Genomic DNA, 288,358 nt, shown 5'->3' with positions numbered 1-288,358 from the left:
CTTGCACATCTTTGGGTTGTGGGGGTGAAACCCACGCAAACACGGGGAGAATGTGCAAACTCCACACGGACAGTGACCCAGAGCCGGGATCGAACCTGGGACCTCAGCGCCGTGAGACTGCAGTGCTAACCCACTGAGCCACCGTGCTGCCCCGGTGGAAGATTCCTGGTGCACCCTTCTCGCCCTAGTTAAAGACTGACTGTGATGCCATTTTGGCCACGGAACACTTCCTGACGACACGTGCAGCCCCAGGGCGCCGCCATCATGCCTCCCCCACGACACGTTCGGCTCATGGGCGCCGCCATCTTACCCGACTCAGGACCCCTGCCCGTCGCGCACCTCATCAGGCCGCTCATCACCTGCAACCACCGACGAGCAGCCGCGTCTCGCCTCGGTCATGATTGACCAGTCTCAACCACACAACCTCGCGACCGCTTCAACTAAAGTGAAGGTCAACGGACACGAGATCTTCTGCCTGCTGAACTCCGGGAGTACTGAAAGCTACATTCACCCCCATACGACACGGTAAGGTGCTGCTCCCTCGCGGTACACCCTGCCAACCAGAGAATCTCCCTGGCCTCCGGGTCCCACTCCGTGCCAATCCGGGGGTACTGCATCGCCACTCTCACTGTCCAGGGCGTGGAGTTCAGCGGCATCCGCCTCTACATCCTCCCCAACCTCTGCGCTACCTTACTACTCAGCCTGGACTTCCAGTGCAACCTCCAGAGTCTAACCCTGAAATTCGGCGGGCCCCTACCACCCCTCACTGTGTGCGGCCTCGCAACCCTTAAGGTCGACCCAACTTCCCTTTTTGCAAGCCTAACCCCGGATTGCAAACCCGTCGCCACCAGGAGCAGACGGTACAGTGCCCAGGACAGGACCTTCATCAGGTCTGAAGTCCAGCGGCTGCTTCGGGAAGGCATCATCGTGGCCAGCAACAGCCCCTGGAGAGCCCAAGTGGTAGTGGTCAAAACGGGGGAGAAAAAAAGGATGGTCGTTGACTACAGTCAGACCATCAATCGGTACACGCAGCTCGACGCGTAGCCCCTCCCACGCATATCTGATATGGGCAATCAGATTGCACAGTACCGGGTCTTCTCAACAGTGGACCTGAAATCTGCATACCAGCAGCTCCCCATCAGTAAGGCGGACCGCCCATACACTGCATTCAAAGCAGACAGCCGCCTTTACCACTTTCTTTTTTTTTTTTTTTTTTTTTTTTTTTTTTTTTTTTTTTTTTTTTTATAAATGTTTTTATTCAGTTTTCATATTTTATATTGAACAAATTACAAATTGTTAGGAGAGAAAAAGAACAAAAAAAAAAAAAAAGAAAAAGAAAAAAAACAACAAACAAACACGCAAAAATTAACATACATATTTACAGGTAAGCATCTTCGTAGTAGTAACTGCGCCCGCCCCCCCCCCCCCCCCCAACATGTTTATTTAGTTTGGTTTTGGGCCTTAGCTAGCCATCGAACCCCCGTACCGAACCTGTAGCCCCTCCCGCTACCTTCCCCCGACTATTCTTCCTCTTGTACATTGGCCACAAATAGGTCCCGGAACAGTTGCATGAATGGCTCCCACGTTCTGTGGAAGCCGTCGTCCGACCCTCGGATGGCAAATTTGATTTTCTCCATTTGGAGAGATTCCGAGAGGTCGGACAGCCAATCCGCAGCTCTGGGCGGTGCTGCTGACCGCCAGCCAAACAGGATTCTACGGCGGGCGATCAGGGAGGCAAAGGCAAGGGCGTCCGCCCTCCTCCCCAGGAATAGATCTGGCTGTTCTGAAACCCCGAAGACCGCCACTATCGGGCATGGCTCCACCCTCACTCCCACCACTTTGGACATAACCTCGAAGAAGGCTGTCCAGTACTCCACGAGTCTGGGGCAAGACCAGAACATGTGGGCGTGGTTGGCCGGGCCTCTTTGGCACCGTTCACATCTGTCTTCCACCTCCGGGAAGAACCTACTCATACGGGTTCTTGTTAAGTGGGCTCTATGTACCACTTTTAGTTGCGTCAGGCTGAGCCTTGCGCACGTGGAGGTGGAGTTGACCCTATGCAGTGCTTCGCTCCAGAGTCCCCACCCTATCTCCATCCCCAGGTCGTCCTCCCATTTCCTTCTTGTTGCGTCCAGTACGGTGTCGTCCCTATCTACCAGTCGGTCATACATGTCACTACAGTTCCCTTTCTCTAGGATACTTGCGTCCAGTAGGTCTTCCAGTAGTGTCTGTCGTGGCGGTTGTGGGTACGTCCTTGTCTCCTTTCGTAGGAAGTTTTTGAGCTGCAAAGCACTGACTGACGCCACCTTCAAAAGGTGGAGGCAGGACGGGGGGACACTGACAGTCAGGGACCTATACACGGACGACAGGATCGCAACACTTTACCACTTTCTTAGTGTTCCCTTCGGCGTCACCAATGAGGTCTCGGACTCCCAACGAGAGATGGACCGAATGGTTGACTGGTACGGGCTGCGGGCCACCTTCCCATACCTGGACAATGTCACCATCTGCGGCCACGATCAGCAGGACTATGACGCCAACCTTGCCAAGTTTCTCCACACCGCCACTCTCCTCAACCTCACGTATAACAAGGAGAAGTGCGTGTTCAGCACGAACCGCTTAGCCATTCTCAGCTATGTGATCCAGAACGGAGTTCTGGGGCCTGACCCCGATCGCATGCGCCCCCTCATAGAACTCCCCTTACCCCACTGCCCCAAGGCCCTAAAACGATGCCTGGGGTTCCTTTTGTATTACGCCCAGTGGGTCCCAAACTATGCGGACAAAGCCCGCCCACTCATCCAATCCACCGTTTTCCCACTGATGGCCGAGGCTCACCAGGCCTTCAACCGTATCAAGGCCGACATCGCCAAGGCCACGATGCATGCAGTCGACGAGACAATACCATTCCAAATGGAGAACGATGCATCAGATGTTGCTCTGGCCGCCACCCTCAACCAGGCAGGCAGGCCTGTGGCATTATTTTCCCGCACCCTCCATTCCTCCGAAATTTGGCACTCCTCCGTCGAAAAGGAGGCCCAAGCCATTGTTGAAGCTGTACGGCATTGGAGGCATTACCTGGCCAGCAGGAGATTCACTCTCCTCACTGACCAACGGTCGGTTGCCTTCATGTTTAATAACACACAGCGGGCCAAGATCAAAAACAATAAAATCTTGAGGTGGAGGATCGAGCTCTCCACCTACAACTACAAGATTTTGTATCGCCCCGGTAAGCTCAACGAACCTCCCGATGCCCTATCCCGAGGTACATATGCCAGCGCACAAGTGGACCGACTCCAGACCCTGCACGACAATCTCTATCACCCAGGGGTCACCCGTTTTTACCATTTCATCAAGGCCCGCAATCTGCCCTACTCCATCGAGGAAGTCAGGGCTATCACCAGAAACTGCCAGGTCTGTGCGGAGTGTAAACCGCACTTCTACCAGGACTAGTGAAGGCCTCCCGCCCCTTTGAAAGCCTCAGCGTGGACTTCAAAGGGCCCCTCCCCTCCACCGACGGAAACACGTACTTCCTCAGTGTGGTCGATGAATATTCCCAATTCCCCTTTGCCGTCCCATGCCCCGACATGACGTCTGCCACCATCATCAAAGCCCTCAACACCATCTTCACTCTGGTTTCCCCGCCTACGTCCACAGCGACCGGGGATCCTCATTTATGAACGATGAGCTGCGCCAGTACCTGCTCAACAGGGGCATTGCCTCGAGCAGGACGACCAGCTGCAACCCCAGGGGAAACGGGCAGGTGGAGCGGGAGAATGGGACGGTCTGGAGGGCCGTCCAGCTGGCCCTACGGTCCAGAAGTCTCCCGGCCTCCCGCTGGCAGGAGGTCCTACCCGACGCCCTTCACTCCATTCGGTCGCTGCTTTGCACTGCGACTAATGAAACCCCCCTATGAACGTCTCTTTGCCTTCCCCAGGAATTCCACCTCCGGGGTATCGCTCCCAACGTGGCTGGCAGCTCCAGGACCCGTTCTCCTCCGTGGACACGTGCGACTCCACAAGGCGGACCCGTTGGTTGAGAGGATACAGCTACTTCACGCCAACCCGCAGTACGCTTACGGCCGCCAAGGCACAGTCTGCCTCAGGGACCTGGCACCAGCTGGCTCCCCACACACACCCCCTCCGACCCGGCGTCACCCTCCCTTCCCCCAGCGCACCCCACCGCAGCCCCTGCTCCAGGAATATCCGTCCTCCCCTTGCCCACACCCGGGGATGAAGAGGATTGCAACATGCTCCCGGAGTCACCGAAGACCAAACCGATGCCGGAGTCGCCACCAGAACTACGGCGCTCTCGACGACAGATAAAGGCACCGGACTGCCTCAATTTGTAATATTATCTGTACTTTTAAAACACAATTTCCTGTATATAGTTCTCCACCACCCCCGCCGGACTCATTTTTTTAACAGGGGGTGAATGTAGTAGTCACCACTGATGTATATATTGTATATAGAGGATGTTGATATAGGTGCTTTACGGTAAGGCCCCTGCACTACAGGTACGGGGGTAGATCCCTGCCTGCTGGCTCCACCCAGTGGGTGGAGTATAAATATGTGTGCTCCCCGTACAGCAGCCATTTAGTCAGCTGCTGTAGGAGGCCACACATCTCAGTGTAATAAAGCCTTGATTACATCCTACTCTCTTTGCGTAATCGATAGTGCATCAGCCCCCTCTCAGCTTTGCAGCTTAGCTGTTTGATGTGCTGCTTTCCCCCCATTTTGACTGTAAATGAGTTATACCTGCTGGCCTCTACCTGCACCATCATGGTACACAAATATCACTCAAACCCGCCGCTAACAGTGTTTTCTTGTGTTTAAGGGTGTTCTGGGCTCTCTGCCCGCATCTTGTTCATTCAGTGGGTCCAAGGTTGTCCTGCCAGAGCCTTCAGACCTAGTAGTCTCCTCTCCATGGGCACTATTGCCTTGGAGGAGTGGGAACTTGCGACCCCAAATGTGACCTCTGTAACCCTACCAGAGGTTGCTACTCAAGTTTGGGAACACCTGAGTTAGGAGTTCATTAACAAACCAGCGATTCATCTCTTGGTTCAGTCCTGCCTGCCTGATGGTTCACACAGCCTTGACTATGTGTTACCAACTTTCATGCTCTCTTGTGGTCGACTATGTAATGTGGTTTTCTTCTAGAAAGAAGACTAAAGACTAAGTCATGAGCAGTCACAGCAGAATTGATGTTGCCCCCCCCCCTCCCCCTCCCCCCCCCCCCCTCCCCCTCCCCCCCCCCCCCCCCCCCCCCCCCCCCCCCCCCTCCCCCCCCCCCCCCCCCCCCCCCCCCCCTCCCCCTCCCCCAAATGATTTGGGACAACCTTTGGTCATGAAAAGCATAGCTAGCATCCACCTGTTACAACTCTATTCAGTTTGCAACAGTTTGGGTGTGCTGTCCAGCCCTTCCTTGACTCTGAATAACTGCTAGGATATAAATCCTTTCTTAATAGTCAAGTGAGAGTTACTGTCCTTGACATCATTCAATATTTCACCGTGTGGCATTAAGGAGGGCTACTAAAACTGAAGTCAAAGAGTATCAAGAGGAATACTCTCCTACTTATGAGGAAGACATCAGGTTGTAAATATCAGGAAAGGCTGAACAGGCTGGAGCTATTTTCCGTGGAGGTTCTGAAGTCCGAGCATGGGTTGGGAAACACAGCAGAAGGGGATTCCGAAGATGAACAGAAAAACAAATGGAAAATGGAGGGGTAACGAAAGAAAGCGAAAGTTCAACCAAAGGGGAGAAAGAATGAAAGAGAGAGAGTCGATAAATTTGGAGAGAGTGAGGACTCCTAATGGCAAAGAAAAAGAAGGTGAAATTAAAGCAAGTTTGTTTTTTTTAAAGGACCTTTGGGAAATTCCATGTTTGCGAGTCACGAGTTCCTGAGGGTGTGCTCTCCGGTTACAGTGACAGCATTGGAAGGATTACTCATACATAGAAACAAAATAGCAGCGGGGATCCTGCGGAATGTAATTGTTATTCAACTCTTCTCTCAGACTGTGCACAAAGAAGGGAAGAGGGAAAATCAAAGGAATAAACTGACACATATATGCTGTGCACATTAGTTGAAAGCTGACAATGCTCCATGCAGTGTACAGGAGCCATATCCCAATTATAGCGATAGTGGCTATTTTTGATTTAGGTACTGTGCCAGCAGCAGCAACAACTACACCTACCTGAGTAATTTAATCAAATTAATCCTGCCGTGTTCTGACAACCAAATAGAGCTGCTGGTCTTGACTCAGTAGTGCACTCGCACCTCGGGGACAGATAGATTATGGATTCAAAGAATCCTTTGCATTTACATAGCCCCTTTCAAAACCTCAGGACAGTGCTTTGGAACCAATGAGCACTGTTGGGGTGCAGCGTAAGGAATGTGGTAGCCAATCTGCACACAGCCAGCTCCCACAAATAGCAACAACAACTGGCATTTATACAGCAACTGTAGGGGAGGCAGTGGCGTAGTGGTGTTGTCATTGGACCCAGTGTAATACTCTGGGGGCCCAGGTTCAGATCCCGCCACTGCAGATGGTGAGATTTGAATTCAATAAAAATATGGAATTAAAGGTCTGAAAATGACCATGAAAACATTGTCGATTGTCGTAAAACCCATCTGGTTCACTAATGTCCTTTAGGGAAGGAAATCTGCCATCCTTACCTGGTCTGGCTGACATGTGACTGCAGACCCACAGCAATGTGGTTGACTGTTAACTGCCCCCTCAAGGGCAATGAGGAATGGGCAATAAATGCTGGTCCAGCCAGCGACGCCCATGTCCCATGAACAAATGTTCTTTCAGCATGAGGACCAAGAGTGGTATCAGGAGTGAAGGCACTTCACAAATATGGTAGGAAATATTAGGTTATATGACCAAAGATTGGCCAAAGAGGTAGCTTTTAAGAACTGCCTTAAAGAAGGAAAGCAAGAGACAGAGAGCTGTAGAGAGTGAAATAGAGTGAAATGCAGAGCATAAGGTCAAAGCAACTGAAAGCACTGCCAGTAATGAGGGAGTAATTATAATTGGGAATGCACAGGAGGACAGGGGATGCAATTCACCCAAAAAATGTCTAAGCACTGGATTCTCCCGGCCGCCACAAGAATGCCACAGGCGATCCGTGTGCAAAGGAGAACTCTATTAACCTCGGGCAAGATTCTCTGGTTGCTGGGCGAATGCAGCCGGAGAATCCAGCCCTTGTGTCATTTTGGGCAGGATTTCCGGGGTGTTTTGCGCTGCCTGAAATGACACGATCGAGATCAGTATTCATCCAAACGTAGTACAAAATTGAATCCCCACATGAAACTCCATGCTTGAGTCTCCAGCCGTCCGATTCGCCCAACTCGCGGCTCAACTGTTAGCCACTAACAAGGAGAGCATCATTTAAATGGCCTCTCAACACTCACTCCCAGTCAAGCCAGGAGGATGGCAGCACAGAGACCTGCACCTTTCTTTGGGGATGCCGACCTGGCCGGACATCTCAACGCAGTGGATGAGAGGCGGGACACCCTGTATCCCTGAGAAAGTAGGAGACCCAGAAGTACAGTGACAAAAGCTACCTGAGAGGCAGTGGCAGCTGCAAAGATCGTGGGCAGCATGACCAAAAGGACCGCCATCCAATGTAGGAAGAAGATGAATGAGCTCCTATGAGCTGCAAGGGTAAGTTACCACCTCTCCTCCTGGAATTAGTGCTGCCTGCTACCCTTCAATTCCTAACCGCACCCCCCAAACAACACCCCTCCCATAAACCCTCAATCTGATACCTTGCACCCTCCCAACATCCACCCGCCAAGCTTATTTCTCAAACTCCCCAGAGGATCACATCACCATCACAAACCATTCATGTCTATGCATGGTGCCCACAGATGTCAACTGCTATAGACCCCCTGACCCATCAAGCTTGCAATCACAATGTCCTCTCTTAGTCCCCACAGGAAAAGATAGCCCATTATCAATCAGACTTAACGACACTTCAACACCATATATGGAATGGGCTACGTGCGTTCCATACACCTCAGAATGGACCCCTAGGGGGCGTTCCTGGCGTCTTCCATATATGGAATCAGCAATTCCATTGGTTGCTGCTGCCCCCTCCAGTAACCATTAGCTAGAAGCCAGAGAACTTTGCAGAAAGCGGGAAAGAGAAGGGAGAAGGGAGACTCCTGGAAGCCACCCCCAGTGAAGACTCCACCCCAGCAAAGATTGGATTAGATTTGTTTATTGTCACGTGTACCGAGGTACAGTGAAAAGTATTGATCTGCATACAGTTCAGACAGATCATTCCGTACATGAAAAGAAAATACATAATAGGATGAACATGAAATACACAATGTAAATGCATAGGCACAGGCATCGGGTCGAACTACGACAGGAGAGGGATTGCAAGACCCCCTTTGCGAAGAAAAGCCCTAAGTTCAAGAAGCAAGGCCCTCGGAATCAGCAAAGCTCATCGAAGAGTCATACCCAGTGGCACAGCCTGATCAAGTTCAACTGCACGTTTGGAATCTGTGTCTCAGATAGACCACAGTATTAATATGTTAGTTTAAGGATTTAGAGATTGTTGTGTGAATAGAGTTTAAATCATAATATTCAGTAATAAACTTGGGTTGAACCACAAATCCGCTTTCGTCCTTTGTCTCATTAGTAAGGGCACCTGGGTAGAGGAGCTTTAAGATAACTTGTCAAAGTGTCTGAAGTGTACAGACAACATTTGCGTCCCTGGTTGGGCTCCGATAAGAAGTGACCAAAAGCTGCTCCAAAGTTGAACCCACCAGCCTTGAATTCTTGGGCATCCAGCCCGAGTCTGAATTAAGAGGATAGTCGCCGTACATGATGGCCAGGATTCAAGGAGGTGAATGAGGATAGAGGCAACAAACCAGTAATTGTGCCATACACCAGGGTCGGAGAATCACCGGGGGGGGGGGGGGGGGGGGGGGGGGGGGGCGGAGCGAATCCCACCCCCACCGGCTGCCAAGTTCTATGGCACCGGAGATTTGGCGGGGGCAGGAATCGCTCCGCGGTGGTTGGCGGCACCCCCCCGGCGATTCTCCAACCCGCGATGGGCCGAGTTCATGCCTGTTCTTGCCGGGTCCTGCCGGCGTAGATCAAGGTAGGTCCCTAACGGCCGGACCCAGCTCAGTGGCCGGCCTCCGCGGTCCTCGGGGGGGGCACGGGGCGATCTGGCCCCGGGTGGTACCATCATGGTGGCTTGGCCCGCGGTCGGGTCCCACCGATCCGCGGGCGGGCCTGTGCCATTGGGGCACTCTATTCCTATACGCCGGCCGTGACAGGCTCCGCAATGGCCGACGCGAAGGTGAACCCCCCTGCGCATGCACGGGGATGATGTTAGCAGCCACTGATGCTCCCGTGCATGCATGGACCTACGCTGCTGGCGGAGTCCCTTTGGCCCTGGCTGGTGCGGCGCCAAAGGCCTTCCACGCCGGCCGGCGGGCGCAAACCACTCCGGCGCCGCCCTAGCCCCTGAAGGTACAGAGGATTCCACACCTTTGGGGTGGCCCCACGCCAGAGTGGTTCCCGCCACTCCACTGCGCCGTTTCTGCCCGCCCTGTCAATTCCCGGAGAATCCCGGCCCAGGTGTCTGTAACGTGAGATGAACAAAGAGCAGGATTTGAAGCTTGGCTAGCAAGGAGTAACGGTAAACTCTGCAAGTCAGCCCTGAGGGGTGACTAGGCATACCTCTTGGGTATTGGCTCAGAGGGACTAACGGAAATTTAGCACAAGCCTGACCTTTACCCTGGTTACTTCCTTTAATCCTAGAAAGATAAAAGTAACAAGTTGCCCAGAATGGGAGGGAGCCCTCAGCAAATATTTAAATAAGAAACAGCCTAAGTGGGTTGAGTACTATGTTAAACCAGTATCAGGTCTGGGATCCGGAGAACAGACGTAGTGGGAAGAGACACACAAAGATTGAGGTAAGCGCGCCTCCACATTAATTAAGGCTAGAGCGATAGCCAGTTGTATGGAACAATTAGGAGATAATGAAGCGGATCCGGGATCGTGACACCGCTCAGTAAACTGTGGCTGAGCTTGCAGAGAAAGGCAGTAATCTACAAGTGGCAGTCAAGGTCCTGCACAGGCAAGTAAAGAGAATAGGGCCCACGCTGCAGACCATTTGAAGTGTCAGTGCGAGATTGAATCCAACTTTCCATCCAGGAAAGGATCATGTACGCCTTCAGTATTGTAGATACGGGAGGAGATGGTGATCACGGGGTAGATTGGCAAAACTTAGAGGAGAAGGCCAATAGATACGCCAAGAATGATAATGAGTGGGGACCCCCACCTCCCTTCCTGGAGGAACCCCAACCCTCAGCACCCCCAATCGATCCATTCATTACCAGCCGCAGACAGAGGAAGGGAAACACCCAATAGTATTTGCCAAATGCAAGGGTGAACAACTTAGCCAGAGAGCAGGTATGAAACGCAGGTATGTATCAAGACTTATGAGAAGCTGAAAAATGGGAAAACAAACAGGATCAGAAATAATATGCTGCGGAAATTGCTAATCATTGTCAGAGGAAGGAAATCATTTTCTTTTCATGATCATACAGTGGAGGACCTCAGACAATATTACCAGGTATCTTTTCTCAAGTATATAAACCCCTTTCAACATTTGCACATAGAAAGAGATCCATTATCAGCTCATGAAAGAAAAGATTCATCTGGAGGTAGAATGGAGAATCACATAGAGAGCTACAAAGGAATGAAAGCGTGGTTATAATATGGTCACTATATCATGAAATGGACAGATAAACTCCATATTCTGAGATTATGAGGATAAATCAAATAGGAAATGTCAGTGCGACCTTTAATATGCACCGGCTCACTTGTAGACCAAACAATGTCCAGAATCAACTAATATAAACTTGCAACTTGTCCACACATTGCAGACCATCATTGGATAGGCATATGGACGATAAGGGAATAGTGTAGAGGGACTTTAGAGGGGTTTCACAGGACGGCACATCATCGAGGGCCGAAGGGCCTGTACTGTGCTGTAATGTTCTATAAAAGCATTGGGTACTCACCCTGCCTATTAGCAGAGCCCAATAGTTCCCTCCATGATCTGGTCTCTAAGTGCTCAGTGAATGAAGAGTCAGCTTTCACTCCACATTTACTTGTCACAGTTACAGATTTTTCCCTGAATTTTGTAATTCCGTTATCCCCGTCTTTGCATGGTGCTCAGCTAAGAAACTAAAATCTTGTTACATTCTTTCCTTTACACGCCAACATTGGACATCAGGAACACTTTATCATCTTCATTCTGTTGCCACAATTTTATTAACCGCATTTGCAGAGACAGGTACACCAGATACAGTATCTAAATTAAGATTGTCCATATAACAATGGGAGGAGGTCCTGTGGCGCAATGGACAACGTTGCTACCTCTGCACCAAAAGTTCCAGGTTCAAGTCACACCCCAGGATGGCCAAGGAAGGTTCGCTTACAACGTGACCAAACAGGTTGAATATCAACCTACAAAATCCTTCCAACACTCTAATGGTAAAAGCTGGAGAGACTCCTGGTCAGCCATGCTTAATGTAGAGTGGCGCTTCTCAACCTATAAGCCTCTAACGACAGGATAGTGACCTAACCAAGGTAAAACCCGCTATGGAATCAGATGAAAGTCTGGCTTGTGTACCACTAGCTGTGGGAAGAGAAACAACGTAACAATGGATTACAGGATTTTGAGGTTGGACCACATGAAACCAGATCTACTACTGGCTCACTATTCATATATGATTAGGGACTTCAATTCGGATTTTGTGGAAATGGCAAACATACTGCATAGTTGAATCCCATGGAATCTAACCCACAACACTAATCACACCCATACCAGACCAGGATGTTGTGGACTTGACTTTCTAACCACACAATGAGTGAAAATAGCAACAAGTATTTACTCTTGTTTCCACATACGCATGGCAAAAGTGGATTAGCTTTCAATTGAACAACTGTAAAGGAAAATAATGTTTAGAACCCTTCAACAATACTATGAACATGCTAACATGCTGCTGAGTAACGCAGTTTAGCTTTTCACTCATCATACCCCGTCACATGAACTTTATCTTGGAAATTAACCCTAAAGAACAGTAAAATCTACCCTTGATTTAGTCAAAGCACAACTTCATCCGCAGGGCACAGAAATGCAACAAGAAAACAAAGACAAATCAATGATCACAGCAAGAAAGGCAAATTGGCCTAAGTTAAAGGTGATTGCACGACTCTTAACCTTCATCAAAGCTGCTAACAAACTCACCTCCCCTCTGGCATCTTTCAGCACTACCTTACAAAATATCCCTCACTAATGCAAGTTATCCATTACTCGCTAGCCCGGTTTTAGTCTGTTCTGTCAGCTCCCAGACAATATACTATAGAGCTTGGCTGCAAAAACTCTTGAATGTTCCTATAATGCCCATGTTGTTTTAGCAATGCACAAGATCTCTTTGTAGCACCCTAAATAATTACCCATAAGAAAGGTTTAAGACAATGCATATGACTCCATCCCTGAGGTTTCGGACAGGATCACCAGCCTATTGTTGATTATCGCTGCATGAAATCCTCCTCTGTTTCCTCATTCCTCATAGGGGGTCATTTAGCTCAGTGGGCTAGACCGCTGGTTTGTGATACAGAACCAGGCCAGCAGCGTGGGTTCAATTCCTGTACCAGCTTACCCAGAGAAACTGAGGGGGGACCTGACTGAGGTGTAAAAAATTCTGAGCGACATGAATAGATAGGGTAGACAGGAAGAAACCATTCCCCGGGGTAGAGGGGTCAATAACCAGGGAGCATAAATTGAATGTAAGGGCTAAACACGGCAGCACAGTGGGTAGCACTGTTGCTTCACAGCTCCATGGTCCCAGGTTCGATTCCCGGCTTGGGTCACTGTCTGTGCGGAGTCTGCACATTCTCCCCGTGTCTGCGTGGGTTTCCTCCGGGTGCCCCGGTTTCCTCCCACAAGTCCCGAAAGATGTACTGTTAGGTAATTTGGACATTCTGAATTCTCCCTCAGTGTACCCGAACAGGCTCCGGAATGTGGTGACTAGGGGCTTTTCACAGTAACTTTATTGCAGTGTTAATGTAAGCCTACTTGTGACAATAAAGATTATTATTATAGAGATTTAGAGAGGATTTGAGGAAAAACCTTTTCACACAGAGAGTGGTAGGAATCTGGAACTCACTGCCTGAATGAGCGGTAGAGCGAGGAACTCTCACGTTGAAGGATTGGGTGGGGCCTGTGGGGGGGAAGGGGGTCCGACCCTGGGGAGGGCCTCCGATGTGGCCTGGCCCGCGATCGGGGCCCATAAATCGGCGGGCCGGCCCCTCTGGCGCCTTTACTATGCGCCGTCCCCTGTTGCCCTGCGCCATGTTGCGTCGGTGCCGGCACGTCGAAGGAGGCCACTGCGCATGCACGGGTTGGTGCCGGTACCACTGCACATGTCCATGTTGGCACCGCCGCAACTGCGCATGTGCGGATCATTTTCCACCAGAGCAGGCCAGTTCTGTTCAGCTGTGCTAAGCCCAGCTTCAGTGGGTGGGCTTTACAGCACGAGGGCTCCATCTTCATTACATAGGGATACCTAGGTGGTAACATTGTATGTTTGGAATGTGCTGTCAAAGATTGGCAAGTTACTATGGACCAACTTGTAGATGGTATACATTGCTGCCACTGTATGCCAGTGGTGAAGGGTCTGAATGCTTTTGGGGGTGGATGGGGTGCCAATCAAGCGGGCTGCTTGTCCTCGATACAACGGACCCTCTACGGAGTTGTTGTTGCTGCACTCATTCTAGCAAGTATACAGTATTCTCTCACACTCCTGCCTTGTGCCTTGGACAGATCTAGGGAGTCAAGGAGATGAGATACTCGCCATCGAACTCCCAGCTCATGTATTTAAATAGCAGGTCCAGTTAAGTTTCTGGTTAAAGGTGACTTCCTGGATTTTGATGGTGAGGGATTCAGTAATGGTAATCCCATTGAACACCAAGGCGAGATGGTTAGAACCTTACTATGGTCATTGCCTGATACTTGTTGCATGCCACTAACTCAAGTCTGAATGTTCTCCAGGCCTTACTACATGGGTGCAGTATTTGAGGAGTCATGAATGGTGCTGAACACTGTGAAATCATCAACAACAACAACTTATATTAACACAGCACCTTTAACATAATGAAACATCCCAAGGCGCTTCATAGAACCTTTATAACACTAAGCCACATAAGGAACTATTAGGTCAGGTGACCGAAACCGTGGGAAAAGAGGTAAGTTTTGAGTGTCTTAAAGGGGAAAACCATGATAAGGTGCAGGAAAGGAATTCCAGAGCTGTGAACCTAAGCAACTGAAGACATGGCCACCAATTATGTTGCAATTAAAACTGGGAATGTCCAAGAGGCCAGACTGAAAAGAGTGCAGATATCTCAGAAGGTCGTGGGGCCAGATGCGAATACTGAGATATGGAGACTACTGAGATATGGAGAAGCCAGGACGTGGAAGGATTTGAAAACAAGGGTCACAATTTTAAAACCAAGATGTAGCTTGACTGGGAACTAATGCAGATCAACGAACACAGGAGTGATAGGTAAATGGGATTGGCTGCGAGTTAAGGCACAACAGCAGTTTTGGATGACCTGAGGTTTACAGAGGATTGAACTTGAGAGGCGAGCTAGAGTGGGCTGGGATATTTGAACCTAGCAGTAACAGAGTCATAAATGAGGATTTTAGCCGGAGTTGAGCTGAGACAGGGGTGAGTTTGGGTGAAGTTGCAAATTGTAAATAGGCAGCCTCAGTGATGGCATGAGAATGAGGCCAGAGGCTCATTTTGTGATCAGATGTGACACCAAGATTTCAAACAAACTGGCTTAAATCTACCACTGTTTTCAGGCAGAGGAATAGGATAAATAGTTAGGAATGGAATTTGGAGCAGGGACTGAAAACAAAGGCAGCACGGTAGCACCGTGTTTAACACAGTTGCCTCGCAGCTCTAGGGTCACAAGTTCTATTCCCGGCTGGTTCACTGTCTGTGCGGAGTCTGCACGTTCTCCCCGTGTCTGTATGGGTTTCCTCCGGGTGCTCCGGTTTCCTCCCACAGTCCAAAGATGTGCAGGTTAGGTAGATTGGCTGCTAAATTGCCCTTAGTGTCCAAAAAGGATAGATGGGGTTACGGGGATAGGGTGGAAGTGTTGGAATAGGGTGGAGGTGTGGACTTGGGTAGGGTGCTCTTTCCAAGGGCTGGTGCAGACTCGGTGGGCCGAATGGCCTCCTTCTGCACTGTAAATTCTATGCTTTTATCATAATTTAACAACAGTGAAGGAGGCGAGAGAGGCGGTGATGAGGTATTGCTGGATGCCATCAATGTACATATGAAAACTAACACTGTACCTTCGGATGATGTCAAGGGGCTGCATGCCGATGAGAAAGAGGAGGGAGCCAAGGACCGATCCTTGTGGACACCAGAGGTAATGGTGTGAGAGCAGGACGAGAAGCCATTGCAAGTGATTTTCTAGCTATGATTAGATATAAACCTGGAACTAGAGAAGAGCAGGCCCAGCCAGCTGGACAACAATGAGAAACATCGGAGTGGATGGTGTGCCCAACCATGCTAAATGTGCAGGCAGGTTGAGAAGGACGAGGAGGAAAAGTTTACCTTTGTCAGTCACATAGGATATCATTTGGTAAGAGCCGTTTTGGGATGTGGAATATTGATTGGATAGATTTTGTGGAGATTGGTGATGACGGCAGCCCTGACACTGGGGATGGAAGCCTGAGTTAGTGCAGTGGCTGGGTGACCAGTCATCACGGACTAATGGATCTGTTCATATGTTGTGGGTGTGGAAAGTCAGCAGGCTTGTCACTGACAAGGGTATGTTTATCGGTGAGATATTTCAGTAATGAACATTCTGTTGCAGCTGAGATCGTTCAGCTACAACCCAATTGACATGCCTGTAGTCTGGCTGCGTACCCAATTATACCCACTAAATCGTCGCTGATACGTGTGAGTGCTACTGATTGATGCTCAGCACTAAACCTTTGACGCACTGAACTCTAGAATCAGTGACTGCTATGGTTTTCCTGCACCACTGGCCGACTGGGCCAGCGCATACATCCCGATCGACAGTGAGCAAGAACAGAAAGGCTGAGGAGGGTGCTTCAACCCATCAGATGTGTGTTGAGGTGCATTTTGCCAGGTGACCAGGTTGTGTGCAAGGCCCCAAGTGAAGCTTGGGACAATGTCTGCACGTTAGATGGGAGCTCAGGATGCAGTAGAATAGCTAAAGCTGTGACCACTCGATCAAACTGAGTGAGGCAAGGGTGGTGTGGTGTCTTGTCCATTCTGGGAACTGATGAAGGACAGGTCTTCAATGTGGTGGCCAGCACAAGTCAGTGGTCATCAAGGCATAGCTACTGAGGGTTAATGGGCAACAGGTCAACCCTTGGAGACAAAGCTCACAGTCAACTCTCTCTGTTTACTTTTGCAGTGATTTGTGCATGGGAGCGATGGAGCCTGTGGAACTGACCGTTATCCTCCTGGCGCATAGAGAGAACAGAAGAGGTCTGGCTCTCCAGAGGCCCGAGGAGAACCCAGAGGAGGAAGGTGTGGCAGGGTCTGCTCCGCTGGTGCAGGAGGCACCCCAGGGAGCAGTCACTTGGAGGTGCCTTCCAGACCCCGGGTGTGCAGACGACGCTTGACCTTCCTGAGATGAACGAGAAACGGTGTCAGCAAAGAAGTCACTTGTCTTGGGGAATGGTGGCTCACTTATGCACCCTTCTGCAGGAGTTGGTGCCACGTGGACTTTGAGGGCATTCACTGCCTGTGACAGCGAAAGTCACAGCCATCCCAACGTTTATATGACTGGCTCATTCCAGGGCTCAACGAGGGACCTTTGAGACATTTCACAAGCCTTCACACAAAGGTGCATCAAGGAGATAACGGACGCACTCTTCGCAAGAGCACAAAACTATGTCTGTTTTGACTGGGGTCAGGGTACGTAGGATGCAAGAGCCATGAGATTCACTCAAATCTTTGGCTTTCCACGGGTACAGGGAGCTATCGTCTGCAGTCACATGACTCTCTGACCACTGTAGCACAAGAAGTGCAGTTTGTCAACACAAGGGCTTCTACTCTCAAAATGTTCAACAGGTCTGAGACTACATGGAGTGCATCCTTCAGGTGTGTATTCGGTTCCTGGGAAATCTGCAAAACTCATACACCCTGAGCTCCTCTGAGATCCCTACCATGTTTGAGGGACCACAGTGACTATAACTTAGCTCCTCCGGGACGTCCTCCTGAGGAGGTGGCCGATGATACCTGTGTGGAGGCCACAGAGTGCAGCTGAGTCAAGGTACAGTGAGGCTCATGCTGCAATTCACAATTTGGTTGAGCAGACCACAGGGATGCTGAAGGTGAGGTTCCAGTGCCTGGACTGGTTTGTTGGAGCCCTGCAATACAATCCACAGAGGGTGGCATGCATCACATTTGTCTGCTGCGCCCTTCACAACCTGGTGCTGCAATGGAGGGGAAGAACTGACTGAGGAGGAGATGGAGGAGCAGCATGTTTCCTCAGATGAGGAGGCCTTCGAGGGGACAAGAGAGAGGAGGTCCTGGAGGAGATAGATGGTGGCCATGAGGCAATGGCGATGGTTAGACTGGGCAGACGAGCTCAGGATGCACTCACAGCCACCAGATTTATGGAGGGTGATGAGGTGATCCACTGAGCACATCCCATCATCCTCATGACCCTTTATGAACATTGCTCTCCTGTCTCACTGCTGGAAGTGCACATCCTTACTGATAAGGCTCATGTCATGGGAAGAGAGCAATTGCCCATAGTCCCTACTTTGCAGGAGGATGATGTTGACTTGCAGTGGGGACAGTGCATAGACCTCAAAGTGCTTCTGCAAATATTTGACTCCTGTCTGGCTGATGGCAGCTCCTAGTGACCTGGGTCATATCATGGTGATGTTGCGTAGAGTTTCACTTCTCCTGATCACCTTTGTGATCTGTGCCCTTGAGGTCCAGTGTCCCCCGAGGCTTAGGCTAATGGAATATGGGGGCAAGAAGCAGCGCTGCAGGTGCAGAGAACACACATTGACAATGAATGGGCTGGAGTTTCCAGTGGTGGCATGCAGGAAGAGGTCATGCACTATGTAGCTCTTGCCGGGGTACTTGTTCTTTGGCCCTTTTTGCCCAGTTCCAGGGTTTTTTGGTGGACAAACTCTTCCACAAGAAAGTAGAGGGGTCCTATTGTGGGTGTACGTCAAAAATGGCAAAAAGTAAGATGTCTGTGGGTGGAAATTCTTCAACTGACTCGGAGGTTTCATTCGGAGGCGCCTCAGCAGGGAAGATGACAGCGATAACTTTGCCAGTTGTGGCCACCCCGATCGAGGCAGATATGTTAACTGGGGTACTGGCTACTGAATTTGAAAAGCAATTTGAAAAGTATTTTGAGAGGCAATGGAGAGTGATGTTCAATACTCTTCGTAAATCGATTGCAGGGACGTTGGATCCAACCCGTGAAAAGTTGGAGAGGACTGCGGAAGCTGTGAAGGAGCATGGCGAGGTGTTGAATGGGGTGGGGGCGGTTTTGTCGAGGCACATCGACCAAATTGCCTCGCTGGAGACTGAGATCTCGGTGGTAGCAGAGAAGAATAAGAATCTGAGGGCGAAGGTGGATAATCTGGAAAATTGTTCGTGGAGATAAAACCTCAGGGTCGTGGGGTCAAGGATGTACACTTCCAGCAGTGAGACAGGAGAGCAATGTTCATAAAGGGTCATGAGGACGTGGAGGGCCAAGGAGAACCGTGGATTGGAGATAGGAAGGAAGCCACGCTAGAATATACCAGGATGTTGGTGTGGAGCTTGCGAAGAAGCGGGCAGCTTTTAATAAGGCCAAAGCGGTGATGTGACCATCAATTCACACGAGACAGAGAGTTGAAGTGAACAATGGCTTTAATCAACCAGAACAGTGCCTGCCTGCGACTGCTCTGCGATGAGAGCCGCCTACAGGGCAGCTGCTCTTTATACCTCCCCTCAAGGGGCAGGAGCCAGGGGCGGAGTCCACAAAGGCACCAACATGATACAATCAGTACAATAGTCCATAGGTGGAGCCCACATGGGCAACAGTGTGGTACAATGTAGTACAGTGGCGAATGGTTACCATAATACGTTCACTACAAGCGGCTTTGTACAAGAGTGGATGTGGTTTGGAGTGGTGTATCTGGCAAGGCTGCATGTCATCTTCTGGTCAAGGGACCATTACTTTGATACTCCGTAGGAGGCTGAAGCTTTTGTTACAGAGCACAGACCATGATCAAGACAAAGGGGCTCTGTGTGGACTTATTATGGTTGTTTCTGGGAGGGGGTTTTGGGGTATTTTGCATATATTTATTGTTTATTTGTTTTTGGGTTGGGATGGGATTGTTTTGCATAAATTGTATGGTGGGGGATGGGAGGCTAACTGTTTGTGGGATATTGTTTAAGGCAGTACACACTGTGGACATCTCTGTTGGACAGGATCCTTTCACTGATGGGGTTGGAGGAGGGTAGCATGTCTGGTATTTATGGGCAAATTCTGTCTGAGGTTTCGGACTAGGTGGATGGGGTGAAGGTGAAGTGGGAGAGGGAGCCGGGGATATATTGGATGATGAGGTGTGGAATGAGGCCCTTCGCAGGATGAATGCCACGTCTTCATGTGTGCAGCTTGGTCTAATCCAGCTTAAGGTGGTGCACAGGGAACACCTGACCAAAACTAGGTTGAGGGTTTTTTTTCCCGGAGGTAGAAGACAATTGTGAGTAGTGGGTCGGCCAATCACACACATATGTTCTGGTCTTGCCCCAAACTGGCAAGCTTTTGGGTCTCATTCTTCAACACCGTGTCGGCGATTCTGAATATCGAACTGGAGCCTTGTGCTCTGGTGGCCATTTTCTGGCTGTCGGACTTGCCGGGGCTGCAGGCAGGAATGAAGGCTGCTGGGGTTTGTTTCATTTTGTTTGATTTTTGGCTGTTTTTCTTCTCTTGGTAGATAGGGTGGGCATGGTTGGCTGGGGTTTTTGTTACGTTGGGTTTGTGTATCTGGGTCATATGGGTTTTGTTCTAAAATTTGGAGTATCTCCGACATGGTGCTAAAGAAAGAGGCACAGAGCTTACCAACCTGGGACAGGACCAGAACATATGTGTATGGCGAGCCGACCCTCGAGAGCAATGTCCACACTTATCCCCCACCCCGGCGAAGAATCCACTCATCCTCGTTTTAGTCAGGTGCGTGCTGTGCAAACCCTTGAATTGAATCAAATTCAGCCGTGCACATGAAGACATGAAGTTGACCCTGTGAAGGGCCTCACTCCATACCTCACCGTCAGGAGTGGGCCTCAATTCACCCTCCTATTTCATCCTCACCTCACTCAATGGAGCAGACTCCATTGAAATGATACGGCCATATTGTCCGAAATAGACCCGCCTTCAGACCCAGCCAGTGACAAAATCTTCTTCAACAGGGAAGAGGGGGGCACCAAGGGAAAGGAGGGCAAAGCCTAGTGCAAGAAATTGTGATTCTGAAAATACCTGAAAAGACTGGAGCCAGTCAGTTGGAATTTCTCAGCCAACTCCTTACCATGAACCTTGCGTCCACGAACAGATCGCCAAACCTCCAGACCCTTCCCCTCCCAAGACTTAAACGCGAGTCCAAACCGGCTGGGAGAAAAATGTGGTTGTTGCAGATGGGGGCGAGCGAAGTCAGGGAACAGAGCTTGAAATGCTGTCTGAACTGCTTCCAGATTCTCCAGGTGGAAATCACTACTGGATTCAAGGAAAATCTCACCGGAGGGACAGGCAACCGTGCCATAACTATTGTGCCAAGACGAGAAACAGTGAGGGAGCTAACTTCCTTTTGTCCTCATATAGAACCAGGATCGCTGAACCACAACAATATCTTTTGACTATTGGCTGCCCAATAGTAAAACAATAAATTGGGTAGGGCCAGGCCCCCCGATTGTGTGTCTCTTTGGTGCAAAGCCCCGCGGATTCTGGGAGGCTTACCTGCTCAAATAAAGGAAAATGTCAATTTGTTGACTTTAACAATAAAGGACTTGGGGAGAAATACAGGAAGACATTGAAAGAGAAATAAAAATGTCAGAAGCACTTTCATTTTAATAGTCTGAACCCTACCTGCCAAAGATAAGGGGAGGTCATCCCACCTCTCCAAGTCTATTTTGATACTGATGACCAGATTTGTGTAATTTAATTTATGGAGTGAGGTGCAGTTGTGGGCCACCCAGCCCCCCAAATAGCTAAAGCTTGTTTTGGCAAGGCAAAAAGGTAATGTCCCCAGTTGGGCTCTCCTCCCCAGGGGGTTGAACCGGGAAACATTCATTCTTGTCCAAGTTCAACTTGTAACCAGAGAAGGAGCCATAATCTCGATCATGGAGTGTATTGGGTCAGTAATATAGAGAAATAGGTCATCCTTGTGAAGGCAAACCCATGCTCTACCCCTCCCTGATTTATGCCTCTCCACTTAATAGAAGCTCTCAGTGCTATAGTGAACGGTTCTATTGCCAAATCAAACAGGAGCAGGGATAGTGGACACTTGTGTCTCGTACCCCTTTTCAACGGAAAATAACCAGAGCTCAGGACATTCATACGAACAATGTTAGTGGAGGCCTTATACCGTAGCCGAATCCAGGAAATAAATATGTGGCCAAAGCCGGACCTCATTAGAGTGTCAAATAGACACTCCCAATCCACTCTATCAAATGCCTTTTCGGCATCCTGGGTCACAATAACGTCTGGTTCGGGCACCGAGGGGAGAAAGGGACAACATTTAGCAGGTGATGTATGTTGACTGACAATTGTTGACCCTTAACAAAGCCTGTCTGATCTTCAGAGGTTACCCCTGGGAGGCAGGGCTCCAGCCACAGCGCCAACATGTTGGAAAGTAACTTGACATATGCATTCAAGAGTGAGATAGGTCGATACAGCCCATACTCTGTTGGTTCTTTGTCCTACTTGAGAATCAAGGAGATGGAGGCCTGTGTGAGGGTAGAGGGCACTGATCCCTGGGATAAGGAGTTATTAAACATGTCCAGAATTAAAGGCACAGGTTGCTCTGAGTACTTCTTATATAATTTAATTAAAAAACCACCCGGAACTGGGGCTTTGCCAGGCTGTATCAAACCAATGCATTTTATAATTTCATCTGGAGTTAACGGGGATTCCAACTTGTTGCTCCTCTTCCCTTTCACAGCTGGGATGGATAGGCTGTCCAAAACGTCAATCACGACTGGTCCCTCCGCTGGAGGCTCCAATCTATAAAGATCTTAACAGAGCGATTCAAATGCTGCATTAACCTGAGGAGGGGCGGAAAGCAGGCTACTGCTCCAATTGCGTATGTGTAGGATTTCCCGGGAGGGCACCTGCCACTTAAGCGGATGAGGCAAAAGCCTTTCTCCCCATATTCGTAAAACATGCCCTTTGAGGGTTGCAGCTGGCCTCCTGCTCTGCTTGTCGATCATAGCTTGAACTGTGTTTGCAGCTTTTTCTTACTTGCCAACAACTCCTGGGTAGGGTCAAGTGAGTAATGGTGGTCCACCTGAAGAATGGAGATACCAGCTTCTGCTGTTTGTCCCTCGCTGTCTTCTCCAAATGCGCTTTATAGGAGATGATCTCCCCCCAGAGGACCACCTTAAGGGCCTCCCACAAAATGAAAGGTGAGAATGACTCAGTTTTATTGAAATTGATATAATCCCCAATAGCAGTGGACATGCGTTCATAGAGTTTCTTATCTGTTAGTAATGTTGTGTCTAATCTCCATGGCAGATGTTGGGATGGGATTGATTCTCGCGCCAAATCAACAAGGTTGAGAGAGAATGTGATTTGGTCCAAAATCACATTCGATGAGTACCCAACCACCACCACTGAAGGGATAAGAGGCCCATCTACCACAAAAATATTCAATCAGTGAGTGTACCTGATGAATGTGCAAGAGAAAAATCTTTATCACCTGGGTGCAAAAAGCACCAAGAATCTAATTGCAAAACACCACATCAGTGTTTAAACTCTTTGGGTGAGCAACACCCATCTAATCTACGCTCAGATCTCCTTTGCTTGAGTCCCACTTTATCCAACCCAACCCTGTAGATAAATGAGCTTATTCTAGTCTTCTCTGCACTCTCCCAATGACCCTCAAATCCTGCCCAAAGTGTAGTACCAAGAACTGACCACAATACTCTAATTGTTGGCTAACCAGAGCTTCATAAAGGTTAGCACAATTTCCCTGCTATTGTGTTCAGCACCTCTATTTGTTAAGCCCAATTAGCTTTTCTAATAACTCAAAATGCCGTGCTACCTTCAGAGATGAACCCCAAATCCATGGCCTTTCTTTCGAACTGTGCCCTTAAGTCTATATTGTCTCGTCCTATTCCTTGTGTTAAATTCCATCTGCCATTTTGCTGATCTATATCTGTCCTATTGCACAAGATCATTGGTGGAATTCTCCGGCCAATCACTGGCGGTGGGATTCCCTGGTCCTGCTGGCAGCACACTCCAGCCGTGGTTTTCCCAGTCGTGTGGAGAGGCCTCAATGGCAATTCCCATTGACAGTGACCAGAGCAGCAAATCCCGCCAGCATCGAATGGTGCACCATCTCCCACTGCACAACAATATAAGAATAGAACAGGGGTAGGCCATTCGGCCCATTTCTATGTATCAAAAAAGCAGTGCCCCCCTTGGAGAATACCACAGTCTACCATCTAAAAAAAACATTTATCAAAACTCGATGCTTTCTATCCTTAAGCCAATGTTTTTTTAAATCCACAATGGTTATGAACAGAGGGGACTGGAACATCATTTGGGACAATAAGTGTCACTGTCTGCTGAGTAGTAATGACACTAGCCTGGTGAAGCCACAATAATGAATATACCTCCAGAAGCATGGAGTGGCGGGGGGGGGGGGGGGGGGGGGGGGGGGGAGAAGCAGAATGTACTGGAAAACATCAGGCAGCATCTGTGAAGAGAGAAACTGAATTAAAATTTCAAGTCATTGACCTTTCATCAAGTGTGGTTTCAGCTTTGTGCAATGTCTTTTGGAATAGACATGGAGAGATCCTCTTTTTTCCTCATACTTGTTTTTCCAAATTTACTCCTCTTTTCCGGAGAATACTTCTCCTCATAGCCCAGGTACACCAAAGTGAATTAGAATAGCTTTGACAAAGAGTCATCCAGACTCGGAACGTTTGCTCCGTTCTCTCTCCACAAAATGCTGACAGACCTGCTGAGATTGTGCGGCATTTTCTGTTTCTGTTTCAGATTCCAGCAACCACAGTAATTTGCTTTAATATTAGAACGTTCCCACACTGCTCTAACTGTGATTCAGTGCAAATGCTGTTGCTTTTAATGTTCTCTCTTTAAAGCTGTTTTGTTCCTTCACTGTATGGGCTGCACTGACTAAACTGCACCATCCAAGTAATTGCATTTCCTGCTGCAGCCACAGCCTCCTTCAACCTGTTTTCAATAGATGACTCACCATCGTGTTACAACCAATCCAAATTGCTTGAAACATGTTTCTGGGGCATGTTATCAATGATCTCAACTGATCTTTGCTCCAAAACAATTTGTACCTTGTTAGCTGCATATTCATCAAGGTAAATGTGATTCTTAAAATCAATTTGTATGTACCAGGTCAATAATGTTCAAGGGTTGCATTGGCAACACTAGATGGCTTTGCTAATTCATTGACTGTTTTTCAGATTAACATTTTAATGCATTTTAAAGTCATTGGGAATTGTTGATTGGCAAGTAAGTAGACTGGTATATAATCCAAATTCATTTGTCCATAGACAACAGAGATTTATATCACATCATAGAAACATAGGAGCAGGAGGAGGCCATTCAGCCCTTTGAGCCTGCTCTGCCATTCATTATGATCATGGCTGATCATCCAACTCATTAACCTAATCCTGCTCTCCCTCCATATCCTTTGATCTTGTTTGACCCAAGTACTATATTTAACTGCTTCTCATCCTTTCGCAATGAAAGCCAGCGTACCATTTGCCTTTATCGCCTGCATGCTTACCTTCGGTGACTGGTGTACGAGGACACCCAGATCTCGTTGCACATTCCGCTCTCCTAGTTTATGGTCATTGGGTAAATAGTCTGCCTTCTTGCTTTTGCGACCAAAGATATCGCTTATTGTCACAAAGTAGGCTTCAATGATGTTACTGTGAAAAGTCCCTAGTCGCCACATTCCTGCGCCTGTTCGGGGAGGCTGGTACGAGAATTGAACCCGCGCTGCTGGCCTTGTTCTGCATTATAAGCCACCTATTTATCCCACTGTGCTAAACCAGCCCCTGTGGGCTAATACACAATACCAAAGTAGGTAACCTCCTATTCATCCAAATTATATGGCGTCTGCAATTCATTTTCTGACTCTCTCAACTTTTCCAAATTACACTGAAAGATCTCTGCATCGTCCTCACAGCTCACCCTCCCACCCATCCTGGTGGGATGGATTTGACTGCAGATCCTTTCAATGGAAATTAGGTATTAAAAGTGACAATGTTATGGGGGCAGCATGGTTGCCTAGTGGTTAACATTGCTGCCTCACATCACCGAGGACCCGGGTTCAATCCCAGATCACTGTACCTGTGGAGTTTGCACATTCTCCTATGTCTGTGTGGATCTTATAATGTTCTCGTTGGATGGCCTGATTTATTACAAGAACACTTGTAGTTAAAGGTATAAATGATTTATTAACTTTAACTGTGGGTAAACTATATACAAGACAACAGATGAAAAACAGTAAAATCATGCGAAGCAACCTCTCTCTTCAACTTCCTCCTGCCAGCCTGAGGTCAACGTTAACATTCATTTATATACTAGTGAGACTCCTAGTGGTCAGTTGGTGAATTACAACACAACCATGATATCACTATAGGTTTCACTTCACAACCCAAAGATGTGCAGGATAGGTGGACTGGCCATGCAAAATTGCCCCTTAATTGGAAAAAAAGAATTGAGCACTTTTAAAAAAAAAATGTAAAATGCCAGTTATAACCCACTGCACCTCTTTATACATTCCCATACCAGCCTCCGCGAACAGGCGCCGGAATGTGGCGACTAGGGACTAGGGGCTTGGAGCTAGGGACTCAAGGGCTTAGGGGCTTTTCACAGTCACTTCATTTGAAGCCTACTTGTGACAATAAGCGATTTTCATTTCATTTCATTTCATTTCATTTTCATTTATTGAAAATTCCTTATGATTTAAAAAAATTTTTGGTCTAATACAAAACTATTTTGGCAGGGGTTATCCAATTGTAACAAACATATATGAGTTATATATTTTTTTAGAAATTTAGAGTATCCAATTACTTTTTTTCCAATTAAGGGGCAATTTAGCATGACGAATATAACTAACTTGCACATCTTTGGATTGTGGAGGTGAAACCCACGCAGACATGGGAGAATGTGCAAACTCCACACCGACAGTGACCCAGGGCTGGGATTCAAACCCGGGTCCTCAGCGCCACAGTCCCAGTGCTATCTACTGCGCCACATGCCGCCCCTAAATGAATCATATTTTAATGAGCGAACATCCTTTGAGGTTAGTGCCTTGAGGAATTAGTTATTAATACTATTGTGTTCTGAAGGCAGCATTTCACACAGGTATGGCTATAAAAGTGACTTCAGTTTCTTACTAACTTACCCACTCAGCCAGTCTCCATGTGTCTAACATTTCCCAAGCTGTGGTTTGTGACCTCTGGTGGGATCACAAAAACAGTGGATGGGGTCTCAAGCTCCCCCTCCTCTGAGTCTGTGCCCACACCGAGGCTCAGGTAGTCGCTGACTTGCTTGCCGTTCCTCTCTAGGTCCCTCTCTACAAGGTTTTGCGGAGGAGAGTGATGGACTGGCAAGTGGATGGGAGGCTTCATAAGCATCCTGTGTGGACCGCAAAGTCCAAATAAAACACCCACTGGTCCTGGGTTTACACCGAGTGGTATGGCAAATGTGGGGGTTTCCTGGTGACAGGCTGAGGTGGCTGGCAGGCACGGGGGGCAATGTGCAGTAGGGCAAATGAGTGGCTACCCTGGACCAGAAATCAGGAGGATTCACCTTCAGTGAATCTTCTTTCACTCGGGCATATGGAGAGCTTGACTAAAACCTACACGAGTACATAAAATAATGACAACTTTACAAAGTACTTTAAAACAAATTTTTTAATATGATTATTATACACTGAAGGCACGATTCAGCAGACAAAAGTTCAAGTCCACTTTTGGTGCGTTTGGTGGGGTGTTTCGCATTGGCCGTGTTGGCGATATCGCAGCCCATATTGAACGACACTTAGTGTCAAAAACGAGCCCCCAAGAGAATCTCAGCATGACTGGCTCCCTTGCCATCTGATTTGCCTGACTCAGCTCCATAATACTAACAAGGGGAGCTACTTTTAAATGCTCCCACAGCACTCACTTCCAGTCAGCACACAAGCATGGCAGCACGCAGAGCGACCCCTCGCTTTGTCCATGCCGACTTCACCAGACTTCTCGATGCTGTGGATGAGAGGCGGGGCATCCTGTTCTCCCGAGGGGGCTGGAGAATCAGCAGCAGGCTAAGCAGTGCCACCTGGGAGACAGTGCCAGCTATCAGTGCGGCCAGCATGACCAGGAGGACCCCTGTCCAATGTCGAAGAAGGCGAACCACCTCCAACGAGCAAAGGTAAATTACCACCTCTATCCTGGTATCAGTTCCGGCTGCCAACCTTGAAATTCCTAACCCCCTGACTCCCATCCAATCCGTTGGCTTGCACCTCGCATGTCCAATGCATGGCTCCGCCTGTGACCACCTTGGCTGAGGGCCTCAATATCATGTCCAAGGTGATGAGGGTCATGTCCCAGATATAGGTGGGCATTGCCGAAGCACTCCAGAGCATGGCCCAGCCATTGAGAATATGATGGGGGGTGGAAGAGGCGGTGGTAACGGGGAGGAATGGGAGGGAATGAAATGGTGGGGTGGGAAATGGGTGGAGGGGAAAATGGGGGGAGGGGAAAATGGGGGGAGGGGATGGGGGGGAGGGAAATGGGAGCTGGGGGTTGAACTGATTGACACCGCCTCGTCCTATAAGAATCAGATGATGAGAGTCTCCCTGGTCCTCCTTGCATGTTGCACCCTTGCCGCAGCTTGTCCTCCATTCTCCAGCCCCTCCTGGGCCGCCTCCACCTTCTCAGACGCGATCGTATGTCCCTCCTCTTCCTCCTCCTCCTCCAGCATGTCGCCCCACTGCTATGCCAGTGTTGAGGGCAAGCAGACCACCATAAAGAGGGAGATCCTCTGGGGGTTGTACTGCTGGGCACCGCCAGAGTGGTCAAGGCATCGGAACCACATTTTCAGCAGCCTGATACACCACTCAATGACAGTACGGGTGACAACGTGGGCCTCATTATAATGGGTCTCCACCTCGGTCTTAGGCCTCTGTACCGTCATCATCGGCCATGACCTCAGTGGGTATCCCTTGTCCCCCACAAACCAACCCGTCATCCTGGGGTGGTCTCAAAGATACCGAGGATCTCCGAATGCCCCAGGATGTAGCTGTCATGCGGCACACACATGCATGATTCTGAGGAAGTGGTCACTCATGATCTGAACATTCAAGGAGTGGAACCCATTTCTGTTAATATAGGGAACTCCCTACCTCAGTGCTCGCATGGCGACATGCGTGCCATCGATCGCCCCAGGACCTGTGGCAGCCCGGCGATGCCCGGGGTACAGAACATCTGTCACATCCTGGGTGCATCTGTGGGCTGTAGATTGTGAAATTCCGCTTAAGGCTTAAGCCCTGGAATTCATAGAATTTACAGTGCAGAAGGAGGCCATTCGGCCAATCGAGTCTGCACTGGCTCTTGGAAAGAGCACACTACCCAAGGTCAACACCTCCCCTATCCCAATAACCCAGTAACCCTACCCAACACTAAGGGCAATTTTGTACACTAAGGGCAATTTTGTACACTAAGGGCAATTTATCATGGCCAATCCACCTAACCTGCACATCTTTGGACTGTGGGAGGAACGGAGGAAACCCACGCACACACGGGGAGGATGTGCAGACTCCGCACAGACAGTGACCCAAGCCGGAATCGAACCTGGGACCCTGGAGCTGTGAAGCCATTGTGCTATCCACAATGCTACCGTGCTGCCGTGGTGCAGTGGTGCAATGATGCAGTGGTGTAAAGGTTTAGGGCTGCAGTGACCTTCCCGGCCACTGGGAATGGGTGTTCTCCTCCTCCACGGGTGCCATGCCCGCAAGGCCGAGGCTTATGCGGTCCGTCAGCTCATGGAATGACCAATGACGCCTGTACACCTTGGGCCGTTGCTGACCTCCCCTTCTGGGTCCTTCCTCAGCCTGATGGGCAGCCGTATCTTCAGAATGTGTGGTGGCCCCCTGTGAATGTGGTCCTGCCTCAAGATTGTGTTGGCGTGACTGCCTTCTTTGGTATCTGCCCGCCTCAGCTGCCACAAGCAATGCGAAGGCAGCCTCTGCGGAATCCACACCAGCAAACATTGTTTCACCTGGAAGGAATTGGAGCAGAGAGATCGACAATCAGTTAGGACTTCAAATCACCCAAGCCTCCGCCACCATCATGACTGTCCTACCTTCTCTCCGAGTGCCATCCTGCGAGCCAACTGCGCTGACAAACCTAGCTTTGCATACTCACCCCCAGCCACATGAGGAGCCCCAAGACCCCATACCTCTGCCGGGAACTTTAGGGAGGCCGTGCACAGCTGCCCTCCACTCATCCATACACTTACCCTTTGGCCGTGAGAGGATCCTCAATGATGAAGCCCTGCTCGTTAGTGTTTGATTGTTGGCAGCTGTTGGCACATTGTCATCTGAGAGTACCTTTAAAAAATGGGTGTTTATAAATGGGTATGTATATAAGTATCTGTAGTGAGAGTACCTTTAAGAAATGGGTGTTTATTACTGCAGTGATGTCAGAGAGTGGGTGGAGCTGGGCTGTCTATCAGCTTTTTACTTTCGTTTTAGGCTGTTTGCTGCAGGGTGTGTTTTAGTTTCGTTTTCAGTGTTGGAACTGAAGCCAGACAGAGCAGGCGTACTGTTGATCTCTCTGCCATGAAAAGACTATCTCTTGATCATTTGATGAATTTAGAATTCTAAATGTTCTCAGTAGTGAATGTAAACCTAATGTTCTTCTGTTAAAAGGTGTTTCTTTTGTCTTCTGGATGTTGTTTGGGAAGTTATTAAGGATTACTTAGTGTTGTATTATTTGGGGGTTGTATTTGAACTGATGGTTGCTAAGATGTTCACTGTATGTTTTAAAAAGGTTAACTTGAGTTCATAGAATAAACATTGTTTTGCTTTAAAAAAAATACTTTTCCATTTCTGCTCTACCACACCTGTAGAGTGGGCCGTGTGCTCCCCATAACCACAATCTGTGGGTCAGGTGAACTCCATGATACACTTTGGGGTTCTCTAAACCCTGGCCCATAACACTATGGTGCTGATGCTCCGAGAGTTCAGGCACACTGTTCAGACATCAAAGCTTGCAGAACATGGTGCATGTGCCCCCGAGGAGGCACTTGAGAGTTGAGGAGTATGAAGTGCTATCACAACTAACAAGGCTAATTCCTCATTTGAAATAGCCTTCAGCTGTGAAGCTAGAGGCTGCTCACAGTCAAAGGGAATGAAATTAAATTTCAGGATAGAGGCAGTGTGGCTCTGTCTTGGAATAGTCTTGTAGGACAGACAAGTTGCATCTGTGGTTGCCCTGTTATGGATCTCCACAAAAAAGTTTGAAGGCCTCACAGACACAAAGCCCCTCAACCCCCTGGTCCAGGGGCAACTCCCGACCTGGATCTCTTCAGCCCCCCGACCAAGCCCAACCACCAAAAAGACTCCCCTCCCCATCCCACAACTCTGGTGCCCTTCAGCTGCATACTGGTAAATGGAAATGGCCACTCACCTCTTCAGTTTCCCACAATATCCATTGCGACAGCTTCACGTTTATGAAAAGGAGTACAAAACAACACCGACGTGACTTCCCACTGAGGAGTGGGGTAATTTCCAGGAGGCCACTGCATTCAACTTCAATCTCGTTAATGAGATTGAAATAAATGCAAATTAGGGGTAATGACATTCTCGCCATTTTTGGGCGAGATCTGAAATTCGCCACCGGGAGCGGGATGGGTGAACCACAAAATGGTTTGTGGCCGGCGTGAATCTCAATTTTGTCCTCTCCCGTTATTCACCCAGTGTGTCCAGATCTGCGCCAGGCGCAAGACGGTCGTCGACTCGCACCCTGAATGACAGTGAGCTGGTTTATTGCTGTCTTACTGTGTTGCCGTTTGAGATCACGTTAATTTAAATGTTCAATTAGTTTCAATTAGTCCAAAGATGTGCGGGTTAGGTGGATTGGCCATGATAAATTGCCCGTAGTGTCCTAATAAAAAAGTAAGGTTAGGGGGGGGGGGGTTGTTGGGTTACAGGTATAGGGTGGATACGTGGGTTTGAGTAGGGTGATCATGGCTCGGCACAACATTGAGGGCCGAAGGGCCTGTTCTGTGCTGTACTGTTCTATGTTCTATGTTCTATGTTCTAGTGTCACGTTGGAAAATGGTTTTGGGAAGCATGTTGGGAGTTTATCTACTTGATCTTGTTCTGATGAAAGGTCATGACCTGAAACCATTTTGAGCCCACGATAGCCATCAGCGTAACCAGTGACACGGACCCAAAATCCCGCGAGAGACTTGTTTCCTGATTTTCCACGCCCCTTGCCCCCCCTTAATGTTTCCGTGGGGTGGCGGGGCAGGGTCGCCTTGATGCCCGTGCGGTGGGTAGGGTGGGTGCACCCCAATGGTTTTTTGGGGGGGCTGGCCCAATGCTTTGCCGGGGGAGGGGGGTCTCTCCTAATCCTTTGTGCTTAAGTGGGGGAGGGCACAATGCTTATGGGTGGAGGGAACCCTATGCCTTGTGCGGTTGGGGGGGGGGGGGGGGGGATAGCCCACTTTTTGTGGGTGAAGCCGAATGCTTGTGAGGGGTTATCCCGATGCTTGAATGGGGGTCCCCCGAGTCTGCGGGGGTAGGGAGGAGTTTATTTTTATTGCAGATCAGGGCGCCCTTTAAAAACGCCACCCCGCCCCCCGATCTCTGTGGAGCCAGTGTTGCCGGCTCTATCAGGCCCCGCTCTGCCAGAGTGACGGCGAAAACTGCGCTTCCAGATTTTCTTTTGCACAGATTGCACTAAATTCTGGGGAGGAAACATGACTGTGCAGCTGGAGAGCTACACGGGCGGTTTTCTCACCTCAGCCAACACTCAGTGCACTGAGGGGGAAGATCCCGCCCATTAACGCTGCTTTTCTCTGCAGATACTGCCAGCCCTGTCGAGTATCTCCAGCATCTTCTGTTCTTATACTTGATCATCACTTAGTGTTGCTGCAATGCCACATCCTGCCTTTACTGATATCACACACGCCCATCATCACATATTGTGCAGCAGGTATCACCGCAATGTAAATACCAACCTTAGACCATTTTTCTCCTCTTTAGCCCAGGGATCCTGATTATTGCTAATCTAGCTTGTATCCGGTAAGAGCACAGCCAGGGATTGAACGCTGAATCTTAACATTCCTTTATGCTCTCTCCACCAGGCTTTTGCAACATGTGACCCGAGGATTGAATGCATTTCTCAAAGCCCCTTCCTGCAGCCACTGGAGCCAGGTTTCAAAATGCCGGCCAAACATGTTAGTTTGAATGGAAGAACCTGTATGGAGTTGCTCCCCTAAGCGCAGGCTGTTGTTTCCCATGTTCACTGATCATATGCTCACTAGTGAGCAGCAAGCCCCAATGGTTTGTCGCCTGGGGAGCCAAGGGCCGGGTGCCAAGGACTGACGAGCCAAGGAACAGAGCAGAGGACCTGCGAGACAGTGACGTAGTGGGGAGGCAGTGGCGTAGTGGTATTCTGGCTGGCCTACTACTCCAGAAACCCAGGGTAATGCTTTGGGGACCTGGGTTTGAATCCTGCCAGGGCAGATGGTGGAATTTGAATTCAATAAAAAAAATCTGGAATTTAAAATCTCATGGCGACCATGAAACCATTGTCGATGTTCATTAAAAAAAAACATCTGGCTCACAAATGTCCTTTAGGGTAGGAAATCTGTCATCCTTACCCAGCCTGGCCTACATGTGACTCCAGATCCACAGTAGACTCTTAAATGTCCTCAGGGATGGACAATGAATGCTGGCCCAGCCGGCGATGCCCACACCCCACGAACGAATAAAGAAAAAAAAAAGGAGTGGAGCTTGGGGTGCCCCAGGGCCAGGAAGCCAAGGAGCAGGGGTGGAAGAAAGGCCATGGGAGAAAATGTGCAGGGGATTGCGACCCAGAATGCAGACTTGCCTGGGGGCACAGGTGCTGGGGGCCCGGACATCCGAAGAGAGGCCTAGCTGTACAGAGAATGACAGGGGTATCCAGAGATGGGCCCGAGCATCCGGAGAACTACCCGGGCCTCTGGAGAGGGGCTTAGGGGTCTAGAGCATAGGGGCGACCAGGATTGGAGTGAGCGAATGACAGCAGACTATTGAGACAGAATATGTGTGTGTGTGTGTGTGTGGGGGGGGGGGGGGGGGGGGGGGGGGGGAGTGTGAAGGGGGAAAGAAAGTGTGGGGGGGGGGGGAGTGTGAAGGGGGAAAGAAAGTGTGGGGGAGAGAGAGACTGTGAGGGGGTTGGGGGTGAGTGTATGGGAGCAGAATGTGTCCATAAGTCTGGCTCTCTCCCAGTATCAGGGTTCTCACTCACCCACACACACCATCATGCATATACTCGTCCACTCTCACAATGGGTGAGGGTGAGTAAGTGAGCACCCCAAGACTGGGAATGAGCCAGAAACACAGACTCGCACCCTATTAGACTCTAATACTCTGCTTTATTTACTGCTCATTGCTGCTTTGCTCAGCAAGTTGCTTCATTTCATGCCTCAGATTTTTAAAAAATTCATGTTTAATGTTGTGCCAAATGTTATATTTCCAAAATTTGATCAATAGCCCCTTGAGTGAGAAAATTTTGAAATGTGTAACCTCCCCCACCCCACCCCACCCCAATGCAATAAGGTTGGACAAGCCTCCTCTATGGGGGCTATAAAAGCATGAATAATTTCCTTTCAGCTTGCAAAACGTTTTCCCATTGGTTCCTGGGATATAAAACTTGGCCAATCTATAACAATTGGTCAATTTACAAAGCTGTCTTTGCGATACAGCAACTTGATACTTCAATGAAAGTTTACTATAATAGGTTTAAGGTGAGAGGGGAGAGATGCAAAAGGGTCCAGAGGGGCAATCTTTACACTCAGAGGGTGGTGAGTATCTGGAACGAGCTGCCAGAGGCAGTAGTATGAGCGGGTACAATTTTGTCTTTTAAATAGCATTTTGACAGTGATGCGACCATCAATTCACACCAAACCAGGAGTAGAAGTAAACTGTGGCTTTAATCAACTAGAATAGTGCCTGCCTGCGACTGATCTGTTAGTGGGAGCCGCCTACAGGGCGACTGCTCTTTATACCTCCCCTCAAGGGGTGGAGCCAGAGGCGGACCCGACACAGGCCCCAACATGCAACATCATAGGTAATACCATACAATGGTCCATAGGTGGAGCCCACATGGGCAACAGCGTAATACAGATAAGCAAATGGTGAATTGTTACAGCAATACATTCACCACAGACGGTTATATGGGTAAGATGGGTATAGAGGGATATGGGCCAAATGCGGGCAAATGGGACTAGCAGTGGGACTAGCAGTGGGACTGGGTGCATGGACAGGTTGGGCTGAAGGGCTTGTTTCCATGCTGGAAACCTCTATGCCTGTGTGACTCTATTAGTTAAATGTCTTCTTGTGACAGAACTGACTACATTTTGATTTTTAAAAATAAATTTAGAGTACCCCAATTAAGTGGCAATTTAGCATTGGCAATTCACCTACCCTGCAAATCTTTGGGTTGTGGGGGGATATTTCGATGAATGTTACATTATTGATTCTTTATTACCAGTATTGACACGTGAGGGGTTAAATCCAAGTTCACTTGCAGATGCCAACTCTTTTGATAAACAAAATCTGTTTGGACATGGATATGTAATTAGTAATTCTGTGTTAATGACCTAAGCCATTGTGCATCAAATTGCCGTTGTTAATCACAACTGGGTTTTTACAAAACAACTACTTTAATTGTTACTCTCCTCTGACAAAAGCAGAAAATGCTTGAACCACTCAGCAGGTCAGGCAACAACTTATCAGGAGGTGGCTATATTGTCCAGGCTGCTGTTGCCCCGAACAGTGTGGGCGACACGAAGAATCAACCAAACAGTATGGAATGGAATCCAGAGGAGGTAGGGTCCTTGCCCTGAATAATATTCATTAGCCAGTTGCATTTTTACAACACTGGGACAGCATTTATTGCCCTTTGCTAATTGCCCTTGAGAAGCTGGTGGTGAGTTGTCTATTTGAATTACTGTAGTCCATGGGTGGGATTCTCCCAGGCCGGGGCTGGGCCGGAGAATTCCCGTAACTGGGCCTCGCCGCAGCGACGCCGGCACAAGATTCCCCGCAGAGTGGAGAATCGCCACCATTGGCGCCGGAACATTTGGTGTGGCGCTGGTCGCAGGCTGCTGTACGAGGCCGGGCTGCCGATTCTCCGGCCTGGATGGGCCAAGCAGCTGCTCTAAAAAGGCAGAGTCCCGCCGGCTCTGTCCATATCTGGTCGCAGATAGACATATAAAAATATGTCTATCTCCTTAAATTGAATCAATGTCAGGGTATCCATCGCACTCTGGGTACTGAATTCCACAGATTCACAACCCTTTGGGAGAAGTGATTTCTCCTCATCTCTATTTGAAATCTGCTACCCTTTGTCCTAAAACTGTGACCTCTCATTCCAGAGGTTATCATCTTATATACCTCAATTAGATCTCCTCTCATTCTTCTAAATTTGAGCGAGTATAGAACTAAACGGCTAAATTTTTCTTAATAAGGCAAACCCCCTCATCTCTGGAATCAATCTAGTGAACCTCCTTTGAACTGCCTCCAATGCAAATGAACCCCTCCTCAAATAAGGGGATTAAAACTATATACAGTATTCCAGGTACGGTGTCACCAATGCCTTGTACAGGTGCAGCAATACTTCCCTACTTTTGTACTCTATTCCTTTAGTTATAAAGACCAAAATTCCATTTACTTTCCTTATTACTTTCTGCACCTGCGTAATAGTTTTCCGCAATTCATGCATGAGGACACCCAGATTCCTCTGCACTGAAACATGTAGTTTCTCTCTATTTAGATAAGTTGCCTTTCCATTTTTCCGACCAAAATGGATAACCTTTAGTTAAACGGTATCTGCCAAATTTTGGCCCACTCACCTGACCTTCTAGCCCTACATACAAGTCATTACTGTATATTGTAAATAGTTGGGGCCTGAGGACTGAACCCTGTGTCACCCCGCTCGTTACATCTTACCAACCAGATAAAGGCCCATTTATCCTGATTCTTTGCCTTCTGTTGATTAGCCAGTCTTCTATCCAAATAATAAATTACCCCTTGTCCCATGCGATCTAACCTTATCTATTGACCTTCTGTGCGGTACCTTATCGAACGCTTTCCGGAATTCCAGATATACTACATCTACAGGATCCCCATTATCCACTTGGCTTGTTACATATTCAAAGAACTCAAGCAAATTAGTCAAACACAATTTACCTTTCATAAAACCATGCTGGCTCTGATGGATTGTGTTTTAGCTTTCATAATGTCCTGTTTTTACTTCCTTAATAATGGATTCTTACAATTTCCTAATGACAGATGTTAAACTAACTGGTCTACAGTTTCATACTTTCTGCCTCCCTCCCTCTTTGAATAAGGGTGTTATATAAGCAATTGTCCAATCCACTGGAACCTTTCCCATATCCAGAGAATGTTGGAATAATATAACCACTGAATCCAATATCTCCGCTGCACTTCCTAGAATGTAGGCCATCAGGCCCTGGGGACTTGTCTGCCTTCAATCTCAATAGTTTGTTTCATACCTTTTCCCTGTTAATGAAGATTGTTCTAAGTTCCTCTCTTTCTATTACCACTACCTGACCTGTTGCTATTGAGATGGTACTGGTGTCCTCCACCATGAAAACTGAGGCATAATATTGATTTAGCGTCTCCGCTATTTCTGTATTCCCCACTGTTAACTCCCGGTCTCGTTTGCCAAGGGACATTCACTTTAGTTACTCTCCTCCCTTTTATAACCTTACAGAAGCTTTTTCTAACTTATTTATATTTTGCGCTAGTTTCCTTTCATAATTTATCTTTGCCATTTTTATTACTTTTTAGTAACCCTTTGTTGATCTTTAAAAGTCTCCCAGTCTTCCAGCCTGCCACTGGCTTTTGCAATATAATATGCCTTAGTTTTTGTCTTTATGTTGTATTTAACTTCCTTCCTTAGCTGTGAATGTTTTCCCCCCTCATACAATCTTTCTTCCTCTCTGGGATATATTTTAGTTGGGAGGAATTGAATATCTCCTTAAACAACTGGCGCTGCTCATCAACTGTCCTTCCTTTAAGTCTTCCTGCCTGGTCGACTAGGGCTAAATCTGTCCTCATGCCGACATAATTACCTTTCTTTAACTCCAGAATACTAGTGTGAAATTCCATCAGTCACCTCCCTCACATTCCTGACTTGTGCCTCATAGATAGTGGACAAGCTTTGGGGAATCAGGAGGTGAGTTACTAGCTAGAGGATTCCTAGCCTCTGACCTGCTCTTCATAAAATAACAGGATTTTTACAGCATGGAGGAGGCCATTTGGCCCATCCAGTCTGTACCAGCTCTCCAAGCGAGCATCATGACTTTCCCTGCCTTTTCCTCATACCCCTGAACATTGTTTCTATTCAAGTAATCATCCAACGCCCTCTTGAATGCCTCGATTTAACCTGTATCCTCTACACTTCCAGGCAACGAATTCCAAACCCTAAGCACTTGTGTTTGCTTCTTTTGCAAATCACATTAAATCTGTGCCCTCTCACTCCTGATCCTTTTACGAGCAGGAACAGTTTCTCCCTGTCTACTCTGTCCAACCCTCATAATTTTGAACATTGTATCCAATCTCCTCTTAGCCGTCTTCTCTCCAAGAAGCACAGTCTCATCATCACCAAAACATCATCACAACTGAAGTTTCTCATCCCTGGAACCATTCTTGGAAACCTCCTTTGCATTCTCTCCAATGCGTTGACATCCTTTCTCTGGTATGGGGCCCAGAACTGTCCATAATATTTCAACTGAGGTCTTACTGGCATCTTTTGTGAGTTCAGCATAACCTCCTTGCTTTTGTACTCTGTACCCCAATTAATAAAGCCCAAGATGCTACATGGCTTTATTAACTGCTTTCTCTACCTTTCTTGCCACCTTCAGTGATCTATGTACATATAGACCCATGTCCCTCTGCCCCTACGCCCCTTTAAGAATGTTGCCCTTTATTTTATATTGTCTCTCCCATGTTCTTTTTACCAATCACCTCAGACTTCTCCATACTGAACATCATCTGCCATCTACCTGCTCACTCCACCAACTTGGCTACACTGTCCTCTTCACAGGTTACAATACTTACAAGTTTTGTGTCAGCCATAAACTTTGAAATTGTCTCCTGCTCACCAAGATCTAGATCATTAATATATATCAGGAAAAGCAAGAGTCCCAATACCAACCCTGGGAACACCTTCCTCCAGCCTGAAAAATATCCATTCACCATTGCTGCTATCCCTTTTATTCCATGAGGTATAACTTTTCTCACCAGTCTGTCGTGTAGCACTGAAATGCCTTCTGAAAGTCCAAGAATGTCAAATCAACATCATTATCCTCGTCGACCCTTTCCGTTACCTCCTCAAAAAACTCTTGTGACAGTAGTTCCATGGCTTGTCCAGTTACGTTTATGGTTAATGGTAACCCCCATTGACGGTGGTCAGCGATGGTAATGCCATTGAATGTGAAATGGCGTTCAAGGTGAAGTAATGAGAGTAGTAGGGCAATTCAAAAATATTGTTCTGAGGCTTATGTTATATTTGTTAGAGAAGTGCATCGAGCCAATGACAAAGTGGCGAAAGTGATAATGGAAAGGAAAATGAAAGTGGTGAGCCAGAAGCTTTTGTAGACAGATGTAGGTGTTCGACAAAGCACTCACCTAATTTTGGATCAGATTTCCCCAGTGAAATGGAACCTGCACTGACAACAGAAAATACAAAGTACCTGAGAAATATGTATAATTTGCTGTTTCACATGAAAGAGTGAGGCCTCGGATAATGGTGTGCGAGAAGGTGAATGGGAAATAATGTGTCTCCTGTGGTTACGCAGGTAATTGTTCTGGTTTGAAGGGTACATGCCCTCTCCATAAATCTATCAAATGAACATTTCCAGCTTTGTCAGTTTCTATTTCAGATTGACAGCGTTGTTTGTAAATGCTGACAGAGGATGTACTTGACCTTCTCCTGCAAGAACAAAGAGTACCAATCTTGTGAGATGTTTAGAAGATCTGCGGCTATGGTTGAATAGTTCATTTGTTACGTGGCAAATGTGAAGTGGAAAGAGTGTGTGGAGAAGGAAAGGGGCTGAATGGCAACACAGTGATTATAGGAGAATGAAAGGAAACTGCTGAGGGAGGTGTTGTGAGTTGTGCGGCTACAGTTGGTGCAAGATGAAAGATATTTTTACCTTGGCATTTTTGATGAGGTCATTGAACTTTTTTTCTGCATTAAAGCCATGCTGAGAGCTGGGTTCCTGGCATCGATCTCGAGAGTGAATGTTTTCCATTGGTGCCAGTGGTGTTGCCACCAATTTTCTTCCTTTTGGGAGAATCTCTATCTTCCTGACTACATACTAGGCACGTGCCTTCAAAGGTGCACTCACAAACCTGAGGCTCTCTGTAGCCCTTGCAACCATTTTATCCTTTTCAGAATGATTCCCTATTGCCTGCAATCAGAGTGTACACACCCTTTAAGAGGTCCTGGTTGCCTTTAAGTTACACCACAGAAGCCTGATTTTCTGCTCACCACACAGGCGCACAGCCAATTAGCAGCATGTGTAGAGCTGACTGCAATCCTGACTCATGATAATGAGCTGGCAGTACTGCATGAATAAGCTTGTGCTGTGTACAGCACCCTTTTCAGCTAGGCATGATTGACTTTTTCAACAAATGATTTTAATTATGCCTTATGTGGAAACATTGGTCAGACCTCTTACAAGGGGCAGGGTCAGTAATTGAATGTAGCCCTTTGATTGAGAGCTATACGTGGCCAGAAATCTTTGGGTTTGTCTGCAACTGCTTGTGCCCAGCTATTCAGTCTGATTCAGCTGGGAGACTGCGCTTTTCCAATTCCACTGAAGTGTTCTGCCATGTGAGAAATGAGCGACTGCATTCGAAGTATCAAATATAGGAGTGATAGTTCAAAAGAAGCATTTGTGTTGCAGTATTTGTGTTAGAGGAGTTTACAATGATTGTAAACTACTGTGGATAGACAGTTTGTGGTGAATATTGTTCATTTACTAGAATAAATAAATCTGCTGCATGATGCTGTACAGGACGCAGCAGAGACCCTCATGGAGCTATAGTGGAGAGCGCCACCAGAGCGGTCCAGGCATCAGAAATGAATGCAGATGCACTGCTCTGGTCGCTGTATGGGCGATGTTATAATGGGTCTTGGCATCGGTCTGGGGCCTCCGGACAGGCGCCATTAGCCATGACCTCAGCAGATAACCTTTGTTGCCCAACCTCTCAACCGAAGGAGCATCTCGAAGGTGCCGTGAACTTCAGGCTGTGCCAGGATATAAGTGTCTTCTGTGCTGCCTGGATTTCGGGTGCAGACCTTCATGATGTGGTCACACACCAACTGTATATTCAGGGAGTGGAAGCCCTTCCTATTGATGAAGGGCACCCCCTGATCAGCCGGTTCTGATAGGGCAACATGCATCTCATGGATCACTCCTCGAACCTGGGGCATGCCAGCGATGGTGGAAAATCCAGCTGCCCAGGCATCCTGGTGTGCCTGGTCCAGACTGAAGGTTATATTGCCTACTGCCTGGGTGCATAGGGCATCTGTCACATCGCAGATGCGCCTGTGTGCTTATGTCTGCAAGATCCCAGACAGGCCCCCATTCGGACCCTGGAAAGATCCAGAGGTATAAAACTTCAGGGTGACCGTCAGCTTGACAGCCACCAGAATGGATACCCTCCTCGTGCAGTTCTAACTGTGCCACCACCCGGCATAGGTGGCACATGGTCTCAGTGGTTAGCCAAAGTCTTCGGCGGCACAGGCGGTATAGCAGCTCCTCAAAGAGCAGGCACCAATGGTATACACGTGCCCTTATGCAGCACCTCCTTGGCACCTCCTCCTCAGCCTGTTAGACAGCTGTCACTCAAGCTTCACCAATTAGCCCATGCTCTTCTAGGCCAGTCTCCACTTGTGCAGGGTCCTCCCCGAGCAGGCCCTATTCCTCCAGCCTCCAGCAGTTACGGCCAGGTGGATAGCGAGTATTGCTGGCTGTACTACAAAATTCATTCTCTGCAGGGGGGGTGAAACGGGAAGACCTGTTAACAAGAAGAGTTTTCCCTTGACCATCCAATGCCAACAGGTTACATAGTTATCCTGAATTGTGCTTCAGCGCCACCCTCGCTATGCTCTCCTCAACCATCAGCCGGTAAACCCCCCCCCCCCTCTATGTTGCTATCCGCAATGGACCCCCATCCCCATCAGTGAGTCGCACCGGGTTTGTGATGTGGAGAGCCTCTATCCTCACCACCCATCCCTGTCAACAGGGGTACTGGTAGCTGCCACATCCCGCGTAAGCGATATGCTCTGTGGCCCCTGTCCTGTTTCCCCAGTGGGATCCATTGGGGGGTTACTCAATGGATGAGCCATATATTATCCCCCAGCAGGGAGGCACCTGGTTGAGTGGTTGAGACAGTCTTTTCCATAAGTGTAAGAGAAGGATTTATAAGACAAATATAACTTTACAGGGGTGGGATTCTCTGTTCCCCGATGTTGATTTTGTAATTGCCGATTGGATGGAGAATCCCTTTTGACGCTGAAATCGGGGGCGGTGCCTGTTTGGCGCACGTTTCGTATGCACCGCCCCCTTCAAAACAGCGTCAGTGCGGCATGTGCCGCAGACTGTTGGGAAGCCCTCAGCACGTCACCTGAAACACTCCCCGATGCTCCGCTCCCAATGTGACGGGTTCCCACCTGTGCGGTTGAGATGCGGGCTCAGCCATGCGGGAACCCGGCGTGGCGGCTACGGACATTATCCATGGTCGGGCAGGAGCCATCCTGCTGGCTGGGAGCGGGGTGGGGGGGGGGGGGGTGGGGGCTTCCGCGAAGGCTGTGGGGACTGATAGGCAGTGACCAGGGGGTGGACAGGTGGGCACTATCTGTCAGGTCAGGTCCGTGCATGGCTGGCGTCATGTTTTCTGGCACGAGCGCTGCACGTCGTCACCATGGCAACGGACCCGGCCATTCTCCAGACGTTGATTTCGTGGAGGTCGGGAGTTTTACACGGCGCAGCTGCTAGTCCATCACCGGTCGCAAGATCGATGAGGGGCGGCGCAGACATTCTCCACGGAAAACACCACAGATCCTCTGCACTTAGCCTCAGAAACAGAGAATCTGGCCCCTGATCTTTACTATGAAGATTGCCCTTGAAGTATCTCAAAAAGTTTCTTAACAAAAGAACATGCGCTTTTTAAAGATTTGAAAAGAATCTCTTGACAAAGAATACAGATACTGCACATACACTAGATTTAGGAGCAGTTAAAAGACAGAAAAAGAGAAAATCAATCATTGTTTTTTGGGAGCCCTGCCAACTTCATTTCCGTTGAGGGAAGGAGGTTTGTTTTTTTATTTTGCTTAGTTTTTCCTCAAGAAAAAAATGAGATACATCCTCTTCATCTTTGTAACTCAGTACATCCTGCCATGTTTTCGCAAATTAATTTTGTAATTGAGGTAGGCAGAACCTAAAACGTCGAGAAGTATTCCACCATTTCAGAAAATAATAAAGCAAAGAACTTTCCAAGCATGATGCATGGCTAAATAAATTGTGCTTGAATGTTTATAAGGAGAACTGAGAGAAGGATGTGAGCTATTATTTTAGAACTTATGAATATCATTACTCAGTGTTAGGGAATCAAATATCATGAAAGATTGGAATTCAGACTCCGCTATTAAAAAGAAGCTGAGTGAACATGTCATTTTATGGGCCTCTTGTGTATACCTGGTGGAGGCACATGCTTCTTATTCCATCTTTCTTCGCATTTCTGCTTTTCCTGAGTGTCTCTCTTTGCAACTCTGATATCCCTCTTTATATTTGTGTTTCTTTCCTCTTCCTTTCTCTTTTCCTGCATTTCCCTATTTTTGTGTGTACTGAGTGGGATTGCTGCAATCCTGGCAGAAGGTTGATGGAAATTCCCTAAAATGCCTTTAACGTAACAACAACAGCTAAGTATACTTCCACCAAAAATGCCTCGGTGACATAATACTAAGGGAACATTAAGAAGACGCAAACACACATTGTGCTGAACAACGGCATACACTCATTTAATCAGTAATGCTGTCATTTATCACAATTTATGATCACAACATTAATAGGCATATGAGAATTTTTTTAAAATTTAGAGTACCCAATTCATTTTTTTTCCCATTACAGGGTAATTTAGCGTGATCAATCCACCTAGCTTCACATTTTTGGGTTGTGAGGATGAAACCCACGCAAACACGAGGAGAATGTGCAAACTCTACACGGACAGTGATCCAGAGCCAGGATCGAACCTGGGACCTCAGCGCCGTGAGGCCGCAGGGCTAACCCACTGCGCCACCGTGCTGCCCCAGGAACATGAGAATTGTTTGAGTGCTTTCTGATTTCACTCCTGAATGGCCAGCCCCAAACATAAGATTGTGCCCCTTTGTTCGTTCAGATGACACCTGTCCCTTCTTATAGAACATAGAACACTACAGCGCAGTACGGGCCCTTCGGCCCTCGATGTTGCGCCGACCTGTGAAACCATCTGAAGCCTATCTGACCTACACTATTCCATTTTCATCCATATGTCTATCCAGTGACCACTTAAATGCCCTTAAAGTTGGCGAGTCTACTACTGTTGCAGGCAGGGCGTTCCACACCCCTACTACTCTCTGAGTAAAGAAACTGCCTCTGACATCTGTCCTATATCTACCACCCCTCAATTTAAAGCTATGTCCCCTCGTGTTGGTCATCACCATCCGAGGAAAAAGACTCTCACTGTCCACCCTATCTAACCCTCTGACTATCTTATATGCCTCTATTAAGTCACCTCTCAGCCTTCTCCTCTCTAACGAAAACAACCTCAATTCCCTGAGCCTTTCCTCGTAAGACCTTCCCTCCATACCAGGCAACATCCTAGTAAATCTCCTCTGAACCCTTTCCAAAGCTTCCACATCCTTCCTATAATGTGGTGACCAGAACTGCACGCAGTACTCCAGGTGCGGCCGCACCAGAGTTATGTACAGCTGCAGCATGACCTTGTGGTTCCGAAACTCAATCCCCCTGCTTATAAAGGCTAGCACACCATATGCCTTCTTAACAGCCCTATTAACCTGGGTGGCAACTTTCAGGGATTTATGTACCTGGATGCCGAGATCTCTCTGTTCATCTACACTACCAAGAATCTTGCCATTAGCCCAGTACTCTGCATTCCTGTTACTCCTTCCAAAGTGAACCACCTCACACTTTTCCACATTAAACTCCATCTGCCACCTCTCAGCCCAGCTCTGCAGCTTATCTATGTCCCTCTGTATCCTATAACATCCTTCAGCACTATCCACAACTCCACCAACCTTCATGTCATCTGCAAATTTACTAACCCATCCTTCTACACCCTCTTCCAGGTCATTTATAAAAATGACAAACAGCAGTGGTCCCAAAACAGATCCTTGCGGTACACCACTAGTAACTGAACTCCAGGATGAACATTTGCCATCAACCACCACCCTCTGTCTTCTTTCAGCTAGCCAATTACTGATCCAAACCGCTAAATCACCTTCAATTCCATACTTCCTTATTTTCTGCAATAGCCTACCGTGGGGAACCTTATCAAACGCCTTACTGAAATCCATATACACCACATCAACAGCTTTACCCTGATCCACCTGTTTGGTCACCTTCTCAAAAAACTCAATAAAGTTTGTGAGGCATGACCTACCCTTCACAAAACCGTGTTGACTATCGCTAATCAACTTGTTCTTTTCAAGATGATTATAAACCCTATCTCTTATAACCTTTTCCAACATTTTACCCACAACCGAAGTAAGGCTCACAGGTCTATAATTACCAGGGTTGTCTCTACTCCCTTCTTGAACAAGGGGACAACATTTGCTATCCTCCAGTCTTCCGGCACTATTCCTGTCGACAAAGACGACATAAAGATCAAGGACAAAGGCTCTGCAATCTCCTCCCTGGCTTCCCAGAGAATCCTAGGATAAATCCCATCTGGCCCAGGGGACTTATCTATTTTGAAATCTGCCTTATTTTAAATCTGCCTCATCGAAAAGTCAACTCTGATCCCACTGCCCTTGCAGATTATTGTTGCATCTCCAACTTTCCTTTTCCCTTCAATGTTCTGGAGCGTGTTGTCAGTTCTCAAATCTGTGTCCACCTTTCATGGAACTCCATGGGCACGATTTTGTGCCCGCGTAAACGGCGACGTCAAGGGCACAAAATCCTACAGGAGTCGGGAAATGTGATTCTCCCTGGCGAGATTCCATTTCACAGCTTTCCACGCCCCTTGCCAGTGATGTAATGAAATGAAAATGAATGAATGAAATGAAAATTGCTTATTGTCACGAGTAGGCTTCAGTGAAGTTACTGTGAAAAGCCCCTAGTCGCCACATTCCGGCGCCTGTTCGGGGAGGCTGTTACGGGAATCGAACCGTGCTGCTGGCCTGCTTGGTCTGCTTTAAAAGCCAGCGATTTAGCCCTGTGCTAAACAGTCCCTTGTAAATTGCTTATTGTCACGAGTAGGCTTCAATGAAGTTACTGTGAAAAGCCCCTAGTCGCCACATTCCGGCGCCTGCCCGGGGAGGCTGGTACAGGAATCGAACCGTGCTGCTGGCCTGCTTGGTCTGCTTTAAAAGCCAGCGATTCAGCCGAGTGAGCTAAACCAGCCCCTAGGTTCATGTTCTTTTGTTAAGAAACTTTTTGAGATACTTCAAGGGCAATCTTCATAGTAAAGTTCAGGGGCCAGATTCTCTGTTTCTGAGGCTAAGTGCAGAGGATCTGTGGTGTTTTCCGTGGAGAATGTCTGCACCGCCCCTCACCGATCCTGTGACCGGTGATGGACTAGCAGCCGCGCCGCGTAAAACTCCCGACCTCCACAAAATCAACGTCTGGAGAATAGCCGGGTCCGTTGCCATGGTGACGACCTGCAGCGTTCGTGCCAGAAAACATGACGCCAGCCATGCACGGACCTGACCTGACAGATAGTGCCCACCTGTCCACCCCCTGGCCACTGCCCACCAGTCCCCACAGCCTTCGCGGAAGCCCCCACACCCCCCCCCCCCCCCCCACCCCGCCCCCAGCCAGCAGGATGGTTCCTGCCCGACCATGGATAATGTCCGTAGCCGCCACGCCGGGTTCCCGCACGGCTGAGCCCGCATGTCAACCGCACAGGTGGGAACCCGTCACATTGGGAGCGGAGCATCGGGGAGTGTTTCAGGTGACGTGCTGAGGGCTTCCCAACAGTCTGCGGCACACGCCGCACTGACGCTGTTTTGAAGGGGGCGGTGTATACGAAACTTGCGCCAAACAGGCACCACCCCCGATTTCAGCATCAAAGGGATTCTCCATCCAATCGGCAAATACAAAATCAACATCGGGGAACAGAGAATCCCACCCCTGTAAAGTTATATTTGTCTTATAAATCCTTCTCTTACACTTATGGAAAAGACCTTCTCAACCACTCAACCAGGTGCCTCCCTGCTGGGGGATAATATATGGCTCATCCATTGAGTAACCCCCCAATGGATCCCACTGGGGAAACAGGACAGGGGCCACAGAGCATATCGCTTACGCGGGTTGTGGCAGCTACCAGTACCCCTGTTGACAGGGATGGGTGGTGAGGATAGAGGCTCCCCACATCACAAACCCGGTGCCACTCACTGATGGGGATGGGGTGCAGTGCGGATAGCAACATAGCCGGGGGGGGGGGGGGGGGGGGGGTAATATGTTTTCCGTAGGGATAGTCAGCTCAATGTATCTGTGTTGGCAATCCGCGTGCACGGTCTGTGCCGGAAGGCAGAATTGTAGTCCACCAGCAGCAAAGCCTGATTAACCGAATCCTGGCTCCAGGCTTCTGGAGGAGGTGATGGAGCAAAAGAGGCCAAGAGGTTGAGGGAAGTAATTTCAGAACCTAGGACCTAGGTAGCTGCCAATGATGTTGTAATGTGCACGAGGGCAGAATTGAAGGAGTGAAGGAATCTGAAGAGTTGTGAGAAATAGTCAGATTAAGGGAATAGGAAAATCAGTAAGTGAAGGAGTTCATTATGGAGAAGATTGAGGTCATTCCCCTTGGATCAAAGAAAGATAAATAGGAATGTTTTATTTCTGGTGAGAGGCCAGATATTGTAGAGGGGCACAGGATTTGTGTGCCCATGCAGCCAAATCAAATAAAGTAATCAATAATAATAATATTAATAATTATTAGTGCCACAATTTGATCAGCCTGCCACCCATTATTACATCCCTGATAGCCTGGCCTCCATGACCAGTGGCATCTCACATCCACACAACTCATGCCCTGAGGCTGTACTTTACAGCTTGAGGGTGGAGGTTCATTTTCACTGCACGCATTGGCCCCGCTGTGTCAGAAGGGTGGTCACCAGGTCCTCACCTTTATCTAGCTGTTGTAAATTACCCCAGCGTGATATCACACTGGCACGTAATGAATACTCTGAGAGGGTGGAAGTCCCACTAATGAAATGCTAAGGTATCCCGACCGTCCTCGGTGGAAACCTCATTTACCTGAAGATAAACTAACCGATGAGGATGGTGTGATCGCATGGGACTCGCAATCATCGTTTTGCCACCAGTCAGGGGACTTTGGTTACATGAGCTGCAAAGTACCCACCCGTGGAAAACAAAGATGAAGATATGGTGGGCAGGCATTGATAAAACCATCAAAGAAATGGTACAACAATGTCACCCTTGCCCCCATCAGCGAATCTTCACCCCTGGAAATGGTCAGGATGCCTTTGGAGCAGCTTGAATGATTACACGGGCCCTTTCTTGGGCAGGATGTTTTTAGTTTTCGTGGATGCCCACTTCAAATGACGGTTGATACAGGAAATGGGGAGCAGAACCTCGGTGGCCATGGTGGACACCTTATACCAAGTGTTCATTGTACATAGTCTACCGGAATCCATTGTATCTCACCAGAGCGCCCCTTTTACAGGGGGTGACATCCAGAATTTTGCTCGTGCTAATAGCATACCAGGACAGCCCAATACCACCCTGCATCCAATGGCTTGGCTGAGAGAGCCATTCAAACCTTCACAAAAACCATTGTCAGACTGACAAATCGCTGAGCCGACAGCTTGCAAATTTTCTGTTGTCATGCAACTCTACCCCCAACACCACTACGGGAGTTACGCTCGCTGAGTCGCTAATGTGCGGTCGCCTCAGAATTTGTTAGGATTTGGTGCTTCCTAACTTGGCGGGGAAGATGGAGGCACGCCTGTCCTCCCAGAAAAGTCAACCCACTATGCAGAGCGCCGACAGGGTGGAGATCCCTGATCTGTTTGCAACTTTGCCTCAGGGCCACTGTGGTTAGTCAGACAGACCGTGTCCCAGTCAGGGCCTGTGTCACACATGATGAATGTAAATGGGAAGATTGTCAAGAAGCACATTGATCTGAGGAGCCAAGGAGTGATGACCCCCATGCCAGAGCAGACAAGTCCCACTGGAGTGGTCGACACTCCTATAAATGTTCCTGAGCAGAAAGAGCTGAGGGCTCCCAAATCAGCCCCACCAGCTGTTCCATTAGACATCGGTGAGGCCAGTTCCCCACCGATGAGGATGTGTTTCCTGAACTGTCAATGGCTGCTGACAATATGATTATCTCAAAAGATGTCGACCCTATGGGAGGACTACAAAAGTCCAGGTGGACTCACTGGTACCCGGACCGACTAACTCTTTGATGAACTCTTTCTACCCTGATATATTTTGCCATGTATAGAGAACCTCAACATAGTTATTGTCTAAAATGTAATAAGGGACTTAAGGGGAGAGAGAAATGGTAGTACAGCCCCTTTAAGGGGTGATCTGGCGGCCCACGTAACTGGCCCGGGGTCAATCTTGAGGAGCATGCCAACTCCGGTCAATAGCGAGTTTGCATTGGGCCCTGGGAGAGCCGAAGAGACAAGATCCATCCTATTGTGTTCTGTAACTGTGCAATTTACCAGCCTTTACCTTTCGTTAATAAACCTCTTGTTACTACTGGAAACCTCCAGAGTGTTACTCGAGACACAACATGTTGCGCAAAGCATTGCTACGCAGACTGTGTTAACTCCGGGGGCCAAACAGTACTAATGCCTGTATAGCCCTTACAGCTTTCTTCCATTATATCAATTAGGAATGTGATGCTGGTCACACAGGATTCAATGCTCACTGTTCTCCACCCCTGAAGAATCAACATAGGTCTGTGGAGCATCACTGAAATAAATTTCTCCTCCATTAATTCCAGTATGTTTTCTTCCTGATTTATTTTTAATTTCTTTTTTTAAATATAAATTTAGAGTACCTGTAGAAATCTACCATGTGGATTTAATGGCACTTGCAAACACTAAAATTCAGTAGAAATTTGAGTTAAAATTTCTCGGGTGCAAATAAGAATCGTTTATTGCCTCTATTTGATTACAATTGAGAGTCACGTAAATCTTATTCTCTAATTAGTCCGGCTAGCAAAATGGACTTAAAAAAGAGCAACTTGTACACAATTTAACTTTCGAAATAATACAAAAATGGTTTCTTGCTTATGGCAAAACAGCTTGCATTTACTTCAAGAGTTAGAGTGGAAATGTGAAAGTATTGAGACCGCGAATAGTTTAGATCAAAGTATAGATTATTCCGGAATAAAGATGGCCATACATACTCTCACGGTTATACAAAATCGTATCAGTCTTTAGCCATCTACCTACACATCGAAGTCATCCTAATTGGTTTGGGTTAGAATCAAATGAGTTTGATTTGACGGTTAGCTGTCAATCTTCAATGTGCAACATTAGTTTTAAATGTTTCATGTCTGAATACTTGTGCATTTTATGGAATGTGATTCTGTGCTTATATCGTGACCAGCTTAAACTGGTCTTCTGCTGACTTGGCTGTTATCCGTATTGTGAATAATGGTGCCTTCATATTACTATGGCATTGCTATGGTGTTGCTATGTCATTGATCTCATAAATGGTACAGCACAAGTATAGTGTCAAACCGTCTTGCAAATGTATTTGTTAGCTCAGGAAGAGTGCTGTTTTAATCTATAATGGAATTATGCTGTTTCTTGCTGTTTTGTGTCTCTGTATGTTTTGAGATGGCCTGAGGATATGAGTGAATGTAAAATGGGTATTTAAAGACTGGGGCTTAATATTTACGCTAAAAAGCTATCTTTTACCTATCAGGTGGATTAGAAAATAGTCGGTTTCTACAGTACCCAATTCTTTATTTCCAGTTAAGGAGCAATTTAGCCTGGTCAATTCACTTAGCCCGCACATCTTATTTGGGTTGTGGGGGTGAGACCCACGTAGACACGGGGAAAATGTGCAAACTCCACATGGACAGTCACCTGGGGTCAGGGTTGAACCTGGGTCCTCGGCGCCGTGAGGCAGCACTGCTAACCAATTTATTTTTACTTTCTAAGGGTATTTTGTACTTTTCCTCTACGGTGAGAATTAACCCAATGTTCTTTTTATATCTTTCATGGGGCATTGGTGTCGCTGGCTAGGCCAGCATTTTTATCCCAAACTGCCCTTGGGATAGTGGTGGGGAGCCACCTTCTTGAACTGCTGCAATCCATGTAGTGGAGGTATATCCACAGTGCTGTTTGGGAAGAGATAAGGAGGACTTGGAAATGGAAAATCGCTTATTGTCACAAGTAGGCTTCAATGAAGTTACTGTGAAAAGCCCCTAGTCGCCACATTCCGGCGCCTGTTCGGGGAGGCTGGTACGGGAATTTGCAGGGTTGACAGGGCTGAGTTGACTATTGGAGGATTAATTTACCTAATCTTCATTTCCTTATATCCTTTATGGATCTGACTTTAAGAGCCCATATTCCCCTTATGCACGGTCTATAATCTTGATATGCTTACAAAAACGTTTACTATTAACTTTAATATTGTTTCCAAGTTTTTTGCATAATTCTTTTCCCACCTCATTACTTTCTTGGCATCTATATGCTGCTTTTTATACCTATGCAGACACGGGGAGAATGTGCAGACTCCACACAGAGAGTTACCCAAGGGAATCGAACCTGGGACCCTGGAGCTGTGAAGCAACAGTGCTATCCACTGTGCTACCGCGCCCACCACTCACCTGTAGGCTTCTCCGCTAGAAGTTTAACAAAGCTCTGTGGTCAATTTATTTCCAGGTTAATTTCTTTCATACCAATTAAACAGAAACTAAGATTAATTTCAAAATTTGTTTGCAAGTATTGCCAAATGCTAGGGATTTACCTGTCCTGCCCAATTCTCTGGTCTACCTGGGTAAGTATGGAGTGGGCTTGTATAGAATGCTCTATGACGTCAGAATCTTGCTAAACAGGTGAGAAACTAGCTTTGCAAAATGAGTGTATGTAGTGCTATAAATAGGAATGCCATTGTAGCTAACAAAGCTCATAAATTCCTTCGGCTCCAAAAATAGGATTACTATGAACACATTATCTATTCAACAAGCTTAAAATAGAATCACTTCTTGACGTAATTTTGTTTTGGTAACTTAGCACGAAGGTGAATGTGCCTAAAGGGCATTCCAGGAAACTACAGGCACGGCAGTCTGACCTCAGTGGTGGGGAAACTATTGGAAGCAATTCTGAGAGTCAGAATTAATCTGTATTTGGAGAAGCAGAGATTAATCAAGAACAGTCAGCATGGTTTTGTTAAGGGGAGGTGATGTCTGACCAACTTAATTTGTTTTTCGAAGAGGTGACCAGGTGTGTGGATGAGGGAAATGTATTTGACGTAGTCCACTTGGACCTCAGCAAGGCTTTTGTTAAGGTCCCACATGGGAGACGGATAGCGAAGGTAAGAGCCCATGGGATCCAAGGAAAATTTGCAAATTGGATCCAAAATTGGCTGAGTGGCAGGAAGCAGAAGGTGATGGTTAAACGGTGTTTTTCTGACTGGAAGCCTGTGTCCAGTGGGATCCGCAGGGATCCGTGTTGGGGCCCTTGCTGTTTGTGGTTTATATAAATGATTTAAATATGAATGCAGGAGGGTTGATCAGTAAGGTTGTGGATTATACGAAAATTGGTGGGATGGATATTGATGGGCTGGTCAGATGGACTGATCATTGGCAAATGGAATTCAATCCAGATAAATGTGAGGTGATACACTTGGACAGGACAAACAAGGCAAAGAAATACATGATAAATGGCAGGACCCTGCGAAGCACCGAGGATCAGAGGAACCTTGGTGTGCATGTACATTGGCCCCTTAAGGTAGCAGAGCAGGTGGATACAGTGGTTGAGAAGGCATATGGTATACGTGCTTTTATTAGCCAATGTTGGTTAGGCCACAGCGAGAGTATTATGTGCAGTTCTGGAATCCACATTACAGAAGGGATGTGATAGCAGAAAGGATGCAGAGGAGATTTACCAGGATGTTCCCGGGGCTGAAGAGTGTTAGTTATGAAGAGAGATTGGATAGACTTGGATTGTTTTCCATGGAGCAGAGGAGACTGAGGGGATTCAAAGAGGTCATTAGTACAATAGAAACCCTTAAAATAGAGCCCCATTTATGCAGTTAAGCAACAATTATCAACAAATGAAGGAAGATGTATAAAATTATGAGGGGCATAGATAGAGTAGACAGGAACAAACTTTTCCCCTTGGTGGAGGGATCAGTGACCAGGGAGCATAGATTTAAGGTAAGGGGCAGGAGGCTTAGAAGGGATATGAGGAAAAACCTTTTTACCCAGAGGGTGGTGGGAGTTTGGAATTCGCTGCCTAAAAGCATGGTAGAGTGGTAGAGACAGAGACCCTCGTAACATTTAAGAAGTATTTAAATGTGCACTTGCAATCCCAGAGCAGACAACGCTATGGACCAAGTGCATGAAAATGGGATTAGCCTTTGACTGGCGTAGATGTGATGGGCTAAAGGGCGTTTTCTGTGCTATATGATTCGATGGCTCTATGACTAAAGTTTTAAAACTACTGTACTTGTAAATTCCTGTGCTCATTCCGTGTTGTGTAAAAACTATCAAAAATTGTTTATTAAATAATAGCCATTATCAAAGTGACCTGGAAATTCATGGAATCCTATAATGTTGGTGTAAGTGCAGCAGAGCAAAAAACTGAACGTTCCAACTCCAAACTACATCTACAAATCTGGGGATGGGCCCAAGTTAGAGGACCATCAACTTAAATGTACAAAACTGTCCCACTTTGAGCCCATCCGCTCACAAGCCCGAATAACTGAAGGGATTTTTTCTTTAATTCTCAGCTCCCATTAGAGCCACTTTATTTAAAGATGCGTACCTATGCCACATGGCACACTTACTTTTCATAAAGACCTGGAACCAAAAGACGAAATTTCAGGAACTTTGTCACATCTTCCAGGAATTGCTGAATCCGGATGCCCTACTTTCTTCCCACAAGTCCTGAAAGATGTGCTGTTTAGCACACTGTTTAGCAGGGGCTGTTTAGCACACTGGGCTAAATCACTTGCTTTGAAAGCAGACCAAGGCAGGCCAGTAGCATGGTTTGATTCCCATAACAGCCTCCCCGAACAGGCGCCGGAATGTGGCGACTAGGGGCTTTTCACAGTAACTTCATTGACGCCTACTCGTAACAATAAGCTATTTTCATTCATTCATGTTAGGTAATTTGGACATTCTGAATTCTCCCTCCGTGGACCCGAACAGGTGTTTCACAGTAACTTCATTGCAGTGTTGATGTAAGCCTACTTGTGACAATAAAGATTATTATTATTACTTGGGGCAGCACGGTAGCATAGTGGTTAGCATAAATGCTTCACAGCTCCAGGGTCCCAGGTTCGATTCCCGGCTGGGTCACTGTCTGTGCGGAGTCTGCACGTCCTCCCCGTGTGTGCGTGGGTTTCCTCCGGGTGCTCCGGTTTCCTCCCACAGTCCAAAGATGTGCGGGTTAGGTGGATTGGCCATGCTAAATTGCCCGTAGTGTCCTAAAAAGTAAGGTTAAGGGGGGGGTTGTTGGGTTACGGGTATAGGGTGGATACGTGGGTTTGAGTAGGGTGATCATGGCTCGGCACAACATCGAGGGCCGAAGGGCCTGTTCTGTGCTGTACTGTTCTATGTCTATGTCTATTATCCTGGAAAGGTGCCTGGCAACTGGAGAAAGGCAAAGTTTCCCATTTTTATAAAAATAGAAAATTATGCAAGAAACTACAGACAAAGGCGTTTACCATTAGATTTAAAGTTGCAAAATCTTCATTAAAAATTGTGGAGCATCTGAATAGAAATAAGATGAAGGACGACCAATATAGGCCCATGCAGAGGAGAGTTTGACAAGCTAATATACACGCTTTTTTGAGGAAGTAATAAAAGATAAACCTCTGGAAAGGGTGGCACTGAAAATAAAGCAGGTGGGATCCTTGACAATATTTTACATTAGCTGAATGATTAACCTAAAGAATGGTGGTTCAGGCAATGTCATCATTGTGTTACAGTGGATCTCACAGGAATCTGTTTCAGGGATTTTTATTTAATATTTTCATAGATGATTTGGAGCCAAGAATCACACACTGTGGCTAAATTTGCATCCAGTAATGAGGGTGGTTGTCTACAAAGCTCGAAAAGATAAACCACTGCAGGATTTGTATATACTTTGGAATTGGACTGAGAAGTGGGAAGAAATTCAATAGGAGAAATGTAAAGTGCTTCAGATGGGGACAAAGATCGAGGAAGGGACAATTATTTAAAGGGAAGAAAATAATGCGTGCAGAAGAAAGAGATCTGAGGGTCCTGATGGAGAATAAATTGAAGCTATTGTAACACTGCTCAGTGGCAATGTGTAACTCACATCAAATGTCAGGATGCATTAAAAGGCTGATTTAGCAAGGTAATCCTGCCATTTTTAAATCATTAGTGTGACTGTATTTAGAATATTGTGTAGAGTTCTGGTCACTGCAGTATAGAAACAACATTGCGGTTCTTGAAGTATTCAGAAGAAGGCAACCCGAATTACTGATGTGAAAGAGGAATTGGATTATAAGGAGTGATTATGTAAATTCAACATGTTCTCAATGGAAAAGAGGAGTTGAGAGCTGATGTTAGGCTGATGTTAGGATTCTAAAGGACTAGATGATGTAGACCGTGATAAGCTGTTTCACCTTATCTAGAACTGTGGAACCAAACGATAAAGCCTGTGTCCAAAAGGGAGCACATTCAAAATAAATCTGTAAAATCCTTTAAATAAGAAATGGTAAATCTACAGAACAGGTTTCCTATAGGTGAAGAAGATATTATTGATTGCTTCATATACATATTTGCTAGGTTTCTTTCAGAAAATAATAGGAGTGATGATTCTCTGTAAAGATTTCTAAGTGTGGTAGCGAGTGGGAACTGCCGCGGGTTTCCCGTCGCTCGGCCCAGTGAGGCTGGCAACGCAATTGAACATTTACTGGTCCACTTAACGAGGCCCCACGGGCTTCACGCCGCAAATGAAGGCTCGCCACAGCCTATTAGCCAGGACCCCGCTCGCCATCCCCCTGCTAACAAGGTCTAGCAGCACTTAAACAGCACTTGCACAGCCAACCCACTCAGCACACAGCCATGGCAGCGAGACGACCAGCCCCAAGGTTTGGAGACACGGACCTGGGGAGGCTTCTGGATGTAGTCAAGGCCAGGAGGGATGTCCTGATCCCCCGAGGGTGCTGCAGGGTGAGCAACAGGGTAGTCAGTGCTGCCTGGGATTAAGTGGCAGTGGCTGAAAACTGAGGAAATGTGATCAGGAGGACTGCACCCCCTTCGACACCTTCCCGCCCCCACGCGAACAGCACCCCAACCTTCCTTCATAACCCCCCCTTGCCGCAACCACTGTGAACCGCACATGTGACTAACAATGCCCTCTCTGTGTCTCCGCTGGAGAAGCTCTCCCATAATCGCGGGTAGAGGGCCCAGACTGGCAGAGGGGTGCCAGACATAAGAATCCTCGTGACCTTCGAGGAATGGGCCTGGGAGGTTATGGGGGTAGCTGAAGACGGAGTGACCACAAAGGCGGAGGACGTCCCACGCCGCAGATGTAAGGGTCCACCCTGAGGACTTGCACAAGTGAGTTGTTATTGCCATACAGACTGATGACCAGATCCCGATTTCCGTGCGAGCCAGTTGCGCGCAAACGGTTTGGCGCCCGGCACTATTCTCGTTTTTGGCCTCTCCCTCTATTCCCCTGCCTCACTGTGCTCTCGCTCGAGCGCAATAAGTCCAGAGAATTGCGCCCAATATGAGTGATTTGCGACAGGATATGTCGTTAGTGTAACATATTGGGGAGGAACATATCACTTTTTAACCTAAGGTTCTCAACACTGACAAGTTTGCCTTGCCTCATGTCTGGGTTGGTTGTGCAGTAAATAATAGAGCTTGATTGTCATGGTTAGTCACTTAGTCCATAATTATTTTATCATCAGACGGACTAGTTGGACTTCAGCCTCTTTCTTTTGTCTAGAATGTTCTATTTTCCTATGTTCATTCAGGATATTCCTTTAATAATGTGAATGCAGGACAAGTTAAGATACTAAGCTGTCTTCTTCTTTTTCAGTTCTCTACCTAAAGGCAGATGCTACCCACTGATTTCCACCATAGGTAGGGCAAGGAATCAGGTCCGAAACCCACCCCCCATCGAACCCTGTAGTCTTGCAACCAATCTGATCCATATTAGCCACCCAGCCAACTGAGCCAACCCAAGATGATCAGATGATTAACAAGATGATCAGAGGATTAGATAGGGTGGACATTGAGAGCCTTTTTCCTCGGATGGTGATGTCTAACACGAGGGGACATAGCTTTAAATTGAGGGGTGATAGATACAGGACAGATGTCAGAGGTAGGTTCTTTACTCAGAGAGTAGTAGGGGTGTGGAATGCCCTGCCTGCAACAGTAGTGGACTCGCCAACACTAAGGGCATTCAAATGGTCATTGGATAGACATATGGACTATAAGGGAATAGTGTAGATGGGCTTTAGAGTGGTTTCACAGGTCGGCGCAACATTGAGGGCCGAAGGGCCTGTACTGCGCTGTAATGTTCTATGTTCTATGTAAGGAGTCTGAATTGCCATGGCAACATGCACTTTTCCACGCATATTGGAGCCATGGATAGTGATGAGAGGCTCCAGTATCTTTCCATAGTATGGCTGATCAGGAATCTCACCTGTGTTCACCTCTTGATATCTATTTGGCTGCATTATGGACCATCAAGTGCTGGATCGGTACTCGAACCTGGTGTTTCTGGCGCAGTGGCACGACACTATTCACTGCATCACACTCCTTGTACTAAGCTGCACAGAATCAGAAAGATGCCAAAGTCAATCCTTTGTCTCTCCTGAGTTAGTCTGAGTTAAGCAGTATGTCGATAGGGGTGCCTGACTTCAACACAATTGGGCCAGGTAGAGTAAAGTTCAGCTAGAACTCCCATTCCTCATGCTATCTGTCACTACATACTGAGGTTCTACCTGTCCCCGGTGTTACGAAGGATGGGCCTGGCCTCATTGCCGCGGAACGCTCCAAGTAGTTGGACTGTACCGTACCACCTATCCTTCGTGGAAAAATTTTTGAAGGAAAACACCTTTGACCACAAGGCAATGAAGCAGTGGTCAGCACGTAATGTCCTCGAGACCCTCAGAGAAAAGGAGACTGTGGAGGATGTTGGATGGTTCCCTGAGCAGACTGTCAGAGCCATCTGGCAGAACGCCTCATCACCAGAACTTTCAAACAAGCACCAAGACCTCGCTTGGCTGGTGGTGAGAAGGGCCCTCCCTGTCAGATTCTTCATGTACACCCGAAGGCTCAGCATCAATGCACGCTGCCCTCGGAGTGGCTGTGGGGGAAATGAAACAGCCACACACCTCCTTGTGGAATGTGCCTTTGCAAAACAGGTCTGGAGTGAGATGCAGTGGTATCTGTCAAGGTTCATCCCGAGCAGCTCTGTGACACAGGACTCTGTGCTCTATGGACTGTTTCCGGGGACCCACACCGAGACAGATATCAACTGCTGCTGGAAGGTCATCAACTCGGTGAAAGACGCTCTTTGGTCTGCCCGAAACTTGCTGATCTTCCAGTGCAAAGAACTGTCCTCGACCGAGTGTTGCAGACTGGCACATTCCAAGGTCCAGGACTACGTGCTGAGGGACGCACTCAAACTTGGGGCAGCTGCCGCCAAGGCGCAATGGGGAAAGACCACAGTGTAAGGTCTTACCACCAAATGTACACCGAGGGGTTGGTAACAGTGTAAAACCCCTCGGTCCGGAGTTCTTTTTTTCCATTACCAGAATGTATGTATGAAAGAAACAAAGTAATGTAAATATTGAAAAAAGAACTGTAACTTATAGTAGGATACGTGTGCAACGTTATCCCAATGGAATCGACGACAAATGAATGTAACTGAGACGGAAATGTACAGTCAAGGTATTTTGAAATGTTCTGTAAAGATTAAGATAAATTTTATGAATAAAGTATATTTTTTGAAAAAAAAAAAAAATCTGTGACTGCTGGGGGGAAAAGGAGCTGAACTGTGGATATCAATCAGGTAAAGACAGAATCAAACTTGACTGTGATGCCCTCTGCAGTAAAATACTTCCTAAAGTCATGCATGAAGAGTAACCATTTGGTGAAGTCCCAGAGAGCCATATATAACCAAGGATCCCTTTTCCTGTGTGAGTCAGACCCTGCAGGAAAGGAAGAGAGAAGGTGAAAGCAGATGAGATGTAAAGGATAAGGAAGGAGGCACTGGAGGAGGAATGCTTTTCAACCAGAGTGACAGGGAAATATAGAATGTCTCAATAAACCAATTATAAGGTAGGACTTTATTTAAATTCTCCTTGAATGAACGTCATTATGCAGTGCCTCACCAACTGCAGAGCAGCAGCTAGTAAAGAAGTGAAATCATTTGTACTTGTTTCTGTCTCTCAGTACAGCCCTGGAGCTACACTTGCATCACTACTCTGCAAACAATGAGTTGTTTCTTCAATTCAGCAGATAGGCTGCATGAATAAGCCATTCATAAATGGAAGAGATCATTCAGGTGAGTTGCGATACTTTGAGATACTTATTAATTCCAAACTGTTAATGTGCATTTTTAATAAGGAAGACATTCAAATTGTTTTGTATAAAAAAAGACATTCTTGGTTTCAGCACTTCAGGGCTAGAAAGGGGTAAAATCATCCAATGCTCCTGCTCCTATTTGCAATCTAATGATTCTGAGTGAAATGTGTTGATGTCACAGACTTACCAGTACTGCCTCCATGATCAAATAGCTTACCACCCCTCCCTATCTTTCACCACAATGAAGGTTGGAGACTGGGTTAAGCTATCAGAGTACCGCTGTCTTGAGGTACTACCTTTAGCTTTCAATTACAAACTGCCATCTGAAGGAAGCTGATTAATGCTTCAGGTATACTTTTGCTATAAATGTAACAAACTAATTTCTACTTTGTTAGTTGTGTAATTAGTTATGATTAAATAAAAAGCTGTAGCTTGTACTCTTGTGAATCTATTTTTCCACTGAAAGCAGTTCATTCAGTTTTGGTAATGTAAGTACAGGGCTGGTGGGGTTGTTTTGTGCATGGGGGTGATCATCCTGTAATCCCGAATATTCTCCCCATCTCAGTTATACTGCTGAGCGAGAAGCTGGCTGCTTCCTCACAGGGGAGAGGATAACTCGGTGAGAGAGCATGCAATGACTGGGGAAGGAAAGAGGGTTGAAGAGAAAATAATAAGTTTTGTGCCTTGGCAAACAGGACTTGGGTATAGACGCACTGTGACAATCTTGTTATTACAAAGTTTGTAATAATTACTGCCACAACAATGCATTTCCTTTGATTTCAGCTGGAGCTCTATTGCCATCAGCAATAGAGTGCTGGAACCTGAGTCAGATGAGCCGAACTAGATTCTGTGGGGTAGCTTATATGAATTAGGTTTACCTGTATAGTGTGATTATCATTTAAAATATCTACTGTTTCTGGGAATAGAATCTCATGCTGCAAGAATTGGATAAATCTCTTGTGTCACAACTGCTGCATTAAGGATACCAGACTAAGGAAAGATTAGGTTAGATGCAGCAACACAATATTGGGGATAAGTTCTGGGCCAGTTAGACGTACTCTTGACTCTTTCTCAGGAGCTTGTGGGTTCAAGTGCATGGGCAGCATGGTAGCATTGTGGATAGCACAATTGCTTCACAGCTCCAGGGTCCCAGGTTCAATTCCGGCTTGGGTCACTGTCTGTGCAGAGTCTGCACATCCTCCCCGTGTGTGCGTGGGTCTCCTCCGGGTGCTCCGGTTTCCTCCCACAGTCCAAAGATGTGCAGGTTAGGTGGATTGGCCATGATAAATTGCCCTTAGTGTCCAAAATTGCCCTTAGAGTTGGGTGGGGTTACTGGGTTATGGGGATAGGGTGGAGGTGTTGACCTTGGGTAGGGTGCTCTTTCCAAGAGCCAGTGCAGACTTGATGGGCCGAATGGCCTCCTTCTGCACTGTAAATTCTATGATAAGTATGAATTCAGTGACTTGAGCAACAAAAATATCTAGACTGACACTCCAGTGCAGTACTTACAGTTTCAGTTGAAAACCTTCAGCTCAGTCTCTTGTATTCACATTAGGAGTTCTTCCGAACAGCACCTTCAACGATCCATGGACCAAGGTTGTTTGCATGCAAATCCACAGAGTTCAGCTCCAACGCAACTCTTCCAGCAATCCATTTTCCCTGGACAACAGAATGACAAATGTGTGCCAACCTAGGCTCGGGGATAGCACACTCATCTCTAACTCAGAAGGTCCATTCCGTGTCCAGAGCCATATATAGACACATAGGAACAAAAGTGAACCATTTTAGCCCCTCACACTTGGCACGCCATTCAGTCAGTCCAACTTTAGTTACCCAACTTTGCTGAATATTCGTCGATAACCCTAGCTGAAAAAGTCAAAAATCCCAGTCTTGCAAATTTTAATTCACCCGACATCCTTTTGTGCGTGAGAACTCCAACCTTCCACTGCACTGTGTGATTAAAAAGCTTCCTGATTTTACGTTTACTGTGCATAGTGTCTGAAAACTTCATAATCTGTGCTCCCCCAATCTACAGTGCCGTAAACTTCAACCAGTACCTTCACTCTGAGATTCAATCTGCCCTCCTGATTTTAATAAGGACACAGGGAATCCACACCGAGTAAAATAAGAAATAAAGTTTTATTTACACAAACGATATGTACACTATCCGGTAGATACCTACCGGGTTCCTATTCTGGTCGATGCCTTACTGGCTGACCTTTTATACATTGGTCAATTGAGATACCCTGCCCCGAGCGGGGGAGCTCGTACTCCGCACGGAGTAATGTCAGGGTAGGAATGATTAAAAGCTACATAATCCGGGCATCACCGTGGCACAGTGGGTTAGCCCTGTTGCCTCACGGCGCTGAGGTCCCAGGTTTGATCCCAGCTCTGGGTCACTGTCCGTGTGGAGTTTGCACATTCTCCTCATGTTTGCGTGGGTTTCACCCCCACAACCCAAAGATGTGCAGGCCAGGTGGATTGGCCATGCTAAATTGCCCCTTAATTGGAAAAAATGAATTGGGTACTCTACATTTATATAAAAAAAGCTACATAACTCATCCTATCTGGCTGCATCACAGCCTGGTATGGCAACTGCTTGGTCGAAGACCATAGGAAACTACAGAGAGTCGTGAACACAGCCCAGTCCATCATGCAAAACCGCCTCCCATCCATTGACTCCACCAACACCTCCCGCTGCCTTGGGAAAGCGGGCAGCATAATCAAAGACCCCTCACACCCAGGTTATTCTCTCTTCCAACCTCTTCCATCGGGCAGGAGATACAAAAGTCTGAAAACATGCACTAACAGATTCAAAAACTGCTTCTTCCCTGCAGTTATCAGACTCCTCTTATGGACTGAACTGATCTCTCCACGCATCTTCCCTACTGAGTATTACTAGACTCCGTATGCTTCACCCGATGCCTGTGTCTATGTATTTACATTGTGCATCTATCATATGTCCTATGTTTGTTTCATGTATGGAACAATCTGCCTGGGCTGTACAAAACAATACTTTTTGCTGTACCTCGGTACATGTGACAATGAACCCAAATCTAATACAATACAATCCAGTTCATCTTGCTAAAACAGTTTTCCTTGGCCCGCTACCATGTGCTCAGTCCATGTTGCTCTGCTCTCCCAAAGCAACCGGTCTGGACATTATGTGAAAGAGTGCTTCTCAAATATTCATCTTATTGCATAGTTCATCCAAATACATTTTAATCACGCTTTAGTTTAGTGCAGAGTTTGCAATTGAATGTAGTTTCAAAACCACATTTTTATGTTCAAGTGTTTTTCAGTCCAATAGAAATTGCTTACAGAAAATATCTGAAAAATTACGAATGTAATAATATTTCTCCTTGCAGTTCTTTAAGAGATATAAATCCTGAGAAAATGGTATCTGAAATAAACCTGAAAACGGAGAATGAGAAAGCTTTCTGTATTGAAGGAAAGAGAGCGAGTTTACCTGTGGAGAGTGAAATACCATCCCACACCCAACAAGCTGAATCCAGTTCAACAGGCATACCTGCTACTGAACTCATACCTGTTGCTCCGGTTCCTTGTGGCAGTGAAACAAATCAGAAGAATGACAATGCTTCTGTGGGAACTGCATCCGAGATGAAAGTAGATGTTGCTGATAAGGCCCAAATTGAAGCTCCCTCTATCTTGCTCCAGAGTAATAATGTTTCATTTAATGATCAGGACATTGACTGTCCAACAAACTGCAGCAAAAAAAGTGGTGAAACCGATGCCTCGTGGACTTTCTCTCCAGACGATAACATCATTGAACCGGTTGTAGGAAAAGCATTGGGAGATACAAACAGCAGCCAGTGCAAGACATCAGAGCAGAAAAAAGAGATGACACAAGAACTGGCTGACACCGAGGAGTTCCAATGCTGTAGTAGTTGGAGAGGTTGCTGTACAACATTCGCCTGTGGCCTTCTCGCTGTGGGCATGGTGATCTTCTCACCACTAATATGTGCTTGGGTTTTTTTGTATGAAATTTTTAGTTGTGTATGCAAAAGTAAGGATCCCAGTCCTGCTTAATACACTGCTCTTTCTCACACCTACCCAAGAGCTAGTTTCTCAACTAACTGGTTTGTCAGAAAATACTAAATCTTTAATTTATCCGCTTAAACTTTTCATTTGCAGTCAAATTGATTGTTGGAATCTGATCATTAACAATTAACCTGTCAGCATTGAAAACATGAAAAGTATGGCAGCACAGTGGCGCATTGGTTGGCATTGCTGTCTCACGGTGCCGAGGTCCCAGGTTCGATCCCGGCTCTGGATCACTGTCCGTGTGGAGTTTGCACATTCTCCCCGTGTTTGCGTGGGTTTTGCCCCCACAACCCAAAGATGAGCAGGCTAGGTGGATTGGTCATGCTAAATTGCCACTTAATTGGAATTAATCAATTTGATACTCTAAATTTATAAAAAAAAGAAAACATGAAAAATCCTCCAATGGAAACTTATGAAATGCAGTGATGGTGACAAGTCACTTTGCAATCAAAAATATCCTTCATATCTCACTAAAGATCATGACACAATCTATTTCTATCGCTTACGGTGTGCTTTCAATTAAAGACATAAATTTTACTAAATATAATATTTTAATTCATAATTAAACCCAGAACTTCCATTTCAATTCTCCATCTTGCCCACTCTGACCTTACTGTCCTGGTTCTGCTGCAGTGTTCCAAGGAAGTTCAACGCAAGATCAAGGAACAGCTTGTCATCTTTTGACCTGGCACTCTGAAGCCTTCTGGACTCAACATTGTATTCAACAATCAATTAAAAAAATTTTTTTTTAGAGTACCCAATTCATTTTTCCAATTAAAGGGCAATTTAGTGTCACCAATCCACCTACCCTGCATATCTTTGGGTTGTGGGGGTGAAACCCACGCAAACACGGGGAGAATGTGCAAACTCCACATGGACAGTGACCCAGGGCCGGGACCGAACCTGTGACCTCGGAGCCGTGCTAACCACTGCCCTTATGTTCAACAATCACAACCCCTGCCTCCATCTTACTATAGATTTTCTTTTGCTGGTTCGGTCTCGTCTCATTTATTTCTTTGTCCCTTAATATTTCATAAGGATGGCTGCTATGTGACCATTCACACCTCATCTGGGCATTTTTTGATTCTTTACCCATTATGATTAAAATATCGTGCGGGTGCGTGCTGCCGCCTTTCACGCGATTTCATGCACTTCCAGGTTGGGCGTACCCAAGCAACATAGAAATCTGGCTCAGGACTCAATGTCGATATTCAAACTTCTAAGTGAGGCCTTCAGAGTGTACTTCTAGTGCTTCCTTTGACCACCGTAAGAGTGCAACACAGACTCCAGGGGCTGGATTCTCCGCCAGCAGCCCAGGAGTTTCCTGACAGCGTGGGGCTGCCCCACAATGGGAAACCCCATTGACCAGCCGGCGAAACGGAGCATCCCGCTGGCAGGGTGAAACAGAAATATGGCACGGCGGGGCGGAGAATACACGCTTCTCATTTTGGTGATGTGTACTTGAAGTGGCTAGAGGTCCACAAAATGGCGTCCATCACCTCCCTGCAACCATCAAACAATTGCACACCTCTTTTTTGGCCCTAGCGTACTGGAAGTACTTGTTACCGACAACGGGGTCTCATTTACCAGTGTGGAGTTCACTGCATTCTCGAAAGCAAATGATATTCGCTATGTTCGCTCCGCTCCTTATCACCTAGCATCAAATGGACTCCCTCGCCTTTATTAAATTACCTTAGTTTCTCCTCTGCCATTCCATTATTTATTTCTTGATCATAAAATCTCATTGGTTTCTTTGTTCATTAAAATCCCGGATGACCACTAAACATTATCGTGCTCACATTTCAACTTCAGTTCACATTTCCTTAATGTGCAAAAATGTTTTGCACTGAGTGGCAAGGAGAAAATCTAGCAGCAATTCCTAAGCAATTGCATGTTCAGCTTGTATCTATCTTCTGCTATCTTTGACCAGAGTTAGTGAGCACAGAGACCATGGGCAGAATTTTATGGCCTCTCCCATCAGTGGGATTTTCCGTTTCCGTCGAAGTCAATGGACATTAGACTGGCTAGTCGCATTTTACCACCACATCCTCACTCCGACAGGTCTTCAAAATCTGCCCAATGTTACTCAACATCATTATGGGCAGCACGGTAGCATGGTGGTTAGCATAAATGCTTCACAGCTCCAGGGTCCCAGGTTCGATTCCCGGCTGGGTCACTGTCTGTGCGGAGTCTGCACGTCCTCCCCGTGTGTGCGTGGGTTTCCTCTGGGTGCTCCGGTTTCCTCCCACAGTCCAAAGATGTGCGGGTTAGGTGGATTGGCCATTCTAAATTGCCCTTAGTGTCCTTAAAAAGTAAGGTTAAGGGGGGGGTTGTTGGGTTACGGGTGTAGGGTGGATGCGTGGGTTTGAGTAGGGTGATCATTGCTCAGCACAACATCGAGGGCCGAAGGGCCTGTTCTGTGCTGTACTGTTCTATGTTCTATCTAACCCATGATACCTTACTCTGGCATTGTGCAGCACCTACTCTCAATGCCCAAGCTTAAAAGCACTTTGAATCAGGGGGTGGGAAAACGAGCTGTCATCCAGAAGCCAGTGTTGAGAGTAGTGAGGTACTGAGGAGGGTATAAAGGTCACAGGAGTGTGCCGACAGACAGAAAGGCGGGTTGAAGTGTGTCTACTTCAATGCAAGGAGCATCCGGAATAAGGTAGGCGAACTTGGAGCGTGGATTGGTACTTGGGACTACGATGTTGTGGCCATTACAGAGACATGGTTAGAACAGGGACAGGAATGGTTGTTGGAAGTTTCGGGGTATAGCTGTTTCAGTAAGAATAGAGAAGGTGGTAAAAGAAATGGAGGAATAGTATTGTTAATCAAGGATAGTTTAACGGCTGCAGAAAAGCAGTTCGAAGGGGATCTGCCTACTGAGGTAATATGGGCCGAAGTTAAAAATAGGAAAGTTGCGGTCACATTGTTAGGAGTTTTCTATAGGCCCCCAAATAGTAATAGAGATGTGGAGGAAGAAATTGCAAAACAGATTATGGATAGGTGTGGAGGTCTCAGGGTAGTTGTCATGGGTTACTTTAACTTTCCAAATATTGATTGGAACCTCTGTAGGTCGAACAGTTCGGATGGGGCAGTTTTTGTACAGTGTGTGCAGCAGAGTTTCCTGACACAATATGTGGATAGGCCGAAAAGAGGGAGGGCCACATTGGATTTGGTACTGGGTAATGAACTGGGCCAAGTGTTAGATTTGTTTGTGGGAGAGCACTTTGGAGATAGTGACCACAATTCCGTGTCTTTCACTATTGCAATGGAGAGGGATAGGGCCATACGGCAGGGCAAGGTTTATAATTGGGGGAGGGGTAATTATGATGCGATTAGGCAAGAATTAGGGAACATAAGATGGGAACAGAAACTGTCGGGGAAAGGCACAAATGAAAAGTGGAGCTTGTTCAAGGAACAAATACTGCGTGTCCTTGATAGGTATGTCCCTGTCAGGCAGGGAAGAAATGGCTGTGTGAGGGAACCATGGTTCACAAAAGAGGTTGACTGTCTTGTCAAGAGGAAAAAGGAAGAGTATGTAAGGATGAGAAAGCAAGGTTCAGTTGGGTCGCTTGAGGGTTGCAAGGTAGCAAGGAATGAGCTAAACAAAGGGCTGAGGAGAGCTAGGAGGGGGCATGAGAAGTCCTTGGCAGGTCGGATCAAGGAAAACCCCAAGGATTTTTACTCTTATGTGAGAAATAAAAGAATGATCAGGGTGAGGGTAGGGCCGGTCAAGGACAGTAGTGGGAACTTGTGCATGGAGTCAGAAGAAATAGGAGAGGCGTTGAATTAATACTTTTCTTCAGTGTTCACGAAGGAGAGGGGCCATGTTTTTGAGGATGAGAGTGTGATACAGGAGAGTAGGCTGGAGGAGGTAGATGTTCTGAGGAAGGATGTATTCGCAATTTTGAAAAACCTGAGGGTCGACAGGCCCCCTGGGCCAGATGGGATATATCCAAGGATTCTTTGGGAGGCAAGGGATGAGATTGTAGAGCCTTTGGCTTTGATCTTTGGGTCCTCACTGTCCACAGGGATAGTGCCAGAGGACTGGAGAGTGGCGAATGTTGTTCCTCTGTTCAAGAAAGAGAATAAGAATGACCCTGGTAATTATAGGCCAGTTAGTTTTACTTCGGTGGTCGGTAAGCTAATGGAAAAGGTCCAGAAGGATAGGATTTATGACCTTTTGGAAAGATGCAGCTTAATCCGGGATAGTCAACATGGATTCGTGAAGGGTAAGTCTTGCCTCACAAATTTGATTAAATTCTTTGAGGAGGTAACTAAGTGTGTAGATAAAGGTAGAGCAGTTGATGTCGTATACATGGATTTTAGTAAGGCATTTGATAAGGTTTCCCCATGGTCGGTTCATGAAGAAAGTAAGGAGGTATGGGACAGAGGGAAATTTGGCCAATTGGATAAGCAACTGGCTATCACATAGAAGACAGAGGGTGGTGGTAGATGGAAAATTTTCAGACTGGAGACCAGTTACCAGTGGTGTACCACAGGGGTCAGTGCTGGGTCCTCTGCTATTTGTGATTTTTATCAATGACTTGGAGGAGGGGGCTGAAGGGTGGGTCAGTAAATTTGATGACGACACCAAGATTGGTGGAGTAGTGGATGAGGTGGAGGGCTGTTGTAGGCTGCAAAGAGACATTGATAGGATGCAGAGCTGGGCCGAAAAATGGCAGATGGAGTTTAACCCTGATAAGTGCGAGGTGATTCATTTTGGTAGAAAAAAATTTGAATGCGGATTACAGGGTCAACGGCAGGGTTCTGAGAAATGAAGAGGAACAGAGAGATCTTGGGGTTCATGTCCACAGATCTCTGAAGGTTGCCACTCAAATGGATAGAGCTGTGAAGAAGGCTTATAGTCTGTTAGCGTTTATTAACAGTGGGGCTTGAGTTTAAGAGCAACTGTACATGACCCTGGTGAGACCACATCTGGAGTATTGTGTGCAGTTCTGGTCACCTCATTATAGGAAGGATATGGAAGCATTGGAAAGCGTGCAAAGGAGATTTACCAGGATGCTGCCTGGTTTGCAGGATAGGTCTTATGAGGAAAGATTGAGGGAGCTAGGGCTTTTCTCTTTGGAGCGAAGGAGGATGAGAGGCGGACTTAATAGAGGTTTATAAGATGATGAATGGGATAGATAGAGTGGACGTTCAGAGACTATTTCCTCGGGTGGATGTAGCTGTTACAAGGGGGCATAACTATAAGATTCACGGTGGGAGATATAGGAGGGATGTCCGAGGTAGGTTCTTTACTCAGAGAGTGGTTAGGGTGTGGAATAGACTGCCTGCTGTGATAGTGGAGTCAGACACTTTAGGAATTTTCAAGCGGTTATTGGATAGGCACATGGAGCACACCACAATGACAGGGAGTGGGATAGCTTGATCTTGGTTTCGGACACTGCTCGGCACAACATCGAGGGCCGAAGGGCCTGTTCTGTGCTGTGCTGTTCTATGTTCTAATCTCACCCAGGGTGGTAAAATGCTCCTCAGCAGCTAACTGCACAAAACGTCTGTGCGAAATGAGTTTAGATAATCTCAATCTAGTTCTTAGTAGCATGGGCACAGGGATTAAAACTGCCCCCGGTTTAGATCTAACTGATATTCATCGGGTAATCTTGGAAAGACGGTACATTTTATACCCAGTTACTCAGAAAACCTCAGTTTTCCAGCCGTTCATGGGAATAAAACGATTGAGCTGACATTTATACGGTGTCTTTCATGACCTCAGAGCGTCTCAAAGCACTTTACAGCCAGTTAAGTACTTTTGAAATACATTCACTTTTGTGTACATTAAGGTCCACAACCAACAACGAGATATTAAACAAACAATCTGCTTCACTGATATCCCCTCCGGGATAAATGTTGGCCAGATTACTGGAGGACTCCACTGTTCTTCCTTGAAATGTGCCACAGGATCATTTACATCAGCTGTATTAGCAGTCAGGGACTCAGTTTAACAGAAAATAAGGTACTCTAATCAATATAACACCTTTCACAACCACAGGACCGCCCCCAAGCATTTCACAGACAATGAGCTACTTTTTAATTGTGGTTCGCCGTTGCAATGCAGGAAAATTGTCTCACAGCAAGGCCTCACAAACGGCAATGAGATAATGACCTATTTTAGTGATGCCGTTGAGGGATAGGTGTTGGTCCAGTCCAGGACATGGGGAGAACTCCAGTGCAACAATATTTCACTGCTGCGCAAAACATTTAATATCCCACCCAAAAGACCGTTCAGCACTTCTGCAACATTGCACAGGAGTGTCAGTCTAGATTATGTGCTCCACTCACATCTCCGTAGTGGAATTTGAACCCACATCCTTCTGATTTAAAGGTGAGACTAAGAAAACAATGCTAACAGAGAGGGTTCTAAGAATGATGAGAGTAAAGGCGAACCCAGAGGATTGTGCCTCCTTTAGGCCAATCTCGCTTTTGAACGTTGATTTGAAATTGCTGTCTAAGTTGTTGGTGTGCCAGTTCGAGGGAATTCTCCTGATGACCATCTGGCAGGGTCAGATCAAGTTCATAATGGGTCGGTTTTCCAGTAATAATGTCAGAAGGTTACTGAATGTGAGCCAAGTTTTCAGGGTGGGTGCTAGATGGGTTGGTGATCCCCTTGGATGCAGAGAATGCTTTCAGTAGGGTGGAGTGGAATTATACAATTTACACACTGCAGGTGTGGGATAGGTTAAATGGATTCAGATGCTGTATCGTGGGCCTCTGGCGGCAGTACTCATGAATGGTTTTAGATCTGAGAGTTTTGGCCTTAAGAGGGGGACTAAGCAGGGCTTCCCCTGTCCCTGTGTGTTTGCACTGGCCACAGAGTCTCTGGTGGAGGTCTTTAGGCAGGACCCCGTAATATCGCGGCTGGGCTATGGGGGGAAACAGCAGAAGATCACGCTTTATGCTGATGATGTGCTGCTGTTTGTATTGGAATCGGATGTTTCATTCCCGTTACTATTGATACGATGGATAGATTCAGAGCCTTCTCTGGTTATGATTAATTTTAAAAAGTCGGAGGCTATGCCGATGGGAAGAGTTGAGGGACAAACCCCCCCCCCCCCCCCCCCCCCCCGGTGCCAATTTTGCTTATCTGCGTGTTGCAATTACCCTCTCTTTCAGACAATTATTTGGGGCCAATTTTCATCAGCTGATTTAATCTATTGGGCGGGATATGACACATTGGTCTTCTCTACCGATTTTATGGTTGGGTAGGAGTGCGTTGATTAAGATCAATGTGTTGCCTTGATTGCTGTAACCTTTGCAGATGTTGCCAATCTTGTTGTCATCTAGAGTCTTCAAGGGGATTAATGGAATGATTAGTTTGTTTACTTGGAATAAAAGGAAGCTTTGTCTAAAATTTGCCAAATTGCAACTTCCAGGTTCCAAAGGAGGTCTAGGTGTCCCGAATATTAAACTGTACCAATTAGTCTCTCATTTTAGACTTCGGGATTGAGTTAGGAAGAACCCTGCTTCCATTTGGCTCGATATTGAAGCAGTTTATCCTTTGCAGGAGTCTTTAGGTCAGGTTCTGCGAGGTGTGAGAATCCTATTGTTACTAATAGTCTTAGAGCATGGAGAATGGTCCGTCAGCAAGAAGGGAGATCTAAACTGACTTCCATTCTCTCTCCCATCCACGGCAGCCCGTACAGGACTTCTGGATCATGGATTCCATACTTGGAGAGGTAGAGGCATTTGTAGGCTAGGATATATGTTCAGTGATGCTTCCTTGTCATCCTTTCAGCAGCTATGCCAACAATTTGACATCCTGAGACACTCCTTTTGTAAGTATCTTCAACTTAGAGACTTTATCCTGAAGAAGACAACCCTGCATCTTAACTCCTCTATTTCCCCAGTGGAAACACTCTGATTTCTACGCAGCCTAAACAGTTAATTAGCAAGTTCTACAATAGGTTGTGTTCCAGATTCTGTGTTACTACGTTGGGTACTTCACAGTCTTGGGGAAAAGACTTGGCAACTAATATTGATGAGGAGACATTGATGAGGAGACATGGGTAGTATATGAGATTATGTCAATAGTATTTCGGTATGCAACAGAATGATCGAGACTCAATTTAATATACTGCATCACACACAGTCTGAGACACAGGTTTGATCCTGCGATATCCCCAATGTGCCTAAAGTGCCCGGTAATCGAGGGTGCAGATGGACTTGTGTTAAGATTCAATCCTATTGGTCTGGTGTAGTTAAGGAGCTGGAGATGGTTTTTTGACAGGGCCTTAGAATTTGAACCTTTATTCCTAATTCTGGGTCTTCCAGATAGGAGAATTACTGACATTGATGAAAAATGCCTAACTTTTGCAGCTTGTAAAAATATTCTCTGCTCCTAGGTCAGCGACGAGTATCCTTCAGTACAAATCTACCATAAATTAGTCATCTCTGGCATGTTCTAAGTCTTGATCTCGCTACACATAAAGATGTGTGGTGAAGGTATTATCCAATCTTATTTACATGGCTTTATCTATTCCCGCCCCCGTTTTCTGACTGATCCAGCATTAAAACTGGAGGCACTAGTTCCTAAGGTTCATTGTTGTGAATTTATCTTACCTTGCTTGTTCTTACACTGCAGTAATGTCTGTTTTGTGGTGTACCAGTTGTGCGCTGAATTTTTTGTTGCATTGCTTGTAAAAAAATTACAAAATTTTAATAAAAATGTATTTTAATAAACACAGAATATTTTTTTAAAAATAATTTTTATTCAAATTTTTCAACACCAAATTTTCTCCCAACAATAAAATAAACAAGGTATGATAAAAAATAAACAGAAAGAAACCCCCCCCAATACAAAGCAATAAATTAATAACAATACAAAAAACAAGAAAATGGCAAACAAACAGTCGCAAAAACAAACCCCCTGAACAGATCCCAAACCCACCCCCCCTTACCCTCCTCCCTGTTCCCCTTCTCCAGCCTGATGAACCCAGCCATGTCGTTAATCCAGGCCTCCAGGCTCGGGGGCTTCGCGTCCCTCCACTGTAAAAGAATCATACACTGGGCTACTAGAGACGCAAAGGCCAGAATACCGGCCTCTCTCGCCTCCTGCACTCCCGGCTCCGATGCTACCCCAAAGATCGTGAACCCCCAGCCTGGTTCCACCCTGGTGCCGACCACCTTGGATAAGGTCCCCGCCACCCCCTTCCAAAACCCCTCCAACGCTGGACACGCCCAGAACATGTGGGTGTGGTTCGCCGGGCCTCCCAAGCACCTCCCACATCTGTCCTCTCCCCCAAAGAACCGGCTCATCCTGGCCCCAGTCATGTGCGCCCCATGCAGCACCTTCAGCTGAATCAAGCTGAGCCGTGCGCAAGAAGAGGACAAATTCACCCTCCCAAAGGCGTCCGCCCAAGTCCCCTCGTCGATCTCCTCCCTTAGCTCCACCTCCCACTTCGCTTTCAGCTCTTCCACCGAGGCCTCCTCCTCCTCCTGCATCACCTGATAGATTGCCGAGATCCTACCCTCACTGACCCATGTCCCTGAGAGCACCCTATCCTGCACCCCCCTTGCGGCAGTAACGGAAACACCGCCACCTGCCGCTTAACAAACGCCCTAATCTGCATATATCTGAAATTGTTCCCAGGGGGGAGACCCCACTTCCCCTCCAACTCCTCTAAAGTCGCAAACTTCCCATCGAGGAAAAGGTCCCCCATTCGCCTGATGCCCGCCCTATGCCAACTCAAAAACCCACCATCTATCCTCCCTGGTGCAAACCGGTGATTGCCCCGTATCGGGGCCCACACTGAGGCCTTCATTTCCCCCCAATGCCGCCTCCACTGTCCCCAGATTTTGAGGGAAGCCACCACTACCGGACGTGTAGAATACCTTGCCGGGGGGAATGGGAGCGGGGCCGTCACCAGTGCCTCCAAAGTCGTGCCCACACAGGACGTCGCCTCCATCCTCTTCCATGCGGCACCCTCCCCCTCCATCACCCACCTACGAATCATTGCCACATTCGCAGCCCAATAATACCCACTCAAGTTGGGCAATGCCAACTCGCCTACCTCCCTGCCTCGTTCCAGGAATACCCTCCTCACCCTCGGGGTCTTACGCACCCACACGGACTCCAGAATACTCCTATTGACCCTCCTAAAAAAAGCCTTCGGGATCAATATGGGGAGGCATTGGAAGAGAAACAAAAACCTCGGGAGCACCGTCATCTTAACCGACTGGACCCTACCCGCCAAAGAGAGCAGCAACGTGTCCCACCTCCTAAACTCCTCCTCCATCTGTTCCACCAACCTCGAAACATTTAGCCTACACAGGGCCCCCCAGCTCCTAGCTAACTGGACCCCAAGATATCCTCAACACCCTCTTCAACGGGAGCTCCCCTATCTCCCTCTCCTGGTCCCCCGGGTGCAGCACAAACAGCTCACTCTTCCCCACATTGAGCTTATAGCCCGAGAAATCCCCAAACTCCCCAAGTATCTTCAGCACCTCTGGCATCCCCCCCCCCCCCCCCCCCCCCCCCCCCCGCCGGATCCGCAATGTACAACAGTAAATCATCCGCGTATAGCGACAATTGGTGCTCCCCCCCCCGCACAATCCCCCTCCAGTTCTTCGAATCCCTCAGCGCCATGGCCAAGGGCTCAATCGCTAACGCAAAGAGCAGGGGAGACATGGGGCACCCCTGCCTCGTCCCCCGGGACAACTGAAAGTCCTCCGACCTCCTCCCATTCGTCACCACGCTCGCTACCGGGGCACTATACAGCAGCCTCACCCAGCTAATGAATCCCTCACCAAACCCAAATCTCCTCAACACTTCCCACAGGTAGCTCCACTCCACTCTATCGAAAGCTTTCTCCGCATCCATTGATGCTACTATTTCCGCCTCCCCATCCGCCGACGCCATCATCATGACATTAAGCAACCGCCGCACATTGACAGTCAGCTGCCTCCCCTTCTCAAACCCTGTTTGGTCCTCGTGTATAACCATCTGGACCACATCTTCCACCCTCCTGGACAGTATCTTGGCCAACAACTTTGCGTCCACGTTGAGGAGCGAGATCGGCCTGGAAGACCCACATTGGAGGGGGCCCTTATCCCGCTTCAGGATCAGTGAAATTATTGCCCTAGACATCGTCGGCGGCAAAGCCCCCCCTCCCTCGCCTCATTCAGGGTCCTCACAAGCAGCGGGCCCAGTAGATCTGAGAATTTCTTGTAAAACACCACCGGGAACCCATCAGGCCCCGGTGCTTTCCCGGTCTGCATGCTCCCCACCGCCTCTATCAGCTCCTCCAACTCGATTGGGGCCCCCAGACCCTCCACCCGCTCATCCTCCACTCTTGGGAACTCCAGCTTATCCAGAAAGCAGTCCATCCCGCCCACCTGCCGAGGGGGCACCGACCGGTACAGCCCCTAGTAAAAGGATCTGAACACCCCATTAATGACCCTACCACTCCGCACCAGGTTCCCTCCTGCATCTGTGGCTCCCCCTATCTCTCTCGCTGCCTACCGCTTCCGGAGCTGGTGGGCCAGCATCGACTTGCCTTCTCCCCATACTCATATACCGCCCCCTGTGCCCTCCTCCACTGCGCCTCCGCCTTCCGGGTAGTCAGTACATCGAACTCCGCTTGGAGACTGCGACGCTTCCTCAAAAGCCCCTCTTCCGGGACATCCGCATACCTCCTGTCCACCCTTACCATTTCTTCCACCAACCTCTCCCTCTCAACCCTCTTTCCCCTCTCCCTGTGCGCCCGAATGGATATCAGCTCCCCTCTAACCACCGCCTTCAGCGCTTCCCATACCACCCCAACTTGCACCTCCCCGTTGTCATTAGCTTCCAAATACCCCTCTATGCCCCTACACATACTCCCTCCTCTGCCAGAAGCCCCACATCTAACCTCCACAGCGGGCGCTGATCCTTCCCCTCCCCCAGCTCCAGGTCCACCGAGTGCGGAGCATGGTCAGATATGGCTATCGCCGAATACTCCACCCCCACCCCACTCTCGGGATTAGCGCCCTGCTGAGAACAAAAAAGTCAATCCAGGAATAAGCCTTGTGGAAATGGGAGAAAAAGGAAAACTCCCTATCCCCCGGCCTCAAAAACCTCAAGGGTCTACCCCTCCCATCTGATCCATGAACCCCCTAAGCACTGAGGCCGCTGCCGGCCTCTTACTCGTCCTTGACCTTGCGCGATCCAAAGCTGGATCCAACACAGTGTTAAAATCCCCTCCCAAGATCAAGCCCCCCGTCTCCAGGTCCGGGATCCGGCTCAGCATTCGCCGCATGAAGCCCGCATCGTCCCAGTTGGGGGCGTACACATTCACCAGAAACACCCGCTCCCCTTGAAGCCTGCCACTCACCATTACATATCTACCTCCACTGTCCGCCACCACACTCGACGCCACAAACGACAAGCTCTTGCCAACTAAAATCGCCACCCCTCGATTCTTCGCATCTAGCCCTGAGTCAAACACCTGCCCAACCCAGCCTCACCTGATCCGCCACCTTAAGGTGCGTCTCCTGGAGCATAGCCACGTCCGCACCCAGCCCCCTCAGATGCGCCAAGACCCGGGACCGCTTCACCGGTCCATTCAGCCCCCTCAGGTTCCATGTGACCAGCCGAATCTGGGGGGTCTTCCCCCTCCCTCTGCGCCGGTCAGCCATAGCTCTCCCTCAGCTCACCACGTGCCCACTGAACCCTCCAGGCCCGTTCCCCACGGTGGCAGACCCCCTTCCCAACCCCCCCCCCCCCCATCACCAGCAGCATTCGGCCCCTGCAGCAGCAACCCGGTACCCCCCCTATTCCCCCCCCCCCCCAAGCCCCCTCCCCCCCAAGCTAGGGCCCCCCCTAGCTACGTAACCCCTTGCATCCTAGTTCCGTAAGTCAGCCGACTCCTGCTGACCCCGGCTGCTCCCACCATCCCAACGACCTCCTCCCCCCCCAGCGCAACACAACCACCAATCCCCCCTCCCAGTGCCAGCCCCGCCCACTGCTCCTCCAGCGCGGGAGGAAAGCCCGCGCTTCCATCCCAAACCCCGCCCCTCCGACCCAACACGCGGGAAAAGACAGGCACATGACCCAACGGGACCACTAACCGCTCCCCAACCCTCCACCAGTGAAAAAAACGAAAATGCACCCAAATAAACAAATAACAGTCCCAAAAAGCGAAAAAGCAGAAAAGCAAAAAGGCATCATCAAATATAACCAATAAAAGCAAAAGGAGGACAAAGCCTCCGGACTATGTACATCATTCCCCAGCCCCCAGTCCTCAGTTCGAGTCCAGCTTCTCTGCCTGGACAAAAGCCCAGGCCTCCTCCGGAGAATCGAAGTAGAGCTGGCGGTCCTTGTAAGTGACCCAGAGGCGGGCCGGCTGCAGCATACCAAACTTCACCCCCTTCTTGTGAAGCACTGCCTTCGTCCGATTAAAACCAATCCTTCTCTTTGCCACCTCCGCACTCCAGTCCTGAAAGATCCTGATCTCCGCATTCTCCCACTTACTACTCCTCTCTTTCTTCGCCCATCTCCGCACACACTCACGGTCGACGAAGCGGTGAAAACGGACCAGCACCACCCGAGGCGGCTCGTTGGGCTTGGGCTTCCTCAACAGCACTCGATGGGCACCCTCCAGCTCCAAGGGTCCCTGGAACGACCCCGCACCCATTAGCGAGTTCAGCATCATAGCCACGTAGGCCCCCAAATCTGAACCTTCCAGCCCCTCCGGGAGGCCCAGAATCCGCAGGTTCTTCCGACAGGAGCGGTTCTCCATCTCTTCCATCCTCGCTAACCACTTCTTGTGGAGCGCCTCGTGCAACTCTACCTTCACTGCCAGGCCCAGGAGTTTGTCCTCGCTCTACGAGGCCTTTTGCCGTAGCTCTCGGATCTCCGCACCCTGAGCCGCCTGGATCACCATGTGCTTGTCTAGCGAGGCCTTAAACGGTTCTCGGATCTCGGCCTTCAGCTCTCTAAAGCAGCACTGAAGCAGCTCCTGCTGCTCCCGCGCCCACTGCTGCCACGCTGCCGGTTCCCCGCCCTCCGCCATCTTGCTTTTCCTGCCTCGCACCTTTCTCTGCTCCAAAGCCGATTTTTGGACCGCTCCGATCCTGGTCCAGTCCATCCACCGGCAGATAAGCACAGTGGATGTGTTCCCACCCGGGGAAAAGTCCAACCAGCACCGCTGCAGGCCCTTAAATGAGTTCAAAAGACCAAAAATAGCGGGAGCTACCGAACGTGCGGCTTAGCTCCGCATCACCGCAACCGGAAGTCTGTAAACACAGAAAATTGAAGGCGTGGCAAGAGGACCAATCTAGGCAAAAAGACAGGTTGTCATTTTACCTGAAAAATTTTGAAGTATTTAACAAATTGCACATTTGTTCTCATCCAAAAGTATAAGTGAATTATCTGATGACTTAGACTTGCCGGTTTTGGGAGAAACCACATCACTTGAAAAAGTTGGTCGAGACGTGGACTCTGAAATGACAATGAAACTGTAAGATATTGCTGATTTTGTTGAAGTGAGGGAAGAAACCTACCCGGAAGACAATGCCTTATGGCCAAATTATGTTCCACTGGGTATGATAGAATATTTCACACTAAATGAACCAGAAAACACAGGTAACATGGAAAATTTGAAAAAAGAGTTTGAGGTTGGAGGCCGAAGCAGTTTAAAAGTGTTCATAAGCCCCATTTTCTGAGGGCGAAGAGAAATGGGATGAGGGATGATGGAACCATCAATTCACTAGACACGTGCTTTAAGATATGAACAGTGGTTTTAATCTACTTACAACAGAGCCAGCCTGTTCTGCGTTGAACTCTCGATGAACTGAACGACTGGCTCTGAGCATTGGTATTTATACAGCAGTCCAGGGGGAGGAGTCGAGGGCGGAGCCAAGGGTGGAGCCCTGTACAAACTCCTAAGCATTCCCAGCGCTACTCCCCCTAGTGGTCGGGCAACGCAACTGCGCTTACAAATGCATGGTCTCATGTATATACAATACAGTGTGAATTACGGAGTTACATTCACCACAAGGGAAATTAGAAATTTGGAAATCTCTGAGGAAGTCTCCTGTTATGTTTGCAAAGTAGGCCCCATTCCTAGTAAAGGGAAACGAGTTTCATCGTTGGGTACTCTAACTGGAGAATTGGTGGAAGAGATTGTGCTGATCATGAAATTTCCAAAGCTCATATTAAAGCTTTGCGTGCATTCATTCAAAGATGTAAATTATTTGGAAGAACTGATTTTGGGTTATCAGCTCAGTTTGAAAAGGAGTGTTCTTACTGGAGGAGAGCACTGACACATGTTGTTGCCACAGTCAAACATCTGTCTTCCTTGGGATTACGTCTAAGAGGATTTGATAAGACATCATGTCAAATTGAAGAGGTAATTGTTCAGCCTGCTTTGAATACCTCAGTGAATTTGATGAGCATCTCAAAGAGCTTTTGGAAAGTTATCAGTTGCTGCTCGGGGAAGGCCAACGATTTAACGCACCAAACATACAATGACGTCATCATTATCATGGCAGAGAAGCTCCAAAACCAATTTACTAATGAAGTAAAAGACAACAAATACTATTGTATAATCATTAATTCAACACCAGATGTGAGTCGTACGCTCCAATTAACATTAATTGTCAGATATATGACCAGCAAGAGTGAAGTTGAAGTGCAATTTATTTGTTTTGACAAAGTAAAATCCCACACTTCTGAATGTCTTGAGACAGTTGTTTGGATATCATTTCAAATTAATGTTTGGACATCAAAAATCATTGTTGGCGGAGCTTCGATAAAGCACAAATATGGCAGGAAAATATTCAGGTCTATAAGCAAGACTGAACAATGCAAGCCCCTGTGCATTCTTCATCCCATGTTCTGTTTGCTCCTTGAATTTAATCTACAATGCTGCAGCTGAATCCTGGGAGGGAGCTGTACATTTGTTTGACGTTATTCAAAATGTATATGCCTTATTTCAGTTTCCATGCATCAGTGGAATATGTCGCAACCATGCTGGGAACAGGCAGATGGAAAATATTTGACAGTCAAAATAATATGTGACACCAGGTGGTCTGCTCATGCAGATGCTGTTTTGGCTTTGAAAACAAACTTTGCTGATACAAAGGAAACATTATTAGACATATTCGAGCAGCATGGTAGCACAGTGGTTAGCACAGCTCCAGGGTCCCAGGTTCGATTCCCGGTTTGGGTCACTGTCAGTGCGGAGTCTGCACGTTCTCCCCATGTGTGTGTGGGTTTCCTCCGGGTGCTCCGGTTTCCTCCCACAGTCCAAAGATGTGCAGGTTAGGTGAATTGGCCATGATAAATTGCCCTTAGTGTCCAAAAAAGGTTAGCTGGGGTTACGAGAATAGGGTGAAGGTGTAGGGGCAGGTGAAGGTGTGGGGATAGGGTGGAGGTGTGGGCTTGGATAGGATGCTCTTTCCAAGGGCTGATGCAGACGCGATGGGCCAAATAGTCTCCTTCTGCACTGTAAATTCTATGATTCTATGATAATAATGGTGAGTAGAAGTGAATCTCTGAGGAAAACTCCTGATTTATTTTGCGTGCTTTTTGACGGAGGTTTGGATGAAAATTCTAAAAGCCACTGCAGTAAGAAATTAAGTGAATCCTACCGGGTGAACATGGACACAAATCTTTTTGAAGATGAAGTGAAACAAGTTATTAATTTCATTGCTAATGGTGAGCTCTGTGTTTCGAGGTCACCAGCTGATTTGTACAGACTTGTACGTTATGGTCTGTCGGCAACTTTTCCAAATGTGGAAACCAATTTGGAAATATTTGTAACAATCATAGAATGATAGAATTTACAGTGCAGAAGGTGGCCATTCAGCCCATTGAGACTGCACTGGCCCTTAGACAGAGCACCCTACTTAAGCCCATGCCTCCACCCTATCCCCATAACCCAGTAACCCCATCTAAGCATTTGGACACTAAGGGGCAATTTAGCATGGTCAATCAACCTAACCTGCACATCTTTGGATCACCTGGAGGAAACCCACGCAGACATGGGGAGAAAGCAGAAACTCCACACAGTCACCCATAAGACATAGGAGCAGAATTAGACCACTTGGCCCATCAAGTCTGCTCTGCCATTCAATCATGGCTGATATTTTCTCATCCCCATTCTCCTGCCTTCTCCCCATAACCCCTGATCTCCTTATTAATCAAGAAACTATCTATCTCTGTCTTAAAGACACTCAGTGAATTGACCTCCACAGCCTTCTGTGGCAAAGATTCCACAGATCCACCACCCTGTGGCTGAAAAAATTCCTCCTCATCACTGTGTTAAAGGATCGTCCCTTTAATCTGAGATGGTGTACTCTGGTTCTAGTTTTTCCTACAAATGGAAACATCCTCTCCACGTCCACTCTATCTAGGCCTCGCAGTATCTTGTAAGTTTCAATAAGATCCCCTCTCATTCTTCTAAACTCCAATGAGTACAGACCCAGAGTCCTCAAATGTTCCTCATACGACAAGTTCTTCATTCCAGGGATCATTATTGTGAACCTCCTCTGGACCCTTTCCAAGGCCAGCACATCCTTCCTTAGATACGGGGCCCAAAACTGCTCCAAATGGGGTCTGACCAGAGCCTTATACAGCCTCAGAAGTACATCCCTGGTCTTGTATTCTAGCCCTCTTGACATGAATGCTAACATTGCATTTGTCTTCTTAACTGCTGACTGAATCTGCACATTAACCTTAAGAGAATCGTGAACAAGGACTTCCAAGTCCTTTTGTGCTTCTGCTTTCCAAAGCATTTCCCCATTTAAAAAATAGTCCATGCCTAGATTCCTCCTTCCAAAGTGCATAACCTCACACTTTTCCACATTGCATTTCATTCGCCACTTCATTGCCCACTCCTAGCTTGTCCAAGTCCTTCTGTGGCCCCCTTGCTTCATCAATACTACCTGTCCCTCTACAGATCTTTGTATCATCTGCAAACTTAGCAACAGTGCCTTCAGTACCTTCTTCCAGATCATTTTTTAAAGTAAATGTTTTTATTCTCCATTTTCACATTTTCCTTCAAACTTTACACCTCACTCACACCAGTAAACGGTAACAATTACAAAGTCAATCCCCTTAACAATAGCAATGATCCCATCCTCCCACCACCCCAAACAACAGCCCACCTGTCAATATATACATCCAATAAAACAAACCCTCCCACGGTGCAAACAAAAAACAAAGGAGAAAAAGAAACAGGAGTCCGGGACTGCCTATGGTCACCATAGAGTCCACTCCCCCCCCCTCCCGCCACACACTCAACGCCGTCCAACCTCTGAAAGAGTGCCGTACATGATACCCAAGAGTTGTAACCCCCCCCCCCCCCCTCCCCAACTCCTCCCGCCCACTGCCTCTTGTAAAACTCCTTCCCCCAACCTCGGTTCCTTCCCCCCACCTTTCCACCCCCACTAGACCACTCGGACCCTGTTCTGCCAGGCTCCGATGGCCGCAGCCCCTTCCCCCACCTCACTCCCGTTCACTGGCCGACTTAAACCGGCCAGCGCGGAGGTCCCCGCCCGGATCCCTTTCTCCCTTGCCGGCCCTAGGAAAGCCCAGAAATCCCCTTTTAGCACACAGACCCCGCATATCCACCTGCACACTAAAGAGCCCTCACTTCAGTGAAAGTCCCATCACTTCCCTTGTCCAAATATATACAGCGTCGGCTCCTTTAGCCCATACACCCGCACGCAGTGAAACAAACAAAAAAAAAGAAGAAAATACAGTCATGAGGTTACATCGGCACATGACCATTTCTCAATTTCTCAGTTCTGCCACAGTCCTTCTGCCTTTGCAAACTCCTCCGCTGCTTCCGCCGTTCCAAAATAAAAGTCCTTGAGCTTATAAGTCACCCTCCGCTTCGCTGGATATACAATGCCGCACTGCACCTTGCTAATGTACAGTGCCCTCTTCACCCGGTTGAAAGCAGCCTGCCTACTCGCCAGCTCCACCGTAAAGTCCTGGCATACACGTATACCAGCTCCAGCCCACTGCACCACCCGCTTCTGCTTGGCCCAGGACAGGACCTTCTCCTTCACACTGTACCTACGGAAGCACAGAGTCACTACTCTTGGCGGCTCACTCGCCTTTGGCACAGGCCTCCACAACCGGTGAGCCTGATCCAGTTCATATCAGGTGGGATTCTCCCCCCCCCCCCAATAGTTTTGCCAGCATCGCAGCAAAATACTCAGTCGGCCTCGGCCCTTCAACTCCTTCGGGCAGCCCCACAATCCTCAAATTCTGTCGCCTGGATCTGTTTTCCAGGTCTTCCATTTTTCCTCGCAGATCCTTGTTCATCTGCATCACCTTCCGCAACCTCCTTCCCCATCGAGGTAAGTTGATCACCATGCTGCAATAATGTCTCATCCACTTCCTTCAGCACCTCCCCTTGCGCCCGCACCTCCGCCACTGCGCTCGCCACTGCTGTCGTCACCGGGGAAATCGCCTCCTCCACCAGCACACTCAAAACCTCCCTCATCTCCTTCCTCATTGTCTCCATGTATTTTGTAAACTGCCTTTCGAATTCCGCAGCCATCATCGTAGTTATTTCTTCAGCCGTAAGCACCAGCCTCCATTTTCCTTGGTGACCCCGCGGTGACCTTTCTACTCCCCGACGAACTTTCAGCTGTTTTCACAGCCGGTTTTTACTGGTCCTCGACATATCCCTTCCCTGTGCTTTCTCCTGGCCTTCACCGCCTTCGCTGCCCCTAGTACCGGCCGTCAATCCCCGACAATGCCGTTCCTGAATGGGAGCCCTCCAACGCGCGGCTGCCTCCTGCCCACTGTCACCGGACGTGCCCCTTCTTCCAGATCATTAATGTATATTGTAAAAGGTTGTGGTACCAGCACCGACCCCTGAGGCACCACCACTAGTCACCAGCTGCCATCCTGAAAAAGACCCCTTTATCCCCACTCTTTGCCTTCTGCCTGTCAGCCAATCCTCTATCCATGCCAGGATCTTACCCTTAACACCACGGGCTTTTAACTTAGTTAACAGTCTCCTGTGCGGCACCTTGTCAAAGGCCTTCTGGATATCTAAATAAATCACGTCCACTGATTCTCCTTTGTCTAACTTGCTTTAGCAGATTTGTTGGAGACAACCTCCCTTTGACAAAGCTGTGCTGACTCAGTCCTATTTTACCATGCACTGCCAAGTGCTTCGCGATCTCATCTTTAATAATAGACTCTAAAATCTTACCAATGACCGAAGTCAGGCTCACCGGCCTATAATTTCCCATCCTCTGCCTCCCTCCCTTCTTAAACAATGGCCACCATTAGCCACATTAGCCACCTTCCAGTCCTCTGGGACCGTTCCTGCCTCCAGTGATTCCTGAAAGATCATCACTAATGCCTCCACAATTTCCTCAGCTATCTCTTTTCGAACCCTGGGGCGTAGTCCTTCTGGTCCCGAGGCTGGACTTGAACCTGGATCCCTGGAGCTGTGAGGCACTGTGCCACCATGCCGCCCATCACAAATCCTTCCAGTGAATGTTCTTTTTCTGCATTGAAAAGTGTTCACAATTATTTGTGAAGTAAGATGAGTCAGGAACATTTGACAAGTTCAACAATGTTGCCAATTGAAAGTTCGTCTTTACAAGATTTTACCTATGGTGATGTAATTGATACTTTTGTAAAGAAAAACTGTAGAAAAAACTATCTAATTTGCCGTGCCAACAAGGGATGAAGGAAGAAAATTGCAAAAATCTGTCCCTCTCTCATACCCTCTTGTTGAAATTTTATATTTCAAAATGGACCATTGCTGGTCTGATATAATGGCTGCAGCTGGTCACATGCTGATCAATCAAACCACCATCGCTCTGGATGGCCATCAGAAAGTAGAAGATTTGTTAGAGACAACCTCCCTTTGACAAAGCTGGACAAAATCTGTACAAAGAATGGAAAACTGCCAGAGAAAGCCAATGATATTGGACTTGGACACACTGGACACTCCACTCACGTTAATTTAAGGCAATAATTTATTTGATTTAGTAAGAGAAATAATGGAAATTAACTTTTATTTTTGAACGGAATGAGGCTTTGTGAAATGGCAGCAGATGCATCTTGTTGATTGGAGTATTTGCTCCTGTGCTGGACCAGCTCATTCTGTCCTGCACTGGCCTGTTCTGCAGTGATATCATTGGCTGATCTTTGCATCTCGTTGCTCATCAGCAGGTTCCCTGTTTGCTCGCCTCAAAGCTCACATCGCAATATTGACCATTTTTACCGTCATTCTGACAAGAGGTAAGCTTGGATTTCAGCAATGATTCAGACAGGTGTGGTGTTACAAGTGAAAAAACAATGATCAATCTGTGTATTTTTATGGCTTCCACCTTTAGGTTCTGTGGGGCGAGGGTGGGTGGGGAGGGGAGTGGGCTTGGGGAGAGGGACAGAAATGAAGGTGAACACGGGGCCCTACTAATTGTAAATCTGCTTCTGCCTTAAAAATATTCAAAGACTCTGATTCCACCACCTCTTGAGGGAGAGTTCCAAACGCTCCTGAACTTCTGAGAGAAAAAGGTTCTCATCTATCTTAAAATGGGTGACCCTTATTTAACAAAATTACCCCTAGTTCAGTTGCACAACAACTTTAGCAATGCAAGCACAGCATTATTTATATCATCATTATGGCATGATATCCCCTCTTCTAAAACACATTGGCCGGATTCTCCATTCCTGAGATTAAGTGTTGATGCCAAGTCAGGATTAGCGGATTTCTACAACAGCAAGAGTGGTGCTGCACCTGGACTGATTCAACTACCGTTAAGGGATTAGCATTGGTGCCACGTGGAACACAATCGATTCCAAAGAGAAACGGTGCGGGATTCGTCGGGTCTGGGATTGGCACTCAGGAGGCTGACAAGCTGCAGCCACATATACACACTTCACTCCCCACATACACCATCCCAGCCAACAAGATGGCAGCAAGACGGCCAGTGATGTGGGGCTGGAGACCCTGTTAGACGCATGGAGGAGAGGCGTGGTACCCTGTACCCTGAGGTGGGAAGGAGATTGCCAGCCACCGTTGTTCGCCGGACCTGGATGCAGGTGCCAGAGGTGATCAGTGCCGTGGGCAACACTGTCCAGACTCCACTCCCGCTCACTCCCCGTCCCACAATGCAATCATGCATTTTGTCTTGTTAGAACATAGAACAGTACAGCACAGAACAGGCCCTTCGGCCCTCAATGTTGTGCCGAACAATGATCACCCTACTCAAACCCACGTATCCACCCTATACCCGTAACCCAACAACCCCCCCCTTAACCGTACTTTTTAGGACACTACGGGCAATTTAGCATGGCCAATCCACCTAACCCGCACATCTTTGGACTGTGGGAGGAAACCGGAGCACCCGGAGGAAACCCACGCACACACGGGGAGGACGTGCAGACTCCGCACAGACAGTGACCCAGCCGGGAATCGAACCTGGGACCCTGGAGCTGTGAAGCATTTATGCTAACCACCATGCTACCGTGTTGTGTCTTGCAGGAGTTGCTGGTGATGGGGCGGGCCCTTTTGGTGTCCCCGTTCCCTACCCCAGACACAGCCGGAACGCCAGGTGAGGAGCAGTGACGAGGATGAAACCGACATAGACAGGAGCCCTCGACCCACATCCCAGGACACTCCAGAGCCCGAGTCCGTGGATTACTGATTTCCCTTCCCAGCTGTCTCCAACACACTCCACCATCCCAAAGACAGCACACGATCTGGTGCGCACCACACACATGTTCTGGTACATCAGGTGGAGGTAGGAACTCCCAAGGGGGCGGACGGTCGGAGAGAGGGCCAATCCCAATGACTAGCTGCGTCCAGATGGGTTTCGAGCTTCTGGAACAGAAGGTCCCATTGATTGTGGAGATGCAGTCGCAGAGCTAGGGACGACATGAGGGGTTGTCGGTGAGCCTCCAGCACCTGCAGGTGCAGTTGGAGGGGTCCAACTGCGTGCAGGAACAGGGTGTGGTGCCGGTCATGTGTACCACCCAGGCTAACATTGTACCGGTGGCGTCCGTGCTGGAGGCCTTGGGAGAAAAGGTTTCGGCCATGGATCAACATGTCCAAGGCCTGGGGCAATCTGTGCAGGCAATGATTGAGGGCCAGGAGGGCTGCCCTCTCACAGGCAGCCATGTGTCAGAGCCACCTGGACATTCAGCGATGCTCTTGAGCATGGTCCAGTCACAGTATGCCATGGGCTGAGAGCGTTGGCAGCATTGCCCAGGCACTGGACAATGTGGTGCAGACACAGAGGGAAGTGACCCAGTCCCAGAGGGAGATGGTGCAGTCACTGGCTGATGTGGCACAGACCCAGAAGGTGATGGCAGTCGCAGCCCCTCCCCTCTCCCTGGCGATCACGTGGGCAGCAGGCAGAACAGGGCAGCGCCACGCCACCTGGGATACCCAAGCAACAGCTGGGCCCATTCAGGCCTGGTGTCTGGAGAAGATGGCTGCCAAAAGGGACCAGGTCACAGTGTGGAAATCACAGCAAGCCGCCTCCACTCCTAATGTACCGTCCGGGGAACCACCTTGGCGTAGTGAGAGTGCCTATAAGGCCAGAAAAGTAGACACCAGTTAAGTTGGCAGGGCAGTTTAGCTATAGGGGTTATGGCACATACCTGTATATATGTTTATATATAAAAACACCTGTGCACAATGTTACAACCTGCCTCGGTGCTCTGTCAGATGGGTGTGAGGGGTGGGCTGGGCTGGATGCAGAGGGGCGGGTGTGGCGGGCAATGGTCAGACGTTGGGGGTGGGCTTGGCCCAGGAACCATGGTTCAGCCACTGCTCATTGCTCCAGTGTCCCCTCTCACCCTACCCTAGGGATTGATGTGATGGGAGTGGTCAGCTCACATGCACCCAGGTAGGTGGATGGTGGAAAGTGCTACCATGGGCAGGAGTCAGACATTGTCAAACGAAGAGGAGCACCAGAGCTCATTGCAGGGCGGGTTGTCATCATCCTCCATCCCATGTACCATACCCACTGTTGCTGCTAACCCAGGGCCTGCACCCCATAGTGCGGCAGGTATGTATCACGGAGGGGGTTGTAGGCGGGGAGATGGCCGAGGGGGGAGGGGGTGGCGGGGGTGTGGAGGTGAGATGTGGTGTCGGTGCCCCTGGCCAGTCCCCCCACCCCCAGTCGGTGAACCTGGAGGTGGTCAGAGCATCCCGTCCGCGTTGGCCCTGGTGCACACGTTGTAATAATAATAATCTTTGCTAGTTTCACAAATAGGTTTACACTAACACTGCAATGAAGTTTCTGTGAAAATCCCCTCTCCGGCACCTGTTCGGGTACACTGAGGGCGAATTCAGAATGTCCAATTCACCTAACAAGCACGTCTTTCGGGACTTGTGGGAGGAAACTGGAGCACCAGTTGTGCGGCCTCCTGGGCCCCACGCCCTGCCTACTCTCGCCCTCCCCTGCATCCACCGTTAAGTATGCCAGGATGAAGGCATTGTGCACACTGCCTGACCATCGGGTACAGAGGTGAATGATGCGCAGCTGATGGTCACAGACCAGCTGCACCTTCATAGAGTGGAACCCCTTTCGGTTGGTGTACAGTGGCCTGTCATCTGCAGGTGCTCGTAGGGTGACATGCATCCTGTTGGTCACTCCCTGGACCCAGGGCATCTTGATGATGACGGCAAACCCCACTGCCCGGGCATCCTGGTAAACTGTCCACATTGAAATGGATGTATTGTGCCGAATGGGCATATAGGGCCTCCGTGACAGCGCAGATGCACCTGTGTATTGAGCTCCGTGTGATCCCTGACAGGTCCCCGCATGCTGCCTGGAAGGACCCCATGGTGTAGAGGTTCAAGGTGACCATCACCAGCGGTATCCTCCCCAATTCCCCCCGCGGTGCCATATGTCGCACTGTCTCCCTGCTCAGCCAGAGTCTTCAACGGTATGCCCAGTCTGGCAGGTCCTCGATTGACAGGCGCTGCCGCTGTATGCGAGGCCTGATGCAGCGCGTCCTTTACACCTCCTCCTCCTCGGCCTGTTGGGTGGCTGGCTCTTCATCCTCATGAGCTGTTCCTCTTGGGTGGTTTCCGCTGCTGCAGAGTCCTCCTCCTGGAACAGCTCCAGTGCATCCCCGTGGGTTATGGCAACTAGAAGGAAGATCACTGTTGCTGGTTGTATTCCAATATCCATTGTCTGCAGGGGGTTAAAGGCCGATATGTTAGCATGCTGCGTGGCCCATGCCCAACCAGGTCCACCGGGCTACACGGTGGCCTTGGCATGGCGGACCTTGCCCCCACATGTCCCGCTTCCCCCGGTCCGTGCCTGGACACCCTGCTCCCCCTCCAGCCAGCCCGGCCAGGACTGGTAACCCACAGTCACACCTCTGCATGTCCTACCTCCTCTCTCCCCCTCATCAGCAACAGCACGTTTCCCAATTTTAAAAGCACAAGTGGACCTCGCCCTCGGGAATCCCCCCCCGGTGGTGGCAGAGCATTGCGGAGGCCCTGGAGAATACTGGGTCAGGCCCACTAATGATATGCAAATGGTGTTTACTGTATGTGCACATATCTTTTTAACAATTCGAACAAATGTCATCTTCCATCAATAAGCAAATCGAAATTGCGTGGTGTAGTGAAGATTTTACTGTTTAAAGAAAATCAGACATTTGTTGCAAGCATTTATACAAAGGTTTGATTCAGTCTGAAATCGATAGTTAAAGTGCATTTCAAATTACTGCCTGCACCTTTAAAAGCCCATGGCTGACTGTTAAAGTGTCTATATTTTGTGGTTGTCATTTTGTGCTTTTCTGACATTATGTGCCTTTGATAAGTCAAAGAAAACATAAAGAGTGTGTTATTAATTGATTATCAAACCTCATGGTATTTGCTTTCTCAGTCATATTACTAGTAGATTTAGTTGAGATTGATTCAGGATATGATGACTGACATGGCTGATTACAATCCACCCACGAGTGCAGCCAACCTTGTCAGGTGTCTGTGTATGCAGCCACTCTGAAGGAGGGAGAGCGCCATCTAGTGCATTTTACATTGTCTGAAATAACTCCGGTTTCTTAGCTGCTGAAACAGCCTCGAACCTACCAACAGTAAAAGCCAACTTTGTCAGGCTCTTGCTTCGCATTAATGGCGAAACCCAAAGGAAGGTGTTAAGTCTATGGTACAAGACCCTATTATTAAAGTTCAACACAGTGAAAGAGAGTACTGTATGTTCCTGCAACACATGGACTGCAGCAGTTCAAGGCAGCAGCAAATAACCACTTTCTCAAGGACAATTAGGGATGGGCAATAAATACTGACCTAGCCAGTGATGCTCACATCCCATGAATTAATATAAAACAATCAGGTAGTATTGCTGTGACACTTCATTCGCCTTGCACGTATAGATATACCTAATTAGTTGCTTGGTAGTGCTGAAAAAAAGACATGCTGTCAAAGCTTCTTACCTTTTAAATTTGGTATTCTTGCATCTGTCCAGATGAGTGCAAAATGAAAAGCTTTGACAGCGTGTCTCTTTTTAACAATACTAATATGCATAATTCACAGAAACTCTACAGTGCAGGAGTCCCTTTTGCCCATCGAGCTTGCATCGACCCCCTGAAAGAGCACCCCATCCAGGTCCACTCTCCCACCTTATCCCCACCTAACCTGTATATTGTTAGACACAAAGGGGCAATTTAGCATGGCAAATCCACCTAACCTGCACATCTATGGACCGTGGGAGGAAACCGAAGTACCCGGAGGAACCCCATGCAGACACAACATAAACATAGTAAGAAGTCTTACAACACCAGGTTAAAGTCCAACAGGTTTGTTTCAAACACGAGCTTTCGGAGCACGGCTCCTTCTTCAGGTGAATGGAAAGGCTTGTTCCAGAAATGTTTATATAGACACAGTCAGAGATGCCCCGGAATGCGAGCACCTGCAGGCAATCAAATCATCAAAGATGCAGAGAGAGAGGTAACTCCAGGTTAAAGAGGTGTGAATTGTCCCAAGCCAGTTCAGTCGGTAGGCCTCTGCAAGTCCAGGCTTGTTGGTGGGGGCCGAATGTAATGCGACATGAATCCCAGATCCCGGTTGAGTCCGCATTCATGCGTGCGGAACTTAGCTATAAGTTTTTGCTCAGCAATTTTGCGTTGTCGCGTCTCCTGAAGGCCTCCTCTACAAAATTGCTGAGCAAAAACTTATAGCTAAGTTCCGCACGCATGAATGCGGACTCAACCGGGATCTGGGATTCATGTCGCATTACATTCGGCCCCCACCAACAAGCCTGGACTTGCAGAGGCCTACCGACTGAACTGGCTTGGGACAATTCACACCTCTTTAACCTGGAGTTACCTCTCTCTCTGCATCTTTGATGATTTGATTGCCTGCAGGTGCTCGCATTCCGGGGCATCTCTGACTGTGTCTATATAAACATTTCTGGAACAAGCCTTTCCATTCACCTGAAGAAGGAGCCGTGCTCCGAAAGCTCGTGTTTGAAACAAACCTGTTGGACTTTAACCTGGTGTTGTAAGACTTCTTACTGTGCTCACCCCAGTCCAACGCCGGCATCTCCACATCATGGCTAACATAAACATAAGAACATAAGAACTAGGAGCAGGAGTAGGCCATCTGCCCCCCGAGCCTGCTCCGCCATTCAATTAGATCATGGCTGATCTTTTGTGGACTCAGCTCCACTTTCCGGCCCAAACACCATAACCCTTAATCCCTTTATTCTTCAAAAAACTATCTATCTTTACCTTAAAAACATGTAATGAAGGAGCATCAACTGCTTCACTGGGCAAGGAATTCCATAGATTCACAACCCTTTGGGTGAAGAAGTTCCTCCTAAACTCAGTCCTAAATCTACTTCCCCTTATTTTGAGGCTATGCCCCCTAGTTCTGCTGTCACCCGCCAGTGGAAACAACCTGCCCGCATCTATCCTATCTATTCCCTTCATAATTTTAAATGTTTCTATAAGATCCCCCCTCATCCTTCTAAATTCCAACGAGTACAAGAAGAATGTGTAAACTTCACACAGTTGCCAGAGGCCAGAACATGGGTCCTTGGTACTGTGAGGCACCAGTGCTAGCCACTATGCCTGCTATCCTTCTCTAATTCTATTACAATGTACAAAGAAAGTGAAATTCTGCAAAGTTTAAGAAAATAACACAAAAGTTAAGTAGTTTCTGTCAGGCTCTATGTTATAAACATGTACCCGTGGCACAAAATCTCACATGACCATTTGGATGAAATGTTTTAGGGATTGTTCCTGGATGTGTACTCCTTGTCCTAATATACATCATGGTGCAGACATACACTGATGGATACACACAGGAACCAATCAACATGTACAAACGCTGCAGCCAATCACCAGTTAGAATACACACACTATAAAGGCAGAGGGCATCACGGTTCCCGCTCATTCTGGGTGCTGCCTCTGAGCGTAACAAGAACTCATCCAGCCCAGCACAGACTCACAACACGTGCGGAGAGAATCAACTGGTTTGGACAAGGCTTAGGTCTCTAGTTTAAGTTAGCATCATTTAGACCCACAGTCATCGTGTGTTAGTTAGTTTGAAGTAGTTAATAAAATTGAGTTGAACCTTCATCAGTGTTTGAAGTGTCTGTTCATCTCTCAAGTCTACACTAGCCAACACTTCACTCCTGGTAAATGATCCTCTCTCTGTACCAGGAGCATGTAATCAGAACATTTATCCTTCACTGTCCAGTACCTATAATATAGAAATGGGATGGTGATGTGTACCAGTTGCTTGAAACATCACATTTCCTATGTCATGACATACACACTTGACCACAATATTTTTTGACTCATTTCCTCTTTGGTATCTCACTTTTAGATTAATTCAATTTTTATCTTCAAGAAATCATAACTCAATTTAAGAAATGTGACCAAAATCTACCTGTGCAGCAAAACAGCACCAAACTAATGAAATCATTCAAACCTGTTTTAAATGTTGTTGTGTCTACATCCAATTATAATTCTACAATTACAAAGCTGGTCAAAATCAACTAATAAATATCAAAAACTGGGTAAGTAAAAACACTCAAAATACTCTTTCATACCATTTTCCCTCAGCCTGCCAACCACACCCACTAAAAAATAAGAAGTGCAAGAACTTCCCACTGCAGAGATTCAAACATATATGGATCCCATTGTATATTTCAAATAATAGGAAATAAATTCTTCTGATGTCTTGACCAACTAGTATCCCACAAATAAAATGCCCCAAAATGGATTTCTGCCCATTTATTTCATTACTAAAGTCCAGGATCCTCCACTGTTGATGATGAATCCCCGCAGATATATATTCAGAATCACATGGCTTAACATGCCTTTTAATATAAAATGGTCCATTCTCAGAGTTACTTGAGATGAAAATGAAATGAAAATCACTTGTCACAAGTAGGCTTCAAATGAAGTTACTGTGAAAAGCCCCTAGTCGCCACATTCCGGTGCCTGTTCGGGGAGGCTGGTACTTCTGTGCAAACCATCTGGACACATGCTTATGTTGTAGGTATGTAGTAGATTCATAATAGCATATTTATTATAAATGTACATAGTTATACAAGTGTGGTGCATATTATATTGTGGTATATACATGTTTCTACACACATCTTCCTCTTTAATGTTCATTATACCAAAGTAATATTACGATTTGCACTAAAATTAATGTCAATTTTGACACAATTCTTTAATGTTGCTGACATTTAGGAGACAATTTTAACCAGACAGAACTTCTACCTTCCCATGGATCCCAATATTGTGAGATGAATACCTGCCAGAAGACAGTGGGGCTTGATTAAATATGCAGTTCAAGGTTTGATGAGATCATTGCTGTTCAATTGGTTAACCAAGTCCTCGTGGTTTTCTAGCTTTGCAATGCCAGTCAGGCAGAGGACCTAGAGCCAGAAGACAAGTTTCCTTTGTTTTTTGCTCCTAATAGACCAGAGATCTCCACAATGAAACCGCCCATCTTCCTGACCACTTATTCTCGTGCTGTAGGCCTAGTGATCTCCGCTAGGTTTGGGCAGAAGACCGCCCAAATACAGAAAGGCAGCTTGGGAGTTATAAAAAGTACTGAGAGCAGAATTTCCCATCCAACCCTCACAGCCACCACCCCTCCTAACACCATGTTCTTGTCCAGCTCCAATGAGATCAGATTCATTGTACAAAGTTCTTTCCCCACACTCTGTAGAAACTGGGCAGAGAATGGTTGCAATTCTATACTTTCACAGCCGTGAAGCAAGCTGATCATTGCCTTAAAGCCACAAAATCGCCATATCCAGTTGGGCTTTAGGTAGAGCAACTGTAAATCTTGGGTTCGTGCAGTTCAACACTGCGTTGCAAATAAGCAGTTTAAGTGCATCGTTTAGTGGGGGTAAATGTATCAATGTCATAACTCAAACTTCATAAAATGTGGCCAATACTGCAGTTCTGTATTTATATCAGAGAATTAAAGGTATTCATCTAATTTCTTTAGTTGATTTGATTTGTTAGTTACTTATATTTATGTCCCCCTGTTCTTGACTTAACTCAAAATGCTAGTTCATAGTTAAAGACTTCTATTAGATTTCCCACTTATTCTTCTCTTTTCCAAAGAGCTTTAACTTGCTGAACTTTTCCTGCTAACTGCATCCACAAGTGTCCTTGTGAATCTTTTCTGCATTTTTTCCTGTGCTTCAATATCTTTTGTCATCTGGAGACCATAACTGCACAGTCCATAAAGTGTGGCTCCACCACGATTCTACCAAAATGTAACATTCCCTCCCTACTTCTGGTTATCAATTCCTCTAGAAAAGGACCTCATTACTTTGTTAGCAATTTATGACCTTAGCAACTTGCACTACCTTTAATTATCTATACACCTGTATTCCCAGGTCTATTTTCTTCTCTGCTTCAATTAGGTTCTTTAGGAGGAGACAATGGTACACTGGTAATATCAAATGCACAATTGAGAAGCCCAGGCAAATGCTCTGGGAATGTGGGCTCAAATCCCAACGCAACTGCTGGTAGAATTGTAAATTCAATAAATCTGGAATTATAAAGCTAGTCAACTCACTGTTCCCTACAATGGTCTAGCAAGTCACTCAGGTATTGAGCAATGAAGGATGAACAGCAATTGCAGTCCTTGCCAGTGATGCCCACATCCCAGGAAAGAATAAAGAAAAAAAAAAACCTTCCACCAAATGATTGGCCACCTTATTTAGGTGAATTGGACATTCTGAATTCTCCCCGTGTACCCAAACAGGCACTGGAATGTGGCGACTAGGGGCTTTTCACAGCAACATCATTGTAGTGTTAATGTATGCCTACATGTGACAATAAAGGTTATTATTAAAAGATTCTTATTATTTCTCCCACCAAAATGAACGATCTCACTCATGGCTATATTGAACTTCATTTTCTATTCATCTACTCACTCTGGTTCATATTTGGTTGTAATTTAATTGGATAATAAATTCACATAAAACTAAAGGTTTTCCTGCTGACAGGTTATTCCATAAAACAATGCATCCTGCAGTTCGCACAGAGATAGCCAGATAAAACTTCCCCTGCTGGAGATGGCTATTAGCTTCTTCTTAGATTAACCTATTTGCAACTGAAAAATCCTATGAGATTGCATGAGTACACATCGTAAATTAGAAAGACTAAGGTTGCAGGTTCAGTAACAATCACATTGATTTTAGCTGATCTCAGCTGGGGTGGCTATAGGCATACAACAGCTCTCAGTTCCCCTGGGTCAGAAAGGTAAACAAAATTCCCACTCTTGGTTGTTATCCAGTGACTGCTGCTGGAAAGTCCATGCCTGTGGATGTCAGGCAGGAGTAGGATCAAGGTTGGCTACTATCCAAGCTCGCAAGTTATAAGTGAGCACGTGAGATATTAATGCTCCCAGTATTAGGTTGTGTAGATATTCGGTTCTATGCACTGACACCATGTTTTTATGTGGAGAGCAGTGATGCAAAGTCATGTATCAGTGCCACTCAGCAGACTAGTTTCTTCAATATTGCTTGCGAGGTTGCCACGAATGTTGCTTGGAATGCTTCCTTATTGAACTCCGCCTTTCCTCTACTTGTCACCTTCCAGCTGAAACCTCCTTCCAGAGAAACTGCAATGTAACAGGCTATTTAACCATGAGGAGGCATTAGAAAGTACATTTTGAACAAGGTTTAATGACACTAGGCAGAGACAAGTATTACTTATTTTTTGTTCATGTCACCATCAAGCACGGTTTTGTATTAGCTGGCTGAGAGCTATTTGGTGTTGTCACGTTGAATAAGTTCTACTGTAAACAATAAGACAATGATGCCTTTATAAATTAATCTTCAAACCGCTAATGAGGCAAGGGGAGTTGTGTATTTCTAGAACAGTCCATCTTGGCAAACTGAAAAAAAATTATGAATTTGAGAACTGTAGTAGATTTTCAAAAGAAATTCTTTGAAAAGGACAGATTTTAGTGACACTTTACATCACAGAAAAAACACAAAAAAATAGGAAATAACCAAAACTTAGAAATCAACTCCTTATTTAAACAAATCCTCATGAGCTTAAGGAAAATGCTAATGGGATTATTTCATGCATGTATAATTTATTGGTGTGTTCCATATTACTCTGTGAAGAGGGTATAATTTAAAGCTTCAAATAAAAACTAAACGTGCTTACATTTTGCACAGTACTCATTAGAAGAATAACACAGAAATTGATAAGGAATGAGTATTTGTTTCTTCTATTTCTCAAGCAAGGAACAAATTGGTTACAGTCTAATTTAATACAGGGTGCTCAGAGATACTCCTGAAAATGTTAAGGCATCATGCAGTAAGTATCAACAAATTGAGATTTTTCTAAAAATATTTGTATTCTTCAGATACTAAAAGGATAGGTGGTTACATGTTCTAAATTTATTGAACCGAACAATTTAAAAATAGTACATAAAAATTTTTACATGATCATTAAATACCGCTCACTTGTATGTTGCTTTCCTGTTAAAAAGTGCATTCAGATGCTATGGTTGTCCAAGTACACTCTCTGTCCAAAACTGTACAGATTGATGGTTTGGTTAATGTTATAAATCAAAGCAAGGAAACTGTTATCTTATCCACTGAAATTAGAGTGTTACCATATTGTAACTTCAAACATACAAATTGTTTAAGAACTTTTTTTGAGGCCTCATACATACAGATGATTTTGTTTCTTTTAGCGCAGCCAATGCTATAGTTATTCTTCTAGAAAAACATCAAACTTTTATAACCAAACATATACCCAGAAAATGTCTATTAGGTTCAAGTTGTTGTATGTTGGTAGCCGATCTTCAGCCTATGACAGATAACTTTCCCAAAGTCATCTTCAGTCTATGTACTGAGCTAGCCAGCGGAAACCTTCTCCATAACCTTGTCTCTTTAGGACACTGCACATGAAGACTTCTAGTGGTCGTGCATTAAGTTCCTTCATGGAAATATTTCCCTGTTTTTGACCAGTAGGTAGTGAAAGAGAAAGAAGAGTTAGTTTAATTGATTCTGATATCACCTCACAGACTTCCACTATTGCAGATCTAAATGCAGTCAACATAAACCATGAAAGTTACCAATACATTTGCATACAAAATGATCCTAAAATGAAAAAGTTACTTTGCTTCTATTCACCCTAAAGCATACGTACCCAAGCATAAAATGTCTTGACCAACAACGTGTACTAACAATGCATCTTGTTAAACTGTCCCAATGCACTTGATGGGATAATGATAAGACAAGACTGGGCATTGAGCCACATTTGGAGATTCTGGCACAAGTGACCAAAAGCATGGTCGCAGATTTAAGTTGTGAAGTATCTTAAATGAGGTGACGTAGAGCTGTTTTTAGAGGAATTCCAGCACTTCAGGTTTAGACACAGCTTAGGACATAGTACTCAATGATGGGGTGAACAAAATCAGAGATGCACATGAGGCCACAATTGAATGAATACAATGTTCTCAAAGGATTGTAGGGCTGAAGCCATTACAGAGAAAGAGGTAGGTGTAAGGCAATGGAAGTATTTGAATACAAGGTCGAAAATTTTAATTTATGGTAAAGCTGCATTGGGAACCAACCAGTACAGCGGTTATAGGAATGGTCACTGATGCTGAACCTGAAAAGAATACTTAGCAAAAAAACACCATTGAGATGACATGTTAAAATTGATAGAGTATGAAGGAATGACTTTAAATAAAGGCAGTACAAGAAATGCTACAAGGGAGGGGAGGAATTGAGATAATTGATATTAACAGCTCAAAGAGAAAATACTCTTAATGGACAGCTAATCAAAAGACAATGGAGATATGTTTCATTATAATATTTAGATCACCAAGGTGTATTACTGTAGACGTTTCTGCTTTTGGTCTATTTGCCATGTTCCCAATTTTACCTGAGTGGCAACAGGAAGCCATTTAGCAGAGAACGTGTGCCAACACTAGAGCAGTAGTGATGAGAAAAAGAGGCATTGTATTAATCTGCTGTAGCACTGGCAGAATGCTCAGAGGTCATGTCAAGTAAGTCAGAAAGAATAATAGAGGGCAAACATTTTGAAATAAAACTCTCACATTTCTCCTATCCCATTTGCCTTTCAAGTTTTACTCTAATGGCAAGGGAACTAGAGAAAATTTGTATACAATATGGCACTTGTCCCATGTTCAAGATGTACAAATAACCTTTTTAGGGGTTTTTGGTCACGTCTCAGATGCTCGAGTATCAAAGAGACAAGCAAATTAGAATTCAAGAAATTCTGGAATTGAAAGTCAAACGATGACTATGAAACCATGATCGACTGTCTTAAAAAACTCATCTGGTTCACTAATGTCCTTTAGGGAAGGAATTCTGCCATCCTTATTTGGTCTGGCCTACATGTGACTCCAGATCCACAGCAACATGGCTGACTCCCATATGCCCTCTGAAATGGCCTAGCAAACCACTAAGGGAAATTAAGGTTGGACAACAAATGCTGGCCCAGCCGGCGATGCCCACATCCCATGAACATTTTTTTTTTAAAGTATTGTTTTCAGTTTGTTAGTTCAGCCATCTCAGGCCTGGTTACAGGTGAACCCATATCTTGTTCATCTTTGACTCGAAGGACAAACAGGACATCAGCTGTTGTGCTTTGTAGGATTCCTCTGGGCACTTTGGTGACTGCTAAGGCCGATCTGCACCCAGAAGGTTATGCTGCAAATAGGGCTGAATACAACAGACAATTGAGTTTTGGATGAGTTGCCGGCTTGGGATTTCCTTTACTTGCGCATTTCCCTCTGCTCCCAATACAGGTTTGATCTTGAACAAGCTTTCCCAGTTTTGATGAAAGGTCACAGACCTGAAATGTCAACTCTGCTTCTCTCTTTCTCTCTCTCCACAAATGCTCCTTGACCAGTTGAGCATTTCCGGTGTTTTCTGCTTTTAATTCAGATATCTAGAGCATTTTGCTTTTGTACTGTGACTGAATCTGCCCTGCAGCATAAACGGTAGGGAAATACTTCCGTAATATTAATTGGTCATCACTGCTTGAGTGAAGTTTGTTCAGAAAATTAGAGCATGTTAACCAGTTGTAAGATTGAGTCTTACCTTTCCTGTTGTTTGTCCGTATAATCCAAACAGTTCTCGGAACTTCTCTTCACTGATTGCCTCAGGTCGGTCAATTTTGTTACCAAGGATAAGAATAGGCACGTTTCCAACGGTTTCATCTGTCATTAGTGCCTGCAGGAAGGAGAATGCCAAATTAATCATAAGATCCATCCATGTGCTGTGTTATATATGATGTGGCGACATGGACACCACCATTACACGTGGAAACACCACCCACCAGGTACGCGGCGCATACTCGTGCGACTCGACCAATGTAGTCTACCTCATACGCTGCAGGAAAGGATGTCCCGAAGCGTGGTACATTGGCGAGACCATGCAGACACTGCGACAACGAATAAACGGGCATCGTGCGACTATCAACAGGCAGGACTGTTCCCTTCCAGTTGGGGAACACTTCAGCAGTCAAGGACATTCAGCCTCTGATCTCCGGGTCAGCATTCTACAAGGAAGCCTTCAGGAGACGCGACAACGCAAAATTGCTGAGCAAAAACTTATAGCTAAGTTCCGCACGCATGAATGCGGACTCAACCGGGATCTGGGATTCATGTCGCATTACATTCGGCCCCCACCAACAAGCCTGGACTTGCAGAGGCCTACCGACTGAACTGGCTTGGGACAATTCACACCTCTTTAACCTGGAGTTACCTCTCTCTCTGCATCTTTGATGATTTGATTGCCTGCAGGTGCTCGCATTCCGGGGCATCTCTGACTGTGTCTATATAAACATTTCTGGAACAAGCCTTTCCATTCACCTGAAGAAGGAGCCGTGCTCCGAAAGCTCGTGTTTGAAACAAACCTGTTGGACTTTAACCTGGTGTTGTAAGACTTCTTACTGTGTTATATACACATTTTCCTTGACCATTGTTTCCCCACATATTTTGCTTGAAGTTTACTTCACCCCTTTTCAAATTAGGCTCAGTTAGGAAATTATTTTTTTTAAAGACATCCAAATGCATGTCTCTAGTCTAGTTCATTAAAGTACATATATCTAGGAATTTCTGTAGCAGCTGTAATTTCATCCTGCACCTTCAAGTTGAATTCTAATATTTGGTGTGTATGAAATGAAATGAAATGAAAATCGCTTATTGTCACGAGTAGGCTGTGAAAAGCCCCTAGTCGTCACATTCCGGCACCTGTCCGGGGAGGCTGGTACGGGAATCAAACCGTGCTGCTGGCCTGCTTGGTCTGCTTTAAAAGCCAGCGATTTAGCCTTGTGAGCTAAACCAGCCCCTGTGAAAATTGCTTATTGTCACGAGTAGGCTTCAAATGAAGTTACTGTGAAAAGCCCCTAGTCGCCACATTCCGGCACCTGTTCGGGGAGGCTGTTACGGGAATCGAAACGTGCTGCTGGCCTGCTTGGTCTGCTTTCAAAGCCAGCAATTTAGCGTTGTGCTAAACAGACCCTACATGTGTATGGCGTGTAGATTCAGTTACATACACAATATCTTCCACAGTGTGCTATACATTGGTGTTTATAATATAAAAGGTAGAAGAAAGATTTTACAGCTGTTTATTTGTTTTTCAAATACGAGACTGATTCCATTTTATTACTGAATAGTTCTCATTTTCCAAATCAAAAATATCTGTGATGGGTTGAAATCTATGCCTCAAAGTCTTTACATGTATATATAAAATATACAGAGTATGAAAATAGTTCCTATTGTCATAATGTTTACGAATCATTTTAATGTCTTGATTTCAAAATTCGCATCCTGGTTTTCAAATTTCTCCATGGCCTTATCCCTCTCTAGCTCCGTAACTCTGCCAGCCCCCGTATTCCGCTAATTCTGGGCTCCTGTGCATTCCCAATTATAATTGCTCCACCACTGCACTAGTGGCCATGCCTTCAGTTGCCTAGACCCGAAGTTCTGGAATTCCCTCCCTGCATCTCTCCCCCTTCTCTAAATTGCTTGCTTCATTTGAGCCACTTGTTAAAATCTAGCTCTTGGACCATCTACCTAATATCTCCTTTTAAGGCACAGTGCCACCCTGTGAAGTGTCTTCAATACCTTAAAGGTGCTATATAAATGCAAGTTGTTATTATACCAGTACTCAACACTGAAACTGCTTATGTGTGTATGTAAACAGCATCACGTTTCTCACTTGGTATGCCTTTGTTTTGATTGAGTTAATTCCAGCAAAAGAGCCAATGGAGAATTAAGTTTGTTTTCAATGTTCCCACCCTGAGTGAAATTCACCCCAAGTTTCCCATACCTTGTTATATCTGTTGAAAGGTATGCATACAAGGCCTGATTATACCTCAAAAGTCAAATACCCCATCCAAATTCATTGTTCTGTATCACTGAGAAACAAAGGTTACTTGGCCGAGAGTAGTTACTGCCAATGGTAAAATAGTCCAAACTCAATTTCAGGATGGGAGATATGAGGGAATAAAATTAAACGGTATTGATATAATTTATATGATAGAACTTACATTATACCATGCACAGTTACCAAATATACCTGGAACTGAAATGTGTAAACACTTTTATCATATTCTAATTATTTGAATAACTTTGTATACATACATTAAAAAATATTTGTGCTCTAGGTGTTGTGGAGGTATTCTCACTAAAGATTTACTTACATCAAGCTCTGCTTTAGATTCTGCCAGACGCTCACAGTCTGCGCAGTCAACCAGGAAGACAATAGCATTGATAGCAGGGAGGTAGTTTTTCCAGACTCTGCGAGCTTTGAGGAAGTGAGAGAAAAGAATGGAAGACACCATTTCAGTTGCCATGATTTTTTATAAAATATTTTAAGATGCCACTAATAACTGATTTGTACCTTGTGCATGGCCACCCAAATCAAAAGTAGTAAAAGTCATCCCAGCAATCGTCAGCTCTTCTGAGGCTTTGGTAGAAACAAAGAGTTGGTTATTTATGTGGAAATTTTCCAGTGCTTATTAACACACTTTTAACAATCATTGCACCATACAGAATGTAACTACTCTGTACACTTGGGTACAAAAGAAACATTACAATTTGAAGCAACCAATAGTAATGTTTTGAGAATTTATTTGATCTCCCATATTAATACATGCAGAAATATTTTAATAAAGTATACTAGCAGATCTCAATGGTGTTGCTCCTGCTGAGTTAAACATTATGCTGTTTATAAGAACAGGAATGTTGTACATTTTCTACACAATGTTTTTATTATGTTGCTAAGGTAGATCATGTTTAATGGAAGGGGTGGTGATGTAGCGTTATTCTCACTGGATTAGTAATGCAGGGACCCAGGGTAAATCTCTGGGGACCCAGGTTCTAATTGCACCATGGCAGATGGTGAAATTTGAATTCAATAAAAATCTGGAATTAGAGGTCTAATTTACGACCGTGAAACCATTGTTGATCGTGGTAAAAACTCATCTGGTTCACTAATATCCTTTAGGGAAAGAAATCTGCCACCTTTAACTGGTCTGGCCGATGTGTGACTCCAGATCCACAGCAATTTGATTGACTCTTAAATGCCCTCTGAAATGGCTGAGCTTGCCACTCAGTTCCAGGTCAATTAGGGATGAGCAATAAATGCTGGCCTTGCTAGTGACTGCCACATCCCAATTTAAAAAAAAATTAGTTTGTCTTCCACTTACGCCACCGTGGCAAACTGGATATTTCCTGGAGAGGTTAGAATTTGTCTTCTTTTTAGGAAACTTATATCTGTAATGGTAGATTCAGCATTTGCTTTCAGTTTACAGTTTGAGAAAAGGCTGCTTACTTACGTTGATTTGAATTTATATTTAGCAATACGAAAGGGCTGTTATGCACAATTAAGACTTCAGGCTATGAGAAGATGATTCGTTGCTACTGTATACACAAAGTCCTCGGTGTTGCTTAATTCCATTGCATTACACAGCAGCAAGGGAGGGGCACCTTAATTAACATAGAGATACCGGGGAATTTCACTTACACATCAAAGGGTAGGAATTCGCCTCAGGGTAGTGATTGCCACGTCATTGCGAGTCATTAGAGAATTTTCAATCATTTAGACACAGAGATTACGGTGTGCTGTATCAAGATGCTGCGTTTTAAAAGATTTGGACCAGTTTAGCTAACGAAGGTGAACTAACATTTAAGACTGTTGTCTCTTTGTTTCTGTAGCCAAGGAAGGGAGAGAAATTGACGACTGAATTTGAAAACAGTACAATGCTCCTTCATGTGTTTTTAAAAAATAAAGCAGCTGATAATACACTTGTTTTCAGTGTGCCATCCATAGTGACAGCTGGTGGCATGGTATCTTTTTGATAATAAGGGCTCTCTTGTAATACTTGGGGCATGCTGTCATTTGACTAGAGATGTCAAAAAATGTGCATTGGATTCGGAGTTCTGCTCACATAGATCATAGAATTTACAGTGCAGAAGGAGGCCATTCGGCCCATCGAGTCTGCACTGGCTCTTGGAAAGAGCACCCTAACCAAGCCCACACCTCCACCCTATCCCCATAACCTCACTCAACACTAAGGGCAATTTTGGACAATAAGGGCAATTTAGCATGGCCAATCCACCTAGCCTGCACATCGTTGGGACTATGGGAGGAAACCGGAGCATCCAGAGGAAACCCACGCACACACAGGGAGAACGTGCAGACTCCGCACAGACAGTGATCCAAGCCGGGAATCGAACTTGGGACCCTGGAGTTGTGAAGCAATTGTGCTAACCACTATGCTACCGTGCTGCCCACAGGAGCAACTTGACACTGAGCCCAAGAGTACATTGCAAAAGTGCCTACACTTCAAAACTACTTCATTGATTGTAAAGCACTTTGGCACTGCTGCAGGTTATGAAAGCTGCTTTATGAATACACACTTTTATCTTTAACTTTTGTAAATAAGCGCAAGACAAATGTGGTTTAGTGATTAATCGCTGCCAAGGATGGAAGTTGGCAGATTGGAAGGTACTTGTAAAATCTGGTTTCGGGTCAAGCCCCATGTTTCTTTCATAAACATTGTACTCTATATTAGATAACTACATTTGAAATGAAATGAAATTAGATGAAAATCGCTTATTGTCACAAGTAGGCTTCAAATGAAGTTACCGTGAAAAGCCCCTAGTCGCCACATTCCGACACCTGTTCAGGGAGGCTGGTACGGGAATTGAACCGTGCTGCTGACCTGCCTTGGTATGCTTTCAAAGCCAGTGATTTAGCCCTGTGCTAAACCAGCCCCTGACCTTAGATGCGTGACAAGATTCTCAAAAAGTTCACATACTACAGAATCTCTTGTGATACCGTTCAGGTTAGGTTACAAGATACACTATTTGAAACGAACAGCAACATATGCTATGTAAAAGACAATGTATGATGCTGATGGTAACGTTTTAGTAGAATATCTAATAATGAGTACATAGAAAGATGATTCATGCAAATGGAATTTTGTCCTTCATTGCTAGAGGGATGGAGTTTAAGACTAGGGAGGTTATGTTGCAATTGTATAAGGTGTTAGTGCGGCCACACCTGGAGTATTGTGTTCAGTTTTGGTCTCCTTACTTGAGAAAGGACTTGGCACTGGAGGGTGTGCAGAGGAGATTCACTAGGTTAATCCCAGAGCTGAAGGGGTTGGATTATGAGGAGAGGTGGAGTAGACTGGGACTGTACTCGTTGGAATTTAGAAGGATGAGGGGGGATCTTATAGAAACATTTAAAATTATGAAGGGAATAGATAGGATAGATGCGGGCAGGTTGTTTCCACTGGCGGGTGACAGCAGAACTAGGGGGCATAGCCTCAAAATAAGGGGAAGTAGATTTAGGACTGAGTTTAGGAGGAACTTCTTCACCCAAAGGGTTGTGAATCTATGGAATTCCTTGCCCAGTGAAGCAGTTGAGGCTCCTTCATTACATGTTTTTAAGGTAAAGATAGATAGTTTTTTGAAGAATAAAGGGATTAAGGGTTATGGTGTTCGGGCCGGAAAGTGGAGCTGAGTCCACAAAAGATCAGCCATGATCTAATTGAATGGCGGAGCAGGCTCGAGGGGCCAGATGGCCTACTCCTGCTCCTAGTTCTTATGCTGAAATTCAGATCGTAGATTATCTATGGCAGTGTCAACATACAGCACCAGGACACTGAAACCTAAGAGGGTGGAGGAAAAGAAAAACCTAAGTTTCCCATTTATATTACTATTCAGTGGCATCTGCTGGAAATACACATGAAATTTGGGCAAGAACAGGAATTATTTCAGTCTTAATGTCAAGGGGGTAGAGGACACCATCCCAAGAGCAGACTTCAGGAAATTGTTAGGTAGAAAAACTAAACAAAAATTAAAACACCTGGTACGTAGATGTATGAAGTCATCAAATATATATGATTTCGGCATTGGTGATAGAGAGAAGTGGATAACGTTATCCATGTTATCATGGAGTTATCCATGAAGGCCCCACCTTCTCAACTTTGCCCCTCATCTGAGGTGTGGCGATCCTTGGGTTAAATCACCACCAGTTAGCTCTCCCCCCTCAAAAGGGGAAAGCAGCCTATGGTCATCTGGGCCGATGGCGACTTTACTTACTTTACTTTAGAGAAGTGTACAACATTTTGATGTATTTCCAGAGGTATTACTCTTAATATTTACATAATGGAATGCAGCAGTAACCAGAACTCAAAGTTAGCACACTGATGGGAGTCATTGTGTTAATACCCAAGGAAACAGGCAAATGCGAAGTACAGTTGGCCATTTATGTAAAATTCCATTTGCAAATCCATCAAACACTTCTTCACTGAGGTACTGAATAAAGCTAGTAATAAAAATGCAGGCACAAAAGAAGACCGAGACTAAGGACAGATTAATATACATTAATTTCTCAAGGAAGAAAACACAGGAAATTCAGAAACTTCTTATATTGCAAGCGCTGTCCCGTTCTATTCTACTGTGACATGGGGCTGTGATGGCAAATAATAGAATATAAAATACCAGCTGTCGTCAGCCAGCACTTGCAAAGTAGAACAATATGGTATCAAGAGTGCTGCCAGTAACATTACAAATACAGCCCAAAATAATATTCAGTATTGAAGCAACAATCAGTAGACTACCGCGTGAACAAACTACATCCAAAATTATTATTGCCTGGGCCATTCAGCAATCCCCATTTTCAAAAATGGCCCAGCCCCAGGTTTGAGCTTTTTTTTCAACCAAATAGAAAGAGCACAAGAAATAGGAACTGCAGCATGTCATTTGGTCCATTGAGTCTGTTCTGCCATTCAACAAGATTTTGGCTGATCTTCTGCCTCCATCTTCCCACGCTATCCTCATATTCCGAAATACCAATAAGAGATCATAAGAAATAGGAACTGGGTTAGGACAAGAGCCACCCAAGACAACCCACTTGCCGATCTTCCCTTTCTTTGTTTCGAAGTGCAAAACCACCACTCAGTGTCCTTCCTTGTCCCAGGTGGTATAACTAAGACCAGGAACTTAGTGTGTAGAATGCCACAGGCACAAACCATATCCTTTCCAGCTGGCATATCATATTTGATTTTGCAATTTCAATCAAATAACAGATTTAACTTTGGCTAACTTAGAATCATTCTTAGCTCTGGGTCAGAAGAATCTTGATTCAAATTCTTCCAGAGCAGAAGTCCCTAATCTGCATTAATGGCACACATCATCAGTGAGTGAATGCTGCATTATTGGATGTCCTGTCACTTGAATGAAATGCTACAAGTGGCACCATCTACTTTTCCAAGGGAAAATGAAGGATCCATGGCATTACTGAAAGTAGAGAAAGGAGTTTGCCTAGTATCCCAGCCCCAACACATAAAATGGTCTTTCAGTTCATTTGTGTGTAAATTGCCTACCATCTTTGTCTACACAAGTAATTCATTAAACTGGGAGTGCTTCAGGTTTTTCTGGATGGTGCAATGAGGTGCTATATAAATGAAAGATCTTCCTTGCATACACAAAACAGATGATGTAGAGGAAGTTTAATGTAAACTCGTGTGGGCAATGACCAATGGTTTAATTCTTACTTTACCATTACTTTTGAACTTCCCTTCACATTATTCTATCCCATGTAATTTTTATAAAAGTATATAATAATCAACATATAATTTTCTATAGACCACATGGTGTGATGAACTATTGAAGCATCCTTTCACTCCACAAAACAGATATGTGTTAGCCCAGACTGAAGATTCCTCTTTCCAAGTCTGGTTGAGTTCAAAGAGAAACAAAATTAGCTAGACTAATGGGTTAGGATCCACAGCTGAAAATTCCCCAAGATGCAATAAAAAATTGCAATTGCAACCACATTTTTATAGTTGGTTGGTCTGGCAATGAAAAAAACTCATTTTGCGCCATTTGAGATAAACTTCTGAGGTTAGGGCTAAAGTAGATTGCTAGAGCAAGGCAGCAGGAACCTTAATCTGCACCTGACAATGAGAGACAACTTAGAAATGCTCAATATTGATACAGATTACCCACTCCATTCCCTATATAGATATCAAACAACTTGAAGAGCACAAAACATTTAAAGAAACAAATTCATAAATTGATGGTTTCTTGAAATCATAATTCTAAAAAGAATGAATTGTTAGTAACTGCACAACTTACTTGGATGTAGCGTTGGCACATGTTGTGCCAGTCTATCATCTTTGAGCATGTGCAACAGAGTAGTCTTTCCAGCATTGTCCAGGCCTAGAAATACTAATTTTCCCGATTTCTTGTACAGTCCTAGAACAAATAACCAAGTATTTGAAATTGGCAAAAATATCACAGACTGTGATTAAAAACTATGTTGAACTAGGTGTGTCCTTCTCATTGATTACAAAAGTAAGTCAAAAGCAAACATTTGGCTGAATATTTACCAAAATGGAAAGGCTCAAGATGACATAGATCTATAGTGCATATCAGCAGGCAACCTGTTTGTTTTGCCACATACAATGTTCTATTTTGGGATATGATGGTGCACTCTTCACCCAACTCCTTGGCGCCAATAAATTGTACAACTAGAGGGAGACCGTTTCCATTGTGCCTGCCAAGTCTCCTTTCTTGTGAGACGTTCTGACCTTCCACTGTGTTCTTCGCACAGATGATCCCTTTGGAGACCAGAATTCCTTGTTTGGAAGAAATCATAGATGCATACTTACATGTAGAGATGCCAGGGCATTTCAGATTGGAATTTTAGATAGTCACCTTGGTATCAGATCAACTGATCACTGGTGTAATAGTATTACAAGTGTTTTTTAAAAATACTTATCAGGAGTGTTGCAAATTTCCCCGGTCATCACAGGTTGCTTTACGTTTAACTTACACATGGTTACTCCGTGAATGACACAATCTTCCTTACAGCAACCTGGTTATTGGATGGTACAAAGGTACATGGTGAGGGACATTTGACTTTGTCCCTCATCCTGTTCAGGCACACCCTCATTCCAACTGCATTTGTAATGCAGATGATCAGATACCATACCAGTGTTGAACACATCTATTGTACAAACAGCAGAGCTCAAAGGGTTTGACGCAGGGAGTGCATTCAAAACCCGAGGTAGTTCTACGTGCCTTAGTCTCAATAAGTAGACTTAAAAGAAATTCTCAATTGCTCTGTTGCACATTTCAATCAATCTATATAAATGATTGTTTTTCCATAGATTTTAAGGACAGGGAAATCTGCCAACAATATATCACATGGGTAAAAAGCCAGGGTGGTGTATACGTAGTGGGAAAATAATTGAACACGTGTAATGCACGTAATCCGGGTTAACCATATACATCAAGCAGAAAACCAGCAAATGCCTTTCTGTAGATTGTTCTGCTCCCAGGATTATTAGTATTTGACAGTAATCACCATTGCACTCTGTGTGTTTAATACAGGACACACCCAATCTATGGTACATTAAGTTGTTCGACAAGTTTGGATACAACTGGTGACAACTAAACCTTCTATTTGCCCTTACCGTTCCAATGACGTATAAAATGGATCAAGTTTCAGTGAATGAAATAACCTGGAAATTACTGAGGATTGAATTTAAATAACACCCAGAAAAAAAACTGTCATATAAATCTTTTGGGAACGGCATTTTGATTTCTTGAATAATAATAACAATCTTGGGGTGGCATGTGGCACAGTGGTTAGCACTGCAGCCTATGGCGCTGAGGACCCGGGTTCGAAATCCGGCCCTGGGCCACTGTCCGTGTGGAGTCTGCAAATCCATGCCCCCCCACCCCCGGTGTCTACGTGGGTTTCACCCCCCACAACCCAAAGATGTGGTTAGGTGGATTGGCCATGCTAAATTGCCCATTAATTGGAAAAATAGTAATTGGGTACTCTAAATTTATATTAAAAAATAATAATCTTTTTATTGTCAATAGGAGGCATACATTAACACTGCAATGAAGTTACTGTGAAAAGGCCCTCGTTGCCACATTCCGGCACCTGTTCGGGTACACAGAGAATTCAGAATGTCCAATTCACCTAACAGCACGTCTTTCGGGACTTGTGGGAGGAAACCAGAGCACCCGGAGGAAACCCATGCAGACAGAGTGCTAACCACTGTCCTACCGTGCTGCCCATAATACAATCAATGGAAATGGAAAATGAAAGCCATTTCTCTGCAAAGTATAAGCTTCTAAGGCTCTGTATAATTCTACTTGGGTGCCAAACATTTGCATGTATTCTCGAATCTTTATTAACACACTGTGAACTGTTAATGAGTATAATAATCTTGTAAAAACGTTTTGTGAAGCGCTGATACCAGTTGTGTGTGTGTGACAGCCGTGGCTAAGTGGATAGCACTCTTGCCTCTGAATCCTAAAGTTCTGGGTTTAAGTCCCACTCTAGGAATCAAACATAAAATTCCAGGTTGACCTTTCAGTGGAGTACGGAGGCATTGGAGATAAAGATCTTTTGGGCGAGATGTTAAGTTGAGGCCCTGTTTGTTTTCTCAGGTGGATGTAAAAAAATCCCACCACACTATTTTAAAGAGCAACAGCATCATCCCCAACATCCTGGCTAACATTTATCCCTCAAGCAACATCGCAAAACAGATGAAAACATTGCTGTTTGTTGGAGCTTGTGTGTAAACTGGCTGCCACATTTCCGACATCACAATAGTGAATATACTTCAAAAATATTGATTGGCTGTAAAGAGTTTTGGGACATCTGAAAAGTGCTGCATTACTTGCTCAGCATTCAAACAGAATGCTCAAATAAAATAATAATCTTTATTAGTGTCATAGGTCGGCTTAGATTAACACTGCAATAAAGTACTGTGATTATCTAAATGCCATGTTTCTACAAGTTATATTGTAAAGGGGTTGGGGTGAGGAAGAAGGAAAATAAATAACCCGAGAGTACATATTACAAATATTACATCTATAATTGTAAACCAGATATAATCCCATTGTGTTTAATCTGTCAATTTGCCTGAAGTTTAGAATTGATATAAACAGAAATTCTTACCTAGAAACTGAAGTGCACTACAGAAGCTATTAGTGAAACCATTATAAATCCATTCAAAAAAGGAGGTCATATCCGAGTCTTAAGGAATCTGAAAAGCAAATGAACATGCATTTTACACAGCAGCATATGTACACTATACAGTTTCAGCAAAAAGCTGCCTCAGCTATAGCTGGACCAGACAAAGTCTGGGAAATGCTTCAAAATTGAGGTGAATTTAAAATGTCTGAATTATGAAACTTGGTCAAATAGAAGAAAAATTTTATTCCTAAATTTTTAATTTTCCTAACAACTTTTTTTGAGAAGCAAATGTTCATTTTCAATCATTTCAGTGTAGAGCCTGAAACTGTTGTCTTTAGTCCTATTTAATTGTAATATCTGACTGCATCGCTGTACTTTCTATTTTTAAAATCGTTGTTTCAACTTTTTCTTGATGTAAGTCAGACATTAGGCGGCACGTTGCCCCAGGGACCCGGGTTCAATTCCGGCCTTGGGTGACTGTCTATGTGGAGTTTGCACGTTCTCCCAGTGTCTGCGTGGGTTTTCTCCTGGTGCTCCAGTTTCCTCCCACAGTCTAAAGATGTGCAGGTTAGATGGATTGGCCATGCCAAATTTCCGCTTGGTGTCTAAAAAATGTTAGATGGAGTTCTGGGGATAGGGCGAGCTAGTGGGACTGGGTAGAATGCTCTTTCAGAGGGTTGGGGCAGACTCGGTGGGTCGAATGGCCTCATTCTGCACTGTAGAGACTCTATGAATCTATGATTAGGTTTCAAACAACCAGAATCATGCAACATATTTTTAGTTAATCCCCACAAAATCTAACCTTATTCTTTGAAACAAAACTCAAAACATGGATACCGCTGCTAGCAAAATCCCAATACTCTAATGAATTTGGCAGTTTAAAGGATCATTGTTTAATTTCATTAAAAATAACAAGTAGGGGAGAAGCATTTGACCCATCTCACCAACTTCTTCCAATACACCATGCATCTACACTGCCATTTATATTCCTTAACTGCATTCAACCTCCTGAAGAATGTACAATTTTTCATCTCCAAAATGCACGTTTTACTCACTTTATAATTCAGCGCATGGAATCAAGGTGATAGGGGTCACAAATGTTGCACGCGGGTTTGGTATAGATACACAGGTGAATAATAAACATGAATGGTTCCTAATGTAAAACGATTAAAGTACAAAGCTGATTTCAAGCTAAAAGTCATAACATTTGCCAATTCATCAAATAACTGCTGCAGCGAAGGAGTTTGGTGCAAATGAAAAAACTGCAGCAAAAACAGAAGGAGGAAGGTGCCCAAGACCAAATGTGCCATGAGAACAGGGGCCAGCCACTGGCCTGATCTTGAGAAGCATTTATTGGAGTGGGTCTTTGAACATTGTCACTAGAAATGCAATGCGAATATATGGATTTAAGTGGGCCAAATCAAACCTAGGTTCAGCAAAGAATTCAGAGCAACAGTGATTTGATGTAGGCTCTTTATGGAATGAAAATGCCTCGTGTTAAATGAATTGTTATTTTTGTTATATTTCAGAATGGCAACTCCCTACACCACACTGGTGGTTCCCATTCTATATTTGGCATACAAGTGGATTCCTGTCTTTGGAAGGATTTTGAGGTTTCCAAGGTCAACTTATACAAATATTTTTGACAATTTTGCAGTAACACTGAAGTACAAACACTTCCTCAATCAATATAAATATAGATGATAAAAATAAAATAAAAACGCAATGCTGGAAATCTACAACAAAAACAACAATGCTAGAAAGACCCAACAGGTGCAAGCAACGATATTTTAGGCAGTTGTTTAGGACGCAGACGGTGCACAGTCCCTATTAAAGGCAATGGGAGAACTGTTAAGGGCAAGAACCGGAGAGGGGTGGCTAGCATCATCAAACCAGGATAGAGTAATAAGTTTTGATAATGGGAGTCAGGATTGTGATAGCTTGAAAACGTGCTTAAAAGTGTGAATGTCAGATATTCCATCCAGCTACTCCTTTTGAGACTTTATGCATTACCAGACTGAAAGTGGGATAACAGCATTAAATTAATAAAATGCTTGACCCGTGAATGCCTTTTAAAGATTGTTTCCGGAATGCATCTATGGAAATCTTCATGGCCTCCCATAATGTAAAGAAAAGTCGCCATAGTCCCAGATGCATAGGCTGTTTTCCCCTTTGAAGGGGAGAGCTGATTGTTGGTGATTTAACCTGAGGATCACCACACCTCAGACAAGGTTGAGAAGGCAGGACCCTCATGAATAACCTCAGGCGGTACAGGAATTGAACCCACTGTTGGCCTTTCTCTGCATCAAGAACTAATTGTCCAACCAACTGAGTTGTGTTTTGTTTCTTGCTGCTCACAATCGGTGATATCTCTCTAGACCACTTCACCCACTGTTGAGCTAATTGATCGCAAAGTGCCTCTTATGGTTGGGTGAAATTGGTTAAGGTTTCCAACTTTGATCGCTGTTCTATCATCCCACTGGAGAATGCAGGTAAGGAGATGTTAGGCAAGCACAAGACTGGGCTGAGTTTGGAGGATTTCCGGTGGCTTTATGTAGGGGGAGGAGGTTCACGAGCGGCTCCCGCTAGAGTACTGCACTTTTAGCTCTTTTTGCTTCGTTCCAGCGGGTATTTTTGTTTAAAAACCCACACATTTAATTGGATAAGGTACCGACATAGGTGAAATGCCGAGAAAATCCAAGGGAAATAAGGTTGACAGTAGAAGGTCACTGACATAGTCCAAGGCCTGTTAGGGCTCGGTAGAAAAAATGGTGGAGGCATCCTCCGAGACTCTGACAACTCCACTAACAGCCGAGATGCTTATGAGCACCTTGACATCAGAATGAGATCTCCGCAAATCGATGGCTCCCATTTGTTTGCCGTTGGAGCGGACCACAAAATGGTAAAAGGCAGATGGAATCGCGATACAAGGTATGGAGGTAGCCCATCCGAGGCATAGTGACCAGATTGACTCTCTGGAAGCAGAGATGTCGCTGATGGTCGATGTGAATAAAACGCTAAAGGTCAAGTGGATGATTGGAGATTTGTTCCAGGAGGCAAAACATCTGAATTGTGGGACTGCTAGATGGGATGGTAGGCCCAACTCCTGAGTATTTTGTTGGGATGCTTGGGGAAAATGGTGAGAGAGTGAACTCGCGTCCCCTCCTGTACTGGACTGTGCCCAGCGGGCACTCCAACAGGAGACCTGTCCCAATGAACTACCGTGAACAGTAATCATAGGTTTCACAGCTACAAAGAAAAAAAGTGGGTTTGGAGGTGGACGAGGGACAGTCCTGACTACAATGGGAAGGCCACGCCATCAAGTTTTACCAGGATGTGGGAGCAGAGCATGTGAAGAATCGTGTGGTGTTCAACAAGGTCAAGGTCACCCTGTAAAAGGTGAAGTCCAGTTTGGGGAGATGTACCCAGTACGACTAAGAGTAACTTTTGAGGGAAAAAAATATTTTTATGATGCACCGGGAGTGGCAGATTCCTTTGTAAAGAAGTATGGGCTGGGGACGGGATGATTAATGGATATTGGGGATGGACATACTGATACGTGGAATTGTTGGGAGTTCCTTGTTCATGTTTGTATTTCTTGTTGGGGTTGAATGTTTTGCAAGTTGGACTTGGGTCTTGGGCTTAGTTTTATGTGGGTTTTTGTTCTAAATGTTGTGAAAATCCATAGCTCCCTGTTGGAGTACTATGTTTTAAGGGTTTTTTATACTTTGTGCTTTGTTCTTTTGTAAGCATTTTTTCTTTACTCTGCTGGGAGCCATCCTGCTAGCTGAGGAGTTAGCTAACATGTGTGGTGCTGAGGGGTTGACTGCAGCTCATTACAATAGTTCTGCTTTAGATAATTTGCTTAGTGCTTTTGTTCTGATTGAGTCTAGGTTTAGTAATAGTAGGTTTTAGATGTTTATGTTCGCCTTGCTGTCTGTGTGTATTTGGGGGTAGTAGTGCCGGAGGGCGAGGATGAGGGGGGAGTAGTTTGCTGACAGTTTCTGCAGATGTTTTTGTTTAATCTTGTTGGCAGGGTTGGTGAATATCTTGAATGGGCCTGGTTGCAATGTTTTCTATGTTACTGTTGGATAATCTGTCTTGGTGGAAATGGCTAACTCCCGGTGCATAATAAAAATATTATTTTCCCTCAAAAATTACTCTTAGTCGCGCAGGGAACACCACCCCAAACTGAACTTTGCTTTTGTTTAGGGCGTCCTTGCCAATTGGAATGTAAGGGGGTTGAATGGCCCAGTGAAAAGGTAGAGGGTATTTGGTCACCGTAAGAATTTAAGTGCTGACGTGATGAAGAGACTCACTTGTGGGTCAGAGACTAGACAAGGCTGCGGAAGTGGTGGGTGGGACAAGCTTTTATTTTGGCCTTTGACGGTAGGGCCTGGGGTGCAGATATATTAATCAATAAAAGGATGCAAGAGGTGTAGACAAGAGTCAATGGATGGGAGGTGGGTTCACATGATGGGCTGGGCTGTGTTCACGTCTCTCTGTAGTTTCCCACAGTCTTGAGCCGGGCAGTTGCCATACCAAGCTGTGAAACAGCCAGATATGGTGCATCTGTAAAAATTGTCAATGTGGACATGTCGAATTTCCTTAGTTTCCTGAGGAAGTATAGGTGCTGTTATGCTTTCTAGGTCGTAGCGTCAATGTGGGTGGACCAGGACAGATTGTTGGTGATGTGCACACCTAGGAATTTGAAGCTGTCAATCATCTCCATCTCAGCACCATTGATGCAGAGGTGTGTTTGATACATCGCTTCCTGAAGTCAATGACCAGCTCCATAGTTTTGCTGATGTTAAGGGAGAGATTGTTGTCATTACACCACACCACCAGGTTCTCTATCTCCCTCCCGTATTCTGACTCATCGTTGTTTGAGATCCGACCCACTACGCTTGTGTCATCAGCAAACTTGTAGATGGAGTTGGAACCACATTTTGCCACACAATCATGTGTGTATAGGGAGTATAGCAGGCGCTATGTACGCAGCCTCACAGGCCCCGGTATTGAGGACCATTGTGGAGGAGGTGTTGTTGTTTATCCTTACTGATTGTGGTCTATGGGTCAGGAAGTCGAGGATCCAGTTGCAGAGGGAGGATCCAGTTGCAGAGGGAGGAGCCAAGTCCTCGGTTTTGATAGGAGCTTGGCTGGGATTATGGAAGTTAGTGTCCTTGTTTATTTGGGCGGATAAAACCCCGAAGGATCTATAGGGCATTCCTCCAGAAAGACAGGCAATCAGGACACTTGGCTTTACCCAATTTATTATTTTACTATTGAGCAGTCAATATATTGTTTATAATGAAAAACTTTCAAAGTATTTTAAGTATCTTCCTAATGCCATCAAAACAAAAGCCTGAGCTCAGTTCTGATGGTTACAGTGACCTTAGCCAGGTTGGTGGGGTGGAGACAGTCTGTATCTGCTTCCTTAAGCTACTGGAAGGAAAAGTGAAAAATATTTCTTGCTCCAATAAACATTTATCACTTTCTAAGGTCCGTTGATGGAAATAAAACTGTGTGAAAGACAGATGGTCACAGGCTCATCGCAGTCTGCAGTTTCCACTGATAACAAAGCCAAAGGGCTCTAAGCCCACACAGAGTTAAATTCCAAAACAGGCATTAGGTTAACTGGTTTCGTATTTAAATCTGGTATGTTTAATTTAATTAAAAAATAGCGCTGTGTGCAGTCTCACAGCTGAATAATAACTGAAGCAAAACCGGCTTTGAAACACTGGCACCGACCAATAGCCCCTCCCCCTACCACCCCCTACACCAGCGGTTTTCAAACTTTTTTTTGCCCGGGTCCCATCCTTACCAACTGGCTAGCCTTCGGACCCACGCCGACCATACTTCGCAACCCATGCCGCCTGACCTTCCCAACCCATCATTTTTGCTTACCTTCAATGTGACAGCTGAGCTTGATTGGTCCTCACAATCTCACTTGCTTTGTCATTCAATGTTACATTACTGCCAAGGACTGCAGCTGATACAAGTTTTCACTGCATCCATGAAAAAAACCAAGAGGTTCGTCCTTGAACTCGCCATGCTTAATCTTCAAATGCCTTTCAAGTTTTTAATTTTTAATTTGCCAGTACTTCCCTGAATATCATGCATTGGCTTTGCATCCTGCTTGGCATTGGCACTAGTAATAAATCCATACCTCAAGACAACGTCTTTATACGGCTTTGTACCCAATTTCAGCTTCTTCTTAATGGGTTCAGTAAGAAGTCTTACAACACCAGGTTCAAGTCCAACGGGTTTATATGGAATCACGAGCTTTCAGAGCGTAGCTCCTTCATCAGGTCATCACTCACCTCATCACTCAGTCAAACGCCGGCATCTCCACATCTAGAACATAGATGTCTAGAACATACAGTGCAGGCCATCCGGCCCATCGAGTCTGCACCGACCCACTTAAGCCCTCACTTCCACCCTATCCCCGTAACCCAATAACCCCTCCATCACCTTTTTGGACAATAAGGGCAATTTAGCATGACCAATTCACCTAACCTGCACATCTTTGGACTGTGATATCTTAACAGGGTGTTCACCAGAAGCCCTGGCGCTCACACTAGCATTGACATCGACAAAATGGAGGAATCTCTCTCGTGCCCAAAGCACGTGACATCAGTGTACAGAGCACGTGGCCTGCTCCTTGCCGCTGCTTCTGGAGAGAAGACTCCATCGATTCTCAAAAAGAATCTGCTCCTGGGTCGGCGCGCTGATCAGAGGCGGTGGGCTGCCTCGCTGGGCTCTGGGCCGCGCACTGCTGAGGTGGCACGTATGCGTGGGACAGATGGCATTTTTAAAAGCTGGTCGTGGCCGCTGAGCACTTCTTCCAGCAATCAGGAACAACGCGACCCAAGGCCCCTCCTGACACCTGCTCGTGACCCACACATGGGTCGCAATCCTGCTTTTGAGAATAATTGCCCTACATAGTGGCAAATGCATCACATGGGATGATCCTCGAGTCAGAGAGACAAGGAATATTTCAATCCCTCTGTCCTGGTCCACTCACGTCGACGCTATCACCAAGAAAGCACAACAGCACCTATACTTCCTCAGGAAACTAAGGAAATTCGGCATGTCCACATTAACCCTTACCAACTTTTACAGATGCACTACAGTATAGAAAGCATCCTATCGGGCTGCATCACAGCCTGGTATGGCAACTGCTCGGCCCAGGACCGCAAGGAACTTCAGAGTCGTGAATACCGCCCAGTCCATCACACGAACCTGCCTCCCATCCATGGACTCCATCTACACCTCCCACTGCCGGGGGAAAGCAGGTAGCATAATCAAGGATCCCTCTCACCCGGCTTACTCACTTTTCCAACTTCTTCCATCGGGCAGGAGATTCAGAAGTCTGAGAACACGCCCGAACAGACTCTAAAACAGCTTCTTCCCCACTGTCACCAGACTCCTAAATGACCCTCTTATTAACACTACACCCTGTATGCTTCAACCGATGCCAATGCTTATGTAGTTACATTGTATATCTTGTGTTGCCCAATTATGTATTCTCATGTATTTTCTTGAATTTTGTTTAATTCCCCTTTCTTCCATGTACTACTGAATGATCTGTTGAGCTGCTTGCAGAAAAATACTTTTCACTGTACCTCGGTACACGTGACAATAAACAAATCCAATCCAATCCAATCCAAATATGGTGATATCAGCCAGATTGTTGGGGAAACATCAGCTAGGGCATCTGCTCCTGATTATTAATTAGCCTTTCCTGCTGAGAAATTGTAGCTTGCAAATGCCACAAGATTAAAATGAGGCTAGGCTGTAACAGACCTGCTCTAGAAGAACATTGATGGTCTCAGTCAAGCCAAATGGGAAAACTATCGGGCATCTTCCAACGCATGGGGAACTATGTCACAGCACAAGTCATTGTTGTGAAGAGAGAAAGAGGGAAGATAGAAAATTAATAGAAAAATTGAAGGATGGAGGTCAAACAATTCTGCAAGCGACACTGCTTTACAATTCAAGTTAGGAGTTGGGATATGTGAGGTTAATTTTGACATTCAAATTGTAGGTTTGGAGCCTGGATTATTGGATTTGATTTTCAGTTCTCGCAACTTTTCTTTTACTTCATTTCCGGGATGTGGGCATTAGTGGCTGGGCCAGCATTTATTGTCCATCCCCAGTTGCCCTCCAGAAGCTGGTGAGCTGCCGGCCCCAGAGTGCTGTGAGGGAGGAAATCCCAGGATTTTGACCCAGTGACAGTAACGGAATGGTGAAATATTTCCAAGTCAGGATGGTAAGTTAGCTGGAGGGAAATCTCCAGGTGGTGGTGTTCTCAGATATCTGCTGCTCTTGTCCTTCCAGATGGTAGAGGTCATGGGTTTGGAAGGTACTGCCGAAGAAACCTTGGTGAGTTCTTGCAGCGTATCTTGTAAGTGGTACACATCTACCTGTGACCAAAGGGATCAAACCCGTCAGTGCCCTAAAATGCGAAATCCTCTGCTGTTGCCCTACTCCAAACCACTAGAGGATGCTAAAACGCTGGTGCGATGCAGAAGCTATTTCAGCAGCTGAGGCAGAAATCAAGCTCTGCAAGATTAAAACTAAATTACAATTTACGGTTTACATTTCAGTAAACTTTAGATACGGATCGTCAACAAAGGGACATCTGGGGTGGCATGTGGCGCAGTGGTTAGCACTGGGCCTGCGGCACTGAGGACAAGGGTTCGAATCCTGGCCCTGGACCGCTATCCGTGTGGAGCTTGCACATTCTCCCAATGTCTGCCCAAAAGACGTGTTGGTTAGGTGAATTGGCCACACTAAATTGCCCCTTAGTTGGACAAGAAAAATAATTGGCTACTCTAAATTTCTAAAAAAAATACAAAGGGGTACCTAACTTTTTCTACATCTCTTTTCTCTGCCTCAAAATTAAATGTCCCAGTGGAAATGTATTTACGAGGGCAGCACGGTGGCGCAGTGGTTAGTACTGCTTTCACACGGCACCGAGCCGGGTTCGAGCCCGACCCTGGGTCACTGTGTGTGTGGAGTTTGCACATTTCCCCCCCCCCACCCCGTGTGTGTGTGTACCTCGCCCCCACAACCCAAAAAGATGTGCAGAGTAGGTCAATTGGCCACACTAAATTGCCCATTAATTGGGGGGGGGGAAAAAATTAATTGGGTACTCCAAATTTTTAAAAAATAAATTGTGTTTATGAACAGAAGTCCATAGAATCCCTACAGTGCCGAAGGAGACCATTCAGCCCAACAAGTCTGCACCAATCTTCCAAAAGAGCACTCTACCTCGGCTCACTCCCTGTAATCCTGCACATTAATCATGGCCAATCCATCCAATCTGCACATCTTTGAATACAAAGGGGCAATTTAGCATGGCCAATCCATCTAACCTGCACATCTTTGGATCGTGGGAGGAAACCAGAGCACCCAGATGAAACAAATGCAGACAAAGGGAGAACGTGCAAATTCCGCAGGCATCCAAGGTCGGAATTGAACCAGAGTCCCTGACACAGTGATGCAGTAGTGCTAACCGCTGTGCAACCCCTTTGTCCAGTAAAAGGCAGTTTTACACTGCAACAATCATTTTCTTGATAACAAAAGAGTATCACCTCTCTCCATGTATAGTAATTGGTCATCACAAATTGAAATGAAGTAATCTTAGTCCTGTTTTTGTTGAGCCATGACATAGCTGTCCAGCAGAGAAGATGTCACTTATTTTTGTTACTTAATTGAATAATTCATGTTTCATTGACAGATTCTAAACGATAGAGGCCGCAAAACCCATATTTGTTCTTTGTCAAAATCATAATGTATAATACCTGTTGCATGTACATTAATTTAACTAATGTTCAATTATGTTATGATGTCATTCTATCCCAAAGATTGATGTTTTCATTCGCCACTTTGCACACCAAAGTCCCCATGTGTTATCCTCAGCCATGCTCCACTGAGTTCACCAAGAACAACAAACTTGTTGCAAGCTTCTGTCAGTCTTGTTCTGAACCGTGAGGGTGCTCCCTTCTCCAAGAACGCTCGAAGTCCTGGTACAGGATCTGTTAGGGCCTGGAACCTTCACTTAGAATAGCTCCACATTTCATAGAATTTACAGTGCAAGAGGTGGTCATTTGGCCCATCGAGTCTGCACCGGCTTTTGAAAAGAACACCCTACCCACACCTCCACCCTATCCCCATAACCCAATAACCCCACCCAACACTAAGGCCAATTTAGCATAGCCAATCCACCTAACCTGCACATCTTTGGACTGTGGGGGGGGAAACCTGAGCACCCGGAGGAAACCCACGCACACACGGGGAGAACGTGCAGACTCCGCACAGACAGTGACCCAGCTGGGAATCGAACCTGGGACCCTGGAGCTGTGAAGCAATTGTGCTAACCACTATGCTGCCCCATAGGCATCACAGTGGCGCAGTGGGTTATCCCTGCTGCCTCACGGCGCCGAGGTCCCAGGTTCGATCCTGGTTCTGGGTCACTGTCCATGTGGAGTTTGCACATTCTCCCAGTGTTTGCATGGGTTTCGCTCCCACAACCCAAAAGATGTGCAGGCTAGGTGGATCGGCGATGCTAAATTGCCCCTTTATTGGAAAAAATGAATTGGGTACTCTAAATCTATTTTAAAAATAGCTCCACATAGCTATAGCCAAGACTGGGAACTGGATAGGAAGGACATCACAAATTAAAAATGCGGGGCACTATTTTTTCCACACTATCACACCGGATTAGGTAAAATTAGCTGTGCTCTGAAAGCTAGTGATTTGAAACAGACCTGTTGGACTTTAATCTGGTGTTGTGAGACTTCTTGCTGTGCCCACCCCAGTCCAACGCCGGCATCTCAACATCATTAAAATTAGATATATAATCTTTTTTTAATAATCTTTATTGTCACAAGTAGGCTTACATTGCAATGAAGTTACTGTGAAAAGCCCCTGGTTGCCACATCCCGGCGCCTGTTTGGGTACACAGGAGAATTCAGAATGTCTAAATAACCTAATAGTTTGTCTTTCGGGACTAGTGGGAGGAAACTGGAGCACCAGGAGGAAACCCACGCAGACACAGGGAGAACGTGTGTACAGATAGTGACCCAAGATGGGAATTGAACCCGGGACCCTGGCGCTGTGAAACCACAGTGCTAACCAATGTGCTACCGTGCTGCCCATAACAGAGTATACAATCTTGATTGTCTCAAATTATCCCAAATAAGACCACATGATATAGGATTAGAATTAGGCCACTCGGACCTGCACTACCAATCGATCATGGCTGATATGTTCCTGATGCCCATAACCCCTTGATCCGCTCATGAATCAAGAAATCCCCTCATTAATCAAGAACATTGAGGAGTGGCACTGCTGTCTCACGTCGCCAAGGAACTGGGTTCGATCCCAGCTCCGGGTCACTGTCCTTGTGGAGTTTGTACATTCTCTCAATGTCTGGTCTCACACCCACAACCCAAAGATGTGCAGTGTAGGTGGATTGGCCACGCCAAATTGCCTCTTAATTGGAAAAATAAATGAATTGGGTACTCTAATTTTTTTTTATACAAAATTAATCAAAAACACCAGATTTGTACTGGAGATGCTGTTACTTAGAGGGCTCCAGATCAAGAGCTGGAAGGTGGAATTAGACAGATTAGTTATTTTTTAAAACACAAGAACTAGGAGCAGGAATAGGCAATTAAGTCTCCCTAATCTGCTCCACCAATCAATACGATCATGGCTGAAATCATTGTGGCCTCATCGCTACTATCCTGCTCATTCTCCGTAACCCTTCAAACCATTACTGTCTTAACTCCTCCTTAAACTTACTCACTGCCCCAGCATTCACCACCACACTCTGGGGTAGCGAATTCCCCAGATTCATGATCCTTTGGGAGAAGTAGTTTCTCCTCATGTGTTTTAAATTTGCTACCCCTTATCCTAAGACTATGACCTCTCGTTCTAGAATGCCTCACAAGAGGAAGCATCTGCTCCACGTCTACTTCATCCATACCTTCTAGCATCTTATATACCTCAATTAGATCTCCACTCAATTCTTCTAACCGTTGGAGAGTATCGGCCTAAACTGCTCAATCTCTCTTCATTCGACAAACTGATCTTTGGAATCAATCTAGTGAACCTCCTCTGAACTGCTTAAAATGCCACTACATCTTTCCTCATAAGGGGACAAAACTGTGCACAATACTCCAAGAGCGGTCTCACCAATGCCATGTACAGTTACAACACTTCCTTACCTTTATACTCTATTCCTTTAGCTATAAAATCCAACATGTGCAGTGGGCTGCAAATTCCAACATCAGGGGCTGGTTTAGCTCACTCGGCTAAATCGCTGGCTTTTAAAGCAGACCAAGCAGGCCAGCAGCACGGTTCGATTCCCGTACCAGCCTCCCCGGACAGGCGCCGGAATGTGGCGACTAGGGGCTTTTCACAGTAACTTCATTGAAGCCTACTCGTGACAATAAGCGATTTTCATTTCATTTCATGTCATTTGCTTCCTTTATTACCCGACGTACATGCATGTTAGTTTTTTGGACTCACCCACGAGAACACCCAGATGCCTCTGTACGGAAGCACCTCAAAGTCATTCCCCATTTATTTGTTTTTAAATTTAGAGTAAACAATTCTTTGCTTCCAATCAAGGGGAAATTTAGCATGGCCAATCCATCTACCTGCACATCTTTGGGTTGTGGGGTGAAACCCACGCAGACACGAAGAGAATGTGTAAACTCCACAGTGACCCGGGGCCGGGATCAAACCAGGGCCTCAATGTTGTGAGGCAACAGTGCTAACCACTGTGCCACCGTGCCTTTCCCTATTTAGATAATAAGTTGCCTTTCCAATTTTCCGACCATAATGCATGACCTCACACGTATCCACGTTAAACTCCATCTGCCACATTTTGGCCCACTCTCCTAACCTATCTATATCCATTTGTATGGTTCTTAAGTCCTCATTGCAACTTACTGTCCCAGCTATTTTGTGTCATCTGCAAATTTGGCTATGGAACCTTCTATCCCTGTATTCAAGTTGTTAACATAAATTGTAAATAGTTGGGGCCATGTGGCACCCCACTAGCTACATCTTGCCATCCAGAGAAAGACCCATTTATCCCGACTCCCGTCAGCCAAATAATAATAATCGCTTATTGTCACAAGTAGGCTTCAATTAAGTTACTGTGAAAAGCCCCTAGTTGCCACAATCCGGTGCCTGTTGAGGGAGGCTGGTACGGGAATTGAACCCGCGCTGCTGGCATTCTTCTGCATTACAAGCCAACTGTTTAGCCCACTGTGCTAGTAAATAACCCTAATCCCATGTGATCTAACTTTGCGCATTAACCTTAGTGCAGCACCCTGACGAACGCCTTCCGGAAGTCCAGATATATTACATCTACAGGATAAAAGGCTGTGGATTCTGAGCAATGGTAGAAATGAGTTTGGTTGTCAGTGCTCCTCACAAATAAATTGCCTGCCACCACTTCACACATGGGCTGGTTTAGCTCACTCGGCTAAATCGCTGGCTTTTAAAGCAGACCAAGCAGGCCAGCAGCACGGTTCGATTCCCGTACCAGCCTCCCCGGACAGGCGCCGGAATGTGGCGACTAGGGGCTTTTCACAGTAACTTAATTGAAGCCTACTCGTGACAATAAGCGATTTTCATTTCATTTCATGTGAACCATTGCTTGGGCAACATTTTATAGGTTGATAATGAACTTTTAATACGTAGCTTAGCATTGTTCAATGGCTTCATAGAAGAAAATTAGAGAAAAAATAAAAATACATACATTTGCATTCAAAAAGAAGATTTTGCATCAGATTAGAATTTCACAAGGGAAGAATTTTTGGATGTATATTCAAGGAAGAGAAACTGCACACAGTGCTGGAGCTTTTTATACATCTAGGCAACATTCTTGTTAAGATGCATGTAGGTGTAGTCCAGCAGGTACTGTGGAGGAGACTCTGGTTCAAGTGTTAAACACTTGTGTAAAACAAGTTAAAAGGTACCACGCATTGAAAACCTGGCCGTACAATCACATAGTTTTACAGACAACACTGCACCTAAGAGCACTTACATTTTTGAATGTGCCAAGAATGGAAACATTTTGTTGCATTTATATAGCTGTCAGCAGGAGACTCAGAAGAGGCTATTCCACTTTGAGCTGTCACAGAGGAGCCCTTTCCTATCCTAACCCAATCTCCTAACACACAGGAGGAACTTTCAGCATGGAGGGTCACTAATGATCAGAAGCTGAAATATTGGCTGATGTCTTTTACTTGCTTAACCTTGGAGTGCTGAGGCCAATGACACCACTGTCTTGGTTGAGTTGAGATAACTCAGTGCTGACCTGATCGGAATCATTCAAAGCAAAATTTCACTTCTCACCAATTTTCTCATTTGTTGAAAACGATGACTCCTTGCTGGAATATGGAAGGTACTCGAATGAGCTAGTGTTATTCGTTGGGTGAGCTTTGACTGAATGTTGGCATTAGAAGGGCATTTGTAACCATACATTTTCATTTCCAGCCGGGGTTACTTGGTAGCAATCAAGAGTGGGAACACTTTTCCCCCTCCATCCCAAAATTGTTGAGATCAACTGTAACTCAACACGGGCAAGAGATGGCTGGGACAATCTTGACTTAAATGGCTCAACTATAGACAGGTAATTGAGTCCTCAATAGGGCTAATCAATGAACAGTAGAGCACAGAAGGTGGTAATTCAACCCACTGAGTCTGCACCGCATCGTGCCTCATTTGTTTGTCCAACAAAGTTTCTTGCAATAGTCTTTAAAAACACATTGCAGTACATGTACCCATTGTTAAGTAACAAGAGTGCCATCGACCGATTACGACAGCACTTCCACACAGAAATGTTCACAGCAATTTAAAGTGGGAGAAATGTATGCATAGCAAGCTGCAGCCCACTTACTTATAATATTAAAATAAATGCTCAGTCCTAAATACACTCACAAAACATAACTTACATGCACAAGATGGTTTAGCAAACAGTATTAACAGTTAGAGTGGAACCCTGTTTAAAATCTGAAATGGTCAATATCACCTCACTGTATTTTTGCTGTGATGCACACACCTTTCCTTGTTTGTGGAGAAAAGACACTCAAACACAACATTATTACAGTACTCATATATGAAGATACATCAAGTTTCATCGGTGGGGATGAGGTCGAAGAGGTACTGACATTCAAACAATGAGACATTAACTCCTCTTCGAAATCCACTTGGGTATTTCTGTACCATCCTGCACCCAGACCTGGCATAGTAGCATCTGCAACCTAAACCACTCACCCCAACACCCTCTCCTTAAAATCCACCTCTTATATCCAAAGATGAGCAGGTTAGTTGGGACTATTGGGATAGGGTGGGATGTGGGTGTAGGTAGTGTGCTCTTTCAGAGGGTTGGTGCACACTCAGCAGGCCGAATGGCCTCCTCCTGCACTGTAGTAATTCTATGTTAATTCCCTTTCACCAAATCTCCTCATAGCTCCTCCTTCAATTCAAAGTTCACTTTTGACTGATAAGGCTTCTGCCATGTTAATCATGAATTGCAAGCTGTTATTCACTCACGTTTCATTTTTTGTGCAAAGTTGTTTTTAACCGATTAAACCTCAATTTTTCTAATAAATCTGCTTTGTTTAATTTCTTAGGCTATCAAAAATATATTGATACTTGCAACTGGCTTTTAGACTCAAATTCAAGGGTAAATAAAATTTGTCAATCAGAAGATCTATACCTACCATCTACACTGAAATGGCCTTAAAAAGGATCAGTCCTGAAAGAGTTAATTTGAATGACTAAATACTGGACCGTTTTCTATTACACAACAGAGGACTAATAGGTGTCTATTGCATGTGGGCAACCAAAGGTCAACAACATGCACACATGGCATATTATACCACATGCCAGGTGGGACACCACTGATATACAGGAAAACATCCTTGGACCGTCTACGTCAATCGGAGTTAATCTGATACCCTTCAACAGCCAAATCAAAATTGCTGCCCCACTGTGATGTGCACTGTTTAGTTTTATACCTCTTGATTGAACAGCCAGCCCTTGGAGGAGAAAGTGACGTGACCTGCAAAACATTCCAAAATGAGCTTCACGCTCTGTGACATTTGAACTGATTCTTGGTATAAGCACAGGGTGAATAATCAAACAAGATGACACAGATCAGTACAGATTAGCTCCACAAGTGTTTATGCAGTCTATCTACCCATTCCCTGTCACAGGGCATGGTTTAAAATCTGACCTTGTTCCCATTTTGACTTTAACAAGCAAACTTGCAAGTTTCTTCTTGATTAACCCTGCCTCGTCAATTTAATTTAGGTAAAACCGATCCACGGTAAGCTCAATACAGTAAAAGTCAAGCGATTTGAGCGAGCTCTGCTTTTTTACAGCATTTATGTTCTGGGTTTTTGAACGGAGTGAGAATTTTTCATTTGTTTTTGAAATGACATGAAATCACCCCGATTTCCTGCTCATAATCACTATTTAGAAAATGGTTATTTGGGCAAGCACTGATGAGCTACTCCAGTGGTATTTGCAGCAATCATAACTTGCAAAACAACTGAAATAATTGGAGTTTCCTTGGATGCGTTTTAAAAGGGGAGGGTGTTGGAGAGTGAAGCGGTTTCAGTTGGGACTCCAGAATACTGAGTCCAAAATGAGCTGGCACAGAAAATCTTCTAAAAATAAAATTGATTGACTTATGATGTGGCGATGCCGGCGTTGGACTGGGGTGAGCACAGTAAGAAGTCTTACAACACCAGGTTAAAGTCCAACAGGTTTGTTTCAAACACTAGCTTTCGGAGCACTGCTCCTTCCTCAGGAAGGAGCCTGAGGAAGGAGCAGTGCTCCGAAAGCTAGTGTTTGAAACAAACCTGTTGGACTTTAACCTGGTGTTGTAAGACTTCTTACTTTATTGAGTTAAACAGAAATAATACTTCTGGTTGACATGGCTGTGTTTTGGGCAGAACATCACTAGTCCATTTATCCTATCCTTAAAAATCTCCCATCAAGTTCCCTAGAATTGATCATCCCGAATTTTGTTTGCTAATGGGAATTTATTCAAAGTTGAAAGCACAAACAGCAATGGACTAACAGGAATCACTTGCATTGCTATTATGACAAATAGGCTTCCTTGAAACGCAGAACAAGATTTTGACAATCCCAGTAGTGACTGCTATCTTCAACAATACCGACTTCTTAAGTGACACAATGCATAAAACTAAACACCAGTTAGAAATAATGAGTGGCAACACACTACTTCCTTCCCCTCAGTTGTACAAGTGTTTAAAGTTGGTTACAAAAAAAAAACAGGATGGGTAGGGGATTGGCTACAAACAAAACTGTCCAGGGCCCTGGCAGTTGTCAGATACATGGTCCATTTGGCCATTCCATAGGAGTTCAAATAGTGAGTGCCGGTGGGCTGTACAACCTCAGAGCATCACACTGGACTTCAATCCTGTACACACTTTTGACAGCTGTCATTGGAATACTCCCTAAATCAAAGGTATGGAGGTTAATTATGGCACCCTCCCTGAAATAAGTTGAGTTTGCACAGGCTAGTAATCAAACATGGGATTCTTTGGGACTCTCTGGGAACAAAATTTCTCCTTTAATGAAAAAAGGGATAACCCCCATTTTCCTTCAATAACAGTCAGTGTACAAAATAATATGGGCTTGTTATTAATTTAACTATGGAAAAATATAAAAATCTTTTCTTTAAAAAAAACCCAAAAACTGAAATTTCATCATCTTCTTCCTATGACTCAAGGCTGTACTGTTTTCCCTGCTGGATCAGGAGAGAAAAAAATGCATAGTTCACCTGTTAAATTAGGTTTTGCAGCCAAAACTAAATAATGTGTCTCTACTTTTGTTCATATCCATTCTCTTCCAACACTTAATTCATAACTATCGACCATCCAACCAGTAGCACCTTTTATCATAAAAGTGCTACACAAACTCCCTTTGTTGTACCTCTGTTCGAGACTGGTTCCTGTAATTAAAGTTCACAAGAATGATTCCTGGAATGAAGAACTTGTCGTATGAGGAACGTTTGAGGACTCTGGGTCTGTACTCGTTGGAGTTTAGAAGGACGAGAGGGGATCTTATTGAAACATACAAGATACTGCGAGGCCTGGATAGAGTGGACGTGGAGAGGATGTTTCCACTTGTGGGAAAAACTAGAACCAGAGGACACCATCTCAGATTAAAGGGACGATCCTTTAAAACAGAGATGAGGAGGAATTATTTTCAGCCAGAGGGTGGTGGATCTGTGGAAGACTTTACCGCAGAGGCTGCAGAGGCCAATTCACTGAGTGTCTTTAAGACAGAGATAGATAGGTTCTTGATAATTAAGGGGATTAGGGGTTTTGGGGAGAAGGCAGCAGAATAGGGATGAGAAAATATCAGCCATGATTGAATGGCGGAGCAGACTCAATGGACAGAGTGGCCTAATTCTGCTCCTATGCCTTAGGTCTTATTTCCAGCAAGGTGGCCAATGCCCTGTTCAAAGGTAGGCATCACCAGCAACCACCGACACATTATTTTGTCACTGCTATCCCTAAATTGTTCTGCTACTACCTTGACTTAGTCGTACTCAAGTCAAGAGTCCACCAAAGCCCAAGAACTGAAAAACCAGCTGTGCATCCCCAGTTTGAATAGTCAAAGTCCAGACCTTAGTACAACCAAATATCTGCTCGCCGTTTAAATACAGCTTTTGGGCCCGATTTAGCTCATTTGTCTGAACTGCCGCTTTGTGATGCAAAGCAAGGCCAACAGCTCTGGTTCAATTCCCGTACTGGCTGAGGTTACTCACCTTCTCAACCTTGCCCCTCACCTGAGGTGGGCTGACCCTCAGGTTAAATCACCCCCACTCAGCCGGTGGTTATCTGGGGACCATGGGCAATTTACTTCTACATCCTTTGCGTGGCCTTCACTGCATCAGAGCCCCTGCCTTTAGGGTTGACAGCGCTTGGTTAAGATTAGCTGCCAACGCGAAGGAACGCGTAGAATAATTTAAAAAAAGCTGTTTTCAATTTTGGACGTCTTGTCCATCCATACACACAAAGCAATTTGCAGGAGATTAACATACGGGCGACGGAGCCGGCTTTGTCGCACAGCAAGGACCGACCGACTCACCAGCTAATATTTACAACCTGACATCTGAAATCGGGGGGGTGGGCCCAAACGCCAGGAACCTGCGGCAAAATGTCTCTGCGATAACCTGGGATTTGGTTATTGAAGTGGGTCACAACCGGGGGGGGGGGGGGGGGAGGTGCTGACAAAACCGACCTTGGCTGCTCTGGGCGCCGGGTGTTCGCGACTCGGCGCCGTCCGCGCTGCCACATCCCGGGGGGGGGGGGGGGGGGGGGTTGCCGCCGGGGTCCAAGAGGCCCGGGCGGGCAAACAGAGAACATCCCCAAAAACACTACGGGTAATCGCCCGGCGGCATTAAAACTCACCGGGAAACGTCAGCGGGAGGAGGCCGTGGGAGGGGAAGGAAAAGCTCGGGCGCCGGGGCGACTTGATCCGAAGATCGGGCTGTTTCCTCGCCTTTCTGCCGGGAGCTCACAATCAGCTGGGAGCCGTCAGAGCCACGACACAACAATGGCGGCCGCTTCACTTCCGCCCGGTGCAACCTGCTCACTCTTCCCCACCCCCCCCCTCTCCTTCCGGGCCGCTGGGTGCCACGAAACCCGTCCCGTTCCCACCAAGAAAGCAGGAACCGGTCAACAGGCAGGATGGGAGAGATAGTCCCCTTCTACATCAATATTCAACACTTCATTTCATACTTAAATATTATTAAAGGGCAGCACGGTGGCCTAGTGGTTAGCACAACCGCCTCACGGCGCTGAGGTCCCAGGTTCGATCCCGGCTCTGGGTCACTGTCCGTGTGGAGTTTGCACGTTCTCCCTGTGTCTGCGTGGGTTTCGCCCCCACAACCCAAAAATGTGCAGAGTAGGTGGATTGGCCACGCTAAATTGCCCCTTAATTGGAAAAAATAATTGGCTAATCTATATTTAAAAAAAAAATATTATTAAAGCACTATTTAAGCCGGGAATCAGCGATTGTAACTCCTTCAGTGATATTTGTTCGATACTATGCTGTGACCGCCCCCGCCCGTGATTAGTTTGAATGCAAATCATCTCTTTGATGACAATTACGTTTCGGTGGGTTTTCAACCTGCATCGACGCTTTGCAATAAAACAAGTACCTCACAATACTGCCAATACCATGACCTTGGCAACCAGTGAGCGCAGTTTGCAAAACTACACCTCGTATCTAATTGTAGAAATGATGGGCTAAAATTATTAAAAAGTGTGAAGTCATGATGCAGAAATAACTTATTTGGGGAGATCATTTAATAAAGAAAGACCTACATTTAAAATAGATCTTTCCACGACCACCAGAGATCACAAAGCACTTGACAGCCAGGGAATTTTTGAAGTGCAGTCACTGTTGCAATGTCAGGTATACAGCACTCAGCAAACTCCCACAAACAGCAATGTGATAATGACCTGTTTTTGTGACGACGGTTAAGGGATCATTATTGGCCAGGGTGTGAGGATAACTTCCCTCCTCATCTTTAAAATAGCACCACTGGGGGCGGCACGGTGGCACAGTGGTTAGCACTGTTGCCTCACAGCGTCAGGGATTTGAATTCGATATCGACCTCGGGTGACTGGAGTTTATATGTTCTTCCCATGTCTGTGGGTTTGCCCCGGGTGCTCCAGTTTCCTCCCACAGTTCAAAGATGTGCAGTTTAGATAGATTGGCCATGCTAAATTGTCCCTAGGTGGTATTTCGGGGATAGGGTGGAAGATTGGGACTGGGTGGGTTGCTCTTTTAGAGAGTCGGTGCACTCGATGGGCCGCATGACCTCCTTCTGCACTGTAGGGATTATATGATCTTTTACATCCACCAGATCAATGGGATCTCAGTTACATCTCATCCGAAAGGCAGCACTTCTGACAGTGTAGTGCTCCCTCAGCACTGCCAGCCTCAATTTTTGTCTTCACTGCTCAACCCTAGAATGGGACTTGAATCCTGAAATTTGTGATTCAGAGGTGAATATGCTACCAACTGAACCATGGCTGACACACACACACACACACACACACACAGCTGACATGTCTCATAAGCAAAAAAGCAAATTATTCATATTATTATTAAAACGTGTATTCAAATTCTGTTTGATAATGCTCCTGCGAAACATCTCAGGGCATTGTTTTGTCAAGTCACCATACAAATGCAAGATGTACTTTTTGTTGAAATAACAGTATGCTTTATCAACTCGCTTCATCAACTTTGGGTAATTTTCATCCACCTCTTGGTAGACATTAGCCCACAACACAACGAAACAATACTTAAACTGAACCCTAAATTGTTAAGCTTAAATAGTTCAGTTGAGGCAGAAGATCAGCTGTGATCAAATTGAATGGCAGAGTAGACTTGAGGGACTGTACGGTGTCCCCTTTCTTATGTTATAAGGACAGTTGTCATGGGAAACAAAACTGCTACACTGGTATTTTACAAGGACAGTGTTTAGTAGTTATTGACGACGGCATTGCTCAGGCTCTATGAATGGAATTTTGTTTTGAGTTTATGTTGTAGTTGATGTGGAAATACTTTGTTTTGAATTTAAGTGCCTGAAAAGGGATAATATTCCAATTCCCAGTGTTAACTTCATTTGTTTTGATTTACACATAAAACATCACCAAAAGTGGTCAGTCTTGGCTCAGTTGTGGAACTTTTGCCTCTGAGTCACAGTTTTAGGTTCAAGCTTAGCCCCAGAGATTTGAGTGTGTAATCTAGGCTAGTAGTGTTACGAAAGTGCTGAGAGGGTCTGAGGTGCCATCTACTATTTGACTTCGCAGGTGAATGTATAAGATCCAATGGCACTATTTGAAGAAGAGCATAGGGGTTCCCATGGTCAACATTTATCCTTCAATGAACAGCATGAAAAACCAAATGAACAGATTTTAAAAGAATAACGTCAATTATCATTTGCCATCACGTGTCACAGGTGAACTTTCAAAAATAAAATGGACAGATTCTTGTGTTGATGTGGAGAGGGATACATGCACGGTGCTGAGTCAAGGAATTTAAAATATAATGTGAAGGTCCTAAGCATGTGTTTTAATGGTGAGATAAGATTGATTATTTTCTAACTTTCCCTTTGTTTAGGATCTTTGCATTAAGTGAGAGCACAGGTGGAGCCCTGCTCTAAACCTCTCAAAATGCTTTTGAGCCTGTCACTCTGAAGGCATGGAGTCGGCAACTAGGGATCTGAGTTTGGAGCAGGGTCCAAAAACAATGCCTCAGTCGGTGTAGTAGACTCTCTACTGAGACACGGTAACTTCAAAATATCAAAATCAATTTTTGCTATAACAACTTGATTTTTCAATTCCCAATTACCCCATCCTTCCCTGAATATCTGCTGCAGAGGGATTTTCTGTGAAACAAAATTTTGTTTTGAAATATCCTCCTCATGTCTCCCGTGCCGTTTTTGCAATTCTTGTACAGTTAGTTGTCAAAAAACAATTTAAGACTATCCTAGATGCAAACTTTTAATGTTGTCGAGGCTCCGTGATGGCATATTTAACAACGGAAATGCAGGAACAAATCGACGTCCTCTGGTAATCCAACAGCCATACCCTGCTTTGGAAACTGCATGAATTGTAGTATCCCAGGAAACTCTCAGGGGTTTTGCACTGCCAAACCACACTTAAGATCTTGAAAATTAGATAAATGTACCCCCTGATCAAATGAACTCTACATTTATCATGAATTAGAAACTCATGTTTGGGTTTCTCTGGTGATCAGACATTTTGCCAACCAAAACAAAAGTCCTGATGTTGACAGCACCAAGAAGGAAAGGATATTAGAATGTGATTTACCCATCAGAAAAATTGACGCAAATTTCAAACCCGTTTAAAAAGATTTATTGGGCATTTATTTTATATTTATGCCCCCACAGAACCGAAACAGCTGTGAACAAAGTCACAAATTACATCCTATGTGATTGTGGCAAAGGTAAACTTTCCCTCCTTGTCTTTCTTGACCCGCCGGCAGCCTTTGACCCAGGTAACCACACCATCCTCCTCCACGAATCTCCACTGTCGTCCAGCTGGGTGGGATGGCTCTCACCTGCTTCATTCAGTTTTTTCTAACTTGTGGCCAAGAAAATCACTTGCAATTGTTTTTTTTCTGTTCCCACACCATTAGTTCTGGTGTCCCCCAAGGATCTATCCTTCTCCCCATCTGTTCTCATCTACATGCTGCCCCTCAGTGGCACAGTATTAGTTTTCACGTACAGTTTCTGCACCAGCTCTACCTCACCACCACCTCTTTCAACTCCATTTTTGCTAAATTATCAGACTACATATCTGACATTCAATGCTGGATGGGCAGAATTTTCCCCCATTTAAATATTGGGAATACGCAAGACATTGTGTTTGGTCCATTCTCCAAACTGCATTCACTAGTTACCACCTCCATTCCTCTCAATAAGCTATCGATCACATATTTGTCCATTCACTAAAACTGTAACATTTCCTGACTCTGCCTCATCTTAGCTCATTTACTGCTGAAACGCTAATTCATGCCTTGTTATCACGAGACACAACTATTGCAATGCACTCCTGGATGGTTTCTCACATTCTACCCTCCCTAACCTAGAGGTCATCCAGAACTCTGCTACCCATTTCTTAAATGGCACGAGTCTCATTTTTAGTCCTCGTTGCCCTGTGCTCATTGACCTACATTCACTCCTAGTCAAGCAATGTCTTTTTTTTTCAAACACGCATCCTTGTTTTCAACTCTCTCAATGGCCTTGCCCCTCCCTCCCTTCCTCTGCAAGCTCCTCCAATCCTAGATATATGGACTCTAGTTCGGGTCTCTTGTGCATCCCTAGATCTTAATTGCTCCATTATGTGTGGCCATGCCTTCAGTGGCCGAGCCCCACCATTGGAATTCCCTCCTTACCCTTTCTGCCTTGCTTTCCTCCTGTAAGAAAGACACTCCTTAACCCTCTTTGACCAAGTTTTTGGTAATCTGACCGAATATTCCTTACATGGTTCAATGTTTAATAACGCTCTTGTGAAGTACCTTCCAGTGTTTTACTAAGAAACATAGAAAATAGGAACAGGAGGAGGCCATCCTGCCCTTCGAACATGTCCCACCATTCATTATGATCGCGATTGACCATCCAACTTAGTGTAACCTGTTCCCACTCCTATGTCCTTTTGACTCCTTTAGCCCCAAGGGCTACATCTAACTCCTCTCAAAAACATACAATATTTTGACCTCAAAGGTTTCCTGTAGTAGCGAATTCCACAGGCTCACCACTCTCTGGGTGAAAAATATTCTCATCATCTTAGTCCTAAATAGTTTACCCCGTATCCTCAGACTGAGACCCCTGATTCTGGACTCCCTGCCAATGGGAACATCCTTTGTGCATCTACTCTGTCTAATCCTGTGAGAACTTTATAGGTTTCTGTGAGATCCCCCCCATATTCTTCTAAACTCCAGCAAATATAATCCTAACTGACTCAATCGCTTCTCATGTCAGCCCCGCCATCCTTGGAATCAGCCTGTACTGCACTGCCTCCATAGCAAGAACATATTTCCTCAGATAAGGAGGCCCAAACTGTATACAATATTTCAGGTGTGGTCTCACCAAGGCCCAGTATAATTTCAGCAAGGCATCTCTATCCCTGTACTTGAGTCCTCTCGCTATGAAGGAACATACCATTTGCCTTCTTTACCTCAAAGCTCACTCAGCTTTGTGTCATCGGCCAATTTGGAGATATTACATTTAGTTCCCTCATCTAAATCATTAATATATATTGTGAAATGTTTTACTATATTAATGATGCTATATAAATAGAAATTGTTGTGTGGTTGATTATTTTTCAGTGCAATAAATGAAAATCAATTCAATTTTATCTATACCACTTTTAAATTAATTACACATAATTGACGAAATGGAAATAGTCTATTTAGAGTTTATCCTCCAAACACGCTGAGTCCCAAAACCGCAAGCCTACCCTCTGCCATATCGCTTTTTACTTCAACAATCTATCAATTCTATGTGGTCATTGTTTCAATTATTAACTCTACTGTACATATCCTACACCATCTGAGTAAATGTTTCTCCTACTGTCTTGACATCCTATGAATCATAGGAACCACCAAATCCCATATACTTTGCCCTATCCCTTCATCATTTTAAACAACTCTCATAAAATCAAACAAGCGGCTTACTGGAACAAAAAAAACACTTCCAAGTCTTCAGATTTGAATGTACTCACTTGGTGGGCAATGGGAGATATCTGCAGTTCTCCATATGATTCTAAAATGTGTAATTCTAGACAAAAGTCTTGGCAAGCTATGTAACACAGGAGCCATCAAGGCGGTCTAATCATTGCATTAACAAGGGCAACGTATATATTCTTCAGTAAAAAACAGGGGCCAGTAAGCAAGAACCCGACGTAATTTTATTTGCAGTAACCCAGGGTTGCTCTGGCCAATTATTGTATCCCTACAATGCAACTGAAAGCGCCGAAATTAGCAGATATTGAGATTAGGACCTGCCACCTTCAATATAGCTCAGAGCCGCAATTGTGCATTACACTAAAGAAGACATCAGGGAAGACCTAATTTTATACAGACAGCCCGAGAGAGAGGTACATTCCTGAGGGCGACAGCAGATGAGGTTTAAACGGTCGGTCAAAACATTGCAGGCGGTGACGTACCTGGTTTCCCTCACTTCACTTTAGGCTGTCACACCGGAAATGCCACGTGTAACAAGTGCGCATGTGCGGGGGCTCCGGCCGCTCGATTTCCGCTCCCTGCGGGCCGGAAGCGGCTGTGCGGCGGGCGGCGAAGCGTCACAATCGTGGGGGAGGAGCTAAGCTAGGCTAGGCCAAGCAGCGTCACACAGCCAGCCGCTTGGCCTCGGCTCTGGTGCGGCCATGTCACGGAGCGGCAACAGCAACAGCGGCGGCTACAGCAGCCCGAAGATCGGCGCCGGGGCCCCGCTGCCCTGTCTCAACGGTGAGCAGTGAGTGAGTGGGCGGGCGCGCGTGATTGCCGCGGCGGGGGTCTGATCCAACACCAACCCCCCCCCCCCCCCCCCCCAGCCCTTTCCCCATCGACTGAGCCGGAGTGTCACCCCCTCCCCCACCCCACCGCCTGGACAGTCGGTGATCGGGACCGTTAGATGGGACCGAGTTCTGCGCCCCTTCTCCCCCCCCCCCGACTCCTGAGGATCTGATACCCACCCCCCCCCCCCCCCCCCATTCAGACTCCTTCTCCTCGACCCATGTAAACGTGTCAGTGAAACTTGGTGACGCCCCGTCTCTGCCTCCCCCTCCAACAGCTGCAGTCTTTCGAAACCACTGGAGCTGAAGTCACCAGACCTTCCTCCATGTTGCAAATCAACCAGGAGTTATGTTCATTTTAATATGTGTGTTGGTGGATTAATTATGTGCTAATCCTTTCTTTTCTCACTGGTACCTTTGGTGTCAGCCAACCCTACCCCGTGTGTTTCATTCAATCTTTAATAGTTTCTCTCTCTGGATGGGTGGCTGTGTACATGGGTGACTGTGTACAGTTTTTTCCGATGATGTGTTGGTGTACTCCACATCTTTATAAAACCGCTGGCTCGCCAGTGCATTGCGAGGGTGGATACCAAAGCGTGAGTATAAAGCCCAGCTCAAATGCCCAGAAAATAATAGGTGCATTTTTGAGGGTCCTGTTGGGCAATGCCAAGAAGTTTCTGCACAACTTCTGGGTTATTGACTGTTGATGTAAGTGATATCTCCGTGGTGAGAAAAATCAAAATCTTCAATCATAGAATTTACAGTGCTGAAAGAGGCCATTCGGCATGCACATCTTTGACTGTGGGAAGAAACCGGAGCACCCGGAGGAAACCCACGTAAACACGGGGAGAATGTGCTGTGCCAACTCCGCACAGAGAGTGATCCAAGCCGGGAATTGAACCTGAGACCCTGGAACTTTGAAGCAACTGTGTTACCGTGCTGCCCACCATCTACTTTTAGATCAGAGATAGTGGGAAATTGCAAATTTCTGACCTGTTATTTTCTCTATCATTCCTAATGGATACTAACTTGAAAGGATGAATTGAATGTCTGGTTTGAGAAGGGGGTCGACAAGAGCCCGACCTGCTGCAGAACTAAGATGGGACTATACCGATTTGTGGATATAACAGTTGGTGTAAGAATGGTTGTAAGTTGTACAAATGTAACCAGGATCATAGATCTCCTGTATCTACCCTATCCCTGTAACCCCCACTTAATCTTTTTGGACACTCAGGGCAATTTAGCATGTCCAATCCACCTAACCCGCACATCTTTGGACTGTGGAAGGAAACTGGAGCACCCGGAGGAAATCCACACAGACATGGGGAGAACGTGCAGACTCCGCACAGACAGTGACCCAAGTCGGGAATCGAACCTGGGACCCTGGTGCTGTGAAGCAACTGCGCTAACCACTATGCTACCATGCCACCTGTGCTTTGTACAGATTTAAAAAAAAAACTGATTTGGAGCATTGTGTGCTACTCCTTTTACCATAACTTATAAATTACCAGAATGATTGATTTTTCAAATTGCCACTGATTTGGACTCGAAAGCTCTCATTTTTTAGTCCAACAATATAACCAATAAGCTGCTCTACACGGTTGTCAAATGAAGGTATGGTGAATAGATTTTGAATCAGTGTATGATCCCAAAAAGTGTAAATTAGCATGGTTTTACTACAAGTCATACAATGTATTTCCCAATTTTCTCATATCCCTTTGAGGGTGATGACTGCCAGCATGAAATTATAGTTTTTCACAGGATTTAAAGGTGATGGCCAAGTTCTTGAGAGCAAGAAGCTTTAAAAATCAAAACTTGAAATAAAGTTCAGAGAGATTATGTTTGGCGAGATGGGTCATGGCGTGATCATCAATCACAAAAAAAACTTGTCTAATGCCTTCATTACATTTGTAGAGGAAAGCTACAACCATTCTGACATCTTGTATGATATCCACCAATGGGTACAGTTCTACAGCAAGTTTAACTCTTTTTGAGGGTAAGTATTAGAGGGACAAGATCAGCTATTTGTTTGTACTTTCAGTTGATGGGATAATAATGATGGTGTCTCCACCACCTTTGAGCACCTCTACCACATTACCTAGGAAAGTAAGATCACACTCTTGTTACTCTTAACCAAAGTGTAGACTTTAAAAATAAATCTTATGCAGCTGAGATGAAGAAATTGATGAAAATCACTGGCTGAAAGTCACAGTTGTGTAGAGATATTACAAAGACTTTCACTTAAAAATATTTTTTGTAGACAAAATAAATTTGTTGTGATTCCTGAATACTGGGTTTACCTTACTTAAGTGCTTGATTTAAAGATTTCCTATTCAGAGGTATTTGTGTAAGAGAAACATTCGGACATCTGAATTTCAGCACAGCATTGCTTAGCTGCTGGCAGGACTGCTGAGCCTCACACTACTCAGGAGCAGTGCTCCGAAAGCTAGTGATTCGAAACAAACCTGTTGGACTTTAATTTGGTGCTGTAAGACTTGTTCCTGTGCTCACCCCAGTCCAACGTCGGCATCTCCACATCGAGTCTAACACAGTTAGGTCAGCAAGCCTATGAAGCTAAATAACAGGCAATTACCCTGTAAGTCTACCTTGTGGAACATTGCAGTTGATAATGAAACCTGTATTTTTAATCACATTTGATATAGATCTAATTATTGGGTGGGGAATGGCAAACTGAAATTATTTTAAATTTAATTCTGATTGCCTTTATGATTCAGTTCATGTCTTGAGTTTGTAAGCCCCACAGACCAGTAAGTCCCCAGCTTTATTCTTGTATTCTCATAGCTGTTTTCAATCGTGGCACAATTGAAGGGCAAGTTGATCAGAGCTTGTGTTTCTGATTGTTTTCTAGTACCTATGCCAGAAGTGTTCTTGCGTAAATATCAGCTGTGGACAGTATTGAGGAAGACTATGATAACTTTATGTCCAGTACTTTTGCATTGTCATTGTCCGGGCTCAGAAATGAGGAATGGCCACTTGAACAAAGGCCAGAAGGTGACTGTAAATGTCCTTGAATCAAACTCTTTTTGGTGAAGGAGAAAATTGACAGTGAAAGGCAGACAAAGAAAATCCTTATGCATTATGTCTTTCTGTGGAAAGTCACTCAGCCATGGTGGCGAGGCCTTTGGTCTGGACCTCACGCTCCTGGTAGGGCCTCCCTAGTGGTAAGGTTGGGGGGGGGGGGAGGTTCCAGACACAGAACGATGCAAGAAGCCCTCAATGGCAATGCAGATGTAGGAGGGTGGTGACCCCCAACGGCTGCAAAGTCGGAAGAAGCGGCCCCAGTTGTCATGGTTCACCATGGCATTGAAGCTGGCCACCAACTGCCGGGACTGTATGCCTGGGGCTGTGCACCTGAGTCCCCACACTAAACCATGCCACGCCCAGGCCTCCATCATGCAATATGTCCATTTTATACACATTTCTCAGCAGGAAATCACACCATCGTGATTATTCAATGATTCTGTGAGAGATTGATCCCTAGCTTTTCATATATTATGGGGAGGCCAGATCTGTTTCTTTTGTTCCATTTTATGACAAATTCTGGATGGACAGAACCAGATGAATGGGGTAGATCAAGAGAGGTTCAGGAATGTTAATGCTATGCTGGCCTTTCTTGCAAGCAAATGGTGTGCTGGACTTTATAGCAAGAGGATTCAAGTACGGTAGCAGGGATGTCTTACTGCAGTTGCGCGGGGCCTTGCTGAGACTACATCTGGAATATTGTGTGCAGGCTTGGTCTCCTTATCTGAGGAAGGATGTTCTAGCTATAGAAGGAGTACAGCGAAGGTTTACCAGACTGATTCCTGGGATGGCAGGACTGATGTACGAGGAGAGATTGAATCGGTTAGGATTGTATTCGCTGGGCAGCATGGCGGCGCAGTGGTTGCACTGCTGCCTCACGGCACCGAGGTCCCAGGTTCGATCCCGGCTCTGTGTCACTGTCCGAGTGGAGTTTGCACATTCTCCTCATGTTTGCGTGAGTTTCGCCCCACAACCCAAACCTGTGCAGGGTAGCTGGTTCGGCCACGCTAAATTGCCCCTTAATTGGATAAAATGAATTGGGTACTCTAAATTTATTTTAAAAAAGGATTTGTATTCGCTGGAGTTCAGAAGAATGGGGGGGAGTTCATAGAAAATTCTAACAGGACCGGACAAGGTAGATGCAGGAAGGATGTTCCCGACGTTGGGTGTGTCAAGAACCAGGGGACACAGTCTGAGGATACGGGGTAGATCATTTAGGACAGAGATGAGGATAAATTTCTTCACCCAGAGAGTGGTGAGCCTGTGGAATTTGTTACCACAGAAAGTAGTTGCGTCCAAAACATTGTATGGTTTCAAGAAGCAGTTAGATATAGCACTTAGGCAAAGGGGATCAAAGGATATGGGGGAAGGTGAGATTAGGTTATTGAGTTGGATGATCAGCCATGATAATGAATGGCGGAGTAGCCTTGAAGGGCTGAAAGGCTTCCTCTTTTCTGTTTCTAAACCACAGGGATTCCTGAAAGCCGGAGAAGAAGTAAAATCGTGCCAACGGCACCGCTGAGATTGTGGTGACAATAGACGGATGAATGACACAAATTTCACTGACTTGTTACAACCTCTAATGCACACGTTTTGATATACATGTTTAATCACTTTGCAAACAAAGAAATCTTATTGCCATGCAATGTGCTGTGATATGCAGTTCAATTTGCTTCTTGTTATGAGTAACCATAGCAGCCATGTGGTTTTGAAGGAGACTGTTGGTATCCCAATTAGAATCATAGAATGGTTAAGGAGGCCATTTGGCGTGTGTGTGTGTCAGTCCTAGCTCTCCATGAGCAAATCATCTAGTCCCACTCTCCCACTCCTTCCCTTTCAGATAATTTGAATTCCCCTGTGAAAGCCATGATTGGATATGCCCCCAACACATTCTCAGGCAGTTAATTCCAGCGCTTGCTGCATAAAAAATGCTTTCATTTTCTATTGGTCCTTTCGTTACTCACCTTAAATTGTTGTTTATTTTGCCAGTCACCTCTCCCTACCTTTCTACCAATAGGAACAGTTTCTCTTGATCCACTCTGTCCATACTCATGATTTTGAACACTTACAGACTTCTTTAAAAAAAAACTTTTCTCAACTCGTGTCCCTGTTGCATCTCCTGTTAATTTCAAATTTGCACCACTTTCTTTAAAATAACCAATTTCAAACTGCAGTTTAGCCTGTAGTTGTTGGTTGACTAAACTATAAATGGATTTGGAAGCTATTTAAAATGATAGGTGCCATTGGTATTCTGGCTTCAAGGAAAAATTATATGGTTGTGGTCTGCTGCCTACATAAAGATTAACAATTCCTGCTCCAACTGAAAAGCTAAAGGATACATTTATTTCTGCTCACAGCTGCATCTTGGTGTTCTCTTAGGTGGATTTTTAAAATATGTGTCCTTTCCTTCAAAGAGTAAACTTGTTTGGAGATATTCTCAGCTTTAATCTGAGTCTGAGTGTCATCCCGAGTGGCACTGGTTGTATGCGGAAAAACATGTTACGTACCAGCACGGGGCAATTTTGTTGGGTCTTGCAGGAGAAAATATTTATCCTGTTGAGTATTTCTCCCTTATTTTTCCTTGCTCTTCTGTGAATCAAATCCATATAAAAGTGATTTTTGTGACATTCATCTTATATTCATCTTATTAAAAATGTGTACTATGAACTTTCAGTTTGGTCTTTGTTCTGCAGAACTTTAATCTCCCTGAGATGTTATCCGGACTCTTATTTCCTATACATCTGAGTTTAGCTAGATCTGATTTTAAGTGATGGGAATTGTTTTTTGACACTCTGCACAATATCTTTTCCCAGGCCCTTTGATGAATCAACATCCTTCGATTCCCACTGAGCAAGGATATAATGTGATCCCACCAGCACCATATCCACAGCAAATACCAGCAAAGAACTTTCCACATCTTGCCACTGAGCATCAAAACTATGAGTATCATCAACATTTTCAACCTGGTGGTAATTTTCAGAGCTTTGGACAGACTGCCAGCAGACCTCAACCAAATACTCCCCATTTGCAAAAGGGTACTTCTGCTGATGGACAAAGCGTTCATATGGCTGCATATGCAGGGTCTTACTCAAGAATGGCACAGCCATCCCAAGGCTCATTTGCATCTGCAACATCCAGCAGTGTTCACACTGGAGCCTCAAACCTTCCACAGACAAGCTGGCAGTATAATCCTCCGCAACAGTCCCATCCTGTCAGCCAGCCTCCAGCTGGGATGCAAGCAAATCATGTAGTTCCAGGTGCAGGAACTGGTCAGGTGCCCTATGGAAATGCTGGTCCAAAACCAGCAGTAGGCAATCAGTATGCAAATGTAGCTGGAGGATCTTTCGTACAAAGCTACGCAAACCAAGGTAAGCCAGAATTTGTGTTTCTGGTTTCTCATTGTGAAAAATGATATGATTGCTTATAAACTGATGATTTGTTCGAAAACCGCCTCAGTTCCTCCTGGAGGGGCAATAAATACCACCGAGTAGAGAACACATCTGCATTTCTCAAATAGCTACATTTGTGTAACTGTGTTAGAGTTAGTGTGCTGTATGCCCTGATTCTGTCAAGGCCAAGTTACATGTGGCGATGACTTCTGATAAATGAGATTGCTCTCAAGGAATCTGTTTCTACTGTATTTTACTTATGTAATCAGAGTTTCTGGGTAGTACAGCATCTTAAAAGTACAGAGATTTTCTGCATTGAAATTCTCATTGCACATAGTATTTGCGACAGGGCTGAGATAACGTGCAATTGGAGCACCTCAAATCTGCCTGCTTGTAAACGGTGAATTCGTTGATCGCTGGTCGTAAAACAAAATTGAACTCTATTGAGATTTTTCACTAGGATGGGATTTATTAACTAAAAGACATAAAGTTCACCGATCAGTGAATGAGTGATAAAAAGGAAATACAGGGATTTACAGAACTGAGGTTATACCTATCAGGAATAGTTGAACAGACTGGGACACTTGGCTCTAGTAAAGAAATGTCAGGGGGATGACTAGATCGAGGTCTTTAAGACTATGAAAGAATTTGGGTAGATGAAAATATGTTAATATTTAACAGGTAATCAAATCTGGAGGGCATAAATGTACATGAAACACTTGAATCCAACAGGAAATTAAGGAGAAGCTCCCCAGGACTGGTGCCGACTCGATGGGCCGAATGGCCCTCCTTCTGCACTGTAAATTCTATGATAAGTGGTTTACATGTGAAATATGCTAACACAGGGAGCAGTTGCAGTGACTAGCATAAATGTACGGGAAAGCTAGGTGAATACATGAGGGAGAAAGGAAAAACAGGATATTCTGAGGGAATTAGATGAAGTGGTGTGGGAATAGGCTTAAACTCTGCCACAGGGTTGATGGGTCTGTCTCATTAGTGCAAATACAGGTTGGAAATGCTTGTGGCCGAGTGTGTATCGGATGTTGGAATTTTGGGGATTTCAGAATATACTGCGCATGTGCGGCTTGGGTTGGGAACTGCGCACGTGCAATGCGGGTTGGGAACAGTGCATATGCGGTGTGCTCAAAATAATGTGCGGATTTCGGATAAGGGTGCTCAACCTGTACTACATAATTCTATGACCAGAAGTTTAAAACGGCACTACCTTCCCCACCTCCAGTCTGAAACGAAGTGGCAATGTTGAGATGTTGAATAGAAGTGTGGTGTCCATGCCTGTACTTGAGCTCCGGCTGGGAGCCTGCTTTTTCTCTTCAGAAATGTGGCTTTTTGAGCATTTTGTTTTTTGAGCATTTTGGTTGAGTATTTTCCATTTCGTACATTGTGCTTCTTAAATATTTTCCTCCATTTTCTTGCCTGGGCCTTTCCTTTGACCTTTCATTATTTAAGGGTATTTGGACCGTTAGTGTAATGATTTTTCATTACCAAAGATAAACTTTTGTATAATTTAACATTTTCTGTTTTTGTATTAAATTGTTGGAATATCTGATACTTCTTGCCAATCCCACTTATCTTTCAGTTTTTAACCTCCTGAAGTGTATAAGAGCTCATAAATGTTGATCTGTCTTTCTCTTCACGGGTAGCATAGTGGTTAGCACTGGCTTCACAGGGCTGGGGTCCCAAGTTCGATTCCCAGCTTGGGTCATTGTCTGTGCGGAGTCTGCACGTTCTCCCTGTGCCTGCGTGGGTTTCCTCCGGGTGCTCCGGTTTTCTCCCACAAGTCCCGAAAGATATGCTGTTAGGCAATTTGGACATTCTCCCTCTGTGTGTCCGAATTTTCCAGCATTTGTAGTTTTGTTTCTTTTTCTTACCCCAGTTTGTGTATGTCTGGAGCTGAACATTCCGTATGACCAGCTTAATATCTTAAATTCTATGATCAATATTTTCTGTCTTGCATTTAGTCTATTCTTTCATTAAATGCACATTTTCTGAAAATAGCTTAATTTTCTTTAGTAAAGTCGACATATTTTGAAAGATTTCAAAGACTTTGCAAGTGCCTATTTTGTAGGGTGTACCCCAGACAGTATTAGGAAATGATATATTTACTACATAGAGGCTTGGTTTCTTTGAGGGTTTCAATTGGAAATATCATGGTTTCAGCTCTGGGGAGCAGAGGGCCCTAGGTTTTTGTTTAAAGCAAGTGCTTGTCTTTGCAATAATTTAAATGGAATCTGACCATAGTATCTGCGTTTTCAGTGCTATATAGCTCAGAAACAGTTGGTGATTGTTGCAAAGGTTTTAGGGAATGGGTTTTTCTGAAAAATTAAATGATATTTGATAGATTTCTGCAAAGTACAGAAACAAAACCCATTTGACGAGAATGACATTCTTTTGTATTTCTGGTAGGTACTTAATAAGTAGGGCAGCACGGTAGCACAAGTGGCTAGCACTGTGGCTTCACAGTGCCAGGGTCCAGGGTTTGATTCTCCGCTGGGTCACTGTCTGTGCGGAGTCTGCATGTTCTCCCCGTGTGTGCGTGGGTTTTCTCCGGGTGCTCCGGTTTCTTCCCACAGTCCAAAGACGTTCATGTTAGGTGAATTGGCCATGATTCGTGACCAAAAAAGGTTAGGAGGGGTTATTGGGTTACGGGGATAGGGTGGAAGTGAGGGCTTAAGTGGGTCGGTGCAGACTCGATGGGCTGAATGGCCTCCTTCTGCAATGTATGTTCTATTAAATTTAAAGGAATCGAAACTTGAACTGACTATAACTAGTTCATCCCTTACATTGTGCAGTCTATAACTTTGTCCCGTGTTGGATTGTGCTGCAGTGTACGCGAACCTACTCATGAAAGGTGAATTGTTGGATATGTGCTTCTTTGACTTAGATGTGGAGATGCCGGCGTTGGACTGGGGTGAGCACAGTAAGAAGTCTTACAACACCAGGTTAAAGTCCAAGAGGTTTGTTTCAAACACGAGCTTTCGGAGCACTGCTCCTTCCTCAGGTGCCACCTGAGGAAGGAGCAGTGCTCCGAAAGCTCGTGTTTGAAACAAACCTGTTGGACTTTAACCTGGTGTTGTAAGACTTCTTACTGTCTTTGACTTGGGACAGAGGTTCCCAACCTGTGTCCATGCGAGTATTGCAGGTGATCCGTGGGAAACAAATGCCATTGTGCACCTCGTATGTATCATAATCAATGTTCCATTATTATTCACAATGTGAGTAATAAACAATGATGTTTACAATGTATTTGTAGTGTGCTTAATAAGCTATCAGAAATAGTTGAGTTTTTAAATATCTGTTGATATACAAGTCTGACTACTATCCCTATGTTTAAAAAATAATGTTTAAAATGGCTTGCATGTGTGTGGACCGCAAAAGCTTTGATGCCGATCTGTGGTCTGCATAAAGGGAAAGGTTGGGAGCAGCTGACATAGGATATGCTGCTGTTGGAAGTGAACATTGACCTTAATTCTGTTGAGCATTAGGCAGCAAACCTGGACAGGAATGGCCTTTGTACAAAGTCTTTTCACAAACCATAAAAGAGTGAATATTGAACTGAATTGAGAATGCCCTTTGACTTAATTATTTAGGCAATTCTAATTGTTGCTGGCTGAAAAAGAAGATACTGAAGTGCACACCTTTTGTTCATATAGTTATCCGTGTTTCAAAAATAGGCAACACACCTTTTACTCTTGTTTTTTTTGGGGGGGTGTAGGAGGAATGCCATTTCTGATCTTACCAGAGCCATACCATTGCAATTTCGTGCATGAGCACTCCACCCTGATCTTTATTTATGGGAAAATAATAGTTGTGCTGTTTCAGTGTATGGTAATGCTGGGCAAATGTGACATGAAATAAGTGAAAGAGGCTAATTGGCTGTATTTTTGCATTAGAGTCTTCGAGGCCTATAGCATGGAAAAGGTCCTTCGGCCCATTGCATCTGTGCCAGTCAAAAACAACCACCTAACAATTCTAATCCCATTTTCCTGCACTTGACCCATAGCTTCGTATGCCTTGGCATTGCAAGTGCACATCTTAAGTGCTACTTAAATGTTAGAGGGTCTCTGCCTGCATCACCCTTTTCAGGCAGTGAGTTCCAGAGTCCCACCACCCTCTGAGTGAAATGGTACCCTTTCCAAATCTGTCACATCCGTCCTATAATGTGGATTCCAGAAATGCACACAATACTCTAGCTGTGGCCTAACCAACGTTTTATACAGTTCCAGCATAACCGCCCTCCTCTTAAACTCTATGCCTCGGCTCATAAAGACAAGTATGCCGTATGTCTTGACCACTGTCTCTACCTGCCTTGCTACCTTAAGGGACCAGTGTACATGCACACCAAGATCTCTCAGATCCTCGATGCTTCTCAGGGTCCTGCCGTTTATCATGTATTCCCTTGCCTTGTTTGTCCTGCCCAAGTGCATCACTTCAATTATCTGGATTGAATTTCATTTGCCACTTAACAGCCCATCTGACTGGCCTGTCTATATTCTCCTGTAATCTAAGGCTATCATCCACTATTTACTAGAGGATCTGAGAGAAATTAAAAATTATCGCTGGTATCCTGCTATTTCATCCCTTGCTCACTCAACAGCCTGGGATACATTTCATCCGACCCTGGAGATTTGTCTACTATTAAGTCTGCCAGATCACCCAGAACCTCATTTGTCTATGTTAATTTCTTCACATTTATCACTGCTCCTTCTCGCTGATTTCTATACGTACCCACACCAGCCGGTTCATCAGTGAATATCAATTCCTTAATTTCGAACCCTAATTATGTCCTCCGGTTTCACATGCAAATTACTGCTGTGGTCCTTAATGGGCCATACTGTTTCTCCCCAAAATCTCTCTCTCTCTCTCTCTCACACTCTCCCCTCTCTCTCTTCTCTCTCTCTTCTCTCTCACTCTCTCTTCTGTGTTTTTTAATATTTAGTGTACCCAATGATTTTTTTCCAATTAAAGGTGAAATTAGTGTGGCCAATCCACCTACTCTTCACATCTTTGGTTTGTGGGGGTGAGACCCATGCAGACAAATGGAGAAGGTGCAAGGATAGAGGTTTAAAAGATGATCAGGGGAATAGATAGAGAAGACAGTCAGAGACTTTTTCCCCGGGTGGAACAAACCATTACAAGGGGACATAAATTTAAGGTGAATGGCGGAAGATATAGGGGGGATGTCAGAGGTAGGTTCTTTACCCAGAGAGTGGTGGCGCATGGAATGCGCTGCCTGTGGAAGTAGTTGAGTCGGAAACATTAGGGACCTTCAAGCGGCTATTGGATAGGTACATGGATTATGGTAGAATTATGGTAGAATGATGGGGTGTAGATTAATTTGTTCTTAATCTAGGACAAAAGTTCGGCACAACATCAAGGGCCTGTCCTGTGCTGTATTTTTCTATGTTCTATGAAATGATGTTTAAATGTTTATGGTTTTGCCTGCACACCAGGGAGACAAATTGCCCCTCTAAATGTACTTGCTAAATTAAGCACTGCAATTAATTTTCCTGTATGTAAAATGTGCAGGAGACCTAATTAGTGCATGGACATATCCTGTAAAAGGACATGTACCTTAATTATGCAAGTCTAGACATCTCTGTCAGTTGCAGGTTTTTATTCCATTTGTCAACACAGTTTTTCCTCACTTGCAAAGGTAATGCTGATTAGATGTGACAGGTCTCCTTGCACAAGCTACTGTCTTCCCTGCATCCTTTCACCTGGATTGGGAAAATTTTAAACATTTCCACCACTACTAATTCACTGTAACTAAGGATTGAAGCCAAGATTTTCTTAGCCTGTATGGCTCTGTATTGCACTGTGTGCAGCATTCCCACCTAATATTTGGGTGAAGCGTTACCACCGTACTGCCTGTAGAGAATTTGGGGCATGTATGTATCTAGTTAAGGCAAACCTGACCTAGAAGTGACACTGGGTTACCCAACTGGAGTATGTTATTGCCCATTATTTCCACTTCTTGACTCAAACATGAAGGGACACTTAAAAAATCATAGCATAGCCATTGATTTGCATCATAGGACTATATGAAACCCATTTCAGTGCAAATTGATTCCTGGGGAGGAAAGACAAAAATAAACCAATGATCCCATCATTGACTTGCTACTTCAGTGAGCAGTTTCAGATTCTGCTTGCTTTGAAAGTAGCTATGAAGCTGGAGAAACTGAATAGAACATTCAAGTTAGCTTCCCATAAGACATCTAACGTAAGTAGAATGGTGTTGAATTGAGTGGATTACCTCGTTAACTTTTCTCTTTACCCCCTCCTGGACTCTTCTATTGTCACACCTCCTTTCACTTCTCTATTTTCAGGTACTGTGCTCTTCCAAGTCCCTACCCCAATCCTTCAGTAATTCCTGGCTTTTTTCATGCTGCTGTTTAAGGATTGAATATCTGTTGGACAATCCTTTGCAGCTTCCCACTGTGCCTCTCTTGGTATTTTTCAACAGACTCATTAAGGCACTCAGTACTAGCTCAATTTGAGCAACAACCTTAATTGACTCACCCCACTCTAGTGTCAATCTTCCTGCCCATTGTGCCCAATGAGGACTAATCTTGCCAATATTCCTCCTGCCTAACTCTTCTCTTTCCCCCCCACCCCCACAACCCCGCTGCTGACCCTGTGGACTCTGCCAGTGATCAGCTCTCCAACCCCTGCAAGCACCTCATTCTGCAGTGTATGTTCATTTGTGAATGAAGTCCTTTCCTTCCATGAACATTGAGGTTGATTGTATCACCATCATGAACTTATCTGAAATGTGGCTGAGGGGTAATGAGTCTTTTCCTTGAAAGAAACATCCCAGCCAGGCGCCATCCTCCACCCCTTGCTCTGTCAAGACCATTGGATTGATGGTTTGGTGCTTATCGCCAGATTACACCTTGACCTGACCCCCTACTTGCTCCTCCCCTTCTTCCAAGCCTCTCATCTCCTTTTTCAGAATCATTGTTCTATACTTGTATGATAAACAAGTTGTCTCGGCACGGTTGGCACAATGGTTAGCACTGCAGCCTCGCGGCACCAGGGACCAAGCCTTGGCCTTGGGTGACTGTGCAGCTTGCACGCTCCCCCATAGTCTGCTTGGGTTTCCTCCAGGTGCTCGGTTTTCCTCCCACTGTCCAAAGATGTATCGGTTGGGTGGATTGGTCATTTTAAATTGTCCCTTCGTGTCCAAAGATGAGGTTATGGGGTTACAGGGATAGGGTGAGGGAGTGGACCGAGGTTGGGTGCTCGTTCAGAGGGTAGACTTGATGGGGCAAATGGCTTCCTTCTGCACTGTCGGGATTCTATGATTATCACTGAGATAAATATCTTATTTGTCTAGTAATTTTGTTCATCTGCACTTTCACCACTTTGGCCACAGTCCCCAGTAAAACCATTAGCCTCTCTCACCTGGACTATTTCCCAGCACAGCCCTCAGTCCATGAGAGACAGATATAAAAGGATTTTGTAGAAAACTGGTTTAGCCATCTAGCAGCAGGTCTGGTTGGAACACTTAAAATACGCTTGGGCAACGCTCTTGTCTGCTCAGACTGCTCACTATTCCAGGATCATCTTGGGTTGCAAATATAACCCCTGGCTTCTAACTTTACCACCTCTTTGATTTCCTTTCCCCTGACCCCTCTTCCCTTACTTCCAACAGCAGGTGTGAGGGGTTCACAAATTCTTTGTAACTAAGATTGAGACTATGCAATCGGCTTCCTCTGCCGTATTTGTCTCTTCCACGAGCCCACCTGGCCTGACTTCCTCTAATGTTCTCCCTACCCTAGCTTTGAACTTGTGTCTTCCTCTTGTTTCTATCCTATTTCCGCTTTGGACAAGAGAGGGTGTGTGCGAGCCTCCAGTTCCCTCCAGTCTATTCCCACTAAACTCCTTGTCACCCAATTTCCCAACTAGTCCCATTGTTAGTTGATATTGCTAACAGTTCTCTCTTCAGATGCTGGTCCCCTTACTTTTAAATCTGTCTCTTTGGGGGCAGGGGTGTAACCTTTGAATCCCCACCCCCATCATTGCAAACTGCTGTACCTTCTCCAACCTCCAAACACTCCAGTCCTTGTACTTGTTGTCACCTCCAAAATAAAATTTTAAAAATTGGCATTGGGTATTCACCGCTTCACTGCCGTTGAGAAGAACAAAGAAAATTACAGCACAGGAACAGGCCATTATGCCCTCCCAGCCTGCGCCGATCCAGATCCTTTATCTAAACCTATTGTCTATTTTCCAAGGATCTACTTCCCTCTGTTCCCTGCCCGTTCATATATCTGTCCAGATGCATCTTAAATGATGCTATCGTGCCCGCCTCTACCACCTCCGCTGGCAAAGCGTTCCAGGCACCCACCACCCTCTGCGTAAAAAACCTTCCACGCACATCTCCCTTAAACTTTCCCCCTCTCACCTTGAAATCGTGACCCCTTGTAATTAACACCCCCACTCTTGGAAAAAGCTTGTTGCTATCCACCCTGTCCATACCTCTCATAATTTTGTAGACCTCAATCAGGTCCCCCCTCAACCTCCGTCTTTCCAACGAAAACAATCCTAATCTACTCAACCTTTCTTCACAGCTAGCACCCTCCATACCAGGCAACATCCTGGTGAACCACCTCTGCACCCTCTCTAAAGCATCCACATCCTTCTGGTAATGTGGCGACCAGAACTGCACGCAGTATTCCAAATGTGGTCTAACCAAAGTCCTATACAACTGTAACATGACCTGCCGACTCTTGTACTCCATACCCTGTCCGTGGTGACGAATCACTTTCTTTGGCTTTGTTGCAGGATATGTGTAGATACACCCACTGTGCTGTTAGGAGAAGGGCGTTCAAGGATTTTGACAGTTTGATAGCACTGTTGCTGACACCATCCATCTATCACTTAGTTGGTGATTGAGAGTAGACTGCTTGGGTGGAAATTTGTGGCTGGGACATAGCTGGGTAATTTTCCACATTATCAGGTAGATGTCAATGTTGTAGCTGTACTGGAACCCATGATGTGGAGATGCCGGCGTTGGACTGGGGTGAGCACAGTAAGAAGTCTTACAACACCAGGTTAAAGTCCAACAGGTTTGTTTCAAACACGAGCTTTCGGAGCACGGCTCCTTCTTCAGGTGAAGAAGGAGCCGTGCTCCGAAAGCTCGTGTTTGAAACAAACCTGTTGGACTTTAACCTGGTGTTGTAAGACTTCTTACTGTACTGGAACAGCATTCCTATCTTCTCTGGAATTCCATGTTTCAATCTCTCCAGTCAAGTTTCTGCTCTTGTCACAGTACCAAAATAACTCTCAGAAAAGTCACAAATTACATGAATGTGATTATGACAAAGGCAGTCTTTCCCCCTCATCTGTCGCGACCTGTCTGCAGCCGTTGTTACAGTTGGCCGCAGTATCCTTCTCCTCTCCTTTCTACTGGGTAAGCTTTCATCAGATTCAAAGGGTTCGAAATGTTTGAAGTGAAAAGTCAAACAATAAACTGAGGTGAAGAAGTGTACTGCAATGTGAGAATTTTTAACTGATTATGAGCCTGATTGTCACTCTGCTTGTTCACATGCTGTGAAATAAAGAAGCTTAATAATTCACAATTACCAATGTCATGTGTGGTCTTGTGTCAGAAAGCTTTGTGACATATACAATAAGGCATGCGCCAAAATCACTAATTTAGACCGTAGGGTGCTCCTGTTACACCAGTGGGTTGCACAATCATACCCTGTGATTAGATATTGGGCAGTAATGGGCACAATCTTAATGTAAGATGCTCAATGCTTCAAGGCGGTAGCACATTTTTTGCGATTGAAGACTGAAATTTGAGTACATCTGGGGTACAGTGAATTTTAAAAATATTTTGTCCAGAAATCTTTTGAAACTGTTGTAGATTGGATTACGGATTTTTATTTAATCTTGTGTATCGGAGGTTTTGTATGAAAACTGTTGGATTTCTCCATGTCACATGGTTGATTTCCTGGGACTGAGTTTGGGTGAATTAGGGTTGATTGGAGGCTACTGTGGGTGCTGATTTCAGGAACACAGTTAATTCTGGGATGACGGGTAGAGGAAAAGAGTGAGGACAGTATATATTTGATAGAAAGTATTTCTCATTTGAATAGATGAAAGAAGAAATGTTTTGAAGATCCAATGGTATCGCAGACACAGAAAGTTTCTTAATGTACTTGGCTGCCCGTTAGTGAATAAAATGTCTTATTGCAGTAGAATGTTATGCGGTGCTTAGAATATCAAAGCTCAGTCAGGCACAGTTATCTAACTGTAATTTGTTTTTATTTTGTTCCAAGTTTGGATTTGACTATTAGCTGTAGCTGTTGTGCCTTGAAGAATCTAGTATTGCTGCACAGGTTTTTGAAAATGCACGAAAAGGATGAGTTGATCGCCAACTCTAGTATCAACTCCTGAAAGTATTCCTATTGGCATCACCAGTATGGCTGGGATCCATCCAGGCAATGGAGCAAAGAAGCACAAAAATAGACCAGTATCTTGAAGGTTTTGCCTTTTGTAATTCACCTCATTTGATTAATTTGGCTGCTCCAGTGGCCTGTTTTAAAAACATTGAATTTTATTAACTATCTGATTTTTACTCATTCCAATCAATTTACATTTTAAAAATCAGTGTGTAATAACATCTGTGGTTTTAATGGACACAGTTTTGTGTAATGCGGACAAAAAATTCCCAAGTTCAACTTGTCCTTGCAATATATAGTAATGTCGTGCTATTTGCTGAACCAAGTTTTTTTTTAAATTCCAGTATGTATGTACTGAGCTTGTTTAAACATTGTCTTTGAGGTTCCGTTCATGTTGTACAACATTTCAATGCAATACATTTCAGATAATGTAATTCTACGCTTTTATGAGTGAACAAAAGTTTTGATTTATTGTATTTCAATGTTTCAGTAGGATCAAGCCAGCTACCAGTTAACCAGCCATTAAATCAGATGTATCAGCCTGGCAGGACACCCTTGGGTCCCCCACCATCAAGTGGAGGTCCTCCTTTGATCAGAGCAACGCATCCTGTGGCAACCACTAATCATGATGCACCACTCACTCAAAATCTTTTAAGAGACTCTGAAGGTAATATTTCTACTGGACATAATCATTAATTTCTATTTTAAATTTAGTATGTTGATACATCATGGAACATGTTAACTATTCCGTGATGCCAAGTTGTCTACAGCATAAATGTGCACTAGCAATAAATATGCACCTCAAACCAGGAAAGGTTTAATGCTTCAAACTGTTAAATGGTAGACTTGTCACATTTGAAAATACTTCTGAATGATATATTTCTGGTTTGAAAATGTTTTGTAGGGCTTGTGTGTTTAAGATTTGCAAGTAGTAGATAAACTTGCCTATGTGTTAGATTGTAGAATCCTATTCTATAGAAAAGTAACAAGTTTATATTTAAACTCTGTTTCCTAACTACTAACTTCATCCCTCTATTTGGCAACAGTAAAGGTGCAACCTTGCTATCACATTTGATTGTAAGATGAACTTCCAATGCTTCATTCATGCTACCTGTTTCTACCTTTGTAACATCATCTGACTGCTGCTGCCACAGTTCATCTGCTTTAAAAAAAAATAAATTTAGAGTATTCAATTCTTAATTTTTTCCAATTAAGGGGCAATTTAGTGTGGCCAATTCACCGAAATTGTTTTTTAACACATAAAAATTTAATCAGAATAATCCATTCTGGGCAGCATGGTGGTGCAGTGGTTAGCATAGTCACGGCACTGAGGACCTGGCTTCGATCCCAGCTCTGGTTCACTGTCCATGTGGAGTTTGCACATTTTCCTCGTGTCTGCGTGGGTCTCACCCCCACAACCCAAAGATGTGCAGGGTAGGTGGTTTGGCCATGCTAAATTGCCCCTTAATTGGAAAAAATAATTGGGTACTATGGAATATTCCCTTCTATCATGCGTTGATCTAAATCTGGAGCATCCACTTGCTGATATTCCAACTTTAATGGTACTTGGGCAATGAACTGATGATTATAAGGTTAAAAAGTGCAGCATAGCATTTTGAAGAGCAACGGAAAAGAATTTCTGTGGCACACATTTTAACATACCAAGCTAGCTGGTTATGTGAATCCTTATAACTATAGACTAGCAGAGTGAATTGAATTAAATTAAATATATCTATATATGTTAAAAATTGAATGTGCAACATGTATTTTATTCAAAACATTCAGTTGAGATAAGCCTGTTTAGATTTATACGGTATGAACCAATGGAGTTCTCAATCCGAGCGATGACCAAATGAGTCTTTGCCTGATCAGAGTTCCATTAATTGGAGTTGTGAACATTATTATGGACTGTAGGAATGATTATTGCATTCTTAAATTAATTTAAAGAAGAACTTATTTTCAGCTAGAACCCTGTCTTGGTAGCTTAAATTTTATACAGAAATAACTAACTACTTAAAATCAAAAGTGAAACCTGTTTAGAAGTTTTGGAATGAATAGTAGAATCCTTGTCATTTGATCTTTTTTACTTGCCCAGTACAGGTATTATGTTTTCAAGTGCAGCTAGAATAAGCTGTTATGAATTAAAGGCTAGTTTCAAAATATGTAAAGATAATGTGATGAATGTAGGAATGTATTTTGTATTGCATTATAAGTATCTGATGCATGAATGGTTTAAAAGCCTGGATTAAGGTTTGTATATATCTGCCGCAGTAATGTTTTTAAACGTCCTGTTTTAAAAAAGAAAGACAGGTGCAGAAGGTGCAATTAAGATGTCATAAAAGTAAGATCTTTGTTATTTTAAACCATACTTATATTTTAAAAAGGGAGGCTGAATGTTATGATTTCTGGAGAGTAGATAATTAGAGACATTGTGTTAAATTGAAGTAATTAGGTCATGGGATAAATAAGGTGTAGCAATGGGAGGGGCCAGTCTGTGGCAGTTAGTTTAGTGCTCTGGAAGTTGAGAGCTGAACAACAGTTTCTGCAAAAGGCTATCAGGTTAAGCAGTAGTCTGACACCGACAAGACTCTGCAGGCTGTATTCATGACAGGAATCTCTAAGCAGTTTTTTAAAAGGAATTCTTCATCAAGAGGCTGGCAAGAAATCCTGTGTTTGCTAACTTTTTTGAAAAGTGGATTTTGACCTGTGATGGGTTTTGCTTGATTGGAGATAAAGAAGGTAGCAGTTAGGAGTTAGTGTTTCATTTTATTGTCAAGCTTTGTTAACTGGTAATTGTACACTCTAAGTCTGTGCTGTTGAATGTAGTTTAATACAGTGTTGTTAAGAAAGTTTGTTTTTCATATCCCTATTTATGCATGGCATCACTCCTGGAGCGAAAAAACCTTTCCTCACGGTTTTACAAATATAACAAAAGTGACTGGGGTTCCTGTCCAGTGTCCTAGCAAATGTTGGGGTCTGGTCCAGAATTGCAATAATAATTATTCTACCGTCGGGTAATTTCACCTAAAAGATACAAAAAACAGCATTGTGCTGTTTGTTGAATGGTGATAGCTATGCTTCAATGGATTTTATTAGTCTTTTTGAAGTAATTTTTATACAATTACTTGCATTCCACATAGAGACTTCAGCATAGCAAGACATCCCATGTCACTTCACCAGAATATTTGCAAACCAAATTTAACACTGAACTCATAAGGAGGTAATAGGGCAGAAAAGGTAGATCATAAGGAGTGTCTTAAAGGAGGAAGGAGAGGCTTGTGGAGGGAATTCCAGAGCTTACGGTTTCAGTAGTTGATGGTGCAACTGCAAAAGTGGCGCAGTTAAACTCCGGGATGAGCCAGAGGCCAAAGCTGGAGAAATGCAGATATCTTGAATGGTTGTAGAGCTGGAAGTGGTTACAAAGGTAGGGACAGATGAGACGATGAAGGCTACAGAAATAAATATTTTAAAATAGTAACCTTAGTACAATAAGTGCAATTTGTTTTCAACTAAATGTGCTTGATGCAAGTTTTAAAAAAACTTTAGGAGTCAACATTGGGTCATCTGGTGATCGATTGGTAGCTCCTGACAATTACGATACTGTGGAAGGAGGAGGTGAAATCAGTAAGTACCACACTTTTTTTTTAAATGGTCACTTTTCGTTGTTAGATGACACGCCAAATAAGTTGTATTGTTGCAGGATTGACAGTTAGGGATGCCATCTTTTGCTGGGGTCAGTGTAACAGTACTTTGCACTAACATTTAGAAGGGGAGAAGGAGATAAACCTTTATAAAGCTCTTAACTGTATATGCAGGGCTGTCCTCTGAACAACTACTTCAAGTTTGTTGGAACATGTCTATAATCATAAAAGAGGAGATACTGTGATATAGAATTTACAGTGCAGAAGGAGGCCATTCGGCCCATCGAGTCTGCACCGGCTCTTGGAAAGAGCACCCTACCCAAGGTCAACACCTCCACCTTATCCCCATAACCCAGTAACCCCACCTAACTCTAAGGGCAATTTTGGACACCAAGGGCAATTTATCATGGCCAATCCACCTAACCTGCACATCTTTGGACTGTGGTAGGAAACCGGAGCACCCGGAGGAAACCCACGCACACACGGGCAGAATGTGCAGACTCGACACAGACAGTGACCCAAGCCGGAATCGAACCTGGGACCCTGGAGCTGTGAAGCAATTGTGCTATCCACGAGGCTACCGTGCTGGTCATAGTTTAGAAAACTGATTTTAGCTTAAGGTTGTGAGGATGCTTTGAACAATTTTTTTCTTTACTTTGAGAAGCATTCATACTTAAAGCTTTCAATAATGTCATCTAATGGAATGCTACTGTGTTCGAATCTACAATTTAGTAAGTTTGAACTATTTGTTTTTGTTTCTCTTCACTACAGTGCAGCCTATTCAACAAGGTCTCAAAACTAGAAGGACACTTGGCCACTCTTATCCCTCCTTACCCCCTGGCTACCAAAACATGGCTAGCCCTGGCATTCCAGGTGGTCAGCTGGCAAATACCGAAGGACCGCAGCAATTCTCGCAGGTATATGAGGTGTTGCTACCCATGCAGTACTTTTTCCAATTAGTGAGAAATGGTGATGAAGAACATTTGAGTTAGGTCCTCTGTAAAGCAGGTGCAAAGCCTTCGTAGTCATACACCTATGGAATCTGGGTTCCGGCTAGCACTAGCTTATTTGTAAAGGCTCAAGTTAAGATCACATTAGCACACCTCAAAGCAGGACAACTGGGAAAGCCATCCCAGCATTGCTCCCCTTATTTTGCTTGCTATTGGTTGTGGAGTAATGTTGTTGAAGAACTGGGTGAAAGTTGTTTGTGACCTTGCCTGCGTGGAACATTGCACAGGAAAACCAAAGAGAAGAAATTATCTTTTTTCTTAGCGAAAATCAATTTTTAAAAATCGGCCAATTATCTTCAATGAGAATTGTGATCTACCACCACACAAGCAGTAAAATATGTTGTTTATGGACAAAATATTGAATGTTTGAAAAATGCCCACTTTTTATTGGAGTTAGACAGTAGCCTGTTTATTAGTCACATCTCCATTTCAATTGTTTCTGCGCAAGTATGGTATTCCTCTTGTGTAATACGCTTTCATGCAACATATTGACCCTCAGAAGATTGACCCTCGGCCAGTTTTTATTTACTGCACAATATTTTGGAATATCTTCGTTGTGTGTACTTCCGATGGCTCAGCCTCCAAATAATGGTAGTAATCTATCCTTGCATTGTTTCAGAGATCTGTGGCAAAGGAGGTTTGTATCCATTTCTGTTGAAACAAATTGTATCCTACTGCTACCCCATTGATTTTTAAAAAAATTTAGAGTACCCACTTCATTTTTTCCAATTAAGGGGCAATTTAGCATGGCTAATCCACCTACCCTGCACATCTTTGGGTTATGAGGGCGAAACCCACGCAAGCACGGGGAGAATGTTACTACCCCATTGATGACCAACTCAGTAAGCGAGGGGTTTTGCCAAGATATTGACTTCAAATCTATTTTGTTGCGTGATGCAAAGGTAATCCCAAAATGTTCTCTCTTCCTCTTTTCCCACATCACCTTGAGCTCCTGATTCGATTAGTGCTGCTGCTTTGGGACTCGAGCTTTAATAATTGTATTACAGTGGCACTCTTGGGATTTATTTTTACAAGCCAATTTATGAGCAGATGGTGCACATTTATGAGAATTTTAAAGGAATTGAGGAATCATTTCGGTCAACTCTTTTCAATGGTCATTGCAGATAACTCAATGAAACAAATTGTTTTACTGTATCATTAAGAAATGTTATAATCCACTGCTGCATTGCAGAAAATGTGCATCATCATAGAAAATGTATGCTGAAACAGAACCTTTTTCAACATAATGCACCCAAAATCTTTTACTGCAGACTTTTCCCTTCTGTTTTCAGAATACCTGTTTCGAAAGCCCTGGAAATTGTTGTTTTTTATGTCTTTTAGGTTCTCTTTATGCTGCAATATATTCTAATATTAAAACTTTTTTCTTCAGACTCCGCATTTTAACCAACTAATGACTGGCATGGGTGGGCTTAGCTTGCAGCAGAACCAACAATCTGAGGCAGCACGACCTCTGAATCTCCTGCAGGAGAGAAACATTCTGCCTTCAACTCCAGTCAAAGCCCCTCATCCAAACCTACACCAGGATCTACAGAAACTAAATTGCAATCCAGAGTAAGTTGGAGGTCGGGTGGTGGGTGGGGGCGGTGCTGCTTCGTGTGTGTGCAGTTGAGTATTAAGTAGTATTTTTAATTGCTTGCTTATTTATCAGATCCTATTTTAGAACCTAATCTGACCAAATTTTGTTTCTCCTTTGCTGAATCAGGAATTTCAATTTCCTTTTGGATGCTTCAGCAGCAAGCATGTTAGAGCTAATGGCAATCCGTTTAAGAAGTTCGGTCTTGTCTTTGTAGTGTACTGTGGATCTTTTTTCCATTTTTCCTAAAGGGGTTATGGTTCAGTGTGTAACAATCTTGCCCAAGTCGACTTAAATTGATACATATTTAATATAGTTCAGTAATAAAATTCTCAAAACATTTTGTTAGTCATATAATTGTACCTCTTCCAAACTGCAGGCCATCCTTCCAAATTTCTCCTACCTTTTCCTCATGTTTCTGTGAAGCACCTTGTGATACAACCCAATCTTGTCCATATCCAAATTCACGTGTGTCCAATTCTCCAGCAAGAATTGCTTGCTGGAAACAGAAACACTGGATGACTTCTTCTACCACCAACCTTCTCTTTTTAATAAAGGAGTTTGATTATTGCATTCTGACTGCTGTCACACCGACTATGAATTGAATCTGGAACCTTCTGTGTCTTTACCCATTACTTTTTGGAAAAGTTTTTTTACAAGATCTTTTGATAAAAGATCTGTCTGTACCTAATTTTACTAAAGTGAAATATTTTTCTATTTAGTGTTTTCAGGTGCACATTGACCAACATCCCTCAAACTCAGTCTTTATTGAGCAAAGCAAAACTTCCTTTAGGATTACAGCTACATCCATTCAGAGATCTATCAGTAAGTGATAATATTTCAGTAGTGTAACACTTTATATTTCAGAAAAAATGTGCTTTGACTCTCTCCTTTTCACCCCCAACTCCCTTCTGAGGTGAGGAGTCGCCTGTTTTACACTTGGCTCCGCTCCACAGCAATGTGGTTGATTAGGCGCAAACTGATTGGACCGAGAGGAAACTGAGACTCCTTACCAACTCCTTACTGAACCTGCAGTACTAATTTAACTGGAGGAACTAATAAGAAACATGTAAAAGGGGAACCTGTGGATGTGTACGTTTTTTAGAAGGCATTTGACAAGCTAGCTGCCACTTTAAACATTACTGCACAAAATAAAAGCTCATGATATACAGTGTAACGTATTAGCATGGATAGAGAATTGTTTAGCTGACAGGAAACCAGAGTAGGCATTTTAAGATTGTCAGGATGTTACGGGTAGAGTGCCACAAGGATTAGTGCTGGGGCTTCAACTACTTGCAATCTATATCAATGATTTGGATGAAGGGACCAAATGTATAGTTGCTAAATTTACTGATGAAATAAAGATAGGCAGTATAGTAAGTTCTGAAGAGGACATGAGGGGTCTGCAAAGGAAGAAAGACATGTTAAGTGAATGGGTAAAAATAATTGGCAGTTGGAGCACAATGTGGGAAAATGTCAACTTGTCCACTTTGGCCGGAACAAATGAAAAACAGTAGATTATATAAATGGAGAGAGATTGCAGAGACGGAGGGATCTGGGTGTGAATCACAAAAGGTTAACTTGCAGTTACAGCTGTTGGAATGTTGTCTATTGTCAGGGGAATGGAATATAATAGGGATATTTTGGTGCACATTGATGAGGCCACATCTAGAGTACTGTGTCCAATTTTGGTCTCCTTATTTAAAGCATAATTGCATTAGAAGCAGTGTAGAGAAGGTTCACTAACATTCCTGGGATGAGGGGATTATCTTGTGAAGAAAGGCTGGACAGGTTATGCCTTCATCTATTGGGTTTTAGAGGAATAAGAGGTTATCTTATTGAAACAGATAAGAACCTGGGGATACTTCGAGCAGACGTTGATCGGATATTTCCCCTGCTAGGAGAGACCAGAAATAAGGAACACAGTTTAAAAATAGGGGACCTTCAATTATGTAGATGAGAATTCTTTCTAAGGGCCTTGAGTCTGTGGAACTCGAGAGGGGTAGAGGCAGGGTCATTGAAGATTTTTATGATGGAGGTAAATCGATTCTTGACTTAAAAAGGTAGTCAAAGGGTGTAGGAGATAAGCAGGAAAGGGGCATTGAGGCCACAATCCGATCAACCATGATCTTAATAAATGGTGGAGCAGGTTTAAAGGGTCAGATCACCGATTCCTTCTCCAAGTTTGCATGTAATAATTTAATTTTACCCCTTTCAATCTTAATTTAAATGTTGCACTGTTTAAAAATGGAAATGTATTTTTTCATATAGTTTTTCAAAAAAAGGTCTGTCCATATCATTGTACTTAAATTTATTGGCTTCATGTTGCAGCAATTGCCTGTGGTTACATCGAGTACCATTGTGAGGTGTCGTACTTGCAGAACTTATATAAATCCTTTTGTCAACTTTTTGGACCAAAGAAGATGGAAATGTAACTTGTGCTATCGAGTTAATGATGGTAAGTTCATCAAAAAAGAACATCTGTTTTGAAAACATTGACTAGAACCAGATACAGGGAAATGGATGATAGAAATGAAATTTGTGCAGAACTGTAGTAGGAGACATGGGAGGATAACAGGTTGAGAAAGGGGTTTGAGATGAGGACTGAGTTGGCTTGAGAAAGGGGTTTGAGAGACGAGGGCTGAATTAACGTGAAATTCTGTTGTCCCTTGCAGAGCAGAACAAGGAGGATATGCAGGAAGGATAAGAGGTTAAAAATCATGATGATTATAGTGGTTGTGAAAGAAAGAAGCTGCCATGTAAATGGTACTTTATGAATGTTATAGAATCATAGAACCACAATGTAGAGGGAGGCCATTCAGCCCATTATGACTGCACCAACCCTCTGAAAGAGCACCCGAACCAGGCTTTCACACTGTCCCAGCAACCCCATAACCACACTTAACTCGCAAACCCCTGGACACTAAGGGGCAATTTAGTATGGCCAATCCACCTAACTTGCACATCTTTGGACTGCGGGAGGAAATGGGAGCACCTAGAGGAAACCCACGCAGACACTGGGAGAATGTCTCACTCGATTGCTTTAGCAGGACAGACAGTTATGCAGGCAAGCATTGTTTCAATTTTCCCACAACCGAGTCTCACAGCAAATTAACCACCAAGTCACGTACTTTAGATGCTGGTCGAAGAATGGATGTTGGGAATTCTCTGCTGTTCCTCAAGTAAAATCACAAAATTCTTTTATGTCAATTTTAGCAAGCAGGCAAGTTTAACCAATCCAAAAGGTGGCACCTCCTACAGAATAGGAATCCTTTAGTTGTGCACTTTGGTGTTGGTTTAGAATGTGTTCAGTAGCGTTGAATCCACAACCTGCAGATGAGTAGTGCCATCAACTGAGTCAAGCTGCCATATCATTCCGTTGGCGAAGTGATATCACAGTGTTTGCAGATGAGAATTTAAAATGTGATTCTTCATTGTTTAAAGCTAGTGCAGATAGTTCGGAACAAGGATGAGCGGCTTAAAGCAGGATCGGGTGCGGGCAGTAGGAGTTTGGATGACTTTTCATTTGTGGGTCAGGAGACCATTAAACACTCATGCGCCCCCATGCCCCCCACACAATGGGCAGGAGAGGATCGATGTGTGGGGTGAAGATGGGAAATGCATTTCCATACTGCAACGTACAGGCTTGTTACTGTTTTTGCTGCAGTGTATTTTGTGTCATGCATGTCTCCCATCTTGAAGAAGTGGGGCACTTCATTAACATGTTTAAATTGCTGGGCGGCATGGTGATTAGCACTGCTGCCTCACGGCACCTAGGTCCCAGGTTTGATCCAAGCCTGGGTCACTGTCTGTGTGGAGTTTGCGCGTTCTCCCTGTGCCTGCATGGGTTTCACCCCCACAACCCAAAGACGTGCAGGGTAGATGGAGTGGCCATGCTAAATTGCCCCTCAATTGGGGAAAAAAAATAATTGGATACTCTAAATTTATTTAAAATATATATTTAAATTGGACTATATGGTGGACTTTATCTCTGAGTAAGGAAATCTAAGAGGCAATTTGAGGGAGTAATTTCACTTGGCGCCAATGCTGAACTTATGCAGCCTGACTTGGAGGTGGAGTCTTTGACTGTTTCACATTGGAGTCACTTTGGACCCTGTTGTTCAGCAGAGGTTTTGGGTTCATGTGAAGGTGTAATTGTTTTGCCCCTGCACTAAAATTGCAATGACTTTCACTTTAATTTTGAACAATTAGTTATTAAATGTTGCAATAATTAATTATTGTTTTTGCTGGTCAGTGAATTGGTAGTAAGTTTAAGATTCACGTTAGTGGTGTGAAAGGAATGTCAGAAGAAATATTTCACTAGGTGTTTGCATTAACACTTGACTAGTGAAGTGGATTCAGTTGCAGAACAAAATCAGTGTCTTCAGGGTTGAAACCAGCTCCTGCACATGCATAATAAGGGGCTGTTTAGCACACAGGGCTAAATCGCTGGCTTTGAAAGCAGACCAGGCCAGCAGCATAGTTCGATTCCCGTAACAGCCTCACCGAACAGGCGCCGGAATGTGGCGACTAGGGGCTTTTCGCAGTAACTTCATTGAAGCCTACTCGTGACAATAAGCGATTTTCATTTTCATAGTTTGTTAAAAGGGCTGCTTTTGTCTATTTCTTTAATTCAAGTTGGCTACTAGTGGTCACTTAGTGGTTGTTGTCTGTAAAACCTCAGACACTTCAGTTTATAATGCAAATATTTTATCCAAGTGCCCTTATTTACGAGATGAACAAAAGAAAAATACAAGTTTTATGTTTCAACCAAAGTAATCCCAATTGTGTATAAATATTTTAAATCGTAGACTTCAGAGACTGGCACCTCCGGAGCTGTTTATGACTGATGCAATCATGTATAACTTTAACTATTTTATGAACAAGATCAGTGTAAAGTCCAGTTGTACTTTATGTTTGACAGCTGGATTTTTTTTTGCTTATTTTTTTTAATTATCCCAATTACAATAATCCCAAGATTCTTAATACTACCCGTGCCAATGAACTTAGTTGAGTTGCAGGCCCAATTCTGAGTCTCTCTTATCTCAGGGCTTCCTTCGGTGAAGGTGGTTGTCCATAAGACCATAAGACACACGAGCAAAATTTGGCCACTTGGCCCATCGAGTCTGCTCTGCCATTCAATCATGGCTGATATTTTCTCATCCCCATTCTCCTGCCTTCTCCCCATAACCCCTGATCCCCTTATTAATCAAGAGTCTATCTATCTCTGACTTAAAGACACTCAGTGAATTGGCCTCCACAGCATTCTGCGGTAAAGAGTTCCACAGATTCACCACCCTCTGGCTGAAGAAATTCCTCCTCATCTCTGTTTTAAAGGATCGTCTCTTTAGTCTGAGATGGTGTCCTATGGCTCTAGTTTTTCCCACAAGTGGAAACATCCTCTCCACGTCCACTCTATCCAGGCCTCGCAGTGTCTTGTAAGTTTCGATAAGATCCCCCCTCATCCTTCTAAACTCCAGCGAGTACAGACCCAGAGTCCTCAAACGTTCCTCATATGACAAGTTCTTCATTCCAGGGATCATTCCTGTGAACCTCCTCTGGACCCTTTCCAAGGCCAGCACATCCTTAGATATGGGACCCAAAACTGCTCACAATACTCCAAATGGTGTCTGACCAGAGCCTTATGCAACCTCAGAAGTACATCCCTGGTCTTGTATTCTAGCCCTCTTGACATGCATGCTAACATTGCACTTGCCTTCTTAACTGCTGACTGAATCTGCACATTAACCTTAAGAGAATCGTGAACAAGGACTCCCAAGTCCCTTTGTGCTTCTGCTTTCCAAAGCATTTCCCCATTTAGAAAATAGTCTATGCCTAGATTCCTCCTTCCAAAGTGCATAACCTCACACTTTTCCACATTGCATTTCATTCGCCACTTCATTGCCCACTCCTAGCTTGTCCAAGTCCTTCTGCAGCCCCATGCTTCATAAATACTACCTATCCCTCTACAGATCTTTGTATCATCTGCAAACTTAGCAACAGTGCCTTCAGTACCTTCTTCCAGATCATTAATGTATATCGTAAAAAGTTGTGGTCCCAGCACAGAATCCTGAGGCACACCATTAGTCCTGGCTGCCATTCTGAAAAATACCCCTTAATCCCCACTCTGCCTTCTGCCAGTCAGCCAATCCTCTATCCATGCCAGGATTTTACCCTGAACACCATGAGCTCTTAAACTTATTTCACAGTCTCCTATGTCAAAGGCCTCCTGGAAATCTAAATACATCACGTCCACTGGTTCTCCGTTGTCTAACTTGCTTGTTACCTCCTCAAAGAACTCTAACAGATTTGTCAGACAGGACTTCCCTTTGACAAAGCCGTGCTGACTCAGTCCTATTTTACCATGCACTTCCAACTTCGCGATCTCATCTTTAATAACAGGCTCTAAAATCTTACCATTGACCGAATTACCAATGACCAATTTCCGATGTCTTGCATGCTGCTTTCTTCTGTCCTCTGGTCTGTCGTTGAATCTTCTCTCTTACCTCTGTGCCGAATCTTCTCCGGGGAGGGTCCTGGGTGGTCGATCTTTATCCCGCTCTTTGCGCCTTTCCAGAATATTCCCTGGCCCTCAGCCAATGAGCGCTCAGGGCAGGGGTCACAACACTCGATGGAGCTTCTGATTGCAACTCTGCAGGACACCAGAAAGCCACCCTCAGGGGTCCACCTTTCAGGTGTGTTGTTCACACGTAACCATACTCCATATATAGTAATGGTTGGAAAACTGGGTGCCAGAAAGTCTAGCTTCATCTGGGCAATCCACAACAATCTATCCATTTGAATGGGACTAAATTATCACTTGATGTCTTGATGACAGTGCAGGTCCAGACTTCAGTGGATTTAAACTTGACTGTTCAAATTCCCATCAGGCCTGCCTGTTGGGGTAACCTAAAATGTCAAATTCTTAATTTAAAGTGGCCATTTTATATCAGTCCTAAAATTAAGGTCGATGTCCATTTTACCATAGCTGGCTTAGGAAATGGAAGCATGCTCTTGAGATTTATCTGACTTATTTACTAAGGCAGTGATGCACAAGTGTACAACTGATCTGAGAGCTTGGAGTAGTGTCCAAAAAAATCTTCCAATATCCAGCACTAATATCATCATCTAGATACGTATAAATGTACAAAAATGCAAGTCTGAGAGATGATGTTGCACTGACTTGGAATTTGTGCATTACCTCTGCAAGCTTCTGAAACTATTGTACTGATATTTAGTTCCTGAAGAATTCATGTATAATCCTGTGACTCGATCGTACGGTGAACCACATAAGCGACCTGAAGTTCAAAGTGCTACTATAGAGTTTATTGCTCCTTCAGAGTACATGGTGAGTCTCTCTTTTTAATTTTTAAACTGATATGTTTCTCCATCCTCTTTGCGCAACTTTTGAAGTGATGTTGAACTTTGTCCGATTTTGTTACCAAACCTTGTTTATAACTAAGTACTGTTTAATTCCATGAGATTATAAACTTGCTTTAACAATGTAACTGAATAATATCTTGCCATGGCACACTTTTCCCACCTATTTAGTGTCCTATATGTGCCTCAAGCTTGTGGATCAACCAGGGCTATTAGCAACTATTTGTTAAATGGTAATTTATTTGTTCAGTTGAGATACTGGAGTTAAATAAATATCAAGTTAATTTTATATCAAAATACATGATCTCCAGATGTCTCAAATTACTTTGAAATATTTGAGACTGTTAATGTAGCAGCTAATTTGCATACTTTAAGATCAGACTATCAGATCCCTGTCTATATTTAGTGGATGTTGGTTGAGGGGTAAATATTGGGCCAGGGCACTGGGAGAACCCCCCCTCTTCTTAAAATTTGCACCTTCAACAGTGCAGCACTCTGTTTGTTCTCCACTGCATATTGATTGCATTATATCCTTTGGTCTCTGGAATGCGACTAAACCACAATCTGCTGTCTCAATGATTGGTATGTTACCACTGAACCAATGGTGATATCCATAGATGCTTTAAAAAGTTCCAAATGTGTTCTGGGTCCCTGGTTACGCAAGAGATATTGCGTGCATTGAAAGAGTTCCCACGTCAGTTTCTCCACTCATACCTTCTTGATTAAAGTGCAAAAAACCTGTTGGTTCAATGCTACCCTTGCAACGAGCAGAGCTATTAGCTGATAACAGCTTGCATAGCCATGTACTCTGCTCCACTCATCAGAACATTTAATTTTAAGCAGGAGCATGTTAAATGCTGGTGTTCCATCTTTCTTTGTTTGCCTGGCTGTGGTAGAAGTGGCACACTGCAGTCACTTGGATGGCAGAACTATGGCCCTGATATTTAGCATTTTTTTCTGATAGCTAAAAGTTGCAATACCTAACAAAACCTATTACTTGCATTTGTGAACAAAATGTATGGAACTGGTTAAAATGTATTTATTGTGAGCATGATGACTTTATCCATGTATTAAATCTATACAAACGTACATATTCTCTTGCATTGTTCCATCTTTTTAATTCAGGGTTATTTCCCATTTCCATGTTATTAGCAGGCATGAAATTAGGAAGCCTGTTTGAGCAAACCACATGATAGCTGACAAACTCCTTTATGGGAATTCATCTTGAACGATCGTAGAGGTTAGGGGTTGAACATCTGTCTCTTGGCCAGGAGACCCAGTTTTGTAGCACAGCAGCTATCTGCCAATACTGAAAGATTATTTTAAGAAATTGTAGAAATTCTGGGAGTTATTTAAAAATATTTTTAGTGGCATTTTCCTGTTTTTACAGAGTAACAGCTCAATCTATGGTGCACCTGGTATTAACATATAGAGTCTCTTCTTGTTTTTTTTTAAATAATTTTTATTGAAATTTTTCGATACAAACATTTACCCCTACTACATTTTAAATTATAACACAACAAATCCCCCCTGGAAAATCCTCCCCACGCCCTCCCCCGCGCGCACCCCCCCCCACCCTCTCCCCCCCCCCCCCCCCCCCCCCCCCCCCCGCGCTACCAGTCTAGCAACCAAACCGTTTTTCCCTTTCTGCCGATGGCCTCGGGCAGTCATTGCCCGCGACCCCCCGCTGACGTGCTCCCTTCGTTGCTTTCCCCCCCCCCCCCCCCCCCCTCCCCCCCCCCCCCCCTTTCTCCCCGGGTTGCTGCTGTTTCGGCCTCCAGTTCCTATCTCTGATCCAGAAAGTCAAGGAAGGGCTGCCACCGCCGGAAGAACCCCTGTACCGACCCTCTCAGGGCGAATTTGATTCTTTCCAATTGGATGAAGCTTGCCATGTCGTTTAACCAGGTGTTAACACTTGGTGGCCTTGTGTCCCTCCACTGAATCAAGATCCTTCTCCGAGCTACCAAGGACGCAAAGGCCAATATTCCGGCCTCCCCTGCCTCCTGTACTCCTGGCTCCACCCCAACCCCAAAAATCGCTAGCCCCCACCCTGGTTTGACCCTGGTTCCCACCACTCTCGATACCGTCCCCGCCACCCCCTCCCAGAACTCTTCCAGTGCCGGGCACATCCAGAACATATGTACATGGTTCGCAGGGCTTCCCGAACACCTAACACACCTGTCCTCACCCCCGAAGAACCGACTCATCCTAGTCCCCGTCATATGGGCTCTGTGCAGCACCTTAAATTGGATGAGGCCCAACCTTGCGCACGACGACGACGAATTGACCCTCTCTAAGGCATCCGCCCATGTCCCATCTTCTATCTACTCTCCCAGCTCCGCTTCCCACTTGTCTTTCAGCTCCTCTATCGATACCTCCTCCACCTCCTGCATTATTTTGTAGATGTCCGAGACCTTCCCTTCTCCGACCCAGGTATACCTTGTGGGGGGGAGCGGCCATGGTGCCGTTACTAGCGCCCCCAGGCTTGTATTGCCGCAGGACGCCCTCTCCATACGTTTCCAAGCTGCCCCCTCCCCCTCCATCACCCACTTGCGCACCATCGACGCGTTCGCCGCCCAGTAGTATCCGGAAAGATTGGGTAGCGCTAATCCTCCACTGTCCCTACTCCGTTCCAAGAAAATCCTTCTCACTCTAGGGGTGCCATGTGCCCACACATAGAACATAGAACAGTACAGCACAGAACAGGCCCTTCGGCCCTCAATGTTGTGCCGAGCCATGATCACCCTACTCAAACCCACGTATCCACCCTATACCCGTAACCCAACAACCCCCCCCCCTAACATTACTTTTATTAGGACACTACGGGCAATTTAGCATGGCCAATCCGCCTAACCCGCACATCTTTGGACTGTGGGAGGAAACCGGAGCACCCGGAGGAAACCCACGCACACAGGGGGAGGACGTGCAGACTCCACACAGACAGTGACCCAGCCAGGAATCGAACCTGGGACCCTGGAGCTGTGAAGCATTTATGCTAACCACCATGCTACCCTGCTGCCCCAATAGCCCATAATGCTGCTAGTTACCTTCTTGAAGAAGGCCCTGGGGAGAAAGATGGGCAAGCACTGGAACAGAAACAAGAACCTCGGGAGGACCGTCATTTTGACTGACTGCACCCTCCCTGCTAGCGACAGCGGTACCATGTCCCACCTCTTGAACTCCTCCTCCATCTGCTCCACCAGCCTTGAAAAATTCAGCTTGTGGAGGGTCCCCCAGTTCCTTGCCACCTGCACCCCCAAGTACCTGAAGCTCTTTACTGCTCTCTTAAAGGGGAGCCGCCCAATTCCCTCCCCCTGATCTCCTGGGTGTATCACAAAGACCTCACTTTTACCCACATTTAATTTATATCCCGAAAAGTCCCCAAACTCCGCTAGTATTTCCATTACCTCCGGCATTCCCCCTTCCGGGTCCGCCACATATAACAACAAATCATCCGCATAGAGTGATACCCGATGTTCCTCCCCTCCCCTTGTCAGTCCTCTCCACCCCCCTGAACCCCTCAGTGCCATCGCCAACGGTTCGATCGCTAATGCAAATAGTAAGGGGGATAGGGGGCATCCCTGCCTGGTACCTCGATGGAGCCCAAAATACTCTGACCTCCTCCCGTTTGTAACCACACTCGCCATCGGGGCCGAATACAGCAGCTTCACCCACTTGATAAATCCCTCCCCAAACCCAAACCGTTCCAGCGTCTCCCACAGGTATTCCCACTCCACCCTATCAAATGCCTTCTCCGCATCCAGTGCTACCACTATCTCAGCCTCCCCCTCCACTGCTGGCATCATAATCACATTCAACAGTCTCCGGACATTTGTGTTAAGTTGTCGTCCCTTTACGAACCCCGTCTGGTCCTCATGGATTACCCCTGGCACACAATCCTCTATTCTGGTTGCCAGGACCTTTGCCAACAGTTTGGCATCTACATTCAAGAGGGAGATAGGCCTGTAGGACCCGCACTGTACAGGGTCTTTGTCCCGCTTCAGGATCAAGGAGATCAGGGCCTGTGACATTGTCGGGGGCAGAACCCCCCCCCCCTCTCGCGCCTCATTGAAGGCTCGCACCAGCACTGGACCCACCAAGTCCACATACTTCTTATAAAATTCCACCGGGAACCCATCCGGCCCCGGCGCCTTCCCCGCCTGCATCTGGCCTATCCCTTTAACTAGCTCCTGCAGCTCTATCGGCGCCCCCAGCCCCTCCACCCGTTCCTCCTGGACCTTTGGGAACCTCAATCTATCGAGGAAGTTCTCCATTCCCCCCCTCCTCCTGGACGGCTCAGACCGGTACAATTCCCTGTAGAAATCCCTGAAGACCCCGTTCACCTCTTGCCCCTTCTGCACTACGTTCCCTCCCTTCTCTCTCACTCCCCCAATCTCTCTGGATGCATCTCGCTTGCGCAGCTGGTGTGCTAGCATCCTGCTCGCCTTTTCCCCGTACTCATAGACCGCGCCCTGTGCCCTTCTCCATTGCGTCTCCGCCTTCCTAGTGGTCAGTAGGTCAAACTGGGCCTGTAAACTGCGCCGCTCCCTCAACAGCCCCTCCTCTGGTGTCTCCGCATATCTCCTGTCCACTTCTATAAGTTCCCCCACCAGTCTCTCCCTCTCCTGCCTCTCCTTCCTTTCTCTGTGTGCCCTTATGGAGATCAGCTCTCCTCTGATCACTGCCTTCAGGGCCTCCCAGACTACCCCCACCTTCACCTCGCCCGTGTCGTTCGTGCCCAGATATCTCTCAATGCCCTTCCGGACCCTTCCGCACACCTCATCGTCCGCCAGCAGCCCCACATCCAGGCGCCACAACGGGCGCTGGTCCCGTGCTTCCCCCAGTTCTACCTCTACCCAGTGTGGCGCATGGTCCGAAATCGCAATGGCCGAGTACTCCGTGTCCTGCACTCTCGAAATCAGCCCCCTGCTCAGTACAAAAAAGTCTATTCTGGAGTACACCCTGTGGACGTGGGAGAAAAAAGAATACTCCCTCGCCCTTGGCCTGCCAAATCTCCAAGGGTCTACCCCCCCCATCTGCTCCATGAACCCCCTTAGCACCTCCGCCGCTGCCGGCCTCCTATTTGTCCTGGAACTCGATCTGTCCAGCCCAGGGTCGAGCACTGTATTGAAGTCCCCCCCCATGATCAGGCCCCCTGCCTCCAGACCCGGAATGAGGCCCAACAGGCGCCTCATAAAACCCGCGTCATCCCAATTCGGGGCATACACATTCACCAGCACCACATTCTCTCCCTGCAGCCTACCCTTCACCATCACGTACCTACCCTCCTTATCTGCTACCACCTGCGCCGCCACGAACGACACCCTCTTTCCCACCAAAATCGCCACCCCCCGGTTCTTTGCGTCCAAGCCTGAGTGGAACACCTGTCCCACCCACCCCCTTCTCAGGCGTACCTGGTCTACTACTACTCAAGTGAGTCTCCTGCAACATTGCCACATCCGCCTGCAGTCCCTTTAGGTGTGAAAAAACCCTTGATCTCTTGACCGGCCCATTCAGCCCCCTCACGTTCCAAGTAATCAACCGGGTCGCGGAGCGACCCGTCCCTTTCCCCTGTCTATTAGCCATGTCCTGTCCCCTGTTCGCCCCGGGTCGACCCTCCCCTTCTGACCCGTTCCCCATGGCGATGGCCCCCCCCCCCCTCTCCTCCCGTTCTTCCCTTCCCGTCCTCGGCCTTTCCAGCAGCAACCCGGTATCCCCCCCCCACCCCCCCCCCCCCCCCCCCCCCCCCCCCCCCCTGGCTAGGACCCCTCCTAGCCGCGGTGTATCCACCATCGTACTCCCGAGAGTCAGCTGGTTTTCGCTGACCCGGCTGCCCCTGCCACACTCCGACTCCTCCCGATGTGGGGGGGGAGGGGCCTCCCCCCCCCCCCCCCCCCTTGCCATCCCTCTCTGACCCCGCTTCAGCGCGGGAAAAGCCGCCATTGCTGGCCACACCCCACTCTTCTCTCCTCCCCCTTCCTCCGTCCCGCGCGCGGGAAACAGGGGAAAGCCCGCGCTTTCGCCCGGCCACACCCTACCCCGCCATCTTCAATTCCACCCCCGTCCCCATCCAAGCCCATAAAAAAGCCCCCTTAAAACGAGAGGAAGAAAAAAGAGAAAAAGAAAACACGCATAACCAACTTGCACCCCCCCCGTCCCGCCTCCCCAACTTAACAATATAACAATATAAATAACAAATCTCAAATAAATACATAAATACATAACTATGCCTGCATAACTAAATAACTACCCAATAATAACGTATTTAACCATCACCCTCCATCGAACAGAACAGTAACCATAACCCTTAAAGAACAGATCAAAAAACAGTAAAAAAGCCCCCCCTACAACAACAATAATTAAGGGAAGTTGGCAACGGGAAGAGACACACAAAAAGGAACAAAGAAGCCCCCCATAACACAAGTTTCAAAGAAACCAAACGATCCATCAACTTTAACCAAGTTCCGACCTGGCCTAAGAAAGACATGGGCCACTTGATCAGTCAAGGGTACTCGGGCGGCCTCGACCGCCGGCGTTCCCAAGTTCTAGTTCAGGTCCAGCTTTTCCTCCCGAACAAAAGTCCATGCCTCCTCTGGGGTCTCAAAGTAATGGTGCTGGTCCTTGTAGGTGACCCACAAGCGCGCTGGCTGCAGCATTCCGAACTTGATCCTCTTTGCGTGCAGCACCGCCTTCGTCCGGTTAAACCGGGCCCGCCGCTTTGCCACCTCCGCACTCCAGTCCTGATATATCCGCACCGTCGAATTCTCCCATTTGCTGCTTTTCTCCCTCTTGGCCCACCTCAGCACATTCTCCCGATCACAGAAACGCTGGAATCGCACCAGCACCGCCCTCGGGGGCTCGTTCGCCCTAGGCCGCCTAGCCATGACCCGATATGCTTCTTCCAGCTCCAGGGGCGATGGACCGGCCCCCTCTCCCATCAGGGAGCTCAGCATCTCCGCTACATATTTCGGGAGATCAGGCCCCTCCAGGCCTTCTGCTAGGCCCAGGATCCTCAAGTTCTTCCGCCTCATTCGAGTGTCCAGCTCCTCAAAGCGGCTCTGCCATTTCAGGTGGAGTGCCTCGTGCACCTCCACCTTTCCCACGAGGACCGTGGCCTCCTCCTCCCTTGCAGTCATCTCCTGCTGCAGCTCTCTTATCGACGCCTCTTGGGTCGCCTGGGCCCCCATCAGCCTTGTGGTCGTCGCGTTCATAGACTCTAAGAGTTCCACTTTCAGCTCCGTAAAACACCGGAGGAGAGCGGCCTGCTGCTCCTCCGCCCATTTTCTCCAATCTTCTAGTGCACCACCGGCCACCATTTTGGTCCTCTTCCCCCGCTTTTTTCGGGGAGCTGCTGCCGCTTTTTTTGTCGCCCCACTCCGAGTACCGACCATAAAGTTGGTCTCACTCTCCTCAGGGAGCCTTCCCCCACCGGGATTCGTCTTTACAGTACCGTCGGGGCCCTCCAATCGGCCCTTAAACACCTTTGTCGCAGGAGCTGCCAAATGTGCGACTTAGCTGGTCATAGCCGCAACCGGAAGTCCAGTCTCTTCTTGTTTAGAGTTTGTTATATGTGTTTCCCCACCCCCACACCCATTGGTGGTCTAGTTTTTCCCCCTAGTACTGACCTCTGCCCTGGGTGTCATATGCTGTGCTCCATTCCTTTCTGTTGTGGTTTTTAGCTGTTGTCCTTGTGGAGTCGAGGGGGAGGGGAGGGGGGGTGGGGGGGGCGCGTGCGTTCCCTGGACCCTCCTCTCATCCCTTTTCCCTTTGTTTTGTTCTGTAACTCCTTTTCGTTCCCTCCTCACCCTTCCCTCTCTGCTCCTATCCATTGTGTGTTTTCCTTCCCCACCCCCCACTCCTCCTAGTCTTTATTGGCCTCAAACAGATTTTGGAACAGGCTGATGAATGACCCCCAAGCTTTGTGGAAACCGTCGGGTGGTGTATTTAATCTTCTCCAGGTGGAGAAATTCTGACAGGTCTACCAGCCAGTCTGCTGATTGCCAGCCGAGCAGGATTCTCCGCCGTGCAATTAAGGAATCAAAAGCCAGGGCGTCAGCCCTTTTTCCCCATATGTAGTTCTGGCTGGTTCAATACCCCGAAAGACTGCCACTCCTGTGCATGGCTCCACCCTCACCCCCACAACATAAGAACATGAGAACTAGGAGCAGGAGTAGGCCATCTGGCCCCTCGAGCCTGCTCCGCCATTCAATGAGATCATGGCTGATCTTTTGTGGACTCAGCTCCACTTTCCGGCCCGAACACCATAACCCTTAATCCCTTTATTCTTCAAAAAACTAACTATCTCTCTACCTTAAAAACATTTAATGAAGGAGCCTCAACTGCTTCACTGGGCAAGGAATTCCATAGATTCACAACCCTTTGGGTGAAGAAGTTCCTCCTAAACTCAGTCCTAAATCTACTTCCCCTTATTTTGAGGCTATGTCCCCTAGTTCTGCTTTCACCCGCCAATGGAAACAATCTGCCCGCATCTATCCTATCTATTCCCTTCATAATTTTAATTGTTTCTATAAGATCTCCCCTCATCCTTCTAAATTCCAACGAGTACAGTCCCAGTCTACTCAACCTCTCATAATCCAACCCCTTCAGCTCTGGGATTAATCTAGTGAATCTCTTCTGCACACCCTCCAGTGCCAGTATGTCCTTTCTCAAGTAAGGAGACCAAAACTGAACACAATACTCCAGGCGTGGCCTCACTAGCGCTGAGCACTGTGAAAAATCGCTTGGAAGGTTCTCCACTGTTCCTCAACTGTACCACTATAAAGTCTTTGCTCCCAGTCTACCTTAGCTAGTTCTTCTCTCATCCCATTGTAATCTCCTTTGTTTAAACACAAAACACTAGTATTTGATTTTACTTTCTCACCCCCCATCTGTACTTTAAATTCCACCATATTGTGATCGCTCCTTCCGAGACGATCCCTAACTATGAGATCATGAATCAATCCTGTCTCATTACACAGGACAAGATCTAGGACTGCTTGTTCCCTCGTAGGTTCCATTACATACTGTTCTAGGAAACTATCGCGGAAACTGCCTTGACCGACCTGGTTAAACCAATCGACATGTAGATTAAAATCCCCCATGATAACTGCTGTACCATTTCTACATGCATCGGTTATTTCTTTGTTTATTGCCTGCCCCACCATAACGTTACTATTTGGTGGCCGATAGACTCCTATCAGTGACTTTTTCGCCTTACTATTCCTGATTTCCACCCAAATGGACTCAACCTTATCCTCCATAGCACCGATGTCATCCCTTACTATTGCCCGGATGTCATCCTTAAATAACAGAGCAACACCACCTCCCTTACCATCCACTCTGTCCTTCCGAATAGTTTGATACCCTCGGATATTTAACTCCCAGTCGTGACCACCCTTTAACCATGTTTCAGTAATGGCCACTAAATCATAGTCATTCACGATGATTTGTGCCATCAACTCATTTACTTTATTCCGAATACTACGAGCATTCAGGTAAAGTACACTTATGTTTTGGTTTTTTTTACCTCTGTTTTGAATCTTAACATCTCCAGTTTTATTCCTTTTAGTATTACTGGGCCTATTCACTGAGCTCTCCTCAGTCACTGTACCTTGTACTGTCGCCCTTTTTGATTTTTGACTGTGTCTTCTCTGTCTTGCACTTTCCCCCTTACTTCCTTTTTGCTTCTGTCCCTGTTTTACTACCTTCCAACTTCCTGCATCGGTTCCCATCCCCTTGCCACATTAGTTTAAACCCTCCCCAACAGCTGTAGCAAACACTCCTCCCCCCCCCCCCCGCCCCCTAGGACATCGGTTCCAGTCCTGCCCAGGTGCAGACCGTCCGGTTTGTACTGGTCCCACCTCCCCCAGAACCGGTCCCTTGGACATTGCCACGAAGAAGGCTGTCCAGAACCCGACAAGTCTGGGACAGGCCCAGAACACGTGCACGCGCTTGACTGGGCCTCCCTGGCACAGTTGCATTTATCCTTCACCTCTAGGAAGAACATGTTTATTCGGGTTCTAGTTAGGTGGGCTCTGTGCATCACTTTAAACTGCATGAGTCAGTTTAAGTTAGTGCAGGAAGAAGTGAAGTTTGGAAAAAAAAAAAAATTTTTTATTTTAGAGTACCCAATTATTTTTTTTCCAATAAGGGACAATTTAGTGTGGCCAATCCACCTAACCTGCACATCTTTGGGTTGTGGGGTTGAAACCCATGCCGACACGGGGGGACTATGCAAACACCACATGGACAGTTACGCAGGGCCGGGATTCGAACCCTGGTCCTCAGCGCCGTTGTCCCAGTGCTAACCACTGTGCCACATGCCGCCCAGGAAGAGGTGAAGTTGGCCCTACTCTGCTTTGGTCCTGAGTACCCAGCCCACTTCTGTCCCCAGTTCGTCCTCCTATTTTCATCTGTGGTATTCTTGCCCTATCCAGTAACCTTCCATAGATGTTGGGCAGGACGTTGGGGGCGCTGCCGTTGTGAGGGTCCGGAGAGTCGTTCCCTTGCAGGAGGACTCCTCCAGCCTCACCCGTTCAGTGTTCGGTTCTCATATCCATCCCCTCACTCTCACGGCAGTGGCTGCCCAGTGATAGTATTGTAGGTTCAGTAGGGCCAAACCACCACCACCACCCCCCCCCCCATATACACACACACGAATGCCATGATCATTTTGTCAATCTTGCGGAAAAAGGCCTTGGGGATCAAGATCATTCTGGATCTAAACAGGAAGACGAACCTCGGCAGTACATTCATTTTGGTCGTCTGCACCCTCCCCATCAGGGAGAGCGGGAGTGCATCCCATCTCTGTCCTTTTTAAGTTCCTCTGCCAGACTGGTCAGATTCCACTTGTGGATCCCTGTCCAGTCCCGGGCTATCTGGATCCCCAGGTAGCGGAATTTGTTTTGGGCTAGTTTGAATGATAGTCCCTCCAGCTCTTCCCTTCCCCGTTCGGGTTCACCAGGAATGCCTCGCTCTAGCCCAGGTTGGGTTTGTAGCCCGACAAGGTTCCAAACTCTTCCAGGAGCTTCATGATTGCTTTCAGGCCGTTCTGTAGGTCCGAGACGTAGAGGAGCAGGTCATCCGCATTCAGCAGCCGCCTGATGTTCGTAGTTAGCTGCCTATTTTTAACAAAGCCCATCTAGTCCTCTGCGACCACCTCCGGTACGCAGTTCACCAGTTTCTTGGGAAGGACTTGCTTGAGTATCTTCGCGTGTATGTTGAGCAACAAAATGGGTTTGTGTGATCCACATTCCATCGGGTCTTTTGTCTTTTTTGGATATCAGCAATATGTGTTAGTGTTGGAGGCAGAGTGCCCCTAGAGTCTGTGAACATGTCCCATAGGTGTGGGGCCACGGCCGGTGCAACACTTTTAGCGGTCCGCCGGGAACCCGTCAAGTCTGGCTCCTTCCTTGACTGCATGGAGCTGATGCTCTCCATGATCTCTCCCTGTCCTATTGGTGCTCCCAGCTCCCCCTGCCTATCGTCTCCTACGACTGGCATGTCCAGTCCATTGAGGAAGTATTTCATCCCCATGCCCCCATTGGGGGGGGGGGGGGGGGGGGGTTGGGTTTGGAGGTGTACAGTCCCCAGCAGAAGATCTCAAATGCTCGGTTGATCTCTTTTTGTTCGGTTACCAGTCTTCCTCTGCTATTCTTCACCAGGGCTATCTCTCGTGTCTGCCTGCTTTCTCAGCTGGTGAGTCAGTAGGCGTCTAGTCTTTTCTCCATGTTCATAGAAGGTCCCCCGTGGCTGGCAGAGTTGGTGCATTGCTTTCCTGGTGTATAGCAGGTTAAAGTCCATTTGTAGCTTTTTCCTCTCCACCAGAAGCTCTACGGTCGTGTCCTCTGAGTACTTTCTGTCGACCTCCAGAATGGAGTCGATCAGTTGTTGCCTGGCCGACCTCTCTTCCCTGTCTCTATGTGCCTTGTAAGCTGTAATCCCGCAATCACAACATGGAAGACTTCCCCATTCTGGGTATTCGTAATGTACTCGCCTGTGGCCTGTCATGTTTTCTGGCAAAAGACCTTATAATAATAATCTTTATTGTCACAAGTAGGCTTACATTAACACTGCAGTGAAGTTACTGTGAAAAGCCCCGAGTCGCCACATTCCGGCGCTTGTTCGGTACACAGGAATTCAGAACGTCCAAGATACCTAACAGCACATTTTTCGGGACTTGTGGGAGGAAATCGGAGCATCCAGAGGAAACCCACACAGACACAGGGGGAACGTGCAGACTCCACACAGACAGTGACCCAAGCCAGGAATCTAACCTGGGACCCTGTGCTACCGTGCCACCCATATCGGCCAAGAGGTCCATGTCCAACCTCCACGTGGGGCATTGGGCACTGAAAAGAACGAGAATTCCTTGTCACCGGGGTGTAGGAACCGCCATGCATCCACCACCCTCATCTGTTCCATGAATGCTCCCAGTTCCCTAGCCATGCCTGTCCTTTTCCTCGATCTGGGGCTTGATCGGTTTGCCAGTGGGTCCTGTAGACATTCGAAGCTGCCGCTCCCCCCCCCCCCCCCCCCCAATGATAATTTCCGCCATGGATTTTTTTATGAAGTCTGTGTCATCCCAGTTGGGCACGTGCACATTTACAAGAACTAATAATGCCCTGTCTGGGACACCGCTGACCGTGACGTACCACGTCCCTGGGTCCATAATCATCCATGTCACTGTAAACGCCTTCCTTTTAAAAATCAGTATAGCTATTCCCCTAGCCCTTGTAACATGAGTGATCCATCTGTCCCATCCAACCCTTTCTTACACGCAGTTGGTCTTTCTCCCTCAGTTGTGTCCCCTGCTGGGAAGACTGCCAGCATTCAAACTTCTTAAATGGATCCTGTCACTGCACTGTTAGTCCCCTGATATTCCAGGTGATAATTCTGGTGGTGGGGGTTTTGTCCCCCTGACCTTCCTGCGGAATCAACCATACTTACCTCGTGGAGCACTCCAGCGTTTCCCTTTGTTAGGGGGCAGTCCAAAATGGCTGTGGTCACTGTTCTCGCTGAAAAACTACCCTTTCTTCGCATTGTGGTCCCCCCCACCCCATGTCGCCCTTTCCCCGTCTCCCCCACTGCGTTCCCCCTCCGTCCCTGTACCCCCTCCCCACGACCGGGCGCTCCCTCCCTGCCTGGAGATGCACCGCGACCCCCCCCCCCCCCCTTGCTGTCCATCTTCCCATGCTAGCGACCCCCTGCTAGAGTGGTGGACCCCTCCCAGGGCTGGTCTAGCCCCTAACTTCCGCAAGCTGACTGTCTGCTTTCTCTGCCTGTACTCTACCTGCATTCCCTCATCCTCATTCTTTCCTGGGGCACTGTCTTTTTGATCAGAGCGAGGCAGCACATCCTGCGCAGACATATTAACTGTCCAATGAATCTCAATTTCTTTAGCGATCCTCCTCTGATGCTTTCATCTTTGCCTCATCTGCCCATTGTTCAGGCCTTTGGTCCATACGAATATGTTTGCCTTCGCCGTGGTGTTGAAATAGTGTTCTTTGTTCTGGCATGTGACCCAAGCTGTTCACACCATGTTCTTGTACAGGGCCAATTTCGCCTGATTAAACTCAGCCCTGCATTTTGCCAGATCTGCCCCAGTGTCTTGGTAAATTTGGATTTTGCGCCCTTCCCAAGTACTCACTTAGTCTGACTTGCCCACCTCAGGATCCTCTCACGATCCTGGTATCGGTGCAGCTTTGCAATGACCGCCCTCAGCTGCTCCCCTGCCTTGGGTTTCAGTCTGAGCGACCTGTGTGCTCTGTCGATTGTGAAAGCTGCCTCTCCCTACTAGGTTACCCAGCATTTGGGTGACGTAGTCCGTTGTATATCTGCCCTCGATACCTTCTGGGAGGCCCACAATCCGAATGTTTTGTTGTTAGGACCTGTCTTCTTGGTCCTCTACTTTCCCCTTTAAGTTCCCTTGGGCCACCACCAACCTTTTGTGTGCTTCCAGGGCAACGGTCCTGTCGCTCTGGACGTCGAGGCTTTCTCCAGGTTGTGGATTGTCCTCTTGTGTAGCACAGTCGTACAATGGTTAGCACTGTTGCACCAGGGTCCCAGGTTTGATTCCCGGCTTGGGTCACTGTCTGTATGGAGTCTGCACGTTCTCCCCGTGTCTGCGTGGGTTTCCTCCGGGTGCTCCAGTTTCCTCCCACAAGTTCCAAAAGCCATGCTGTTAGGTATTTTGGACATTCTGAATTCTCCGAACAGGAGTCGGAATGTGGCGACTAGGGGATTTTCACAGTAACTTCATTGCAGTGTTGATGTAAGCCTACTTGTGACAATAAAGATTATTATATTCTACCTTCTTTCCCAACCCGTCGATTGTCTTTTGTATGGTGACCATCGCCTCCGTCACCTCCAGCTGGATTTTGATCCTGATTGCCTTTCATGGCAGTCAGCTCCTTCATGAGGAAGGTCTTCCATCTGTCTCCAGGTGGTGGGGGGAGGTTGATGCATGGGTCATGGGTCTCCCTCTCTCTTGGGTGGCCAGGGCCCCCTTGCCTCGTGGGTCTGCCTGCTGCTCGTGGCCCTTTCCGCCACTTCTGCCGTCCCTTCGACCCCCCGAGCTCCTGTTTGCTGGCATTTTGGTGTTGATCCTTTCTCCTCATCGTTGTGGTTAATTTGCCTTCGAATTCTCGGGCAAAATTTGCCTAAAATTAACTATTTTTTTCTGGTCTTGAGGCGAGTCATCTGATGTGCGTCCACTCAGCACATTACCGTCACCGGAAGTTGAGAAATTCTGATTTTAGTGGGGAGGAGAGATGCAATAAATGATACTAAATGAAACAGCATTAGACTTTAGATATCTCAAAAAAACCAAAATTGTGTTTTGGAAAATTTGAGAACTTAATAGACTGGGCATATATCTAGAAACAAACCTCCTTTCTATTTACATATTTTACCAATCCGGTTTACAGGTATGGCTACTTGTTTTATAGCACGATTACAGTTTTTCTAACTTTTTCATTGCAGACATCATACATACTTCATCAATATTTGTTTTTTTTTCAGCTGCGGCCACCACAACCTGCAGTTTACCTTTACATCTTGGATGTGTCGCATAACGCAGTAGAGTCTGGATACGTGAACACTGTCTGCCAATCATTGTTGGATAATCTGGATGTGTAAGATTTTTTTCCTATATTCTGACAGGTTTTTAATGGAAAGCTTTTATATTTATTTGACTGCTTTGAATTCTTGGAATTTCAAAGTGGATTTGCTTGATTTATAGCCATGTGGTTTATTTTAAAAAGGTACATATTGATCATTTAGGGAGTAGAGAAACACAAAATGGAATTTATTATAATAATCTTATCCAGTTGTAGTAGACTTCCACAGTGCAGAAACTGGGAACTTTAAGACACTTTAATTCTACTATATAGTATCGCAAATAAGTAGTCCCACTTTCAAGTGTCCGAGATTTGCTGAAGGGTGCAACAGGCTTAGTTTGATTCCAGAAAATGTTAACATGCTGCTGAGGCGTGACCAGTCTCACACCAGCTGTAAAATACTACTTTTCAGTTTTGAAGATTACTTGATTCTTTTATTGTCCCTTTAAAATAAATTACAGAAGCAAGCTTCACTTTTTTGAATTCTCAATGTTTTCCAGTTTATCGTTTTTTTAAAAAGTTATGGGTGCCTTACAGACATGTTCTTTTTTAAAATGAGTTTTCATTCCCAATCTTTCTTCACAACTAGTGTGTCTGGGTGTAGTCAATTCGCCACATGAAAGAGTTTGAATATGGGACTTTGATCTATAAGATTCCTGACTGCATTACTATTTGCAGCCTCATTGTTCCATTCCCCCCCCTTTCTGTTTTCTACTGTAGGTGTTGACTCTTTGTGGCCTGTTTTAACAAATTTGATCCATGTGCACTTGTGTAAAAAAAAAGAGGAGCCAATTATATATGATATGCAATCGTTAACATATATATACACCTGTTAAATATCACCAGGGAAGCTGGAGAAGTGTTTTCTAACCTAACTTCCCTCACTCATGCATTCTCTCTTCTCCCTCAACGCATGTTTATTTAAGGAGACCTCTGTTTGTTTTAATCATGGAGGAAAGCCTAGATGTTTGCCATGAGGCTACCCAACTTTGTCTTTTATTTGAACAAAGATCCAAATATATACTGAGTTTCTGGAAAACATTCACGTTCCTGTACTCGGCTAGCTAATTTTATGCAAATTGTTGCTTGAGATAAACGCTTGCAATATTTTTTAACTGCCATACCTCTGGGTACACCCTTCTTTGGCATCTCCCAACCAACCAAGATAGACTTGGATCTCTTTACGCATTCCCTGCTGAATGGAACCGTTGTCAGCTTGTTTGTTTTTGGTATCCCTTCTGAATTTTCTTTTCACTCCTGAGTGATCCTGTAATGTGTTGAAATAAGCCAAGTGGTTAGTAAACATGTCACAGTTACATGATGAATTAAGTATGAGCAGTAGCGACTCATACGCACTAGACTGTTAGCGCTTGAATGATTATTGCTTAGAACTGAAAAGAAAATGTGGGAAATATGCTTTCATTAAGGATGAAGAGATTGTGGGCATCCTGTTAAATATTTGAAAGAATTGATCAGATACCAATTTTCCCCTTTTCCCAACTTGATTGGAATAGCAACTTGGGTTAGAAGCAACAGTTTCTGCTGTTATAAAGTACAGATGTTTTCCATTATCTGGGCCTCCAATATAAACAAACATATGAACAAACATATTCACAAAGTAACATTCCTGCAGATTAAACGAATTACTGGTTATGAATACTCCTTTTTACTTTTTGGAGTACCCAATTTTTTTCCAATTAAGGGGAAATTTAGTGTGGCAAATCCACCTAACCTGCACATCTTTGGGTTGTGGGGGTGAAACGCACGCAGATACGGAGAGAATGTGCAAATTCCACATGGACAATGACCCAAAGCTGGGATCAAACCTGAGTCATCAATGGTGTAGGCAGCAGTGTTAACCACTGCATCACCGTGCCGCCTACTCCCGTTCGCTTTAATGGCATATGATTATATTTCTCTTTGTGGTTACTGGACGGGAATGTGGAGCGTTTGATTCACAGATTACACAAAAATTGGTGGTGTGGTAAATAGTGAGGAGTAAAGCCTTGGATCACAGGCTGGTCTAAGTAGATGGGCAGAACAGTAGCGAATGGAATTTTGGAGGTGATGCATTTTGGGAGGACTAACCAGGCAACGGAATGCACAATGAACAGTAGTACGCTTGGAAGTACAGAGGATTAGAGAGACCTTGTGGGTGCATGTCCAAAGACTATTGAAGGCAGCAGCACTGGTAGATAAGGTGGTTGAGAAGGCATATGGGATATCTGCCTTTATTACTGAGGCTTGGATATAAGAGCGGGGAGCTTATGATGGAGCTGTATAAAATGCTTGTGAGGCCACATCTACAATATTGTGTGCGGTTCTGGTCACTACACTTTGGAAGGATGTGATTGCGCTGGAGAGGGTACAAAGGAGATCCACCAGGATGTTGCCTGGACTGGAGCATTTCAGCTAAGAGATGCTCGTTAGGCTTGAGTTGGTCTCGGCACAGAAGACTAAAGGCGGACCTGATTGAGCATGAATGTTATATTACTGTATCGTAGAATCCCTACTGTGCAGGAGGAGGCCATTTGGCCCATTGAGTCTGCATCGACCCTCTGAAAGACCATCCTACCTTGGCCCACACCCCAAAAACCCACCTAACATTTGGATACTAGGGGGCAATTGAACATGGCCAATCCACCTAACCTGCATCTTTGGATTGTGGGAAGAAACAGAAGCACCTGGAGGAAACCCATGCAGACACAGGGAGAAAGTGCAAACTCCATACAGACCGTCATCCAAGGCCGGAATTGAACCCGGGTCCTGGAGCTGTGAAGCAGCAGTGCTAACCAATGTTCTGCTTGAGGTGTTCAAAATTGTGAAGGGCATAGATAGGAAGGTACGTTCCCCCTTAGTAGAGGCGTCAGTGAATCTAGATAGCTGTAATTTAAGATTGATGGTTACTATTTGGTTTCGGATGCAAGATACCCACGGCAGGCTGCAACCTGCCACACAATCTAGTGCCTTCAAGTAAAGACTGACAGTTGAGCTGTAGCATGATGGATTTGAACTTGCACATGCCTTAGAATTAAAATTCTAGCATTTGATATGTCTCTGAGAGCAGGCCTTGCTCGACAAAGATCACCAGTTAGGTTGCTATAAACTGACTGTCGGTTCAAGCAGTGTAGGTGGTGTTTTACTTTCGTGATGGGCCCATAATTGAGTATTATGTTTGACATCTTGCTCTTTATTTGATCAGTTATTCTTTGTTTTGTTTGTCGATTCACACCTCATCAGTCATTGATGTTACCAACATAAAATTATTTTTTTGCCATGGAACATTTAAACAAGTACAGGATATGTTAACAGAGACACTGCGCAGAATAGTGCATTATCATATTTCATCCATATGCTCGATAATTTCAGCAAATTAGACTGTGTAGAAATGAAGCTGCTAGCTGCTTCAACGGAATTGATAAGTGATTGTGCGCCATAGTTCTGTTCTTTTGGGGGAAATGTTCCTATGCGTGTTTCTTTTCCCTACTCTAAAGTTCTGCATTTATGATTGCCTGTGGTCCCCAGTGGTTAAGAAACAGTAACTCCTGGGATTGGTTAAAGCTGTGCATTAATTAAGTTCCAGTTCAACATCTGGTGGAGTTGTATGTCTGAAAAAATGAGAAATTGAAAGGTTGGTACTTAACAAATTTAGAAATAAGCAAAATGGGGCTTATGGAACAATCAACGTAGATGACACCCAAACCAAAAAGAGCAGGGTTTAGCATGTAAATAAAATATTCATAAGTCTACTTTTCTGTTTGTCATACAATTAGATGGATATTTTTCCAACTATAGAACATGAGGATGGATTTATAAAAACAGCAGTGTTTAAACTGATATTTAAAATGGATAAGCTTCTTGATCAGAAGTTTGCAGTTCAGAAGGATCGGATCCAGAATGATTCAGCTTCCTTTTGAAATTTTCAGGTTACCTGGCGATTCGCGTACAAGGATAGGTTTTATTACATTTGACAGCACCATTCATTTCTACAGTCTTCAGGAAGGCCTATCTCAGCCTCAGATGATGGTGGTCTCAGACATAGAAGGTATGTTTTACAGCAGGTAATTTTTCACTGCACAGTGTATGAAGATCTTAGAACAATATGAATATTTGATGTGTAATAACGTGGAAGTAAATATTTTAAAAATCATATGATCCCTGATCCCTTGACAATTGCATTAGCTGAAATGTAAATGATAATTTTACAACTGCAACGCCCTTCAAAGCATGCAAGAGAAATTTGAATGCAATTTGTAAGTTAAACTGCCTGAAATTGCATCTTGGATGAGCCACACTATACTTTGGAAAATTGAAACCATTGTACATTGTCCCATAAACTCCATATCCTTCTCACTTGCCCCTCTCCCTATTCCAAGCCACATTCTCTGATTGAACCAGATTGTTTGCAACCTCTGTCTGTTTGTTGATGAGCTGAACTTCTGACCCTTTGTCCTCCATCACAAAGGCTACCACGTTTCACACCTCCAATAATATGCAAAAGTTCATGAACTACGATGTTACCAAAATTGAGACTATTTGATCAGCTACCTTTGCCCCTTCTCTCCATTCCCCTAACAAACTGGGTCAAGCTTCCTGTAAAGCTTCCCTCCATGCTCTAGCCATGAATTCACATTGTTTTCTAATGTATCTTCTGCTTTCTCGTATCCCCTTTCTAAGCTCCATTTGTGCTCAAACCATGGTATGCTCCTTCGATCCTATTCCAAGCAACTGCTGACCTTTCAATTTTCCTTCCTGGATTCCATGTTGGCTGATCTTGTTTTTTTTTTATAAATTTAGATTAGCCAATTATTTTTTCCAATTAAGGGGCAATTTAGCGTGGCCAATCCACCTACTCTGCACATTTTTGGGTTGTGGGGGCGAAACCCACGCAGACACGGGGAGAATGTGCAAACTCCACACGGACAGTGACTCAGAGCCGGGATCGAACCTGGGACCTCAGCGCCGTGAGGCGGTTGTGCTAACCACTAGGCCACCACGCTGCCCTTGGCTGATCTTGTTAATGGTTCTCTCCCCTTCAAGTCTATCACCATCACCCATCTCTTCAAACAACCAACTTTGACAACTCCAGTCCTTGCAAACTACTATTCATTTCCAACTTCCCTTTCTTCTCCAAAGTCATTGAATGTGTTGTGCTTAATCTATGACAATCTTTCCTGGAACTCCACATTTGAATCCCTCCAATCAGGTTTCTATTCCTGTCTGAATACCAAAATTGTTCTTTATGACACAAACCAAGATCCTATGTGACAATGATAAAGGTAAATTACTGTCCCCATATTTCTTGACTGTTCTGATACCGTTGACATGGTTGACTGTTCCACTATCTCTCCAGCCAGCTGGGTGGGACTGCACTTGTCTGGTTCAATTTTTTTCTAATTGTAGTCTGTATCACCTGAAATGGCTTTCTGCCCCTGCACCATTATCTTTGGTGCCCCCATGATCTATCCTTAGCCCCTTCTAATTTCCTACCTACATTTTGTCCCTCAGAGATATTTCCAAAAAAGGTGTTGGTTTGGCAAGTAGACGCTGGTGGCACCCAACGTTTTTACCACCACTCTGGCTCCCTTAACAAATTGTCTGAGATCTGGTACTGGATGAGGAGAAATTTCCTCCAATCAAATATTGGGATGAAATTTCCTCCAATCAAATATTGGGATGTCCAAAACCATTGTATTTGGGCCCCACTGCTACTTCATTTTATGGCTCTAGATTTCATTCCCCTACCTGGCAACTCTCTGAAGCTGAATTACATTGTTAATAAGCTTGGTATCATATTTGATACTGAGATTTTCTGACCACATATCCAAGTCATCGTTGAGAATGCCTTTTTTCCACTTTTGTAGCATTGCTCAACCTCATCTGGTTTAGTTCATTTTGAGTTGAAACCTTCATCCATGCTGTTTTCACTTCTGGACTTGATTATTCCAGCGTATTCCGATCCAGCCTCCGGCCTTCTAGCTTTTGTAAAATTGAGTTTGTCCAAAACTCTGCCCACATCCTTGGGTTCATCAAGTTCTGTTTTCTCCATTGCCCCATACCACTTGCCCACACTGTACCCACTCACCTACATTGATTTTCTGGTTAAATAATTTTTAAAAACCTCTTGCCCTTCTGTTCTATTACCTTGTCCCTACCTGGCCTCTCACGTCCCATCCCTACAACCTCCCCTCGCACCAAAGCCCTCCGTTATCAGCAATCCCTCAATTTATGGTCTCGTGCCCCATTTTATTTAACTACTATTGATGGCTGTGCCTTCAGCTGTCAAGCTCTGCAGTTCCTTTGCGCACTCTACCTCTCTTTCCTCTTACAACGTGCCTTAAAACCTAACACTTTTTAACCAGGTTTTTGGTCATTTGCCCTAAAATCTGCTTATATGGTTCAGTGTCAAATCTTGCTTTGTAGTGCTTCTTGGAAGCATCTTGGAGTGTTTTATTACTTTAAAGGCATTTCAGAAATACATGGTGTTGTAGATTTTCCTCTAACCCTCGCTCTCTTTAGACTTAATTATTTCAATACTCATCTGGATGGCTGTCCAGCCTCCATCCTCTAAATTTCAGCTCATCCCAAACCTTGTTGTCTTTCTCCTATCCTGCACCAATTCCCACCAGTCCATCAGCTGTGCCCTTACTAGATTATATTGACTTAAAGCCTTCCAACACCTAAATTAAAAATCTTGGAACTAAATGTTAACATAGACTTATCTTCACTGTCTTGTAACAGTCAGCCCTTCGATATCGTTATCTCCAAACGTTCTAGTTCTTTGAATCCAATCTCTTGTGTTTCTCCCTCCTCCTTTTGTCCCACCATTGGTCATCGCATCCCTAAATTCTGGAATTTGTCCACTGAACTCCTCGGGCTCTCCATCTTTCTTCCTGTCAGACCCTCCTTAACGCCCACTTCTTTAACCAAACATTTGGCCACCCTTGTTTTACTGTGGGAAGCGTGTCAGCCAATTTGGATACAGTAAGATCCCACAGCAGCAATGGGAGAATGACCAGAACCTGTTTTAGGTATTTAATTTGGGTTTAATGGCAAATCCGTGCAAAAGTGAAATGGGACAATTGCTTCAAACTGAAGATCCCAGCTTAAAGCAGATATAATGCTCGTCTTTTGCAGATATCTTTATACCAACTCCAGACAACTTGCTGGTGAACTTGAATGAAAGCAAAGAGGTAACTATTGGAATATGATACATTTATATAGAACATTGAAAAAGACTAATCGTGACTATTCTGATAACTACAACACATGGCTATCACTTAAAAAGATGCTTCTCTAATATATAATTCATTTTATCATTGACACACTCAGAGCCCCCCCTTCAGAAGGACCTATTGGCTAACATTGATAATAAATAAGCCTGGTATACAACATTGGACTTGTTTATGGTGCCCTCACGTCTTACCACCACAGTTCACTGTAATTTCTTCTCTTTGATGTGGATAACCAAGATTTGGTGCAGCAGGTGCTACGTGGATTACCTAGATTCTGATTGAGACCGCATGGTCACACAGCCAGTGTTGTTGTTTATCCTGATTAACTCGCAAGCAATGACTGCTGGAACTCCACGTATCTAGCTAGTGAAACAAATTTGTGGGATATAATGGTTGCATATCCTGTGAGGGCTGGACAATCCATTAGCAAATTTTATGGGAGTCTTTTTCTTCTTCTTATCTCTTGTCTGACTAGTGAGAGCTCATACCCTTGGTTAACCTGGTGGCTGAGAATCCGTCTTGCAGCTAGGATGTGATTGATGGTAAGCAGGGCCCCCTTTGCAATTGAGGTGGCATCATTGGAAGCGGAAGATTGAAGTCATTCCTCAAAGCAGACTAGGTAGTCCAGCACCAGACCTAAACAGATCTATAGTGCTCCAGGTCACTTATTGACCAACCAGGCCATCAGGTTTTTCACCCAGCTCTGTAATTCCTTCATTTGACTTCAGTTAATCTTGCAAACCAGAACGTTAATGGATAAAGCAGTGCTTGCTGGTCAATCACCAGGAAGCTTGCCATTGCATCGTTCTGACAAACTATGTCTTGAAATCTATTCAGGGGACTCTTTTGTATCAAATATGTAGAAGGCCCAACAAGAGATGGGCAGTGCTGGATCTGGTTCTGAAGAACTAAGCTGGACAATAATTTGTGGGATAATTTCCCACTGCAATTTTTGACTTTATCTTCTCATGCTGAAAATATTGTAATTTGTGTTGAAGTTGCTTAGAATGTAGGTGATGAGTATTAATTAGCTTCTGCATAGCAAAATGTCACTATCCAATAATGAATCAGTTACTGCAACATAGGAAATTAAAGGTACACCTGACTGGTTCATTTTGATTACGATATAATCTTGGGCCAAAACGGTGGTTTATGTTTCTCCTTTATGATTTCAGTTGATCCAGGACTTGCTGAGAACCTTACCGCAAATGTTCACCAATACATTGGAGACTCAAAGCGCCCTAGGACCTGCGTTACAGGCTGCATTCAAGTTGATGTCTCCCACTGGTGGTCGTGCCTCTGTCTTCCAAACACAGTTACCTTCATTAGGAGTAGGTGCCCTAAAATCCAGGGAGGATCCCAATCAAAGGTCTAGCTTAAAGGTAGGATGCTGCTCTTTGTGTCAATGTTTGAATAGCAAGTGTGGTTTTTCATAGGAAATTAAAGTTTTGATATCTTCTATGGTAGACTACTTTTCCTCAATTGCGGATATCTCGGAGACTACATAATTTTGAAATATCGTAGTTGATCAGATGTTACTTCAGTGCATCTTGTTTGTCTCATGGGAAGTTTGTGTGATATATACTTGTGATATCACATAAGGGGATGTAGTAGCATAGTGGTGTTGTCACTGGATTCGTTTAAAAAAAATTTAGACTATCCAATTTTTTTTTCCAATTAAGGGACAATTTAGTGTGGTCAATCCACCTAATCTGCACAGTTTTGGGTTGTGGGGGTGAAACCCACGCAGACACGGGGGATATATAGAGAAATACAGCACAGAACAGGCCCTTCGGCCCACGATGTTGCGCCAAACTTTTGTCCTAGGTTAAATCAAAGAATTTTGGACAATTTTTCATGGCCAATCCACCCAACCTGCACATCTTTGGACTGTGGGAGGAAACCGGAGTACCCGGAGGAAACCCATGCAGTCATGGGGAGGATGTGCAGACTCCACACGTGCAGACTCCACACAGACAGTGACCCAAGTCGAAATCGAACTTGGGACCCTGGAGCTGTGAAGCAATTGTGCTATCCACAATGCTACCGTGCTGCCCTTAAGAAGTTAACCTACACTCCATTATTCTACCCTAATCCATGTACCTATCCAATAGCCGCTTGAAGGTCCCTAACATTTCCGACTCAACTACTTCCACAGGCAGTGCATTCCATGCCCCCACTACTCTCTGGGTAAAGAACCTACCTCTGACATCCCCTCTATATCTTCCACCATTTATCTTAAATTTATGTCCTCTTGTAATGGTGTGTTCCACCCGGGGAAAAAGTCTCTGACTGTCTACTCTATCTATTCCCCTAATCATCTTATAAACCTCTATCAAGTCGCCCCTCATCCTTCTCCGTTCTAATGAGAAAAGGCCTAGCACCCTCAACCTTTCCTCGTATGACCTACTCTCCATTCCAGGCAACATCCTGGTAAATCTCCTTTGCACCTTTTCCAAAGCTTCCACATCCTTCCTAAAATGAGGCGACCAGAACTGCACACACTACTCCAAATGTGGCCTGACCAAGGTTTTGTAGAGCTGCATCATCACCTCATGGCTCTTAAATTCAATCCCTCTGCTAATGAACGCTAGCACACCATAGGCCTTCTTCACAGCTCTATCCACTTGAGTGGCAACTTTCAAAGATCTATGAACATAGACCCCAAGATCTCTTTGCTCCTCCACATTGCCAAGAACCCTACTGTTAACCCTGTATTCCGCATTCATATTTGTCCTTCCAAAATGGACAACCTCACACTTGTCAGGGTTAAACTCCATCTGCCACTTCTCAGCCCAGCTCTGCATTCTATCTATGTCTCTTTGAAGCTGACAACAGCCCTCCTCACTATCCACAACTCCACCAATCTTTGTATCATCTGCAAATTTACTGACCCACCCTTCAACTCCCTCATCCAAGTCGTTAATGAAAATCACAAACAGCAGAGGACCCAGAACTGATCCCTGCGGTACACCACTGATAACTGGGCTCCAGGCTGAATATTTGTCATCCACCACCACTCTGTCTTCTATCGGTTAGTCAGTTTGTTATCCAACTGGCCAAATTTCCCACTATCCCATGCCTCCTTACTTTCTGCACAAGCCTACAATGGGGAAACTTATCAAATGCCTTATTAAAATCCATGTACACTACATCCACTGCTTTACCTTCATCCACATGCTTGGTCACCTCCTCAAAGAAGTCAATAAGACTTGTAAGGCAAGACCTACCCCTCACAAATCCGTGCTGACTATCCCTAATCAAGCAGTTCCTTTCCAGATGCTCAGAAATCCAATCCCTCGGTACCCTTTCCATTACTTTGCCTACCACCGAAGTAAGACTAACTGGCCTGTAATTCCCAGGGTTATCCCTATTCCCTTTTTTAAACAGGGGCACGACATTCGCCACTCTCCAATCCTCTGGTACCACCCCTGTTGACAGCGAGGACGAAAAGATCATTGCCAACGGCTCTGCAATTTTATTTCTTGCTTCCCATAGAATCCTTGGATATATCCCGTCAGGCCCGGGGGACTTGTCTATCCTCAAGTTTTTCAAAACGCGCAACACATCTTCCTTCCTGACAAGTATCTCCTCGAGCTTATCAGTCTGTTTCACACTGTCTTCTCCAACAATATGGCCCCTCTTGTTTGTAAATACTGAAGAAAAATACTTGTTCAAGACCTCTCCTATCTCTTCAGACTCAATACACAATCTCCCGCTACTGTCCTTGATCGGACCTACCCTCGCTCTAGTCATTCTCATATTTCTCACACATGTGTAAAAGGCCTTAGGGTTTTCCTTGATCCTACCTGCCAAAGATTTTTCATGCACTCTCTTAGCTCTCCTAATCCCTTTCTTCAGTTCCCTCCTGGCTATCTTGTATCCCTCCAGCGCCATGTCTGAGCCTTGTTTCTTCAGCCTTACATAAGTCTCCTTCTTCCTCTTAACAAGACATTCAACCTCTCTTGTCAACCATGGTTCCCTCACTCGACCATCTCTTCCCTGCCTGACAGGGACATACATATCAAAGACACGCAGTACCTGTTCCTTGAACAAGTTCCACATTTCACTTGTGTCCTTCCCTGACAGCCTATGTTCCCAACTTCTACACTTCAATTCTTGTCTGACAGCATTGTATTTACCCTTCCCCCAATTATAAACCGTGCCCTGTTGCACGCACCTATCCCTCTCCATAACTAAAGTGAAAGTCACAGAATTGTGGTCACTACCTCCAAAATGCTCCCGCACTAACAAATCTATCACCTGCCCAGGTTCATTACCAAGTACTAAATCCAATATGGCCTCCCCTCTGGTCGGACAATCTACATACTGTGTTAGAAAAGCTTCCTGGACACACTGCACAAACACTACCCCATCCAAACTATTTGATCTAAAGAGTTTCCACTCAATGTTTGGGAAGTTGAAGTCACCCATGACTACTACCCTGTGACTTCTGCACCTTTCCAAAATCTGTTTCCCAATCTGTTCCTCCACATCTCTGCTGCTATTGGGCGGCCTATAGAAAACTCCCAACAAGGTGACTGCTCCTTTCCTATTTCTGACTTCAACCCATATTACCTCAGTAGGCAGATCCCCCTCGAACTGCCTTTCTGCAGCTGTTATACTATCTCTAATTAACAATATGCAAACTCCACACAGACAGTGACCCGGGCCTGCAATCGAACTCGGGTACTCAGCGCCGTAGGCAGCAGTGCTAACCACTGCACCACTGTGCTGCCCTGTCACTGGACTAGTAATGCAGAGGCCCAGGGTAAATGCTCCAGGTTCAAATCCCACCATGGCAGGAAGTGAAAATTGAATTTTGACTATCAAACCAGTTGTTGTAAAGACCTATCTGGTTCACAAATGTCCTTTTTAAGGAAGGAAATCTGCCAATATCACCTGGTCTGGCCTACAAATGACTCCAGATCCACAGCAATGTGGTTGACTTTTAAACTCTTTATGGCCTACCTCTGCTTGAATATAAAAGTGGTAAAAGTTGTGTTGTTTTCCCAATTGTTTATGTTCAGTAAACCTGAATGAGTGCTTTGCAATCTTCACATTAGGTAATACCTCCAATGTAAGTGATGATGTTCTAAAATGTGGTATGAATGTAACCTAAATGTTTGAAAGTCTACAGGTGGTTAATTTTTCAATGTCACTTTTTGAATAATTTCTCCAGATCTGAGTTTTTCTTAAATTAACCAGATCATGTGAATATTAAATGCATTTTTAAAAAATCACATGAAATGCACTCTTTTTTTTTTAAATTTAATTTTCTAAGGATGTGCAGCATCTTTCTCCAGCCATTGATTTCTACAAGAAGCTTGCCCTAGACTGTTCAGGACAGCAGATTGCAGTGGACCTCTTCATGTTCAATAGTCAATATTCTGATTTGGCATCTCTGAGTAAGTAATATAAATTAGTAGTAATATAGGAAGTTAACCACTATTCTTAAGAATTGCACTGTTATTTCTGTAACTAGGGGGTCGGTTAGCTCAGTTGGCTGTACGGCTGGTTCATGATGCGGAGCAATGCCAATATTGCGGGTTCAATTCCTGTATCAGCTGAGGTTATGAAGGCCCTGCCTTCTCAATCTTGCCCGAGACGTAGTACCCTCAGGTTAAATCACCACCAGTCAGCCTATGGTCCTCTGAGATTACGGTGACTTGTAACAAACTTTGCTCAATTCTAAAAGCGCCCCTCCCTGCCACTATGCGTAACTGCAGTGCCCCTTTTGACCCTGAGCTGAGCTTCTCATTGGATATTTTTGAAAATAAGGACTGATTCGTGCCAGTGTGATGGCGGAAGAAACGTTGTGGACAGTCATTACGCCATCCAGCCCAGTAATCATAGGATTTAATAAAATGTATAGAAATCACGTTCACGGACTTCCGGTGGCGGCGATGTCCGAGTGAGCCGCACATTCGGTGGGCTCTCACTCCGGCGGGACTGAACAGCTGTTTCCCCGCGATAGCGGGACCACGGAGGCGGCAGAAAGGCTGCCGGGAACAGAAGAGGAGAGCGGGCTGCAGAAAATGAAAGTGTGGGAGGCCAGCAGGTGAGGAAGAAAGAGAGAGAGACGGAGGCAAGGAGGAAGCTGACCTGAAGGGTAAGATGGCGGACCCACAGACCTTCCTTCCTCCAGGACAAAGGGAAAAAAAAGTTTGGAGTTGCTGAGGAGGGACAGCTTGGACCCACTTCAGATGCCCAGGAGGGGGTAGAAATTTAAGGTGCTGGGCAAAGGAAAGCGGCAGCGGAGGCGCTGAGGAGCGGGCTGCGGCATATGGAACAGCGGGATTCCAGAAGGCAGAAGAAGAAGGAGAAAAAGGGACAGAGACAAGGACCTGAAGAAAATTACCTGGGACCTAAGATGGCGGACACACGGACCCCGGACTCAGCAATCCAGTTGGCGCTGGATAACATGCTCCAGGTAATGAAGTCCAGTTTTGAAGCGCTGAAGCGGGACAGCTTGGACCCAATCCAGAAAGCGGTGGATCAGCTGAACCAGAGGATGGACGCCCAGGATGTGAAAGTTAAGGAGCTGGGAGAGGCGGTGGAGGAGCAGGCGGATGCGCAAACGGTTGCAGCGGTAGAAGTGGACGGCCTGAAAGAGCGGCAGAGAAGACTGCTGGACAGAGTGGAGGAGCTGGAGAATAGAATCCGCAGGAACAATCTGAGGATGGTCGGCCTCCCGGAGGGGGCGGAGGGAGCTGATGCTGCAGCGTTTGTAGCAGACCTGCTGAAGCAGCTGATGGGAGCCGAAGCCTTTCCACGACCGTTGGAGCTGGAGGGGGCACACAGAGTGCAGGCAAGGCAGGGGCGGCCGGGCGGACCCCCCCCGCCCGATGGTGATTAGGTTCCACAGGTTCGTGGACAAGGAGCGGGTGCTGCAGTGGGCAAAGAGCGCCAGGAGCAGCACGTGGAACAACAGTGTTCTCCGCATTTATCAGGATCTAAGCCAGGAGGTGGCTCGGCGGCGAGCAGCCTTTAAGAATGTCAAGGAGGTGCTGTTCAAGAAGCACGTGAAGTTTGGTCTGCTGTTCCCAGCCCGGTTATGGGTCACGCACCAGGGTCAACACCACTACTTCTCCGAGCCCGAAGAAGCGATGGATTTTGTGAGGGACCTGGGGCTGGTCCCGAAAGGAGGCCCCAAGGACGCGAGTTAGGGCCCGAGGATTTCTGTGGGAAGGAACGCCGAATGTGCCTGGACCGCTGCTCAACGGTTTGCTGGGCCAAAGGGGCCAAGCGGAACATTTGAGACTCTTTCCTTTGTTCATGGACATTTATGTGCTTTTTCTCTTTTTTCTGTGGTTTTTTTCCCTTTTTATGGGGGTTTTTTTTTATTTTTTTTCTATTTTTATTTTTTCCTGTTTGGGCTTTTTGTGCAGCTCGTGGAAGACACTGGAACTGGCTTGCCCCAGTGGGTGGGGAGGAGGGCGGGGAAACAAGGGGAATGGGACAGGAAGGCGCCGGAGTGTTGAGTCACCGGGCTAGCAGATTGGCTAGTCAAGGAAGTCAGATGGGGGGGGAAGTAACAGCCAGTAGATGGCGGGGGTGGGGGTATCGGGGGATGGGGTTAGGGGAGGGGGGGGGTTGTTCTGCTGACGGGAGAGGGACTTGAAATAGGCACTGGAAAGGAGGTCGAGGGTGGAGGCAGCCGAAGGGCGGGCCAGGAATGGCGCGACGCACGGGTCAGGGGCCGGCCCGAGAAAGGCTATGGCTGACCGGCGGGGTGGGGGGGGTGGGATGTGCCCCCCGACCAGGCTGATCACCTGGAACGTCAAGGGACTGAATGGGCCGGTTAAGAGGGCGCGGGTGTTCGCGCACTTGCGGGCCCTGAGGGCGGACGTAATTATGTTGCAGGAGACACATCTGAAAGTGTCAGACCAGACCAGGCTAAGGAAGGGCTGGATTAGCCAGGTCTTCCACTCGGACTTGGACTCGAAGTCCAGAGGGGTGGCAATCATGATCAACAAGCGCGTGCAATTTGAGGCAGAGGGCATATCTGCAGACAGGGGGGGCAGATACCTGATGGTACGGGGCAGACTGGAGGGGAGAAGGGTGGTGCTGGTGAATATATATGCCCCGAACTGGGATGATGTGGACTTTATTAAAAGAGTGCTGGGGAAGATCCCGGACTTGGATTCTCGCAAGCTAATAATGGGAGGGGACTTTAACATGGTCCTTGACCCGACTTTGGATCGGTCGGGTCCCAGAACGGGTAGACTCTCAGCAATGGCAAGGGAGCTGAAAGGGTTTATGGGGCAAATGGGGGCAGTGGACCCCTGGAGAGAGGGACAGCCAACAGGAAGGGGCTACTCGTTTTACTCGCACGTCCATAAAGTATATTCCAGGATAGATTTCTTTGTAATAAGCAGGGACTGTATGGGGGAGGTAAAGAACACGGAATACTCAGCAATTACCATTTCAGACCATGCCCCGCATTGGGTGGACCTGCAGTTTGGGGGAGCGAGTTATCAACGCCCGCAATGGAGGCTAGATGTGGGACTGCTGTCGGAGGAGGGGATCTGCGAGAGGCTTCGGAAATGTATAAAAAATTACCTGCAGGTGAATGACACTGGGGAGGTCTCAGCGGCGACCGTGTGGGAGGCGCTAAAGGCAGTAGTTCGGGGGGAGCTGATTTCAATTGGGGCCCACAAAGCCAAGGCAGACCGGGCAGAGATGGATAGATTGGTCAGGGAAATGGGCCGGATAGATGAAGAGCACGCGGAGTCCCCGGGGGAGGTTTTACTCAGGGAAAGGCGGAGGCTACAGGCGGAACTGGGGGCACTATCCACGAGCAGGGCCGTGGAACAGCTTAGGAAGGCGAGGGGAGTGGTGTACGAGTATGGGGAAAAGGCTAGCAGGCTGTTAGCGCAGCAACTCAGGAGGAGGGAGGCGGCCAGGGAAATAGGTAGAGTGAGGGACGAGGGGGGGCGCAAAGTGGAGGATCCGGCAGAATTGAATAGGGTATTCCGGGACTTCTATCGTAAGCTGTATACTTCGGAGCCGCCGGAAGAACCGGAGGGGATGAAAAGGTTTCTGGACGGGTTAACATTCCCAACAGTTGGGGGGGGGCAAGTGGAAGAGCTGGGCGCCCCGATTAGAGTAGAGGAGGTATTGGGGGGCCTAAAGGCCATGCAATCGGGGAAGTCCCCGGGGCCGGATGGATACCCAGTAGAGTTTTATAGGAAGTTCTCTGAGCTGGTGGGCCCGGTCTTGGCGAGGGTTTTCAATGAGGCAAGGGACAGAGGGACCCTGCCGCCGACAATGTCACAAGCCACCATATCTCTGATATTGAAGCGGGGTAAAGACCCGGAGGTGTGCGGGTCCTACAGGCCAATCTCCCTGATTAATGTAGACGCCAAGCTCCTGGCAAAGGTACTGGCGGGGAGAATGGAGGATTGTGTACCGGAGGTGATTGGGGAGGATCAAACTGGGTTCGTTAAAGGTCGGCAGCTGGCGGCCAATCTGAGGAGATTGCTCAACGTGATAATGATGCCCCCGGCGGGTAGAGATGTGGAGGTAGTGGTGGCAATGGACGCCGAGAAGGCCTTTGACCGGGTAGAGTGGGACTATCTATGGGAGGTGCTCGGACGGTTTGGGTTCGGGGAGGGATTGGTGGATTGGATCAAATTATTATATCAGGCCCCGAGGGCCAGCGTCAGGACTAACAGAGAAGTGTCGGAGTACTTTAGGTTGTACCGAGGGACCAGGCAGGGCTGCCCGCTCTCCCCGCTGCTGTTTGCGCTGGCCATAGAGCCGCTGGCGATGGCGCTGAGAGCCGCAGAGGGTTGGAAGGGGATGGTGAGGGGCGGGGTTGAACACAGGGTTTCTCTTTATGCAGACGACCTGCTCCTGTACGTGTCGGACCCAGTGGCCGGGATGGGAACTATACTGGGAATGCTGAGGGAGTTCGGCCAGTTCTCAGGATACAAATTAAATACGGTCAAGAGTGAAATGTTTGTGGTCCAGGCAAGGGGCCAGGAGAATAGATTGAGAGGGCTACCGTTTAGGCTGGTTGAGGAAAATTTCCGGTATTTGGGAATCCAGGTGGCACGAGACTGGGGCAGGCTGCATAAGTTAAATTTGGCCAGGGTGGTGGAGCAAATGAAGGGAGAGTTTCGGAGATGGGATGCACTCCCGCTGTCGCTGGCAGGGAGGGTGCAGACTGTAAAGATGACAATCCTCCCTCGATTTTTGTTTATTTTTCAGTGCCTCCCGATCTTTATCCCACAGTCCTTCTTCAAAAGAGTTAACGGGCTGATCATGAGCTTTGTCTGGGCGGGAAAGTCTCCGCGGGTAAAGAAGGCGATGTTGGAGAGGAACCGCAGCGAGGGAGGGCTGGCTTTGCCGAGTCTGGTCAATTATTACTGGGCGGCCAACATCGCTATGATAAGGAAGTGGATGGTGGGTACGGGGTCTATTTGGGAGCGGGTGGAGGCGGCTTCGTGCAGGGGCTCCAGTTTGGAAGCCCTGGTCACGGCTCCTCTACCGCTGCCGCCGGCCAAGTACACCACCAGCCCGGTAGTGGTGGCGACCCTGCGGATATGGGGCCAGTGGAGGAGGCATGTGGGGGAGATGGGGGCGTCTGTCTGGGCGCCAATCTGCGACAACCATCGGTTTGCCCCCGGCAGTATGGATGGGGGGTTCCGAGTATGGCGGCGAGCAGGGGCGGGAAGGGTGGGTGATATGTTCCTGGAAGGGAGCTTCGCGAGTTTGAGGAGCTTGGAGGAGAAATTTGGGGTGGTAAGGGGAAATGATTTTAGATACCTACAGTTGCGGGACTTTGTTCGTAGACAGGTCCCATCTTTCCCGCGCCTCCCGCCAATGGGGATCCTAGACAGAATAGTCTCTGGGAGGGATGAAGGGGAGGGTAGAGTCTCGGGTATTTATAAGGTGCTCATGAGGGAGGAAGGGTCCCAGACAGAGGAACTGAAACTTAAATGGGAGGAGGAGCTAGGCGGGGAAATGGAGGATGGGCTGTGGGCAGAGGCCCTGAGTAGGGTAAACTCGACCGCGACATGTGCTAGGCTCGGGCTGATCCAATTTAAGGTCGTTCACCGGGCCCATATGACGGTGGCTCGGATGAGCAAATTTTTCGGGATAGAGGACAAATGCGCTAGGTGTGCGGGAGGACCAGCGAACCATGTTCACATGTTTTGGGCATGCCCTGAGCTGAGGGGGTACTGGGAGGGATTTGCGGGGGTCATGTCCCAGGTGCTAAAAACAAGGGTGGTGATGAGCCCAGGGGTGGCAATTTTTGGGGTTTCGGAAGACCCGGGCGTCCAGGGGGAGAAAGAGGCCGATGTGCTGGCCTTTGCTTCCCTGATAGCCCGGCGACGAATACTATTGGCGTGGAGGGACTCAAAGCCCCCGAAGACGGAGTGGTGGCTAGCGGACATGTCGAGTTTCCTGGGGATGGAAAAAATCAAGTTCGCCTTGAGGGGTTCTGTGCAGGGGTTCACCCGGAGGTGGCAACCATTTATTGACTTCTTTGCGGGAGAGTGAGCGTCAGCAGGGGGGGGGGGGGGGGGGGGGGGGTTAGAGTAGAGTAGGAGGGAAAATATGGCGGGTAGTACCGATGGGAGGGGAGCGGGCTTGTGCAATATGTTACGGTGGAAGTATTGAAAGAACGTGGATGTTTGCACATTTTTGCCTTTTTTGCTTCCTTTCTGATGATGTCTGTAACTGTTTATAAAGCCAAAAACTACCTCAATAAAATTGTTTATTAAAAAAAAAAAAAAAGAAATCACGTTCACGCCGCAGTGAACTAAGATTTTGCTGGTGCAAGTCCCGTTTTTGGCCGCTCGTGAGATTTAGCAGCCATTACCACACCTGACGTTTCAGGTTGAAGTTAGAAATGTGGTAGCTTTTAAACTAGTGAAAGAGGGGAAGGCAGGAAACTGAAGAAAAAGTGACGGTCTGTGGGGGTGTGGAAGAGTTTGTGACACAAGGTAATTGGATAAGCAATAAAAAACAAAGCAGTGTCGAGAGGAGATCTGAATGACACAGTCATAAACAGCTACAAAAGCAAAAATGAGGAGACAAAAACCTGCAAAAAAAATAAAGAAACAAAATGGACACACGTTATGATCTAAAATTGTTGGACTCAGTGCTGAATCTGGAAGGCTTCTGACTGTCTGATTGAAAGATGAGGTGCCATGGGCTGAGACCAGTGGAAGAGCGAGGTAATTCTCATCTTTTGATTAGACACTGCATGGCTTTCCAAACTCAATATTGAGATATAATTTCAGATCATAATGTCAGTCCACATATTGTTTCCGTTTTGTATTTTTTGTTTTTGTGCTGCATTTGTTTTTGGACTGCAATTGTTCATGATTCTGCCATTGACCCCTTTGGACAAATGATTTGTTTCTTGTCTCATTTCCACTACCTCTAAGCTTGCATCACTAACTCTTGTCATTGATTCTCTCCTGTCTTCCACTCTATCACAGGCATTTTTTTTTATCCCACTGTATCCCCTCCTTGCCCCTTTCACTTGCTTAATAACTATCACATTTTCAATATTTCTCAGCTGAAAGATTATTAACCTGAAACATTAACTCTAGCTTCTCTTTCCACAGATGCTGCCTGACCTGTTGAATGTTTCACGCATTTTGCCTTTTTCTTTTTGTCTCGTTGCAGTTCAGTTAAAGCTGCCATGTAAATGCAAGTTACTGTTGAATAATGGAAATGATTTATGCACTGCATTTTTTGCAGTCCTTGTATCTAAATGTAACAAGCAGAAGCTGTTTGCTAATGTTTTTCAGCCTGTATTTCGAAGTACTCAGCTGGTTGCATTTACTCTTATCCATCCTATCATCACAAACATAATCCTGTCCTGGTGGAGAAGTTTCAGAAGGATCTGAAACGCTACTTAACTAGAAAGATTGGCTTTGAAGCAGTCATGAGGATACGATGCACAAAAGGTCAGTGCAATTCACCTGTACTGCTGAAACTGTTGTGCCTGGCTACAGAAAATCTAAAATCCACACTTAAAACTGCAATGGGAATATTATGGAGAAAAAAAAACTTTTTCTTTTTTGTGGTCTTGTGGACAGACTATGCTTTTGAATTTGGCCTGACAATGTTTTAGAATTTCAGTAAATATTGACACCATATTTACCACATGTAACTGAGCATCCTTTTTGCTTTCTCACCAGGTCTCGCCATCCATACTTTCCATGGAAATTTCTTTGTGCGTTCTACAGACTTACTGTCATTGCCAAATATAAATCCTGATTCAGGGTTTGCAGTCCAGATGTCAATAGAGGAGAATCTGGTAGATGTGCAGCTTGTCTCATTTCAAGCCGCCCTATTGTATACGTCAAGTAAAGGTATCGATAAACAAGAATATTTACTATCTATGTGTCTAATTTTTCTGAATTCATCCAGAAGTTATTGCTGTACAGAATTTATAGCACAGAAAATTGTTTACAATCCAAAAGGGCTGAATTGGTGTTTATACTCCCTAGAAGCTGCCCTCCAACTCTATATCTAACCCTAACCCTATCAGCATTTAGTTCTTTTCTTTTATCTTTTATTTAATTCAGCTTCTCCTTAAATGTATCTGTACTATTCATCTCAAACTATTCCCTGTGGTAGTGTGCTCCACATTTTTACTACACTTTACGTAACAATATTTCTGCAGATGCTGGAAATCTGCAAGTACAAACAGAAAAGGCTGGAAGCGTTCAAAGCTCAGAGTTGTGGAGAGCAAACCATTAACATTTTAGCCCAGTGATGGGCAACCTAGATGAGTGAGTGGGCCGCATCAGTGGCCCTCCTTCATCTCAGTGGGCCGCAAGATTGAAATCAATCTGTTCACTAATCGTGACCTTTCAATAAGATTGAATACATTACATACATGCTGAATATTTCATAAGTTAGAAAAAATGCTTTCATATGTAAATAGAATTGTCATCAATCTGAAGTGGTAAAAATACAATAAATATTTACACTTGGTTGGACGCAGAGGGAGCTCACTACTCCCACAGTCCATGTTGTGAGCAATCAGCATGCACTTCACGTGCGTATCACTTCAGCTATACTGATGGGAAAAAAGCAATGTCGATGGAAACTAGTGGAATCTGGACAACAGTCAACAAATTGTTTCGTGGGCTGCACTCAAAACCCTCATAGGCCGCATGTGACCCCTGGGCCGCAGGTTGCCCACCACTGCTTTAGCCCAATGACCTTTCATCAGAACTCCATTCACCAAGATTACTTTTCAAAGATCATTAATAGAATCATAGTCATACAGCACAGAAACAGGCCCTTCGGCCCACCATATCTATGCCGGCCATCAAATCTAGACTAATCCCATTTACCAACACTTGGTGCATAGCCTACTGTGTGTGGCTCGACCAGATGCTCCTTAAAAGTTGAGAGTACCTGCCTCTACTGCCCTCTCAGGCAGCGCGTTCCATATTTCCACCGCTCTCTGGTGAAAAGATATTTCCTCGGGTTCCTTCTAAACCACTTACTCCTCGCCATAAACCTACACCCTCTGGTCTTAGACACCTTTGGCATGGGGAAATCATTCTTAAGATCTGTCTCAATTTTGAATACCTCAATCAACACCCCCTCCCGCCCCCAGCCTCCTCTGCTCCAGGGAAAACAAACGCAGCCTATCCAGTCTCTCCGCATAGCTGAAACTGTCCATCCCAGGCAACATCCTCGTGAATCTCCTCTGCGCCCCCTCTAGTGCAATGACTTTCTTCCGATGGTGTGTTGACCAGAACTGCACACAGTATTCCTAACCGATGTTTTATAAAGTTGTACCAAGACCTCCCAGCTCCTGTATTCTATGCCCTGGCAATAAAGACGAGCATTCCGTATGCCTTCTTCACCATCCTATCTATCTGTGCTGCCACATTCAGGCATCCATGGACTTGTACATCAAGATCCCTTTGTCCCTCAATACTCCCTAGGGACCTTTTTTTATTTTTTTGTGGCACGTCGGTATTGCAGCCTGTGCCAGCATTTATTGCCCATCCTTAACCTACCATTCATTGTGTATATCCTACCCTTATTAGACCTCCAAAAGTGCATCACCCCACACTTATTATGATTAAATTCCATCTGCTATTACTTTATCCAATTTACCAGCTGATCAGACTGTCCTCACCATCAACAGCACCATCAATTTTCATGTTGTCTGCAAACTTACTAATTATGCCTTCTACATTCACATCCAAGGCGTTAATATATATAAAACAAACACTGATCCCTGCGGTACATTGCTGGTCGTAGACTTCCAATCACAAAAGCAACACTCCCAACACCCTTCGCCTCCTATTAACAAGCCAGTTTTGAATCGAATTTGCCAACTTGCCTTGAATCCCATTGGTTCTAACCTGTGGAATATGATCAAAGACCTTACTAAAGCCCTTGTAAACGACATCAACTGCATTATCCTCATCAATGTATTTAGTTACGTTTTCAAAAACTCAAATTAGTGCATAGGATCTCCCAACAACAAATCTGTGCTGACTATCCAGGGTTAATCCCTGCCTTTCCAAGTGGTTGATTAATCCTGTCCCTCAATTTTTTCCAATAATTTCCCTACCTCTGACATTCGACTAACTTGCCTGTAATTACCTGTCTTATACCTGCTGCCCTCTTGAATAAAGGTATCACGTTAGCTATCCTCCAGTCATCTGCCAATTCACCTGTGGCCAGCGAAGATTTAAATATATCTGTCAGGGCCCCAGCAATGTCCTCCCTTGTCTCCCACAGCAGCCTGGGAAATGTCTCACCTGGCCCTGGGGATTTATGCACCTTTATGCCATCTTAAAATATCTACTGCCTCATCCTTATTAATCTTAAGGTTCTCTGAACTTCACCATCCCAACTGAAATCTCCAGCTACTATGACTTTCTCCTTGGTGAATACAGATGAAAAATATTCATTTTAAGACTTCGCCCATGTCCTTTGGCTCCACACACAGGTTGGCCCTTTGGTCCCTAATGAGCCCCACTCTTTCCCTGGTCATCCTCTTGTACTTCTACTTACAGAATGCCTTGGTGTTTTCGTTAACCCAATCTGCCAATGATAATTTGTGGTCCCTCTTTATCTTCCTAATTTATCTTTTAAGATTGCCACCCCCCACCACACACACTGTGCTCCTGAAGGGTCTCCCTCGTTTTTAGTGCTCTATATCTACCGTATGCTTTTTCTCTTATCCAACCCTTGATATTACTTGACATCCAGGTTCCCTGGACTTGTCACCCTTGCCCTTTACTCATAGAGGAACACATTAGCCCTGAACACTCACTACTTCACTTTTAAAAGACTTTTCAAATGTAGCGAACCGCCAGTCTTCGTTTGCCAGATCCTGTCTAATATTGAAATTGGCCTTCCCCCAATTCAGACACTTGATTTCCAGACTATCCATGATCATAGAATCTCTACAATGCAGAAGGAGACCATTCAATCCATCAAGTCTGCATCGACCCTCCGAAAGAGCACTCTCTCTAGACCCACTCCCCCACCCTATCCCTGTAACCCCGTTAGCCCACCTAACCTTTGGAAACTAAGGGGCAATTTAGCATGGCCAATCCACCTAACCTGCATATCTTTGGACTGAGGAAACCGGAGCACTTGGAGGAAATCCACGCAGAGACGGGGAGAAAGTGCAAACTCCACACTGATAGTCACTCATGGCCGGAATTGAACTCTGTTCCCTGGAACTGTGAGGCAGCAGTGTTCACCAGTGTGCCACCAAGGCTTTGAAACTCAGAGAATTATGGTCACTATCCCCAAAATGCTCGCCCACTATTGATGGTTTTAAAAAGTTTTAACATTTTCTACAAAATTACAAAAAATGCAAACTGTGGTAAACAACCAGAACCCCAAACATCCACCCTTCAACCCAAGGAATAAGCTAACAGTGACCAACTCTCTGAAATATATAAACAACCGCCATCTCCGGTTGAATCCTTCAAATCGACCCCTTCAGGTGTATTTGACCCTCTCGAGGTGCAAAAGTTCCATCAAATCCCCGTAGCTATGCCGAAGCACTCAGTGGCATTGCTAGCCTCCAGCCCAACAGGACCCGCCTCCGTTCCGCCAATGAGGCAAAGGCAAGGACCTCCATCCCTGCACCTGTCCGCAGCTCCGGCATATCCAAAATAGCCACCAAAGGGCCGGGGTCCAGTTCAATACTATGATCTCTCCCCTGATCACTGTCTTCAACGTCCCCCACAAAGTAGAGGACGAGACCATCCCGTTATCGCTATGCTCTACATACTCCTTATGGCCCTCAAAGTTCTTCCACAAAACTCCATGTCTGCCAGTAGCCCTACATCTAACCGCCACCCCCTGTGATGCTCCCGGCCGACCTCCAACACCAGGTCCACCCCCAGTACTGGTGCAGACTTTATGTAGAGGTCTGCCGGGAATCCAACCAGCCCCGGTGCCTTTCCGCCTGCACAGAGCTAATTCTCTCCATGACTTTCCCCAATTCTAATGGTGCTTCCAGGCTCCATATCCTTTCTCCCCCAATGACCGGCATGTCCAGCCAATCGAAGAACTGCTGAATCTTTGAGTCCCCTCTGCGGGCTCGGAGGTGTACAGCTCTCGGTAGAAGGTTGCGAAGGCCTCGTTAATCTCCTCGGGCACTGTGACTAGCCTGCCGCTCCTGTCCTTTACTTGGGCTATTTCCCTCGTGGCTGCATGCTTTCTCAGCTGGTGAGCCAGCAGACAGCTGGCTTTGTCACCATGTTAATAAAAGCCCCCCCTCGCCGTGTCTGGCAGAACTGGTTCATTGCTTTCCCAGTGGCGAGCAGGTCAATGTCCATTTGCAGCTTTTTCCTCTCTGCCAGTAATTTCATGGACGGGGCCGTGGAGTAACGCCGGTCCACCTCCAGTATGGAGTCAATCTGCTGTTGCCTATGTGCCCTCCTTATCTTTAAGCACCTGTACGCAATAATTTTCCCCCTTATCGCCACTTTCAGTGCCTCCCAGAATGTGGAGTCTATGTTGGGGATTTCTGCCATGGCTTTCTTTATGAAGGAAGTGTCATCCCAGCTGGGAGCATGCACATTAACCAGCATCAATGCTGGACACCGCTCACCGTGACATACCATCCCCTCGGGTCCGTAGCCGTCTTTGTCGCCGTGAATGCCTTCCTCTTATGGCCACTCCCTAGCCCTCTCCCGCAACTTGATTGGTAAGTCTGTCCTACCCAGCTCTTCCTTAGTTTCAGTCGATCCTTCTCCCTCAGGTGCGTTTCTTGGAGGAAGATTACATCGGCCCTCAGCCTATTCAGATCGGTGAAAACTCGGGATCTTTTCACTGAGCTGTTAAGTTCCCTGATGTTCCATGTGACTCGCCTGATAGGAGGTTTCCATCCTCCCCCCTCCTGCAAGGTCAACCATACTTGCCTTGTGGATGTGCCCCTGTACTCCAAAGTTTCCCTTTGTTTCGGGACTATCCAAGATGGCCTTTCTTGGTGTCCTTGTTCCTGCTGTCACCATGTCAGCATTCATGCAGTGTTAGCATTCATGTTGAGAGGGCTAGAATACAAGACCAGGGATGTACTTCTGAGGCTATAGAAGGCTCTGGTTAGACCCCATTTGGAGTGCTGTGAGCAGTTTTAGGCCCCTTATCTAAGGAAGGATGTGCTGGCCTTGGAAAGGGTCCAGAGCAGGTTCACAAGAATGATCCCTGGAAGGATGAGGGGGATCTTATTGAAACTTACAGGTTACTGCGTGGCCTGGATAGAGTGGACGTGGAGAGGATGTTTCCACTTGTAGGAAAAACCAGCAGCAGAGGACACAATCTCAGCTAAAGGGATGATCCTTAAAAACAGATGAGGAGAAATTTCTTCAGCCAGAGGATGGTGAATCTGTGGAACTCTTTGCCGCAGAACACTGGAGACCAAATCGCAGTGTCTTTAAGACCAAGATAGATAGGTTTTTGATCCATAAGGGTTTCAGGAGTTATGGGGAGAAGGCAGGAGAATGGGGATGAGAAAAATATCAGCCATGATTGAATGACCAAGCAGACTTGATGGACCGAGTGACCTAATTCTGACCCTACGTCTCATGGTCTTATGTGCAACCTGTCATAACCAGCGTCCCCTCCCTTCTGTGCCCCCCTCACCCCAATCTTCTCTCTTCCTGTCTCTTTGTCCTCCCCCCCCCGTCCTCCCCCCCCCAGTTACCAGGCACTCTCCATTGGGAGCTGTGCTGTGGTGGCCCCCTTGTCCCCATACTTCCTTGTGCTAGCCTCCTGTGTTAGGAGCTCCATGCACTGGTTTAATGCACTTTGATGGCTAATTCTGCCATCTCTTTGGCTCTTTGAGTTGTTTGCAGGCATCTTTCCAAATCCACGATGAACTTTGAGGGGGGGGGGTGGTTGCTGGTTTAGTGGCTTATTTTCAGGCTAAAAGTGCCAGTTTTCAGGAGGAGAGCCACCTTTCCGTGACTGTTCAGCACATCCCCATTACCAGAGGTCCATCCTCCGCCCACAGTTAATGTTAATGTGTTTCTCTCGACAGATAGTGTGTGAACTGCACACTGCTTTCAGTATTTTCTCTTTTCTGTCACTGTCAAACCCCTTTTATTTTATAGTTCTTTTAGTTCACCCTAACCCCTCTCTTTTCCAGAGTAAAGGTTCCAGCCTCTTCGACCTTTTCAAATAAGTATAACGTTTCTATTCTGGTATCAAGCCAGTCGGTTTTCTTCGCACTTTCTCTAATGCCTCCAAATCTTCCCTATAACTGTGTACAATAATCTGTATGGTATAATCACAGTTTGATTTAAGTTTAACTTAACTTTTGATTTTCAATTCTACCCTGCTGGAAATTAACCTCCATTCTTGCTCGTTTTTTTTACATGCCGTTATTAAACTCCCTCGTTGCTTTTAACAACTTGTATATCTATACCCTATATTGTTTCACTCCTGTCCATTTAGACACACTGCCATGCAACTTCAGAAGTTTTAACCTCAGCTGTACCATCAATGAAAGTCTCAAATGCAGGCCTGGTGGCTGCTCAATGTTGGTCTGTTCCACTCCAGTGCATTTGATTTTTTTGATTTGTGTGCTGTTGTGTACATTAAATCATGCGGGTTTAGCACCGTGGGCTAAACAGCTGGCTTTTAATGCAGAACAATGCAGCAGTGCGGGTTCAATTGCCGTATCGGCCTCCCCGAACAGGCGCCGGAAAGTGGCGACCAGGGACTTTTCACAGTAACTTCATTGAAGCCTTCTTGAAATGAAATGAAAATCGCTTATTGTCACGAGTAGGCTTCAATGAAGTTACTGTGAAAAGCCCCTAGTCGCCACATTCCGGCGCCTGTCCGGGGAGGCTGGTACGGGAATCGAACCGTGCTGCTGGCCTGCTTGGTCTGCTTTATAAGCCAGCGATTTAGCCTTGTGAGCTAAACCAGTTCTTGTGACAATAAGCGATTATTATAGTGAACAAAAGCAATCTCAACAAAATCAGTTGGAACAGATGAACCACTCAGCCACTGAACAACTGCTCTTAAATCCTAATCTCTGTTTTCTCCTTTTCATTTAGTTCTCAATTCCACTTTTTGCCCTTTCCCATACTTACCTTTTTAATGTAAGCATGGGAACATACATTAGGCTCCCTGCATGGCACCTTGTTAGGACCTTGCCGGTTTTAAATATATTGTTTCAAAGTTTACTTTTTGTATACTGGTTTATGTATTTTTCCCTCAACAAATTTCTACCCCCATCTCTGCACCCGCAACCCCCAGGCTCCTTGCTGAGACAAAGTTTCAGGAGTATCAAATAGCAAAACTTCATGTGAATCCAAACTTGGTGTCCATAGACTTGTAGTTAAATTGATGGGGCAGTATCACTGTGAAGTCTAATTGTTTTCTGGCCTATGCCCACCGCTTAGAAGTAATTCAATATTTTTTGTTAAAATATAAAACTCAAAAGTTGTGTTTTGCCACAATACAGGTGAGCGTCGCATTCGGGTCCATACTATGTGTCTACCTGTAGTGAACTCGCTGACCGATATCTATGCAGGAGCTGATGTTCAGGCTGTCACATGCCTGCTGGCCAGCATGGGTACGTGTTTCAATTGTATTCCGATCAATTTATTTGTAAAGCTGACTTTTATTTTCTGTGCATGTAAAAATAGTGTCAGATTTTCTCATTTGGCCAGTTTTGCTGTAGGTTACAGATCATCATTTGGTAGGATATTGAAATTTTGGCTGTTAAAATAGAGCAAAGTTCCGCATACACAACATGTGAATTTTTAAAATGTTACACTTGTTTTTCAGTGTATGAGTCATGACACTACAGACTATTTTCCTGAGAACTAGGTAGCTTGGTGGTGGGGGGGGGGAGATTAAATCTGTGCTTATTGAGCCTTTATCTGTAAATTGTTTTAATATTTTACTTCTATTCAGAAGTTGATGCTTTGCTAGTCTGGTACTGGAATTGGTATGGGTTTTTCCCTCTTTAGCTGAGATTCTTCTGAAATGTTTGTAGACCTTATTTTTAACACACACTTCATTTGTCTTTTGATTTTTTTTGTATGCGTGATGAATATTGAAACTGTTTTAGGCCCCTGCTTAATCGAGTAATAAATGGCAAAGATCGAGGAAATCTGACAGTGTGCTGGTTTATAAGTTTTCCAGCACTACTGTTCAGCTAACAACTGAGGGTCTGTATGCTGAAGTTGCAGGAAGATGTTCATTTAAGTTTTAAAGTTTTGCTATGGCATTGTAATTTATTTTCACTGTCCACATATAAACCAGATCATTGTTTGTAATGTTTGCATCAAATGCTGCAAGCTCTCTGTTTTAATTGCAACACTGTCTTCCCTCACATTTAGCTGTTGATCGATCCATTTCATCAAGTTTGAGTGATGCAAGAGATGCTTTGGTTAATGCTGTGATAGATTCGCTTTCTACTTATCGTACAGCAGTTTTAAGCCAGCAGCAGCAGCAACAGCCAGGTGTAATGGCTCCCTCGTCATTGCAGCTGTTTCCTCTCTATGTGCTAGCTCTACTGAAACAGGTATGGAAAATCTTTATTTCTGTCAATCGTCTTTCCTGGAACAGGGTGTTTCAACTTTTTAAGCAAATTATTTTTGTATGCTTGCACTTTCTTGCGGGGCTAATTGAAGTGCTCCAATTGAATTGGGTAAAGTCCACTATTTTCCATTCCGTGCATTGAGTTTTAGTAGAGAACAAATAGTCCTCGCATCTATTCAAAATCTTTTGGCTGTCTCAACAGTAATCTGCATTTATATAGCAACAGCAATGGTTCAAAGGAATCGCAGGACACTTGTGTGAGAATTAAAAAATAATAAATGGGTCAAAGGGGCATCATGCAAACCATGGTGAAAATGTTAGGAGAATTGACTGAAAGTTTGGTTGAAAGAATAATGGATTTTCAGAAGATTTGGTGGTCTGGCAAATGAACAGTTAGAGCTTTAGAGAGGTAATTGTGTTAATTGGATATTGATTAGGTGTTTAATTGTATGCATGTGGTGGGTATAACTCTGGATTCCCCAGTGCTCCCTTAAATAGGAAAAAACAGAAATTGTGGTGGTGGTTAGGAGGTGGGTGTTCATTGCGTAATATCGAAATAAGTAGATTAAAGTGTGTAAACAGTCAGGTCCAATTCTGTGCAAGAAGGATGTTCCTAATGGTGTGGGTGTCCAGAACCAGGGGCGGGATTCTTCGACCCCCCCGCCGGGCTGGAGAATTGCCGGCGGGAGGAGGGGGGTGAATCCCGCCACGACGCCGGCTGCTGGATTCTTCGGCGGGGTTGGGAATCGTGTTGTGCCGGTCGGGGGCCGATGGCAGTAGAGGGGGCCCCCACGGTGGTCTGGCCCGCGATCGGGGCCCACCGATCTGCGGGTGGGCCTGTGCTGTGTGGACATTCTTTCCCTCTGTGCCGGCCGCTGTATCGGTCTGCCATGGCCGGCGCGGAGAAGAACAACCCTGCGCATGCGCTGGGATCACGCCAGAACACGCTGGCGCTCCTGCGCGGCGCCGGCTGGTGCAGCGCGCTGGCCTAGCCCCTGAAGGTGCGGAGGATTCCGCACCTTCTGGGTGGCCCGACGCCAGAGTGGTTCACGGCATTCCTCAGCACCAGTACGGACCGCCCTGCCAGATAGCAGAGAAACCCGGCCCAGGAGTCACAATCTGAGGATGTGGAGTGGACCATTTAGGACAGAGATGAGGAGAAATTTCTTCACCCAAACAGTAGTGAGCCTATGGAATTCGTTACCACAGGAAGTAGTTGAGGCCAAAACATTGTATGTTTTCTTGTCGCCATACTCCATCCAGTGACTGTTCGGTTACAGTGGGGGAGAATTCAGAATGTCCAAATTACCTAATAGCACATCTTTCGGGACTTGTGGGAGGAAACCGGTGCACCCGGAGGAAACCCACGTTGACACGGGGAGAACGTGCAGACTCCGCACAGACAGTGACCCAAGCCGGGAATCGAACTTGGGACCTTGGTGCTGTGAAGTAACTGTGCTACTGTGCCGAGCACTTGGGGCGAAGGGGATCAAAGGATATGAAAGGGGAAAATTAGGATTTAGCTATTGAGTTGGATGATCAGCCATGATAATAAATAGCGGAGCAGGCACACAAGGAACGAATGGCCTCCTCTTATTTTCGATCACCAATGATGAAACAAAAGCAAGAGAAGGTACACAAACCCCAGAACCCAAAGACAGAAAGGTTGGGAGTTTGTGTGAGATTGGGGGCAGGGGTGTTGCAAAGTTAGTTTGGTTTCGGTCTTGGGAGAAATTTGAAGATGAGAATTAAGTTTTCACATTTTGCATTGAGGCCAATGCAGACCCATGAGGACGGTGAGGGGTGACTAATACTTAGCATGAGGTAAGCGTGCGCACCTTTGTATGTTCCATGTGTGGAAGGTTGATAACAGCAGGCTCTCTAGACAAACTGTGCCTATAAGCATAGCCTCAAGGTGTCCCACAGTGTTTTGTAGCCAATTATTTACCTTTGAAGTGTAATCACTGACACAATGTGGGAAACATGGCTGCCAATTTGTGCACTGCAAAAATCAACAAATAGCCATATGATAAAGGCCAGATTCTTTGCTTCAGTAAACTTGTAAGAAGAAGAAATTTTACCACAATGTTCAGGAGAATTCACTTGCCCTCCTGGTCAGTCGCGCACAGATCATAGACATGGCCTTTCTTAATGTCTTATGTGAAAGATGCAGCACTTGTACTGCACTAGTGTCAGCCTAAATTTTGTACTCCAGTTTCTAGAGTGGGACTTAACTTCCTGACTCAGATGTGATTGTTTTATGTTTTAATCCCTGATATCTTTTGTTTCTGGGTCCATGCTACTCCAGTTTAATTGCAAACAATATCACAGAAAATCCCCAGTGCATAAAATATAAATTAAACACAGATAAACAGGGTATTATAGATTGTTTAAATGGCTTCTTATAATTGACGCCCAAGACAAATGGTTAGTGCTGTTTTCTGTTCTAGGCTATCATGATTCGGCATAATGTGATGGATATTAAGGGGCTAGTTTGTGAGATGACAAACATTTCAAGGTGGTGCAGTGAGCAGTATGTTAGAATCTGAGAATCCGTACAGTGAAGTAAGAGGCCATTCGGCCCATTGAGTCTGCGTCAACCCCCCGAAAGAGCACCCTATCCAGGTCTACTCCTACACACACGCCATCCTGTCCGCATAACCTCATCTGTACATCTCTGGACTGATGCTTATTGATGGGGTTGAGATGGGTGATGGTGCAGGGGTTGTTCAGTAATAAAAGTAAGATGGCAGGGAGGATATTAGAGAATTTACTTCCCATTGGTGAAAGGAGGCTGGTTAACACTAAGCAGATTCAGCAAAAGGCTGCATAATGGGAGTGACTGAGGGAAATTGTGGGTTGTTGGCAGCTACAACGGTAAGTTGGGTAGCATGGTGGTTAGCATAAATGCTTCACAGCTCCAGGGTCCCAGGTTCGATTCCCGGCTGGGTCACTGTCTGTGTGGAGTCTGCACGTCCTCCCCCTGTGTGCGTGGGTTTCCTCCGGGTGCTCCGGTTTCCTCCCACAGTCCAAAGATGTGCGGGTTAGGTGGATTGGCCATGCTAAATTGCCCGTAGTGTCCTAATAAAAGTAAGGTTAAGGGGGGGTTGTTGGGTTACGGGTATAGGGTTGATACGTGGGTTTGAGTAGGGTGATCATGGCTCGGCACAACATTGAGGGCCGAAGGGCCTGTTCTGTGCTGTACTGTTCTATGTTCTAAGTATGTCAGGTAAAGAGGGAGGATTGAGAGGTTATGTGCTGGAGAATGAAAAGGTAGGAGGAGGCATTATTGATTGAGATGAGGAGAGAGCAAATCAGTACTCAAAGAAAAAGTGCACACATACGTCGGTGGCCATGTCTGGAGAAACCAACAAAATGTGGTTGGACAAAGGAAAATCTTTATTTAGTCAATGACGGAGTGTTAGGCTTGATGAAGAAAGTTCTATGAGTATTAGTTGATCTGAAGGGAAGCTACAATACGTAAAGCAACAGTGGACTAAAGTTTGATTTGTTAGTCTAGAGGGGATCAAAGGTTTCACATTGTGCAAGTGGTGAGCAAATACTGCCTGGAAGCTAACAGCGAAGCAAAGTCCAGCTTAGGAGCTCGTAATAATAATAATCTTTATTATTGTCACAAGTAGTCTTGCATTAACACTGCAATGAAGTTGCTGTGAAAATGCCCTAGTCGCCACATTCCGGCGCCTGTTCGGGTACACGGAGGTAGAATTCACAATGTCCAATTCTCCAAACAAAGAACAGCACAAGAACTGGCCCTTCGGCCCTCTAAGCCTGCGCCAACCATGATGCCAGTCTAAACTAAAATCTTAGACACTTCCAGGGTCTGTATCTCTCTATTCCCATCCTATTCATGTATTTGTCAAGATGCCCCTTAAATGTCACTATTGTCCCTCCTTCCACCACCACCTCCGGCAGTGAGTTCCAGGCACCCACTACCCTCATTTTTAAAAAAAAAAGCTTGCCTCGTACATCTCCTCTAAACCTTGCCCCTTAAACCTATGCCCCCTAGTAATTGACCCCTCTACCCTGGGAAAAAGTTTCTGACTATCCGCTCTGTCTATGCCCCTCATAATTTTCTACACCTCTAACAGGTCGCCCCTCAACTTCCGTCATTCCAGTGAGAACAAACCGAGTTTATTCAACCTCTCTTCGTAGCTAACAAGCACATCTTTCAGTAGTTTAAAAAAAATTTAGAGTACCCAATTATTTTTTCTCCAATTAAGGGCAATTTTGTGTGGCCAATCCACCTAACCTGCACGTTTTTGGGTTGTGGGGGTGAAACCCATGCAGACATGGGGGGGAATGCGCAAACTCCACACGGACAGTGACACAGGGCCGGAATTTGAACCTCAGCGCTGCAGTCCCAGTGCTAACCACTGCGCCACATGCTGCCCCACGTCTTTCAGGACTTGTGGGAGGAAACCGGAGCACCCGGAGGAATTCCAATCAGACACGGGAGAACATACAGACTCTGCACAGACAGTGAGCTAAGCGGGAATCGATCTGGGACCCTGGCGCTGTGAAGCAATAGCGCTAGCCACTGTGATCCAGTAGCTTTGAAGAATCCGTGTGTGGCCCAGGAAATTAAATTCGGAGCAGGATTTGCACAGGAAATCTGGTCCAACATGGGAAATAATACATGTGAAATAGCATTAACCTTTACTAGTAGATAACCGGAGAGGAGCCCATAAGATCAAGTGGAAAGCATCCTAATGGCATCAGGCAGATAATTGAAAACAGCAATATTATATAGCAGCTTTAACTTTTTAATTTCAAGCTATGTCCATTGTTGGAGGTAGGGGAATTTTCCAGCCTTGAAATGAAAAGGGAAAAGGGCAGGATGGTGGTGAATGGTCATTGATGGAATATTTTGGGCTCGGCAAGAAACAGCCAACCCATGTGTCATTTTGGGAAGCGGAATAAATGCTAAGATAGAATACTGGAGCACTTTGTCTACAGTGATGAACATTTTTAACTTTGTTACACTGAAAATAATTTCTTGTAAATTGATACTTGACGACCAGAAACCGATAAATATTCTGCAGTTAAATCAACCCCTTACTCTGGGATACCTAAACATCTACGGCTTCAGGGATTCTACTCATGGCACACCTTAATAGTCATATATTGCCAAAGAAAATGGAGGAAGTTATTTTTTTCTTCAGGATATGAACATGTTATAAAATATTTTGGCAGTACATTCGGATGTCATTTTAGAGTAAGCACCTTTCTGCCTTTTGTCTTGAATGCGCTAATCTGCCAACTGTATCTTCATAAATGTTGAATGTGCAAGAACATTGGAAATGGTAGACTCGAGTCTAAAGTTAGCCATTTTAAAACTTTATATTATATGACGCACCCATCAAGATGGTATAAAACTAGTGAATCTGGTTAAATCCAACCCACATAACAACAAATTTTAATGTGGGAACTCAACCTGGCATTGTTAATTTTCCTTTTGACGGTGACTGTAAAATAAAGTCAAACATATATCAAACCGTGCCAACTTTCCAAAACTAAATATGAGAATCTGTTTGGGCAAATGATAAGATGCAGTTGGGGTGGCACGGTGATGCAGTGGTTAGCACTGCTGCCTCGTGGTGCTGAGGACCTGGGTTCAATCCCGGCTCCAGGTCACTGTCCATGTGGAGTTTGCACATTCTCTCGGTGTCTGCGTGGGTCTCACCCACACAACCTAAAATTATGTGCGGGATAGGTGAATTGGCCACGCTAAATTGTTCCTTAATTGGAAAAAAGAAAGAATTGAACACACAAAGTACGAACATGTAGTCAATTTAGAACATTGTTCTAAGCTGTTTAACTGTTCTGTCAAGGGTTCACTTATCTTTGTTCTTCCTGTTTGTATTGAAAGTAGATTAATCATATTGCATAGGGATATCAACTTTGATTAAACTTACTGCCAAGTGCCTAACTTTTTAAGCAGAAAGGCCAGCATAATTGTAGATATTAAGTTCTAACTTTACTCAACAGGATGTTGAAATGTTGCTTACCCATGTGTATGTTCACATTTAAAAAAAACCTCCAGGTGTGCTTGCAACAGTTAATGACTGTCCCTCATTATTGCAGAAAGCATTCAGAACTGGGACTAGTACAAGGCTAGATGATCGCGTGTTTTCTATGTGTGAAGTGAAATACCAACCTGTATCTTACCTCGTACTTATGATTCATCCAAATCTGTACAGGATTGACAATCTGTCAGATGAGGTAAGCTACCTTTTATATGAAATCACTTGTTAAATGCTGAAAGTATAAGTAATGTTATGAGCTGCGGTTTAATGCATTTTTTTGTTGCAGGGATCTATTAACATTAATGATAAAACCATACCTCAACCACCAATTCTTCAACTGTCTGTGGAGAAACTAAACCGAGATGGCGCCTTCTTAATGGATGCTGGCACTGTAAGTGACTTATTTTCCACCAGTCTTCTATTTGACGATCATAGTTGATTTTAAGAATTTGATGTTACTCTTAATGTTATTCTTAATTTGCCAAAAATAATGCAGAACTGCTTTCCTATTGAGAGGCCAGCCACTAAAAATGCAGATTTAATTCTAGAAATACCTTCATTATAGCTTTATTCTTTCAGTAATACAAACCTCTCACTTACAATGAAAAACCCTGCTTCCTGTATACAGCTGACCCAGCATATGGTTTAGTTGTTGAGTATTATAGATCATTATGGTTAGAATACAAGAATATTTGGCCGTACAACCTAGGTGGGTGGGATGATGATTTGGGTGGTAGTGGGAACCTAACTTCAGTGATGTGCTGGATTGACCTATGCACATATCACCAAGGCAGTGAGCAACTTTCTTGAATATATGCTACTCGATTAGCAAAGGTGATAATGAAAGGTTAAAAGACATTGTTGTTGCATAGAAGCAAAATACTGCAGATGCTGGAGTTCTGAAATGAAAAACAGAAAAAGCTGGAATAACCCATCAGGACTGGCAGTGCCTTTTGGAGAGAGAAACCGTTGCGTTTTGAGTCCAATATGACTCTTCAGAACTATTGTAACATTTATAAATATAAATATTGTTAGAATCAAAAGTTAAAGGATTATTCTCATTAATTGTTCTGTTACATATTAACCATGATCATTTCCCTGATCCAAGTGACTTGGCCTAGGCAAAAGGGCCATTTAGCCCTTCAATCCCATTCAGTCAATCAAGTAGATCTGTACCCATTTACGTGCCTTTATTCCATATCTTTGTACAATCTTGCCCAACAAAAATCTATTGATACAAGTCTTGACATTTCAATTGGCCCAGCAATCACAGCCTTTTTGACAAGTGTTCCAGATGTGTGAAATTCCCAAAATTCATTTCTGAATAGCCTATTTCTGAAAGGTGATCGTAGCTCTACCATTGAATCATCACTTCCTCTTTTTTTTAATATTCCAATGCTCTTGAGAGAATCATTGATGTTCCAGTAGACTTTTTGATTACTCTCTGTACTTCTACACTTTTACAGATTTGTGCCTCCTAAATGCATTTTCTCCCCCACAGGTCAGAACCACTTGGTTGAAAAAATATTGCATTAGCCTTTCTCAAAGCCAAAATGGATAACCTCATAGTTTTCCCACACTGAAATGCATCTAACTTTGTTTTTACTGGCTCACCTATTTTTACTGTGTTCCTTTGTAGCTTCCTGCTTTTAGCAACATAACCTACTTTTTCTCTTAACTTACTATCATCTGCATATATGGATATGCAACTCTGTATCTCAGTGACTTGGATGGAGAAAAACATGGTGAAAAGCTGATGTTCCAGTACTGATCCCTGTGCACACCACTTGTTACATCCAGTCCATCAGAAAATTAACCCTTTGCTCGCTGTCGCCTACCTCTCAACTAACTACTAAATAATGTCACATGGTTAACTCCAAATAATTTTTTGCTAGTCTTTTGAAAATTTATAAAATGCCTTCAGTAGTCTATAGATAATCTCCAATGCACTAAGCTAAAGACCTCCTGAAAAAATTGATGGATGGTCAGATTTTTAAAAAAAATTTAGATTACCCAATTATTTTTTCCAATTAAGGGGCAATTTAGCGTGGCCAATCCACCTACTCTACACATTTTTGGGTTGTGGGGGCGAAACCCACGCAGACACGGGGAGAATGTGCAAACTCCACACGGACAGTGACCCAGAGCCGGGATCGAACCTGGGACCTCAGCGCCGTGAGGCGGTTGTGCTAACCACTAGGCCACCGTGCTGCCCTGGTCAGATTTGACTCATCTCAAATCAATGGTTAGCTGATACCTGTCCATGTTGTCACTCGGTGTCGCGAATGCATGTTGTGAATGCTCTACAGTTTAATTCGTCAACGTGTACTACAGGTTTTTGTTTCCATGTCAACTGTTACGGTCAGAATAAAGTTGATTTTTGTATGTTTGTGATTTTGAGGGAAATCATAAACATTACCATTGATCAGTGTTGGATTGAGGGGCTACTGTAGTTACCAAATATACTTGTGACAGATTGATCCCAAATACACTGAAAACTGCTGCTGCAATCATGGCCCAATATTGAATGAGTAATATGTACCATAATTTTAGTTTTTGAATAACCTGATTTTGCATTGGAATGTTAAATTACTTTTGGATTGCAAAAAATACCATGTTAATGAAAATGTATTACTTTCTAGAACAAAGGTGATTTTAATGGATTTTACGAAGTCCACACAATTTTAATTTGTGAGTGCAGCTTTAGTGGGAGTGGGGGGGGGGGGGGGGGGGGGGGGGAGGAATAGATGTTTTTCATGTGTATCAAGGTGAAAGTTACATTTGTGGGAAGCGGAGTTTTCTTCCTGGCCAGTATTTGATTGGGTGTACTGGCTTAGTTGGGAATTTTTCCCTTTTCCATTTGACCTCTGAAGAAGACTTGCTTTTATTATTAAGTTTTGTGTCACTTTGAAATCTTCATTTTAGTAAAACATGTTGCATTAAGACCCCTTGCTGCTGATGTGGATGGTTTAATCAGTCTATATTAATTTAAACCTAGGTCGGGGTGGACAAATACTGTGGTAACTCTCAATGCCACCCGTCCACAATTATACTCGAAGGTAATTTTAAATAATTGAAAAAAGTACAATATTAATTCTGTCTTTCAGATGCTGTATCTTTGGGTTGGAAAAAAATGTTGTCCAAACTTTGTGAGCCAAGTTCTTGGTGCTTCCAATTACGTTTCCATACCACAAAATATGGTAGGTCAAGAACATAAAAATGTTACAACTAAAATCCATTTTCCTTGTGCCTCTGTGGTGTTTATGACCTTTTTCCTAATTGCAATTGCTGTATAAATGCAAACTGCAAGTCTTAAATTTGCAGCATCCATTTCATAATGGTTGTGTTGCTCTTGATTCCCTAAGTTTGTAGTATTGCCAGGGTGTCAACAAATTTTTATTTGCCTCTTGAGTAGCTGCTTCAGGATGTCATTGCAGAATATTTTTGTATTTATCTCTATATTTATCTCTCTAAAACAGACACAGCTTCCAGAACTGAACACTGCTGAATCTGAGCGAACTAGAGCCTTCATCTCCTGGTTGCGGGAACAAAGACCATTCTTTCCTGTACTCCATGTAATCAAGTGAGTGATGTAATCTACTGTACATATTCTGATATTTACAGCACAAACATTTGGCTGAACATGTCTATGCTGGTGCTTGAGCTTCACATGAGCTTGCTTCAATCCTTTTTCTAACCCCATCACTATTTCCTTCTATTCCTTTTTCCTTCTTGTACGTAAAGGAAAAGTAGATAAATACATCTTTGGCTGATCACCTCAACGACTCAGCGATAGTGAGTTCCACATGCAACCACTCCATACATAAAGAAGTTTCTCTTGACTGTCTTTTTATTTACGGTCCCCTAGTTCTAGTCTCACCTTCCAGCCTCGCCCAGTGGAAACACCTTCTCTACGACTACCTTAGCAAGCCCTTCCAGGTTCTTAAAGACCACTGTCAGGTCACCCTTCAGTCTTTACTTTCCTGGAACAAAGCCTGTTGATTATTTTCTGATGAGTTTATCCTTTCTGTCAGGTGTAGCCTCTCAGTTCTGATATTTTTCTAGTTTTTTTAATACTGTTAATTTTTTAGTGGGTTGAAAATTAATTTGAAGAAGCTGGGTTCAAATGTAAAATCCCTTTTCAAACAGCATACTTTACTGATGGTCCTACTCATTGCTTTTGGTCAATTTTTAGGGAGTTGATAACCTTTATCAAAATGCCACATCCAATTGATCCACTAACCAAACTATAATTCAGTACGGCTGCAACATCTAACTGTTCCACAGTATTGAATATGCTTACTGAATTAATATTTAACATCGTAAAGAACAAATTGTTGAAATCAATTTTCTCAGCTGTTCATTTATTGGAATAGAAATGATGTATGAGTATTTGTGAAATGTGCAATCTCTTGTTCAAAGTGTAAACCCAACTTCAACAGTTAGCTTTTGTCTGATAGTGCCAACAAGTAATTGGAAGCCCATGTTTCTTTAACAAACATTATAATTGTAGGAATCCTCTTTCTGTATTCTTAATTGTTATGCTGTCTTTGCTTTGTACTTTGTCTTGTCTTTGACTCACAAATTGCTTGTCTGTTAACATGTGTCTGTGAATCATTGTGGGACCTTACCACAGCAGCTAAGCAAACTTCCAATCACCAAATTTAAATTATTTTCAAACTTTGATGGGAAGAGGGGCGAAGAGAGTACGGATGTGTCCCCAGAACCATATTATTGTGATCTGTCTATGTGCACTTCCTGCAGATGTCAACAGTACAGCATTAAGAACTAATTTATGCTTATTTTCTCCCGAAAATCTCTCTTGCTACAGTTGCTGGCGCTATTTTTAGCACCGATACAATCCTTGCTGAGATTGGTTAACTCAGCTGGGAACCTTCTTGGTGCACACGACAGTGCTATTAAATACTGCAATTAATTTTTAACGGCATTATTAGCTTATTGCTAAATATATCACTGTCAACACACTGGAGGCTACCAGTGACCAGACATTTAACTGGATCAGCCGCATGAAAACTCTGATTGATTGAGAGAGTCTGAGGCTGGGAGTTCTGCAGTGAATAACTCTCCTCCTGACTCCCCACTTTCCGTGCAGCTTCAACAACACTCAAGGTTGCCATTATCTAGGTCAAAGTAGCCTCCTCGATTGGCACCCCATCCACCATTGTAAACATTATCTCCTCCACCACCAGCACTCTGACTGCAGTATGTGCCATCTACTGCAGTAGTTCACCAAGGCTTCTTTGATAGCACTTACAGAACCCAGGACCGCTACTGCATAAAAGAACAATGGCAGCAGGCGCACAGAACACCCACCACCTGAACGTTTCCCTCCAAGTCACATACTTTCAACACATGAAAATCTTGTTCTTCCATTGCTGAATCAACATTGTGAAGCGCCCTCACTTAAAGGTGTACCTATGCCCCACAGACTGCAATGGTTCAAGACACAGGTCTGGGCCACCTTAGGGTGGCACGACAGCACAGTGGTTAGCACTGTTGCTTCACAGTGCCAGAGTCACTGGTCCGATTCCCGCTTGGGTCACTGTCTGTGTGGAGTCTGCACGTTCTCCCCATGTCTGTGTGGGTTTCCTCTGGGTGCCCCAGTTTCCTCCAACAAGTCCTAAAAGGTGTCAGGTAAATTGGACATTCTGAATTCTCCCTCTGTGTACCCGAACAGGTGCCGTAGTGTGGCACTTGGGGATTTTCGCAGTAACTTTATTGTAGTAATGTAAGCCTACTGGGGCAATAATAAAGATTATTATTATCGTGCAATTCTGGATGGGTAATGAATCACTGGACTTGCCAACAATCCCCACAGCCCGTTAGCAAATTATAAAAAATATCCATGCAGAATGGATTTCCTTGGGAATAATTGGCCTACTCCAGGCATTTGTATGTTTATGTTCAAAAGTTAAGATGTGTGACCTTCCCTTCTCTGTTCAAGCTCTGCCCAGACTAGTGCTTCTCCCAGTAGGAAAATGTTTGAATTTTGTTTTTCAATTTCAAACAGCCTTCATGATATCTGTTTTGACTAGGCAGCCTTAATGCTGTGGGTAGGACAAATATTTAGGAAAGGCATATTCATAGGGTTGGATATTCAGCTCACTGTTTGTCTTTGTCAGAGTTTCTCCACAACCTACAAGGTATGAGTGAGTGGAATGAGAAATCACACTCCACTTGCCTGGGTGGGTGAAAATGTAACACCAAAGAAACTTGTCACCATCCAAGACCAAGCGATTTGTTTAAATGGCACTTCACCCACGAGCCTAAACACCTCCCTCTGTTCAACAGTATGCATTGCTGCAATTTGCTATGGGTTCTTCAGCGGTACTTCCCAAACCCATGACCCTCCATAACCTGAAGGATAATGATGCATGAGAGAACTATCATCTCCAGATTTTCCTCCCAAGTTGCACCCTATCTTGCCTTCATGTTTCTTCATTGTTGAATTAAAATACCAGAATTCTCCACCTAACATAATTGTAGGAGTTCTTCAGCACAGGCTGCAGCAATTTAAGAAGGTGGCCCATCACTATCTTAAGGGCAACTCGGGATGGGAAAATAATGATTGATGTATTTTCCGGGAACTTTTTTCCAATAAATTTAAAGTACCCAAATTCTTGCCAATTAAGGGGTAATTTAGCGTGGCCAATCCGCTTACCCTGCACATCTTTGGGTTGTGGGGGTGAGACCTGTGCAGACACGGAGAGAATGTCCAAACTCCATATGGAAAGTGACCCAGGGCCATTGATTGAGCCCGTGTCCTCAGTGCTGTGAGGCAGCAGTGCTAACCACTGGACCACAGTGCCACCTCTTGTATTTTCCAAGAACATGTACGACCCAAGAATTAGTGGGGAGGAGAAAAGACAAATTATTGTTCAAAATTGTGCTGACTATTTCAACCAGTCATGTAATTCAGCATAGAAAATCTGTCCATATAATTAGAACATAGAAAATTACAGCGCAGTACAGGCCCTTTGGCCCTCGATGTTGCGCCGACCTGTGAAACCCCTCTAAAGCCCATCTACACTATTCCCTTATCGTCCAAATGCCTATCCAATGACCATTTGAATGCGTTTAGTGTTGGCGAGTCCACTACTGTTGCAGGCAGTGCATTCCACGCCCTTACTACTGTCTGAGTAAAGAATCTACCTCTGACATCTGTCCTATATATCTCCCCTCAATTTAAAGCTATGTCCCCTCGTGCTGGACATCATCCGAGGAAAAAGGCTCTCAATGTCCACCCTATCTAATCCTCTGATCATCTTGTATGCCTCAATTAAGTCACCTCTTAACCTTCTCTCTAACGAAAACAGCCTCAATTCCATCAGCCTTTCCTCGTAAGATCTTCCCTCCATACCAGGCAACATCCTAGTAAATCTCCTCTGTACCTTTCCAATGCTTCCACATCCTTCCTATAATGCAGCGACTGGAACTGCACGCAATACTCCAAATGCGGCCACACCAGAGTTTTGTACAACTACAACATGACCTCATGGCTCCGAAACTCAATTCCTCTACCAATAAAAGCTAACACACCGTACGCCTTCTTAACAACCCTCTCAACCTGGGTGGCAACTTTCAGGGATCTTTGGACATGGACACCGAGATTTCTCTGCTCGTCCACACCACCAAGAATCTTACCATTAGCCCAGTACTCTGTCTTCCTTATACTCCTTCCAAAATGAATCACCTCACACTTTTCTGCATTAAACTCCATTTGCCACCTGTCAGCCTAGCTCTGCAGCTTATCTATGTCCCTCTGTAACTTGTAGCATCCTTCTGCACTGTCCACAACTCCACCGACTTTAGTGTCATCTGCAAATTTACTCACCCATCCTTCTACGCCCTCCTCCAGGTCATTTATAAAAATGACAAACAGCAGCGGCCCCAAAACAGATCCTTGTGGTACACCACTAGTAACTGGACACCAGTCTGAACATTTCCTATCAACCACCACCCTTTGTCTTCTATCAGCTAGCCAATTTCTGATCCAAACTGCTAAATCACCCTGAATCCCATGCCTCTGTATTTTCTGCAAAAGCTTACCGTGGGGAACCTTATCAAACGCTTTACTGAAATCCATATACACCACATCAACTGATTTACCCTCATCCACCTGTTTGGTCACCTTCTCGAAGAACTCAATAAGGTTTGTGAGGCACGGCCTATCCTTCACAAAACCATGTTGACTATCTCTAATCAAATTATTTTTTTTCCAGATGATTATACATCCTATCTGGGGCTGTTTAGCTCACAGGGCTAATCGCTGGCTTTGAAAGCAGACCAAGGCAAGCCAGCAGCACGGTTCGATTCCCGTAACAGCCTCCCCGAACAGGCGCCGGAATGTGGCGACTAGGGGCTTTTCACAGTAACTTCATTTGAAGCCTACTCGTGACAATAAGCGATTTTCATTTTTCATATCTCTTATAAACCTTTCCAAGACTTTGCCCACAATAGAAGTAAGGCTCACTGGTCTATAGTTACTGGGGTTATCTCTACTCCCCTTCTTGAACAAGGGGACAACATTTGCTATCCTCCAGTCTTCTGGCACTATTCCTGTAGACAAAGATGACTTAAAGATCAAAGCCAAAGGCTCAGCAATCTCCTCCCTAGCTTCCCAGAGAATCCTAGGATGAGTCCCATCCGGCCCAGGGGACTTATCTATTTCACACTTTCCAGAATCGTTAACACATCCTCCTTATGAACCTCAAGCCCTTCTAGTCTAGTAGCCTGTATCTCCGTATTCTCCTCGACAACATTGTCTTTTTCCTGTGTGAATACGGATGAAAAATACTCATTTAGCACCTCTCCTATCTCCTCTGACTTCACGCACAACTTCCCACTACTGTTCTTGACTGGCCCTACTCTTACCCTAGTCATTCTTTTATTCCTGACATATACCTGTAGAAAGCTTCAGGGTTATCCTTGATCCTACCTGCCAAAGACTTCTCGTGTCCTCTCCTGGCTCTTCTTAGCTCTCTCTTTAGAGCCTTCCTGGCTAACTTGTAACTCTCAAGCGCCCTAACTGAACCATCAGGTCTCATCTTTACATAAGCCTCCTTCTTCCTCTTGACAAGTGTTTCAACTGCTTTAGTAAACCATGGTTCCCTCGCTCGACCACCTGCCTAACAGTACATACTTATCAAGGACAAGTAGTAGCTGTTCCTTGAACATGCACCACATTTCCATTGTGCCCATCCCCTGCAGTTTTCCTCTCCAGCCGATGCATCCTAAGTCATGCCTCATCGCATCATAATTGCCTTTCCCCCAGATATGACTCATGCCTTGTGGTATATACCTATCCCTTTCCATCACTAAAATAAACGTAATTGAATTGTGGTCACTATCACCAAAGTGCTCACCTACCTCCAAATCTGACACCTGTCCTGGTTCATTACCCAGTACCAAATCCAATACGGCTTTGCCTCTCGTTGGCCTATCTACATACTGCGTCAGGAAACCCTCCTGCACACATTGGACAAAAACGGACACGAACGTAAAGTACACGAACTATAGTGTTTCCAGTCAATATTTGGAAAGTTAAAAGTCCCCCATAACAACTACCCTGTTACTTTCGCTCCTATCCAGAATCATCTTTGCAATCCTTTCCTCTAAATCTCTGGAACTTTTCGGAGGCCTATAGAAAACCCCTAACAGGGTGACCTCTCCTTTCCTGTTTCTTAACTCAGCCAATACTACCTCAGTATTCGAGTCCTCATCAAATGTCCTCTCAGCCACCGTAATACTGTCCTTGACTAACAATGCCACCCCTCCCCCTCTCTTACCACCTTCCCTGACCTTACTGAAATATCTAAACCCGGCACCTGCAACAACCATTCCTCGCCCTGCTCTATCCATGTCTCCGAAATGGCCACAACATCGAAGTCCCAGGTACCAACCCATGCCGCAAGCTCACCCATCTTATTCTGGATGCTCCTGGCATTGAAGGAAAAGGTGTCATGACATTTAGAGTTCAGGAGCTTAATTTTCTAAAAGAAGCAAATCATAATGTTCTCTGACACATCTTGGAAGTCTGTGATGCATATCTATTGAACTTGGTTAAAGAAAAATTATAGTATTGTTTTAGAATTGGTATGGAAATTCTGAAGCTACTAAACCAAGCAAAACAGCATCTTACTCTGGTGTTTTGTGTTCATTGCCAAAATTAAGATTTAAAAAAATGTTGTTCAGCGCATGGTCTTGCTTCAATGCCCAAGAACCACACGTCTCGTGTGACTACTGGAATGGTAGACGGTGAACAAGGTCTTTTTCCATCCAGTATTCCTGCATAAATATTAAGATCCCCAGATTTTCTGAGACATTCAGTTTTCAAGCTATTAGAATAAATGTGTTTGTATACCTGAGCACTTCCTAAATCCTGTTTAAAATGTTTAAGTATTGCAGATTAACATTAGTAACTGAGCTTTTTCACTTTCCTTGTCACAGGGATGAGAGCCCTCTTAAGCCCAGCTTCCTACAGAACATGGTTGAAGATCGAACAGAGTCAGCATTGTCTTATTATGAATTCTTACTTCACATACAACAGCAAGTGAACAAATAATCCACAAAAGAAATGCAAGTTTCAGCTGCATGGTGACGGCTCCTGTTGGTACAAGGGATACCAGTATTTATATATGCTTAATAAAAATAATTAAATATTGGTATCCTTTTAAATCAAACATATTCTAGCTTTCATTGAGCCAGTCTACATTTTCCACACTGTATGGAAATATATTTAATAGGTTGGATGACAAAACATTATACATAGAGTGAAGCCATTTTACGTTAACATTTTTGAAGGTTTGCCTAGTTAAACCTAGCTGCATACAGTTGTGAAAACCTAGGTGTACCAGTTATGTTCATGAGATTTGGGTTTCTACTTTTGGGAGTGTGGGCTGTTTTTACATGTCACACACGGGTGTAATAGCATGATTCAAATATTCTATAGTAAAAGCTGTGGAAACTAGAGGAAATCATCACTGTGTAGAGTTTGGTGTAAATTTCAGATTTCAAATCAAGCAATGGTTGAATGTCTCCTCCCTGCCGACCTCCTGAAGAACAGACACAATATTATAGGAGATGCTTGTAAAGAATATGAAAATGTAGTAATGAAATTTTATCTCTCTTTCTGTACTTGTGGTCTTTACGCCTGACAATTTAGAGAGAAATGGCAGACTTGGAAGTCATTTGTAATCTTCTGTTGATGAAATGTTTTTCGATTCTGGTCTTGTCACCAAAAATTGTATCTCCTATATCATTGTATCTGGTCTTGAATCAGCTAGATATGACCACATTCAATGTAACATTATCTTAAATTTGCTATATTTTTCTAGTTTCTCCTGCTTTTTTACTAGGAAAATACAGATTTATGCAAAAGTGACTTATTTATGTAATTCACAACATATGGTAAAGTGTGATTTATATTGATGTTGCTGTATTGCTAATATTACCACATCGTTGTGCTTGAAGTATCATGTGCATCACCTTTTTAAATTTGTCTTGATATTTAAGTTTGAATGATTCTAATATGCTAATAGGCAGAGTCCGTAACATTGCCTACCATGTCTGATATTTCTACTTGAAGAGAACAAACACTTTTGAAATCATTGGGACATATGTATTTTACAGACATGCTTTTTAATACAGAATTGTTTAAATTAGTGAACAAATTGATGCTGCAAAACCCGCTGTAACAGTATCTGGGACCACAAATAGTCATTTGAAAGTCCATACACTATAAAATGTAATCTGTAAATAGTAAATTGCATTTTGTAAAGTAGTGTATAAAATTGTAACAAATTAAATCCTAATTCTCTTAAGTGTCTGATGCTGAGGCCTTGTGTTCTGCAATTCCATTTTTTTGGTGGAGCAAGTGGGGAGGCTTGGAGCACCTGAGTGCACAACCTTTTACTCAGCGGTTTGTACTTACCCTTTTGAAATTATTGAAAAGAACCATTTGTAATGTTCACTGTGCCTCAATAGATTTGTTTTTTGTGATAGCTGGTGTGGGAAAGATTTGCAATGTGAAACCTCCTGTGATATGAGTGGCACGCTTGTTGAGTTTGGTAGTGATGGAAGATGACCACTGGAATGATAAGTGCAATGAGAAAACAATTATTTCCAGAACTAGCAGTTTCTGGCTTTGAAATGTCTCAAAACAAAAGACTTGTAACTGCATTTCACACTTGTCCAATTACCATAGTTCTCTGTTCGTCAAATAAACACTTATTCAAATTAGAGTTAAATATCAAGACTGAGGGACCTGTCTGTCTTGTTTGAGCACTTCTGCACTTTGGGTACTTTAATGGGATGCTGCTGACAACTGTTTCATCAAGATCAGATGTTTCATGAAGTGAACCCTAGTTATTGGCATTAAGCATTGGATAACTGGTACTGACCTACTAATGGGACAGTTAGATTTCCATAGCTTACTGCCTTAAGTTCAACAAATCTATACCAACTCTAATAGTGTTACATACATGGCAAATGTCTGGGTGGGGTGCCATCTGGGAGACTATTCTTTACAAACAGCTGCTGGTACTGTGCACTATCCTTCTGGATTGGCCAGGAATGTTCAAACGTAGTTATAGCAGCTTTTATGTTTTATGTGACATAAACAGTTAACTCTTGTAATACTACTTCAACTGTCTATTGATGAAGTCATTGTGCTTCAGAGTATAAGTATTTCATTGAGTTTTAGTTATGAATCTTTGTGTTCTGTTTTTGAAGCCCAAGGAAATATCCAGTGCTAAATTTCATTGTTTAAACGATCCTGTCCAAAGGACAATCCAATATCTATATTCACATTAAATATTATTGAATTTTTGGTATGCCAGACAATGTGCTTTGGAGGGAATAATCTTGGATCTGTCAGGAGTGAGAATTACACAGGCGACTTTAGCAGTAAATGTCTTGAGTACAGAAATCAACCTGCTGCCATGGACTGCAGCCTGCACCTACTTGAAGCAGCTCTAATGGTAGAATTGTGTTGAATGAAGCAATATGCTTTGACATGCAATCAGTGCTTCAGAAAATATCCAATAACTTGCTGGATAATTAATGCTTCTGGTATAACATTTGATGGCCACCACTGCAGTTGATATGGTCAGTTTTGCGCTGGTAAATTTCTGCTGCATTTTGCAGATTTGACAAGTGATCAGATTTTAAGATTTTGGCAGGTAAAAAACTGTTATTCTCAGAAATGAACCTGTTATGCCTTTTGATCGGTTGCATGACATTATGATTGTTTCTCTATAAATGTGCAGAGCATAAGTTATTTGAAACTGATTCCAGAAAAGTTCACAGGATTTATTATTTTTGCATGTGTCGTGAGGCAAGCCCACCGCTTTTGCCATAAGTGGATGACTTATTTTTTTAGAAAAATGAAAGTGTCTTTAAAAAAAAAAAGTCTGATGTATTGAAAAAAACTCAGGACAAAACCCATGATTGCATTCAAGTATTTTAAAAGAATGAAGAGAGCGATATCAGAGGCATTACTACTAACGTTTAGTAATTTATTTGAAAAAGGTGTAGTGCTACAGGACAGGTGGATAGCTAATGTAATTCCTAATTATTTATTCTTTATCAGTGCCACAAGTAGACTTTTATTAACACTGCAATGACGTTACCGTGTAAATCCCCAAGTTGCTACATGGAGGGAGAATTTAGCATGTCCAAATTACCTAACTGCACGTCTTTCGGGACTTGTGCGAGGAAACCGGAGCAAACCCACACAGACACTGGGAGAACGTGCAGACTCCACACACATTGACCCAAGATGGGAATTGAACCTGGGACCCTGGCGCTGTGAAGCAACAGTGCTATCCATTGTGCTGCCCATAAGAAGGGGGACAGAGCTTCTCCAGGGAATTCTAGACCAATTAGCTTAATGTCAGTCCTGTGAAAAATAATGGAATCCTCAACTGTAGGAAGAATAGAAGAACATCTAGAAATGAGGCATATTATGATGAACAGTCAGCATAGATCTCAAAAGCGAGAATCTTGTTTGTCCAAACTTATTGATTTTTACTGAGGAAGTAACAGAGAAGATAATGGTAATGGAGGTCATGTAATTTATCTGGATTTTCAAAAGACCTTCAATAAGGTGCTCATAATAGACAAATTAAATGAGAGAATGTGGAGTCGGACAAATGGCCGAATTAATTGCTAGCTGGCTTCAAGTCGGAAAGTAGGAGTCATGGGTATTCAGAGTGGCAGAAGGTGGGGTGAGCTTTTCCATAAGTATCAGTACTGGGACCACTGCTGTCCACAATCTACATTAATGATTTGGAATCAAAAATACGACATCTACATTTGCAGATCTGAAACCTGTCAAAACCTTAAAATTTGGGAGGAGGGATGTAGTGAAGTCACTCGGGACAACTGCAACAAATTACAGGAGGACATTAATAAACTTGCAGAATGGGCAAATAATTTTCAAGTTAAGTTCAAAGATACATGAGTTAGTACATTTTTTTTTTAAGAAGAATTGTAAGGTCACTTATCACTTGGTGTAAGTGTAGGTGCGCAAAAGGAACAAAGAGATCTTGAGTACAAATCCATCAATCATTAAAAGTTCCATCTCGGGCCATGACAGTCATTAAAAAGAAAAAGCAAACCAAGTATCCTGGTTTATTTCTGGAAGGAGAGAATTGAATACTACACTTGATCTTAGCCAAAAGGCCAAAAAAGCGATGAGAGAATTGAAAAGAAAGGAAGGTATTCTAAGCTTGTATCGAACCTTTGTGGAACACATTTGAGTACTGGATACAGTGTAGGAAGGATATAGAGGCACTGGAGAAGGTGCAGAGGGGACTTACAAGGATGATACCATAAATGCGTATCAGTAAAGGACGTTCAGGCTGTGTCACTTCACTTTGTTTGAAACAAAGTGACCTAATGGAGGTACAATATTTAAAATTGTGTAAAGTTTTGATAGTTTAATTTGAGAAAGAATGTTTCCTCTTGTGGGAAGAACCATAACTAGAGGCCACCAATATAAGATGGTTACCAAGAAATCCAAAGACGTGCAGGTTAGGTGGATTGGCGATGATAAATTGCCCTTAGTGATCAAAATGATTAGGAGGGGTTATGGGGATAGGGTGGAAGTGAGGGCTAAAGTGGGTCGGTGCAGACTTGATGGGCCAAATGGCCTCCTTCTGCACTGTATGTTCTATATAAATTTGGAAGAAACTTCTTGACCTAAATAGTGAGAATGTGGAACACCCTGCCCCAAGGAGTAGTTGAAGCAAATAGTATAGATAGATGCATTTAAGGGGAAACTAGACAAGCATTTACGGGAGAGTAGAATGGATGGTTAAAATGAAGCATTAAGAAGCATTAAATGAGCACTTGAAATGCCATAGCTTGCAAGGCTATGGATCAACTGCTGGAAAATGGGATTAGAATAGATCGGTGTTTGATGGCCGCTGCGGACACGATGGGGTGAAGCTCCGATGACTCTACATTTACATGAGAAGGCTCAAATGTTACCAGCATAGACGGTTTGGGCCAAATGGCCTGTTTGCGTGCAGTATATTCAATGTACCTAAAAGCAAAAATCTTCCCCATTCTACAGATCGTGGAGGCTCATAATTTCTCCTCACCTCCAGCAAAGCCTCTTTCCTTGCTCCAATATAGGCAACAAAGACTTCATCTGTTGAACTCTATTGTAAAATTTCCTATCAAACCTTTCCACCCAACTTGTATTTAAAGATGTATTTTGGAACTTTTAATCAAGGCTTTTGGCCACTGAACCTGCTCCAGTGTTTCTTTTCCGTCTGCCTATGTGTGAAGTGCCATGAGGATTTTTTTGCACTAAAAGGAGCTTTCGCCCCTTTTCTTTTTCTAGGTTTGTAAAGTTGCTTCCATCTCTTGCTTCGTGTTATCCAGCAAGGTCTTTAGTCTGGAACAGTGCAAAACTTGCAATATAAAGCTGCAAATGTGGAACATGCTCTAAACCAGCAAAGACATCTGCAAGGGATTATTTTGATTTTGAGTCAGTTGTTGAATGATGGATCAATGTTGCTTTTAGGGGGGGGGGGGGGGGAGGGGGGGGTGGTTTAAACAAAGGTTTCCCACACCTTTGCTCTATTTTATAACTCAAAAATGCTGAACACTAATAGACTATAAAAGCTCTCTGCATACATTTGAGCAGCAGTGCCAGTTCACCTATACAGATATATGGACAGGTGGATTAAACCAAACTCTCAAGTCAGTATGAAATTCTACTGTTCAGTAAATTTGTAGCTGAGCCATGTTGAAAGGAACTTATAATGAAACACACGGTGCCGAGGCACAGGGCCCTGACTGGGGCGCATGTTCACTTTGAGGGTAGTATTCAGAACATGATGGGCTAAATTTAGAGCAGGTGCAGAGCAATTTCGGGCTCTGATTGACCTTTGAGCAGGAAAGCACAGTTCAAGATCATTCAGATGTGATGGTGACTTGGAGGGAGAGGGCAGTAATGAGGATCTCCAAAAAATATTTAGCTTAGCTCGAGGTGTGAGGGCCGAGGAGGCACCGGCGGCGTTGAGGGGGGCAGCTCGATCAGGCCAGCAGGGCTAAAGAGCCCAGATAGCCAGGTCGACAGATACAAAGCCAGCACAACTCCCGCACTCGTCGAGGAGAGCTTAAGGTGAGGTGCCACGATGGAGCAGTCAGGTGGCTCAAACTCCAGGCCAGGGGCTGGGCAACTAAGGGTGAGATGAAGCCAGGCAGTCGGCCAGAGCCAGCAGTAGGCGAGCAGAAGTCACGATGGAGGGGAGATCTGACCTCCAGACCAGGCCTGGACAACAGAGGGTGAGGCCATACTATAGCCAGGCAGCCTGAGCCAGCAGCTAGATGAGGTCATTGAGGTGAGCAGGAGTAACATGAACCTCAGTGCTGAGGAGGGGAAAAAAGCCTACTCTTTCAGAAAACAAATTTGGAAAAAAAATTAATTTTGTCAATACGAAGCGATGTTATCAATCTTGCTGTTAAAACTGAAGGCTAGGCAAGAGGATTACGCTAAGCAAAAAGACAATTTGTCATTTTACTTTAGAAAGTTTGAAGTATTGAGCAGTGCATAAATTGCACATTCATCATCAACCAAAGTATGGTTGAATTATCTGTTGACTCCAGCTTGCCAATTTCTGGGGGCACCACATTTCCTGAAAAATTTGAACAAGAAATAGACTCTGAAATGGGAAAAGAGCTATAAGCTACTGCTGATTCTTGTGCTGAAGTGAGGGAAGAAATCTTACCCTAAAAGCATTGCCTAATGGAGAAATCTGTTTCATTGGGTGTGATAGAATATTTCATACTAAATGTCCACATTGATTCTTACCAAGCACCATAGAAAGTATCCTATTTGGCTGCAGCACAGCTTGGTATGGCAACTGCTCGGCCCAAGACCGTAAGAAACTACAGAGAGCTGTGAACACAGCCCAGTCCATCACACAAACCTGCCTCCCATCTACTCTCGCTGCCTTGGGAAAGCGGGCAGCAAAATCAAAGACCCCCTCCGGCCAGGCTTATTCACTCCTCCAACTTCTTCCATCGGGCAGGAAATACAAAAGTCTGAGAACACGACTAACAGATTCAAAAACAGCTTCTTCTCGCTGTTACCAGACTCCTGAATGACCTTCTTATGGACTGAACTGATCGTTTCACACACTTTCTCCACTAAGTAGTACTGTGCTCCTGCATGCTTCACCCGATGCCTGTGTCTACATATTTACATTGTGTATTTAAGTGTGCCCTGTTTTTCTTTCATGTATGGAATTGTCTGTCTGGACTGTATGCAGAACAATACGTTTCACGCACCTCTGTGCACGTGACAATAAACAAATCAAATAAACCAGAAAACATACATAATATGGAAGGTTTGAGAAAGGTTTGAATTAGAGACCAAAAGCAGGTTGGAAGTCTTCATTTGTCCCATTTTCTGAGGGTGAAAAGAAATGGGAAACTGTTGATTTTTTTTTCAGAAACCTCTGAGGCAGCCAACTTATGTTTGCAAATTATTCCCTGACCCTAGTAAAGGGAAACAAGCATTTGTCAATGGGTACTCTAACTGCAGAAATGTTTGAAGAGATATTCAGATCTACAAGCAAGATTGAACAATACAAGCCCCGATGCATTATTCATCCCATGTTCCAGTCACTCCTTGAATTTAATCTGCAACACTGCAGCTGAATCCTGTGAGCAAGCCATTCATTTTTTTGACTTTGTTTGAAACTTGCATGTCTTCCTTTTGGTTTCCCCTCATGCAGATGCTGTTTTGGCTTTGAAACTGAACTTTGTTAATATAAAATAAACCTTATCAAACATAGCCGCATCAAATTCAAAAAAAGACGTGTGAATTCTGAAGCAAAATGCTCAGCAGAGAAATTTGAAAAGTACAATATTGCTGTTTTTACTGTTATGTGGAACCTTTTACTTCAAAAGAATTAATGCCATCAGCAAATCGCTGCAAAATTTTGATGCTTTATTGAATGCTGCACAATTGTTAGCCTCAGTTAAAAGTTTTGTCATGGCAATTTGAAATAACTAGCTCAGTGGGAACAGAGGCACTAAATTTAAGAAAAAATATAGGTCCCTCTGATGATGAGACGATGCAGGAAGTTATTTTTTAGTGAAACTAGAGACGATGACGTCAGCTTAAAAGGGAAGAAGATCTTAGTTGAAACTGTCAATATTACTTGAGACAAAATAATAGTGCAATTGCAAAGTGGAAGTGAATCTCTGAAGAAAACTTGATTTTGTTGCCTGCTTTTCGCCAGAAGTTGGATGAGAATACTAAAAGCATCTGCAGTAGGAAGTTAAGTGAATTTTATCAGGAGGACAGAGACACAAATCGTGCTGCAGATGAAGTGAAACAGTTTATTCATTTCATCGAGAATGATGAGCTCTCTGTGTTTTGAGATCACCCAGCTGATTTGTACGTGATAGTTTTCAGGCAACCTTTCCAAATTTTGAAACCATTCTGAAAATATTTTAACAATATCTGTTACAAATGCTTCTGATGAATGTTCTTTCTCTGTTTTGAGAAGAGTTTAAAAATATTCGGGAAGTACGATGGAGTCAGGAACGCTTGATAAGTTCAGCAATATTGATGATTGAAAGTGCGTCTTTACAAGATTTTACGTACGATGATGTAATTGATGATTTTGTGAAGAAAAGTGCAGGAGAAAAGCTATCTTAATTGTCATGCAAGAAGCCATAAAATATTATAAATACATCCCTCTTCCATATTGTGTTTTTTAGAAGGTACTACCATTTTTTTGATATCATATGGCTGCTGGTCACATGCAGATAGTTCTAAACACCATCCCCCATCGCTCTCCAGACTAGCCTTCAAAAAGTCTGAGAGCAGGCTTGGATTTCAATTCGGCAATTACAGGTGTGTTTTTATAAGTTAGAAAGCACTAAAGCAGTGGAGCAGTGACAAAAACATAGAAAAGCACAGAACAGGCCCTTCGGCCCACGGATGTTGGGCCGAACTTCTGTCCTAGATTAAGAACAAATTAATCTACACCCCATCATTCTACCGTAATCCATGTACCTATCCAATAGCCGCTTGAAGGTCCCTAATGTTTCCGACTCAACTACTTCCACAGGCAGTGCATTCCATGCCCCCACTACTCTCTGGGTAAAGAATCTACCTCTGACATCCCCCCTGTATCTTCCACCATTCACATAAAATTTATGTCCCCTTGTAATGGTTTGTTCCAACCGGGGAAAAAGTCTCTATCTATTCCCCTGATCATCTTATCAACCTCTATCAAGTTGCCACTCCTCCTTCTCCATTCTAATGAGAAAAGGCCTTGCACCCTCACCCTCAACATCCTGGTAAATCTCCTTTGCACCTTTTCCAAAGCTTCCACATCCTCCCTAAAATGAGGCGACCAGAACTGCACACAATACTCCAAATGTGGCCTTACCAAGGTTTTGTACAGCTGCAGCATCACCACACGGCTCTAAAATTCAATCCCTCTGCTAATGAACGCTAGCACACCATAGGCCTTCTTCACAGCTCTATCCACTTGAGTGGCAACTTTCAAAGATCTATGAACATAGACCCCAAAATCTCTTTGCTCCTCCACATTGCCAAGAACCCTACTGTTAACCCTGTATTCCACATTCATATTTGTCCTTCCAAAATGGACAACCTCACATTTTTCAGGGTTAAACTCCATCTGCCACTTCTCAGCCCAACTCTGCATCCTATCTATGTCTCTTTGCAGCCGACAACAGCCGCCCTCATTATCCACAATTCCACCAATCTTCGTATCGTCTGCAAATTTACTGACCCACCCTTCAACTCCATCATCCAAGTCATTAATGAAAATCAAAAAACAGCAGAGGACCCAGAACTGATCCCTGCGGTACGCCACTGGTAACTGGGCTCCAGGCTGAATATTTTCCATCCACTACCACTCTCTGACTTCTATCGGTTAGCCAGTTCGTTATCCAACTGGCCAAATTTCCCACTATCCCATGCCTCCTTACTTTCTGCATAAGCCTACCATGGGGAACCTTATCAAATGCCTTACTAAAATCCATGTACACTACTATATCCACTGCTTTACCTTCATCCATGTGCTTGGTTACCTCCTCAAAGAATTCAATAAGACTTGTGAGGCAAGACCTACCCCTCACAAATCCATGTTGACTATCCCTAATCAAGCAGTGTCTTTCCAGATGCTCAGAAATCCTATCCCTCAGTACCTTTTTCATTACTTTGCCTGCCACCAAAGTAAGACTAACTGGCCTGTAATTCCCAGGGTTATCCCTATTCCCTTTTTCGAACAGAGGCACGACATTCGGCATTCTCCAATCCCCTGGTACCACCCCTGTTGACAGTGAGGATGAAAAAATCATTGCCAACGACTCTGCAATTTCATCTCTTGCTTCCCATAGAATCCTTGGATATATCCAGTTAGGCCCAGTGGACTTGTCTGTCCTCAATTTTTTCAAAATGCCCAACACATCTTCCTTCCTAACATGTATCTCCTCGAGCCTACGAGTCTGTTTCACACTGACTTTCGTAAATACTGAAGAAAAGTACTCGTTAAAGACCTCTCCTATCTCTTCAGACTCGATACACAATCTCCCGCTGCTGTCCTTGATCGGACCTACCCTCTCTCTAGTCATTCTCATATTTCTCACATATGTGTAAAAGGCCTTGGGGGTTTTCCTTGATACTACCCGCCAAATATTTTTCATGCCCTCTCTTAGCTCCCCTAATCTCTTTCTTCAGTTCCCTCCTGGCTATCTTGTATCCCTACAGCGCCCTGTCTGAACCTTGTTTCCTCAGCCTTACATAAGTATCCTCCTTCCTCTTAAGACATTCAACCTCTCTTGTCAACCATGGTTCCCTCATTCGACCATCTCTTCCCTGCCTGACAGGGATATACATATCAAGGACATGTATCTGTTCCTTGAACAAGTTCCACATTTCAATTGTGTCCTTCTCTAACAGCCTATGTTCCCAACTTATGCACTTCTAGGCAGCACGGTAGCACATGTGGATAGCACTGTGGCTTCACAGCGCCAGGGTCCCAGGTTCGATTTTCCACTGGGTCACTGTGCGGAGTCTTCACGTTCTCCCTGTGTCTGCGTGGGTTTCCTCCGGGTGCTCCGGTTTCCTCCCACATTCCAAGATGTGCAGGTTAGGTGGATTGGCTATGATAAATTGCACTTAGTGACCAAAAAAGGTTAGATGGGGTTATTGGGTTACAGGGATAGTGGAAAGTGAGGGTTTAAGTGGATCGGTGCAGACTCAATGGGCCGAATGACCTCCTCTGCACTGTATGTTCTATGTACTTCAGTTCTTTTTTTAAAAAATAATTTTAATTCAAATTTTCACAAAAAAGAAAACAATAACAGAAAATTCTAAGAACAAAAAGAACACCGCCCTCTTTTGCCTCCTGCACTCCCGGCTCCACTGCAACCCCAAATATTGCGAGTCCCCAGCTTGGATTGACCCTGGATCCTACCACCCTCGATACCGTCCTTGCTACACCCTTCCAAAATTCCCCCAGCGCTGGGCATGCCCAGAACACGTGGACATGGTTTGCTGGGCTCCCTGAGCACCTAATACATCTGTCCTCGGTCCCAAAAAACCGGCTCATCCTTGTCCCGGTCATATGATCCCTATGCAGTACCTTGAACTGTATGAGGCTAAGCCTCGCACAAGAAGAGGAGGAGTTCACCCTTTCTAGGGCATCCGCCCACGTCCCCTCCTCAATCCCCTCACCCAGCTCCTCCTCCCATTTATCTTTCAGCTCCTCCCCCGAGGCCTCGTGTACCTCCTGCATCACCTGGTACACTTCCGAGATCCTCCCCTCTCCAACCCATACCCCCGAGAGCACCCTCTCCTGAACCCCACACGGCGGCAGCAGAGGGAACCCCGCCACCTGCCGCCTGACAAACGCCCTTACTTGCATGTACCTAATGGTGTTCCCAGGAGGAAGCCCAAACTTCCCCTCCAGCTCACACAGGCTCGCAAACTTCCTGGGCGCGATTCTCCGCACTCCCGACGATGCCCTCGCACTATTTGTCCTTCCGCCGCCCCGCAGTATCCATTCGCGGGGCGGCTGAGGGGCATCCCGGCCCGCGCATGCGCGGGTTTCGCGCAAATACGCGATGACGTCATCCGCGCATGCGCGGGTTGGAGTCTTCCAATCCGCGCATGCGCGGCTGACGTCATATGACGCGTCAGCCGGCGCTAACTCGGGTCAGCGGGCTTAACGAAATTCGTTAAGCCCGTGATGCCGGAGCTTACGGCGTCGGGCTGCTAGCCCCGACCGGGGACCAGAATCGGTTCCCGGTCGGGAAGGGGGGGGCTGGCGTCAAACCCGCCCGGGTTTGACGCCAGCCTTACGATTTCTCCCGGTTTGGGAGAATCGCGCCCCCCGTCTATGAACAGGTCCCCCAGCCTCCTGACACCTGCCCTGTGCCAACTCAGGAACCCGCCATCAATTCTCCCCGGAACAAACCGGTGGTTCCCCCGTATCGGGGACCCCATCGAGGCCCCCACCTCCCCCCTGTGCCGCCTCCATTGCCCCCAAATCTTGAGGGTAGCTACCACCACCGGGCTCGTGGTATACCTCATCAGAGGGAGCGGCAGCAGCGCCGTTACCAGCGCTTCCAGGCTCGTGCCCATACAGGATGCCATCTCCATTCTCTTCCATGCTGCCCCCTCCCCGTCCATTACCCACTTACGCACCATCGCTGCGTTGGCAGCCCAATAATACCCACAGAGGTTGGGCAACGCCCACCCTCCCCCCTCCCCATCCCTGCCCCACTCCAAGAACACCCGTCTCACCCTTGGAGTCCCGTGTGCCCACACAAACCCCGTAATGCTCCTGTTAACCCGCTATGTACTTCAGTTCTTGTCTGACAGCATCATATTTACCCTTCCCCCAATTGTAAACCTTGCCCTGTTGCACGCACCTATCCCTCTCCATTACTCAAGTGAAAGTCACAGAATTGTGGTCACTATTTCCAAAATGCTCCCCCACTAACAAATCTATCACTTGCCCTGGTTCATTACCAAGTACCAAATCCAATATGGCTTCTCCTCTGGTCGGACAATCTACATACTGTGTTAGAAAAGCTTCCTGGACACACTGCACAAACACCACCCAAACTTACCAAAATATTGAGTTTCCACTCAATATTTGGGAAGTTGAAGTCACCCATGACTACTACCCTGCGATTTCTGCACCTTTCCAAAATCTGTTTCCCAATCTGTTCCTCCACATCCCTGCTGCTATTGGGCGGCATATAGAAAACTCCCAACAAGGTGACTGCTCCTTTCCTATTTCTGACTTCAACCCATACTACCTCAGTAGGCAGATCCTCCTCGAACTGCCTTTCTGCAGCTGTTAAACTATCTCTAATTAACAATACAACCTCGCCCCCACCTCTTTTACCAACCTCCCTAATCTTATTGAAACATCTATAACCAGGAACCTCCAACAGCCATTTCTGCCCCTCTTCTATCCAAGTTTCCATGATGGCCACCACATCATAGTCCCAAGTACCGATCCATGCATTAGGTTCACCCACCTTATTCCTGATGCTTCTTGCGTTGAAGTATAGACACTTCAACCCATCTCCTTGCCTGCAAGTACTCTCCATTGTCAGTGTTACCTTCCCCACTGCCTCACTACACGCTTTGACGTCCTGAACATCGGCTACATTAGTGGCTGGACTACAAGTCCCATTCCCCTGCCAAATTAATTTAAACCCTCCTGAAGAGTACTAGAAAACCTCCCTCCCAGGATATTGGTGCCCCTCTGGTTCGGATGCAATCCATCCTGCTTGTACAGGTCCCACCTTCCCCATAATGTGCTCCAATTATCCAAATACCTGAAGCCCTCCCTCCTACACCATTCCTGCAGCGACGTGTTCAACTGCACTCTCTCCCTATTCCTAGCCTCGCTATCACGTGGCACTGGCAACAAACCAGAGATGACAACTCTGTCTGTCCTGGCTTTTAACTTCCAGCCTAACTCCCAAATTCGATTACAACCATACCCCTTTTCCTACCTACATCGTTGGTACCAATGTGCACCATGACTTCTGGCTGCTCCCCCTGCCCCTTAAGGATCCTGAAGACACGATCCGAGACATCCCTGGCCCTGGCATCCAGGAGGCAACATACCTGATAGGAGTCTCGCTCATGACCACAGAATCTATCTATTTCCCTAACCATTGAGTCTCCTATCACTATTGCTTTTCTATTCTCCCCCCCCCCCCCCCTTCCCTTCTGAGCCCCAGAACCAGACTCCGTGCAAGAGACCTGACTGCTAGGGCCTTCCCCCGGTTGCTCATCCTCCCCCTCCCCTCAACAGCATCCAAAACGGTATACTTGTTTTGAAGGAGAACAGCCACGAGGGATCCCTGCACTGTCTGCCTGTTCATTTTCTTTCCCCTGACTGTAACCCAGCTACTCTTGTCCTGTACCTTGGGTGTGGTTACCTCCCTGTAACTCTTGTCTATTACCCCCTCTGCCTCCTGGATAATCCGAAGTTGGGTGCACTTCCTGCAGGTACAGTCAGCAGGGACACCGGTGGTAGCCCTCACCACTCACATCCTACAAGAGGAGCATGCAACTGCCCTAGCCTCCATCCCCTCTCACCTTACAGAATATAGCTGCCCTGTGGACCAACTGGAACTCCGCCCTCTGACTCTGCTCCCAGTCAGCTGCACTCTGTAAACTCCCAGCTTCCTTCACACTCTTTGAGAAAATGTAGGAAATGAAATGAAAGGAGCACCTTTCTCCTCCTCACCTAACTCCCTCAGTCACCAAACTCTCACTATAGCACTCAAATGCACCCAAATTCAGCACTCAGTACAAACAAAGTCTGCACTGTAGCTGGCTCACTTTTATACTGTGAATCTGGTCTCTGAAAACTGGCCTAATCCAATTAACTAATTAGTAGAATCTTTGTTTAAAGCTGATTGAAATTTCACCTTCTACTAAACCAAACAGCAATGTTTAAGTTAATTAACTAAATAAAAGAAATACTAGACTTTAGATAAAAATGAACCTTTAATATCCCTCAGTCACCAAACTCTCACGATAGCACTCAAATGCACCCAAATTCAGCACTCAGTGCAAACCAATTTGTGTATTTTTGTGACTGGCACCATTGCATTCTATTGGGTGTCGGGGGGGGGGGGGGGGCAAGGGCATTGTGTCATTAGGGGGGGCATCACGTCACTGGGGAGCTCGGTGTGATGTCATGGGGAGTGAGTGGGTAAGGGTGTGCCCAGAAATGAAGGTGAGCACAGGGCCCCCCAATGTGCAAATCTGCCACTGGCCATGTTAGGTATATTTAAATAGGAATAATCAAATGTTCAGCCAATTCATTTAGTAAACTTTAATCTGAACCCGTTGTGATGTTATGAGGCCTTTCTGGGGTATTTTTCAGATTATGATGTGGAGGGCATTATTCATTGACCTGTGTTTCCATGGATGTAAGAATACACAAAGATGGAACTGAGAAGACACCATAATTGGATGGGTTGGCAGTTTGCAACCATATCTGCCCTGAATTGCTGCTATGCTGCCCATTTCTAACCTCCTTACTTGAAACTTCCATCTGCCTCCCGGCTTTATCTACATCTCTGTTGAACTCTTATCTAATTACTGTTTTGGGCTCTGATGGATCTCTGTCTATTCGGAACCCTGGATATGTGTTATCCCTTCTTAGTTCCCAAATAACAGAGCCAGACTGTACTTTTTGGCAAAGTTATTTGAAACTTTATTTGTCAGCTTTTTAGTGTCTACAGTGAATGGTAGAACCCTCAAGAGTATTGAAAGTCAGAGAGATCTTCGTGTACAGGTCCACTGAAAGGGGCAACGCAGGTGGAGAATGTAGTCAAGAAGGTATACAACATGCTTGCCTTCATTGGCCGGGGCATTGAGTATAAGAATTGGCAAGTCATATTGCAGCTGTATAGAACCTCAGTTAGGCCACTCTTGGAGTATAGTGTTCAATTCTGGTCGCTACATTACCAGAAGGATGTGGAGGCTTTTGAGAGGATGCAGAAGAGATTTACCAGAATGTTGCCTGCTATGGAGAGCATTAGCAATGAGGAGAGGTTCTCACTGGAACTGGGCGACTTGATAGAGGTCTACAAAAGTATGAGGGGCATAGACAGAGTGGATAGTCAGAGGCTTTTTCCCAGGGTAGAGCGGTCAATTACTAGGGGCCATAGGTTTAAGGTGTATGGGGCAAGGTTTAGAGGAGATGTACGAGGCAAGTTTTGTTTTACACAGAGGGTGCCTGGAACTCGCTGCCGGAGGAGGTGGTGGAAGCAGAGATGATAGTGACATTTAAGGGGCATCTTGACAAATACATGAATAGGATAGGAATAGAGGGATATGAACCCAGGAAGCGTAGAAGATTGTAGTTTAGACGGGCAGCATGGTCGGCACAGGCTTGGAGGGCTGAAGGGCCTGTTCCTGTGCTGTACTTTTCTTTGTTCTTTGTACTGGTAAACTCAAATTCAGTACAAAATTTTAACAAGTTCCAACTAGCCCTGCAGCACGCTAGTCAGATTGATTGTTTTTAGCAAATACAGTAATTGAATTCAAAATACAATTATATTTCTTGGTAATTTCTTCAAATCAAGATGCACAGTACAAAAACGACTGAGTGATTTAAAACAAAAGAAAATGGCGATTTTTCAAAGCAAGCAGAATAGGTTTCAGGAAAAAGGTTAGAGTGATTCCGGAATGAATCTTCTCATCCCGACAACGGATCTTTTAAGGAGATTACTATCTTAAAGTTTCTCCCTCTTTACAGCTGTGATTGACTTTAACTAATTTACAATTCACTCAATTTGACCACTGTCTGTCAATTTAAGAGGTAAATGATTTGGGGTAATTTTCCATAACATTGTCTGAGTGAAACACATTTCCCACCAGGACTTATCACCATGGACTGACTGGTCATTACCATGGAAACGGAAATGGGACCTCAGCCCAGTTCTTTAACACAAAGGGTCTATTTGACTTTGCAGTTTCTAGCAGTTTGCACAACTTTCAAGATGTGAAAATTAAGTCTTATTTGATTAATTCCCAGCCATTCAGCTTTTCTCGCTTTCATGGTTAATATGATTTCATTAATTATTCTTAATGATTTCTTCATTAAACCTTTTATTTATCTCATCTATAGCTAACTCAATAGGCTGATTTCTATCAGGCTCCTTCTGTCTTTTTTTAGTTATCCATTGCAAAATCGCTTGTACTTAAGAGGGCATTGTTATATTTGAAGAATAAAATATTATGGGGAATATTAACTATGCGGAAAGAATGGAGAAATGGGATTAGTGTAGGAGAGCAATAATGAGTCAGTGGGATTCATGTAAGTAGTGTAGGCGTGCACAATGAGATTTGTATATGTAGCACTGATGGGCACAATGGGCAGCGTTGTGCTGTGATTTCTTTTGAGTCAGAGGTATAAGTTTGTTATGGCTTTCCTCCCATCAAGATGAATAATAGAGTTATGTGAGGAAACTTGTTATGATGAATGTGTTTTGCTGTGGGTTCTTCAGAAATTCCACACATACTTTCCAGTAAAAGGAAAGTCAAATCTAGATTGTGTATATGGTGAAGTACAGAAGATCATGGTGCAGTTATCCTGACATATTGTAAGAATTTCACTCACCTTTGGAGCACACAAAAGGACTCACAGATGAAGGGAGTAAAGTTTCACTCTACCTGTTTATCAAAGGTGATCAAGAGGAACCATCAATGCTTTCAGAAAGATTTGCAAGTTGGGTATACTTAAATATCCAGAGATGATATGCTCATCCTTGAAAATTAGCAAAAAACAAATAAAACATAGAAACATAAAAAATAGGAAGAGGATAAGGCCATTCTGCCCTTTGAGCCCACTCTGCCATTCATTATGATCATGGCTGACCATCCAACTCAATAACCTAATCCTACTCCCCCCCCCCCCCAATACCTTTGATCCCCTTTACCCTAAGTGCTATATCTAACTGCTTCTTGAAAACATACAATATTTTGGCCCCAACTACTTACTGTGGTAAAGAATTCCACAGTCTCACCACTCTCTCGGTGAAGAAATTTCACCTCATCTCTGTCCTAAATGGTCTACCCTGTATCCTCAGACCATGACCCCTGGTTCTGGACACCCCCACCATCGAAAACACCCTTTTTGCATCTATCCTGTCTAGTCCTGTTAGAATTTTGTAGGTTTCTATGAACTCCATTCATTCATCTGAACTCCAGCGAATACAATCCTACCCGACTCAATCTCTCCTCCTATGTCCATCCCGCCATCCCAGGAATCAGTCCGGTACACCTTTGCTGCACTCCCTCTATAGCAGGAACAACCTTCCTCAGAAAAGGAGACCAAAACTGCACACAACAGTCCAGGTGTGGCCTCACCAAGGCCCTGTATAATTGCAGCATTTTTGTTTCCTGTCTTTGTTTCCTGTCTGCCAACCTGTTTTCCATCCATCTCAATACACTACCCCTAATCCCATGCACCTTAATTTTTCACACTAATCTCTTGTGTGGTACTTCTGAAAGTCCAAATAAACCACATCTACCGGAATCCCCTCATCAACTCTACTAGTTGCATCCTCAAACTGTCTCGCACAACTAGATTGCCAATGATTCTGGTCTCATTACACAGTACCCTGTCTAGGATTACCTGATCTCTAGTTGGTTCCTCAACATATTGGTCCAGAAAACCATCTCATATACACTCCAGGAGTTCCTCCTCTACGGTATTGTGACTAATTTGATTTGCCCAATCTAAATGCAGATTAAAATTACCCCTAATTACAGATGGTCTTTTATTGCATATGTCCCTAATTTTCTGTTCAATGCCAGTCCCAACATCACCATTACAATTTGGGCATCTATACTGTATATAGATCACCCAGGAGCAATTTTTGCCCCTTGGTGTTTCTCAGTTCTACCCATTAAGATTCCATATTGTCAGAGCTAACATCCTTTCTCACTATTGCGTTAATTTCCTCTTCAACCAGCTCTGCAGCTCCACTGCCTTTTCCTTCTGTCTGTCCTTCCTAAATACTGAATACCACTGGTTCAGTTCCCATCCCTGGTCACCCTGCAGCCATGTTTCCGTAATCCTGATTATGAACCCGTTTATGGAGTAGCCATTGTCAGCAGGCATCATAAACTCCCAAGAAAACAATGGTCTCTTGCAAGGAATCAATATGAGTAGTCCTATCAGGTATTGCATAAATCACAAATTTTGGGTCAGAGCAGGAAAATTCGGAAGGGAGAAGAATTAGACTGTTTGAAGCAACAGAGGGTGGAGGAGGAGGGTGGAGGAGGAGGGTGGAGGAGGAGGAGGGGGGGGGGGAGGGCGGAAGGGCGGTGTTGAGAAATTTGAGAAGATGGAGATGTACCTTACAGTGAGGACTGCTGAGAAAATACACACTTGTGATCCAAAGCATAAATTAGAGAGTTTAAAAAGTGCATGTTGCTAATTAGGGGATGGCTACATCTGTCTAGTCATATGGGCTGTGACAAGGTGGGAGGAAAAAGTGCTTGAAAGGTAATAAACAATGGAAATCCTCAGCAGGCCAAATGGTATTTGTGGAGAGAGAAAACAGTTCATGTTTCAGGCCGATGGTCTTTCATTCCAAGGAAAGGTTAGTAACCTGAAATCTTAGCCCACACTCCCTACCCAACAGATGCTGCCTGATCTGATTATTTCTGACATTTTCTGCTTTATTTCAGATTTCCAAAATCTGCAGTAATCTTTTGTGCTTGAAAAGTGTGCTCACCCTGATAAAGACCAGGGATATGACATTACTTTGGGACTCTCCAGGTGGAAATTAGATCACCTAAACAAAATTATAATGTTGGGAGCAAATCAAAGGAAACTATGAGCTTGATGTAAAGAACTGGAGCAGATTGCCAAGCTGGAGGTTTCAGTACGTGGTAGGAAATATTCATCTAGGCATTGCGAATGTCTATTCCCAGATTTGCTTAAAATTGGTTTTAATTGATTAAATTAATTTATTTGATTTAATTGGTTAAAATTAAGGTTGCCTCTCAACCTCCGTCGCTACAATGAGAACAGACCAAGTTTATCTAATCTCTCCTCATAGCTAATGCCCTCCATACCAGGCAACATCCTGGTAAACCGCTTCTGTACCCTCTCCAAAGCATCCACATCCTGGTAGTGTGGCGACCAGAATTGTACACAATATTCCAAATGAGGCCTAACTAAGGCCCTGTACAGCTGCAACATGACTTGCCAATTTTTATATTCAATGCCCCGACCGATGAAGGCCAGCATGCCGTAGGTCTTCTTGACCACCTTATCCATGTGCGTTGCCACTTTCAGTGATCGGTGGACATGCACACCCAGATCTCTCTGCCTGTCAATACTCGCAAGAGTTCTACCATTTATTGTGTAATTCCTACATGCATTGGGCCTTCCAAAGTGCATTACCTCACACTTGTCTGGATTAAACTCCATCTGCCATTTCTCTGCCCAAGACTCCAATCAGTTTATATCCTGCTGCATTCTCTGACAATCCTCTTCACTATCCGCAACTCCACCAATTTTTGTGCGTCTGCGAATATACTAATCAGACCAGCTAGATTTTCTTCCTAATCTTTTATAAACACTACAAACGACAAAAGTCCCAGAACTGATCCCTGTGGAACACTGCTAGTCACAACCTTCCATTGAGACAAGCACCCTTCTACTGCTACCCTCTCTTCTGTGCCCAAGCCAGTTCTGTACCTAACTTGCCAGCTCTCCTCTGATCCCACGAGACTTCATCTTTTGTTCCAGTCTATCATGAGGTACCTTGTCAAAGGCTTTACTGGAGTCCATGTATACAACATCTACTGCTTTCCCTCATCCATCACCTTTGTCACTTCCTCGAAAAACTCGATCAAATTTGTGAGACACGACCTTCCTTTCACAAAACCATGCTGTCCATCACTAATAAGTCCATTTGTTTCTAAATGTGAGTAAATCCTGACTCCAAGAATCTTTTCCAATAATTTGCCTACCACTGACCTAAGGCTCACCGGCCTATAATTTCCTGGATTATCCCTGCTGCCCTTCTTAAACAATGGAACAACATTGGCTACTCTCCAGTCCTCTGGAACTTCCCGTAACAGCCTCCCCGAACAGGCGCCGGAATGTGGCGACTAGGGGCTTTTCACAGTAACTTCATTGAAGCCTACTCGTGACAATAAGCGATTTTCATTTCATTGCTTGAATGCAGCTCCCCAACTGAAAACAAAACCAAAAACACAGCTACAAAACAGCTTCCAGCTCAGAACGAAAGTAAAAGCAGAAACACAGCTCAGCACCACCCACACAATGACATCACTGCAGCTATTTGATAAACACACTTTTCTTAAGGGACCCTCACATGACACATCCATGCCTCTAGCAGTAAGTGTGTCCCAGTCAATATAGGGAAACTTAAAATCACCCACCGCAACAACCCGATTGTTTATGCATCTTTCCAAGATCTGCCTGCATATGTGCTCCTCTATCTCCCCCTGGCTGTTAGGAGGTCCGTAGTAAACCCCCAACATTGTGACAGCACCCTTCCTATTTCTGAGCTCACATTGGTTAACACTGTGGCTTCACAGCACCAGGGTCCCAGGTTCGATTCCCAGCTTGGGTCACTGTATGAGCAGAGTCTGCACGTTTTCCCGTGTCTGCGTGGGTTTCCTCCGGGTGCTCTGGTTTCCTCACACAAGTCTTGTTAGGTAATTTGGACATTCTAAATTCTCCCTCTGTATACCCGAACAGGCGCCAAAATGTGGCAACTTGGGGCTTTTCACAGTAACTTCATTGCAGTGTTAATGTAAGCCTATTTGTGACAATAAAGGTTATTATTATTACCTCGCTGCCTGAGCCTCCAAGATGTCCTCCCTCAGCACAGCTGTGATATTCTCCTGTACCAATAATGCGACTTCCCTACTCCTTTTGTATCCCCCTCTATCCTGCTTGAAGCGTCTAAATCCTGGAATGTTTAGTTGTCAATCCTGTCCCTCCTTCAAGCAAGTTTCTGTAATAGCAACAACATCATAATTCCACATTTATATTCAAGCTCTAAATTCATCTGTCTTACCTGAAATACTCCTCGCATTGAAACTAATGCACTTCAGCCCATCAGCCCCACTGTGTTGAATAACCACTCCCTGCCTGCTCTTCCTCTTAATCTTACTGGCCTTAGTCTGTAGCTCTCCCTCAGTTATTTCTCCCGCTGACATACTGCTCTGATTCCATAGTAGGCAGTTCAATCTGTTTCTCTGCCTTCCACATTTCTCCTTACTAGCTTTTGTTTCTGTCCCCTCTTTACTACCCTCTGACGTCCTGCATTAATTCCCATCCCCTTGCCACATTAGTTTAAACCCTCCCCAATACTGCTAGCAAACAACTCCCCCAGAACATTAGTTCCAGTCCTGCCCAGGTGTAGAATGTCCGATTTGTAATGACCTCTCCCAGAAACTGTTCCAATGTCCCAAAAATCTGAATCCCTCCCTCCTACACCTTCTTAAACCACACGTTCATCCTGTCTATCCTATCATTCCAACGTTGGCACTGGTGGCAATCCAGAGATTACTACCTTTGAGGTTCTACTTTTTAGTTTATCTCCTAAATCCCTAAAATCAGCATGTAGGACCTCATCCCATTTTTTACCCATATCATAGGTGCCTGTATATACACTACGACAGCTGGCTGTTCACTCTCGCCCTTTAGAATGTCCTGCAGCCTCTCTGAGACATTCAGGACCCTTGCATCCAAGAGGCAGCATACCTTCCTAGAGTCTCGTTTGCATTCGCAAAAAAGCCTGTCTACTCCTCTTACAATCGAATCCCCTATCACTATAGCTCTACCACTCTTTTTCCTGCCCTCCTGCACAGCAGAGCCAGCCACGGTGCCATGAACCTGGCTACTGCTGCCTTCCCCTGGTGAGCCATTTCCTCCAACATTATCCAAAACGGTATACATGTTTTGGAGGGAGAGGACCGCAGGGGACTGCTGCACTGCCTCCCTGTCTTCCTCTGTCTGGTGGTCACCCATTTCCTATCTCCCTCAGTTCTCTTTATCTGTGGCGTGGTCAACTCATTAAACGTGCTATTCCTCAGCATCGCGGATGCTCCAAAGTGAGTCCATCCACAGCTCCAGAGCTGTCAAGCGATCTAACAGGAGCTGTAGCTGGACACACGTCTTGCACGTGAAGGAGCCAGGGACAGTGGCCACGTCCCAGAACTTCCACATCGCACAAGAGGAGCATGGCACAGGTCTGGGATCTCCTGCCATGTCTTAACCTTTAAGTTAACTTAAAACAACAACTACAACGCCAAGAGAAAAATGAAACGAGAAACTACTTACCTAATCACGTACCTGCTGGTCGACTTCTACCAGAATCAATCTGCTGACCATGATATCCTTCTTTACCCTTGCTTGTCCTCTTGCAGTGTCTTTTTTTTTTTTTGGTTAGAGGGGAAGCGAGGGACAGGAACACCAGACTTAACTGCTCTTTGACAGCAGTTCTTCGGCTACCCACAGTACAGTAGAGGTGACTGAGTTGATTTCTCCCAGAATCCTTTTGGGCCACCTCTATTGGACAATGATCTTCCTCCTATTTGTCACTGGAGGGGCTCTTCGGCCACCCACAGTACAGTCGAGGTGACTGAGTTGACTTCTCCCAGAATCCTTTTCTGCTGCCTCTATTGGATTATCACCTCAAAGCTTCTCTGCATTGAACTTAATTTGCTACCTATCTGCCCACTCCACCAACCTGTCCAAGTTATTTTGAAGTTCTACACTGTCCTCTTCAGTGTTTACAATCCTTCCAAGTTTTGTATCATCTGTAAACTTTGAAATTGTTCCCTGCATACAAAGATCTAGGTCATGAATATATATCGGGAAAAGCAAGGATCTCAATATCTACTCTTGGTGAACACAACTACAAACCTACCTTCCTTACATTGCAGGATCCAGTCAACACTTTACAAACCCCAATACAACAAAAAATACAAAAAATCATAACCACATTAATTCTAAGGGGACATTCCTCAACATAAGTGAAGACCTGCAAGGCTAACACTATGGCCATACCAGCATTACCATCAGCGGACATACTCCTCGAAAAAGTGAAGAGATAAGCCAAAAAGAGAATGGGAGCAAAATGCCCCTCCTGCATTTTGGGCGCACCTATGAAGACCCAAACCTTTCACAGCCCTCTAGGCAATGGAGTCAGTCAATTTTATCATGGTTAAAGGAAGGATACCAAACAAACAGTATTCCCATCATAAAGATACGAATAACAAGAGAAAATGATGGGTAACTTGTAGTGATCCTCGCCTGAGTGTGTACAGAAGGGGCTGATGGGAAATGGAAGTACCACCAGGGGGCAGCGCGGGGACATATAAGAGTGACACCGAAGGCCCGCCCTCGCTCACTTTGGCCGGAGGGGCAAGGAAGCAGGACAGGTCGGAAGTTGAGCTCAGGGCTGCAAGTATTTGGGCCTAGTTGCAGAGCATAGAAAAGCAGTATATTCACAAGTGCCATTCTGTAAGTAAAAGCCAACAAAGTAATTTATTGTGGAGCAAAATAAACCATCCTTCAACTTCTGAACGACTTCTAGCATTCTTTCAAGAAACATAACATGGTGCAGGAGTGGCTTCTTTGAACAGAAAGAACCAGCGCTACCAGCAAAAGCAACAGGCCGGCCGCCCGACTGTGGAAGACTTCGCAGCCTCTCGACTCCAGACGACCTTCTGAAACAATGGATCATACGCTACTTCCAGGGACAATGAGAACTACAGGTAATTTAAATTACAACTGGAAAATGTTTAAACAGCAGTTTCAGATATACTTGTCAGCTCAGGACTTACATGCAGCCACCGATGACAGAAAAATTGGACTTTTACTCGGATCGGCAGACCAGCAGGCAGTAGACATTTATAACTCTTTCACATATGCTGATACTGAATATAAAACCAAGTATCAAGTGATAGTGGCAAAATTTGATGAACACTGTAAATCTCAATCCAATGAAATCATTGAAAGATTCACCCTGCGTAACAGATTCCAAAAAAACGGGGAGACTATCTCCCACTTTGTAACAGATCTACGCTTGCTAACACAAGGCTGCAACTACGGTGATTTAACAGACTCACTCATCAGAGATCAACTAATCTATGGTCTTGCCGACGGAAATCTAAAAGAATCATTAATGCTGCAAAATGATTTAACACTTAAAACCACCATAAATGCTTACTACAGGAGCAGAAAAAGCAGCAGTTACTGGAGCTCTTTGACAAACATTCATTGGAAAATACTCACCACGAGGCAGATGTAAAAATGGTGACCTCTCCTCACAGGCCGTCTCTTCCGCTCTCCGGCCCGTCTGCGCATGCGCGCCATCCCGAAAGACCCGATCCCAGAAGTAATCGGTACGCGCATGCGCACTTCTCGCAATACCAGCCCACAGTTCCAAAACGTCAGGACTGAACTATCCGTGGTCGATGGCATTATACTGCGGAATGACAGAATCGTTATCCCAAGGGCGCTCCGGGCGGACATGCTCCACAGGATTCACGAGGGGCACCTTGGTGCCGAAAAGTGCAAAAGGAGAGCACGCCAATCCGTTTACTGGCCAGGGATAAACGAGGACATAACAAACATGGTGCTCACCTGTGACACGTGTCAAAGACATCGACGGGCACAATGCAAGGAGCCACTGCAGCAGCATGAGATGGCCACGTCACCGTGGGACAAAGTGGGCATTGACTTGTTCCACGCCATGGGCCTCAACTATGTTCTGCTCATCGACTACTACTCCAACTTTCCGGAAGTACTGAAACTCCCGGATCTCACAGCGGCATCAGTCATCAAGGCCTGCAAAGAAACTTTCTCCAGGCATGGCATCCCACGGACGGTCATGTCCGACAATGGTCCTTGTTTTGCCAGCTGGGAGTGGATGGACTTCGCCAAGAACTACAACTTCAAGCATGTAACGTCGAGTCCACACTTTCTGCAATCGAATGGCAGGGTGGAGAAAGGTGTCCACATAATCAAGCAACTCATCAGCAAGGCTGCGGACTCAAAGTCCGACATACACTTGGCCCTCTTGTCATACCGATCGTCACCTTTGAACTCTGGACTATCACCGGCTCAAATGCTCTTCAACAGAGATGTGCGGACAACATTACCGGCACTACAATTCACCAATCCCGATCACTCGCCTGTCCTGGATAAGATGCGTCACCAACGTCAAGTGCAAAAGCAGCACTATGACCAGCAGGCAAAAGTGCTGCATCCGTTGGCAATCAACAATACGGTGAGGTTGCGACACCCGGCTGGGGGCTGGTCTAAAATGGCGACGGTCCTCCGCCAAATATCGCCACGATCCGACATCATGCAGTCTGACGATGGAACAATGTTTCGACGAAATCGCCGAGACCTTCTAAAAGTTACACCTCGTCGACAGGTATTTCCAACACTAAATCTGCAGGACGTTGTCATGCAACATCCTGGAACTCCAGCAGCAGATGTCCAAATGGACATAAAAGGCTCCGGATCTCCATGCCCACTCAGGAGGTCTACCCGGATCAGACGTGCACCCAACCGTCTGAACCTATGAACATGGACTGACAATTGCATTGCTCTGCCTTGTCTTTGTTTATAAACCTAACTGTTTAAATTTGTGTTTAGTTACAGCTCTGCAACTACAACTACAAAAAAAATACAAAAAAAAGTGAAAAAGGGGGATGTAGTGATCCTCGCCTGAGTGTGTACAGAAGGGGCTGATGGGAAATGGAAGTACCACCAGGGGGCAGCGCGGGGACATATAAGAGTGACGCCAAAGGCCCGATTTCGCTCACTTTGGCCGGAGGGGCAAGGAAGCAGGACAGGTCGGAAGTTGAGCTCAGGGCTGCAAGTATTTGGGCCTAGTTGCAGAGCATAGAAAAGCAGTATATTCACAAGTGCCATTCTGTAAGTAAAAGCCAACAAAGTAATTTATTGTGGAGCACAATAAACCATCCTTCAACTTCTGAACGACTTCTAGCATTCTTTCAAGAAACATAACATAACTAACATGTAGCATAGCTACCAAAAATAAAGGTGCCTGAGATTCTTACGGATAAAACATTCAGTATAGTGCCCATTTGTTAACACCTCCCAATAAACAGGATATATGACCGATAAAGTGAGACAAAAGGCATTCTAGCAGGAAGAAAAACCCAAAATTTCAACAAGCTGTAGACTGTCAGTCCAAATCCTCACCTATAGACTTTCTGAAGGCCAAGGCACTAGCTGGTTTATTGAAAGACTTAATGAAGTTGTTGAATGTCACACTCGGGGTCACAGGGTATAATTCACTCCAGCCTTCAGCTGTTTTATGACTTCATTAAAGCCTCTACATTTCTGCTGTGTCGCTGCCGAGACGTCCTGGGAAAATATGATCCTTGCCTCCTCATGGAGCCAGGTCCCACCACGCCCTGCCGCCTCCAGAATCTTCTGGCAATCTTTGAAGTTGTGAATGCGACTGATTATGGGCCTGGGACGTTGATAATCCCTAGGCCACGAAGACAGGATACGATGCGCTCTTTCCAACTTGAAACGCCCAGGCTTCACACCCAGATCTCAAAAAACTTAACAGGGATCTTACGCTCCACTCCTTCTGGCAAACCGATTACCTGGATATTCTTCCTCTGGCCTCAGTTCTCCAAATCTTCCAGGATTTCTGAAATGTCTAAAGATTGAATGAGAGCTTCAGCTGAGGAAGCAACGTTTTCGATGTTCAGGATTCTTTCCTCTGTTTCAGCGAACCTTTTTTTTTAGTATTCTTGATCTCATGAACACTTATATTCTGCATCAACAAGCTGAGTTTGTCATCCATGACTTTGATAATGTTGCAGCCATCATTTGCAGCATCTTCATAGGCGCCGGGTCGAGATCCCACTAGAGGATCGCCATATTGAAAAGACGGCTCCATCCCCGTTACATCCGACTGCTCCCTTTTATCGCCAGATGTCTTTCGATTCTTCGGCAGATTTTCTCTAAAACTACAACTCAGCCAAAAATCTTCTCGGGACATACTATGAAGTATTAACCACTGGATTAGGCAAGCTTGTGCTGTGCAAGCAGGATAAGAGATGGATTAAAAATGAATAGTGGGGTAACGTGGTGGTGCAGTGGTTAGCACTGCTGCCTCAAGGCGCCGAGTACCCAGGTTCGATCCCGGCCCCAGGTGGCTGTCCATGTGAAGTTTGCACATTCTCCCCGTGACTGCGTGTGTCTCACTCCCACAGTCCAAAGATATGCAGGGTAGGTGGATTGGACACGCTAAATTTCCCCTTAATTGGAAAAATTTAAATTTAAAAAAATGTTTTTTTTAAATGAGGAGCACCAGGGCCTGCTGAAAAACTGCTATTCCTGCACCCAAATCACATGATTTCCCCCCTAATTAATTTTTGATTTGACAGCGCTGGTGATTATTTATCACATGGAAATGGTTGAGCACGTCCATTAAGATTAGAGGTAGTCTTTTCTAACAGTGCTGATAGGTTTATCTAAGTTTACAGGTGAAGGTATGGGAGTACCTGGAACAGAATCTACTATTAACTTTAGCACCCAGAATAGTTAGCACGCAGTTCGGATATGACATTATCCACCTCTGAGCCTCCTATTAGACATCTTCACCCCATTCCCCAATATAGCATGTCTCCTGGCAATGAGGTATAAAATCTGCTTTGCTTGTCCTGTCATGTTGCAATTTTAAAATCACTTTAGCCAGATAATGGGGAATACTTAATATTCCTTCAGGATTCATTTTAAGAGGAATAGAATGGGAGAGAAGACAAATTATGTTAAACTTGCATTCAAGGCCTTTTTACTCGTTAGAATATGGAACTGGGAGGGTAGCATGGTGGCACAGTGGATAGCATTGCTGCCTACAGCGCTGAGGACCCGGGTTCGAATCCCGGCCCTGGTTCACTGTCCGTGAGGAGTTTGCACATTCTCCCCGTGTCTGCGTGGGTTTCACCCCCACTACCCAAAGATGTGCAGGATAGGTGGATTGGCCATGCTAAATTGCCCCTTAATTGGAAAAAATAATTTGGTACTCTAAATTTATAAGAAAAGAAGAATATGGAACTGGCTACCACAGGAAGTAGTTGATGTTAGTAATGTAAATATATTCAGAACGTAGTTAGATATCCATACGTGAGAGAAGGGAATAGAAGGTAGGGTATGCTAATGGCATTAAATGAAGAGCTTGAAGAGGAGGCTTAAGCACCAGGGAACCGTTAGGCCGAATGGTCTGTATCTCTGCTCTAAATGTTTTGTAACATTTTTTGAATATAAACAATCGTGTTTTTATATATAAATTAAAATGCGTGTCCCCAGAAGTAACGGTGCAATTGTTAGGTGGTATCGCCTTTCTTGAGTGAACTGATAAAGTGAAATCAATTTTTTATTAACTGCCTAAAGTAGTTGAGATTTCCTCAAATTTGAATCCTTCAAGAGCCGTACAGCTTGGAGACAGAAAAAATGTCATCTTTGGTGGAACATACAGCAAAATGATGCCTGCAAATCTCCACAATATTCTCAATCGCATTCCAATGTTACAACACTGGCTTCTACCTGCCTGTGTGGAAAACTGGCCAGGTTTGTTGCCCACAAAAAAGCAGGAAAAATACAGTCCAACCAATTACTGCCCCATCTGTCTACGCTCAATCATCAATGAAATGATGGAAGGTATCGTGGGCAGCACGGTAGCATGGTGGTTAGCATAAATGCTTCACAGCTCCAGGGTCCCAGGTTCGGTTCCCGGCTGGGTCACTGTCTGTGCGGAGTCTGCACGTCCTCCCCGTGTGTGCGTGGGTTTCCTCCGGGTGCTCCGGTTTCCTCCCACAGTCCAAAGATGTGCGGGTTAGGTGGATTGGCCATGCTAAATTGCCCGTAGTGTCCTAAAGAAAAAGTAAGGTTAAGGGGGGGGGGGGGGTTGTTGGGTTACGGGTATAGGGTGGATACGTGGGTTTGAGTAGGGTGATCATTGCTCGGCACAACATCGAGGGCCGAAGGGCCTGTTCTGTGCTGTACTGTTCTATGTTCTATGTATCAAAGTTCTATCAAGAGGCTTACCAATAGGCTGCTCACTGATGTCCAGGTTGGGTACTGCAAGGATCTCCTTGCTCCAGACTTCACTACAGTCTTGGTTCAAACATAGACTAGAGCAATGAATTCCAGAGAATGGAGGGCCTGCCTTGATATCAAGGTGGCATTTGATCAACTGTGGCATCAAGAAGCCTAAGCAGAATTGAAGTCAATGGAAATCACAGTCAAGAATCCATTGGTTGGACTCATACTTAGCATTCCCAGTGTCAACATCCCGGGAATCATCACTGGACCAGCCACATTAATACTGTGGCTACAAGAGCAAATCAAAAGCTGGGAATTCTTCAGTGAATAACTCCCCTCCTGACTCCGCAAGACTTGTCCACTGTCTACAAGGCACAAGCCAGGAGTGCGGTGGAATACTCTCTACTCGTCTGGATGTGGGCAACTCCAACATCATTCAAGAAACTAACTCAACAACATCCAGAACAAGCTGCTTGTTTGATTGACAACCCACCCGCCAGCCGTGCACCGTAGCTGCAGTGTGTCCCGGCCATAAGGAGCACAACAGCAACTCACCAAGGCTCCTTCAACAGCATCTTCCAAACCCGTGACCTCTACCACCGAGAACAACAGGGGCAGCTGGTGCATGGGATCATCATCACTTGTAAGTTCCCCTTCATGTCACATACCACCCTGATTTCAAATTATATCGATGTTCCTTCATTGTTGCTGGATCAAAATCCAGGAACTTGCTTCCTGACAGCACTGTGGGTGTACCTATAACAGTTGGGCTGCACTGTTTTAGAAGGTGTAATCTCGAGGAGAGTTAGGGGTGGGCAATAAATGCTGGCCTTGCCAATGATGCCCATACACTATGATTATGTTTTTAAAAAATGATTGTTGTGACAAATGGGAAAGTAACCGTACTGCAGTAGTAGGTTTAATAACTTAATCTTTCTAATATGTACATTAACTCAATGGGGAGTGCTCAAGAGTAAATGTCCAAAATGAAAATGTTCCATTTCACCTTGAGAAAATGGAAAGGAAAGATAAACTATTTTTGAACAGTGTAGATTTGTTGGTCACGAGGTGCTTGTAATAACAAACTTAACCACATGGGGGTGCGTTCTCCTGCATTCAGAACTAAAAATCATAATCTTCACAATGAGTAAATGTCCTGTTGAAGCTGAATTACACACTTTTAGGTATTAGAATAAACTGCATTCACACCTTATTGAGGTGAAACAATATGGGAAATGTATCAAAAAATTATGTAGTGCTACATAATGCACCAAATGGATGACATGTCTGAAAAAACAGACTGAATATTCATTTGTGGGCAATGAAAACATGTTACAAATAAATTTAAATCTCCAGCACCTGCAGTATTTTACTTTTATGTAAGAAGCCGTAAGTGGTTGTAACTCCTGTTTTGGATTATTTGTACAGAGCTAAAATTCTTCATCTAATTCTTTCTTAATTTAAAAAAAATAAATTTAGAATACCCAATTATATTTCCAATTAAGGGGCAATTTAACGTGGCCAATTCACCTACCCTGCACATCTTTTTGTGTTGTGGGGGTGAGACTCACGCAGGCACGGGGAGAATGTGCAAATTCCACATGAACAGTGACCCTGGGGCCAGGATCGAACCCAGGTCCTAGGTGCCTTGAGGCAGCAGTGCTAACCGCTGTGCCGGCCCATCTAATTCTTTTTAAAGGACATGTGTAATCATTATGATCAAGTGGGATCATTGATTTGCTTTGGAACGCTTACCTGTCCTGGAAAATAACCATTCGAACATTTCACTTGCACCTCTTTCAATCTGGTTTGTTGTATTCGCTGCTCCCAATGTGGTGGTCTCTATATCGGAGAGACCAAACGCAGACTGGGTGATTTCTTTGCCGAGCACCTTCGTATGTGCGCATTCAGGACCCTGACCTTCCTGTTGCTTACCATTTTAACACAAGACCATACTCCCATGCCCATATGTCTGTCCTAGGCCTGCTGCAAGTGAAGCTCAACCCAAACTGGAAGTACAACATCTCATCTTCTGGTTAGGCACGCTACAGCCTTCCGGTCTCAACATCAAATTCAACAACTTCAGATGATTACCTCTACCCCACCTTTACCCATTTGTTTTCATCCCATTTCATTTTAACTGCCTTTTACCATTTCTTTCTTTCTTTATATATATTTAACCCCCCCCCCCCTATCTTATCCACCTTTCCTTACCCTTTCTCCCCCTTGCTTCCCCTTCCCCCACATCTGTATCTGTCACAGTTTACCCTCTGGTGTTAGTTTCTCTGCTGTTTGGCCTTTCACACCATTTGTTCTCTCTGGGGACTGTGGCTATTAGCACCCCGTTTCCCTGGGTTTCTGTAACTATGACTCATCTTTCATTCTCACTCCACAGTATAAATATTTCCCACTTTGTCTTATAGCTTTGTCAAAGGGTCGTCAAAGTATTCGAAACATTAGCTCTTTTCTCTCCCTACAGATGCTGCCAGACCTGCTGAGATTTTCCAGCATTTTCTCTTTGCTTTTAGATTCCAGCATCCGCAGTAATTTTCTTTTATCCAGTTTTTCTTCAGTAGTATTCCCTACTTATTTCAAGGTAAAACAAATTAGGGACCTCTCCTTGACCTACCTAGATATGTGGTATGTGGTACAAGTTTGATAAAATAAAAATGTGACTTCCGGTGGCGACCATGGAGTGAAAGGTCACGCATACAGCCGCTCTCGCCCCTAGTGTTTTTTTTATGGGTTTTAAGTGGATTTTTCAGGAAATTTCTCAACATAAGTTGATCGAAGGGAGAGGAAAAGGAGGTGACCCTCAATTTATGGAATCGTGTCCAAATAAGAGTCGAAAAAGAAGAAACCAAAAGATGAGTGAAAGCAAAGCTCAGAGGCGATCGAGCACAATGGTAACAAGACAAAGCGTATCCACGCCAGCTCACTGGTCAATGGAGCAATGGGTCGAGTACCTGGATGAGAAGTTCGCCCAGCATCGTAAGGGGTATGCAGAAGACATGACCCAGGCGATAGCCTCGATTAAGGAGGTGGTTGACCGGGTGGAGGAGAAAATGACGACCCAGGGATAGGAGATTCAAACGTTGCAGGAGCAGGTGACTGAACGGTAGGAGGCGTCCACTGCAATGGCTTTGGAAATTAGCATATTACGGGACAGCCAGAACGACTGCTGGATGAGGTAGAAGACTTGGAGAACCGGTCTCGCAGGCAAAATAACCGAATCGTTGGGCTGCCAGAGGGAAAGGAGGGGTCAGATGCGGGTACGTATGTGGGGAAGATGTTGCAGGAGATGGTCGGGGCCGCTGGAGGTGGACGCGCACATAGGGTGTTCCTACATAAGCCCCAGGGTCGTGAGCCCCCGAGGGTCATGGTGGTGAGGCTATATCGATTCCTCGAGAAGGAGTGTATCATGCAGTGGGCCAGGCAGACAAAACGGTACATGTGGGAAGAATCAGAGATCCGGGTGTACCAAAATTAGGGACCAGAACTCACAAAGAGGAGAGCACCTTTCAACAAAGACATTAAATTTGGACTGTTATACCCAGCTCGTCTGTGGGTGACCTACGAGAACGGGGAGCTGTACTTCAACTCTCCGGAAGTGGTGGCTACTTTTATGAAGGACAATAATCTGGTTTAAGGACTTTTAAATTCAAACTGTGGTGGACTGAGTTTGAGGGAAGGGATAAAGTAGGGGGAAGAGAAAAATAGTTCTATGTTTTGTTTTGTCTTGTTTGAAATTTCAGTCATTCTAATTCTGTGGGTTAAGTCGCTGTATTCGGGAAGAAAAGGGTTTTTTCTTCTTCTGTGATTTGATTTTGATGTATTGCTTTATGTACTGGATTACAAAGGAAAAAACTTTTAAGTTGCGACGGGGGTTTTCTTTTCTGTAAGAAAGACGGTTGATTATTGCATGCATAATTTTGCTTAAGCTGCTTGAAGCTTCTTCTATTGTGTTTGATTCTGTTTGAAGGTGATGGGACTGATAAGAATTGGATAAAGGGGGAGGGGTGGGCCCTGTTGCCTGCCCATTGGGGGATGGTGTGTTTGCACATTGGGGATTGTTATTACTGTGTTGAGTGCTTGTGCTTTGTTTAGGGGATAGAATCTGGCAGAAGGCAGGTTTTGTGATGCCAGAGGGCTACCTGATGGGCTAGCTGGATAGCTAGTTCATGGGAGCAAAGTGGAAGGAGAGCTGAGGAAAGACGAAGTGGGGGGGAGGTGGGGGGGGGGGGGGGGGGGGGGGGGGGGGGAGGGGGTTACTGCTGACGGGTAAGGGACAGCTAGGAGACTGGAGATGGAGATCAGATGGTGGTCGTCGCCAAGGGACGGATCAAGTGAGGTGCGGAACACGGGCTAGGAGCTGGCCTAGGAAAGGTCATGGCTGATCGACAGGGGAGGGGGGCAAGGCCCCCCCCTCCCCCCGACCAAACTGTTAACGTGGAATGTTCGTGGACTGAACGGGCCGGTTAAGAGAGCCCGTGTGACGGCAGCACAGTGGCGCAGTGGGTTATCGCTGCTACCTCACGGCACCGAGGTCCCAGGTTCGATCCCGGCTCTGGGTCACTGTCCGTGTGGAGTTTGCACATTCTCCCCGTGTTTGCATGGGTTTCGCCTCCACAACCCAAAGATGTGCAGTGTAGGTGGATTCACCACGCTAAATTGCCACTTAATTGGAAAAAATGAATTGTGTACTCTAAATTTATTTTAAAAAAGAGAGCCCACCTGAGACAGTTAAAAGCGACGTTGCCATGTTACAGGAGACACACCTGAAGCTGGGAGACTAAATTAGATTAAAGAAGGGATGGGTCGGGCAAGTGTTTTATTCAAGACTTAACTAAGGGGCGTGGCTATCCTGATTAACAATTCGAGGAGGTAGACCCGGGAAGCAGATTTGTTATGGTTAGCGGGAAGCTAGAGGGAATGGCAGTGGTGCTGGTGAATATATATGCCCCAAACTGAGATGATGTGGTGTTTGTCAGGAAGGTGCTGGGAAAGATCCCAGACCTTGACTCGCACCGGCTGATCATGGTGGGGGGTGACTTTAATACAGTCCTGGACCCGAGATTTGACCGGTCGAGTTCTCGGATGGGGAAACTATCAGCAATGGCAAAGGAACTGCGGGGGTTCATGGAGCGCATGGGAGGAGTAGATCTGTGGAGATTTGAGAGACAAGGAGCAGGAAATATTCATTCTACTCCCATGTACATGAGGCGCACTCCAGGATAGATTTCTTCATGCTAGTTAAAAAACTGTTAGCAGGGGTTGAGGACACTGAGTACTCAGCAATTGTGGTTTCAGATCACGCACCACAGTGCATGACCTACGGGCAGGCACGGGAATGCCCCAGTGCCCACAGTGGAGACTAGATACAGGACTGTTAGCGGATGAGGAGATCTGTGAGCGAGTGAGAGAGGCCATTCGGGGGTACATAAAGATCAATGACACGGGAGAGATTGCAGCTGGGGTGGTCTGGGAGGCAATGAAAGCGGTTATTAGAGGGGAATGTATTTCGATTCGAGCCCACAGGGATAAAACTAAGCGGTCGGAGCTGGACAGGTTGGTAGGAGAAATCTTACAGGTGGACAGGAGATATTCGGAGTCTCCAAATGAGCAGCTCCTGAAGGAGCATCAGAGACTTCAAATGGAGTTTGGGCTCCTTTCCACAGGAAAGGCGGAGGGTCAGCTGAGGAGGGTAAAAGGGGCAATATATGAACATGGGGAGAAAGCTAGCAGGATGCTGGCATATCAGCTGAGGAAACAGGAGGCGGCAAGAGAAATAGGGAAAATAAAGGATATGAGGGGGAAGATGGTGATGGACTCGGGGATGGTGAATGAAGTGTTCCGGGAATTTTATAGCTAGTTATACAAGTTGGAAGGGACTCCCCCGGTTGGGAGGAGAGCATGAATCAATTCCTGGGGAGGCTGGAGTTCCCGAAGGTAAATGAGGAGCTGGTGGAGGCCCTGGGGGGCCCAATTGGGCTTGGGGAGGTGATAGATGGACTGGGGGTGATGCAATCGGGTAAAGCCCCGGGACCTGACAGATTCCCAGTGGAATTTTATAAGAAGTTCTCTGGGTTACTGGGGCCACTCCTGGTTAAGGCTTTTAATGAGATTAAGGAGCTGGGAGTACTCCCCCCCCAAAGTTACCACAGGCATCAATTTCTCTCATTCTGAAGCGAGACAAGGATCCGGAGAGCTCTGGATCGTACAGGCCAATATCCATCTTGAATGTAGATGCCAAATTGGCAAAGATCCTGGCCACTCGAATAGAGGATTGTGTCCCGGAGATAATTGGGGAGGTTCAGACGTGATTTGTAAAGGGCAGGCACCTGACATCCAACATTAGACGGCTTCTTAATGTAATTATGATGCCAGGAGGGGCGCAAGGCTGAGGTGGTAGTCTCCATGGACGCGGAGAAGGCTTTCGACCAGGTGGAGTGGAAGTATCTATGGAATATTTTAGGCAGGTTTGGGTTTGGGCAGGGATTTGTGGAGTGGGTCCGGCTATTGTACCGGGCCCCGGTGGCAAACTTAAGAACTAACGTTCGGTCGGAATACTTTAGTCTATGTTGGGGGACAAGGCAGGGATGCCCGCTCTCCCCATTACTGTTTGCCCTGGCCATTGAACCCTTAGCAACAGCCCTGAGAGCAGCGAATGTCAGGCGGGGTACAGTGAGGGGGTGGGGAGGGGTGGAACACAGGGTCTCTCTCTATGCGGGCGATTTGCTGCTTTATTTCATGGACCCGTTGGGGGAGATGACCAGAATCATGGAGGTATTTTCATGGGGGTGATTTTCAGGCTATAAGTTAAATATGGGAAAGAGAAAGATGTTCGTGATCCAGGCGTGGGGGCAGCAAAGGAGACTGAAGGAGCTACCTTTTAAAGTGGCTGGGAGGGGTTTTAGGTATCTGGGGATTCAAGAGGCCAAGGATTGGGGGCAGCATCACAAATTAAATTTGGGCAAATCAGTGGATCAAATGAGAAGGGATTTTTGTAGATGGGACATGCTCCCAATGACGCTAGTGTGGTGGTATGATTTGCATAGCTGTCTGCCATTGGTGCAGAACACTGGCTTACCATTGGCCCTGGTCGGTCATGTGCCTCTCGAGCGATTGGTTGAGACCAGTCATGTGACGGCTCCCCGATTGGTCGAGAGGCTGAGATAACCCCGCCTCCAGAGTGAGGTATAAATACCCAGAATGCCCGGCGGTCGTCCATTTACTGTAGTCGACCGCAGGGCTAACTTCTAGCTTATTAAAGCCTAACTTTTGTACAGCAACTCGTCTCACGTTCGATTGATGGTTCATCAATTTAATAAGCTAGAATTTTGAAGATGGAGCTCCGGATCAAGCCCGAATTCCTCCGCATCAGCCCGCAAACTCAGAACGCTTCAGAAATCTTTAAACATTGGCTGGCGAGTTTCGATGGATACCTGGCGTCCGCAAACAGCCCCCCCACCATGGCACAGAAGCTTCACATCCTCCACTCCAGCGTGGGCATGGCGGCCTACACGATGATTGCGGAGGAAAAAGATTACGACGCGGCCATGCTTAAGCTGAATGGACAGTTTCTTAAACCGGTAAACCGAGTGTTCGCCCGACATCTGCTGGCTACCAGACAACAGCTCCCCGGTGAGTCATTAGACGATTTTTACCAGGCCCTCGCTGTCCTGGGGAGGAATTGCTCCTGCCTCCAAGTTTCAGCCACTGAGCACATGGAACTTCTGATTAGAGATGCTTATGTGGCTGGGATGCAGTCTGCCGCTATCCGCCAGCGGATGCTGGAGAAGGACGACCTCAGCCTAACTGACGCACGGACTCTCTCCACCTCCCTGGAGGTCGCCAATTTAAACGCCCGCGCCTATGTCCCCAGCCACGCTGCAGCACCCTGGGCCTCCTGGCATGCTTCCCCACCGCCATCTGCCGCTCCCGACCCCCCTCAGGCCTGCGCCGCGGGGACCCGCTGCTATTTCTGTGGGTTCGCTAAACACCCTCGCCCGCGCTGCCCGGCCCGCTCCGCCCTCTGCAAGAGCTGCGGGAAGAAGGGCCACTTTTCATCCATCTGCCAGGCCAAATCGGTCGCTGCTGTACCGCGCAGCGACCAGGGATCCCTCCCTCCGGGCGCTTCCGGGCCCTTCCAGTACACCGCGCCAGTCTCTCTCCCCCGCCCCCGGGCCCCTGCGCCCGGCCTGCGCGCCTCCCCCTCTCCTCCGGGCCATTCCGGGCCCTTCCAGCGCACCGCGCAAATCTCTCCTCGCCGCCCCCGGGCCCCTGCGCCTGGCCTGCGCGCCTCTCTGCCCCCGCTCTCAGCCGCTCCGATCAGCCCGCCGGCACCGCTAACCCCGCCCCCAGCAACCACGAGGGCCCCGCGGGCGGCGCCATCTTGGGCCCCGGACGCCACGTGCGGGTCCTGGGCGCCGCCATCTTGGGGCGCCGACTCCACGTGCGAGTCCTGGGCGCCACCATCTTGGGGCCCCGACTCCACGTGCGGGTCCTGCGCGCCGCCATCTTGGGACCCCGACTCCACGTGCGGATCCTGGGCACCACCATCCTGGACTGGCACGCAAGGTTCTGCCAGCAACTACTCGGCCGACGACGACTACGACGATGGTTCTTCTCCACGGCTCGCGGCCATTCAACTCGACCAGTCACGGCCACGCACGCTCGCCAAAACAACAACGCTGATCCACCTCAACGGCCACGAGACGGGCTGCCTGCTGGACTCCGGGAGCACGGAAAGCTTCGTTCACCCTGCCATGGTAAGAAGCTGCGCGCTCCCTGTCCATCCCGTAAAACACAAAATCGGGTTAGCCTCAGGTTCGCACTCCGTCCGCATCACCGGGTGCTGCATCGCGGACCTCACGGTCCAAGGGAAGGTTTTTAAACATTACAAACTCCTTGTCTTCCCTGACCTTTGCGCACCGGCACTCCTAGGACTGGAATTCCAGTGCAACCTGCAGAGCTTGACCTTCCAATTCGGCGGCCCTATACCCCTCTTACTGTCTGCAGCCTCGCGTCCCCCAGAGTGGACCCCCCCTCCTTGTTTGCTAATCTTACCCCCGATTGCAAACCCGTCGCGACCCGGAGCAGACGGTACCCTCTCCAGAGCCTCCGCATCCTTCTGGTAGTGTGGCACTTTAGCACTGGTTTGGGAGTTAGGTTTTGATTTGGTGCACATGATTTTTGGACGTTGGCTTTGGTCCTCAAGTGAATGTTTCACAAGAGCAGTCTTTTAAAAAATAAACTTAGAGTACCCAATTCTTTTTTTTTTGTTGTTGTCCAAATTAAGGGCAATTTTAGCGTGGCCAATCCACCTAGCCTGCACACCTTTGGGTTGTGGGGGTGAGACCCATGCAAACACAGAGAGAATGTCACAAGAACTGTCTATCCAGCTTAGGTTCTGATTAAACGTCTGTTCAAGATTCTTCTTGATTGGCAAATAATTCAAAAATTCCTTCCTTGCATGTGATTGGATGTTGTCACATTTTGAAATCTCCCCATTTTCCCACAGATTTTGGAAAGAAATGGAGTTTCCTTCAAACGTGTTTTAAAGCATAGCGCAAGCAAGCAAATATTTTTAAAAGATTGAAGGATGCTAATGCGCGTGCTTTGTCGATGTTTTCTAATAGATTATTCATAATAAATAAATTGTTACACTGACTCAGCAATAAAAAACACTGAAATTCAATGTCTTAGAAAGTCCTTGTTTCTTTTCTGGTTATGGGTGGTTCTGCCGTCACCCACATTGGTGCATGTAGTGATTTGGACATGATTCAATTACTACACTGGTACTCCAAAGATGTGATAAATATCCTGCTCAGTGATGCTGGAATTTTATTACTGAATTTAACATCAATAATTAACAGAGCATAAATAGGGGTAGGGAATTTGCACAGCTCTCCAATTATTGAACAAAAAACAATTATTAAAGGATACTCCAAAGTTTTAAACACACAGGTCACAAAATGCAAATCTATAATGAATGGATCTCAGGTGAGTGTTACAATGAGATATTAATCAATTTATGGTGTGAGTTAAGGAATAGATGAGCAGTTAATTAAAATATTTACTAATAATGTCTTTGAAGCCTCCTCAATCTCCAATTTAAATAAATATTAAATTTGTTTATTGTGAAGTAAACACATCTTTCAAATAGGTTTATATCCTTCAATTACTTTCATACTACATTGCCTAATAATGATGCAAAATGATAATGTTAGTGTGACATTTTTTAACAAATAAATTTCCCAGAAGTGGAGGGCAGGAATTCTCCCAAGCTCTTGCCAGCGGGTTTGTGGGCATGGGGAGTGAATTTGGCATGAGGCCCAGAAAATGGTTTCATGCTGGCGTGAATTTACACCAGGATCTCCCACTGCTGGCCGCCATGGCAGGTCAAAAAACATGCCAGAGGCCTGTTTGAACCTCATTTGCAACCTGTTAATAGGATGCAAGTGAAAGCCTGGCCCACTGTGCCACTTTCTCTGCAATGCAGGTGTGAATCACATTTGGAACAATGTGGCGTGCTAATGTCAGGACTCATCTGAACAATGCCTGGCATTGCCTCTGTTGTTCAGGATGGAGGTCACCTGCAACCCTGGACCATGGAACACCACAGCAGTGGATTGGAGGAGTATCTGCTGGTGGACCTTCCAGATTCAGTGTTCTGGAGGAAGTCCACCTTCCAACCTTGGAGTGTCCCTGCAGATCCATCTTCATTTTCAGGAGGTCCATCTTCTTTCTTCAATAGTGGGTCAGTGATGTTGGGCAACTTTCAATATGGCACCTGGACATGATGCCAGAGTACCTTTCATACAGGCCTGCCCCTCTACTGAACATGATGTAGAAATTCTGGGTGTATAACCAATGAGGCCGGAGCCAGAAAATTTGATGTGATTTCCTGCCAGCATCCGCAATGAGAAACACTCCCCCCCCCTCCCCCGTCCCCGTACACCCCGCCCCCCCCCCCCGTCCCCCCCCCCCGTCCCCGTCCCTGTCCCCGCCACAGCACTTAGTCTCAAAATGGGTGAATTCCACCTGTAAATTTAATTTCTGCTGAATAACAATAGGGCCATATAAATCAATTTTATTCAAGTGCATGTTCAGAGAAAATAAGACTATTTTGGTAATAGAATAAGGTGGGATGTGCCACACTGAAAAAACAAATCGATTATTTTCACAAATAGTCCCAATGTACAACATCATAGAATCATAGGATTTATAGTGCAGAAGGAGGCCATTAGGGCCATCAGGTCTGCGCTGGCCCTTGGAAAGAGCACTCTACTTAAGCCCACGCCTCTACCCTATCCCTTTAATCCAATCTAACATTTTACACACTAAGAGGCAATTTTTCATGGCCAATCCACCTAACCTGCACATCTTTGGGCTGTGGGAGGAAACCGGAAGACCTGGAGAAAACTCACGCAGACACGGGGAGGAAGTGCAAAGTCCACATAGATAGTTACCCGAGGCCAGAATTGAACCAGGGTCCCTGGAGCTGTGAGACAGCGGTGCTAGCCACTGTACCACTGTGCCACTCATCAGCTATAATGCAGCCCAACTGAACTTCAATCCACCTTTAATCCAACTGGAAATGACATAAAGGGCGCGGTCTAACCAAAATAAAATTGAGTACAGTCCTGGGTGGGATTAAGCACTGGGAACGACCCTGCTATCTCACAGTGTCTTGTTTTTGTGCCCTGGCAGGGAAATCCTTGCTGAGGTCGCACCATTGAGCAAAGCTCCTCAGTGCAGAAAGGGATTGGGACGCCATTTTTAAATGGCACCTCGAACTCTCAATCTCCCGATGCAACCCCTGGTCCTCCCCCAAACCCCACCTCACTTGTCGGGGGGGGGGGTCTTCGAGGGGGAGAAGGGGCCTGCACTCCACCACATATGGCATGGAACCAGTGTGGGCACAATGCCAGATTGACACTGCTAGGGTGCCCTGGTGCCACCTCCAGGCTGGCACCCTGGCACTACAGCCAGAAACCCTGGCAGTGCCCCTGCCAGCCTGGAAGTGCCACCATGTCACCCTGGCAGTGCCATCTGGGCACCCTGGCAGGAACACTGGATGTCAGTCTGGAAATGCCACAAGGACACCCTGGCAGTGCCAGGCTGGCACCCAGGTGACACTGTCAGGGTGCTCATGTGGCACTGCCAGGGTTCCTGGCTGACACCTGACACATGTAGTGCCAGGGTGTCAGCCTGCCCAGAGGCTGGCCATCCGGAGGCCTCTGATTGCCTGGGAGTCAGCACCAGGTACCATTCCACCTGTTTGTGAGAACCATTACTGAACAACGTCCAGCTGGGGTCTCCTCTGCTCCAGGTGGCCATTCAATCCGGCAAAGGCAGAGGTAAGTCAGCTTCTAAACGGACTTCACTCTGCGAGACTCTGCCAGATCTCAAGAGGCGATACGGCCATCGGCAAGTCCAGGGGAGGCTTCTCCCAGCTACTACCAGCTGTATCGCACCCCCATTCTGGTGCAGCATGGCCAGTAGATTGTGCCCAATGTTACTTTGATGGTTTTTGAAATAGCACCCAAGGCATGAACCACTAATCCTCCTCCAGGTACCGTGCCCTAAGAGGGCGTTGGCAACCATGAACTTCCATTGGATTGGTCCATGATTATACTTGGCAAAGTATTGCAGTGGTTTGCCATAGCCTTCTGCAGTATGATAGACCAGGAAACTCTCCCACTTTTATCACAAGCCATCAGGTGTATTGGAAGGATTTACAGGTTGATAATCAACCTGTTTGGCCATGCTATGAATGCACCTTCCGTGGCCATCAAGCCCTGATGTGTGACTTGAACCTGGAGATTCCGGTCCAGAGGTAGGGATGCAACCACTGCGCCACAAAACCTCTCCTTCAATTATTAAATTTTTTAAAAAATAATTTTTATTAAAATGTTTACAAAATATAAACAGCTGCCGGTCTATTTCCCTACCGTTCCGCCAGGAAGTCCAGGAAAGGCTGCCACCGCCTAAAAAACCCTCGTTCTGATCCCCTCAGGGCAAATTTCACCTTCTCCAATTTAATGAACCCCGCCATATCATTGATCATGGCCTCCACGCTTGGGGGCCTCGCATCTTTCCACTGAAGAAGAATCCTCCGCCGGGCTACTAGGGACGCAAAGGCCAGAACACCGGCCTCTTTCGCCTCCTGCACTCCCGGCTCCACTGCCACCCCAAAAATTGCGAGTCCCCAGCCTGGCTTGACCCTGGATCCCACCACCCTCGACACCGTCCTTGCTACCCCTTCCAAAACTCCCCCAGCGCTGGGCATGCCCAAAACATATGGGCGTGGTTCGCTGGGCTCCCTGAGCACCTAGCACACCTGTCCTCGCCCCCGAAAAACCTACTTATCCTCGTCCCAGTCATGTGGGCCCTATGCAGCACCTTGAACTGTATGAGGCTAAGCCTTGCACAGGAAGAGGAGGCATTCACTCTCTCCAGGGCATCCGCCCACGTCCCCTCCTCAATCTCCTCACCCAGCTCCTCTTCCCATTTACCCTTCAGTTCCTCCACCGAGGCCTCGTCTACCTCCTGCATTACCCGGTATATGTCCGAAATCCTCCCTCCTCCAACCCACACCCCCGAGAGCAACCGATCCTGCACCCCTCATGGGGGCAGCAAGGGGAACCCCTCCACCTGCTGCCTGGCAAACGCCCTCACCTGCATGAACCTAAACATGTTCCCCGGGGGGAGCCCAAACTTCCCCTCTAACTCCCCCAAGCTCGCGAACCTCCCCTCCACAAACAGGTCCCTCAACCTCCTAACCCCTGCCCTGTGCCAGCCCAGAAATCCGCCATCAATGCTCCCTGGGACAAACCGATGGTTCCCACGTATCGGGGCCTCCATCGAGCCCCCCACGTCTCCCCTGTGCCGTCTCCATTGCCCCCAAATTTTGAGGGTAGCCGCCACCACCGGGCTCGTGGTATACCTCGTTGGAGGGAGCGCCTCCAGGCTCGTGCCCACACATGACGCCGCCTCCATCCTCGTCCATTACCCACTTACGCACCATAGCTGCGTTGGCAGCCCAATAGTACCCACAGAAGTTGGGTAACGCCAGCCCCCCCTATCTCTGCCTCGTTCCAGGAACATTCTTCTCACCATCGGAGTCCCATGCGCCCACACAAATCCCGTGATACTCCTGTTGACCCTCCTAAAAAAGACCTTCGGGATAAGGATGGGGAGGCACTGGAACAGGAACAAAAACCTCTGGAGAACCGTCATCTTAACGGACTGCACCCTCCCCGCCAGTGACAGCGGTAACATATCCCACCTCTTAAACTCCTCCTCCATCTGCTCCACCAACCTTGTGAGGTTGAGCTTGTGCAGGGCCCCCCAGCTCCCAGCCACCTGGACCCCTAGGTACCTGAAGCTCTTCCCTGCCCGCTTCAGTGGGAGCCTACCAATCCCCTCCTCTTGATCCCCTGGATGCACCACAAACAACTCACTCTTGCCCAGGTTCAACTTATACCCCAAGAAACCCCCGAATTCACTAAGAATCCTCATCACCTCCGGCATCCCCCCCACCGGGTCCGCCACATACAGCAACAGGTCGTCTGCATACAGCGACACTCAATGCTCCTCCCCACCCCGCACCAGGCCCCTCCAGTTCCCTGACTCCCTCAATGCCATGGCCAGGGGCTCAATCGCCAACGCAAAGAGCAAGGGGGACAGGGGGCACCCCTGTCTCGTCCCCCGGTACAGCCGAAAGTACTCCGACCTCCTCCTGTTTGTGGCTACACTCGCCATCGGGGCCTCGTAGAGCAGCCTCACCCATCGGATAAACCCCTCCCCAAACCCAAACCTCTCCAACACCTCCCACAAATACTCCCACTCAACCCTATCAAAGGCCTTCTCCGCATCTAATGCCACCACTATCTCCGCCTCCCCTTCCATGGTCGGCATCATAATGACATTGAGGAGCCTTCGCACGTTCGTATTCAACTGCCTTCCCTTCACAAACCCCGTCTGGTCCTCATGAATGACCCGGGCACGCAATCCTCTATTCTAGTGGCCAGGATTTTTGCCAGCAGCTTAGCGTCGGCGTTCAGCAGCGAAATCGGCCTATATGACCCGCACTGCAGAGGGTCCTTGTCCCGCTTCAGGATCAAGGAAATCAGCGCCCGTGACATAGTTGGGGGCAAACCCCCCCCCCCCCCCCCCTTCCTTGCCTCGTTAAAGGTCCGGACCAACAGGGGGCCCAACAGGTCCAAATACCTTTTATAAAATTCCGCCGGAAACCCGTCCGGCCCCGGCACCTTCCCCGACTGCATGCTCCCTATCCCTTTGACCAGCTCCTCCAGCTCGATCGGTGCCCGCAGTCCCTCCACCTGCTTCTCCTCCACCCTCGGGAATTGCAGCTTGTCCAAGAAGCGTCCCATTCCACCCCCCCTTCACCGGGGGCTCCGACCGGTACAGCTCCCCATAGAAGTCTCTGAAGACCCCATTAACATCGACTCCCCTCCGCACCACCTTCCCAGCCTTATCCGTCACTCCCCCAATCTCCCTGGCCGCGTCCCGCTTTCGGAGCTGGTGTGCCAGCATCCTGCTCGCCTTCTCCCCGTATTCATACACCGCCCCCTGTGCTTTCCTCCACTGAGCTTCCGCCTTTCTGGTAGTCAATAGGTCGAATCTGGCCTGAAGGCTACGCCTCTCCCCCACCAATCCGTCCTCTGGAGCCTCCGCGATCTCCTATCCACCCGCACCATCTCCCCTATCAGTCTCTCCCTCTCTCTCTGCTCCCCCCTCTCCCTATGGGTTCGGATGAAGATCAATTCCCCCCTCATCACTGCCTTCAATGCCTCCCAGACCGTCCCCACTCGGACCTCCCCGTTGTCATTGGCCTCAAGGTACCTCTCGATACACCCCCGAACCCTCTCGGCCACCTCCTCATCTGCCAACAGCCCTACCTCCAAGCGCCAGAGCGGACGTTGGTCCCTCTCTTCCCCCAGCCTGAGGTCCACCCAGTGCGGGGCATGATCTGAAACGGCAATGGCGGAGTATTCCGCATCCCCCACCCTCGAAACCAACCCCCTACTCAGGACAAAAAAATCAATCCTCGAGTAGGCCTTATGTACGTGGGAGAAAAACGAGTACTCCCTGGCCCTTGGCCTCGCAAACCTCCAGGGATCCACCCCCCCCCAATCTGGTCCATAAATCCCTCAGCACCTTAGCTGCCGCCGGCCTCCTACCCGTCCGGGACTTGGATCGATCCAGTGGGGGATCCAGTACCGTGTTGAAGTCCCCCTCCATGATCAGGCCCCCCACCTCCAGGTCCGGAATGCGGCCCAACATACGCCGCATAAACCCCGCATCGTCCCAATTTGGGGCGTAAACATTCACCAAAACCACCCGCTCCCCCTGCAGCTTACCACTCACCATCACATATCTCCCGCCACTATCAGCCACCACATTTAACATCTCAAACGACACCTTCTTCCCCACCAGGATCGCCACCCCCCTACTCTTCTCATCCAGTCCTGAGTGAAATATTTGGCCCACCCATCCCTTCCTCAGCCGGACCTGGTCCACCACTCTCAGGTGTGTCTCCTGGAGCATGGCCACATCCGCCTTCAGCCCCTTCAGGTGCACAAATACCCGGGCCCGTTTGACCGGCCCGTTCAGCCCCCTCACATTCCAGGTTATCAGCCGGATCAGAGGGCTCCCTGCCCCCCTCGCCTGCCGATTAGCCATACCCCATCCCTTGCCCACCCCCGGCCAGTGTCCCCCGCTCTGCCAGTTTCCCACAGCGGCAACTCCCCCCCTCCCCCCCTGCGTCCTCCAGCTCCTTCCTGACCGTTTCAGCAGCAACCCGGTACCCCCCCCCCCCCCCCTCCTTCCAGGCTAGGACCCATCCTAGCCGCGCCCCTCCCTCCATAGCACTCCCGTGAGCCAGCTAACTTCTGCTGACCCCGGCGACTCCCGCCCTACCTCCGACTCCTCCCCATGTGGGACTACCCCTCCTCCATCGTGCCCGTCAGCGGGTCCTCCCCCCCCCCCCCCCCCCCCCCGCTCTTGCGCGGGAAAAGAAAACAGCCAGCAATGACCCGCGCTTCTCAGCCCCGACCCCGCCCCCACCATCTCCCAGCGCGGGAAACCTGCAGAAAGCCCGCGCTTTCGCCCTGCCCGGCCCCGCCTCCTCCAGGGCTACTCCCATTGTCAGTCCCCCCCACCAGCTCCCCAAACACCCCGTTTACCCCCCTGCTCGAACCCATCCACCCAACCCCTGCAGAAAAACCCATACAAAAAAGAGAAATCGACATCACCCCACCCACCCTAAGGCCATCCCACATCTTACATTAAACCAAGCAAATACAAATACAGTATTATACAGCATCCCCCATCTTAGACCCTCAGTTTGAGTCCAATTTCGCGGCCTGCATGAAGGCCCACGCCTCCTCCGGGGACTCAAAATAATGGTGCCGATCCTTATAGGTGACCCACAGACGCGCTGGCTGCAACATGCCGAACTTCACACTCCGTCTATGGAGCACCGCCTTCGTCCGGTTAAACCCGGCCCTCTGCCTCGCCACCTCCGCACTCCAGTCCTGGAAGATCCGCACCTCCGTGTTCTCCCACTTGCTGCTCCGCTCCTTCTTGGCCCACCGGAGCACACACTCACGATCCACGAACCGATGGAACCGCACCAACACCGCCCGCGGCGGCTCGTTCGGCTTGGGCCTCCTAGCCAGAATTCTGTGGGCCCCCTCTAACTCCAGGGGCCCCTGGAAGGACCCAGCCCCCATCAGCGCGTTTAACATAGTCACCACATAGGCCGCTAGGTCCGACCCCTCCAGCCCTTCCGTGAGGCCCAGGATCCGCAAATTCTTCCTCCTCGACCGGTTGTCCAGCTCCTCGAACCGCTCCTGCCATCTTTTATGGAGCGCCTCGTGCATCTCCACCTTCCCTGCCACGGCCACGACCTCATCCTCCCTTTCGGAGACCTGCTGCTGCAGCTCCCGGATCGCAGCACCCTGGGCTGCCTGGGTCTCCATCAGCTCCCTGTTGGTTACCTTCAGCGACTCCAGCAGCTCCAACTTAAGCTCCTGGAAGCAGCGCAGCAGAGTCGCCTGCTGCTCCTGAACCCACTGCCTCAGCTCCTCAAGGCCTCCGCCGGCCACCATTTTGTCTTCCTTCCCCCGCTTTTTCAGGGGTGCTTTCTCCGGTTTTCTCCTTACCCCACTCCTGGTCCGGACCATAGGACCGTTGGGGTCGACTCCTGACCTCTTCCCATGTCGGGATTTGCCGCCACAGCTCCATTGGGGGCCCTGAAAAGAGCCCCAAAGTCCGTTCTCAGCGGTACTGCCGAATGTGCGGCTTAGCTCCGCATTGCGCCACCGGAAGTGCCTCTCCTTGAACTATTAACCATCAATGTTCATTCCCACGATCCCTGTATGTTTCTGCATTTATTTTATTGTACATCTGATGATAAAACTATGAAAAATGTTACAGACTGAATTTTTCAGTTGTAAAAATAGTGAGACTGTCAGCAATTGTCATCGATATTCTGTGAAACTGACAGTAAGTTCAGGCATTTGCACATGAGCACACAACAGAGTTTGCTAGGTGGTAAGCTTTCTTTGTGACCACTGAGCAATACTTTGCTGACAACTGCAAAATAGGGGCCATTATATATTTATTGCCGCAAATCTTCCTTTCCAAAAATAGCAAATAACAAACTTTGACAAATCCCTGCTGAAGAAATTCGAGACATCAGGACAATACTAGATGTTATTTTTTCATTACAATGTGGAAATTGAGAAGTTGCCATCAATGGTTCCTTGCTCCTCCTCAGGTCATACTGCTGACGTCTTCAGAGAAAAATCAAATCACTAAATTGACATGAATGTCTACTTTTTATGCTACTTTCTTGCTGTAAAAACCCTTTAAAAAATTACACCTTGTTGAATAGGTGTAACAGAATTTTCAATGATGTATTACGTCATAATATTTTTTCAAGATGTGTTTGAATATCTTTGTATAGTTTCCTCCTGTTGATTTGAAATTTCTTGACTTGATTGAGTAAGGCATGTCCTTTGTTTTATTAAAATCATGTAATTTGAGCTATTGGATAATTCAAATATTTTTGGGCAGTACAATGTAAAAATAGCCTGTTGGTCTTTATTCTACTGAATGTATTTAGCGACACATAGCCAATTTGAAACAGCAGTAGGAGTAAAGATCCATAGTACAATCCCTGACAATTTCCCTTCCCATTTTCGAGAAGTGTGCAATTCATGTTTTTATTGTCTTTACTATGGCTCGCATGTGAATATGAAGCCTGAAGCAAATGTAATGTATGGGTCTATTATCCCAGTGACCAAAAGGTTGTGAACATGCCCTGCACATCTTTACAATGATACATATCAGAATTGCATCAAATATCGATCCAATCGTCAACAAACATTGATGCTCTGATACAATTCCTCCTTTTGAGATATTGTCATATATGTGGAACTGAATTTACTAATTGTAATATTCCTTCTGGTAGCTTTCAAGAAAACAAAGAATCATATAGAACAGTAGAAGTCGATTGGACCCATTATGCTTTTGTTGGCTGCTAGAATGAGCTGTCCAATAACTTGTAATCCCCTGCTTTTTCCCCATAGCCCTGTATTTCTTTCCCTTTTTAAGTATATAACCAATTTATTTTGAAAGTTATTATTAAATCTACTTTCATCACATTTTTAGGCAACGCATTTCATTTCGTAAAAACTCTGAGGGAACAATTCTCCTCATGCCTGATTTTTCACTATGTAAGTGAATGAGTTTTGAGTGAGTTAAAATCTCATCTTCCTCTTGGCTTCTTAACTATCTTAACTATTCCAATCTCTTCTTAGGTGCCCCACAATCCCAAAACACTCCAACAAAAAAGCTGTCTTGTCAATGAAATGATATCCCTTCAGACTCTATACAAGACGCAGAACTATTGTATTTTTGTTGTCGCAATGGCAGTCTTGTTATTGTTACTGTCCTGTTAGGGATCATTAATATTTAAATAATAAATCTGAACACATGAGGATGATTCTCAGAGCATACAGAATTATGCCCAAGATTGTCAATCTCATTGGAGAGTTCAAAGAGCACTTCGAATGCAGTATCATCCTCGGCAATTCATTGTTTGGGAGGTTTGATGTGAAGTCCAGAGTGCGGCAGCGCTGCATCCTCTCTCCTATTCGTGAGATGTCAGTGAGTGAGCTCCCAATTGATATGTGATGGGTGTGTGAGTGGGTGAGTAGTGACAGATGAGAGGGGAGTTACTTACCCTGGCTGCACGAAGGAGGTCATTCATCTTTTTCCTGCACTGGACGCCCGTCCTCCCGGTGCAACATCGAAGGCCGAAGGGCCTGTACTGTGCTGTAATGTTCTTTGTTACATGTTCTATAGATAATCCCAGGAAAGCAGGCATTAAATCTGGACAGTAAGAAGTCTAACAACACGAGGTTAAAGTCCAACAGGTTTGTTTCAAATCACTAGCTTCCGGAGCACTGCTCCTTCCTCGGGTGAAGGAGCTGCTCTCCGAAAGCGAGTGATTCACCCCAGTCCAACACCAGCAGCCCCACATCATTAAATCTGGAGTCACATACCATCTACATATGGTGAAAATGGTGTGATCTGGGGATGGCACACGTGAAAAGTCAAATACTTTCTGAACTTCTGGGATTGCTGTGCTGTTCTTATACCACAGCTGAGCAGCAAGTCAGTCACATGCTTAGTGGTACTGTGGATCAAATAGCATTAAACAATATCTCCTGTTAGGGCCTGCAAGCTACCAATGGCCTGCAAATTGACAGCAGTTGTTATCTTGGCAACCATAGCGAGAACAGTGCTGAGTGAAAATTGTCTTTGCAGCTTATCTTTCAGCGAATATCACAGGTCAGTAATCACTTTCTTGAACATCCTCCGCCTTTTACATATCGTACATCTCAGGGTTTGCCAACTCTGAATGGATGGATTTGTTGAGTGTCATCGCGTGACCTCCCACCTCCAATCACCCTATCAAACATCCTTTTTTCCCCATTCTCCAATATTTTTGTTGCTAATAAAGGAGAAAAAAAACCACAATTGTTTTTAACATTGCCACAATCTTTCTCCTGGATTTCTCACACCAGTGTCCAGGAGACTAATCTTTAACTTAGGAGATTCCAGAATAATTTGAAGTATTTGACAAGCCTGCGATCTGTGGTGACAGGTAACTTGGTGCAGTGGTCATAAATGTTTTTTTTAAGCCTCCCGTCTGTTTTCATCAGACAGTGCCTGATCGAGGGACCCAGAATTGGCAATGGCAGAGGCTACCCACACATTTTTATTCATCGTCAACCCTCCCCTTCCTCTGCCATCACCCCACCCTGTGACTTCCATTTGCTAATTTCCAATGCAGTCTGATAATACCTGAGCATAGAGACGGATGACAGTTGTTACTTTCACTGACAATGACATTATCAGGACAAATAGGTGCCACAGTTCCAGTACAGCCTCACAAAGGAAATACAGTATTTTTAATCATAGCTCCTCGGTGAAGTTGAGATAGGAGTACTTTGGGCGATATCTATGGATGCCAGATTTCTCTTTGCAATCTTTGTCTTCTTTCTCTTCATTGTACAAGGATTTTGTTTCACTCATTCGAGGGTTGTAGGTATTTCTGGTCCCATTCCCAATAGCTCTTGAGAAACTTCCTGAACCATTACATTCTGAGAGGTGGAGTTACATTCTGAGTGCTGTTAGGTAGGGAGTTCCAAATAACAATGAAGGAACAGAGATAGACTTCCAAAACAGGACGGTGTGTAACTCAAAGAGAACTGGCAGGTTTTGGTGTTTCCTTTCACCGAATACCCTTATTGTTCGAGGCAATAGGTGTGGAAGACGCTGTCAGAGAAGCCTTGGCATGATGCTGCTGTGCGTCTTGTCGATTGCACATACTTCAGTTACAGTGCGCTAATAGTGGAGAGAGTTAATGTTTAAGAGGATGAATGGGGTGCCTCTTGAGTGTTGTTGGAATTGCAAAAATCCAGGCAAGTGAGAAAAGTCACTCACATTCTTGACTTGTGTCTTGTAGGTCAATCATTTTCAAACTCGGGGGCATGATCCACTGGTGGGACGCAGGCAGATGTTGGGAGGGCCGCGGCACCATCAGTCGCGACGTTCCATATCGCAGGAAGATGTGCCCAATGGCTCCAACCAGCTTTTGAAAATGCCGGCCGCGATCGGCTTTCAGAATGTCGGCCATCTTGTGCATGCATGCCCCCTCAGCAGTGCGCAGGCCCGAAGTCCAGCGAGGCAGACCACCTCCTCTGATGACACCAGCGCGCTGACCCAGGAGCAGATTCTTTTTATTTTATTTTTTTAAAAATGTATTTTATTACAAACATGTATCAAAACAGGTTACAGCGAACAAACACCCCGGGAAACATGTTTCCCTACATTCAATTATACAGTCTGTACAGATTTTTCCTTTTTCACCACCCCTTCCCTGCGATGAACAGCCCCTCAAACACGGTCACAAACATCCCCCACCTTTCCTCAAACCCCTCTGAAGAACCCCTTAACTCGTACTTTATCTTCTCTAATTGCAGGAAGTCATACAGGTCACCCAACCAAGCCGCTACCCCCGGTAGCGATGCCGACCGCCACTCCAGCAAGATTCGCCACCGTGCAATCAGAGAGGTGAAGGCCAAGACATCAGACTTCCTCCTTTCTGATGTGTTGGGTAAACTGGGTCTGCGAGGACTGCGTTTACTGCAGTAGTGAGAGAGACAGGCTTCCAACACTTGAAGAAATGCAACTCGATTTTATTGAACTCTTAACTATCATACATACTTTAACTGTGGGTTGACACAATGCTGACTTGACTGGAGACCTGAGGCTAACCTGACCAGACTATCTTACTACCACATGGTGTGTGTTCTAATTGCTGCTCACGAGCTCTGACTGTCTCAGAGGCTGGATCCCAAGAGTGAGGGAAAACTAGTACCCTCTGGCTTTATAGTGGTTGTGTCCTGACTGGTGATTGGCTGCTGTGTTCTGTGTGTTCACTGGTCATCCTGTGTGTCAATCACTGCCTGTCTGTGCACCATCATATACCTGTGTGTATATTATGACATCTCCCCCCCTTTTTTTTACTTTAAAGAAAATGTGTGTAGGTCAATAAATAGTGAGTGTGTGTGTACAGGAGCCTGACTATATACAAAGTATGTTATATTTATTTACATGGGAAGGTGTCTAGTGCAGATAGAGGGCAGATAACAAATTAGGAAGAAACAATATGTACAGATGCGTAAACGGATCACAAGGTAATGCAACATTCAGTCTATAAATTCAGTCTCTGTGGCGGGTGATGAATTCTGGTTGACCGCCTCAAGGGTGGGTCAGGGGCCGCCTGCTCTGGAACAGGCGGAACCGCCTCCACTGTAGAGGTCGGTAAAATAACTGGAAGATCGGTGGCCTCGTGGAAGGGCGCGTCCTGAGGAACTAGCATGCGAGGCGGGACATCACATTCAGGTGGCGGGCGTGGAAGTAGCCGCAGTGCCCGCCTATTACGCCGAAGCAAGGAGCTATCATGCATGCGAACGAGGAACGATCTCGGGGCCACTGGCTTAACCACCACAGCTGTGGCAGACCAGCCACTGTCAGGTAGCTGAACACAAACTCGGTCAGCAGGAACCAGAGCAGGGAGATCTGTGGCATGGGCGACGTATGCCGACTTGCATTGGGCCCGAGACTGTTGCATCCTCTGCAGGACCGGAAAATTGTCAAAGTCCGGGATGTGGATAGCCGGCACCATTGTCCGTAGCGTGACTGGGGCTGTGCTGTCACTGCGCTGTGCTGGGGACAGGCCAGCGGACAAAGGAGTCGCCCTGTAGGCTAACAGCGCCAGGTTGAAATCCGAAACCGAGTCAGCAGCTTTGCCAACAGTCTTTTAACGATGTGGACTCCCTTTTCAGCCTTCCCATTCGACTGGGGGTAGTGGGGGCTTGAAGTGATTTGCCTAAAATTGGACAGCCGGCAAAATCCGTCCACTCCTGGCTGAAGAAGCAAGGGCCATTATCAGTCACAACTGTAAGTGGAATGCCATAACGGGCAAAAGTCTCCTTGCATGCCCTGATTACTGTTGCTGATGTGAGGTCAGTCAGTCTGACCACCTCGGGGTAGTTGGAAAAATAGTCCACGAGGAGGACATAGTCTCGGCCCTTGGCATAGAACAGGTCAACATCAACTTTGGACCATGGGGAGGTCAGCATTTCATGCGGCTGTAGAGTTTCTTTAGACTGAGCCGGCTGGAACCTTTGACACGTTGGGTAATTGAGGACCGTGTTGGCGATATCTTGGCTGATGCCTGGCTGATATGCTGCCTCTCGGGCTCGACGGCGACACTTTACGACCCCCAGGTGACCCTCGTGGATTTGGCCGAGGACCAGCTCTCGCATGCTCTGTGGGATTACTATCCTGTCCAGCTTCATTAGTATGCCGTCCACTACCGCTAGATTGTCCTTTACATTATAAAACTGTGAGCACTGCCCCTTTTGCCAACCATCCGTGAGATGTCGCATGACCCGCTGGAGTAAAGGATCCCTGGCCATCTCCTGACGAATTTGCACGACCCTTTCATCAGTGGCTGGAAAGTTGGATGCACAAAACTTCACCTGAGCGTCTATCTGACAGACAAAGTCCGACTGCTCACACTGCGTGGTGATGGATCTAGAGAGTGCGTCGGCCACAATGAGCTCCTTGCCCGGGGTGTAGACCAGGTTGAAATCGTAGCGGCGGAGTTTGAGGAGGATACGTTGTAGCCGTGGCATCATATCATTGAGGTCTTTTCGGATGATGTGAACCAATGGCCTGTGGTCCGTCTCGACCGTGAATTTGGGGAGTCCATACACATAATCATGGAATTTGTCAATCCCTGTGAGGAGGCCCAGGCATTCTTTTTCAATCTGAGCGTATCGTTGCTCAGTAGGTGGCATGGCTCTCGAGGCATATGTGACAGGGGCCCAGGAGGAGGAGTACTGCCCCAATGCCAGCCTGGCTCGCATCGGTGGAGATCTTCGTCTCCTTGGCGGGGTCGAAAAACGGCAGTACCGGGGCCTTCGTGAGTTTCGCCCTGAGCTCACGCCACTCTTGCTCATGAGCGGGGAGCCACTGGAAGTCCGTAGTTTTTTTAACGAGATTGCGGAGAGCTGTGGTGTGTGATGCAAGGTTGGGGATAAACTTCGCAAGGAAGTTGACCATCCCTAGGAAGCAGAAGACCGCCTTCTTGTCCTCCGGGGTCTTCATGGCGGTGATCGCCGACGTCTGCGTCTGGCTGCACACCGAACTGCTAAATATGGTCGCCAAGGAACTTTATTTCTGTTTGACCAAATGAGCATTTGGCTCTGTTGAGTCAGAGGCCATGCTCGTGGATCCTGTGGAACACTCGCTTGAGGCGATCGATGTGCTCCTGAGGAGTTGTGGACCAGATAATGATATCATCGACGTACACTCGCACCCCGTCGATGCCCTCCATCATTTGTTCCACTATGCGGTGGAACACCTCCGAGGCGGAGATGATGCCAAAGGGCATCCGGTTGTAACAGTAGTGACCGAACGGGGTGTTAAATGTGCACAGCGTCCAGCTGTATTTGCCAAAACCCCTTGGAGGCATCCAGCTTCATGAAAAGCTTGGCGTGAGCCATTTCGCTGGTGAGCTCTTCTCGTTTAGGGATAGGGTAGGGTGGTCCTGGAGGTCTTGCAGCTGCTGCTTGAGGCGGTCCTTAAGGGGTGCTGGCACCCGATGCTGGCACCCGATGTGGTGCATGAACCACAGGTGTGGCATTTGGCTTCAGCAGTATCTTGTATCGGTAAGGGAGTGTGCCCATACCTTCGAAGACACTGTGGTATTGTGCTATGATGTCATCTAATTGGGCTTGGAAGTTGACATCTGGCGAGGCCGTTACATGTAACACACATGGGTTTTGCATCCTGTTTTGCATTGGCATAATTAAAGTCATACCTCAAGAAGTCATCTTTCTATTGCTCCTGATTTCAGTTTCTTAATTGTTTGTTTATCAAAGGCCCTGGAGCTCTGGATACAGCTCACACTGGCACTGCTTTGTCCTGCCATGGAGTCTGCTGGGAAACTCTCTCCAGCAGATTCAGTTGTGAGATCCTGGCCAGTTTGTGGCTCTGGCCCTCTCTTCCTTATTACAAATAATCCATCTTCATTTCTTGACACAGTCCATTGCTTGCTTGTGGGCAGCTACAAAGTGGAGGAAGCTCTCCTCCATGATTTCACGCCCAAAGCACAGACGCACAGGGCGGGCGTGGCCTCAGTCTATGCCACTGCCTCTGGCAGAAGACTGGTTCATATTTAAAGGCCAGACTTTTTTTACATTGGAACTTTATTTCCAATACCTGATTTTTCCAAGCTTATGACTTTTTACCACTGAAAATTAAAACAATTTCAATTGAACATGCGCATCATTACACTCACACCCACACTTTGTTTTAAATATATTCCCGTTTCTTCAGAAATTTAAACAAGTATAGAAAAAAGTACAATCTTGTTTTTACTTTACAAACTATGACTTTAGACGACATAAAGTAATTTGCCAAAAACATACAATGTCACAATATTTCTTACTGGTTCCACTGCATCGCACTACCCTAACACTCAGTAATCTTCTTCTCCATTCTCACCCAAAATACTAAATTCCTGGGGTGGGATTCTCAAATAATGAGGCTATGACACCATGCCCGCGTGAAATCGAGCGGGTATAACTCTGGACTTTTTCTAGAAAGTCTGGGGTAATTCTCCATGTTTAGGATGGCTTGCAAGGCCCCGGAATAGTCCACACAACTCCGGGTGCCGATACGGGCATAGGTTTAAGGGCCTGGATTCTCCCCTACCCGGCGGGGCAGGGGGTCCCGGTGTACCAGAGTGGCGAGAACCACTCCCGGCGTCGGGCCTCCCCAAAGATGCGGAATTCTCCGCACCTTTAGGGGCTGGGCCCGCGCCGGAGTGGTTGGCGCCCCGCTGACCGGCGTGAACGGCCTTTGTCGCCCCGGCGCAAACGGCTGCCGAAAGGCCTTCGCCGGCCGGCGTGAGTCCGCACATGCACCGGAGCGTCAGTGGACGCTGACGTCACCACCGGTGCATGCGCGGTGGAGGGGGTCTCTTCCGCCTCAGGCATGGTGGAGGCCGTGGCAGCGGCGGAAGAAAAAGAGTGCCCCCACGACACAGGCTCGCCCGCCGATCGGTGGGCCCCGATCGCGGGCCAGGCCACCGCGGGGGCACCCCCCGAGGTCAGATCGCCCCGTGCCCCCCCCCCCAGGACCCGGGGCCCGCTCGTGCCGCCTGCTCCATGACACCATCTAGTAATCTTCATGACACCACCATGCCGGCGATTCCCGCCGGCAGGATTGGCTTGTCAGCGGCGGGAGTTCGGCCCATCGCGGGCCGGAGAATCGCCGCGGGGGGCCCACCGACCGGCGCAGCGCGATTCCCGCCCCTGCCGATTCCCGGGTGGCGGAGAATTCCGGCCACGGCAGGGGCGGGACCTACGCTGGCCCCGGGCGATTCTCTGACCTCCCGGGGGTCCCAAGGTGAGTGGGGAGAGATAGAAAAGAGTCTAGAAGGGCAATTGTTTTCACACAGAGGATGGTGAGTGTCTGGAACGAGCTGGTACAAATTTTTCTTTTAAAAAGCATTTAGACAGTTATAAGGGAAAGATGGGCATAGAGGGATTATGTGCCAAATGCGGGCAATTGGGACGAGCTTAGTTGTAAAAACTGGGCAGCATAGACAAGTTGGGCCGAAGGGCATTTTTCCATGCTGTAAGACTCAACCAAGGGCAGAAAATCTGATGAGAATCTCAGCTCAAGGTGTCACGGGCGAGATTCTCCCATATGGGGAGAAATCGTAAGGCTGGCGTCAAACCCGGGCGGTTAAGCCCGCTTGCCGGAGTTAGCGCCGGCTGACGTGACATATGACGTCAGCCGCGCATGCGCGGATTGGAAGACTCCAACCCGCGCATGCGTGGATGATGTCATCGCGCATTTGCGCGAAACCCGCGCATGCGCGGGCCGGGTTGCCCCTCAGCCGCCCCGTGAATGGATACTGCGGGGCGGCGGAAGGAGAAATAGTGCGCGGGCATCGGGCCCGCTGCCCGCGATCGGTGCCCACCGATCGCGGGCCCATGGCACCCTTGGCACGGCCGTGGTACTGCCGTGCCAATCGGTGCCATGGTTATAAAATGCGAGTGTTTACGACCGTTTTTACGAACGGCCAGACCAGGTGTGTTTGCCGTTCGTAAAAACAGCCGTAAAGGGCTGGGAACTCGGCCCATCTATCAGCTGTGAATCGCTGCTGGCCGTAAAAAAACGGCGGCAGCGATTCGTGTCGGGAGTTGGGCGTGGGGGGGGGGGAGAATAGCGGGAGGGCGTCGGAACAGCGTGGCCGTAAAATTTTACGAGCCACGCTATTCTCCGCACCGTCGGGAGTGCGGAGAATCTCGCCCCACATTTTTAAGAGGTATAAATTAAAGAAGGAAGGCTTATATTCTTATCATATCTTTTACAATGTCCAAAAGCGCTTTGCAATCAAAGCCGGGATTTTTTTCAGTTCCTTTCAGAGTATTCACTACTGTAGTTTAGCGAAACCCAAGGATCAATTGCACACAGCAGGCAGCAAAGTAATAATGACCAGATGTTTTAATGATGTTTGTTGAAGGACTGATGTTGGCGAAGACATTAGCAATACCTCCCCTGCACTATTTTGAAACAATGGCATCAGACCTTTTAAGTCCACCTGAGACAGTGACCTTGGTTTTAAATTTCATCTGAATGACAGTACTTCACTCCCTCAGCATTTAGTGTTCACTTAGATTTTGTGCTGATGTCTCTGGAGTCAGACTTGCACTCACAGGTGAGCGTGCTGCCACTGGTAACACAAGAGAAATATGACCTTGAGCTGACTAAGTGCAATTTAAACTGAATGGAGAAAGATGCAGCACAGTGTTTCTTTCACTTGAATATCTTAACAGCTTGGAGCCTAGTTCAATAATCTAAACTGTGGCTCTGGTAGGGACAGAAATCAGAGAGTCAGCCTAGCCACTTCATTTCCCTCACTTTCCACTGTAAACCATAATCCTAGATTGCAGAAGGAAATCCAGCTGGATGTCTATTTTAATCTGAAACTTGGCTGATCTTCCATTTTTCATAAACATCAATAAACCTATCGAACAGTCATTCGGGTAGCTCGGAGGCCTCAGCAGGGAACACACAGCCGAGGCTGACTTAGTCCCATTTTGTCACTGAGGAACTCTGCTCGCTGGAACTCCTCAGTGCAGCGAGAAAGCGGAATGCTATTTTAAATGGTACCCTGATTTCTTGACCACTCGGATGTGCCCCCCCCCCCCCCCCCTCCCAGCCCCAAATCATTTATAAGGGGGTCTTTGCACCACCCGCAACCAGGGCACGAGGGCACGAGGGCACCCCCCCCGGGCATGATCCCTGTTGCGTGAAAAGTGCCAGCTTGGCACCTAGGCAGTACCAGGCTTAACCCAATGGCTTTGGCAAGGTGTCAGGACGACAGTGCCAGGGTGCCACCTGCCTAGAGGGCAACCATCTGGAGGCCTCCAATCCCCTGGGAGATCCCCACAAGTGTTGTTCCATCTGGTCCCCATTTGTGGAAACCGGCACTGAATGGGGTGTGCCCCAAGGTCTCCAAGCCAAGCAGGTTGTGGTGATCTTTGGGAGGGATTTCCAGGATGGAAGGTGTAGCGATCACAAAGACACACAAAGCTCTTTTGAAGAACTAAACTAATTTTATTAACACTACTAAATTTGAGTTTATTCTAAATAGCAATCATACATGTAGGAATTAAATTACATTCACTAACACTATCTCTATCTAGAATAGAATAGAACAGTGCAGCACAGAACAGGCCCTTCGGCCCTCGATGTTGTGCCGAGCAATGATCACCCTACTCAAGCCAACGTATCCACCCTATACCAGTAACC

General features: G+C 45.8%; 3 protein-coding genes across 6 annotated transcripts; 2 read left to right on the top strand and 1 right to left on the bottom strand.

Annotated features, from left to right (window-relative positions):
* The first annotated feature begins 59,117 nt into the window (after positions 1 to 59,117).
* Positions 59,118 to 63,725, top strand: LOC119964187. 2 transcript variants are annotated; one of them, XM_038793475.1, is made up of 3 exons: positions 59,118 to 59,319; positions 59,434 to 59,545; positions 62,934 to 63,725. In XM_038793475.1, the coding sequence occupies exon 3, from the start codon at positions 62,962 to 62,964 to the stop codon at positions 63,613 to 63,615; it is 654 nt and encodes a 217-aa protein (XP_038649403.1). In that variant the 5' UTR covers positions 59,118 to 59,319; positions 59,434 to 59,545; positions 62,934 to 62,961; the 3' UTR covers positions 63,616 to 63,725. The 2 variants fall into 2 exon arrangements, with proteins under 2 accessions (XP_038649403.1, XP_038649404.1); XM_038793476.1 differs by lacking the exon at positions 59,118 to 59,319 and having other exon boundaries at positions 59,382 to 59,545.
* A 32,026-nt stretch (positions 63,726 to 95,751) lies between these two features.
* On the bottom strand, positions 95,752 to 136,457 carry sar1b (secretion associated, Ras related GTPase 1B). 2 transcript variants are annotated; one of them, XM_038795867.1, is made up of 7 exons: positions 136,392 to 136,457; positions 110,587 to 110,674; positions 107,739 to 107,858; positions 101,986 to 102,051; positions 101,786 to 101,889; positions 99,178 to 99,309; positions 95,752 to 97,057 (listed from the first exon to the last, which is right to left on the bottom strand). In XM_038795867.1, exons 2-7 carry the CDS (start codon positions 110,654 to 110,656, stop codon positions 96,941 to 96,943), a joined length of 609 nt encoding a protein of 202 aa, XP_038651795.1. In that variant the 5' UTR covers positions 110,657 to 110,674; positions 136,392 to 136,457; the 3' UTR covers positions 95,752 to 96,940. The 2 variants fall into 2 exon arrangements, with proteins under 2 accessions (XP_038651795.1, XP_038651794.1); XM_038795866.1 differs by lacking the exon at positions 136,392 to 136,457 and adding an exon at positions 130,095 to 130,297.
* A 59-nt stretch (positions 136,458 to 136,516) lies between these two features.
* Positions 136,517 to 229,519, top strand: sec24a (SEC24 homolog A, COPII coat complex component). 2 transcript variants are annotated; one of them, XM_038795864.1, is made up of 23 exons: positions 136,517 to 136,692; positions 142,595 to 143,149; positions 154,094 to 154,270; positions 157,150 to 157,227; positions 158,016 to 158,161; positions 159,645 to 159,826; positions 160,571 to 160,673; positions 162,180 to 162,306; positions 167,087 to 167,196; positions 182,250 to 182,362; positions 186,274 to 186,392; positions 189,485 to 189,540; positions 190,758 to 190,964; positions 194,867 to 194,990; positions 202,359 to 202,517; positions 202,752 to 202,925; positions 210,530 to 210,640; positions 211,413 to 211,597; positions 217,720 to 217,857; positions 217,948 to 218,052; positions 220,769 to 220,861; positions 221,141 to 221,244; positions 228,132 to 229,519. In XM_038795864.1, the coding sequence occupies exons 1-23, from the start codon at positions 136,611 to 136,613 to the stop codon at positions 228,244 to 228,246; spliced, it is 3,363 nt and encodes a 1,120-aa protein (XP_038651792.1). In that variant the 5' UTR covers positions 136,517 to 136,610; the 3' UTR covers positions 228,247 to 229,519. The 2 variants fall into 2 exon arrangements, with proteins under 2 accessions (XP_038651792.1, XP_038651793.1); XM_038795865.1 differs by having other exon boundaries at positions 154,097 to 154,270; positions 228,132 to 228,252.
* The last annotated feature ends 58,839 nt before the right edge of the window (positions 229,520 to 288,358 follow it).

This window comes from Scyliorhinus canicula, chromosome 4 (genome assembly GCF_902713615.1).
Source record: "Scyliorhinus canicula chromosome 4, sScyCan1.1, whole genome shotgun sequence".
Classification (NCBI taxonomy): domain Eukaryota; kingdom Metazoa; phylum Chordata; class Chondrichthyes; order Carcharhiniformes; family Scyliorhinidae; genus Scyliorhinus; species Scyliorhinus canicula.
Note: the sequence above shows the minus strand (reverse complement) of the source record. Positions and strands in the feature narration are given on the sequence as shown.

What these genes read in the sequence shown, in the direction of transcription:
- LOC119964187 (XM_038793475.1), top strand. Translation starts at nt 62,962, where the DNA reads ATGGTATCTGAAATAAACCTGAAAACGGAGAATGAGAAAGCTTTCTGT.
- sar1b (XM_038795867.1), bottom strand. Translation starts at nt 110,656, where the DNA reads ATGACCTCCTTTTTTGAATGGATTTATAATGGTTTCACTAATAGCTTC. An exon ending in TGTGCCAACGCTACATCCAA is followed by an intron (nt 102,052 to 107,738) that starts GTAAGTTGTGCA and finishes TTTCTACCAAAG; the next exon opens with CCTCAGAAGAGCTGACGATT. An exon ending in AATCTAAAGCAGAGCTTGAT is followed by an intron (nt 99,310 to 101,785) that starts GTAAGTAAATCT and finishes TCCTTCCTGCAG; the next exon opens with GCACTAATGACAGATGAAAC.
- sec24a (XM_038795864.1), top strand. Translation starts at nt 136,611, where the DNA reads ATGTCACGGAGCGGCAACAGCAACAGCGGCGGCTACAGCAGCCCGAAG. An exon ending in GACCGCAGCAATTCTCGCAG is followed by an intron (nt 158,162 to 159,644) that starts GTATATGAGGTG and finishes TTTTTTCTTCAG; the next exon opens with ACTCCGCATTTTAACCAACT. An exon ending in ATCAAAGGTCTAGCTTAAAG is followed by an intron (nt 190,965 to 194,866) that starts GTAGGATGCTGC and finishes TAATTTTCTAAG; the next exon opens with GATGTGCAGCATCTTTCTCC.